Source organism: Pecten maximus, chromosome 13, assembly GCF_902652985.1.
Source record: "Pecten maximus chromosome 13, xPecMax1.1, whole genome shotgun sequence".
In the NCBI taxonomy this organism is placed as follows: domain Eukaryota; kingdom Metazoa; phylum Mollusca; class Bivalvia; order Pectinida; family Pectinidae; genus Pecten; species Pecten maximus.
The window spans coordinates 38,617,714-38,872,383 of NC_047027.1; the positions used below are offsets into that span (position 1 = coordinate 38,617,714).

Here is a 254,670-nt window from a genome sequence, read left to right on the forward strand (position 1 = left end):
CCCAGTACGGCTACTAATCCCTCGTAACGCCAGTACCTCTAATCACGTGACAATATTACTGTCGCTGGTCACTCCTACCGACCACAGGCGCTTGCATAGAAAATGTGATTTTCAAAACAATTTATTTGACAGTAGTATGTGTAATCTGTTAAGCTCTGTATTACACAGTACACATAGTCACTGCACTGATAACATTTTTTTTAATTATCATTTTCTATGCAAGCGCCTGTGCTACCGACCAGGTAAAAGGTGACGAGCTACCGTCAGCACCTGATGTAGTATTTAAAAGACATTTTTTATTCCATAATATGCATTACATAAAAATCACATACACAAATCACATACACAAGCATACACCAATTCTAATAGGTATGGTTTGAAATCATAATCATCATCATCACCATCATCATCATCATCATCCTATCCATGTAATTTCACTCATACCACATTACATTATACATATAAACTCACACCTTTGCACACAACCACACATACTCACACGCTTGTTGAAAGAAAAAGAGGAGATATCTATATGAGGGAAAGAAAAAAGAGGAAAAATACAGTATTTAGACATTTTTGAAATAGGAAATGGTATTTGATGACATCAACAAGAGTATCAAGATTCATTAAAACATCAGGTTATATAAATTATCTACTGGGCTGACCTGAGGTGATGCGGTACTAAATAGAAAGGATTCCTTATTGCATTTACCAAGATATCTAATAGGTTTTCAAATTTTTGTATTAGTCGTTGAATTCCATAGCAATGAATTGTTTCTGGTTCATACACTATACATAAACACTCGCACCTTACCAAGCACCTCGCTCATGCACAAAAGGACATATCGGACTCGAAGATTTATTAACTTTAAACAGAAAATTGTTTGTAACTAATACACGGTGTAATATTCTCATCTGAAACCATTGTAACTTTGAATTGTTTTTGACTGTCAAGGGAATTTTATAGATTTTCTTCTATTTATCTACATCAATAAGAAAAGTTTTCCCTGTTTATTAACTACAGTTCGTTTATTCAATGTAATATGTCAAACATATATCTTGACGGACCTGCGAATGTTAATACAGGCCATGAAAGTCTTTGTCAAAGTTCGTCTGAAAACAATATAAAATCACCAGGTCCGTGTATATTTCATAAATGAACAACCACGGTCCAACTGGCCGAACCGTTTGGACCACGAAAACGGACCCGATGTATCGCCCAGGTAAACGGGGACGAACTACCATCAGTACCCGATGTAGTGTTGATTATTCCTATTCTTTTCTACTTATTATTCCCTATTTCCTCCAAATAATGAAAAATTCATCAACAGTACAAACAATGTTCAGAGGAGGATCATATCAAAGAAATGTACATAGTTATTTTAAAGGTAAGAATGCATTGGATAATTATTGATAATTTTAAAAATCTTAAATTTGTGAGTCTGAAATATTCAATATCTTCATTTGACAATTCATAATTAAATGTACTTCCCAACAAAATATTAGTTAAACCAAGGCTGATGTATTCGATATATTCAAAAAATATACCCATATTTCTGATTTAATGGCACCACAATTCAATTGAACATTATAAGTCAAATACGGACCGAAACGGTTTGGGGCCGGGCGGAACATCTAAGTCCATATCTTACAGTATTTTCGATACCTTCTCTTAGTGAACTACGTTTATTTTGATATCCCTATCAACCGTGGATAGATTGAATCGGTTAAACTCGCTCCTTAAAATGTCTCGATTTACTCAGTGTTCGTTTTATTGGAAGCCAAATAAGAATAATACAAGCTCGTCTATTGAATTGACATTGGTATTAACTTTTCTCATAAATGTTACAGTTTATATGCACAAATAAGAGAAATAAAAAAACAAAACTAAAAAAGACTATACCGTACTTTCTTTATGCGTTTATTACGACATTCCGGAAAAGGTTACTGTTATATGGACCTTTTATTATAATGTGTTGGTATGCTCCCCAAAAATAAAAATCTATGCATTTATATAAATACATAAAATGAATAAATAAACAGAAATAAGCAATTAGATTTGTTTATTTTTTGTTTAATCTATAATTAGCAATTGTAAAAGGATTGCAATTGTTCAGACAATATATTTTGTACTTACCCGGATAATGGTTGATCCTGCCGACCTTGACCTTTCATTTGTTGATATGAGCTCCATGGCAAGGTTTCAGAAATGTAGTGAGCCAGGCTAAAGCGTGATATTCCAGGATCTTTGTGGTACGTGTTGATGCGATCTTATGTCTATGAAAGAGAATAAGTATCACTTCATTCAGCAATTAAGTTTTCAAAATGGATTATCGCAATATTTCATATTGCTGAACGATTTTATTCTTGGGATATGTCGCGCCCCGAAATGATTCACCGACTGAAGTTGATGGGAAACAGATGTGAACATTACGACAACGGTACTCTATTATCATAGTGTGTTTATATACAGAATATGTGGTTAGTGTGTGTAACTGGGCCACACTGGTATAATACACATACCAAAGGTATATGATAGCAAGTAATGGAAGTGGGATTGCACATTCCGACATTGTTCGTACAAAATGTTCGTAAATTGCCTTGATTAAACAGTTAAATGAATTAATATTCAATGATATTTACATGTAAGTGGAGGTATACATGTATTTCTTTTTGAGCAAGTGATCCGTATTTGTTCATATGGAATCTCTTAACCTGTATCAGATACTGAATCACCAGAAATCAGGCTGTGAATACTATGCATTGTACAAATGTACTGATTTCACTTCAACTGTTAAAATATTGTAATGATTTAATTCAATGACACAAACTGGGTCATATGAAAGTGTAGATTATTATTTGATTCAATTTATGAAACGGGAAACAAATACTATATTTGTTTGTATATTTGCATGTCCAATGTATAATACCAATATGCCTATTTACTGTAAATCTATACACAGATTTGTATACAAATTTTATTCTGACTGTAGGTTTCATAAAAAAAACATAAGCTGTCAGCTCAGTATATAAATAAAGATTAATAAATTGATAAATCATGGTGTTCGGGTACATGTTGCATGCTTTCATTTCCATGGTGTTACCATGGCCAGTTGTAGAAGAAAAAAAGATAAAAATACTGTATTGTTTATTAAATTTGTGAGGATTAAATTTCGCTATATATTCAAAAAATGAATACTGTACCCAGCAATATTTAAATGTACACATGTACTTTGTAGATTGTTTACAAATGGGTGTTGCATGAAATTGAATGTCTGTGAATAAGTTCGACTCATGATCAGACAGCCTTGAAATATTAGCCCTGCAAGATTGAAAAACTATACTGAGGCACAATAAAATCTGTTTGGCATTGTCACAATCTAGTACAATCACAGTGTGTCTAGCACTGTTGATCTTTCTAGCACCATCACAACTTGTCTGACACCATCGATCACAACCTTTCTGGCACCATCACAAACTTTCTAGCACCATCACAACCTTTCTAGCACCATCACAGCCTGTCTGGCACAATCACAACTTTCCTGGCACCATCACAACCGGTCTGGCACCATATCACAACCTGTCTAGCACCATCACAACCTTTCTGGCACCATCACAACCTTTCTAACACCATCACAACCTTTCTGGCACCATCACAACTTGTCTGACACCATCGATCACAACCTTTCTGGCACAATCACAACTTTCCTGGCACCATCACAACCTGTCTGGCACCATATCACAACCTGTCTGGCACCATCACAACCTGCCTGGCACCATCACAACCTGTCTGGCACCATCACAACCTTTCTAACACCATCACAACCTTTCTAACACCATCACAACCTGCCTGGCACCATCACAACCTGTCTGGCACCATCACAACCTTTCTAATTTTATAACACCATCACAACCTTTCTGGCACCATCACAACCTTTCTAACACCATCACAACCTTTCTAACACCATCACAACCTTTCTGGCACCACCACAACCTGTCTGGCACCATCACAACCTTTCTGGCACCATCACAACCTGTCTAGTACCTAGCATGTTCAACATGGTCCCAATCTAGCACCATCACCTTTTTTGTCTAGCACTATATATCTTGCTGCCAAATTCAATTATTTTGGTATTTACAAATGTAAGGTGTTCATATTTGCTTTAAATAAGAAATAAGGAAATTAGCAATTAACCTGCATATGAAGTCCACCATATATTACATATGTTTATTGTCGAAGGCCACGTTTGAGATTTGTCATTTCCCTTCGCAGAGGCAACTCTTGCTGAGCTCTGAATTAAGTAATACATTTTATAAGATTGTTGTATTTTTTCAGATCTCTGAGTCACAGCTGGGTCAGTCATCATGACTAAGAACTTGTTCAGTGTTCTTGGTTTGAAGCCAGGAGCAACGGAGGATGAGATCAAGAAATCCTACCGAAACCTGGCCCGGAAGTACCATCCTGACAAAAACAAGGAACCTGGTGCTGAAGAAAAATTCAAAGAAATCTCAGCAGCTTATGATCATCTAAAAAGTGCTGATCGACGGGAAATTCATGAAAGAGAGGTCAATAAACCAAAAGAAGAACCGAAAAAAACCAAAACTAAACCAGCTGGTACTTACAGTACAAGTTTTTCATCTTCGCATAGTGGTGGTTATGATGATGGTAAAGCTTACAGTGGTGCTTACTCCAAAACTCCGGGCAGTACCGGCCATGCATTTACCTCGCCTGATGAGGACTTCAATTTCACATTTTTCTCATCCAAGAAAGGGACAAGAAATTCAAACAGTAAAAGTAAGAAGAAAAAGACTAAAGGTAAAGCACCATGGAATCAGGATTGGAACATCCCGGACGATGCTTTTCCTGGAGATTTTCAGGCTAACATGCCTGGATTTGGTTCAAATTCTGAAACGTTTTCCTTCGCATTTAAGTCTTTTGTAGATGACCTAGACGCACATTTCTCAATGTTTTTCAATAACAGCCCATTCGAGTTTTCATCATTTCATGGTGGAATGGAGGAATTTGATGACTTTTTCACAGGTAGGTTGATTGTGTTTATGTATCGTGTTAAGTTAAAGGATAGGGAATTTTCAAGCATTGTGGTACTACACACCCTACAGCTTCTGTCCAAGAATAGGTTGGTGGTACAAGTTTGGGAAGGCAATTTGTTGTCCTTGCTAAGGTCCTTCATTGGGATATAGTTATAATTACTCTATAGCACTCATATCTGTCCATCTGTCCATCCACATTTTAATTACTATCACATTATTGATACTTTCCTAGGACCTATAGTTGCACAATATATTCTTTTTTGCATCTAACAGAAGTTTTCATTGCTACTGTTGTATATATGGTTCAGTATTGATAACAGCTATATGGTCATTTATGGTCTGTGGAAGAACATAACTTGTATCGATTTTACTTTTTTCTGAGCATGTGTATCAAAAACTGTTAGAAGTTTCACTTGATCAAACTTCATTTGAGCATCATTGTTCTGGTCTGGTAGTGCATTTTGTTGTGTTGTTTGTTTTTTGTTTATTTTTTGTTGTTGTCCTTACAACAGTAAACATATGCTCAGGGTATGGAGTCAGTCAAACGTTTCAATAATGAAGCATTTTGATGTTGTCTCATCTGTACCACTCCAGGTCAGTCATACAGGCCCTTTCTGACTCTTCAGTGTTTTAATGACTGTTGTATATATAGCATGAATGCTTCATAATGTTAGTTATAGGTAAGATGCATTGTTTTACAGTGGGTGTTTATGGATGCTATGACATGTTGTGTAGTTTTAGAAGAATATTTTCTTTATTAAATTTCATCAGTGCTGTTACTACATAGATTTACTACATCTCTGATTAGTCCCTGAGATGAGGGGGGCCCTTTAATCTGCATTATCCTATATATAGTTTATGGGAAATTGTTAAACATAAAATCTAATTTCACATAGGTCAGAGACATTAACATTGACTTGTGGTTGTCAACCTACTTTTATGATGACTTAAAGTTAACCAGGGGGCCGCGGTGGCCGAGTGGTTAACGTGTCCCGACACTTTATCACTAACCCTCCACCTCTGGGTTGCGAGTTCGAAACCTACGTGGGGCAGTTGCCAGGTACTGACCTTAGGTCGGTGGTTTTTCTCCGGGTACTCTGGCTTTCCTCCACCTCCAAAACCTGGCACGTCCTTAAATGACCCTGGCTGTTAATAGAACGTTAAACAAAAACAAACCAACAGAAGTTAGCCAAAAGACCTCTGGTTATGATATTTAATATGTGGCCATTCAGCCGCCACTGTCCAAATTATTGATAGAGCAGAGAATTAAATGTCCGGTGGTGATCATGGTTGTTGCATGTGAAATTTGTTATTTTTACCCAGGAACTATGTACTGTCCTAAAGGTATCTAGATTAGTTACTCGCATGGTGTCTATTAGTCCATATTTATACCTGCTCTAATTTCAGACGGGTCAGAAACACATTAAGCATTTGCATGTATTGTTACTAATATTTCTGATGAATCAGACATCCAGTCATGTGTGTCCCTGTAGTCAGTCTGGACATATCAGGATAATGATCTACCAGAGCTACTCCCCTTTGTTTCACTGTCAGCAATTTACATGAGGGGATGGGCTGAATCATTGTTTTCCTGAACAAATGCCATAGCAGCCATCTTGAAAAACACATTTGAAGCTTCTTCTCCAGTTCTACTGGTGCCATTGAGCTGGAAATTGGTGAGGATGTTAAGGAAGGAGAGCCTACAAAGTGTTGTAATTTTTCGGCCTCGTAAAAACTTTGACATGGCAGCCACGATGGCCATTTTGTAACATGATTGCGCAATCATGGTTTTCCTGAACAACACTTATTTCAAACTTCTTCTGAAATTCCACCGATGGGATTCAGCTCTAACTTACCAGAAATGATCCTGAGCTAGTCTTGGTCAAGTGTTGTTATTTTTTGAGTTGATCCAAATTCCAAGTTGGCCACTATGGCCAACAGTGCCACTATACTCGCTACAGAGAATGCATACTACAATTTAGTATAAGGGTGTTTAATTAAGAGTCAGATAACCGTTAAGGCCCTTGCATTGGGCCTCTTGTGATGAAACTTACTCTGAAGCATTATTGGGCTATGGAGTTATAATGTTGTATAAATGGAGGGTATGTGTCCCTTAAGGCTTGAGAGAGGGGGCCTTATCAGGGAAATGTTACAAAATAGAAATAAATAATAAACTTGTTTTAAAAAGGTAAAAAAATAATTGTAATGTAACTTAAAATATTTTGCCATGATTACTGAAATATCCAGGTGAGTGATGTAGGTCCTCTGGGTCTCTTGTAATATCATCTGCTATGCTAAAATGAATAGAGGCTACAAGCTTGGGTGTGGCCCGACATGTACACTGCTCACAGACCATGTATGTATACTATTAAAGGGTTTCCTATATTAACTCTGTAGGCAAGGCAAACAAACACCAAAAAAAATCACATGGCGTTAAGAAAGAGAAGAATGAGAAAAAAGAGAAGAGAAATACTGCGCCTGAGCACGGTTACGGTGGCGGGTTGGATAAGGAATATATGTTTTCCCCACGTCAGGGGCAAACACAGAACATGGAGCCTTCCTCTGATGAGGACGATGAGCCAGGATTTAGATTCAGCTCAGACTCTGAAGGTTGGTCTAGATCAGTATTCTGTATCAGATTTTTCCTGTTTCTAAATATGGGGGCAAAAAATTTGACTAATTACAAATTAGATTGATGTACCCAGATAAATAAACAGTTATATTATTAAAGATATTGTTTACAGCTGTATAAAACTTCATTTCATAATTTCAGATAAAACAGTCAAACATAGTTTAAATTACTTTATTCATTGAAGATAAACTGAAAAGGCAAGCATGAGGATTGTGAATGTATATACATGTATAATGGTTCTGTTGCATATATACATATTTGTACTTGCATTTTGATTTGATAATTTCTAAAATGTTCAAAATTCAAGTGTTTTGTACATGTATTCATTCAAACAACATCAACATTTGCAGGGATAAAGATTTTATCTTTACTGGTTGTGCATGTTTGCATGGTGCATCTTGAGATGTTAATGATTCAACATACATGTATATCAAATGTGTTTAAATCTACGTCTCCACAGAGGGACTAGGATAGTGATATTTGATCAGTAGGTGAGAAAGAGGACTACCAGATTTGGATGAAATTCACCTGCTCTTTGTATGATTTGATTTGGCGATTGATTTTAATATGATAGTTCACACCAGTGTACTGAGACCTTAAGTTTGAAGGATATTATATAAAGTAACTTACTTTGAAGAGACCTAACTTTATCATTGGGATTGTAGATGATGGGTATCCAGACCCCAGATTCAAGTGTTCATTTTGTGGGAAAAGGCTGACACTTGAGGCATTAGTAAGTACTTAGATTGTTAAGTTAATCTGTTGTTAATTACAGTACAGACCCCAGACTGTAGATACATTGATGGTAATCCTGTTGTTAATTACAATATAGACCCCAGACTGTAGATACATTGATGGTAATCCTGTTGTTAATTACAGTATAGACCCCAGACTGTAGATACATTGATGGTAATCCTGTTGTTAATTACAGTATAGACCCCAGACTGTAGATACATTGATGGTAATCCTGTTGTTAATTACAGTATAGACCCCAGACTGTAGATACATTGATGGTAATCCTGTTGTTAATTACAATACAGATTCCAGACTGTAGATACATTGATGGTAATCCTGTTGTTAATTACAGTACAGACCCCAGACTGTAGATACATTGATGGTAATCCTGTTGTTAATTACAGTACAGACCCCAGACTGTAGATACATTGATGGTAATCCTGTTGTTAATTACAGTACAGACCCCAGACTGTAGATACATTGATGGTAATCCTGTTGTTAATTACAGTATAGACCCCAGACTGTAGATACATTGATGGTAATCCTGTTGTTAATTACAGTATAGACCCCAGACTGTAGATACATTGATGGTAATCCTGTTGTTAATTACAGTACAGACCCCAAACTGTAGATACATTGATGGTAATCCTGTTGTTAATTACAGTACAGACCCCAGACTGTAGATACATTGATGGTAATCCTGTTGTTAATTACAGTACAGACCCCAAACTGTAGATACATTGATGGTAATCCTGTTGTTAATTACAGTATAGACCCCAGACTGTAGATACATTGATGGTAATCCTGTTTAATAGATGTTGATCATTTAACACAACCTTCCAGAAGTGAACTATTTACTTCTGTATAGTGTTGGGTAATCGACCGTTAATTACCGATCATCGACACATCACTACTTCTATATACATCTAATCTTTATGACTGTAACTGTTAGGATCAGAGATTGGTCAGAAGGGTCGACGTTGATAAAAAATAGGTTAGTTGTCTGAATCTCTGGCTGTTTGGTCCAATTAATACTATAAATACTGTATCTCTGAACTTTCTTTAACTTATTAGTAGTAACATACAGTATTTTTTCCACAGAATGCTCATGAACCAGCATGTGAGCGTCGACAAAGACACGCCCAGTTTGATGACAATGATCCATTTGGGGGCCATTATCCAAAACCTAAAGGAGACAACTGGCGTGACACACACGAAGATTTAGTGAAAAACATTCGCCGAGCCAGACGAGCTGCCAAGATGACAAGGGATGATAGTGATCTAGGTATATCATACAAACCTCAGGACTTTTCTCATTGGTTTGGGATGGGGCCTATTAGATAGGGCTTTCCTCATTGGTTTGGGATGGGGCCTATTAGATAGGGCTTTTCTCATTGGTTTGGGATGGGGCCTATTAGATAGGGTTTTCCTCATTGGTTTGGGATGGGGCCTATTAGATAGGGCTTTTCTCATTGGTTTGGGATGGGGCCTATTAGATAGGGCTTTCCTCATTGGTTTGGGATGGGGCCTATTAGATAGGGCTTTTCTCATTGGTTTGGGATGGGGCCTATTAGATAGGGCTTTCCTCATTGGTTTGGGATGGGGCCTATTAGATAGGGTTTTCCTCATTGGTTTGGGATGGGGCCTATTAGATAGGGTTTTCCTCATTGGTTTTGGTTGGGGCCTATTAGATAGGGTTTTCCTCATTGGTTTGGGATGGGGCCTATTAGATAGGGCTTTCCTCATTGGTTTGGGTTGGGGCCTATTAGATAGGGTTTTCCTCATTGGTTTGGGATGGGGCCTATTAGATAGGGCTTTCCTCATTGGTTTGGGATGGGGCCTATTAGATAGGGCTTTCCTCATTGGTTTGGGATGGGGCCTATTAGATAGAGCTTTCCTCATTGGTTTGGGATGGGGCCTATTAGATAGGGTTTTCCTCAGGGTTTTCCTCATTGGTTTGGGATGGGGCCTTTTAGATAGAGCTTTCCTCATTGGTTTGGGATGGGGCCTATTAGATAGGGTTTTCCTCATTGGTTTGGGATGGGGCCTATTAGATAGGGTTTTCCTCATTGGTTTTGGTTGGGGCCTATTAGATAGGGTTTTCCTCATTGGTTTGGGATGGGGCCTATTAGATAGGGCTTTCCTCATTGGTTTGGGTTGGGGCCTATTAGATAGGGTTTTCCTCATTGGTTTGGGATGGGGCCTATTAGATAGGGTTTTTCTCATTGGTTTGGGATGGGGCCTATTAGATAGGGCTTTCCTCATTGGTTTGGATTGGGGCCTATTAGATAGAGTTTTCCTCATTGGTTTGGGATGGGGCCTATTAGATAGGGCTTTCCTCATTGGTTTGGGATGGGGCCTATTAGATAGGGCTTTTCTCATTGGTTTGGGATGGGGCCTATTAGATAGGGCTTTTCTCATTGGTTTGGGATGGGGCCTATTAGATAGGGCTTTTCTCATTGGTTTGGGATGGGGCCTATTAGATAGGGTTTTCCTCATTGGTTTGGGATGGGGCCTATTAGATAGGGCTTTTCTCATTGGTTTGGGATGGGGCCTATAGATAGGGCTTTTCTCATTGGTTTGGGATGGGGCCTATTAGATAGGGCTTTCCTCATTGGTTTGGGATGGGGCCTATTAGATAGGGCTTTTCTCATTGGTTTGGGATGGGGCCTATTAGATAGGGCTTTTCTCATTGGTTTGGGATGGGGCCTATTAGATAGGGTTTTCCTCATTGGTTTGGGATGGGGCCTATTAGATAGGGCTTTTCTCATTGGTTTGGGATGGGGCCTATAGATAGGGCTTTTCTCATTGGTTTGGGATGGGGCCTATTAGATAGGGCTTTCCTCATTGGTTTGGGATGGGGCCTATTAGATATGGGTTTTCTCATTGGTTTGGGATGGGGCCAATTAGATAGGGCTTTCCTCATTGGTTTGGGATGGGGCCTATTAGATAGGGCTTTCCTCATTGGTTTGGGATGGGGCCTATTAGATAGGGCTGTCCTCATTGGTTTGGGTTGGGGCCTATTAGATAGGGCTTTCCTCATTGGTTTGGGATGGGGCCTTCTTGTCCCATTTGGGAAGAAAATTGGAGAATTTGGAAATATTTTTTTTCATGAGTTAACTGCTTAGTTTTTGGAATTTGGCTTCAGTATGAAATGATTCACATTAGGAATAGGGCCCTTTATATAACGGCCCAATAAAGCCCTCAGAAAAAGCCTTGTCATACATTATAAAAATACAGTGTGTTCATGTCAGTTCCTCCTCCTATGTGTCCATACATCCATCGATGAATTTGATGGGGTGGCTAGCTGATTGATAGCCAGTGAGAAGGTCCAGTAAGAGGAATACAGATAAAAAACATTCAAAAGACTTCTTCTGTATGGATCACAGGATATAAGCCAAAAATAGTCTAGGGCATTAATAGGTAGAGGGAACTCAGCTTTATATAAAAGGGAGTCCGGCCGACTTTTGGGGTCAGTGGTAAAGCCTTATTCATATGTTTCGAGGTAAATATGTATGTAATTGTTTTCGACAAAATGTTAGTTATATTTAGCGTTTCTATATGACTTTAATACCAAACCAGCAATGTTAGGTTCATGTAGGTAAACAGTGTTCATAAATAGTCTCGGTAGCCATCGCTGTATCAGTAAAAATATCAGTCGAAATCCCTATTGTCCTTATATTACAGTGTTCTATTGTCTGTATGTCCTCTATATTGGTGTACGCTGGGTCATGTCAACTATAAATAGTCTCATGCTACAGTAGATAGATACTGTTAATGTTTGTCTGTATAGGGCCGGTGGTATGTCGGTTCTGTAACCGTACCTTCAGTAAGTCAGCAGCCGACCATCATATACCGTTCTGTGAGAGGTGGACGAAGGAACATGGGAAACCCCTCAACCCCCAGAGTAAATCAGCTGGCTCCGGTACTGGCAGCAAATACGAACGAGCAAAAGAGGTGCGTAAACTAAAGGATATAAGGTATCCGGGGAAACTGACACGGTCAGGGAGGTGACCACATACAGGGTATCTAGGGAAACTGATACGGTCAGGGAGGTGACCACATACAGGGTATCTAGGGAAACTGACATGGTCAGGGAGGTGACCACATACAGGGTATCTAGGGAAACTGACATAGTCAGGGAAGTGACCTTATACAAAATATCAAATCCTAGTTAAATGGTGAATGGAGGAGATAAAGCTGAAAATGAAGTAATAGTTGTAATATAAGAATATTATCACATTATTTAATGGCCGAGTGATACAGATGGTTGATATTTGTAGTATTCAAGATCTGTTCCCAAACCAAAGTTTAGAAGTGATACACAACATCCATCTCCACGATCTGACTGGAGTAAGGCGAGTTTTCCTGATGTTAACGGAGGACAAAGGAGGGAAACTATGGGTAAGTAAATCTATATTAAAACGTGTAAATTACTGGTGTACATTATGTCCGCTGTCTGGCTGTGGTTAGTCATTGAATTTCAGTAGTGTTGCCTCGACAAAAGTTATATGATGAAGGAAGTTCAAGGCCATTGTAGATATAAATAAAAAAATTATTTATCTGATGAATTGTAATCAAGGAAATTTTTTTCAAGACAAGTGATAATAAATTCTTGCTAGTGAAGATACCTTAAACTTTCACTGATAAACACATGTCTTCAAGTTAAACTCAAAATGCAGTGATAATTTTCAGTGATCATTTTTTCTGTTTCGTAGACGAACCTTATGTCTTCAGTGGTGCAGGACTGACTTCGCCGCGTTCTACCAAACCACCTCCCCGAGCCAGGGCGAAAACTCCCAAATTTAATGTCACTCCTCAAAAGGAAGAGTAAGTATACAAAGCCTTAGAGATTATCTGTGTGACTCCATTAAATTAGAGATTATCTGTGTGACTCCATTAAATTAGAGATTATCTGTGTGACTCCATTAAATTAGAGATTATCTGTGTGACTCCATTAAATTAGAGATTATCTGTGTGACTCCATTAAATTAGAGATTATCCATGACTCCATTAAATTAGAGATTATCTGTGTGACTCCATTAAATTAGAGATTATCTGTGTGACTCCATTAAATTAGAGATTATCCATGACTCCATTAAATTAGAGATTATCTGTGTGACTCCATTAAATTAGAGATTATCTGTGTGACTCCATTAAATTAGAGATTATCCATGACTCCATTAAATTAGAGATTATCTGTGTGACTCCATTAAATTAGAGATTATCTGTGTGACTCCATTAAATTAGAGATTATCTGCGTGACTCCATTAAATTAGAGATTATCTGCGTGACTCCATTAAATTAGAGATTATCTGTGTGACTCCATTAAATTAGAGATTATCTGTGTGACTCCATTAAATTAGAGATTATCTGTGTGACTCCATTAAATTAGAGATTATCTGTGTGACTCCATTAAATTAGAGATTATCCACATAATCCATTAAAAGAGGGCTGTATGTATCCGACACCTTTTAATTGTGTTTCAGGAGTTAAGAACAATGTCACTGTTACTATTTATAGAAAACATTGTCAGATCTGTAGGCAGTTTTTTTGATGCATTTTAATAAAACTTCTTATATTGGTCAAATATGAGTTGGCCTTAGGACATATGGCAGGCTGTTTCAGCGTGTATTCTTGGAAGCCAAGGGTATTTGTATTGCTCGTGACGCCTTATTTTATGCTAACCTTCAGCACAGTTACATATATGTTCAGTTCACAGTCAAATGTTTTTTGTAAGTCAAGTTATTACTCTGTTGAGAATCAGATTGAAGGCGTGGTCTAAAGATATTAACACCTTTTAACATATGAACCAATTACAAAATGATGAATACTACATTTGTATTTGAATGGTCAATATTATTTGTGTCATTTTATGTCTTTTCAGGGTAAAATTCCCAGACCCAAAAGGACCTACAAGTTATACTCGAATACACATGGAACGCAAGCCCGCCGCAAATGTTAGATTTTCGACCTGATGTTTTTCAGCATAAACAATGAGAGATTGAAGTGGAAATGATGTTTTGGCCAGTTGTGTGAAAATTTATTTTGTTTTCTTTTGATATTTCTTTCGAATGATCTTGTGTACTTATACAGGAACTAAAAAGTGTATTGGTAACCTTTACAGAAACCATGGACAGAAAGATATCATCATTCAATACTTGTTTTTACAGCATGAAGAGCTAGATTTACTACCTGTATTACAACACTTCAAAACTCCCATTTCAAGAATACACATTTTCTTTGTGCTTGTTACTGTATATCCTTAATATGTACTTTCTGTTAAACTTTTATTTATTAATTATTGGAGGAGAAAAGTTTACAAGTGACATGAGACTTATTTCTTCATGGGAGTTTTCATACAATATAACAAATACAAATATCTTGAGAGGAAATTATTTTTGTGTGTTTTTCCTTCAGGTATGTTGTCATTATAATGGGGTTGTGATGAATAGATCATGGAGTATTGTAGTGGATGTTGGAGACTGTAAGTAAACATGGAGGTCCAATGATAACATGAAAAGAAGGAGAATAAACTGTAGAATTAAAAGAATTATTCATGAAGTTCCGAACATGTGAATAATTAAAAAAAAAAAAAAATTCACAAAGAATCATAGCATCACAGACAGATTGTACAATAACATTTACACAAGAAGTAAACGGTGTACATATCTCGTTTTGTCTTAACTGTAGGTCTTTAAAGAAACACACTCCGAATCTTTAAATCTTAAAAAATGTATACAAAGTCCTAAACATGTCATAATTTGTACATCTGGTTATGAGACCAAGATCAGGGCCCTAGCCCGAGGCCTGTATCCTGGTAGCATGATACAAGGAATGCTAGATCTGGTTATATCTGGTCATGACCAGGGCTGGAGCCCGAGGCCTGTATCCTGGTAGCATGATATAAGGAATGCTAGATCTGGTTATATCTGGTCATGACCAGGGCTGGAGCCTTGGGCCTGTATCCTGGTAGCATGATATAAGGAATGCTAGATCTGGTTATATCGGGTCATTGCCATGGCTGGAGCCCGAGGCCTGTATCCTGGTAGCATGATATAAGGAATGCTAGATCTGGTTATATCTGGTCATGACCAGGGCTGGAGCCCGAGGCCAATCCTGGTAGCATGATACAAGGAATGCTAGATCTGGTTATATCTGGTCATGCCCAGGGCTGGAGCCCAAGGCCAATCCTGGTAGCATGATACAGGGAATGCTAGATCTGGTTATATCTGGTCATGCCCAGGGCTGGAGCCCGAGGCCAATCCTGGTAGCATGATACAGGGAATGCTAGATCTGGTTATATCTGGTCATGACCAGGGCTGGAGCCCGAGGCCAATCCTGGTAGCATGATACAGGGAATGCTAGATCTGGTTATATCGGGTCATGACCAGGCTGGAGCCTGAGGCCAATCCTGGTAGTATGATACAAGGAATGCTAGATCTGGTTATATCGGGTCATTGCCATGGCTGGAGCCTTGGGCCTGTATCCTGGTAGCATGATATAAGGAATTCTAGATCTGGTTATATCTGGTCATGACCAGGGCTGGAGCCCAAGGCCAATCCTGGTAGTATGATACAAGGAATGCTAGATCTGGTTATATCGGGTCATTGCCATGGCTGGAGCCTTGGGCCTGTATCCTGGTAGCATGATATAAGGAATTCTAGATCTGGTTATATCGGGTCATGACCAGGCTGGAGCCTGAGGCCAATCCTGGTAGTATGATACAAGGAATGCTAGATCTGGTTATATCGGGTCATTGCCATGGCTGGAGCCTTGGGCCTGTATCCTGGTAGCATGATACAAGGAATGCTAGATCTGGTTATATCTGGTCATGACCAGGGCTGGAGCCCAAGGCCAATCCTGGTAGTATGATACAAGGAATGCTAGATCTGGTTATATCGGGTCATTGCCATGGCTGGAGCCTTGGGCCTGTATCCTGGTAGCATGATACAAGGAATGCTAGATCTGGTTATATCTGGTCATGACCAGGGCTGGAGCCTTGGGCCTGGTAAGTAGCTATAGATTTATGTATAGTACAGATGTAAATCATTCCCAAATTACACTCCAAGAATCTTGATTCCATCCCATGTACCCACTGGCTTTATATCATTACCATCAGTCAGATAATGGTTCCTCATACTATTCTATTAGTGTTTAATAAGATTCTGATTACAATTTACTTGTATTCCTCAACTAACCCTGACCAACTGTTTACTAATTCTGTCCTCTCCAATTGTTACAGCTATGGAATTATTCAAGATGATTTATTTTAGTCAAGCACAGGGTGAAATTTTCCTGTGAATAGTATTAGCCGACATCATGTATTTGAATGTGTTGGTTAAGTCACACAATATGCACGACTGCACGGGGGCTTCATAGCTAGTGTTTAATCCGTCCCATTGTTATCTGTGATATCAACATTTATGGACATGTATCCTTACTTTGTGCCATGAAAGTTTCAATATTTATCGTATATATCTAAATCAGCAAGCGTCACCATTAGAAATACTGTTATCAAGTATCATGGCGGAATGTCCAACAGCGAGATATCTGTGAGCTGTATTTTGTAAAACATTAAACTCTCTTGTTTGCTTTTTTATCTAAATAAACATTATTTTTTACTGAGCTGATGTTATGTTTTTAGTAGGTCGAGTGGTGATCTGGGGACGGATGGGTGGAAGGTCATGGGGATTGTTTTTAGTAAGTCGAGTGGTGATCTGGGGGACGGATGGGTGGAAGGTCATGGGGGTTGTTTTAGTATGTCGAGTGGTGATCTGGGGACGGATGGGTGGAAGGTCATGGGGGTTGTTTTTAGTAGGTCGAGTGGTTATCTGGGGATGGATGGGTGGAAGGTCATGGGGGTTGTTTTTAGTAGGTCGAGTGGTGATCTAGGGACGGATGGGTTTGAAGGTCATGGGGGTTGTTTTAGTAGGTCGAGTGGTGATCTGGGGATGGATGGGTGGAAGGTCATGGGGGTTGTTTTTAGTAGGTCGAGTGGTGATCTGGGGACGGATGGGTGGAAGGTCATGGGGGTTGTTTTTAGTAGGTCGAGTGGTGATCTAGGGACGGATGGGTTTGAAGTTTGACAGGTAAATGATGGGCACTATTTCATATCTATCTTAAAAAGGTTTTGCTTTATACCGAGTAGTATTACTTCTCTTTAATAAATGCTCTGATATCAGAAACTATCACATTAACTGCACGTCGCCTGGTAACATCATACCCTGTTGTGAACATTTTGCTGGAACTCTTTATATTTATGCTCCCTGAAACATTTCTAGGAACATATCATTATTGATTTTTCTTTCATAATTCATCAGTGATGATTGTCAGAGCCATGACCTGTACCTCCATAAGGAACAACTTTTAATGTTTCATAGATGTACGAAAAATCCAAGTCTCTTTTTGGTCCATAACTCCAATGTCTAGGTCACATTGAATTCAAAGGTCAAAGTTGACAATATTTTATGGATAAGTGAAGGATGATGTTGGTGTGTTTTGTGGCCCTGAAAAAGATGACATTATTTTTTAATTCAATAACATTTCCATGGGGTTGATTATGTTTTTTAATAGTTTTTTCCCCCATAAGAGACTGGTGTTTTAAACTTCTTTCTAATAAGAGTTATTGGACTTTCAAAATCTATCAAAAAGAAGACATTTAACCAGTAACATGTATTTATGTCCAAAATTGGGAGTTTCTAGTACAGTATGACAACTTTTTAGCTAGCTGCATCGAATTTAAGTACAGAAGTATGCATGAGTGATAGAAGTATGCATGAGTGATGACTACTGATTTAAAGGCTGCCTAGATCAATCATCTGATATGAACTCCAAAGTGATCTGACCAGAAAACTGCTTCTTCCTGTTTATCTTTATAATTCCAACATGTACCACAAGTCAAATAGTGATGACTTTCAGGACATGGGAAAGTACCACTTTGGGTGTACTTACAGTACGTAACAAAGGGTGCAATGGACCTGCATCACTCTTATGATCGAAGAGCCTTTCAAAATTGATATACAATGTACTTCAATGATGTAGATACTTCATCAACATTCCTACATTCTATTGTATTATTTACACATTGACTAACATCTGTTTGATCCTTGACCAGGTTAACTAAAATCTTAAACACAGCTATGATGTTGATCCTTGACCAGGTGACCTGAACGTACATCTTAAACAGCTGTGATGTCATCCATTGGTATTTGTGTACTATATCCAGGAGAAATTAACGGCATTACCTATATAGCCATTCAAGAGTTACAATACTGTAACAAGATATCAAATATCACAGTACGAGTTCATAGAAGATTTGTAATATTTACAAAAGTGATAGCCAGCCAATATTGGTTTAGTACTAGTGTATACTTACTAGTGTATACTATTGATGAACTATGATCATCAATATGATAAAACATTCTATACAAGTGTCACATATTAAAACACTTATCACTAATGTAATCATCAGTATCTTAACATTTAAAGACTGTCTTAGCAGATACATTTGTAATCCCAGAAATATCCCATAATCATGTTCCTCAAGAAAACAATCACAGTATTGGAATTTAATCTATTTCTATACTGAATGGTGGTGCCCAAAATTTACTGTACATGGACTGTGTTGGGAACCTTCACTATCAACATTATTTAAATGAGACCAAATTCTACATGGGAATATTTCACAGACCTGAAATATATGCTACTTGTTTAAAATAATACAAAGTATACTACAAGACACAACTGTCTATATATGTAATGTATATCAGCTGACACACCTGTAAGACTATCCAATATTTAACATACAATAAACAGTTGAGACTTATATCTTCCTTAAAAACACCTGTCTTCGTGACAATAATGGAGAGTTTCCATAACTGTTGAGTATGTACAAATCAGCCAGGAATTGAAGGCCAAGATACATTATAGGACAGTTGTTTCCTTTTATATACTTATATGCTTTTTTTTTTTACTTCAGGCACCCAAATATATACCTCTGAAATCGTCCAGTTAATGGCAATACCATAATTTTACCCATAATTCAACAGTGCTATAAAAAGAAATGAAATAATATAAACACAAAATCTATTTCATGAACAAGGTATTTAATTACATCTATATACAATTGTCCACCATTACAGTATACTATCCCCGGAATAAAATCTTAGTTTTTGAGATTCTGCAGTAGTTTGACTCTACCAGCCTCATAGTCATCCTCATCAACATTGACCAAGAGTTTTATAGCCTCATGTCCAACAGCCTGCTTGAGTGACTCTGTAACAAAGAAATTCAGAAAGGTCACAGAGGGTCAAACAGTATCACATTTACGGTATCTAGAGTTCTAACTGACTGATCACAGAGGGTCAAACAGTGTCACATTTACGGTATCTAGAGTTCTTACTGATTGATCACAGAGGATCAAACAGTATCACATTTACGGTATCTAGAGTTCTAACTGATTGATCACAGAGGATCAAACAGTGTCACATTTACGGTATCTAGAGTTCTAACTGATTGATCACAGAGGATCAAACAGTATCACATTTACGGTATCTAGAGTTCTAACTGATTGATCACAGAGGATCAAACAGTATCACATTTACGGTATCTAGAGTTCTAACTGACTGTATCATAATATCACAGAGGATCAAACAGTATCACATTTACAGTATCTAGTGTTCTAACTGGCTGTATCATAATATCACAGAGGATCAAACAGTATCACATTTACGGTATCTAGTGTTCTAACTGGCTGTATCATAATATCACAGAGGATCAAACAGTATCACATTTACGGTATCTAGAGTTCTAACTGATTGATCACAGAGGATCAAACAGTATCACATTTACGGTATCTAGAGTTCTAACTGACTGATCACAGAGGATCAAACAGTATCACATTTACGATATCTAGAGTTCTAACTGGCTGTATCATAATATCACAGAGGATCAAACAGTATCACATTTACGGTATCTAGAGTTCTAACTGACTGTATCATAATATCACAGAGGATCAAACAGTATCACATTTACGGTATCTAGAGTTCTAACTGACTGTATCATAATATCACAGAGGGTCAAACAGTATCACATTTACGGTATCTAGAGTTCTAACTGGCTGTATCATAATATCACAGAGGATCAAACAGTATCATATTTACGGTATCTAGAGTTCTAACTGGCTGTATCATAATATCACTGATGATCAAACAGTATCATATTTACGATATCTAGAGTTCCAACTGGCTGATCACAGAGGATCAAACAGTTTCACATTTACAGTATCTAGAGTTCTAACTGGCTGTATCATAATATCACATCAACCACTTGATAACGTGTGCCAGCACAAAAATTTCAACTGTCAAAACTCAAAATGGCTGCCTAATGGCCATTTTATTTTCTAATAAGTCTCAAAATCTAACATACACTATGGACCTATATATATATACACATGAAATTTGAGAAATATCCTTTCAGTCCTTTTCATCCATTCAGTGCTTTCAGAAATGGACAAATGGCGATTTCAACAGCCTACCAAAGAGTACTAGTGTTTACAAACAGATGATGGACGAAGGACATTTCAACAGCTCACATGCATTTTATGAACACGGCCTCCAGTAGCGATAAATCTATGAATAGTTACCTGTGAGAAAGACGCCCTTCAAGGCCTCCAGCAGGGATCCATTGATGTAGTCCCGCCAAAAAGCATCTAAATAGGTCAGATCCGAGAACTTGATGTCACACACAATAGAACCAAGGTCATGTGACTTGAGGACTGTGTTAGCTTGCATGAACTTCTCACACTGCCGTTCTACCACTGTCGGTTTGTTAGAAAATACATTTCCCTCCAAAGTGCTCTCCTGTAGAGCCACCTCTGCACGTACACGTAGTCGAATATCTAAAAATAGATACACATAAATGAATATCAATGTCAGCCATTTATAGATACAGATATGCTACCTCTAATCATAATGTGATCAGAAATTTACACATAACTATAAAAGGAGCTTTTCTGAATATTTTGCATTTTATGGGAAAAGTTGACAAGGGACAAATAAAAATGTACTGTGGTATAGTTGTCAGGATTCAAATAGAAAACAAAGATCTAACACATCACCAGAGGACAGTAACATCACTCCAACTACAATTTAACGGAATTCCACCATTTAATTACTCCATATCTCATATTGGCGTCAATACCAAATGAAAAGGAAAATCATAGTTTTGCTTCCAGTTCTTTATCAAGGCAAAATAACATGTACAGTGGACCCTCGATAATCCGAACACCTTCGTTCCCAGCCCAAACCGTCCGGATAACGAGTTTTCCGGACTACCGAATTTCGTCTACCAGGTCAAAAAAAATTGTTGTGTAAGAGTTATCTCCCTTGACTCTATACAATACGGGACGTTTTAATGACGTTTCATAAACACGTCTAATTGTCAGTCTTTTTAAAAAATAAATATACTTATGTTCTTGATATGATTCTTGTTTTCTTTTATTTTGTAGAAACTAAAAAATAAACAATGTTTTTAAAAGAACATGTGAAGTGAAAGTTGTTTTATTTATAGCGGACATATGTGACCTACAAACAACACACATGGGTTACGTCCCAGAGTTTCACAAACGAGTAGAAATTACATACGTTAAATACCTGAAATGAAAGACCCACTATGTACAATGTACGTTTTTTTACGTAAATTATGAACCTGAAATGAAAGACCCGGTAAATGTACCATGTGTGTAATTAATAACACACATCTTTCAATGAGTCGTCATTACACGTAACGGTGTTACAAGCCGATATCCTTGTTTACCCAATACAATTGTTAGTGATGTTAATTACCGATAATAAATTTATTACATGCATTTGTGATTGATTAAGTATCGTATCACATACTGTATGTTAGTGAATTAATTATTGCTAACTACGAAATAGCACTATGTAAAATAACTATAATAGATATTGTACGTCAAGTTGATAAAAGCAAGACCAGTCTACACTATAAAACCCTTTAATACTGAAGCATTTAGGTCGATCGTAAAGAAAAGCAATGTACCGTTATAAAAACAGAGCTACATTGTAACACAGGTAAACACCCGGGGCTATGACCTGGCAGCGGTCGCTATGACTACGCACAGTGTCAAGCGATAGTCTGTACAGCTGTCGACACGGGTGACTTGCCCGACATTTTTCTCTCCTCGTGGTGAAAAAATCGTCCGGATTATCGGGGGAAATTTACTAATGAAAAGTACTTTCCGTTCCCAAAATGGGCTTCCGGAATCGGAAACCGAATTTCCGGACTGGTGAGTACAAATAACGTTACGGAAATCCGTTCCCGTGCTATTCCGTCCGGACTGCGAGTTTTCCGGACTATCGGCGTCCGGATTATCGCGGGTCCACTGTACTCCATGGTATGAACCCAAAAGCCGGTAGAATGCACAGGACCAACCAAAAAGGGTAAGAAAAATGAACAGAAGACAAACAGATGATAACGTAAGTACAGCCGTACTTACCACAAACAGATGATAACGTGAGTACAGCCGTACTTACCACAAACAGATGATAACGTGAGTACAGCCGTACTTACCACAAACAGATGATAACGTGAGTACAGCCGTACTTACCACAAACAGATGATAACGTGAGTACAGCCGTACTTACCACAAACAGATGATAACGTGAGTACAGCCGTACTTACCACAAACAGATGATAACGTGAGTACAGCCATACTTACCACAAACAGATGATAACGTGAGTACAGCCGTACTTACCACAAACAGATGATAACGTGAATACAGCCGTACTTACCACAAACAGATGATAACGCGAGTACAGCCGTACTTACCACAAACAGATGATAACGCGAGTACAGCCGTACTTACCACAAACAGATGATAACGCGAGTACAGCCGTACTTACCACAAACATGATAACGCGAGTACAGCCGTACTTACCACAAACAGATGATAACGTGAATACAGCCGTACTTACCACAAACAGATGATAACGCGAGTACAGCCGTACTTACCACAAACAGATGATAACGCGAGTACAGCCGTACTTACCACAAACAGATGATAACGTGAGTACAGCCGTACTTACCACAAACAGATGATAACGTGAGTACAGCCGTACTTACCACAAACAGATGATAACGTGAATACAGCCGTACTTACCACAAACAGATGATAACCTAAGTACAGCCGTATTTACCACAAACAGATGATAACGTAAGTACAGCTGTACTTACCACAAACAGATGATAGCGTGAGTACAGCCGTACTTACCACAAACAGATGATAACATAAATACAGCTGTACTTACCACAAACAGATGATAACCTAAGTACAGACGTACTTACCACCAACAGATCTAGATGATAACGTAAGTACAGACGTACTTACCACAAACAGATGATAACGTAAGTACAGACGTACTTACCACAAACAGATGATAACGTAAGTACAGCTGTACTTACCACAAACAGATGATAACCTAAGTACAGACGTACTTACCACAAACAGATGATAACGTGAGTACAGCTGTACTTACCACAAACAGATGATAACCTAAGTACAGATGTACTTACCACAAACAGATGATAACGTGAGTACAGCTGTACTTACCACAAACAGATGATAACCTAAGTACAGCCGTACTTACCACAAACAGATGATAACGTGAGTACAGCTGTACTTACCACAAACAGATGATAACCTAAGTACAGATGTACTTACCACAAACAGATGATAACGTGAGTACAGCTGTACTTACCACAAACAGATGATAACCTAAGTACAGCCGTACTTACCACAAACAGATGATAACGTGAGTACAGCTGTACTTACCACAGGTTAGTTTCTCCTTCTTCCTCTCCGTATTGGCTCCTGAATCACCAGGCTGGGAGTTGGTGGTCTGGTCAGTCTGACCAGTCTGACCCTCGTCCAGAGCTTTCATACAGTCTGTGTCCCTTCTATCACAAGAGGACGCCCTAGTAGGTTGTAATGTTTCACTGGTACTTATATCACTCGGTGAAGCCATCATTTTTTCCTCTGATTTATTCAAATTCGTTCTACTGCTGTCGTCACTTGCCATTCTCTCCTGAACTGACGGACCAGCAGCCACAATGGCCGACTGTCTGTCCACCTGGATTACATCAGTAGAACTATGATCTTTCACCTCTGAAAAGACGCAAAATATTTATTTAAAAACATTACTGCTCCACAAAGAACCAATCAGCTGTAAACAGCATGGCTTACCCTTCACACCAATATAATGAAACTCACCTCATATGTACTGACACAATTTTGTTGCTTCAATCTTCAGCTATTCTGAGTAAACCAAAGACCGAAGAAATACAAGTACATTGTACTCTCTTCCTTATTTTAACATTTAGTGGCATTTACAATTTCATCTTACTGCACTTAAATGCCTGTATTTAAACTAAACCATCAAAATAAAATATTTTAGAAAAGAAATACTAAATCATTCCTTACATTAAATAACTTCATAGAATTTTCAACAGACAAATCTGCATTCGAAGCTCAATTGCATTCCAACCAGCTGTCAAAATCACATGCTGTCATGAATACATTTCTAAGGTTATAAACCAGTGTTTTCTTTCGTTGATACATTTCTAAGGTTACAAACCAGTGTTTTCTTTCCTTAATACATTTCTAAGGTTACAAACCAGTGTTTTCTTTCGTTTATACATTTTGTAAGGTTACAAACCAGTGTTTTCTTTTGTTTCCACATCCTTTCTTCTTCGTTTAATGGATGTAGAGGGGGAATCATCGCTCCCTCCAGTATTCTCAGGCAAGCTACCAGATCTTTGCCTCTTTGACCGAGTAGACATGGAAGGAACATCTGAGGACGAGCTCTTCTGTACACACCTTTCTCCAGGTAATAAAGACTTTGAGGAAGAACACACTGAGGTCAAAGTTGAAGAGGACGGTGAAGACGCTAACTGACAGGAAGATTGTGAGTCTGAAGTTTTAGTCCGAGATGACTTACAATGAACACTGCCAGCTGATATCTGGCAGGGCTCTGTAGTACTGTCACTTACTGCAGTCTTCACTGAGGATTTACCACCTTCTCTTCTAGTGGCTTCACACACCGACTTGTCACTTGCAACATTTTCCTGAACTAATGAACTTCCACCAGAAACCTTTGATTTGTCTGTTGTGCTTTGTGACTGGGTGAAGTTGGACTCCAGATATTCACAGATTGGATCCCGTCTCACTGAAGTAATATATTAAACCCAAATTAAGATATATATAACATTAGTGATTACAATTCATGGCAGTGTCTGTTTCTTTACTTCAGAGTTTCCCTAAAATATTTTCATTTTTTTTTTAATCTTAAATTTATGAAATTAAGAAAATGTTGCATAAAATTATCAAATAACAAGATCTCGAGTATCAGTGGAACTAATGAATCATTCCGGTCTGAATTTTTTATTTGATCATATTTTTATGTATTTGTGTCTGACACTGAGCTATTAAAGTAAGGGCTGCATCTGATACGAGTTTCATTGGCATCAATTCAAAGTGCATTTATACTACAAAATTTCATCAAAGGGCAATAACTCTGTAAATATGGTGTCGTGGGCATTGACTCTGTTTCACTGTGTACATCGCCTTATTTCGTTTAACTGACATTAAATCATGTTTCATGATTTGTGTTTGACTGTGTTATGCTACTGTTACGCTCTGGACACAAAATTTTAACAAAGGATAATAACTCTGTAAATAAGAGGTTGCAGACCCTGATTTTGTTTTAATGCAAATTGTCATAGCAAGAGACCAGTATACACCAAGTTTCATTAGCCAAGTTTAATGCAAGCAAAGTCATGCTCCAGACATGGAATTTCAAAAAAGGGCAGTAACACTGTAAAGTGGTTTTGGGTCCTGACTTTGATACACTGTCAAATAAAATGTCTTAGTATGACTGATTTATAATCCTAGATAAGATGTTTTGATGAACAGATGTTGTCACCAACATCTCTGCAACACTATTTTCATGGAGAAGTATGATCCAGCTAAACAAAAAAAAAAAAAAAAGTTTTCCTTTTTTTTAATCCAATTGAATCCTAAACACAGCTTTGTTTCCTCCAATATTCTGGAAATCATGTTTAATTAAATGTGATATGCCATTTAGCTGTTGTTCCTTAATTTTTACACTCATAAAATCAAATTAAAGATGAAAATGATTTAGAAAAACTGTTAAACATGATTTTAAAATAAAATTATTTGACAGCAAATTTGCATGCACTTATAGGTATTTTATTTTACCTAATTGTGAAGCTAAAGTAGCTATATAGGCCTGTATGCTATTTTCGGGATTTCATACTTTTGATTCTGCTCTATATATTATATAATTACACTTTGTCTTCTTTGATTGAAATCACCTTTTTACAATGGCCTACATTAAACATCAAAATTTCAAATTCGGATCCATGTATATTTCATTGATAACTATATACACTTCTTTTGCTTATATTATCATAAACAAATTTCTTTGAACAGTTTTTTTCATTTTTTTGCTGTTTTTCAAAGGTTCTGTTTTTCAAAGGTTACTACCTCAATAATATTTTTTGATCGTTTTTAAGCAGTTGAACTGATTCATATTCTCAATCACAATGTGATTTAAAAAAAAAACTCATCCTGGAAAAATTCATTAAAATATGAGAATTTATCAGTAGAAATATTCAGTAATAAAAAGGTTTATTACTATATACCTCCATTTGTTAGGACTTTTTCAAATGCTAAGAACGAAATATCCACAATTCAAAAAACATTGTCATTTAAAGTTAGCCCGTATTAACCCCCTGTGTCAAACCGAAACTTTCCAGGGCAGTTCATTATCATGATCACAACCCGATGAATATAATAGTGCGTCCTAGTTAGGTTCGGGGTTGAAGTACGCCCGATTATTTAATTCAACACACTAAACATCATTCGCACCTGTTTTCCTGCACCTGAGATGTACAAACTGAGACAGGTCGTGCCTGTTTATTATTCTCAACAGGTCCAGCACGTTCATGAAATTTGACTCTGATACCAGATTCATTTTCTCCATGCACAACAAAAAACTGAATCCATCGTGGACCTTGGACGTCATTTCCTCTGATATCAAACCCACACAGAAAAATTTCAGCAATTTTATGTCCCTCTCGGTCATTTGATCACCAACAATATGGAACATTTCATGCAGAGACATCGAAATATAATCCTCATCGACATCGTTTGATGGATTGTCAGAATTGGTCGCCATCTTTATCGGAAACTTCATCCCATTGCCCACACGCTTGATCCTGTAGTATTTTTTGGCATTAGTTTCAAACGTTTTATTTACGTGACATATAATACTATAAACAAACAACATAAGTTCCGGAAAGGAACATATAATTTAATTTATTTAATTATTGAATAATAATCTTATCAAATAATGTTAACAATAAATAAATCAATTATTGATTTTATTTATTAATATTACTATAATTTGAATAATAATACCTGATTATCGCCAATAATTTATTTCATATCATATTTAAAGAAAACAATGTACAAACATGTGTACATGTATTTTTATTTTTTTATTTTTATTTATTTGTACATTTATTTTTTATTTCAAGTTTTATAAATGATCATGTTGGATATATACCTACATGGGACATAGTTTTATTTCATACAAAATTAACATGAATGCTGCTTTTGTACTCGCATCTAAACAGAAACACTATATTTTTCCATTTCCATCTTTTCTGTTTGCTAGTGTCCCCCGTTTCTGCCGATTTCCGTATAATTTTATATATGCTCTGAAATCCTGGTTATAGATGGATGGTGGTGGCAGTTTGGGCGGGCCCATGTGTCTGAAATCCTGGTTATAGATGGATGGTGGTGGCAGTTTGGGCGGGCCCATGTGTCTGAAATCCTGGTTATAGATGGATGGTGGTGGCAGTTTGGGCGGGCCCATGTGTCTGAAATCCTGACAAGGCTTCATTGCTTATATACTCTCAGGATTTATATGATGACACATAATTAATAATTACTAGAACAGCCCCCTCCCTTGGATGTAGGTCGAAGGTCAAAATGTAGGTCAGTGACTAATTTTTGGTACCCGACACATGTACACCACCTCATCTAGATGAATATATACACGGCCCAAGTTCCCGTGATATGTTGTGTAGGAGGTAGTGCCCTGGAAAACTTTTTTCTTTGATGTAGGTCAAAGGTCAAAATGTAGGAAAGAGTAATCTATTGTTGGTAGGTACATGACATACTGCATTACCTAGGTTAACGGATGGCCTTGGTCTACGAGATAAGAGCCTGGCCAAGCTAAATTTGAAGTACTGACGGTCAGAGGGACACAATCTTGAGAATATTTTCACGACCCAAATGGATTAAAGTTACCCCAGTAACCCCCTATTCCAGATGTAAATAACAATATAGCCTATGACCTTGAAAGAAGGTCTAGGTCATGTAAATTTGAAAATGCTTAGCCTGCTAGACCAAATCACGACTCTGAACCTCTCAGAAGTTGTTGCAAAATTTTAACATAATTTACCCCTGTGACATTTAAATTGGGTTCAAGGTCATTCATTCCATCATGCTTCTTAACCTATAACGTTTGACTGTCAACAAGAACTTGATTAATGATTTTTCACCCTTGACCCATGTGACCTTGATAGTAAGTCAAGGATATTCATTTAAACAAACTCTGCAGTCCTTCATCCCAGCAAACAACAAGCCCAATATCATGACACTGGGTCTTATATACTTAATGAGAGGATGTTTAAAGACTTCAACACATTTGACCCTTGTGACATTGAAAGGTCAAGGTCATCCATTTAAACAAACAAGGAAAAGTTTCAACTGTCTAAATCAAAGACAGCCAGCTGTTTTTTTCTGTTTAAAAATTAGGCATGCCCATCAATAGGAATGGATCCAAATAGATTCTTGATCAGAATTGTTCAAGGATGGATTGACAAAGAGCAATCTGAACAGCCAACTGTCTGAAGATGGTGAGTTAAAAAAAAACAAATCACTGTGATATTTGATACATTGTAGTTTTATTTGTCCATACATACATAGCATTTATGAACATGTACAGTGTATGTTGCTCTATTGTAAAATGTAACAAATATTAACTCTGCTTGCTGGGTACAATTCATTTGTCCTTGCAGAGCAACAATTTCATGTTTTAAATTTTCAAACTTAACTAAATTCTGATTTTCACATGATCTTAAACATGAGTAAAATTTCTCTGTCTTCATCACACAGGGGTTATTCATTATTTTTCTCCTGCACTTTCCTAGCATTAGATTCTGCAAGTTGTAACAGTGAACCAAAAATAAAATATGTCCTTATTGATGGAGAATGGAGTAAGATATTACTCTACTGTGATAAGGTTGTGCTGTACAAAGTAATGATGTCGTCCATTTTCAGTGGTGACATTTTAAGACTAAAGGCACATGTTGGCTGCTTCTCCCTTGATAAAGAAGGACAAATTTATTTATCTAGCAGGTCTTAGTCCACTATTACAGACTTGTGGCCCTTCAGCTGACGAGAAGGACAGATCTTTCTCTGCCTAATAAAAATGAGGATAATCTTGTTAAGTGAAAAAGAGATTTTCTCTTTTGTAGTTATATCTTTAAATCCTAAAGCTTGAATACGAGAGAAGATCTAGTAGTGTTTGTTCCAAGTGGAATACCCAAACAAAAACAAACCTATATATAGTAACCACAGATAGTTATCGTGATATACGTTCTTCAGGTTCGTAAGTATAATTATATATTACTATATATAGTAACCACATATGATGAATTAGTTACACAAAACTGTGTTTACTTTACTGTTTAAAATAAATGAGTACATCTTGACACTATATATATATAATCATAGGTGTCAGAAACCTGTCTGTCAGAATGAGTCAGACACGCGTCTGTCAGATTGCATTGAGCCTGACGTCAGGGCTGGAGGAAAGGCTATTATAATCAAGTCCCTGGGTATTCACAAAAAGAGTCCCTGAACTCTTCATTTCTCACCTGAATGATATCATTGTATAAACCACAACTGTCACACGACTGACAACATTATCCTACTACAAAATAAGATTTACCTTACAAATGAAATGTCAAATTCATAAAAGTCACCATTGCAGGAACAGTACTGAGAAATTTAATTTGCTTTTTTTTTTAATTTTCGTTTATTTCCGGAGTACCATCATGGACAGCAATATGCATTTACTACCTTTACCACAAAACAGCATAATAGACAGTCTGTTGTTTCCTATTGAATTCAATTCTACAGTATCAAGTTGCTATGGCGATATAAAGAATCTCGGAGATCTATTTTTTTTATTTGTCAAAGCTGTTTTCATTGTACTTTTAATGGATGATTTCATTGGAATCAAAGTAAGGGATATCATATACTCACTAAATAACATGTTTTGTGAAAACCACAAAAAATACAAAAATATCTGATTTACAGGTAAAATAGGGCTGTCACATGTCTTAAAAAAATACATTCTAAGTAACATGATTGTGTATCTAATTAAAAGTACATTTCACAAGTTGTATTTGTCAACATCCTCAAAAGAAGTCTGTGGCCTTAGGGCGTTTGGAGGACTTTGGAGTGGCGCGTCTGGAGGAATTTGGAGTGGAGTTTTTCCTGATCTTTGACCTGGTAGAACTAGGTGTAGTTTTCAGGATACCCTGTTCGGGGGTCCTGCTGGGGATGAAGGCGTCCTCTTTACTTTCTATCAGTGTCTTTTTATGAAACTCTGTAAAGGAAAAAATACCTGTCAAATCCAGACTCATCTCTTTATACATCTGTCAAATATAGATTTATCTCTTTAAACACCTGTCAAATCCACTCGTCTCTTTAAACACCTGTTAAATCCTGACTCATCTCTTTATACACCTGTCAAATCCAGACTCATCTCTTTATACACCTGTCAAATCCAGACTCATCTATTTATACACCTGTCAAATCCTGACTCATCTATTTATACACCTGTCAAATCCTGACTCATCTCTTTATACACCTGTCAAATCCTGACTCATCTATTTATACACCTGTCAAATCCTGACTCATCTCTTTATACACCTGTCAAATCCTGACTCATCTATTTATACACCTGTATAATCCAGACTCATCTCTTTATACACCTGTTACCTCCTTGTTTTATTCTGACCAACTTAACTTGACACAAATTGGTGTATCTTAAATTTACATTTAACCTATTTTAACTCGACAGTTAACAAACCTATCTCAATTTGACATTTAACCTCCTATTTTAGCTCGACAGTTAATATCCTCAATTCAACACTCGATATTCGCCTATCTGACCTCGGCAGATAATCGCCTATCTCAATTCGACAGATAATCGCCTATCTCAATTCGACAGATAATGGCCTATCTCAATTCGACAGATAATGGCCTATCTCAATTCGACAGATAATCGCCTATTTCAATTCGACAGATAATCGCCTATTTCAATTCGACAGATAATCGCCTATCTCAATTCAACAGATAATCGCCTATCTCAATTCGACAGATAATTGCCTATTACAATTCAACAGATAATCGCCTATTTCAATTCGACAGATAATCGCCTATCTCAATTCGACAGATAATCGCCTATTTCAATTCGACAGATAATCGCCTATCTCAATTCAACAGATAATCGCCTATCTCAATTCAACAGATAATCACCTATCTCAATTCAACAGATAATCGCCTATCTCAATTCAACAGATAATCGCCTATCTCAATTCGACAGATAATCGCCTATCTCAATTCGACAGATAATCACCTATCTCAATTTGACAGGTAACCTTCTATCTCAACTCGACAGATAATCGCCTATTTCAATTCGACAGATAATCGCCTATCTGAACTCAATAGTTGATTTTTGACTGCTTTATTATAAGTTGACGTAGGATACTTGCCTTTTGCTTCGTTTTTGTTCATATTAAAACTGACACGCTTCCTGCCACCTGGAGTTGACAAGGCTTCTGACTCCATCACCTGATCCTAACAAAATAAAACATATAATAAAAACATGGGCTACATTTCTACCCAATCCACCTTATATTATAGGAATCTTGTGGAGTCTATGATTGAGCCAATTTTCATCAAAATGTCAATTTCAACAAGGGTACCAAAACAAAAGTCTTTCTAATGCCAAAGTGACATATAAAATCTTATTTCAAAATATTAATAATGAAATGTGACAAGCCACCTAGGAAACCAATGTGGTATTAATCAGTCTAAAATAGGCACCGTGGGGACTGCAACACATAAAGTATCATAAAAAGCCCTTGGCTCATGTACAAACAGAATTCTTCTGATTTTGGTCTAGACTACCATTCTTTCATGGTCTGATTTTGGTCTAGACTAATATATAAACGTACCGTTCTTTTACGGCCAGATTTTGGTGTAGACTTAGCCACAGCCTTCCTTAAGAATGCTGGTGGTGTCGTCAAGTTCACATCAAATTTGGCAAACTGGGCTCCGGGTGATTTTTTTTCTGACGTTTCCATGCTCGAATTTCTTTTTTTCATGTATTTCTTGTTTGGTATCCAGATTTCTACCTCGTCCTGTAAAACATCTTCACTTGTGTCACTTGTTTTCTTTGTTTTGGACTGCCCTTCAGACTCGACCCCCTTTTTCGACTTGCTGGTTTTTCGTTTTGGGAGAATCTGTGAGGAGACATCCATGTCTAGTCCTGGAGGTACATCAAATAAATTTGCTGATGGAGCTAAGGCTTCTGTCTCTCTACCACTGATTTTAGAACTCGGTACTTTCTTCTTCCTTTTTATCCTGGTGACATTAACACTACTGCTATCAAATTCTGTTTCATTTAAATCTCCCTCGTCACAATTGTCTGTCGATAATTTCTCGGAGGCATTCTCCCTGTTTTTCTTTTTCTTCTTATTTTTTTCACTTTTATTTGTCTTTGTCACATCAGCACTTTTTTTCTTGTCTTTTTTCACTTTCTTGCCTTCTGCGATCTCATCCTTATTGATGGTTCCTTCCTCAGTCTCCTCCTCAGATTTCAATTTCTTGTTTGGAGATATGTCCTCCTCGCTGTCATCGGATAAATCTGCAGGAGAGCTTCCTGTGAAAGAAGACAGGCTTTAATATCAATATATGCCCAGAATCCTTAATCCTCAAAAAATAAAGCCGCTAGAGAACTTTCTAAAAATAGTAACGGTGAATTGACCTTACCCTTCAACTCTGAAACTCAAACTTAGCCGAGATATTATAGTCCTTTGTACTTGTGTAAGGTTTAAACAATATCCCTCAATGAATGAAGCAGCCAGAGAACTGATAAGAATTTCCTTAAAAGACCATTGAATGGTTTTTATCAGCTCAATGAAAGAAAGATCTTTTCTTTACTTTACCACCTTCTTTCTCCTCTCAATCATTTGATAACACAGGGAACCTACATATGAAGTCTAAGAAAGAGAGCTTTCTGAAAATTTCAACTGTGAAAATCCAAGATGCTGACTGTTTGCTCACAATCCCTCAAGGAATGGAGCTGGTAGATCGCTTGGTGTTACGTACAAAAACAGAGAGAGAGGAAACCTTTTGTGTTGTTTGGTTCAATGACTTTGACCTGTAGCCAAATGACTTTATCAACTTTGTAGGATCATAACAAAATATTCCCCAGTTAGAAATTTGACCTTGACCTTTGATCTGACCAGCTCTGATTTTTTGCATCTCCTCATTTGATTCTGATCAAATTTGCTTCATAATGTTTGAATGAAATACTGACCATAACAAGTAACAAGTTTGACCTTTGACATTATAGCTTCAGGTCATGTGATTCCATGCAAGATTCTAATCAACTTAAATACAATATTTATCAGTTCAGAAATAAACATTTGAGCTTTGACCCTTAAATTTACTACAAACCTGAATCTTTTAAATGAATTAACCAAGAATTGATTTTCCCGATATGTTGCCCCACCTTTTCTTTTCTTAGTTTTTCTTTTTTTCTTCGTTTTCTTCAGCCTCTTACTGATGCCTGGAGCGATATCTTCCTCCCTGGTAATGGCTCCCTCATCAAGGTCTCGGAACCTGTACAACACAGGAGGGGGGACTATAGTAAATAGGAATATTTCATTATAAGTCACATGAATAATGAAATAGCCAACTGCAGTCTTTAGGTATGTACGAGTATCAGAGATGACCCGGAGAGACATACTATTCTATACTTACTTTTTCACCCATTCATAAATGATGGTCCGATTCTTGGTGCGACACGTTGTGTTACTGCCAAGTTGAAACAGCCGGTCAGCAATGGCGCTGAACTCGTACTGTAATCAAACACGTAATTATTGTTTAAGGTCTTCACCACTCAAATAATACAATATCTGAAATCTGTCTTTCAACATAATATCTGAAATCTGTCTTTCTCACATTCATAATTTATTGAACAGTCTAATGTCCAGTTTCATCAGGAAAATACAAGCCTAAAATAGCTTGATCTACAAGATTTATTTGGCAATGAGCGAAATATTGGAGTCTCATTTGAATGTTAAGGTGTCAGCCTGGTGAGATAAGATAAGGATCGCCATAAATATTTGTGTAATTAAATATATTTGTGAGCCCAGTATACGATGGAGAATCGATACGTTTTAGCCTTGTGGAGGATCATTATGCATGACTTTACAAAAGTGATTGACTATTCTGAAGTACCTGTAGTCTGATAGGCATGTCCAAATCCTCTGGGTCCACCTCACATCCCTCCTCTTCCTTCTACACAAGAAAAAAGGGCCACCAATATAAATAGATAAGTATGGATTTGACAGAGTAAGACGATGTCAGTGGATTTGACAGAGTAAGACGATGTCTAGTGGATTTGACAGAGTAAGACGATGTCAGTGGATTTGACAGAGTAAGACGATGTCAGTGGATTTGACAGAGTAAGACGATGTCAGTGGATTTGACAGAGTAAGACGATGTCATTGGATTTGACAGAGTAAGACGATGTCTAGTGGATTTGACAGAGTAAGACGATGTCAGTGGATTTGACAGAGTAAGACGATGTCAGTGGATTTGACAGAGTAAGACGATGTCAGTGGATTTGACAGAGTAAGACAATGTCAGTGGATTTGACAGAGTAAGACGATGTCAGTGGATTTGACAGAGTAAGACGATGTCAGTGGATTTGACAGAGTAAGACAATGTCAGTGGATTTGACAGTGTAAGACGATGTCAGCGGATTTGACAGAGTAAGACGATGTCTAGTGTTTTATAGTTTAAGTCATTGTCCTTTATTACCTGGATCAACACTTTAGCGGCCTCCATGGCATCGTCCAGAGTTTGCTTCAGGATGACTTCAAACACACTGGCAACCACTCTCTTCATCACATCAGTGCTAAAAAAACAGGACCACAAAAGTCACAGGCCTGAAATTATTACATCAGATCTCAATGGAAAAACAAGACAATTCAGTGAATTACATTCCCCCACAAGATGTGAAATTATATGCCAAGAATACAGATAATGAATATGTATCAGACCTAATTCTATACGCTGATTGTTTGATGGACCCCCCCACGGTTGGCGGTATTAATGAGAACATACAGATAATCCACACACAGAAAATATAGTAAAATGTCCACAATTAACATACTTCACAAGAAGATATATTTTGAAGTCAACTTACTTGACCGCACTGGAAACATACTGAAAGATCGGCTCTAGGAAAACCAGCACCAGCTCAGGGCTCAACTGGAACAAGAAATTATATCATTATTGGGAAAACGGTGCATTGTTACAATACCTTTTGTAAATCTCGAAAGATCAGAAAATATTACTTTATACATCTGTTTAACCTGTCATTTTATCATACAGGTAAATATCAATGACAGCTGATCTCTTGGAATATATACATGTTTTAACTTACATTTACCTGTACAGGTAAATATCGAAGACCCCTAATCATCTATTCAATTGAATGATTAATCTTAACTTACCTGTTCAGCTCCAACATTCTCTAGTTCTGCCAGGTAAACGTCAGCCAGGTGAATACGAAGGCCCTGGGGTATCTTTTCATTATCTGGACTCATCACATGGGAACTCAATATGCTGGTGAACTCAGTCAGAATATTCCGCCTCCATTTTTTATTTTTTAAGAACAGAAGTGTTTGATGTAACATTTTTCTGACCAACTGAAAATAAAAGATCCGAGCATTAAACATGCTGTTATTGTCAGAGTGTGACTGCTGTCAGAGTGTGACTGTTGTCAGTGTGACGGTTGTCAGAGTGTGACGGTTGTCAGAGTGTGACTGTTGTCTGAGTGTGACTGTTGTCAGAGTGACTGTTGTCAGAGTGTGACTGTTGTCAGAGTGACTGTTGTCAGTGTGACTGTTGTCAGAGTGTGACTGTTGTCAGAGTGACTGTTGTCAGTGTGACTGTTGTCAGAGTGTGACTGTTGTCAGTGTGACTGTTGTCAGTGTGACTGTTGTCAGAGTGTGACGGTTGTCAGAGTGTGACTGTTGTCAGAGTGTGACTGTTGTCAGAGTGTGACTGTTGTCAGAGTGTGACTGTTGTCAGAGTGTGACTGTTGTCAGTGTGACTGTTGTCAGAGTGTGACTGTTGTCAGAGTGTGACTGTTGTCAGAGTGTGACTGTTGTCAGCGTGTGACTGTTGTCAGTGTGACTGTTGTCAGTGTGACTGTTGTCAGAGTGTGACTGTTGTCAGAGTGTGACTGTTGTCAGTGTGTGACTGTTGTCTGAGTGTGACTGTTGTCAGAGTGTGACTGTTGTCAGTGTGACTATAGTCAGAGTGTGACTGTTGTCAGTGTGTGACTGTTGTCAGTGTGTGACTGTTGTCAGTGTGTGACTGTTGTCTGAGTGTGACTGTTGTCAGAGTGTGACTGTTGTCAGTGTGTGACTGTTGTCAGTGTGTGACTGTTGTCAGTGTGACTGTTGTCAGTGTGTGACTGTTGTCAGTGTGTGACTGTTGTCAGTGTGACTGTTGTCAGTGTGTGACTGTTGTCTGAGTGTGACTGTTGTCAGAGTGTGACTGTTGTCAGTGTGACTGTTGTCAGTGTGTGACTGTAGTCAGTGTGACTGTTGTCAGTGTGACTGTTGTCAGAGTGTGACTGTTGTCAGAGTGTGACTGTTGTCAGTGTGTGACTGTAGCCAGAGTGTGACTGTTGTCAGTGTGACTGTTGTCAGAGTGTGACTGTTGTCTGAGTGTGACAGAGTGTGACTGTTGTCAGTGTGTGACTGTAGTCAGAGTGTGACTGTTGTCAGTGTGACTGTTGTCAGAGTGTGACTGTTGTCTGAGTGTGACTGTTGTCAGAGTGTGACTGTTGTCAGAGTGTGACTGTTGTCAGCGTGTGACTGTTGTCAGTGTGTGACTGTTGTCAGTGTGACTGTTGTCAGTGTGACTGTTGTCAGAGTGTGACTGTTGTCAGTGTAACTGTTGTCAGAGTGTGACTGTTGTCAGAGTGTGATTGTTGTCAGTGTGACTGTTGTCAGAGTGTGACTTGTCTGAGTGTGACTGTTGTCAGTGTGTGACTGTTGTCAGAGTGTGACTGTTGTCAGAGTGTGACGGTAGTCAGAGTGTGACTGTTGTCAGTGTGTGACTGTTGTCAGAGTGTGACTGTTGTCAGAGTGTGACTGTTGTCAGTGTGTGACTGTTGTCAGTGTGACTGTTGTCAGTGTGACTGTTGTCAGTGTGTGACGGTAGTCAGTGTGTGACTGTTGTCAGAGTGTGACTGTTGTCAGAGTGTGACGGTAGTCAGTGTGACTGTTGTCAGCGTGTGACTGTTGTCTGTGTGACTGTTGTCAGAGTGTGACTGTTGTCAGTGTGACTGTTGTCAGTGTGACTGTTGTCAGAGTGTGACTGTTGTCAGAGTGTGACTGTTGTCTGTGTGACTGTTGTCAGTGTGACTGTTGTCAGTGTGACTGTTGTCAGAGTAACTGTTGTCAGAGTGTGACTGTTGTCCTGAGTGTGACTGTTGTCAGAGTGTGACTGTTGTCAGTGTGACTGTTGTCAGAGTGTGACTGTTGTCTGAGTGTGACTGTTGTCCTGAGTGTGACTGTTGTCAGTGTGACTGTTGTCAGAGTGTGACTGTTGTCAGAGTGTGACTGTTGTCAGAGTGTGACTGTTGTCAGTGTGACTGTTGTCCTGAGTGTGACTGTTGTCAGAGTGTGACGGTTGTCAGAGTGACTGTTGTCCTGAGTGTGACTGTTGTCAGAGTGTGACTGTTGTCAGAGTGTGACGGTTGTCAGAGTGTGACTGTAGTCAGAGTGTGACTGTTGTCAGTGTGACTGTTGTCAGTGTGACTGTTGTCAGAGTGTGACTGTTGTCAGAGTGTGACTGTTGTCAGAGTGTGACTTGTCAGAGTGTGACTGTTGTCAGAGTGTGACTGTTGTCAGAGTGTGACTGTAGTCAGAGTGTGACTGTTGTCAGAGTGTGACTGTTGTCAGTGTGACTGTTGTCAGAGTGTGACTGTTGTCAGTGTGACTGTTGTCAGAGTGTGACGGTAGTCAGAGTGACTGTTGTCAGTGTGACTGTTGTCAGAGTGTGACTGTTGTCAGAGTGTGACGGTAGTCAGAGTGTGACTGTTGTCAGTGTGACTGTTGTCAGAGTGTGACGGTAGTCAGAGTGTGACTGTTGTCAGTGTGACTGTTGTCAGAGTGTGACTGTTGTCAGAGTGTGACTGTTGTCAGTGTGACTGTTGTCAGTGTGACTGTTGTCAGAGTGTGACTTGTCAGAGTGTGACTGTTGTCAGAGTGTGACTGTTGTCAGTGTGACTGTTGTCAGAGTGTGACTGTAGTCAGAGTGTGACTGTTGTCAGAGTGTGACTGTTGTCAGAGTGTGACTGTTGTCAGAGTGTGACTGTTGTCAGTGTGACTGTTGTCAGAGTGTGACGGTAGTCAGAGTGTGACTGTTGTCAGTGTGACTGTTGTCAGAGTGTGACTTGTCAGAGTGTGACTGTTGTCAGTGTGACTGTTGTCAGAGTGTGACTGTTGTCAGAGTGTGACTGTTGTCAGTGTGACTGTTGTCAGTGTGTGACTGTTGTCTGAGTGTGACTGTTGTCAGTGTGACTGGTGTCTGAGTGTGACGGTTGTCAGTGTGACTGTTGTCAGAGTGTGACGGTTGTCAGAGTGTGACTGTTGTCAGAGTGTGACTGTTGTCAGTGTGACTGGTGTCTGAGTGTGACGGTTGTCAGAGTGTGACTGTTGTCAGAGTGTGACTGTTGTCAGAGTGTGACTGTTGTCAGTGTGACTGGTGTCTGAGTGTGACGGTTGTCAGAGTGTGACTGTTGTCAGAGTGTGACTGTTGTCAGAGTGTGACGGTTGTCAGAGTGTGACTGTTGTCAGAGTGTGACTGTTGTCTGAGTGTCATATGAGTGTGAGTTTCAGGACACAAGTGTTGTCATGAGAGGAAGATAGTCATCAGAGTGGGACCTTTAACATTTCTAAGGGAGGTCCTTGTGCTGTTCGCTTACCGTCATAAATTTGTCAACACGCCATTTATCCAAAACATCCCATTCCCTGGCCTCTGTCTGGAAGAAGACTTTTACAAAAAGTAGTGAACTCTCCGCTGTGCCAAACACATGTACCATCTGTGTGATGCGTTCAGTCAGCTCCTCCTGTACAAATAAAGTAATCAGGATGTAATATGTACACAGGTACAGTATAGGGTAGTCTTGCCTTATGTATCTCGGTCATGGGCTCAAACAACAAAATTCTACTTATAGATTTATAGAATTCTGTTATAACAAAATCTATTTGAGAGGTTTGCAAATGTTCCAGAATATGTCAGCCCAAGACCAATAAATATATATACATGTATATCAATATTTACACCTTATATAGATTCTTACTCTCATACATATCAATAATTATTTGATAAATTATACTTATTTTCATGTATTTTCAATTTGTTTGAATTACCTCCCTTGTGGGCTAGGTGTCAGAAAGACAATGGCTAAGATCCCATTTTAAAGCGACATCTGTCACACCCACAACCAAATCTTATGCTGAAGAGCCAGAGCCCAGATGTTCCAGTGTTTTCATTTAGAACCGGTCGCCGGCCAAATTGACCGGTTAGAATGGTGTTTTGGCCAGTTCAAATGACTTAATTCACTTTTTAAAAAATGTCTAAAAACATATTATCGTAATCCTCAGATACATGTATACCTGTTACTATTCATTTGTAGCGTTTTACAAATATTTTTATTGAAAATCCTGTGTTCAAAAGGTGATTAGCTTAATCACTTGATTAGCAAAAATTTGAGTTTTCATTTTTTGCAAAATCTGCGAGTATATCATCTTTAAATTATACCAGTTGGAAAAGAATTTAGAATTACAGAACTTCATAAAGTTTTGTCAAGATAGTTCTACCAGAAATTATTACATTTATCAGGATTTGAAAAAATGTTGTAATCAAAGTACTGGAAGTACTGTAAACGAACATTATTGTTTAATGCAAAATCAGTAATCTTCTTAGTTTTAAGTTGATAAATTTACTGATATCGGTTTAGGAATTAATTGCAAATAATTTTAAATGTTTTCATCTGTTCTGATTTGATTATACACATGCATGTTTCTGTAAGGTCCTAATTGAAATTGGAAGTTTGTTGATCTATCTTGGATCGATGAAAATAAAATATGTCTTCTTTCTTTCGGGAAGGCATCATCAGTTATAATACAGCCAGGACTCTGTGACCTTATTGATGCCAACTTCTAATATGCACTAAATTTAGGCTAGTTCCATCGTTAGTTTGGCATACATAGTTGTATTTCAACTAAATATGATGAAACACACATAAAGAATTACTGAAAACCAAAACCAGAGCTGCTAATCAAGGCCCGAATTAGGAATGTATCCTATTGAAACTGTACTCAAGCATTTATGGTACTTCAAAACAAAAAAACCTGACTCCTTTTGTTCAGGAATCATTTGATGTTAATAAATCTGTATATGAGAAGATAAACTTCTGTTATAATTACAGTATTGTAAACAATGTGATAAAGAATAACCACCAGATAAAGACTACTAAAGTATCTTCATGGAATAATTCAGCAAACAGGAAGAGAAAACTTCAAGATTCATTTTCAACTTCAAACCTGATCACAAAGATTACAGTCCATTCGATGGGACGACACATTCCCTATTTATTGTCCTTTTCCAATGTTGATCATCCAATCATACTGAACCACACAATTCAGCAATGTAATTGCACAAATCACAACTTTATGTGGTGAGAACATTTTTTGGGGGTGTTATAAGATTCCATAACTGTATGCAAATTGTGAAGCATTCCATATATATAACTATATATATATACACTACGTGTATATATTTACACATATCAAAATTGGAATGACACAGGAGATTTGCAAGTTTAAGTTCACCATCAGTCATGGGAGGTTTATGTAAAATGTTATATTTACCGGGTAATTAGTAATTTTGAGAATATATTTATGAAGCTCTATTCTGTACATTCTACCAGTGCTTACAGAATGGACACAATTTTATGTTCTCCAATGTCAAAATTAATCATATGTAAAATATTAGGGGTTTATTCGCCATTCTAGGCCTGATTGCCGTCATAGTAAAATTACCAAAATGGACTTGAAACTACACTCGCTTTGTGGATATTGACAGGATAACATATATTTACATACCAATTCAATTTTAGAGTTGTAACTGAAATCTTGTAACAGCATGGCACAAATAGTCATCTGAACATGTGTTGTATATTGAAATTTTTTTTAGGTAAATATTAACTCATTTGCTTGACTTCAATTTTCAATTCATCAATTCATTGATTACTGTGTAGCGAGAATTTCAAGTCTTGATCATGACTTGATGAACGTTCTAAATTAACAAATTATCAAAATGAATTTGTTTGAAAAATAACACAAGTTCCACAGCAATATTATATAGAGAATCGATCACACTATTTCAGAAGTTATAAAACTACAAATAACAATTAATGGCTGAATGTCAAATTACCGTAAATATTCGGGTATAGTGCGCACTCGCGTATAGTGCGCAGGTACGTTTTTGAGGTTCATTTTCAAAAAAAAAAAAAAAAAAAAATTTTTTTTCAATATTCAACTGAGCGGTAGAAATCTAGATGAATTCTAAAGCATAAGATGATAGGAATTTGTAAGTTATGAAAGCTTATTTACCACATTTAATTGGAATCACCGGTCAGATTTGACACATTGGATTGACAGGTTGTTTACATTATACCGCGACAGGCCTAGTCAGCTTGCAAATTGTAGCGGTCCCATCTACGCTGTTGTACAAACAAAATAATTAATCCTACCCTCAATTACCTTGTGATTTTCACGCAGGTATGATCTCTTGTGTTGTCTGTCCACGAACATACAAAGCTAATTAAGCTCAATTATAACAAGATTGACTAGATCTAGTAAGCTGACTGCTACGTAATGTAACACAGGCCGCCATTTTGTATACAGTACGGAAACAAGTCTGCTGTCGTCGTGCTGGTCACTACTTTTATGTCAATGAATTAACATGTGTAGTGGATAAATCTACAGTGCAGACAATAAATAAGAGTACCCCGGTAGTTTTCACAGTCCGATCGTATTTTATATGGCCAGTTGGTCAGTGACTGCCGCATGAGATCAAGGTATTAGTGTTACCCTTGCCTAATTGCGCATGCGTGCTGTTACAGCTTCCGTAAATAAACAAGTTGAACGTTATCAGTTTCTGGCGGCACTCTGGATTTATAAGATGATTAATTTAGAAGTATGAAATAACTAAGTACTGCTATATCATTTCAAGTTTTGTTTGATGTTAATTGAGATGTTATACATCGTTTTGGACCTGAATACGGTAGCATGCTCAAGTGAGATCGTATGTGTACGGAACGTGTGGCTCACGATCGACTTAGATAAATCCACGTAATTGCTGATAAATACACAATTTCAAGGAATTAAACATCAAAATAACTATTCATTTCTTTGATTATTTGTTAACTATTACTTTCTAAATGCTTTATATATGTAATATATATATATAAGTATTAAATCAATCCTGCTGTGAAAGGAAACGATCACAAATCTCAGTCAAATCACATTCATTCTGACTGGGAAAAGGCTTGTACTTGCGTATAGTGCGCAGTGGTCTTTTTCACTTGTCAATTTTGGAAAAAAAGTGCGCACTATACGCGAATATTTACGGTAAGTGAATACCACAAGTCTTTTTGCATTTGTTTTTAGATAATCCGGATTTCCGTTTTCCGTCTTTGAAAAAAAATTACGTAGGCGTATTGCATAGTAAACGTAGCCATGTGTACATGTACATATGTAACAGCTGATTTCAATCAGATTGACAGTAGTTCGTTACAATCGAAAATTTGATCGTGAATTCGGTATTTTGCAAATTCTTTCAAAATACTTCCAGGTAAAGGAAAACAATGCATATGGTCTCTATACACACACCAAAGATTTATAGATCCTATATTGGGTCCATTCTCTCGTAAAAATCCACTATCGGCCATTTCGGTAATTCAACTCTAACGACAATCGGGCCGCGATTCGCAAATGAAAAATTAATTTAAAATTCGTAAACCTCTAATATTTTACATATGATACAATTAGGCATTGAAAAACATATATGTGGGTCAATTCTCTGAAAATAATGCCAATTTATATTATAATTAGGCCTAAGCCCCATTTTTCTTCGTTTCGGTATTTCCAAGTCTGCTTCACCTGTGGTCCGTTTCAGTAAATATTCTCGACTTTGCCGAAATAAAAACAAGCTATATAATTGTTCATTTTAAACATGACAACTGCCAACCACACGTATCTAAAAGTGTTATTGTTGATATCATCTGAATATTGCCGTAGTTATCTGTCACTTCGATTGTAAACCCATTGCCAAAGTCATGGAAGAATCGACCAATCAAATTGGTTTAACGTTTGATTTCCGTAATCTTGCAGTTACCTCCCTTACAACAGTAAATACGTTCTAAGTATCGCCTACAACAACCAATCCCGTGCACATGGCAACAAGATATTTTCATTTGCATTTGATTTATTGGTCGTTTTCGTCAAAGGAAAATGGAATATGGAAATCGATGACAATGTTAACGCTATGACCAGTCAGCCTGACCACAAATGCCACCTAGTATCTACCTTTCTCGCAAACATGTACTGTACAGTAACCTAACAGTATGATACAATGTATCGTCTCGTATGCCGTTATTGATATATTTCTTTCTCTAAATTATAGAAATACTCATCTAGTTGATAATGATGTAACATTCTAGAATATATATAATACACATTTAAGTAAATCGACATATTTCCAGACTGATGCTATAATGTCAGCCGTTTTGGAGTGAACACGGAAGAGCAAAACTTTCTAAACATCCGGAGACGAATGCGCCTGCGCAATATTTGTTTACATAAATATATTGACCTGGAGTTATTCGCAAAGTTCAGGTTCATTTAGTCTTCGCATTTCGCTAGCGTTATGCATTTCTCAAATCGTATGCATCTTGAAAACATCTACTGAATACATTTCAACATTTTCGGTAAAACTACTACATAAAACGAAGATGTTTTTGCAAGTAAATTATTTGAAGCGTAAGGCCATGGGGGCAGCCATATTTCATTGAAACAGACAGTAGATGGCGTATTGGTGAATGTGGCTACCAAATATGGTCATATTTCTCAGTCCAGTTCTTGATGGCAATAACCGAACATTAATGTTCGTTTAAAAAAGTGATTAGCCTAATCACCTTTTGAACAATATGGCCCAGGTATTTAAATCATTACTGTCACTGTCATTTGTCTCCACCATTTTACGTGCATAGCCTCATTTTAAAATCTATTACGTGATGTTATCAGCTCTGAGAGAGGTTTCCCCATATTCAAAATCAAGTGGTCAAGAACTGGATTGTGAATATCAAGACCACATTAAAACATGATTGGAAGTATATAAAACATGTACACTTACCTGTAGTAATGGTTTATCCTGCATCCACAAACAATAGTGGAGACCCTTCCAAATCTTAACAAAATCAGATTCGCTGAAAGCATCTGAAACAGTAGGGTGAAAGAGCGTTATGTATGGCACTTTCAGACACACCGATGTGTACAGCAACAGGTTAGAGAATTTGATTACCTATAAGTATAAGGTGTATCATTATAGGACAACAAACACAGATTTTCTTTCTGTAATTAATTTTCTGATTCAATTAATGTATGACACAGATCTGTTGCATTATTGACGCTAATTTGTAAAACAATAATCACAAATCCTTCCACCATGAATCCACTAAGAGTGTCTGCCATTTTTTTTTTTATTAATTTTCTTTTCATTCCTTTTGTCATTAATACAATGTACAGGTAATAATACAACATCCACACATACCTACATACCTACATACATCATAGACTTATTATATATCTGTATTTATGTCCACATTTATAATTTTTCTCTGTGCACTGTGAAAATGTTCTTAGTTAAAATTCAGTCAACCGAGATCCCATTCGACGCTGCATGCTTTCAGCAGATTTTTCAAGAAAGCGTACATCCGGGGTACTCTTGTACCATAGGTGCTGGTAAATCATTACAAATCGAACATTGGAACAGTACTGATCAGTTACACAACATTTCTTTTCGAAGCAATTGCCACATTTGAGTAAAGTCGATAGGGGTAGGGCCATTGCTCCGATAATACAGGGGCATTCACAACATAATGTAGCCCAGCAATAAGCATGGTGTACATGAGACAACAGTATCCCGTTGAAGGAGATTGGGCGACTGTCCCAGGAGCATACCCCCATTATGCATTATGTTAAGTAGCCAAGATAAAGGCATATGTCTATCGCACTTCCGTAACCGATTTCAGACGGAGACGGAGATGGTATGTCAAGTTGTTGGCACTCATGGTCGGCCTGTGTGTCCAAGAACAGTTAGAAACCAGTTGAGTGAGTTTCATTTATTATCTTGGTCCGTCACTTACGCAGAGGTGACGGCAACGTCAAATGTAGTGGCCGCTTGCACATACACCTAATCGGTTTTGTTTGGCACATTGTAGACACATGATGTTCACTGTCAAGTCTCACTTTGCACTTCAACTGTCAGGCGGATGACAACATGTCTATCGACGTGGTGAGCGATATTCTGATGCTTGCGTAACTGAAAGCGACAGATTTGGGGGAGGGTTTGTTAAGGTATGGGCATGCAGGGATATTTCAAGGTGTGAAAACACCTCTCGTGGTTATCCATGGTAATATATATACCTTACAGCTGTACGATATTGGGATCAGGTCTTGAGAGCACACATTCTTCCTCTTATCCATCAACGTGACCTTACGTTGCAGCAGGACAACACGAGGCCCAACGTTGCTAGGGTTTGTCGTGACTTTCTGGCTCAAAACAACATTCCAGTTCTCAATTGGCCACTTATACCAGGGTTGCCAACCTGTAAGTAGCCCAATGTGGGAGATCTCCCACATTGGGCTCTTCCAATGTGTGAGACTTTTTGACGACGTCGCGGCATCATGGCGTTTTATTATTTGATTAAATGTTGTAGAAAAAATATCAGACATTAACAGATGTTTAAGCCATTTATTTAATATATCTTCTTGCTTTGAAATCTCCTCCTTTGGAGCAAGCTGATAGTCAATAATTTCCTCCTCAAGTGAATCCTTCTCCTCATCCTTGGTGACACTACATGTAATCTAGCTGCCAGTTGTAGAACTTAAAGAACTAAATAAGTTTCCAATAGTTTTTGTAAGTTTATTATTAAAAGTTTTATTCAATAGTTTAGGGTTAAGATTATAAAATGTTTTGAAGCAATGGATAACTGTTCTATTTATATCATGTAGGCGTTTGAGATTTTTGGATTTAATTTCTAGTAGATAAAGTATATAGCTCTATGGCTAGGTACCAAAAAATCCATGTGAAAAGGAGGATCATGCAGGGGGAACTTTGCAATCATTTTGTCCGTCACTGCCATATAGAATTTCCCGGTTGTCTTGCAAAAGTAAAAATAAAATGCGATTACTTATGAATTATCTGTCAAGAGTTTAATTTCAAGCTGTGGTAATTATATAAACTTTTACCTGAAAAACCAACTCAATGCCAACTGACAAAAAGTGGCGTTTTATATCACATTCTGTGCTTGATCTGATCGAAAAAAATTTAGCTTTAAACAACTTTTTTCCGAAAACACTTTTAGAAATCCAATTGTGATTCCCCCCCGGATGTGAAGCGCGACGCCTGGTGTAATCTTTACAAAAACTGTAAGAGTTATTCCCCTTTGAACAGTCCCAAGCTAAAATTGTTGATTTCATGGCTTCGCGTGAGGCGACTTGAGAAAACTTCATCGATGTGTGAGATTTGTACCTCACGTTAAGTGAGGATTGCTTCAATGTGAGAAGGGACATTTTAGGGACGTTTTTACGTGAGTTTTTTGTCTCACGTGAGTGAGTTGGCAACCCTGTTATACAGTCCAGATATGTCCCCAATCATACATTTTTGGAAGGAGCAGGACAGGAGAGTTAGGAAGGGCGTCAATGTCTCATATAACGTTGCTCAAGTCACACAGGCCCTTATTCAGGAGTGGAATGATATACCTCAAAGGGCAATAAACACCTTGATGGAGTCAATGCTAAGGAGAGTAAGAGCAGAGACTGATGCCAGGGGTGGACACACACACTACTGATTTGGATCGGGAGAAGGCATAGGGTACCCTTGTTTAACGGTATTCAATCAAACACCGTTTGTGATAAGGCAACAAAAATCATCAACATGTATTTAGTAAATCTAATGATGAAATAATCGATGAACACATATGATTGATCATCAAAGAATCATGTAAAATAATAATTATCGAAAATAAACTTCTTTTTTTTCCCGCAAGTATATATATGGCCATTGGGACATATGAATGGTATACAGTATATTATTCAAACAAGTTACCTTTCATACCCATATTAAAATACATCAGTTTCCACAGCAACTTGCTACTGTTTATATATGGCTAGCCTATTTAGTGGAATACCACTGTAATATTGAAATCAGGACTTCTGCGACCGGTCTGAAACCATAGGCATTTGCACATAAAATATTAATTTGAAAAAAGTTATACATGGCAGGGGTCTGATGGAGAAATTCTGCTGTGTTTTCACGGATCATTGTGTTCTGTGTGTAAACATTCCTAGTTAGCGACACGGTAGATGTTTTTTTTACAACTGTCGTATCTATTATGCATCTTGTCAATTTGAATAAATGTGTTGCAGTTGAATTAAATGATGCGAAGTGCCGTTTTACACGTGGCTGATTGCCAACCTTGTACTTTATACAGTACCCAGACCCCTGCCACATATAAAGAAAATAAAATTAACATTTCCTATGCAACAGCAAGTTTCTGTGTCTGGAACTTCATTCCTACTGGCTACTAACCGATACATATACCTTTATGTGTATTTGATTTAGCTTCCAGCCATTTCCGTAATTTCTTCAATGCTCTATCCCTGATTGGTTTGCGGTTTGATGCCAGTCGCTGAGCAAAATGAATCTCTGCTGAATCATTTATCTCCACGGTTGTGGCCATTTCACCCATCTCCAAACACGTGGATCAACCCGACAGTCTTCGTCAGTGGAACGCTTAACGAGGATGTTACTAAAACGCGGAAAGGAAAAGCGGAATGGAATCACATATAGGTCGAGATAATTCATGAGTATTATTTTCAAGTTATATTTTGATTCGGTTTGCAAATACATACCCATGATAATATTTAGCATGCTATAACATGCTTCACTAGTTCATTTTGTAGCACATCATTTACATGTCCTGTGTATTCATCTGTAAATACCATGCATATTAAACATTTCATACCTGCCATAATTCATATTAATTTCAACTGAGCTCATTGTAAAACATTGAAATATCCTCTATTAATATTTATGAGTAGTTTTATAAAAGAAAGACATATATACAGTATATAATTACTGGCAAATATCGATATAACAAAACCTACAACAGACGCAAAATAAGTTTTTTAATATAAGACGAGACAAGTCGCCATGATTCACGTATAATTTCGTAACCATTGAACACTCCGTGAATTACGAATTATAAGGTAACTATTTGGTATAGACGTATTTCTAAAGTTCTCCTTTTCTACGGTTACAAAGTTAAAACACATTTATGAATGACTGAAATCATGTGTACACATGAAAAGAAAAGAAAATGTTATCTCAATATTGCATACTTTGTTTCTAAAGCCGAGCTTCAAATATTTTATACTTACCGATTACGACTCTGATATCTAAGTTAGATGCTCTCTATTTTCCCACGGTTTGGAGAATAAGCACAAAGATGTTCATTTTGTTTCATGCTACCGCCATGTTTCACCAGAGTTCATTTACCTCAGGCGTAACATTGGGTAACTCAACTCAGGTGTAACATTGAGTAAATTAACTCAGGTGTAACATTGGGTAAATTAACTCAGGTGTAACATTGATTAAATTGACTCAGGTGTAACATTGAGTAAATTAACTCAGGTGTAACATTGAGTAAATTGACTCGGGTGTAACATTGAGTAAATTGAGTCACCCGTAACATTGAGTAAATTGACTCGGGTGTAACATTGAGTAAATTGAGTCACCCGTAACATTGGGTAAATTAACTCAGGTGTAACATTGGGTAAATTAACTCAGGCGTAACATTGGGTAAATTAACTCAGGTGTAACATTGATTAAATTGACTCAGGTGTAACATTGAGTAAATTAACTCAGGTGTAACATTGAGTAAATTGACTCGGGTGTAACATTGAGTAAATTGAGTCACCCGTAACATTGAGTAAATTGACTCGGGTGTAACATTGAGTAAATTGAGTCACCCGTAACATTGGGTAAATTAACTCAGGTGTAACATTGGGTAAATTAACTCAGGCGTAACATTGGGTAAATTAACTCAGGTGTAACATTGGGTAAATTAACTCAGGCGTAACATTGGGTAAATTAACTCGGGTGTAACATTGAGTAAATTGAGTCACCCGCAACATTGGGTATATCAACCCAGGTGTAACATTGGGTAAATTAACTCGGACGTAATATTGGGTAAAAAATAACTCAGGTGTAACATTGAGTAAATTGAGTCACTCGTAACATTGGGTATATCAACCCAGACGTAATATTGAGTAACTTAAATCAGGTGAAACATGGCGGCATATTAACACATGTGTAACATTGAACGACACAACAACATATCTTATATAAAAATAGTTTATTAACATATTACCAAAACATTACAAATGGTACAAAGTTTACAAAGGTATAGAGATTAAACAAGGTGTACAGTATCGGTAACATAAACGCCTATATCAAAATTAATGTTAAATATTACAAAAAATATTACCTAAAATACTTAGAACGTAGAAATCATGTTAAACATATATTCATGTAATATACTCAAATTTAGCGATTTATCAAAATCCCCTATAATTCACTGGGAAATGCATTAATTACAACAAGATTTTTGTCATAAAATAATTTTTGACGAACTTATAAACTGTTCTTATAAAATATCCCCTAAATGTTGGACGCTATGAGTAAAATTAGTGTTAAAAATTATGTAAAAAATACACGTTATGCCCCACATATTTTCTTATTAATCCTAGACTTTATTACCATTTAATTGTTATCGATGACGGCCCATTAGATATAACGTCCGCGGAAGTGAACTTTTTTCAGATCAAATGAGAAACAGCTATGTAACTCCGTGGCATTGCCGACATAAAATATCCAAGCGGACAGCATTCACTGGTCATTTGTGGACTGGATCGGAGCAGGATTAGACTTGCTGGATTTCCTTGTCACGTGACCTGTAGATACTGCAATTTCACGCTTCGGACAGTCCGATGGGGACGCGGAACAGTGTTCCGTGAGCCAGTGGTGTTGGAGCAGGCCATATATGTCCGGTCTATCATTGTAATCATACCGGAACATCCACAATATCAGTCCCTGACAGTCTTCCGACACAGGTTTCTTGAACTTTTGCCAAGGGAAGCTGAGGTTCTTTTGCTCCTCTAATACCCCTCTGTTTCCTTTACTCTCGTCAAATGGCATTTTGCCGGTGACAAGTATATAGAGGATGACACCAATTGCCCACATATCGGCCTTACGCGTATCATACGGCTGTCCTTTGAGGATTTCCGGGGCAGCGTACGACTTTGATCCACAATACGTCCGACTCAACTCTTCGGACGTCTCTTCTTTCACGAAACCAAAGTCACATATCTTAATATTATTGTCGGGGTCTAACAACAGATTTTCCAGTTTAAGGTCCCGATGGGTGATGTTCATTTCGTGGAGATACCGAACAGCATCCCCGATCTGACGTACCCAGTAACCAGCGCGATTTTCACTGACTGCGCCGTTTCTCTGTATAAATCTTAAAACGTCCCCGTTTTCAGCATATTCCAGAATCATGTACAGACGCCGGCTATCCTCAAATATTTCCAAGTTTTGTACGATATGAGGGTGCTTCAATCGTGGCCAAATCGCCACTTCACGAGGGAGAAACCTTTGTTGGAAGTCTTTTGGAGCTTTTCCTTTGTCGACAATTTTCACTGCGACTTTCTCCCGATCGTGGTCGAAACATCTTGCAAATTTAACTTTGGAATAACTGCCAGTTCCCAGAGTCTGTCGGACCAGATAGCCCTTCCTGGCAAGAACGGCGCGATAGGTGGGTCGATAGGAGATCGTCTCAATTTTAGAGGATGACGAAGACGAGCGGCGATGTTCTACCTGCTCCACCTCGCCCTTCATCAACTCCAATTCCGCCTGAAGACTTCTCTTTCGCGCCGGGATTGGATCATCAACGGGCATCTCCAGTTTCTGTCTCTTTATAGTTAGCATTCACGTTGGATATGGTGACAAAATGACATATAAAAGGATATTCCGTTATTCACATAGTCGAAGCCATCCGCCATTATTTTGGTAACGATGGTTGCATTGCCTATCCACAATATCAGAATGAGGCATAAAAGGGATCTGTTGATGACGTCACTGTAGTCATAACGTCACCGTACATTATTCGACGCGTTACAGGTAGACACCGTAGCTCGTTGGAATCGTGACTTTACAGAAATCTTAAATAGTTTGGACTTTTCCCCACCCAGTAATGGATAAGAGAAAAATGAGGATAGGCAGTAGAGTCCGCCTAATATTATTTTTCCGTATTTCACCCTTTTGGTAACAGAAATTAGAGTAGTGTGCCGGGGATCGAACCTGCGACCCTAAGCTTGCCAGTTCATAACTCTACCAATCGCGTTAACGGGAAATTCCGTCTCGCGCGAAGCTAGCAGATGGCCGTATCACTTTGACCAAGGTTCTAACTCAAACCAATTCCTATAGCATTGACTTCGAATAGTATAGTCAATGACAGAACTAATATGTAACAGGAAAGTGGGTAGTGTGCCTCTAAAGGGGATCTAACTCGCGACCCTCGGCTTGGAAAGTCAGTCGCTCCACTAATTGCATGAGGGCAACGCCCCTATCGTAAAGCTAAATGGAAGCTTTATCATTATGCACATTTAAAACATGTAACATTACTTCCTATTTATAAATTACCTGTCAAACAAAACCTGAAATAAGCACCGGTGTTCATTATGTAAGTATGACGACAGAAGTTTGATGAACACACCATTATGAATAAACTGGTCCCGTAATCCTTGTTTGACAACATTTTAATTTATCTTTACTTGTTAAAATCTGAAGAAAGTTCAATATATTCTAACTATCTGTTTAAGATATTGTTGGAAATATAACTTATTCCAAAACGTCGAAACACAACACGCTCTAATGTAAGATTTTGGAGTCATATGACCGATATTAACCTCGATATACCAGGCTTATACTACATAAACAATTTCAATCGCAAAATAGTACGTTACAGTTGTCATCCAACCTCGCACCCCAGGGGCAATTTCGTTATACATTATTGTAATAAGAAAATTTCGATATTAGACGTTGGTTGTGACGATTGGTGTCACCAGATGTGAGGACCACCTTTTGTCAGTTAAGAGTTGGGAAGTTTGTGCGAGTTGCGAAATTGGGAGTCCAATGTGAAATGTGAGTAGGAAAGTGATGGGTTTCGAAATCAAAAGAGTTGATATATTATGTGCATCGTGGTTGCGCGTGGCAGTAATAAATTCGTTTTTAAGTGAAGATAACGGTATTTCAATTACAACGAGTAAAACACGCGAAGAGGTGTTTATATAAACATAAATTGACATGTGAAACATGAGAAATATATGCACTAATGGATTACTTATTACAGGCAATCGCATGACAAAACTAAAACCATTCCCTGAAGACACGTGCACTGCGTTTTACGTATTTTGGCGGGAAAAAACATAATGTATGTTATAATGTAATTACGAGCACAGTTCCCCGAAATCGTATTGTCTTTTATGATGACGTATTAAATACACTGATACTATTTTATTAGATAATTCTATCTACGCCCTGGTGACCTGTCGATTGTACCATAATACGTATTCTTTGTATATGTTTGATATGAGACGAAAATCAGCTTGACAACACTCAAGACCGGTACACTCTCTCTTTTTCTGTTATTTCACGAGAAATGCATTCTATTTTAGTTTAAATTATATTTAACATTTTTCATTTCAAATAATGTCATATTAATTCACACTGATTCTAGAAAATGTAAGCTTATCTGAATTCGTCGTAATATGTTTTAGTTCATTCTGTGCATGTGAACTTACCACATTATTGATGTGAAGCTGTCCATTAACCTGTACATCTATATATATATATATATAGCTAGCCTTTGTATTCTTTACAGTGAGTGTCCCTCCGCGTAAACTTTGTTTGTTTATTTCTGGTACATTAACCTTTTTGGAGATCTACTGATGTCTTTGAAACTCCGGGGCCGCGGTGCCCGAGTGGTTAAGGTGTCCCGACACTTTAACGCTAGCCTTCCACCTCTGGGTTGCGAGTTCGAAACCTACGTGGGACAGTTGCCAGGTACTGACTGTAGGCCGATGGTTTTTCTCCGGGTACTCCGGCTTTCCTCCACCTCCAAACCTGGCACGTCCTTAAATGACCCTGGCTGTTAATAGGACGTTAAACAAACAAACCAAACTTAGTAGGCTTTATGGTCATATCAAGTTTGGTTTAATGAGTTGGAGACGTTTGATTACTTGTTTTCTTCAGACAGTTAAACTTGAACATTGAACATTGAACGGTGAGGATGTGTGGCAAGATAGCTAACCACACTTTAAAGGTGATTAAAGTTTAATCTTAATGAAAATTAGTATATATAACACAATGTGTACTGTTGTTTAACGTGGTACCCATAATACAGCCGAAAGATGCCGACATCCGGTTTTTTTTAAATTAGAATTGTAGCTATTTTTCCTGTGAAATCTTCGGACGACTATTATTTCTGTCTCCAAACATGATGTCCTTCTCTGCTAAATTGACGTTATGATAGGGTATCTATTTATAGATTGTATATTGATGACGAAACCAATGTAATCATGTATAGTTTACTCATTGGTCTGTTTTTAGGAAAATCTCACTCATAACATAGAGACCAAAGATTTGATAAAAAGTTTTTTTTCTAATAATCAATAAAGAAATACCACATACAATGTATTATATATATAGAAGAGAATGATTAATCATTGGTATAGAACACATCTCCTGACACCATATACAGATAAAATAGATTATGTAAAAATGGTTGATTCAACTCATTGTCACGAAGCTGATGTAAACCTTGTTTGTGAGAAATTGTTTTTTATGTTACGATATCGAGATAAATCCATCCATACTTGTTAACTTGCCGGAGTTTCCATTGAGGAGGGGCACTCCCGATCATGGATCCTAAATTTAGACGGGAACTAGAAGGAAATACAAGTGGGTCTATGAACTACCTACCCTCAGAGGCATGTAATTGAAGCATGTGCAGTCCCCAATTAAGGAGGGTTTGACAAGTATGTATATCTACATGTATCCAATGACGTACACTACTTTTACACTTCCATTGGCGATTTTTGTCAATGTTATTAAACGACATGGTAGTTTTTAATGTTACAATAATACAGACCGAGAAATGATAAACTAGTATTTTATGTATGAGTCGATGTACCCAAAACGCACGTGCACTTGGACGTTTTGGTAAAACGATGTCACACGTCCCAGTATAGTGATATCCACATTTTTATACCTTAAAGAGTATTCTCTATCTGATATTCATTTGATATTTATCCATGGAATTCTCATTAAGAAATAGCAACTGTCAGAATTAATGAGGACCACTGTCTTCTTCCTCGCTGCTGTTTTTTTACGGAAAAGCATTTGGCACTTTTGACAACAATTTCACACTGTTGTAATCACAGGCGTCTGCATCTAGTTAGTATTTACAAGGAAGAATATTAGCCCCTTCTAGTAGAGGATTCAGAAAGGGGCTAATATTTTTAATACTACCCAGATGCGCAGAGGCCTGTGGTTGTAATCTGAGAAATGAGGACAATTTTAAACAATTGTAATCTGAGAAACGGTCATTTATTGAAAATAAAACAATATGAATGAAGTTCCTTTAATGTAAGTTTTCATGATATAATTCAATCTACCTTGTGCTGCAATGTTCACTAAGTACTATCAGGTAAACCAAGAATAACATGATTTCAAAGGAATGCATAATATGTTTTGATGGTTAGAATTTCAATGGAAGAATGTCCTGTACCCGAGATACACATCACAACCGTACAGCAGGTCACGTGCACGTATCCATAGAAACAACACCCGAACTTGAAATGTTTAAAGAGGATTGGTCCATGTTGCTCATACTTGATGGAATAACCATTTGGTTGGAAGCATTTGCCTGTATTAACTTTGTCATGATGAGGTTTTGGTTACTGAGGGAAATGCTCACCGGAATGTTACCAGAAACGCTCCCTAACGACACCTGAGCATTATTTGAGGGAGTTACAGTGGAGGGTAGGGTTGGAGTGACGAGACTCGACACAGCTGTAGGGGACAGCCCCTTCACTAGCTGGACAGAGTTGGTCGATGATACGTAAGAGGACGGTGGGTTGATACGTTTCTCCTTTTGCCGTCGATTACAGAACCACACGCGTACAACCTCCTTTTCCATGTTGAGTCCATTAGCTAGCATGCTGATCTCTTCTGATGAAGGTTTTGGTGTGTTAAGAAAGCTCTTCTCTAGAGCAACACGAATTGTTGTTTCAATACTGGTACGTTTCTTGCGTCTGCGTGACACTGACTCTGGTGTGATGACACCGCCAGGGCTTCCAGGACATGGCGCTGCGTTGGCAGGACATTGAATCAGCATCCTTTAGCCAGGTCTGTAGAAGTGGCTTCAGTTTACACATGTTCTTAAAACTTAAGTTTAACGCCTCAAATCTGGAGATAGTGGTCTGGCTGAAGTCGTTACCATACAGCTTACCCATGGCCAGGCCAACATCACCCTGCGTGAATCCTACAAGTAGAAGGAAATTGGATTTATAGCAATTACTGGGTATCATTGTACTGAAATAAATTTACTGCCAAGGATATCTCAGTGCCCGACATTAACCTAGTCCCTAGTTTTTATGTTTTAGCAGGGAAACCTATAATAAAGAAACCTAGATATGGGTTAAGATCCATGCAGAACTTCCATGTTTTAGCACGGGAAACCTATAAATAAAGAAACCTAGATATGGGTAAAGATCCATGTAGAACTTCCCATGTTTTAGCACGGGAAAGCTATAAATAAAGAAACCTAGATATGGGTTAAGATCCATGCAGAACTTCCCATGTTTTAGCATGGGAAACCTATAAATAAAGAAACCTAAATATGGGTTAAGATGCATGTAGAACTTCCCATGTTTTAGCACGGGAAACCTATAAATAAAGAAACCTAGATATGGGTTAAGATCCATGTAGAACTTCCCATGTTTTAGCATGGGAAACCTATAAAATAAAGAAACCTAGATATGGGTTAAGATCCATGTAGAACTTCCCATGTTTTAGCATGGGAAACCTATAATAAAGAAACCTAGATATGGGTTAAGATCCATGTAGAACTTCCCATGTTTTAGCATGGGAAACCTATAAATAAAGAAACCTAGATATGGGTTAAGATCCATGTAGAACTTCCCATGTTTTAGCACGGGAAACCTATAAATAAAGAAACCTAGATATGGGTTAAGATCCATGTAGAACTTCCCATGTTTTAGCACGGGAAACCTATAAATAAAGAATCCTAGATATGGGTTAAGATCCATGTAGAACTTCTCATGTTTTAGCACGGGAAACCTATAAATAAAGAATCCTAGATATGGGTTAAGATCCATGTAGAACTTCTCATGTTTTAGCACGGGAAACCTATAAATAAAGAATCCTAGATATGGGTTAAGATCCATGCAGAACTTCTCATGTTTTAGCACGGGAAACCTATAAATAAAGAATCCTAGATATGGGTTAAGATCCATGTAGAACTTCTCATGTTTTAGCACGGGAAACCTATAAATAAAGAATCCTAGATATGGGTTAAGATCCATGTAGAACTTCTCATGTTTTAGCACGGGAAACCTATAAATAAAGAATCCTAGATATGGGTTAAGATCCATGTAGAACTTCCCATGTTTTAGCACGGGAAACCTATAAATAAAGAAACCTAGATATGGGTTAAGATCCATGCAGAACTTCCCATGTTTTAGCACGGGAAACCTATAAATAAAGAATCCTAGATATGGGTTAAGATCCATGCAGAACTTCCCATGTTTTAGCACGGGAAACCTATAAATAAAGAAACCTAGATATGGGTTAAGATCCATGTAGAACTTCCCATGTTTTAGCACGGGAAACCTATAAATAAAGAAACCTAGATATGGGTTAAGATCCATGTAGAACTTCCCCGTTGATAGAAATGGAGAGAGAAGGTTAGTGGGCATTAAGATATATAACATGGAGGGATATGATAGTGAAATACAATGTACCCTAGAAATAATTGGGATTTTAACTCTTACCAAGCTCAATCCGTCGCCTTTTAAAAGTTTTAGCAAACTGTTCTAATTCTTCCAGATCGATGTTTTCTTCCTACAAAAAAAGACAATACATACATGTAGTTACATTCCTAAATCACTTATAACAGTAAAACATAACAATGTTATATGGTATAACATATCAAATCTATTGTCTCTAGGGAAAACATAATGAAAATTAGCATTGTAACTGCTAGTAAATGTACCGCCTGCAGCCTGTACAGGACATTTATATAAGGATATAATAACAGACACAAGTCCTCAGAAAATTATCAAAATGAATCTGAAATCCCGATTACATAGCTACAACTTTAGTACTGATCCTCACACTTCAGCATTCAGTAGTGTATAAGAGTTGTATTTTAATTACACTGCTATTTTACTACAGGTGACCGAGGACATTCACCAGAAGTTCATTCTGCGGTGTGAGAAATTGACATTCACTGTAAGTTCATTCTGTGATGTGAGAAATTGACATGCACCGGAAGTTCATTCTGTGGTGTGAGAAATTGACATTCACAGGAAGTTTATTCTGTGATGGGAGAAATTGACATTTACCAGAAGTTCATTCTGGCAAATCTGCGGCGTGAGAAATTGACATTCACTGCAAGTTCATTCTGTGGTGTGAGAAATTGACATTCACAGGAAGTTCAATCTTCGGTGTGAGAAATTGACAGACTTACCGGCTGTAGTGTGAGGGATGTCGGACTGAGAGGTGGTGAGACTGTGGGGTCTGACTTTACGTTGACACTGAGACTGACAGCCGGACTGACATGGTTACCGAGCGCTGTGTTGGTAGTGTTATTGGGGAGTGTGTCCAGTTTCTTCATCGACTTCAGTGTTGTTGGAGATAAAAACTGGCCTTGTGAATTAATCTGCATGATAATAAGAAATAATTAATTTTCTCTCCTTAAGTTATCAGTTTTCATACTCGGATGATGGTAATGAGGAAAACATTAACAGGCCAATGTCTACCTAGCATGATGTCTACCTAGCATGATGTCTACCTAGCATGATGTCTACCTAGCATGATGTCTACCTAGCATGATGTCTACCTAGCATGATGTCTACCTAGCATGATGTCTACCTAGCATGATTGATTTGTTAGGTTTGTTATATCATAACCTGTCACAGATTTGTTATATCATAACCTGTCACAGATTTGTTATATCATAACCTGTCACAGATTTGTTATATCATAACCTGTCACAGATTTGTTATATCATAACCTGTCACAGATTTGTTATATCATAACCTGTCACAGATCTGTTATATCATAACCTGTCACAGATCTGTTACATCATAACCTGTCACAGATTTGTTACATCATAACCTGTCACAGATTTGTTATATCATAACCTGTCACAGATTTGTTATATCATAACCTGTCACAGATTTGTTATATCATAACCTGTCACAGATTTGTTACATCATAACCTGTCACAGATTTGTTATATCATAACCTGTCACAGATTTGGTTCAGTAGATAAAACAGTAACTTAAAACCTTCCTTTGGCGTGTGATTAACCTTTCAACCTTACAAAACTTTAGTGGACTCTGCCATTCATTCAAAATTTGAAGTCCAATATGGTAATAAGGGGTGAAGGGTTAAATTTCACAAGATCCCCAAAGTCAACCACTGTGAATTAAGACCGAGAAGCCGGCATCAGGTAAGGTATAAGCTCACAAACATTTTTCCTGTTATTATTTTTCTAATATCAAGTTGTTTAAGAAATAATTAACGATGATTCGTGTATTGTTGCAGGATATACAACGAGGACGAGGATATTTTGCAATTAATTAATAACGAAGGCCGCAGGCCTGAGTTATTAATTAAAATTGCAAAATATCCGAGTCCGAGTTGTATATCCTGCAACAATACACGAGTCAAAGTTGATTATTTCTATTCTACCATGTACTGTTTAGTTCTGAGATCGACCTCTTTCTAATAGAAAAACAGCAAGGAAACCCCGAGAAAACCTTGTAATTTATTTCTTGAGTATTGTATTATTTGTTGATGAAATATACAGGCAATACAGTACTACGATCAAGAGCATCTATCATATGGCATTGATTTTGAAAATTTAAAAAAAAAAAAAGGATAAAAAAAAGAAAAAGAAAAAGGAGGGGCCTCCGTAGTATTCGAACTCGCGTCGTGATAAAAAATTATTGAAAGACTAACCCATTAGCCCACTCGGCTATAGTAACCTTTTATAAAACGGGTGAATATTAGATATATAAAATTGTAACAGCCGTGACTCACTACCATGTATTATTGGCACGAGCGTGGGTTATTGGAAAATAATACATGGTTTTAAACCAATCAAAACTGGCGTTGCATAGCAAACATGGTAGAATATTGTGTAATACAAGTGTGGTGACTACACCATATACATCTGTAAACCTCAGATGATCGTGACCTGTTTGACAAGCTGTAGAGACTGGGCGACATCTGTAGTCTGGATAACTGGCTGTATTGCTGTGGGCATCTGTTGTTGGAGTGACGACTGTATCTGGCTGATTGCAGGCTGTTGTTGTGGTAGAGTCTGATGTTGTGGTGGTTGTTGCTGTGGCTGAGTCGGCTGTTGTTGTGTCGGCTGTTGTTGCTGTTGTTGAGAAAGCTGCTGTGTCTGTTGCTGGGGCTGTTGTTGTGGTGGCTGTGTTTGTTGTTGTTGTTGGGCAAGCGTTGCTAGGGTTGTTGCAGTCAGACCTGGCAGCAATGGAATACCCTGTCGGGGGAAAAAAAAAATTACTCGTTAACATCTTTAATTATAAATACATGTAAACATGTCTGACTATTTTTAATATTATAAACTAAATCTCTGAGGGAATAATAATATATATGGCTTGTTTGAAGGAAACAGATGGTTTATATTTATCAAGCAGAAACGAAATCTTGACAGATGAAATGGACATGGATGATTCTATAATAATTTATCACCTGGAGCAGTCAATGGGTACAGTTGTGGGATCGTACTCCAAGAACAATAACAACTCCCACACTGATAAAAAAAATCATATTTCTGTAGAAAACAATAGGTTCAGGACAGAAAGAAAGAAGAATGTCTTCATTGAGACCTTCCTCAACAAGCTCATTAACCAAATTGTATTTAGGATTACAAGTTTCCAGCAAATTTCTAGTCTCTTTGGTGGACTAATTAAGATATTACATAATCTACTTATAATGTTATAAATGTACTTTAAACTTCCATCATATTGATCATTACAAGATCACAGTTGTATAATTTATTTTTAGAAGTGTTGATGGACATAAGATGACATAAGAGACTACAGAATTAACATTATAAATGTACAGGTAGATCATGATCAGGGTCACATAATTTACTTTTAGAAGTGTCCATGTAAGTATGTAACTATGTTTTTTTTTATTATTATCACATTCAGCCCAACAATAAAAATTTCATTAGAGCCAACAAATGATGAGATTAGAGCCAACAAATGATGAGTACAAAATGGGTTTTATTAAACAAAACATCTTGTTCTGGATGGTCACATGACCTAACTCACCTGGTTCTGAATGATCACATGAACTAATTCATCTGATTTCTGAATGGTCACATGACCTATCTCACTTGGTTTTCAATTATTACACATGATCTATCTCACCTGGTTCTGAATGATCACATGACCTATCTCACCTGGTTCTGAATGATCACATGACCTAACTCACCTGGTTCTGAATGACCAATGGTTGCAGCCCTGCAGCTAAGTGAGCAGGATTAACAAAGACAATCTGCTGTGTGCCAGACAACCCCTGTAGTGCGCCCGCGACACTGGCAGTGAGCATCGGTGTGGCCTGTATCTGTGGGGTGGTGGCAATGGAGGTAGGCTGAGGCTGGGTGACAACAGCTGATGCCTGGCTCGTCTGGATCTGCTGTAACTGGAGCTGCTGCTGCTGAAGCTGTTGTTGAAGTTGTTGAAGTTGCTGTAAATCCTGTGTGCCAAACTGCAGTCCAGGGTGGAGTGATGCTGACACAGGGATCTGTGTATATAAATCAAATTATATTCTGGAGCTGATCAACTATTCAATGTGACACATTTTCATTGAAAAGCGTGCCTCGTTGCTTCAATCTCTTGATATAATTATTTAAACCACAAAAAGATTTTAACTTCACTATATTCCATTGTTACAATGCTACAATATGTATTATATTAGGGGATCATTGCCATTTAAATCTATTGAGATCAATGTGACTACAAGTAACACTAAGCTGTGAGCCTAGTTTGATAATGGACAGAGTGAACATCACTGAACTCTGACATGACAGGCTGTGTACATACCACGGCTGGCTGTCCGAACTGGTTCTGTATGAAGAAGCCCTGGGGCGTTGTGGCCAACTGAGGTGCTGCTGCTGCAGCAAACTGTGGCAGTTGTTGTAGTAACTGGAGTTGTTGGGCAATCGTAGTGGGAGCTGTTGTTGTCGCCTGAGAACACAGATTTAGAAACTGCCATCAGACCATGATAAACCCATAACATTATGAAATCTGAGATCTCTTAAAGTACTGCTATCAAACAAGGAACAGTACTGCTATCACTTAATACAACATACATACAACAAGGCCTTTAACGATCACCTAATAACATCTCTACACTTAAATATAATATACAAGGCCTATGATCAACCAATGACCTTTCTACACCAACAACATCAGACAAGGCCTTCCATGATAGCCCAATGACCTTTCTACACCAACAGCATACGACAAGGCCTTCCACGACAGCCCAATGACCTTTCTACACCAACAACATATGACAAGGCCTTCCACGATAGCCCAATGACCTTTCTACACCAACAAGGCCTTCCACGACAGCCCAATGACCTTTCTACACCAACAACATACAACAAGGCCTTCCACGACAGCCCAATGACCTTTCTACACCAACAACATATGACAAGGCCTTCCACGATAACCCAATGACCTTTCTACACCAACAAGACCTTCCACGACAGCCCAATGACCTTTCTACACCAACAACATACAACAAGGCCTTCCACGACAGCCCAATGACCTTTCTACACCAACAACATATGACAAGGCCTTCCACGATAGCCCAATGACCTTTCTACACCAACAACATACGACAAGGCCTTCCACGACAGCCCAATGACCTTTCTACACCAACAACATACAACAAGGCCTTCCACGACAGCCCAATGACCTTTCTACACCAACAACATACAACAAGGCCTTCCACGATAGCCCAATGACCTTTCTACACCAACAAGGCCTTCCACGATAACCCAATGACCTTTCTACACCAACAACATACAACAAGGCCTTCCACGATAGCCCAATGACCTTTCTACACCAACAAGGCCTTCCACGATAGCCCAATGACCTTTCTACACCAACAACATACAACAAGGCCTTCCATGATAGTCCAGCAACCTTTCTACACCAACAACATCAGACAAGGCCTTCCACGATAACCCAATGGTCTTTCTACACCAACATCAGACAAGGCTTTCCACGATAGCCCAATGACCTTTCTACACTAACAACATACAACAAGGCCTTCCATGATAGCCCAATGACCTTTCTACACCAACAACATACAACAAGGCCTTCCACGATAGCCCAATGACCTTTCTACACCAACAAGGCCTTCCACGATAGCCCAATGACCTTTCTACACCAACAACATACAACAAGGCCTTCCACGACAGCCCAATGACCTTTCTACACCAACAACATACAACAAGGCCTTCCATGATAGCCCAATGACCTTTCTACACCAACAACATATGAGAAGGCCTTCCACGATAGCCCAATGACCTTTCTACACCAACAACATATGACAAGGCCTTCCACGATAGCCCAATGACCTTTCTACACCAACAACATCAGACAAGGCCTTCCACGATAGCCCAATGACCTTTCTACACCAACAACATACGACAAGGCCTTCCATGATAGCCCAATGACCTTTCTACTCCAACAAGGCCTTCCACGATAGCCCAATGACCTTTCTACACCAACAAGGCCTTCCACGATAGCCCAATGACCTTTCTACACCAACAAGGCCTTCCATGATAGCCCAATGAGCTTTCTACACCAACACATACGACAAAGCCTTCCATGATAGCCCAATGACCTTTCTACACCAACAAGGCCTTCCATGATAGCCCAATGAACTTTCTACACCAACACATACGACAAGGCCTTCCATGATAGCCCAATGAACTTTCTACACCAACACATACGACAAAGCCTTCCATGATAGCCCAATGACCTTTCTACACCAACAACATACGACAAGGCCTTCCACGATAGCCCAATGACCTTTCTACACCAACAACATACGACAAGGCCTTCCACGATAGCCCAATGACCTTTCTACACCAACAACATACAACAAGGCCTTCCACGATAGCCCAATGACCTTTCTACACCAACAACATACGACAAGGCCTTCCACGATAGCCCAATGACCTTTCTACACCAACAACATCAGACAAGGCCTTCCACGATAGCCCAATGACCTTTCTACACCCACAAGGCCTTCCATGATAGCCCAATGACCTTTCTACACCAACAAGGCCTTCCATGACAGCCCAATGACCTTTCTACACCAATAACATACGACAAGGCCTTCCACGATAGCCCAATGACCTTTCTACACCAACACATACGACAAGGCCTTCTACGATAGCCCAATGACCTTTCTACACCAACAAGGCCTTCCATGATAGCCCAATGACCTTTCTACACCAACAACATACAACAAGGCCTTCCACGATAACCCAATGACCTTTCTACACCAACAAGGCCTTCCATGATAGCCCAATGACCTTTCACACCAATAACATATATAGTTAGCCAACAAAGGTCAGATTCAGTCCCCATCTGTGAGATACTGTCCAGGTACAGAAACCAGGGTGAAGCTACATCAGAGCCTAAGGTCACAAGTTCCTATAGTTTATGACACTTGTTGGATCATATGACCTAGATTAAAAGATTGAAAAATACCTTAAAGATTTATTTTAATTCTTTGAATATTGAAATTGATAATTGCAAATGAAAAAGAAATGAATAATTACAACATAATATTGAAATTGATTATTATCAAAAATATCCAAATGATGTCTTTTTCATCAGAAAAAAAATCAAATCAATCCAATCATGCTGAAGTGTGCTGATAGGCACCATTATACAAATGTACTATTTATGTTTTAAAACTGTAGTAAAGAATTAAATTATCACCAGCGGAATATTCTTGAATTTCAGTCTGAACTTTTAAATATGCCACAGAAAAATAAAAAATCTAAATATTCATATACTGATGAGATTACCAAAGGTGAAATGGTCTGAATACATTTACATAAAACCAACTGGATTAGCATTTAGATTAGACTAATATGTAAATTGTGATGATAAAACAGGACTGATTAGCATACAGCCAGTGGGATGTTATATCATGAATATTCATGACAGATCTGTTACAATATTCAGATTACATGTGGCTTCAGTGTGACAAATAAAAACCAGAGTACTGTGGATCAGAACAATATATGCCTGTCGAATGCCATACAGTGGTATATATATGTATCACCTGAAATATTACAAGTGTAGCTGGCATGATATACATCTCACCTTTCACTACAAAGTCAATTTCTAACAGTTAGAAAAAAAAACTTGATATCATAATTATAAAGCCTACCAAGTTTCAAATAAATCAATAGAAAGCTGTAGAAGGTGATCTCCGGACAAGATCCAAGTACCAGAAATGAACTTAGGGCAAAGAATTTTGGAATAATGATTGAATCAAAATTCTTTCCAGACAAACACAATTCAACATGTCATGATTATAAATCCTACACAAAGAAATCTGTTTAAAAATGTAGATCTCCAGACAAATATCAAATACTGAAATAAACAAAAGAATTCGAAGATACCCTGGTACTTAATTTTTGGCAAAAATATCTGAATCTTTTCAGGGAAACACAACTTCATATCATGATTATAACTTAACGTATACCAAGTTTCAAAGAGTCAGTCCAAAATGTAGGAGATGGAAACAAAAGATTCCACCAGATGGACAGACAATGCCATATAATATACACCCATCATATTTGACAGGCGGATAATTTTTTTTAGATTTCAAGGTGTTTGCTCTTCATACATTAGAGTAGACTACCCACAAGATTAAGGCCCAACACATTATATAAATTACAGATTTAACATGTAAACACAGGAGTGTCACTTCATGGAAATATTTACGGATCTTGTTATATAATTACAACTGTTGAAATAGGTTTATACTAAAGTACTGTATGATTATAATTTGGGGATGACCCAGATCTGGGAAATATACTTCTGGGACTGTTACAGATTTCGGGAATATACTCCTCTGAATTAGGAACAGATTTTGGGATTTTACTACGTTTCCGGACCATATTTGTTGGGTAGTTACAGATTTTGGGAACTTACCAGATTTAGGGGTTTGGGATCACTGTCTTCTCCGGATCCATTGGGTTGAGCACTGTTGACCACGGACAGCTCACCCGAGGTGGCCTCCCCATTCATCCTTACCCCTACAACAAAAATACTGCAAAATACAGTATTACAACATTTTTATTTGCATATAACTATTCCAAAAAGTTGTGGAGGGGATATAAGGAGAGGTAAAGTCTGAAGTTATAAGGATACAGAGAGGTAAAGTCTGCATGTGGTAAGGATACAGAGAGGTAAAGTCTGTGATACAGAGAGGTAAAGTCTGTGGTACAGAGAGGTAAAGTCTGTGGTACAGAGAGGTAAAGTCTGTGGTACAGAGAGGTAAAGTCTGTGGTACAGAGAGGTAAAGTCTGTGGTAAGGATACAGAGAGGTAAAGTCTGTGGTACAGAGAGGTAAAGTCTGTGGTACAGAGAGGTAAAGTCTGTGGTACAGAGAGGTAAAGTCTGTGGTACAGAGAGGTAAAGTCTGTGGTACAGAGAGGTAAAGTCTGAAGTTATAAGGATACAGAGATGTAAAGTCTGCATGTGGTAAGGATACAGAGAGGTAAAGTCTGTGATACAGAGAGGTAAAGTCTGTGGTACAGAGAGGTAAAGTCTGTGATACAGAGAGGTAAAGTCTGTGGTACAGAGAGGTAAAGTCTGTGGTAAGGATACAGAGAGGTAAAGTCTGTGGTACAGAGAGGTAAAGTCTGTGGTAAGGATACAGAGAGGTAAAGTCTGTGGTACAGAGAGGTAAAGTCTGTGATACAGAGAGGTAAAGTCTGTGGTACAGAGAGGTAAAGTCTGTGGTAAGGATACAGAGAGGTAAAGTCTGTGGTACAGAGAGGTAAAGTCTGTGGTACAGAGAGGTAAAGTCTGTGGTAAGGATACAGAGATGTAAAGTCTGTGGTAAGGATACAGAGAGGTAAAGTCTGTGGTAAGGATACAGAGAGGTAAAGTCTGTGGTACAGAGAGGTAAAGTCTGTGGTAAGGATACAGAGAGGTAAAGTCTGTGGTACAGAGAGGTAAAGTCTGTGGTACAGAGAGGTAAAGTCTGTGGTAAGGATACAGAGAGGTAAAGTCTGTGGTACAGGGAGGTAAAGTCTGTGGTAAGGATACAGAGAGGTAAAGTCTGTGGTACAGAGAGGTAAAGTCTGTGGTACAGAGAGGTAATTGTGGTAAGTCAGAGGTAAAGTTGACAGAGAGGTAAGTGTAAGTCTGTTGGTACAGAGAGGTAAAGTCTGTGGTAAGGATACAGAGAGGTAAAGTCTGTGATACAGAGAGGTAAAGTCTGTGGTAAGGATACAGAGAGGTAAAGTCTGTGGTACAGAGAGGTAAAGTCTGTGGTACAGAGAGGTAAAGTCTGTGGTAAGGATACAGAGAGGTAAAGTCTGTGGTACAGAGAGGTAAAGTCTGTGGTAAGGATACAGAGAGGTAAAGTCTGTGGTAAGGATACAGAGAGGTAAAGTCTGTGATACAGAGAGGTAAAGTCTGTGATACGAGGTATCAGAGAGGTAAAGTCTGTGGGATACAGAGAGGTAAAGTCTGTGTGTACAGAGAGGTAAAGTCTGTGATACAGAGAGGTAAAGTCTGTGGTACAGAGAGGTAAAGTCTGTGGTAAGGATACAGAGAGGTAAAGTCTGTGGTACAGAGAGGTAAAGTCTGTGGTACAGAGAGGTAAAGTCTGTGGTACAGAGAGGTAAAGTCTGTGGTACAGAGAGGTAAAGTCTGTGGTACAGAGAGGTAAAGTCTGTGGTAAGGATACAGAGATGTAAAGTCTGTGGTAAGGATACAGAGAGGTAAAGTCTGTGGTAAGGATACAGAGAGGTAAAGTCTGTGATACAGAGAGGTAAAGTCTGTGGTAAGGATACAGAGAGGTAAAGTCTGTGGTAAGGATACAGAGAGGTAAAGTCTGTAGTAAGGATACAGAGAGGTAAAGTCTGTGGTACAGAGAGGTAAAGTCTGTGGTACAGAGAGGTAAAGTCTGTAGTAAGGATACAGAGAGGTAAAGTCTGTGGTACAGAGAGGTAAAGTCTGTGGTACAGAGAGGTAAAGTCTGTGGTAAGGATACAGAGAGGTAAAGTCTGTGGTACAGAGAGGTAAAGTCTGTGGTACAGAGAGGTAAAGTCTGTGGTACAGAGAGGTAAAGTCTGTGGTACAGAGAGGTAAAGTCTGTGGTACAGAGAGGTTAAGTCTGTGGTAAGGATACAGAGAGGTAAAGTCTGTGGTACAGAGAGGTAAAGTCTGTGGTACAGGGAGGTAAAGTCTGTGGTACAGAGAGGTAAAGTCTGTGATACAGAGAGGTAAAGTCTGTGGTAAGGATACAGAGAGGTAAAGTCTGTGGTACAGAGAGGTAAAGTCTGTGGTACAGAGAGGTAAAGTCTGTGGTACAGAGAGGTAAAGTCTGTGGTAAGGATACAGAGAGGTAAAGTCTGTGGTACAGAGAGGTAAAGTCTGTGGTACAAAGAGGTAAGGTCTGTGGTACAGAGAGGTAAAGTCTGTGGTACAGAGAGGTAAAGTCTGTGGTACAGAGAGGTAAAGTCTGTGGTACAGAGAGGTAAAGTCTGTGGTACAGAGAGGTAAGGTCTGTGGTACAGAGAGGTAAAGTCTGTGGTACAGAGAGGTAAAGTCTGTGGTACAGAGATGTGTGGTTATCTAAGCCGTACAGGAGATAACGATGCCCTACAGTTACTGTGTAATTAGCAGTCTAGAGCCATGTGATATGGTCCTCATTTAATTTGTTAGCATGACAGGTGTAAAATTATATTAATTACATTGCATTGACACCACACTAGCAGTTCTTAATATTCATGAAGATATATATCTGGTTCAATGCATTTCAATTTGAAATTTACATTTATGGTAAAAAGTTAGAGAACCTTTGATTTAATCATCTAATAAATCACTGGTCGTTTTTGAATTTCTGATTTCAATTTCAAACACTCACTGTATATAACACAATTTTTGAAAGCATAAAGAAGTATAATTTATACAATATAAATGTATAAGTACAACTTCCCATGTACTGATAAAATTGTATCCATTATCAATGTTCATACTCTTCTGAAAAAAGATTTTTTAATTAAACCATTACATTATACACACTCATACAGTATATACCTTTAAAATGTAAAATTCATTTTAATTCCACAAAAAAAGTTTAATCAATCATTAGTGTCAAAGGTACTGAGGAATCACGGATGAAGAAAAATGAGAAATGTGAAAACAGTAAAAAAGATGGATAATGTTAATGTTCAATACATGTGTAATATGCAGGACGTCTTTGAAGTTGTAGGTTTATTAGTGGAAATTAAAGGTAAAACAAGAGGTCCCCAGTACGGACCTAAACAACCATCACCAGCAGACTACCATACAAAGACTTATAATATTCACGTCACTTTCAGTAAAATTCCACTAAGAATGTGTTTTCTATTATGGTAGTTTTGGTCAGCAGGGGAGTATATATTCATGATCAGAAAGTATCAATGTTAAGCAAAGTTTGAGCTAATTTCCCCTTTCGGGGAACCACCAGTACCCCCTCCTGTTCCTATATATATATATAGCTAGGGGTAAAACAAATCTTTTAAAGAAATGGTTGCCCCAACCCCAAATAATGTTTCAGACCAATTTGGCTGGAAGCCCACTCATCAGGCTTAGGAGAAGCAAAATTTTCCAAAAGTTCCCTTTTTGGGGCCTCGTCCCTTTGTCCCTAGGTGCTGAACCAACCTCATTTATTTAAGAATTGATTTTCCTCCCCAATGTTTCAGACCATATTTGGTTGAAATCTGCATTGGCATTCTGGAGGAGTAGCGTTTTGAAAAGAAAAGTTTAATATATGAACAGTGGCCATGGACCACAACAGATCTAGATATCCTGACCCTTCAGGTCAGATGACCTATAAATCAACATATTGATATGATACATTGATGACGTGATTGTGATTTAACTTTACTACATTTAACAAGATAACAAATCAAGGTCTTAATTATGCATTGAAGTGTATAATTTACATCTGATCAGGGCAGGAGTATAAATGACTTGAATGAAGACAAAAAGATGACACGAGGGTAAATGTAGTGGCCATTATCTACAATGGATGTCCTTTGATCATATAAACAATTAAATTTGTGACATCTTTCAAAAGATATGTTGAGAATAAACTTGTGCCACCATTATGTAAGTAAGGTGTCAAACTGTGACCGACTTTAGTACTGATAATACAGAGTTGTAACACTCCAAAATTTATATCATTTATCATATAGCACCTTATTCACCAGATGGTGTAGAAAAATGACAAATTAGGTTGTGATGAATTTCGTTATTCCTAAAAAAAACGTATTTGTTTTGTTTTTAGGGAATTAATGTACTGGCAACAGCCAGAGTCATATGAGAAAAAAAAATCCCTGATTCTTCAGGGGGTCAACTTTTAGTCGTCCTCCATGATCAACATATATACATTGTGGGATACAGCAGGCCTTATCATTGGCTTCTCATGCAAATATCCCCGAACATAAGACAAATGAGAGGGAGGGGGTCCTAAAAACCATGACAGGAAACAGATTTTGGGGTTCACATGGTATATTGTGCCATCTGGTTTGTAATTTAGTCTTATCCCGACAATATCTGAATATCTCCACACCACATATTGGAGATGATTACTAGTTACAATGACAGCCATTATTGATATAACCACAGTTCATGTAGACGACCATTAATATTACTTTATGTCCCCTTCAGACGGATTTTTGAAATCAGAAAAAAGTGGCAAACATCTAGCACCTGCATGCCCAGCCACAGTATCCAAATCTATTGCCTCTGTTTCTCTATCTAAAACAATTTGTGCTGAGTATACTTTATTGTTAAATCATCATTGTGAACTTGAGGATGTCTGGAAAAACACGAAAATATCATCATTGTGAACAATGTACACTGAACTGTTGCTTACACTGTACTGTACGTTCCTTTAATACATTGATCATGAGTCACTATCAATCAATTCTTGACCATTAAGTGGTGTGTATTGTCTCAAACTCAGGACATACCTTGTTCATTGATGTAGTCACTAACTACTACAAGAAGATCCCATGCCACCTCAAAATGACCCTGGGCGCCCCCCCCCCCCCCAAAAAAAAAAACCAAACAAATTATATATAGAAAAATACCAATGAAGAAATTTTTTGAGACAGAAAGGTCAGATGGTAATGAAATTGATAAAGTAGCTTGCTCATAGAGCCTTCCAGATATCATTTGGATCTGACCTATCCAGATCTGACCGGGGCCTCATTGAGGGATTGTTGCCAATTTGACCCCATTTGGCTCTGATCTGGACCATATACATGTATGTATCACAATTTGGCTGCGTCTTTGACAATGGAAGGTTCCTGCAAAATTGTATTAAATTGATTTGGTCAGAGAAACAATCATGCCAATACTCAATTGTGTATGACTCATGTGTACAGGATGGCTGATATAAGACTATGACTACTTGATCATGAGAGAAGCTGAATTGTTCAGAATCACAGGAAATCATATCGATAATCAAGTTACTACATACTTATACTGTCAATTATGTATATATATGTATACGTAATAGATTTTCATTTCAACAGTATGTATTTAAATTTGAGTTGTTTGAATTCATCATTGCCATTTACTGTAAATCACTTATATTTCGCGAGTACATAATTTCGCGAACTCACCTCATTCAACTTATTCGCGATTACATAATTTCGCGAATTCTGATCTCGAAATGACTCAAAATTCGCGAATGACGTCGGCGATATTTCAATGTGGAGAGTGAAGTGAGTTGTTTTCAATGTAAATAAAGCTTTCACGCCCGTTCATACAATCTGATATATAAGTATATATAATCTATCATTCTATAATTACTTTTACGGCGATGTCTGTTCACCAACTAAAGATAACGGTAGATTCAAAATGGACGCCACTTATTCTTGTCATTCTTATATAAATATTTGCGAGGGATTTGAATTCGCGTTTGACTCTCCTCGCGAATTAACGCGAAAATAAATCCCACGCGAAATATAAGTGATTTACAGTATATACGCTGTCATTTTTTTATCTTTTAATCTTTTAATTATCATATATTTATGTAAATAAGTGGTGCTTATTTTTAAGAATCTCAATTATCTTTTATTACACACACATGTGCACATAATTAATTCACAGCAATAGGTTATAGTATTTTAATGTGTTTGAATATCTACAAATAATCCCTAGTCCACAAACAAGTTCATGAATCCCATGTCCACAAATAATCTCTTGTCCATAATAGAACCCATGTCCACAAGCAAGCCAACAAACATGTCCCTTGTCCACAAATAAGCCCATGTCTACAAATAAGCCCTTTCGTCATTTTTGCAGAATTATCAATTTTAAAATAGTAAGATAAAAATGGCCAACGAGTTAGTCCTCATCAAACTTAAATACTAAACTTTACACTATATATTCAAATATATATAATAACATTAATTGTTAAATATGATCCCTACGGACAAAGTATTACATAAAGAAAATCTCAACAACTCATCTTTAGTGCTTTCGTCTCATCTCGACCTGAAGGATCGGCGAGATGCGATGAAAGCGCTAAAGATGATCTGTCGAGTTTTTCTTTATAAATATCTATATACATAAAGGGGAAAAAAAAGTTGACATCACATCTTTAGTACTTATATTGCATCTTTGTGATTCTTCAAAAAATCCTTTTTGATATTTAAACAAGTAAAACCCACAAACATGAATGTAAGTTAATTATATATTGGTGTACCCTATATTGTAAGGCCCATATATGAATCTCCATTTTAGATTATAACGCAGGCTGATGATCCAGACTACTATATATAATCCAGACGTACGGCTAATATATATATAATCACTCATTATAATTGGGAAGCCTGCTAAATAGCTATATACGTGAGAAATGATTCTGTTTTAATTTCAAATGAATTATATAAATTCTTAGAATACAGTTTAAGTAGAGAAAATATTTTATAGATTGTGGAATGCAGTATTTACTGGTGAAATGAGATAAATCTGTTCACATACAGGTAAGTACATATAAATGTATAGGTAATTAAATTATCTCTGTGTGTACATGTACATGTGATATCAGTGTAAGCTGGTAAATCAGGAGACAGGATTACAACTCTTATAAAATATATAACTCATAACAATATAGATATATATTTCCCATGAATATAATATACAACATATACTGTACCACTAAATTTCAGTAATATACATGTATGTATATCATTTAAATAATTACAGTAATCGTCCATTATAGCGTTCAGTATCGCTTCCAGACCAGTTGTTTCAGGTGACATTTTATAGGAAACTTGTATCTAGCAATTTATCACAAAATAAAACATTCACAAATAATTATAAGCAACTTGCAGTATTTTTTTTTTAATCTATAGAAACATAACATGTTTGTACTAACAGATAAAAGCTTGTATAAAATCAACGATTTAACTTCTCACTTAAAACCATTAACCCGTCCTAAAACTCTGAGTGGAAATTTATCAAACTTGATATCTAAGTTTGTAAAAACAAGTAAAACCAAGTAAACTATCAAGTCAATTCTTCACAAAAGTTATCATCGAGCCTAAAAATTAATAAAAAATATAATTACCGCAAAGTTTTCTTCTCATGTTGTTCCCCGGAATTAACTGATAAAAGTGAAAGCATATTTACAGCGTCTATATAAATATGTATGGATCAAAATATCCACTTTATGTAAATGAGGTGTGTTGTCAAAGAGTTCAGTTGTACTATTGTGTGGAGCTTGACCTCCTTTCTTAATATGCAAGTGTACTTTTAAGGAGGTAGAGTAAGTGTCACAGTCTCACGGTTGACTATACGCCACAATGACAAACCCACGGCATGCCAGGGGCTAATTTCGTATGCGCTTGGCAATAAATATTTAAATGAGGCCTTTTGTCAAGATGTAAGAAGTTATACAGTAAATGTTAAAACAGGCCTCAACTTCCTTCATTTGTATATACACAGGGCATCACCATGAATAATGACGTGAGAAGTCAGTGTACTTTTTAGGGATGTCCTCACAGATGTTACATGGAACAAAGTAATGTAACTTTTAACTCAACTACTTCTACCTGAGGAAAAATATCATCAGCATTGTAACAAAGTACATATTCAATAGTTATTACATTTTAGCTTGAAGTAATAATGAAATACAATTCTAAGACTTATGAATAGTAATATAAAAGGCAAATAAATTTGAAAAGATTTTTTTTCTTGTGATTATCTTTAAAATGATCACACAAACATGAAAACTGTTGAATATTTTTCCGTTAATTCATAGTGACAGATCTCCTGTGTGATAAAATTATTCCTCAGGCCTGAGGTACATACATAGTGGGGCTCATATGGGGGCTCAAGGATTTGACAACACTACCTATTACAGAAAAACACTTCTTTGTTAATAAAAATACCCACTTTATAAGAGGCATAATCTACAAATTACACTACTGATGTATCATCAACCAGCAACACTGGGCCGACCTCTACACAGAGATGAGAGGACAGAATTGTGCTCCTCAGTATTTAATATTCCCTTTGGACGCCACACTGCTTTTTATTTATGCAAATTGAATAAATCTGAATTTCGACAGCCATATATACGATTATTCAGGATTTGCGCTGGGATGAACCTACTTTGTACTTTTATAGAATACAACAGCTTTATAAATATTTATGAAGTCTGTGCCCAGGAATATATCAGGGGGAGTGGTGATTGTAATTGTCACATATATAATATTCAGCTTAAGTTGTCTAGGGAAGGAAGATGAAAAAGACAAGGAGGTGAGACAGAAGAAAAAGGTGACAGGGAGGAGAAGGTGACAGGGAGGGGAGGGAAGGGGGACAATGAGGGGAGGGGGACAGGGAGGGGAGGGTGACAGGGAGGGGAGGGGAGGGGACATTGAGGGGAGGGGAGGATAGGGGACAGGAGACAGGGAGAGAGGAGGGGACAGGAGGGGAGACAGGGGGGGGGGGGGGGGCAGGGAGAGGAGGGGAGGGGACAGGAGGGGAGGGGACAGTGAGAGAGGAGGGGACAGGGAGGGGAGACCGGGAAGGGACAGGGAGGGGACAGGAGGGGAGGGGACAGTGAGAGAGGAGGGGACAGGGAAGGGAGAGAGGAGGGGAAACAGGAGGGGAGGGGACAGGATAGGAAGATGACAGGGAGAGGGACATGGAGGGGGAGACAAGAGAAGTTGACAGGGAGGGGGAGGGGACAGGGCAGAAGGGAAGGGGGAGGAACAAGAAGGGCAGACAGGAAAAGAGAATTACAGAGGGGAGGGGACACAAAAGGGTGACAGAAGAGGACAGGGAATTGGAAGGGAAACAGGAGGGCGGGGCATGAGAAGGGGATAAGGTGGTCAGACAGGAAAGGAGGGAACAGCAGGGAGGACAGACAGGAGGGAGGCGAGTGGGAAAAGGATTGCTTACAGGTAAGGAAAGACAAAAGGAAAAGGGGACAGGAGATTGATAGGGAAGGGAGAAAGGAGGGGAGGGGGCATGAGAAGTGGCAAAGTTGGGATGGACACCAAAGGAGGGGACAGGAAGTGCAGACAGGAGAAGAGGGGAACAGTGATCATGAGGGCAGACGGGAGAGGAAGGGGACAGTGATCATGAGGGCAGACAGTGATCATGAGGCCAGACAGGACAGGAATGGGGCAGTGAGGGCAGACAGGAAAGGAGGGGGACAGTGAGGTCAGACAGGACAGGAAGGGGACAGTGACCACGAGGGCAGACAGGACAGGAAGGGGACAGTGAGGGCAGACAGGACAGGAAGGGGACAGTGAGGGCAGACAGGAAGGAAGGGGACAGTGAGGGCAGACAGGACAGGAAGGGGACAGTGATCATGAGGGCAGACAGGACAGGAAGGGGACAGTGATCATGAGGGCAGACAGGACACGAAGGGGACAGTGAGGGCAGACAGGACAGGAGGGGGACAGTGAGGGCAGACAGGAAAGGAGGGGACAGTGAGGGCAGACAGGACAGGAATGGGACAGTGAGGGCAGACAGGAGAGGAAGGGGACAGTGACCATGAGGCCAGACAAGAGAGGAAGGGGACAGTGACCATGAGGCCAGACAAGACAGGAATGGGGACAGTGAGGGCAGACAGGACAGGAAGGGGACAGTGAGGGCAGACAGGAAATGAGGGGGACAGTGAGGGCAGACAGGACAGGAAGGGGACAGTGAGGGCAGACAGGAAAGGAAGGGGACAGTGAGGGCAGACAGGACAGGAAGGGGACAGTGATCATGAGGGCAGACAGGAAATGAGGGGGACAGTGAGGGCAGACAGGACAGGAAGGGGACAGTGATCATGAGGGCAGACAGGAAATGAGGGGGACAGTGAGGGCAGACAGGACAGGAAGGGGACAGTGATCATGAGGGCAGACAGGACAGGAAGGGGACAGTGAGGGCAGACAGGACAGGAAGGGGACAGTGAGGGCAGACAGGACAGGAAGGGGACAGTGATCATGAGGGCAGACAGGACAGGAAGGGGACAGTGATCATGAGGGCAGACAGGACAGGAAGGGGACAGTGAGGGCAGACAGGACAGGAGGGGGACAGTGAGGGCAGACAGGACAGGAAAGGGACAGTGAGGGCAGACAGGAAAGGAGGGGGACAGTGAGGGCAGACAGGACAGGAATGGGACAGTGAGGGCAGACAGGAGAGGAAGGGGACAGTGACCATGAGGCCAGACAGGACAGGAAGGGGACAGTGACCATGAGGCCAGACAAGAGAGGAAGGGGACAGTGACCATGAGGCCAGACAAGACAGGAATGGGGCAGTGAGGGCAGACAGGACAGGAAGGGGACAGTGAGGGCAGACAGGACAGGAAGGGGACAGTGAGGGCAGACAGGACAGGAATGGGGCAGTGAGGGCAGACAGGACAGGAAGGGGACAGTGAGGGCAGACAGGACAGGAAGGGGACAGTGAGGGCAGACAGGACAGGAAGGGGACAGTGAGGGCAGACAGGGCAGGAAGGGGACAGTGATCATGAGGGCAGACAGGACAGGAAGGGGACAGTGACCATGAGGGCAGACAGGACAGGAAGGGGACAGTGATCATGAGGGCAGACAGGACACGAAGGGGACAGTGACCATGAGGGCAGACAGGACACGAAGGGGACAGTGAGGGCAGACAAGAGAGTAGGGGGACAGTGGGGACAAATAGGAGAGTAGGCCTAGAGGGCAGCAAGGGCAGACAGAAGAAGAGGGGAAAGCGAAGTAAGACAGGAGAGGACAGGGGCAGTGAGGGTAGACGGGAGAGGACAGGGGCAGTGAGGGTAGACGGGAGAGGACAGGGGCAGTGAGGGTAGACGGGAGAGGACAGGGGCAGTGAGGGTAGACAGGAGAGGACAGGGGCAGTGAGGGTAGACAGGAGAGGACAGGGGCAGTGAGGGTAGACAGGAGAGGACAGGGGCAGTGAGGGTAGACAGGAGAGGACAGGGGCAGTGAGGGTAGACAGGAGAGGACAAGAAATGGAATTAGAACAAATAATGCATCACTGCAGCCATTAAAACTGGCATTTAGCATTTACAAAATGTATTGTAACGCCTAAAAAAATACCCCTTATAGCCAAGCATTATTGATCCTTAATGTTTGAAATTACAAATAGTCCTGCTATAATTTTGTATCTGACTCCTAAGGTATTGATATATGGACCTTTTTTTTAATAAACTTTTAGGGTAATAGTGTACCAACTGACCAGATATAGACTGTCCAGACCTTGGTAACCATTTAACTATATATATACTGACAAATTCTGATGGGTCATCCTAGCCTGCCGACCCTCCTACGAGGTGACACGTAGGTCCGACTTCATTAATATTCATTCCACCAGGCTGTAACAGAGGAACCCCTCAAGCAGAAAGCATGGTGAATTGGATTTCTCCAGAATATTTGGAGGCAAATAACTTCATGAATATTTATGATGAATTTTCTCGTGAATTGTCATAGAATACAAATATCCAACTTAGGACTAAGGTCAGTGGCCATGGATGCCAAAAAAACTGATATATATAGCTAGACCTTAGAGATGGCTGAAATTCCCGCACAGCACTAGATGCACTTTCTTTATCTTACAAATTTTTAAAAAGGAATGACGTCGCTAGGTACGTAGCTAGCTATATAAAGTCCTACACACAAATGTGTCTTGTTAAGGCAGTTCTCTACAATGTGTCGAGAGCTCTCCTGGTAATTTTTAGTTCAATGATAATGAACACAATGCCTGCCTTCAACTCCCACATAGAAAAGTTTAATGTTGCATACTAGTGTTTCTATTTAATTGGTTCTGCAGATTTTGTTCATGAAGAATCAACAAATGTTGCAATTTATTTTATTTTTCCTAAGTAATTATAACATGCATTTGAATTCCATGTTGCTAAGCATGGTCTATATGTGTATGGTTTATCAAGAAGTTAATGAGGACAATTTACATAAGACCTTTTTAATTTCACAAAATTGAGTCTCTTCCATCAAAGAAAACGGAACAAAGGTCTCAATGGGCCTGTATTGCTCACCTGCTCTGTAGCTTCCTGTAATCCATGCTTAGAGATCATATCACTCACTGGTCCTGACAGTGCAAGTTCAAAAACTTTCATACAAGATTAATAAACAAGGGACCAAATGGGCCTGTATCACTCACCTTGCATTACATATGAACAGGAGGTTGAAGGTGAAATATCTCTGGACCTCTTGGTTAGTGAGAAAATGTTGTTCGAATACCTTGAAAGTTACTCAAGGTCTTTCATTTAAACAATTTGGTGGCATATCAACCCGGCATGCTACGTTTATACAGGCATTACATCAAGTCACTGGACATCTTGGTTATTGAGAAATTGTTTAAAGACTTTAGTCTATTTGACCTATGTGACCTTGAATAAAGGTCAAGGTCATTAAACAAACATGGTAGCCCTTCACCCAAGCATGCTACAGGCTAAATATCAAGTCTCTGGGCTTCTTGGTTCTTGATCAGTAGACGTTACTTGAATGAAAAGTTGACAGATGGAGGGTGTATTTTTCACTGCACATAAAATCTTTATTTCATTGAAAAAGTATTGTTATGGCATAAAATCTTTGTGTTCATTTATTGCTTTGCCACACATTGTTATTGGATATGTACACAGTTATGGTAGATGAACTTGAGTCGTTTATATGTCATTGACCATTTCCATACATAGAAACACATTTAAGTCGAACCACTGGATAAGTCGAATATTTACTTGGTTCCATCGACTTATCCATGTTTTTCTGTGGTATAATATACATGCAGTATATTTATAACAAATTTTTCTGTGGTATAATATACATGCAGTATATTTATAACTACATGTATTTCACACTATACATGTATCTCCAAAAGCCTTGTATTTCTTAGTCACTTCAAAGTGGACACATATACCACAATGCAATTTTACAATGATTGGAAATTAATTGCCATAAAAGATTCTAAATAATACATCAATATTTTCATTTCCGGTGTGTGTTCATTATATAACCTTACTAATGAAAACATCCTTTACAAGTTGAACTGCACACATGCACAATTAGTATGAAAAGTTTTGACTTTTTTTCCAATAAATATGAATGGAATATTGTAGAATTAACTAAAACATAATGATGAAAAAGTGTTTGAAACCATGTCACTGTGGGACTATTTGTCTATTCCTGTAGTTGCTTCGAATTCCGTCAAATTGGAATCAGCTATATATCTAGTGATTCCACTAATTGTCCAGCTGTTACGTCTACCAGGTATTCGTCTAATAAGAATGCCAATTCATAATGACTATAATGATGATGATGCATGATGATGATAATGATGCATGATGATGCATGATGATTGATGATATATGATGCATGGTGATGATGATATACGATGATAATGATGCGTGATGATGATATATGATGCATGGTGATGATATAAACTGATAATGATGATGTGTGATGATGATGATGATATATGATGATGTGTGATGATGATATATGCTGATAATGATGTGTGATGATGATGATATATGATGATGTGTGATGATGATATATGCTGATAATGATGCATGATGGTGATAATATATGATGATAATGCATGTTTACTTATATGATACATGATGATGATGATGCAAGATGATGATGATGATCATCATCATCATCATCACAGCATGTATGTGTAAGAGTGTGTGTATGTATGTTTTTTTTCTTTCTTTTTTATCTTTGTCATCCATGTCTATTGTTTTAATATGTAAAAATCTTCAAAAAATAAAAGAATTATAAAAAAAAGGATGCCAATTCAATTTTTCAATAACATTAAATAAAAACAAAGGTTAAAATATAAATGTAAGGAATAATGTTTGTTTTTTATCGTTAACTGGTGTGCTACAGTATATATGTAAGGAATAATGTTTGATTTTTATCGTTAACTGGTGTGTTACAGTGTATATGTAAGGAATAATGTTTGTTTTTTATCGTTAACTGGTGTGTTACAGTGTATATGTATATAAACTACATTTTCTTTACACAATGATGCACATTAAGTGCGTCATTATGAAATATCTGTCAAAAAAAAAAAACGATAAAAAAACAAGAATTATTCCTTAATGTTAATGTACTGCAGGGCACATATATATAATCTCTCTCTCTCTCTTTTTTAAATTTATACAAATCTCAACTGGAGCCTCTCAATATCAACACCGTCGGATTTTAGTTGGGCGCCAAATAGAATGTATGGGGGAAAACACATTTGAGCGCCAAATAGAATGTATGGGGGAAAACACATTCCTGCCCAATGGGAAGCATGAATATTTATCTGTCATACAGATCAGTGATATTGACAATTAATACAATCTAACAAGCATTTCAATGTCAATATGATCCTCATGAGCTTATGTTTTCCTGAAGCATGCATTTTTCACGTTTTGCCAAAATTAACAAACACATTAATTAAAGTTTTCAAATGTAGACGTCACACATTCCAAGTTTTCGTTTTTGTTATGGTACAGAAAAGGTGAGACAGTCAAATTACCAGGGAAATTAAACATTATTCAACATTGTTAATTTCAGATAAGAAAATATAATTCATTATCAATAGGCGATTAAGAGCTTTATATTTAAGCAACAAGAAGGAAAATGCAACGATCAGACTGGGACTTGAACTGGGACCTCCGAATTCTAGATTGACGCTCTAACCATTCATTTGAGCTACCTGGTCACAAGCTGCATTTTGCGCAGCCCAGTTTTGATACATTCCTCCGACGTCCTTCAACAAAGTCTTCGACGCTGAATACTCACACTTAGGCCCTATACCACTTTCCTAGGGTATTTAGCTGGGCGCCAAATGTAATAGGAAAGGAAAATGCAACAACCCGTCCAGGCCTCAAACACAGGACCTCCAAACTATTTGAGCTACATGGCCACCAGCACCCAGCCCAGTTCCATAACAATATGTGATGACAAATTACCTGTCATCATTAACTAGCCTCCTCTACTGGTATTTATTAAGCAGGGCGTGAAAAAACCCAGGTCCGATGGCCCGGGGCCAGTAGATTTGGTCTGTGGGGAAGTAAATATTGGTGACTAGTGACTACTTGCCCGATTGGCAAGTGCAAATTTCTCAAAAAATTTACCTTTCACTTAGAGTAATTGAAGACACTACTAATTCAGTTTAATTGGACCACTATGCTCGAAGGACCAGTGATGCTGAAAAATGTCTTCCTGCCCTGTTAAGACTGCCTTTTTTATTTCATTTCTTTAATTCATTGTCGTCAATGTTCTAAATTTGCATAATGCAAGTTAACGTGAACAATGTACGGCTATAGGCCTACTGTGTAATTATTAGATCTAGCCTATCATCTACTATCATAAACACCGGGTACTGCGCGTGGTAGGCCTAGTACCGGGTGTCAGTCGACGTTAGACCAATCTCCTTCCGTACGTAATGCATTGTCCACTGCAGGTGCTTTACACGTTCATAATGCCGATAATGCCGACGTCTCTTCTTCTGTCGACGATGCCTTACGAATTTTTTGGCATAATGGCTGTCGCCCGCCTCCAGAAAAAAAATCGGTCAATATCTAACACATAGACATCGTGCTAGACCTAATGTGTGTGACACATGACGTCGGAAGTTTCAGAAAACATGGTCATCGCTAGTTCCATCAGACAATTAATACCTGGGCAACTGTAAATATTGGACACGTGATGATATGCGAATACATAGGTAGGCCTACCTATAAAAACCGTGACCCTCATATTTGCATGAAGACTTAGCTTTCCAAAAAACAAGCCTTCCGTAATATCACTGGTGAATATAGTCTATATAATGCCATCGTTTAGCATACTATCTCTGTAATATCTATAATATTAAATCGTGCTATATCATCGTAGTGTCATGATGTAAGATTTATTACATATAAGACAGAATACATTATGCTAAAACTGGAATTATGAATATGTAAAAATGGTAATTATACACGCTCTTTCATTAGGAGAAATAGTCGCCGCCATTTTGAATAATAATATCTTGCGATTATTTTTCGTAAGGTCACGCGCTAGAAGTCTACAAGTGATATAACATAGGTTTTCAAACAATTTAACGATACTTACAGTTAGCTTGCTCGATAATCACGGACTAGGATAGGACAGGAATCACAGCAATACACTGGCGTTAACTGTAAGCGACTTGTCTCGCAATATACAACACAGTAAACAAACCAAATCTAGCACTTGCCGAACAATGCCGAAGTTTCTCCCTAGGTGTAGACTCTCGCGTTCTGATTGGTCCACTGATCTATCGGATATGCGTCGACACAGATTTCGTCAGTGGCAGTAATTTATATGCAAATAGATCTCCTGATGTTGATATTCAATTAAACAACAACAACATGCATGCAACTTTAACACTTTTAGAACTCCAATGGATTGTAGCAATCTGAATTTTAAATAGATTCATTCAAGATTAGTATTCATACACTTTTCAGTTCATTTATTTGCTTCACACGAAGTTCCAGCAAAATCTAGTGTTACTGTGCATGTCGGTAAGATTACGTCACATGAACCTGTACTTTATAATGAAATAAAACGTTCATTAAATCTACACACAGGGAATAAAAGATAGAATTTCTAGTGAATAAATTGCGTTGATCTAGTGATGAATATGTTGTGTACTAAATTGCGCTGGGTCAGAAAGGTAAACCGCGCGTGTCTAGGTTTAAGTAAAATTTACATATTCATACATATTTAATAGTAAGTGACATACAGAGTTGATCTATATGCATACAGAGATTCTATACATAGTGTTTTATGCATTAAATATTGGGATTGCTTATTAAAATTCAAACCTCTAAAACAGATTAATATTTTCGGAATTGCAAGCATGTACATGAGGGTTATATATATGCTGGAACATGATAAATCTATATACTTTTTAATTATTATATTATAGATACAATTTGAACTACAGATACGATTTTTATTTCGAGCCGTTAACAAATTTATCCCACAGTAGAGGTATTCTTACGACTTTATAGAAGAGAGCTAAAATTAGTAAAACAACAAAATATCACAAGGGAAGCATGTATTGCAGCAGGGACGTATAATATATATACGTCCCTGATTGCAGACAACTGAATTTATAAATAGTCAAATTGAATTTATAAATAGTCAAATTGAATTTGAATTTATAAATAGTCAAATTGAATTTATAAATAGTCAAATTGAATTTATAAATAGTCAAATTGAATTTATAAATTGAATTTATAAATAGTCAAATTGAATTTATAAATAGTCAAATTGAATTTATAAATAGTCAAATTGAATTTATAAATAGTCAAATTGCACGAATTAATTTAAGGTCATGCTCGTACAGCATCGTGAATCAAATATAGAGACGTTTTAGTCAAATGTACACAAGACAATCATGACGAGAGAGAGAGAGAGAGAGAGAGAGAGAGAGAGAGAGAGAGAGAGAGAGAGAGAGAGAGAGAGAGAGAGAGAGAGAGAGAGAGCTAATATCTTACTAAACACTAATAATAGGAATTTATGATTATAGCAAACAAGTTTAACCAAACTGCAGTAAGAACTATAGAACAGTACTAATTAGCTAACACTCTCGGAAAACAATACTAATTAGCTAACACTCTCGGAAAACAATACTATAATGATTAATTAACTAACTCATATGTTGCAGCTACACGAGCCGACCTAGGTGTGTAACAGTCTCCTACAGACAGGAGAGGATTCAGCATTTGTCGTCACTGTTTCACACCTGGACAGTCTCGAATCGAAATTATTTCTTGTCATACCTAGTTGACGTCACGTCCCTTTCCGAATCCACACCATTGTATCATGGCATTAAGTCAGTTCTACACCTAATAATATTTGGTCTTCGGTATTGACACCCCCCCCCCCATACCTGATATACAGTCACTAGGGCATTAGGCTGGTGTGAGGGCACTAGTCTGGTGTGAGGGCACTTGTCTGATATACAGGTCACTAGTCTGGTGTGAGGGCACTTGTCTGATATACGGTAACGAGGGCACTAGTCTGGTGTGAGGGCACTTGTCTGATATACGGTAACGAGGGCACTAGTCTGGTGTGAGGGTCCCAACCTGATATACAGTCACTAGGGCATTAGGCTGGTGTGAGGGCACTAGTCTGGTGTGAGGTCACTTGTCTGATATACGGTAACGAGGGCACTAGTCTGGTGTGAGGGCACTTGTCTGATATACAGTCACTAGGGCACTAGTCTGGTGTGAGGGCACTTGTCTGATATACAGTAACGAGGGCACTAGTCTGGTGTGAGGGTCCCAACCTGATATACAGTCACTAGGGCACTAGTCTGGTGTGAGGGCACTAGTCTCACTGAGTCTGGTGTGAGGGCACTAGTCTGACGTAACTAGGGCATTAGTCTGAAATTAAGGCCGAAATGTACAAGAAAAATGCGTATTGTAGACAAATACCGTATGTCTTTTCGGTAAATAGTGATACTTCGGGTCGAATTAAGAATTTTCAGGACTTGATACTCGAAGAACTTTGGTTTATTTTAAAGTAAAACTGCCGTATTAATGCAAGTGCTATAACTGTTTATACTTGGAAAAAATACATATTTTCCAGTAAGTTTAATTTTGACGACCTCAACTTTATTCAAACAAAGGAATGCCCCCTTAAAATATTTTTAACTGAATTTATTGATGTTTTGATAGCTACAAATGATAACAGCCCAAGAAATTATTGGAAGATTATGCAAATGTTAATAAAAGTTAAATACAGACATACCCCAATTATTTGATAATATATCCAATACAGTAGTATACGATTATTACTGTAAATGTGTAGTTTTGAACAGATATTTTGAGTTTGTTGCTGATCTTGATGACTCTAACTAATCCTTGCCTTATTTTAACATGCGAATACACTCTAGTACTGTGAGTAACATGTCACTCTCCAAATTGTAATAGACTTTAAAACTGAGATATATTTCAAATAGAAAGATACGGAGAAGCTATTTCTATGTATGTTTGGCCTCTTCTAGAACATGATTATGAGGTTTGGGATAATTGCAACGAAGGAGACACAGACTGTATTGAAAACGTACAGGTTTGCCCATTTTTACAAGTAGATTTCGACTCTATCAGGAATTATAAATTGGCAATTCTTAAAAGAACGTAGAAAAAATCAGAAAACTCAGTATCTTTTTATAGAATTCAATCGTGCGATTCACTAAACAATCGTGTGTCTCTTCTTCCCCCGAAAGTGTCTGATCTCTTTGTTTATAATCTCAGAAATAGAGACGAATATCAAATTCCTCATTATCGCCTTACTCTATCTAGATCGATAAAACCTTCTAATTTACCCTCATATGATAAAGTTTTAAATAGTACGGTAAAAGGAGAGTAAACATTTTACATTATCGTATTCGTAATAATGTTAGTAATCTTAATGATTTATTCCGTATCAACCTAATTAACAGTCCGTCCTGTCGATGTGGACATAGTATAGAGGACGGAAAACATTTTATATTTCATTGTCCATTATGCAATGTACAAAGAAATAAATAAAATACTAAGACATATATGATGGTATAGTAATATTACATACGAAAGCCTTATGTATGGTGATCATTCATTAGATATAAAATCAAACAAGGTTATTTGCAACATGTTCCAGACTTTATTGTTTGTAGCGAAATATTTATTTAGGTACATGTTTAATATTCATAGTGTCAACTGCCTGCCCGTTATCTTTTAAAATGTATTCTCAATCCACCTACAAGTTATATGTACATTGTATAATTGTATTACGGAGAGGACATTGATAAGTTATATATATAATTATATTACGGATAGGACATTGATAAGTTATATATATAATTGTATTACGGATAGGACATTGATAAGTTATATATATAATTGTATTACGGAGTGGACATTGATAAGTTATATATATAATTGTATTACGGATAGGACATTGATAAGTTATATGTATAATTGTATTACGGAGAGGACATTGATAAGTTATATGTATAATTGTATTACGGAGAGGACATTGATAAGTTATATGTATAATTGTATTACGGAGTGGACATTGATAAGTTATATATATAATTGTATTACGGAGAGGACATTGATAAGTTATATGTATAATTGTATTACGGAGAGGACATTGATAAGTTATATATATAATTGTATTACGGAGAGGACATTGATAATTTATATGTATAATTGTATTACGGAGAGGATATTGATAAGTTATATGTATAGTTGTATTACGGAGAGGACATTGATAAGTTATATGTATAATTGTATTACGGAGAGGACATTGATAATTTATATGTATAATTGTATTATAGAGAGGACATTGATAAGTTATATGTATTACGGAGAGGACATTGATAAGTTATATGTATAATTGTATTACGGAGAGGACATTGATAAGTTATATGTATACTTGTATTACGGAGAGGACATTGATAAGTTATATGTATAATTGTATTACGGAGAGGACATTGATAAGTTATATGTATAATTGTATTACGGAGAGGACATTGATAAGTTATATGTATAATTGTATTATAGAGAGGACATTGATAAGTTATATGTATAATTGTATTACGGGTAGGACATTGATAAGTTATATGTATAATTGTATTACGGACAGGACATTGATAAGTTGTGATAATTTGCGTCCAATCCTTTTGTGTATTGTTTATGCAATAAAACTGGTTAAAATGAAGAAAAAATCAAGACAGTCTACCGGTATTTATGTTCTCGGAGTCGATTTCCCATGCACTATAATTTGTTTCCTCTTGAACAGAAGAACGAAATTCTCTGATCACACGAGACATACATATGTAAACACCGAGAGACACATTTCCAGCATTAATTATATTTCCTCTGAATTTTCAATATTGGCAGTTACATTTGTAGTTGTAGTTGAAATCTGACGTTTCCCCCACATTTTATGTTCGCTTACCGTATCCACTGCGCGTTATACGCAGGTAGAAGCCTTTGCCGGTCAGATTGCATTGATGCCATGAATGTGATGCACGAGTGCGCACTATACGCGAATATTTACGGTAATGTCTTTCGTACCATATATCCCTGGAGAGATACATGTATAATCCCAGAAATAGAATCCTGATTTATCTTTGACGAAAACATCTTAGATGTGATGTTGAAATATAGCTTTCTCACAATTTGGATGATTTGATTCATTTCATTCTACCAAAGATACAACTGTAATAACTTTCTTCAATAAATCAATCACATTATTTGAATGTAATCCGTTTCAATACTGGACGTTGGTGCTCCAAATGTACTGTACACGGACTGTGTTAAACACACCTTCACTGTCGGAAGACATTATTAAAACGTATTCCACACACTTGTAATACAACAGTATGTTGGCAAGTAGTCTGAGAGTTTCCAACCAAATCCTGAGAGATTTCAGACATCCGCGTGTCATAAAGTACGTAAGATCGTCCGACATTAAGTTGTTCCAGAATGTCGTCTGTCTCGGGCGAACTTTAAACAGTGGTTCTGATATTCGGATACATGTCGCGAGCTATTCTGCTCCGAGGTGTTAGCCTCCACGTCGAGGTTTCTGTCCCAGGAGAAAGAAAACCTAAACCAACAGTATTCAGTTAACTGGTATTTAACTCTAAATTGATGATGGAGTTGTCAGTGTGACCTGGACTAAATGACCCATTGTCAGTGTGTGACCGGGACTAAGTGACCCGTTGTCAGGTGTGACCGGGACTAAATGACCCGTTGTCAGTGTGTGACCGGGACTAAGTGACTCGTGGTCAGTGTGTGACCGGGACTAAATGACCCGTGGCCAGTGTGTGACCGGGACTAAGTGACCCATGGCCAGTGTGTGACCGGGTCTAAGTGACCCGTGGCCAGTGTGTGACCGGGACTAAGTGACTCGTGGTCAGTGTGTAACGGGACTAAGTGACCCGTGGCCAGTGTGTGACCGGGTCTAAGTGACCCGTGGTCAGTGTGTGACCGGGACTAAGTGACCCGTGGTCAGTGTGTGACCGAGACTAAGTGTCCCATCGTCAGTGTGTGACCGTGACTAAGTGACCCGTGGTCAGTGTGTGACCGGGACTAAGTGACCCATGGCCAGTGTGTGACCGGGTCTAAGTGACCCGTGGCCAGTGTGTGACCGGGACTAAGTGACCCGTGGTCAGTGTGTGACCGGGACTAAGTGACTCGTGGTCAGTGTGTGACGGGACTAAGTGACCCGTGGCCAGTGTGTGACCGGGTCTAAGTGACCCGTGGTCAGTGTGTGACCGGGACTAAGTGACCCGTGGTCAGTGTGTGACCGAGACTAAGTGGCCCATTGTCAGTGTGTGACCGTGACTAAGTGACCCGTGGTCAGTGTGTGACCGGGACTAAGTGACCCATGGCCAGTGTGTGACCGGGTCTAAGTGACCCGTGGCCAGTGTGTGACCGGGTCTAAGTGACCCGTGGTCAGTGTGTGACCGGGACTAAGTGACCCGTGGTCAGTGTGTGACCGGGACTAAGTGACCCATGGCCAGTGTGTGACCGGGTCTAAGTGACCCGTGGCCAGTGTGTGACCGGGTCTAAGTGACCCGTGGTCAGTGTGTGACCGGGACTAAGTGACCCGTTGTCAGTGTGTGACGGGACTAAGTGACCCGTGGCCAGTGTGTGACCGGGTCTAAGTGACCCGTGGTCAGTGTGTGACCGGGACTAAGTGACCCATTGTCAGTGTGTGTCCGGGACTAAGTGACCCGTGGCCAGTGTGTGACCGGGACTAAGTGACCCGTGGCCAGTGTGTGACCGGGTCTAAGTGACCCGTTGTCAGTGTGTGACCGGGACTAAGTGACCCATTGTCAGTGTGTGACGGGACTAAGTAACCCGTGGTCAGTGTGTGACCGGAACTAAATGACCGGTGGTCAGTGTGTGACCGGGACTAAGTGACCCGTGGTCAGTGTGTGACCGGGACTAAGTGACCCATGGCCAGTGTGTGACCGGGTCTAAGTGACCCGTGGCCAGTGTGTGACCGGGTCTAAGTGACCCGTGGTCAGTGTGTGACCGGGACTAAGTGACCCGTTGTCAGTGCGTGACGGGACTAAGTGACCCGTGGCCAGTGTGTGACCGGGTCTAAGTGACCCGTGGTCAGTGTGTGACCGGGACTAAGTGACCCGTTGTCAGTGTGTGACCGGGACTAAGTGACCCATTGTCAGTGTGTGACCGGGACTAAGTGACCCGTGGCCAGTGTGTGACCGGGACTAAGTGACCCGTGGCCAGTGTGTGACCGGGTCTAAGTGACCCGTTGTCAGTGTGTGACCGGGACTAAGTGACCCATTGTCAGTGTGTGACCGGGACTAAATGACCCGTGGTCAGTGTGTGACCGAGACTAAGTGACCCATGGTCAGTATGTGACGGGACTAAGTGACCAGTGGTCAGTGTGTGACCGGGACTAAGTGACCCGTTGTCAGTGTATGACCGGGACTAAGTGACCGGTGGTCAGTGTGTGACCGGGACTAAATGACCCGTGGTCAGTGTGTGACCGAGACTAAGTGACCCATGGTCAGTATGTGACGGGACTAAGTGACCAGTGGTCAGTGTGTGACCGGGACTAAGTGACCCGAGGTCAGTGTGTGACCGGGACTAAATGACCCGTGGTCAGTGTGTGACGGGACTAAATGACCCGTGGTAAGTGTGTGGCCGGGACTAAGTGACCCGTTGTCAGGGTGTGACCGGGACTAATTGACCCGTGGTCAGTGTGTGACGGGACTAAATGACCCGTGGTCAGTGTGTCACCGGGACTAAATGACCCGTGCTCAGTGTGTGACCGGGACTAAGTGACCCATGGTCAGCGTCTGGCCGCGACTAAGTGACCCGTTGTCAGTGTGTGACCGGGACTAAATGACCCGTGGTCAGTGTGTGACCGGGACTAAATGACCCATGGTCAGTGTGTGACGGGACTAAGTGGCCCGTTGTCAGTGTGTGACCGGGACTAAGTGACCCGAGGTCAGTATGTGACGGGACTAAGTGACCCGAGGTCAGTGTGTGACCGGGACTAAATGACCCGTGGTCAGTGTGTGACGGGACTAAATGACCCGTGGTCAGTGTGTGACCGGGACTAATTGACCCGTTTTCAGTGTGTCACCGGGACTAAATGACCCGTGGTCAGTGTATGACCGGGACTAAGTGACCCGTGGTCAGTGTGTGACCGGAACTAAGTGACCGGTGGTCAGTGTGTGACCGGGACTAAGTGACCCGTGGCCAGTGTGTGACCGGGACTAAATGACCCGTGGCCAGTGTGTGACCGGGACTAAATGACCCATTGTCAGTGTGTGACCGGGACTAAGTGACCCGTGGTCAGTGTGTGACCGGGACTAAGTGACCCGTTGTCAGTGTGTGACCGGGACTAAATGACCCGTGGTCAGTGTGTGACCGGGACTAAGTGACCCATGGTCAGTGTGTGACCGGGACTAAGTGACCCGTTGTCAGTGTGTGACCGGGACTAAGTGACCCGTTGTCAGTGTGTGACCGGGACTAAATGACCCGTGGTCAGTGTGTGACCGGAACTAAGTGACCCATGGTCAGTGTGTGACGGGACTAAATGACCCGTGGTCAGTGTGTGACCGGGACTAAGTGACCCGTGGTCAGTGTGTGGCCGCGACTAAGTGACACGTGGCCAATGTGTTAACGGGACTAAATGACCCATTGTCAGTGTGTGACCGGGACTAAGTGACCCGTGGTCAGTATGTGACGGGACTAAGTGACCCGTGGTCAGTGTGTGACCGGGACTAAGTGACCCGTGGTCAGTGTGTGACCGGAACTAAGTGACCGCCGGTCAGTGTGTGACCGGGACTAAGTGACCCATTGTCAGTATGTGATCGAGACTAAGTGACCCGTTGTCAGTATGTGATCGAGACTAAGTGACCCGTGGTTAGTGTGTGGCCGCGACTAAGTGACCCGTTGTCAGTGTGTGACCGGGACTAAATGACCCGTGGTCAGTGTGTGACCGGGACTAATTGACCCGTGGTCAGTGTGTGACGGGACTAAATGACCCGTGGTCAGTGTGTCACCGGGACTAAATGACCCGTGCTCAGTGTGTGACCGGGACTAAGTGACCCATGGTCAGCGTCTGGCCGCGACTAAGTGACCCGTTGTCAGTGTGTGACCGGGACTAAATGACCCGTGGTCAGTGTGTGACCGGGACTAAATGACCCATGGTCAGTGTGTGACGGGACTAAGTGACCCGTTGTCAGTGTGTGACCGGGACTAAGTGACCCGAGGTCAGTATGTGACGGGACTAAGTGACCCGAGGTCAGTGTGTGACCGGGACTAAATGACCCGTGGTCAGTGTGTGACGGGACTAAATGACCCGTGGTCAGTGTGTGACCGGGACTAATTGACCCGTTTTCAGTGTGTCACCGGGACTAAATGACCCGTGGTCAGTGTATGACCGGGACTAAGTGACCCGTGGTCAGTGTGTGACCGGAACTAAGTGACCGGTGGTCAGTGTGTGACCGGGACTAAGTGACCCGTGGCCAGTGTGTGACCGGGACTAAATGACCCGTGGCCAGTGTGTGACCGGGACTAAATGACCCATTGTCAGTGTGTGACCGGGACTAAGTGACCCGTGGTCAGTGTGTGACCGGGACTAAGTGACCCGTAGTCAGTGTGTGACCGGGACTAAATGACCCGTGGTCAGTGTGTGACCGGGACTAAGTGACCCGTGGTCAGTGTGTGACCGGGACTAAGTGACCCGTTGTCAGTGTGTGACCGGGACTAAGTGACCCGTTGTCAGTGTGTGACCGGGTCTAAGTGACCCATGGTTAGTGTGTGATCGGGACTAAATGACCCGTGGTCAGTGTGTGACCGGAACTAAGTGACCCATGGTCAGTGTGTGACGGGACTAAGTGACCCGTTGTCAGTGTGTGACCGGGACTAAGTGACCCGTGGTCAGTGTGTGACCGGGACTAAGTGACCCGTGGTCAGTGTGTGACCGGGACTAAATGACCCTTGGTCAGTGTGTGACCGGGACTAAGTGACCCGTTGTCAGTGTGTGACCGGGACTAAGTGACCCGTTGTCAGTGTGTGACCGGGACTAAGTGACCCGTTGTCAGTGTGTGACCGGGTCTAAGTGACCCATGGTCAGTGTGTGATCGGGACTAAATGACCCGTGGTCAGTGTGTGACCGGAACTAAGTGACCCATGGTCAGTGTGTGACGGGACTAAATGACCCGTGGTCAGTGTGTGACCGGGACTAAGTGACCCGTGGTCAGTGTGTGGCCGCGACTAAGTGACACGTGGCCAATGTGTTAACGGGACTAAATGACCCATTGTCAGTGTGTGACCGGGACTAAGTGACCCGTGGTCAGTATGTGACGGGACTAAGTGACCCGTGGTCAGTGTGTGACCGGGACTAAGTGACCCGTGGTCAGTGTGTGACCGGAACTAAGTGACCGCCGGTCAGTGTGTGACCGGGACTAAGTGACCCATTGTCAGTATGTGATCGAGACTAAGTGACCCGTTGTCAGTATGTGATCGAGACTAAGTGACCCGTGGTTAGTGTGTGGCCGCGACTAAGTGACCCGTTGTCAGTGTGTGACCGGGACTAAATGACCCGTGGTCAGTGTGTGACCGGGACTAATTGACCCGTGGTCAGTGTGTGACGGGACTAAATGACCCGTGGTCAGTGTGTGACCGGGACTAAATGACCCGTGGTCAGTGTGTGACCGAGACTAAATGACCCGCGGTCAGTGTGTGACCGGGACTAAGTGACCCATGGTCAGTGTGTGATCGGGACTAGGTGACCCGTGGTCAGTGTGTGACCGGGACTAGGTGACCCGTGGTCAGTGTGTGACCGGGACTAAATGACCCGTGGTCAGTGTGTGACCGAGACTAAGTGACCCATTGTCAGTGTGTGACCGGGACTAAGTGACCCCCGGTCAGTGTGTGACCGGGACTAAGTGACCAGTTGTCAGTGTGTGACCGGGACTAAGTGACCCGTTGTCAGTGTGTGACCGGGACTAAGTGACCCGTGGTCAGTGTGTGACCGGAACTAAGTGACCCGTGGTTAGTGTGGGACCGAGACTAAGTGACCCATTGTCAGTGTGTGACCGGGACTAAGTGACCCATTGTCAGTATGTGACCGGAACTAAGTGACCGGTGGTCAGTGTGTGTCCGGGACTAAGTGACCCATTGTCAGTATGTGATCGAGACTGTGACCCATTGTCAGTATGTGACGGGACTAAGTGACCCGTGGTCAGTGTGTGACCGGAACTAAGTGACCCGTGGTCAGTGTGTGGCCGCGACTTAGTGACCCGTTGTCAGTGTGTGACCGGGACTAAATGACCCGTGGTCAGTGTGTGACCGGGACTAAATGACCCATGGTCAGTGTGTGACGGGACTAAATGACCTGTGGTCAGTGTGACCGGGACTAAAAGACCCGTTGTCAGTGTGTGGCCGGGACTAAGAGACCCGTGGCCAGTGTGTGACCGGAACTAAGTGACCCGTGGTCAGTGTGTGACCGGGACAAGGTGACTCGTGGTCAGTGTGTGACCGGAACTAAGTGACCCGTGGTCAGTGTGTGACCGGGACTAAGTGACCCATTGTCAGTGTGTGACCGGAACTAAGTGACCCGTGGTCAGTGTGTGACCGGAACTAAGTGACCCGTGGTCAGTGTGTGACCAGAACTAAGTGACCCGTGGTCAGTGTGGGACCGAGACTAAGTGACCCATTGTCAGTGTGTGACCGGGACTAAGTGACCCGTGGTCAGTGTGACAGAGACTAAGTCTACATTTCGGTACAGTGTTAATGATTCCATCTACATTTCTGTATAATGTAAATGATTCCGTCTACATTTCTGTATAATGTAAATGATTCCCTGTCTACATTTCTGTATAATGTAAATGATTCCGACTACATTTCTGTTCAGTGTTAATGATTCCGTCTACATTTCTGTATAATGTAAATGATTCCGTCTACATTTCTGTATAATGTAAATGATTCCCTGTCTACATTTCTGTATAATGTAAATGATTCCCTGTCTACATTTCTGTATAATGTAAATGATTCCGTCTACATTTCTGTAGTGTTAATAATTCCGTCTACATTTCTGTATAATGTAAATGATTCCGTCTACATTTCTGTATAATGTAAATGATTCCGTCTACATTTCTGTATAACGTAAATGATTCCATCTACATTTCTGTATAATGTAAATGATTCCGTCTACATTTCTGTATAATGTAAATGATTCCCTGTCTACATTTCTGTATAATGTAAATGATTCCGTCAACATTTCTGTATAACGTAAATGATTCCGTCTACATTTCTGTACAATGTAAATGATTCCGTCTACATTTCTGTACAGTGTTAATGATTCCCTGTCTACATTTCTGTATAATGTAAATGATTCCGTCTACATTTCTGTATAATGTAAATGATTCCCTGTCTACATTTCTGTATAATGTAAATGATTCCGTCTACATTTCTGTATAACGTAAATGATTCCGTCTACATTTCTGTATAATGTAAATGATTCCCTGTCTACATTTCTGTATAATGTTAATGATTCCGTCTACATTTCTGTATAATGTAAATGATTCCGTCTACATTTCTGTATAATGTAAATGATTCCCTGTCTACATTTCTGTATAATGTAAATGATTCCCTGTCTACATTTCTGTACAGTGTTAATGATTCCGTCTACATTTCTGTACAGTGTTAATGATTCCGTCTACATTTCTGTATAATGTAAATGATTCCGTCTACATTTCTGTATAATGTAAATGATTCCCTGTCTACATTTCTGTATAATGTAAATGATTCCATCTACATTTCTGTATAATGTAAATGATTCCGTCTACATTTCTGTATAATGTAAATGATTCCGTCTACATTTCTGTATAATGTAAATGATTCCGTCTACATTTCTGTATAATGTAAATGATTCCGTCTACATTTCTGTATAGTGTCTTAATTGCAGTAATTTAGCAGAATTAACAATAACAAATTTGTTTTAATCAGGTTTTCAATTTATTTTAAAATATGACGCTACTGCACATTTTAACAAATAATTTAACAAGAAATATTTTTAATTGATGACAATGATGTTTGTGGTTTCACAAACAAAATGACAGCTAACCTCATTAAATGTCTGATAAAGGCTAAATGATCCCAGCTTTATATACACTGTACATAGGAATCTATCATATATTAATAACAACATACAAAATTGTCCAATCAGATCAATTTTACAAATATAGAATGCCATTGATGTCTGTAATAATGCCGTACAATCTGATCAGCTAGAATAAAATGCCTCACAACAACTTTATCAAGTATCATTAAGACGTGTCTTCTGGTCCTTATTTCTCAATAAGAAATATCAACTGATAAATATAAAGAATTTTAACATGAATCTGTATTTTAATGTTTGTAGGAATTTCACATTCTGTAAAATATGAAACTATCTTTGTGTAGAAAGATGTTAATGTTATGTTAATTTGTGACCATCACAGAACCAAGAAAATATTACATCTGCTGTTTCTATAAATACACCTGACGTTTCTATAAATACACATGATGTTTCTATAAATACGCCTGACGTTTCTATAAATACACCTGACGTTTTTCTATAAATACACCTGACGTTTCTGTACCTTAAAATATGATAAAGACCAAAAAAAAATTCAATTTTTAATATAAAATGACATTAAATATCATGAATCTGGGAATGATGTCCAGTTGTACAATATAGGCAGGTTGGTTGGGAGGTACAGTATATAGATCATGGACCTTAACTTTGAGCAAGATGATCGCGGCTAACTCCCGCAGTAAACCCCCACGGTTAACTCCCTGGATGTTACGTACACAGATATGTTTAGATATCGTACCTGTCTGATGATCACGGTTAACTCCCGCAGTAAACCCCCACGGTTAACTCCCTGGATGTTACGTACACAGATATGTTTAGATATCGTACCTGTCTGATGATCAGGGTTAACTCCCGCAGTAAACCCCCACGGTTAACTCCCTGGATGTTATGTACACAGCTACATTTAGACATGGTACCTGTCTGATGATCACGGTTAACTCCCACGGTTAACCCCCACGGTTAACTCCCACGGTTAACCCCCACGGTTAACTCCCTGGATGTTACGTACACAGATATGTTTAGACATGGTACCTGTCTGATGATCACGGTTAACTCCCACAGTAAACCCCCACAGTAAACCCCCACGGTTAACTCCCACGGTTAACTCCCTGGATGTTACGTACACAGCTACATTTAGACATGGTACCTGTCTGATGATCACGGTTAACTCCCACAGTAAACCCCCACAGTAAACCCCCACGGTTAACTCCCACGGTTAACTCCCTGGATGTTACGTACACAGCTACATTTAGACATGGTACCTGTCTGATGATCACGGTTAACTCCCACGGTTAACCCCCACGGTTAACTCCCACGGTTAACCCCCACGGTTAACTCCCTGGATGTTACGTACACAGATATGTTTAGACATGGTACCTGTCTGATGATCACGGTTAACTCCCACGGTTAACTCCCACAGTTAACTCCCTGGATGTTACGTACACAGATATGTTTAGATATCGTACCTGTCTCATAATCAGTCTGGTTTGCTTTAGACACCTGCCATATTCAGCCTGAAGGATTTGGCCCCAAATTAAAAAGGTAATGTTTGAAATTCGAAATATTTTTGGGACACAAACAAAGTGTGGCAAAGGGACAGACAATGGTCCATCAATTCAACAATGGATGTTCTTCAGGTCCACGTTTTGTTAACATTCATTACTTAAGGAAAGTCCTGAACTTTAAATTTTCAAAAATAAAACATAACTGGATTTAAGTGTGTATCCAAGTTAAGGGTCTTCTATCAAATACTTTCCTTTGGAAAATCGTAAGGAAGTATTTGAGGACATGTCATTTGATAGAGAAGAAATAAGAAATATTGATATAATTAATATCTTGAGTTGGTTTAAAATGCATTTACATAGTGTCTGTAAAACTATGTGTGTGTTGACCCAATGTCAGATGTTAAACAACAACTTGGGATTCTGACTAGAGCAAGCTTCAACTGATAAGGCAGCTACATCACAATGGACCTATTGTAACACTTAAAAAGGCGACACCATACTCACACTAAATACATAATGATACAGAATCAAGAGACAGGATGATGACTTCATCCCATCAATGAAACTTCATCTTACACAAAGAAAGCGATGACTTCGTCCAATAAATGAAACTTCCTCTTACACAAAGAAAGTGATGACTTCGTCCAATAAATGAAACTTCATCTTACACAAAGAAAGTGATGACTTCGTCCAATCAATGAAACTTCATCTTACACTTGAAGTAAGGGATGACTTCATCCATTCAATGAAATTTCCTCTTACACTTGAAGTGAGGGATGACTTCATCCAATCAACGAAACTTCATGACTCTCAGGGTTGATCAAGACGTTACATCCTTAAGGGGGCAAATTAAACACGCCCTAGGGGTGACAGAGAAGTCACATCCTTATGGGGGCGAGAGAAATTAAATCACGTCCTAGGGGTGACAGAGAAGTCACATCCTTAAGGGGGCGAGAGAAATTAAATCACATCCTAGGGGTGACAGAGAAGTCACATCCTTAAGGGGGCGAGAGAAATTAAATCACATCCTAGGGGTGACAGAGAAGTCACATCCTTAAGGGGGCGAGAGAAATCACATCCTAGGGGTGACAGAGAAGTCACATCCTTAAGGGGGCGAGAGAAATTAAATCACGTCCTAGGGGGGCCCAGAGAATAATGAGGAATGAAAAATGCACCATCACAGATAAACAGTTTAAACTTCCTGGACCAAAACCAAAAATAACAAAAAAAAAAAAAAAATAAAAAGAAGAAATTATTGCAAAGAATATCTATAAACATTAATGTAACAAATAAAAACATCTTCAGGTTGAAATGAATATTTCAAAATAATTAAAAAAGAAAATACCAGATGACAATACACGTAGTTTGACAAAACCCCCCGGAGTGATCAACTTAATTGCATGGCTACATGTACACTTCCAAGTTATTAACTATTTTTTTTGATAACATGTACTGATTAATTTAAATTGTTAATGCATGTGATGTATTGTGTAGTTAAACCTAGAAAGCTTGGTCAGTGTGACAAAATAATTCCATCTCTCAGTATATGAAATATAATGGTTTTTTTTTTCTAAAAATGTTCACTAAAATATCTGATACAATGAATTACCAGTAACCCTGTGAAATTAGTAATGTACAAATAAATAAAGATCTCTAACTTTGGGATGTACTGTAATCCTGTAGTATACAATATAAACATTGGAACATCTGATAATCACCCTAAGAACAACGTTTATATGTACAAAATTGTACTTATATATTTCAGATACATAAAATGATACAAATCTGTCTGGAATAAGTAACTGACAATCTATATGGAATTCATCATACAATGTATTTTACAATGTGCTATATAATAATGATCCCGGAAACACTCCCAAACTTAAATAAATTGATGTAATTTGATCCAACATCACAACTTCTGTAAAAATAATTAGTAAAGATCATATTTGGCCAAATTTGAGCTAAATGCCACTGGAAGAACTTGAAAATTTTGAAATGTGAACAGAATGCAGACGGTAGGCGACGAAGGACTAAAGAGATAATTTTAAGGTAAAATTTCAGTGAGGTAGTATATAATATTCAGTCTTAGGGAGACAATTTTTATACACCTCACAAAAAAATGTACCAGGAAGCACAGAGCCTGAAGGGAGATAACTCTCGTTCACATCACAAGGTTAAATGTATCGGAAAGCATAGAGCTGTAAGGGAGATAATTCTCATACACATCACAAGAATGAGGTATCTGGCAGCTTTAAGGGAGACAACTCAAGGACAGATGTAATAATGGACAAACGGATGGACGAACAGATGGACAGACAGACAAAGCAGCAAAATATGCTTTCCCAAACATTTCAGAAAGCATAAAATCAGTAATAGGTTTCCTTTACAGTTCTGTTAAACTCAGTTTTAATGTACATTTGCTTTAAGGTTTTATGTGACCTTGCTTTGTCAGGAATCTGGTGCCCATGTGACCTGGTGTCCATGTGACCTGGTGCCCATGTGACCTGTAAGTCCATTAATAACGACATAATCAACAGATCTGTAAGGTAACACAGAAGTTTAGATCAACCATTTAACACTTATCACATATAATTACCAACTCAAACTAGGTGTAAAATGTTAAGTAACATATACCCTTAATAAACAAATTAAAACCATCATATTTGTTGTTAACTATTAAATAAATGCACTTTCACCAAACTCTTATGTAAGATGTAGAATGTCTGACCTTGACCTTACACTTGGTGACCCGTGTTTATTTTAACCCATCGACCTCGTACTGCTGCCACAAAACAATATAAATATACAAGATTTGACCTTAATTTCATTTGTCAACTAAATATGGTAAAAATATAACAAAAAAACAAAAAACAAAAATCCACACATTTAAAAAATTCCAATTATTTTTTTTACCACAATTCATAGTTGTTTTTTCTTTGTGACTTGGTGTAAAAGCTGTTGATGATACCAGTATGTATTTTATTTTTGTACAGTTAAGATAGAGGACTATAATCCCCAAAAAGTTTCCACACAGCTAGCGCTCCACTCTATGATATACATGTACATATGTAAATGATATACACGTAATATATTTAATTTTATTTGAGCCTTTTGCCAAGTTTAATAAAATAATTTCATCCGTGCAAGTATGCATAATCCTGGATATGTACACCGTCTAAATAAGAATCCTGTCACACACAGAAATGTACAGCTTACTATCAAAACAGAACAAGGACGCTAAAATAGCCTAAAAACTCATATCGGAGGTAACATAAATTCAGCAGCAGCTAATATCTATGACAAGAGATCCCAGAGGGATCTTGGCGCCCACCATTGAATGATCTTTATAGGTTCCATGTCAGATTGATCTTTTCTCTACTTTTCCCTTCCTCTAAGTCTTACTAATCTGTGTAAATTCAGAAACAGCCCTCTAGTACTTTTCAAACAAGGGGAACCTATATATAAAATTTAAGATTTAGCGATAATGGCTGTCTGTCGGCCATGTTGTTTTCGGATTGGTCCCAAAATGCAACACCAGGGACCAAGGGGAACCTAAATATGAAATTTGAGAAAGATCCCTTCAGTACCTTCTGTAAAATAGCGATAACAAACTTCAATTGTCAAAATACAAGATGGCTGCCTGTCGGCCAGGTTGTTTTCTGACTGGTCTCAAAATGCAATATGCATAACTAGGCACCGAGGGAAACCTACATATGAAGTTTGAGAAAGATCCCTTCATTACTTTCCGAGAAATAGCGATAACAAACTTCAATTGTCAAAATCCAAGATGGATGCCTGTCGGCCATGTTGTTTTCAAATAGGTCTCAAAATGCTTTATGCATAACTAGGCACCAAGGGAAACATACATATGAAATTTGAGAAAGATCTCTTCAGTACATTCTGAGAAATAGCGATAACAAACTTCAATTGTCAAAATCCAAGATGGCTGCCTGTCGGCCATGTTGTTTTCTGATTGGTCTCAAAATACAATATGCATAACTTGGTACCAAGGGGAACCTACATATGAAATTTGAGAAAGATCCCTTCAGTACTTTCTGAGAAATAGCAATAACAAACTTCAATTGTCAAAATCCAAGATGGCTGCCTGTCGGCCATGTTGTTTTGCGATTGGTCTCAAAATGCGATATGCATAACTAGGCACCAAGGGAAACCTACATATGAAATTTGAGAAAGATCCCTTCAGTACATTCTGAGAAATAGCGATAACAAACTTCAATTGTCAAAATCCAAGATGGCTGCCTGTCGGCCATGTTGTTTTCTGATTGGTCTCAAAATGCAATATGCATAACTTGGTACCAAGGGGAACCTACATATGAAATTTGAGAAAGATCCCTTCAGTACTTTCTGAGAAATAGCAATAACAAACTTCAATTGTCAAAATCCAAGATGGCTGCCTGTCGGCCATGTTGTTTTGCGATTGGTCTCAAAATGCGATATGCATAACTAGGCACCAAGGGAAACCTACATATGAAATTTGAGAAAGATCCCTTCAGTACATTCTGAGAAATAGCGATAACAAACTTCAATTGTCAAAATCCAAGATGGCTGCCTGTCGGCCATGTTGTTTTCTGATTGGTCCCAATATGCAATATGCATAACTAGGCACCAAGGGGAACCTACATATGAAATGTGAGAAAGATCTCTTCAGTACATTCTGAGAAATAGCGATAACAAACTTCAATTGTCAAAATCCAAGATGGCTGCCTGTCGGCCATGTTGTTTTCAAATAGGTCTCAAAATGCTTTATGCATAACTAGGCACCAAGGGAAACATACATATGAAATTTGAGAAAGATCTCTTTAGTACATTCTGAGAAATAGCGATAACAAACTTCAATTGTCAAAATCCAAGATGGCTGCCTGTCGGCCATGTTGTTTTCTGATTGGTCTCAAAATGCAATATGCATAACTTGGTACCAAGGGGAACCTACATATGAAATTTGAGAAAGATCCCTTCATTACTTTCTGAGAAATAGCAATAACAAACTTCAATTGTCAAAATCCAAGATGGCTGCCTGTCGGCCATGTTGTTTTGCGATTGGTCTCAAAATGCGATATGCATAACTAGGCACCAAGGGAAACCTACATATGAAATTTGAGAAAGATCCCTTCAGTACATTCTGAGAAATAGCGATAACAAACTTCAATTGTCAAAATCCAAGATGGCTGCCTGTTGGCCATGTTGTTTTCTGATTGGTCCCAATATGCAATATGCATAACTAAGCACCAAGGGGAACCTACATATGAAATGTGAGAAAGATCTCGTCAGTGCATTCTGAGAAATAGCAATAACAAACTTCAATTGTCAAAATCCAAGATGGCTGCCTGTCGGCCATGTTGTTTTTTTGATTGGTCTCAAAATGCAATATGCATAACTTGTTACCAAGGGGAACCTACATATGAAATTTGAGAAAGATCCCTTCAGTACTTTCTGAGAAATAGCAATAACAAACTTCAATTGTCAAAATCCAAGATGGCTGCCTGTCGGCCATGTTGTTTTGCGATTGGTCTCAAAATGCGATATGCATAACTAGGCACCAAGGGGAACCTACATATGAATTTTGAGAAAGATCCCTTCAGTACTTTCTGAGAAATAGCGATAACAAACTTCAATTGTCAAAATCCAAGATGGCTGCCTGTCGGCCATGTTGTTTTCAGATTGGTCTCAAAATGCAATATGCATAACTAGGCACCAAGGGGAACCTACATCTGAAATTTGAGAAAGATCTCTTCAGCAGTTTCTGAGAAATAGCGATAACAAACTTCAATTGTCAAAATCCAAGATGGCTGCCTGTCGGCCATGTTGTTTTCCGATAGGTCTCAAAATGCGATATGCATAACTAGGCACCAAGGGGAACCTACATATGAAATTTGAGAAAGATCCTTTCAGCACTTTCTGAGAAATAGCGATAACAAGAATTGTTTACGGACGGACGGACGGACGGACGGAGGGACGGACGGACGGAGGGACGGACGGACGGACGACGGACCACGGACGCAGGGCGATTTGAATAGCCCACCATCTGATGATGGTGGGCTAAAAATATATACTTTACTTTCTTTATGAAAAAAGGAATCCCTTTAAATATAAGTAATCACCAACAATGTAGATAATAGAATTAAGTCCATCTGAGGCCGAGATAAAACACATGTTACTATAGTAACAACCTAAAACATGGACCTACAGCTGTATACTATTGTCATGTATTTTTGTATTTTTTGGTCATCTATTAGAGCATTATATCATCACTATAAATTCAAAAGGACTTTCACAACATCCAATGAATTCATTTAGATTTCACTGAAAAATTCATGGATCACAAGAATGAAAGTTCACAAATTGATAAAGGGGTTTACATTAACTAAGGATCAGGTTTGTGTACCTTGTAATATAAAAGTTTTTGTGATGTTAACTTTGAAAAATTTTCATATCGGAAAAATAAGCTACAAATACTGCCTTATATAATTAAGTAGTGAAGATAACCAGCAATACCCTGGTCATTGGAGCTTTAAAATATTAAGTACACATCCCAAGTTGACCGAGCACTGATAGCAGGAGGTCTGAAGTAAATCTATGAGGAGGTCTAAAGTAAATCTATGAGGAGGTCTTAAGTAAGTCTATTGGGAGATCTTAAGTAAGTCTATGGGGAGGTCTTAAGTAAATCTATGAGGAGGTCTTAAGTAAGTCTATGGGGAGGTCTTAAGTAAGTCTATGGGGAGGTCTTAAGTAAGTCTATGAGGAGGTCTTAAGTAAGTCTATGGGGAGGTCTTAAGTAAGTCTATGGGGAGGTCTTACTTGTTTATGAAGAATTCCATTCAAATATTAAAAGATATGTTAGTTTGTCATGAATTAATCTAATGCAATATTTTCTCCATCACAATAACTTAAAAGCACATTGTAGTAAGTGCCATAATGAGGGTCAATATGACCTGTCGGCACCGGAATGATTACTACATAACAATCACTCATCATGGGTTTTATGACATCGCAACAAGTCTGTCATGATGTCACAACAAGTCTGTCATGACGTCACAACAAGTCTGTCATGATGTCACAAGTGTGTCATGACGTCACAACAAGTCTGTCATGACGTCACAACAAGTCTGTCATGATGTCACAAGTGTGTCATGACGTCACAAGTGTGTCATGATGTCACAACAAGTGTGTCATGACATCACAACAAGTGTGTCATGACGTCACAACAAGTCTGTCATGACGTCACAACAAGTCTGTCATGACATCACAACAAGTGTGTCATGATGTCACAAGTGTGTCATGACATCACAACAAGTGTGTCATGACGTCACAACAAGTGTGTCATGACATCACAACAAGTGTGTCATGACATCACAACAAGTCTGTCATGATGTCACAACAAGTGTGTCATGACATCACAACAAGTCTGTCATGATGTCACAACAAGTGTGTCATGACATCACAACAAGTGTGTCATGACATCACAACAAGTGTGTCATGATGTCACAACAAGTGTGTCATGACATCACAACAAGTGTGTCATGATGTCACAACAAGTGTGTCATGACATCACAACAAGTCTGTCATGATGTCACAACAAGTCTGTCATGTGATATATCATGACATCTGAATCATGTTGAGACTGTAGCTGATAATTCCTTTATGTTAAACACAATCAAATATCTGGAGATGAAAACAATGGTAACTTTGACGTTTCTGTCACTGATGATGGCACCATTTCCAATGGCAAGTTCATGCTATGTCAAAGATATCACATTTACCCATCATGGTAATCCTGTCTACCCTGACAATGGACTCAACTTCACTTTCAAGGCAACCAGGAACATGCCCAGATCAGATCAGTCCAGTAATATTGTAGGGGGTCAATCCACTAATCTCTCACTATTTCCTCATCAGGATCACATCCTTTAACATGCAGAATATTCCCTCTCTAGAACAGTCCATTTCTGTTTGCAGGGGTGAATGTTTATTGCACATTTCATGGTAATTAATCCTGCTCACCCCTTTGATAATAACATGAGATTTCTGATATCATTATGAGGGGTGACACCTTTTGTGACTATGGGGGTGAGAGAATGAGCTGCGATCATGCTTCATGCATCTGATATACATCCTTTGTAGATAGTCTGTTTTCTAAACTGTTCCTTAGTTCAACTAATGTCAACTTCATCTGAAAAAAAAAGAAGAAAATTTGAAGTGAACATATTCTTCTTTTGGAACTTAATGTTAAGTTTGAATATGTATCAAGTATCTATTAATAAAGAAAATCTTTTAGTTCCAAAGCTCATTATGTATGCTCAATTCATCTGGCAGCCTATTACAGGTGGTCAACTGGTAATGTATACCATATACACATGTATATACATTACAGTTTTATATTTATATTTCTCTTGATTCTTGAAAATGGCTTACACACCCAAATTTGTAAATGTGAATAAAGGTGTTACGCACACTGATACATTTAAAAAGAAACAAATTCAGATAACGACTTACAGCTAAAACTGAGAGAAACAGAATGTTTATTGTACCTGATCAATGAGAGTGATGGAAGAAGAGAGGATTTCTTTCCATTTGTCTATCTCTCGCTCATACAGGTACTGCTGCTGTTTGAGGACACTCGCCCACTCCTCTTGTGACTTTGGACTTCTGTAACACAAGGCTTCTTAAACTCAGATATGCAAAACATGTGAAATTTTGAAAAACAATTACAGAAAACAAAGTGAGCATGGGCTGATGTTGACCACTTAAAACACACAAACAAACGTAGAATGTGATGTCACCATACTACCGGGGTATGGCCACTGAAACACTGAAAACATGTATTTTGAAGGGTTCAGTCATAAACAAAATTGTCTAATTTTAAAACTATGAAAAAGTGTATAGTTTGACCAATGACCACAGGAATCTCCTCTGACCGCTCTATAGAGAGGACACACCAATTAGGATTACAGACACAGATATACACCTCTGACCTCTGACCTCTCTATGGTGGGGACATACCAATTAGGATTACAGACACAGATATACACCTCTGACCTCTGACCTCTCTATGGTGGGGACATACCAATTAGGATTACAGACACAGATATACACCTCTGACCTCTGACCTCTCTATGGCGGGGACACACCAATTAGGATTACAGACACAGATATACACCTCTGACCTCTGACCTCTCTATGGCGGGGACACACCAATTAGGATTACAGACACAGATATACACCTCTGACCTCTGACCTCTCTATGGCGGGGACACACCAATTAGGATTACAGACACAGATATACAACTCTGACCTCTGACCTCTCTATGGCGGGGACATACCAATTAGGATTACAGACACAGATATACACCTCTGACCTCTGACCTCTCTATGGTGGGGACATACCAATTAGGATTACAGACACAGATATACAACTCTGACCTCTGACCTCTCTATGGCGGGGACATACCAATTAGGATTACAGACACAGATATACACCTCTGACCTCTGACCTCTCTATGGCGGGGACATACAATCAGCACATTTACTGCTGATTCAAAGTATATTGTATAGTAATTGATAAAAGAGAGACAAAAATTTGATAAATTACTACATCCTAGAAGAAATATGCATTTGGATCATTTTTACAGAAGTAAAGTGGTGTATTTACTTTAATATGGACATTTAAAATATGTGACACTGCCTTAGTAAAGAGTATCATCAAGGTGTCCTGTCTGAAAATCTGATACTTATTCAGGCCAGGTAAAAAGAATAGAGAAGATGATCCCTAAACAATAGACTCATTAAAACATATCTACTATTCCCTCTGGTGACTGTGAAACAAGACTTGTATATGGATCCATGAGTCAGGTGACCATTCCAGCCTGGACTTTATGGGAAATGATTTAAAGACTTACGTGGCTTCATCGACGTGGGCCGGTGAGTGAGGCGAGTACAACATGGTAGCGAAGCCCTCCAGAGACCAGAGTTTGTAGAAAAGTATGGCGTTAAATATTACTAGTAAAACAAGTCTGAAAGGAGAGAAGACACCTGTTACAGTAAAACAAGTCTGAAAGGAGAGAAGACACATGTCACATAACCTACATATACAGTAAAACAAGTCTGAAAGTAGAGGAGACACATGTCACATAACCTACATATACAGTAAAACAAGTCTGAAAGTAGAGGAGACACGTGTCAAATCACATAAACAAGTCACGCTCTTGATTAGATTTAAATATTTTGAAAAAAATAACCTCAACAACATAACATTATTCAATTTTGATTCTTTAACTGTCATCCTGGGGTCACAAAGACATCCTGGGGTCACAAAGACATGTATTGTCCTCTGTGTCCAATACTTACACAACAAGGATTACTCTGACTAAGGTGTCTGCGTTTAATTTCGTCAATTTCTCTTCTTTGTGGGACAAAACTGCTGTAATATATTAACACATATTTGCGGTTAAAACAATATTTGAGTATCAATGAAAGAAATACTAATTGTTGGGACACTGTTATTAACTCTAGGAGATGTCAAAGTAACAAAACACAAAGGGAGATAACTCCAGCACATTCTGACAGAAAATTGTTCTTATAATTAATCAGAATTAAAGACCTCTTAGGGCCAAAATTAGGATCAGACAGACCTCTTGGGGCCAGAATTAGGATCAGACAGACCTCTTGGGGCCAGAATTAGGATCAGACAGGCCTCTTGGGGCCAGAATTAGGATCAGACAGGCCTCTTTGGGCCAGAATTAGGATCAGACAGGCCTCTTGGGGCCAGAATTAGGATCAGACAGGCCTCTTGGGGCCAGAATTAGGATCAGACAGGCCTCTTGGGGCCAGAATTAGATACAGACAGGCCTCTTGGGGCCAGAATTAGATACAGACAGGCCTCTTGGGGCCAGAATTAGGATCAGACAGGCCTCTTGGGGCCAGAATTAGGATCAGACAGGCCTCTTGGGGCCAGAATTAGGATCAGACAGGCCTCTTGGGGCCAGAATTAGATACAGACAGGCCTCTTGGGGCCAGAATTAGATACAGACAGGCCTCTTGAGGCCAGAATTAGGATCAGACAGACCTCTTGGGGCCAGAATTAGGATCAGACAGGCCTCTTGGGGCCAGAATTAGATACAGACAGGCCTCTTGAGGCCAGAATTAGATACAGACAGGCCTCTTGGGGCCAGAATTAGATACAGACAGGCCTCTTAGGGCCAGAATTAGGATCAGACAGGCCTCTTGGGGCCAGAATTAGATACAGACAGGCCTCTTGGGGCCAGAATTACATACAGACAGGCCTCTTGGGGCCAGAATTAGATACAGACAGGCCTCTTGGGGCCAGAATTAGATACAGACAGGCCTCTTGGGGCCAGAATTAGATACAGACAGGCCTCTTGGGGCCAGAATTAGATACAGACAGGCCTCTTGGGGCCAGAATTAGATACAGACAGGCCTCTTGGGGCCAGAATTAGATACAGACAGGCCTCTTGGGGCCAGAATTAGGATCAGACAGGCCTCTTTGGGCCAGAATTAGGATCAGACAGGCCTCTTGGGGCCAGAATTAGATACAGACAGGCCTCTTGGGGCCAGAATGAGATACAGACAGGCCTCTTGGGGCCAGAATTAGATACAGACAGGCCTCTTGGGGCCAGAATTAGATACAGACAGGCCTCTTGGGGCCAGAATTAGATACAGACAGGCCTCTTGGGGCCAGAATTAGATACAGACAGGCCTCTTTGGGGCCAGAATTAGATACAGACAGGCCTCTTGGGGCCAGAATTAGGATACAGACAGGCCTATCTTGGGGCCAGAATTAGATCAGACAGGCCTCTTGGGCCAGAATTGATACAGACAGGCCTCTTGGGGCCAGAATTAGATACAGACAGGCCTCTTGGGGCCAGAATTAGATACAGACAGGCCTCTTGGGGCCAGAATTAGATCAACAGGCCTCTTGGGGCCAGAATTAGATCAGACAGGCCTCTTGGGCCAGAATTAGATACAGACAGGCCTCTTGGGCCAGAATTAGATACAGACAGGCCTCTTGGGCCAGAATTAGATACAGACAAGGCCTCTTGGGGCCAGAATTAGGATCAGACAGGCCTCTTGGGCCAGAATTAATACAGACAGCCTCTTGAGGCCAGAATTAGATACAGACAGGCCTCTTGAGGCCAGAATTAGATACAGACAGGCCTCTTGGGGCCAGAATTAGATACAGACAGGCCTCTTGGGGCCAGAATTAGATACAGACAGGCCTCTTGGGGCCAGAATTAGATACAGACAGGCCTCTTGGGGCCAGAATGAGATACAGACAGGCCTCTTGGGGCCAGAATTAGATACAGACAGGCCTCTTGGGGCCAGAATTAGGATCAGACAGGCCTCTTGGGGCCAGAATTAGATACAGACAGGCCTCTTGGGGCCAGAATTAGATACAGACAGTTCATGATGAGAGAGGCATATAAAAGTTATTATCTTACTATAGTTAGAATAAATTATAGTGAACGGTAACCAAGGAAGAGGACATGTGGACAGCTTACATCGTATAGGAGATGGCGGAGCGGTCTGAGGTGTATGACGTGACTGTTTGTTTTCCATCAGAGATAGATGTCGAGACATGCCTGGTTTTGTCTGCTTTAGAGTTGTATTTTCGATATTTGTTTGGTTGGTACGTGTGCGTCGTTTGCGGAGTTTGCGTTTCAGTGACTGTGTCTGAGATCCCTTATTCGTCTCCTGTTGTAGATTCTCCACTTCTCGTTTCAGGTGAGCGTCCAGGGTTTTGAAGAAGTCTTCTGATCCCTGATAGCCGTTCTTTTCTATCATACCTGAAATAAACAGATTTTTTAGTGAAATACACAATAAAAGGATTGATATTTCACTGTTTTAACACTAAATGCTCTAATCCCATTGGTGAAATACACAATAAATGATTGATATTTCACTGTTTTAACACTAAATGCTCTAATCCCATTGGTGAAATACACAATAAATGATTGATATTTCACTGTTTTAACACTAAATGCTCTAATCCCATCGGTGAAATTCATTCCTCTATTAATAGGAGTATAAGTAACTTGGCACTACTTTTTGTCAGTATTTACTTTAACGAATATGAACCTAATTCGATACAGTGAGATTTCTGATTTTTCACGGTGCACACTCATTATAGACATCTTGTTTACAAAAGTACAATGATGATAATAGGGCGAGTCACTAAAAACATATAAAACTTGTGGTCAATGGAGGAAGATAAACAATCGAGTCTACTCACTTTTGGCGAGTCCCCATACTGATTTTTTGTACTGGATTTCTGTCGTGATGCGGAGACGAGATTTATGATGAGTGACCCGGGATATACAGAATCTGTTGACAACCTGAAAACAAAGGTTTTAGTATTGACAGTCTTTTAATGGTCTAGTATGTTAATCGTCTAATACCCCCTCTTCTGTTTTAATTATAAACCATTTCAGTAGCGTTTTAAAAGGAAAAGTTGAGCTAAGTGTCCATTTCTGGGCCCAGTATCTCTGTTCCAAGGCGTGGAACCAGCTTCATTTATTTAAGAACTTATTGCCCTCCCAATGATATTTCAGACATTCAATTGAAATCTGCATTGATGTTAAGGAGGAGTACCATTATGAAAGGAAAAGTTGACAGATGGTGTACGGCTGATGATGACAGATGAATTAATAAAGCACAATGGCAATAGGTTAATTATCCTGACCCTTCAGGGCAGATGACCTTAAAATTATAATTCACGTAACCTACAGGGAGTGTTGAGATGTCCATACTACAAAGCAACCACAGTGTATACTCCAGGATCAGGTTGGAATAAATAGAGGATATCTAACAGTGTCTTCAGTAATACCAAATATATTTCACGAGTGGGGCTAATATTTTGATATTTTTCACGAGTGCGCAGCACGAGTGAAAAATATCAAAATATTAGCCACACGAGTGAAATATATTTGGTTTTACTGAAGACACTGTTAGATATTCTGTTTATTACATTTTTTATCAACGAAAACCCTACCCCGTATGCTTACTAGGACTACAGCGATAATTTGTAAACAAATAAAGTAGTTTCCCCTGTCCAGGTGCTGACATATATGTCGGGCTTTCTGATTGGTCAATTATTTTTGTATTTTCTAATCATTAATTTGATTGGTCAAATCAGCAAAAGTGATATTTTTCACTAGTGAAAAATATGATATTCTTCACTAGTGAAAAATATCACTTTTATAGAATGAATAATTTTTGATATTTCACTGGTAAAAATGTAATAAAATTGACACTTTTTGAGAAACTGAGTGCAGAACACAAAATGTTTAGCAGATTCCCAGCATCTCTAATTTCCAGAGTCACTGGACCATGACTTCTGGGTGAAATTCTGTAAATGAAGCGTTTGTTGATATGTCAACTATGTGATCTAACTACATGTATATACAAAGTTTGGTCAAAGTTGGACACCACAGTCTGGATTTTGTGACCTTTCTTGGTAAGTGGGACAAAAATCAGCTTGTCAAGAGTAAGGGAATATTCATTTGTAAATTAAAATACAAGAACATCTCATTGATATGTCCATGAACGAAGGATAGAAAAAACAACATATATTTGAAAAAGAATTACGATTAATGGCATACAACTCAATTACTTACCACAAATGCATCAGCGTAGGGAATGCCGGCCATAGAGCACTCGGTGTCGACCACATACAGGGAGCCTGGCTTGGACAACTTGTACAACATCTGTTTCTCGAACGTATGTGATGACTTTGGTCCAATGGAATAATTAAGTGCAACAGTGTAACTGAGGGTGCGATGTCTATTTCCTGATCCATTTGTGTCGTCTTGCCAGGGAGATACAGCCAGGTCTGAAATAGACATTCTGTCTATATTTGTGGTCAGTAGATAAGTAATTCTATATTTGTGGTCAGTAGATAAGTAATTCTATATTTGTGGTCAGTAGATAAGTAATTCAAACAGTCTAAAACATGACTGTCCACTGACATTATCACAAAATGGTCTATCAGGAAATGATTTTACAGAAGGCAAATGGATGTGAATACTTCTCTTAGATGTAAATTTTACCTGGTTGTTGAACATTAAAACCAATGTTTTCATGTAATGCAATCCATTATTACAGTAATATAACATCAATGTCAGTCTGTCGGTATAAAGTGTTACAGTAATATAACATCAATGGGTCTACACTGTCAGTATAAAGTGTTATAACATCAATGGGTCTACACTGTCGGTATAAAGTGTTACAGTAATATAACATCAATGGGTCTAAACTGTCAGTATAAAGTGTTACAGTAATATAACATCAATGGGTCTACACTGTCAGTATAAAGTGTTACAGTAATATAACATCAATGGGTCTACACTGTCGGTATAAAGTGTTACAGTAATATAACATCAATGGTCTACACTGTCGGTATAAAGTGTTACAGTAATATAACATCAATGGGTCTAAACTGTCAGTATAAAGTGTTATAACATCAATGGTCTACACTGTCGGTATAAAGTGTTACAGTAATATAACATCAATGGTCTACACTGTCGGTATAAAGTGTTACAGTAATATAACATCAATGGGTCTAAACTGTCAGTATAAAGTGTTACAGTAATATAACATCAATGGGTCTACACTGTCGGTATAAAGTGTTATAACATCAATGGGTCTACACTGTCGGTATAAAGTGTTATAACATCAATGGGTCTACACTGTCGGTATAAAGTGTTACAGTAATATAACATCAATGGGTCTACACTGTCGGTATAAAGTGTTACAGTAATATAACATCAATGGTCTACACTGTCAGTATAAAGTGTTACAGTAATATAACATCAATGGTCTACACTGTCAGTATAAAGTGTTATAACATCAATGGTCTACACTGTCGGTATAAAGTGTTACAGTAATATAACATCAATGGGTCTACACTGTCGGTATCAAGTGTTACAGTAATATAACATCAATGGTCTACACTGTCAGTATAAAGTGTTACAGTTATATAACATCAATGGTCTACACTGTCGGTATAAAGTGTTATAACATCAATGGTCTACACTGTCGGTATAAAGTGTTACAGTAATATAACATCAATGGTCTACACTGTCGGTATAAAGTGTTACAGTAATATAACATCAATGGTCTACACTGTCGGTATAAAGTGTTACAGTAATATAACATCAATGGGTCTACACTGTCGGTATAAAGTGTTACAGTAATATAACATCAATGGGTCTACACTGTCGGTATAAAGTGTTACAGTTATATAACATCAATGGTCTTCACTGTCGGTATAAAGTGTTATAACATCAATGGTCTACACTGTCGGTATAAAGTGTTATAACATCAATGGGTCTACACTGTCGGTATAAAGTGTTACAGTAATATAACATCAATGGTCTACACTGTCCGTGTCGGTATAAAGTGAGTTTTTCTTACTTGTGTTTCGTTTAGATAGGTGAACACTTTGGATGAAGGCAGTGTCGGTATAAAGGAGATCGAACAACTTCTCCACAGGGATGTGGTACACGGTGAAGAGCATCTGTTTACAGAAGTGATTGTGGTCTGTCGTACACACCACCTCTCCTGTAAATAACAACAAGACAAACTTAAATACAGAAAATAAATAAACTGATATAACAATGTCTGCCCAATAAAGATGATCTATAGCTGATAGAGTGGAACCTCTATAAACTGAACATGCATGGGACATGGATATTTGTTTGGTGTACAGAGGGTTCTCTTTGGAGAAGTTGGTTGAAATAACAGGTCGAGTTTCGAATATAATTGGTCGGATGATGTTAGATTGTACCCGATTACAAACCGACAGGAGGCCTACTGTATGTACGTAGATAATTTGGTTTGTCTGAAGAATATGAATATCATGAAAGTAAAGCAATACTTATATTGCCGATTATATAAGAAATGAAAATGACTATAACTGTAGTTTTATATAGTTTTGTACATTTACTGCACTTCACGATCGACCTAAATTATGTTACATCCGACTGAAGCTTCGCCATGTGGTGGTGCTCAATACAGGATATTTAATTATTTTACAAAATACGGAAATCAAATGATATGAAAGTGTGTGAAGATGTGTTGTTTCAATATTAATTACAATTGATCAGTCGATACCAGTCGTATTACCGACATCGGTATAAACATCGGACACTGGCACGATTACAGTGTGTATGTCTATGACCCTGCAAGAACACACATCTTTGGGCCTCATTTAAATTAGAATGCAAAAAACTCGGGCTTCTAGCTCTACATGAGAAGATAAACATTGAATGGTTTTATAATTACCGTGTTGATTATACACTACAATCATAACGGCCCTCGGGTATTTATTAGAATCCTGTACAAATTGCCTACATGTACGTAGGTCCCGAGACATACATAATCGGGCTTCACACAATACAGGAACCGGACACAAAATCAGGCTGGTGTGTTCAGAATTCAGAAGGATCGGTATTTGGAAGTTTTTTAATACTATAATAAAGAAGGACCAATTCCATATAATGACATTGGGTATTCAGAGGTGTTCGTTTTATCTGGTTGTTTTAAGGTTCGGATCTCGGAAGTTGCACTGTATAACAATGTCTGCCCAATAAACATGATCTATAGCTGATATAACAATGCCAATTATATGCTTGGGATGTGAGACCCGAGAGATAAGACCTGGGGGAGGGGTGTGAGACATGAGAGATAAGACCTGGGGGAGGGGTGTGAGACCTGAGAGATAAGACCTGGGGGAGGGGATGTGAGACCCGAGAGATAAGACCTGGGGGAGGGGTTTGAGACCCGAGAGATAAGACCGGGGGGAGGGGATGCGAGACCCGAGAGATAAGACCGGGGGGAGGGGATGCGAGACCCGAGAGATAAGACCGAGGGGAGGGGATGTGAGACCCGAGAGATAAGACCGGGGAGGGGTGTGAGACCCGAGAGATAAGACCAGGGGGAGGGGATGTGAGACCCGAGAGATAAGACCGGGGAGGGATGTGAGACCCGAGAGATAAGACCTGGGGGAGGGGTGTGAGACCTGAGAGATAAGACCAGGGGGAGGGGATGTGAGACCTGAGAGATAAGACCTGGGGGAGGGGTGTGAGACCCGAGAGATAAGACCTGGGGGAGGGGTGTCAGACCTGAGAGATAAGACCTGGGGGAGGGGGTGTGAGACCTGATAGATAAGACCTGGGGGAGGGGTGTGAGACCCGAGAGATAAGACCTCGGGGGAGGGGTGTGAGACCTGAGAGATAAGACCTGGGGGAGGGGTGTCAGACCTGAGAGATAAGACCTGGGGGAGGGGTGTGAGACCCGAGAGATAAGACCTGGGGGAGGGGTGTGAGACCTGAGAGATAAGACCTGGGGGAGGGGTGTGAGACCCGAGAGATAAGACCTGGGGGAGGGGTGTCAGACCTGAGAGATAAGACCTGGGGGAGGGGGTGTGAGACCTGAGAGATAAGACCTGGGGGAGGGGTGTGAGACCTGAGATATAAGACCTGGGGGAGGGGTGTGAGACCTGAGATATAAGACCTGGGGGAGGGGTGTGAGACCCAAGAGATAAGACCTGGGGGAGGGGTGTGAGACCTGAGAGATAAGACCTGGGGGAGGGGTGTGAGACCTGATAGATAAGACCTCGGGGAGGGGTGTGAGACCTGAGATATAAGACCTGGGGGAGGGGTGTGAGACCTAAGAGATAAGACCTGGGGGAGGGGTGTGAGACCTGAGAGATAAGACCTGGGGGAGGGGTGTGAGACCTGATAGATAAGACCTCGGGGAGGGGTGTGAGACCTGAGATATAAGACCTGGGGGAGGGGTGTGAGACCTAAGAGATAAGACCTGGGGGAGGGGTGTGAGACCTGAGAGATAAGACCTGGGGGAGGGGTGTGAGACCTGATAGATTAGACCTGGGGGAGGGGTGTGAGACATGAGAGATAAGACCTGGGGGAGGGGTGTGAGACCTGAGAGATAAGACCTGGGGGAGGGGGGTGAGACCCGAGAGATAAAGACCGAGGGGAGGGGATGTGAGACCTGATAGATAAGACCTCGGGGAGGGGTGTGAGACCTGAGAGATAAGACCAGGGAGGGGTGTGAGACATGAGAGATAAGACCTCGGGGGAGGGGTGTGAGACCTGAGAGATAAGACCTGGGGGAGGGGTGTGAGACCTGAGAGATAAGACCAGGGAGGGTGCGAGACCTGAGAGATAAGACCAGGGAGGGGTGTGAGACCTGAGAGATAAGACCTGGGGGAGGGGTGTGAGACATAAGAGATAAGACCTGGGGGAGGGGTGTGAGACCTAAGAGATAAGACCAGGGAGGGTGCGAGACCTGAGAGATTAGACCTGGGGGAGGGGTGTCAGACCTGAGAGATAAGACCTGGGGGAGGGGGTGTGAGACCTGAGAGATAAGACCTGGGGGAGGGGTGTGAGACCTGAGATATAAGACCTGGGGGAGGGGTGTGAGACCTGAGATATAAGACCTGGGGGAGGGGTGTGAGACCCAAGAGATAAGACCTGGGGGAGGGGTGTGAGACCTGAGAGATAAGACCTCGGGGAGGGGTGTGAGACCTGAGATATAAGACCTTGGGGAGGGGTGTGAGACCTAAGAGATAAGACCTGGGGGAGGGTGTGAGACCTAAGAGATAAGACCTGGGGGAGGGTGTGAGACCTGAGAGATAAGACCTCGGGGGAGGGGTGTGAGACATGAGAGATAAGACCTCGGGGGAGGGGTGTGAGACCTGAGAGATAAGACCTGGGGGAGGGGTGTGAGACCTGAGAGATAAGACCAGGGAGGGTGCGAGACCTGAGAGATAAGACCAGGGAGGGGTGTGAGACCTGAGAGATAAGACCTGGGGGAGGGGTGTGAGACATAAGAGATAAGACCTGGGGGAGGGGTGTGAGACCTAAGAGATAAGACCAGGGAGGGTGCGAGACCTGAGAGATAAGACCAGGGAGGGTGCGAGACCTGAGAGATAAGACCTGGGGGAGGGGTGCGAGATCTAAGAGATAAGACCTGGGGAGGGGTGTGAGACCCGAGAGATAAGACCTGGGGGAGGGGTGCGAGATCTAAGAGATAAGACCTGGGGGAGGGGTGCGAGACCTAAGAGATAAGACCTTGGGGAGGGGTGCGAGACCTGAGAGATAAGACGTGGTGAGGAATATGAGACTTGAGACATTATATTCTACTAGAAGGTGAGATGCCTTGGGGAGGGGTTGAGACCTAGATGGTGAGACCTGGAGGACAGGGCAAGACCATGGATGTGACCAAAATCTGGGGAAAGTGAGACCTGATAGGTAAGATCTGGGAGGTGATACCTGGGTGTGTCAGACGTATGAGGTAAGAACTGGGTTAGGAAGGGGGTGACCCTGGGGTACTGTACCTACACTGTCTAGGAGGGGGTGACCCTGGGGTACTGTACCTACACTGTCTGGGAGGGGGTGACCCTAGGGTACTGTACCTAGACTGTCTAGGAGGGGTGACCCTAGGGTACTGTACCTACACTGTCTAGGAGGGGGTGACCCTGGGGTACTGTACCTACACTGTCTAGGAGGGGGTGACCCTGGGGTACTGTACCTACACTGTCTGGGAGGGGGTGACCCTAGGGTACTGTACCTACACTGTCTAGGAGGGGTGACCCTAGGGTACTGTACCTAGACTGTCTAGGAGGGGGTGACCCTGGGGTACTGTACCTACACTGTCTAGGAGGGGGTGACCCTGGGGTACTGTACCTACACTGTCTGGGAGGGAGTGACCCTGGGGGTACTGTACCTACACTGTCTGGGAGGGGGTGACCCTGGGGTACTGTACCTACACTGTCTGGGAGGGGGTGACCCTGGGGTACTGTACCTACACTGTCTAGGATGGGGTGACCCTGGGGTACTGTACCTACACTGTCTGGGAGGGGGTGACCCTAGGGTACTGTACCTACACCGTCTGGGAGGGGGTGACCATGGGGTACTGTACCTTCACTGTCTGGGAGGGGGTGACCCTAGGGTACTGTACCTACACCGTCTGGGAGGGGGTGACCATGGGGTACTGTACCTTCACTGTCTGGGAGGGGGTGACCCTGGGGGTACTGTACCTTCACTGTCATCCGTGGTGTCACTCTGATCAGTTGGTAGGTCTATTGAGGCCATCGTTGGAGTTTTGTCCATAGGTGTATAGTCTAGTACCTCAGACGGTTCTACCTCCTCAACATTGGCTATGTCACCAATAGGGACTGCTTCTGACGAGTCAGTGTTGTCACACTGTAATGAATGGATAAGTTATAAGTTGTTTAGCTTGTATAAATTAATTTTGTATGAAACACTTATTTTCATTGGCTGAAATAATTTTGTTATACCTCCATAACAAAATTTTTGACGTTGCGAAATGTAACGTCATTTTCGATTGGCTGATGACGTTGCGTAATAATTTATCACAGAAAAGAGTTCGCCAAACTCTCTTCATAAACCGCTTCGCGGTTTATTTAGAGTACACTCCAGTTTTTTCTGTTATGACTGTATAACAGAAAAAATAATTGATGTTAATCCTTAAATAATATAACATAGTACATTGACAGGTCATCAAGGGCCCGCCATATGGCTATATATCCTCAATAATCATCAAAGGGCCCGCCATATGGCTATATATCCTCAATAATCATCAAGGGCCCCGCCATATGGCTATATATCCTCAATAATCATCAAGGGCCCCGCCATATGGCTATATATCCTCAATAATCATCAAGGGCCCCGCCATATTGCTATATATCCTCAATAATCATCAAGGGCCCCGCCATATTGCTATATATCCTCCATAATCATCAAGGGCCCTGCCATATGGCTATATATCCTCAATAATCATCAAGGGCCCCGCCATATGGCTATATATCCTCAATAATCATCAAGGGCCCGCCATATGGCTATATATCCTCAATAATCATCAAGGGCCTCGCCATATGGCTATATATCCTCCATAATCATCAAGGGCCCCGCCATATGGCTATATATCCTCCATAATCATCAAGGGCCCCGCCATATGGCTATATATCATCCATAATCATCAAGGGCCCCGCCATATGGCTATATATCCTCAATTATCATCAAGGGCCTCGCCATATGGCTATATATCCTCAATAATCATCAAGGGCCCCGCCATATGGCTATATATCCTCCATAATCATCAAGGGCCCCGCCATATGGCTATATATCCTCCATAATCATCAAGGGCCCCGCCATATGGCTATATATCCTCAATAATCATCAAGGGCCCCGCCATATGGCTATATATCCTCCATAATCATCAAGAAGCCGAGGTTGACGTTTATCATAAACAAGCACTTTCAATATGAAAGTACTGTATGAAACTTTTAAGTTCAATTGGTTCAAAGGAATCTAATGTTATTGCAAGGAAACTGATTTTCTATTTATAGTAACAGTGACCTTGGCCTTTGACCCTTCAAACTGTAAATCAATTCTGAGCAAACACTTTAAGTCTGGAAGTTTGAGTTAAATTTTATGTTACCTTAAAAAAACAAAAGTGATAGAAAAAACTCTAATGACTAACTTTACTGTTGTCTTCCACTGCCTCTTCAACGCCTGACGGTGGAGCCACGTAGTCGTCATCACTGGACGTCAAACCAAGCTCTTCCCCATAGCTATAATGGACCCACTGCCACAGCTCCTTAGGGGACATAGGCTGGAACATATGGAACACATATTAGGTCATTACACACCACAATGTATATCACAATAAACCCCAACAAAAACAAACAGGTGTGTCCGTTACAGAATTTTGTCCACAATGAGAATACATGTAAAACATCTGTCATACAGACCAGTAAGGGACATTGGTGGGTTAGGTATCAAATAATGGAGGACTGAAGTGTCATTCACATTCTCACTTAACTTGGAGTGTTATAAAAAGATTATAAAAGACATTATTTGGGGACAATAATTGATTTTAACATTTCTCAGTGAAATGGAATGCGACATCCGAAAAATGTCTTTCTTTCAACATCAATTACATTAATATTACATTTTTACTTGATGCATTAACAAATTTTTACAACTAAAAACTTTCTGTGTTTGTGTAAGAACATTTAACCTTTACATGTGGGGAACCTTAATGTTACATTATTTATGATAAAGTAAAAATATAGATCTAACTAAAAAATTTACACTGCAAAAAAAAAAAAGGTTATTTAGGCTTTAAACAGAGAGTTATACAAGGAACCAATAAAATAACTGTTACGCTATGTTTAATCTCTTATAGCTAAAGTTAATATTTATACAGTAGAGTGTGACTGGCCAGTCAGGACATGTAAGTGGGTTTTCTAGTACACATATTAACCTGGGTCATTTAATGGGCCTCCAGATATAGATCAGGCTAACACAGGCTGAACCCTAACAACTCTATTTGATATTAAATGATGAGTTTTATAAACACTATTTTAAAACAAAGAATTGTGTATATAATATAAACACAGTTTCTATATATGAGATAACCTACAGTCCTGTAGATAATTAGTACTAATAATTCAGAAAGCCTACCTGTTGGAGAAACCTTGTACTGAGATACTTACCAGGTATACAGACAAAACCAGCCACAGTAACTAGTAGTAAAAGTAGCATTTTACAAACAATAAATAATAGAAATGTACTGTGGTAATGTGATTACCCTCATACTTACCTACTAACACCTCGCCAATGTTTTACCATACTACACAGAGCTACCTTTAAAGAACCCGGTGCCACCACCACCGTATTACAGCCTTCTACCAAGGTCAACAACTCGCAGACAATGGCCTGCCTAGAGTACAGAAAGCAATCAATTGCTCCACTCTATAGATTTTACATTAAATTTTGAAGAACTCTAGGTAAGTGTACAACTACATTGATATTAAAAGCATGATCAGCTTGACAAGCTAATTACACATTTTTTTAAAAACATCAGATGAATTGGAAATATTTAAGAAATTACACATTTGTATTTCTTTCTGTGGACAATTATTTTTGATCCTATTGTATGCAGATTTAATTCATATTGTATTCTAAATATCCCAGACAAAAGTTTTTACCTGGGTCATGAACCTGACTATGCTATGAACTACTACTGTACAGAGCTTGTTGATTGCCTATATATACGATTGAATAAGAGGAATCAACACTGTATATAATATATATATATATACACCTGTGTTCATTTCTGTCATGGTTTGTTAGCTTCCCGTAAAATTCCCTTTAAAGTGTTACTGAATACTCCGTGTAATAATTAAAAAGAATATTTTAAGTGAGTTTGTGTGATTATATTTACTACTAACTAAAGTAAAGATATAATATAGATTGGGATACACATCACTGAGGTCAGTATTTCATTAATACACACATGTATAATATGTCTCTCAATCTTCTACTCATTAACTATAGATTAATGTACACACAGGAGAAAACAATGTATATAACAGTTACAATACCTAACTTATATTGTATTATTTGTAAGTATACCTGTACAATATGGACACCTGTATAAACCTGACATTGTATATACCTGTACAATATGGACACCTGTATAAACCTGACATTGTATATACCTGTATAATATGGACACGTGTATAAACCTGACATTGTATATACCTGTACAATATGGACACCTGTATAAACCTGACATTGTATATACCTGTACAATATGGACACCTGTATAAACCTGACATTGTATATACCTGTACAATATGGACACGTGTATAAACCTGACATTGTATATACCTGTACAATATGGACACCTGTATAAATCTGACATTGTATATACCTGTATAATATGGACACCTGTATAAATCTGACCTTGTATATACCTCTATAAATAGGCATACATTTCCATATTTTCTGAAGGTGCGTTTACACTGGAAATCTAGTGTTAATGGAGCAAGAAATGATGTGAAGCAGACGAGGTAAGAATAGCAGACAATCGTAATGATAAACAGATATCAAAACAAGATTAATTCTGTCTTTTGGATAGAGATATTTAATTTCAAATAGGTTTCAGAAAAAGTAGGGAATTTTTTGGGTCAATTTTTGGGCAAAAATCATGATATTTGCAATTCTTAAGGTTATATGAAGTGGTAGCTATGATTTTCTGAAAACAGAGAAAAACAGTTTACTTATCCTTCACAGCTGTATTGAAATTGCAAATGTATGGATTACAAATATATACTTTTGTATAGGTAATATATAGGGTTAAAAAGTCAAACCTCGATGATTCAAACTTTGTTGATTCGAATTTCTCGCTGTATCAAACTTTTTGCTTGGTCCCGAATTTCCTCACTATATAACGCTACTAACGAAACTATGTATGACTTTTATAAATCAAAGTTTTTGATGTATCAAACTTTTTTCATGGCCCGTTAGCTATGATATTATAGATAATTGACATCTCATGACTCGAACAAAAAGTTTACCTGTACTGACCACTGGACAGGTGTTTGTCATGACCCCCGCGGCAAGAGTTCACACCCCTCCCCCAAATGCCCTGACCGACAATATGGATAACGATAGCGTGTGTTGCCACTCCCAATCATGGGGTTAATTAATACTCAGACCCAATTGATAGATAAAAGGTGTATTTAGAAGCCACAAAATAACATTTAATCACTCCGGTAAACCATACCGATAGTCGTCTTTGATGATCTTCGCCGCCATTGAAATCAGCGGTTGGTGAGTAAATTTTACAGAACAGTAAAACAAGCGGATCAATTTTAAAAACAAACAATTAGCGATGTCTTCACTCATATTCAAAGTGTCACGTTCCAAACTTATACATAAATATCCATGTAAATCGATTAATTGTCATTCAATCATGCATTCTCCAACTGAGCGGCATTCTGTATTTTATATGCACATAACGTAAACACATGTGCCTTTAGCAGAAAAACGTTAACGTAAGTGTGTATTGTACTTTTGTTATATCTATTAGACGGGATGTAAGTGTTTTGTAACAGATACATAGTTTGTTTGATTAAAAAATGCTTAGGTATAATTGATGAAAAGTATTTTTATGGGTTTGGGGTAAATTAACTAGGCGAGGATCAACACGAAGACACTGAGGACATGTAACGTTAACAGATATGGTACATTATCAAGAAAACATCGATCTATTGTCAACCATAAATAATTCAAAGTCCCGCTGTTTCGAAGTTTTTCTGTTAGTCCCTTGAACTTCGAAACATCGAAGTTTGACTGTATGTTTACACATTTAAAACATATGCCTTATTTTTCAGAATTAGGCACTTTTACTGTACAATGCTACCGACAGATCCTTATAATAGTATAGTGGTTCTGATGGCTATGGCAGCCATCTCGGATTTCTGATCAGCCCAAAAAATAGCAAAACTTGATCAGGACCATTTCAGGCAAGCATGAGCTGAATCCAGCTAGTGGAACTTGAGCTTAAAATGTGTGTTTTAAGATGGCAGCTGTTTTGAATTTCAGACTGACCCAAAAAGTAACAACACTTGGTCAGAACTATTTCAGGTTTGAGCTGAATTCCCTGGGAGAAGTTTATTTTTTTTTTAAAACAGGAGTTGTTCAGGAAAGCCATGATGGCACAATCAGTTACAAATGTCCTCTACCCACCTGGTGATACACATGTCCCCTACCCACCTGGTGATATACATGTCCCCTACCTACCTGGTGATATACATGTCCCCTACCCACCTGGTGATATACATGTCCCCTACCCTACCTGGTGATATACATGTCCCCTACCCACCTGGTGATACACATGTCCCCTACCCACCTGGTGATATACATGTCCCCTACCTACCTGGTGATATACATGTCCCCTACCCACCTGGTGATACACATGTCCTCTACACACCTGGTGATATACATGTCCCACCTGGTGATATACATGTCCCCTACCCACCTGGTGATATACATGTCCCCTACCCACCTGGTGATACACATGTCCTCTACCCACCTGGTGATACACATGTCCCCTACCCACCTGGTGATATACACGTCCCCTACCCACCTGGTGATATACATGTCCCCTACCCACCTGGTGATATACATGTCCCCTACCTACCTGGTGATATACATGTCCCACCTGGTGATATACATGTCCCCTACCCACCTGGTGATATACATGTCCCACCTGGTGATATACATGTCCCCTACCCACCTGGTGATATACATGTCCCCTACCCACCTGGTGATATACATGTCCCCTACCCACCTGGTGATATACATGTCCCACCTGGTGATACACATGTCCCCTACCCACCTGATGATATACATGTCCCCTACCCACCTGGTGATATACATGTCCCCTACCCACCTGGTGATATACATGTCCCCTACCCACCTGGTGATATACATGTCCCCTACCCACCTGGTGATATACATGTCCCCTACCCACCTGATGACATACATGTCCCCTACCCACCTGGTGATATACATGTCCCCTACCCACCTGGTGATATACATGTCCCCTACCCACCTGATGATATACATGTCCCCTACCCACCTGGTGATATACATGTCCCCTACCTACCTGGTGATATACATGTCCCACCTGGTGATATACATGTCCCCTACCCACCTGGTGATATACATGTCCCACCTGGTGATATACATGTCCCCTACCCACCTGGTGATATACATGTCCCCTACCCACCTGGTGATATACATGTCCCCTACCCACCTGATGATATACATGTCCCCTACCCACCTGGTGATATACATGTCCCACCTGGTGATATACATGTCCCCTACCCACCTGGTGATAGACATGTCCCCTACCCACCTGGTGATATACATGTCCCCTACCCACCTGGTGATATACATGTCCCCTACCCACCTGGTGATATACATGTCCCTTACCTACCTGTTGATATACATGTCCCACCTGGTGATATACATGTCCCCTACCCACCTGATGATATACATGTCCCCTACCCACCTGGTGATATACATGTCCCACCTGGTGATAGACATGTCCCCTACCCACCTGGTGATATACATGTCCCCTACCCACCTGGTGATATACATGTCCCCTACCTACCTGGTGATATACATGTCCCACCTGGTGATATACATGTCCCCTACCCACCTGATGATATACATGTCCCCTACCCACCTGGTGATATACATGTCCCCTACCCACCTGGTGATATACATGTCCCCTACCCACCTGGTGATATACATGTCCCACCTGGTGATATACATGTCCCCTACCCACCTGGTGATATACATGTCCCCTACCCACCTGGTGATATACATGTCCCCTACCCACCTGGTGATATACATGTCCCCTACCCACCTGGTGATATACATGTCCCCTACCCACCTGGTGATATACATGTCCCCTACCCACCTGGTGATATACATGTCCCCTACCCACCTGGTGATATACATGTCCCCTACCCACCTGGTGATATACACGTCCCCTACCCACCTGGTGATATACACGTCCCCTACCCACCTGGTGATATACATGTCCTCTACCCACCTGGTGATATACATGTCCCCTACCTACCTGGTGATATACATGTCCCCTACCCACCTGGTGATATACACGTCCCCTACCCACCTGGTGATATACACGTCCCCTACCCACCTGGTGATATACACGTCCCCTACCCACCTGGTGATATACATGTCCCCTACCCACCTGGTGATATACATGTCCCCTACCCACCTGGTGATATACATGTCCCCTACCCACCTGGTGATACACATGTCCCCTACCCACCTGGTGATATACACGTCCCCTACCCACCTGATGACATACATGTCCCCTACCCACCTGGTGATATACATGTCCCCTACCCACCTGATGACATACATGTCCCCTACCCACCTGGTGATATACACGTCCCCTACCCACCTGATGACATACATGTCCCCTACCCACCTGATGACATACATGTCCCCTACCCACCTGATGACATACATGTCCCCTACCCACCTGATGACATACATGTCCCCTACCCACCTGGTGATATACATGTCCCCTACCCACCTGGTGATATACATGTCCCCTACCCACCTGGTGATATACATGTCCCACCTGGTGATACACATGTCCCCTACCCACCTGATGATATACATGTCCCCTACCCACCTGGTGATATACATGTCCCCTACCCACCTGGTGATATACATGTCCCCTACCCACCTGGTGATATACATGTCCCCTACCCACCTGATGACATACATGTCCCCTACCCACCTGGTGATATACATGTCCCCTACCCACCTGGTGATATACATGTCCCCTACCCACCTGATGATATACATGTCCCCTACCCACCTGGTGATATACATGTCCCCTACCCACCTGATGATATACATGTCCCCTACCCACCTGGTGATATACATGTCCCCTACCCACCTGATGACATACATGTCCCCTACCCACCTGGTGATATACATGTCCCCTACCCACCTGGTGATATACATGTCCCCTACCCACCTGATGATATACATGTCCAACCTGATGACATACATGTCCCCTACCCACCTGATGACATACATGTCCCCTACCCACCTGGTGATATACATGTCCCCTACCCACCTGGTGATATACATGTCCCCCTACCCACCTGGTGATATACATGTCCCCTACCCACCTGATGACATACATGTCCCCTACCCACCTGGTGATACACATGTCCCCTACCCACCTGGTGATATACATGTCCCCTACCCACCTGATGACATACATGTCCCCTACCCACCTGATGACATACATGTCCCCTACCCACCTGATGACATACATGTCCCCTACCTACCTGATGACATACATGTCCCCTACCCACCTGGTGATATACATGTCCCCTACCCACCTGGTGATATACATGTCCCCTACCCACCTGGTGATATACATGTCCCCTACCCACCTGATGACATACATGTCCCCTACCCACCTGGTGATATACATGTCCCCTACCTACCTGGTGATGTACATGTCCCCTACCCACCTGATGACATACATGTCCCCTACCCACCTGATGACATACATGTCCCCTACCCACCTGGTGATATACATGTCCCCTACCCACCTGATGACATACATGTCCCCTACCTGGTGATATACATGTCCCCTACCCACCTGGTGATATACATGTCCCCTACCCACCTGATGACATACATGTCCCCTACCCACCTGATGACATACATGTCCCCTACCTGGTGATATACATGTCCCCTACCCACCTGGTGATATACATGTCCCCTACCCACCTGATGACATACATGTCCCCTACCCACCTGGTGATATACATGTCCCCTACCCACCTGGTGATACACATGTCCCCTACCCACCTGGTGATATACATGTCCTCTACCCACCTGGTGATACACATGTCCCCTACCCACCTGGTGATATACATGTCCCCTACCCACCTGATGACATACATGTCCCCTACCCACCTGATGACATACATGTCCCCTACCCACCTGGTGATATACATGTCCCCTACCCACCTGATGATATACATGTCCTCTACCCACCTGATGACATACATGTCCCCTACCCACCTGGTGATATACATGTCCTCTACCCACCTGATGACATACACTGCATGTCCTCTACTCACCTGCTCCAGAAGAGCATTCTGCCACACACGGAACAGCATCATGTAGGTTTTGTCTCGAGCACCAAATGAGGTGAAAAAGTGTTTCTCTTTATCCGTGGCTATCTGTATGGCGTTTGGGATAACTCGTGCTGTCTTCTCCTTCGTCACGGCAGTTATCTCTTTACACGGAACAGTCAGCTGTAACAGATAGGTCCAGTCCTTAGGTACGTGTCAGCGTATTCAAACCTGACTGAGTTTTACTACTGGGGTGTACAATTCTGAAAATTTTCCACAAGCCTATGGGCCTTTTCACTCGCCCTGATCATAGATCTACTAGCCCTGGCGCCTCTGAACTTTTGCAAGTTTTCAGTACATGTCATTCTAGTAAATATTATGTTTTCCAATAATTCACCTTTTTCTCAACCACCTGTGCTTGTAAATTTGTATTAGACCAGTTAACATTTCATCAGATAATAGAACTGTGTGTAGAAAGCTGAGATTGGCTTTTAATGCAGATTTATAACAGAACATTGTCTTCAGCCCATGGGCTAGTCAGTGTGACGAAGCAACTAGCCCTGACCTAAAGACCACAGTAACCCTGGGCGTCGGCTAGTGGAATTGTACACTCCTGTGTTAGACGGTTTCTTTCTTACCTCACCTACACACCCAAACTTAACCATGTTGATTTATATGAAGTACATAACAGAAACTGAGCCAAAGAATGACAAATGTAGACTTTCATGTTAGTTCAAATTTGAAACTTCATTTATATAATTCAAAACCAAACAATCTCTTTCACAAACTCTGGAGTGATTTCTTCCAGAAATATGTATTTCTAGAACATATAAAACTGATCTGACATAGACTTTGATATCCTGGGACTGCTATAACTCAATAAGAGATGAATTATCTATAGTTGTGGTATTTGACTGTGTAGTAATATATATGTATTACATTTTTTAAATGTGTTCAATATAATTATCTGTTGTAAATATACACATTCTCCACTGTACACCACGACCAAACTACTTCACTATAATGGTAACTGAATAGATTGAGAGTTATTTCCCCTGCCCCATATAGATAATGAATGAAGTCCGTTGTATTTGCCTTTTTTGGATGACATTAGTGTAGCTGGCAATCTAGCCAAAATTACATTAGAACCTGTTAACAGTCAACATGTTCAGCCACTTGGTGAGTTGGATACAAAGTCTGTTACAAGTTTTACAGGCAAGTTTGAGATAAAATTAAACTATTTGGTGAAATAGAAATGGTAAAATTTAGGTTCTGGGTATAGGGCAGACAATGACATTATACAGGACGAGGAAATATCCAGATCTGTCTGGAGTACATACCACTGTCTCCCAGCGGAATATGTTGGCATAGAAACAGACCCAGTTCTGTGTGAGAAACATTCGACCGTGGACCAGGATGTCTTTCTGAAGGGCGCAGGAATAGTCTGAAATGATAGATAATAGTGAATGGTGACAAGATTTCACGGCACAAATCTCAGAACTTATGAATTTTCATACACGCAAGCAAACTCAATATTTACAGACTGAAATGTTTTATAGCAAAATACAACAAAATATCAGTGTGTACTTTGTATGTATGACTATACTTTGTATGTATGACTATACATTGTATGTATGACTGTAAATTGTATGTATGGCTGTGTAAATTGTATGTATGGCTGTGTAAATTGTATGTATGACTATACATTGTATGTATGACTATACTTTGTATGTATGACAGTGTACATTGTATGTATAACTATGTATGTACCCATGAGTACATCGTATTTATATATTATTAGGAACATCGTATGCCTATGTTGAATGTACTGCTGTTGACATTTACCATGGATTAGTATATGTGGTTGGTATGTGTTAGTCGACCTGTCAGACATGTGGGTTACCGGAGACTATGTTTACACTCTGTGACATAGTTACATGTAATAGGAATTACACAAATGTACACCTACAACATGTTTCTCTAGCATGCCTCTCACACATCTGTCTTTCATTATTGTGTATGGTAAATATTACCTGGTCATGATGGCACAAAAAACAACTTAACTCTCATCAGTGGGTGATGTCCGTATTACAATAGGATTCACATTTATTACAATATGGTTCACATTTATTACAATATGATTCACATTTATTACAATATGGTTCACATTTATTACAATATGGTTCACATTTATTACAATATGGTTCACATTTATTACAATATGGTTCACATTTATTACAATATGGTTCACATTTATTACAATATGGTTCACATTTATTACAATATGATTCACATTTATTACAATATGGTTCACATTTATTACAATATGATTCACATTTATTACAATATGGTTCACATTTATTACAATATGATTCACATTTATTACAATATGGTTCACATTTATTACACTTCAATCTAACAGCTGGTTGTGATTTCGTGTCAGGAATTCTGTGAGATATGTCCATCATTATCGCCTGACAGCAACTTTAATAAGAACCAGCGATAGTCAAAGCGATCAAATTTTTTGTCAAATTAAAAAAGGTATATTTATTCCATTTTTTCAAATTGGAAGAAGAACAAGAGATCCCAGAGGGATCTTGGCGCCCACCATTGAATGTTCTTCATAGGTTCCATGTCAGATTGATCTTTTCTCTACTTTTCCCTTCCTCTAAGTCTTACTAATCTGTGTAAATCCGAAACAGCCCTCTATAGCTAGTACTTTTCAAACAATGGGTACCTATATATAAAATTTATGATTTAGCGATAATGGTTGTCTGTCGGCCATGTTGTTTTCCGATTGGTCTCAAAATGCAATATGCAAAACTAGGCACTAAGGGGAACCTACATATGAAATTTGGGAAAGATCCCTTCAGTCCTTTCTGAGAAATAGCGATAACAAACTTCAATTGTCAATATCCAAGATGGCTGCCTGTCGGCCATGTTGTTTTCCGATTGGTCTCAAAATGCAATATGCATAACTAGGCACCGAGGGGAACATATGCATGAAATTTGAGAAAGATCCCTTCATTACTTTCTGAGAAATACTGATAACAAACTTTAATTGTCAAAATCCAAGATGGCTGCCTGTCAGCCATGTTATTTTCAGATTGGTCTCAAAATGCAATATGCATAACTAGACACCAAGAGGAACCTACATATGAAATTTGAGAAAGATCCCTTCAGTACTTTCTCAGAAATAGCGATAACAAACTTCAATTGTCAAAACCAAGATGGCTGCCTGTCAGCCATGTTGTTTTCCGATTGGTCTCAGAATGCAATAGGCACAACTAGGCACCAAGGGGAACCTACATATGAAATTTGAGAAAGATCTCTGCAGTACTTTATCAGAAATAGTGATAACAAACTTCAATTGTCAAAATCCAAGATGGCTGCCTGTCGGCCATGTTGTTTTTCGATTGGTCTCAAAATGCAATATGCATAACTAGGCACCAAGGGGAACCTACATATGAAATTTGAGAAAGATCCATTCAGCACTTTCTCAGAAATAGTGATAACAAACTTCAATTGTCAAAATCCAAGATGGCTGCCTGTCGGCCATGTTGTTTTCCGATTGGTCTCAAAATGCAATATGCATAACTAGGCACCAAGGGGAACCTACATATGAAATTTGAGAAAGATCCCTTCAGTACTTTCTGAGAAATAGCGATAACAAACTTCAATTGTCAAAATCCAAGATGGCTGCCTGTCGGCCATGTTGTTTTCCGATTGGTCTCAAAATGCAATATGCATAACTAGGCACCAAGGGTAACCTACATATGAAATTTGAGAAAGATCCCTTCAGTACTTTCTGAGGATTAGCGATAACAAGAATTGTTTACGGACGGACGGACGGAGGGACGGACGGACGGACCACGGACCACGGACGCAGGGCGATTTGAATAGCCCACCATCTGATGGTGGTGGGCTAAAAACAGCATCTGAATACCATTAAACAAGCATGTATTGTAAGAATTACCCTACAACCCGGTCAATATAATTACCCTACAGCCCTGTCAATATAATTACCCTACAACTCTGTCAATATAATTACCCTACAGCCGTGTCAATATAATTACCCTACAGCCCTGTCAATATAATTACCCTACAGCCGTGTCAATATAATTACCCTACAACTCTGTCAATATAATTACCCTACAGCCCTGTCAATATAATTACCCTACAGCCCTGTCAATATAATTACCCTACAGCCCGGTCAATATAATTACCCTACAGCCCTGTCAATATAATTACCCTACAGCCCTGTCAATATAATTACCCTACAGCCCGGTCAATATAATTACCCTACAGCCCTGTCAATATAATTACCCTACAACTCTGTCAATATAATTACCCTACAGCCCGGTCAATATAATTACCCTACAACCCTGTCAATGTATGTACCCTACAGCCCTGTCAATATAATTACCCTACAGCCCTGTCAATGTATGTACCCTACAGCCCAGTCAATATAATTACCCTACAACTCTGTCAATATAATTACCCTACAGCCCTGTCAATATAATTACCCTACAGCCCGGTCAATATAATTACCCTTCAGCCCTGTCAATATAATTACCCTACAGCCCTGTCAATATAATTACCCTACAACCCTGTCAATATAATTACCATACAGCCCGGTCAATATAATTACCATACAGCCCTGTCAATATAATTACCCTACAACCCTGTCAATATAATTACCCTACAGCCCGGTCAATATAGTTTTTACTTAGTTAAGACAGTACAAGGAACATCTCTGAAGTAATAACCTGATTCTATCCTATAACAGTTCTGACCTTAGGCAGCCTAGAAATTCCCCCCCCCCCCCCCCCCCCTACTCCAGTCATTAGACTACAACACACACTAGTCAGATCTGATGGCCAAATTTCCTGTCAGTATACCATTTTAAGGAACTAAGGTCGCCACAGCAAATTGATTTGTCTGGAGTTTTTTTCAGCTGGAGATGTTGAAATAGACTCTTTACACAAAGACGTCATACAAATGGCTCTGGGTATTGTCAGACATTGGTATCGCACTGCTTTCCACAATTCCAGTATCTGTAAGATTTTCAGTATCTCAAAGATTAGAATGCCAATAGATATTTTGGTATCTAAGATTTGGATACTAACAGACATTTTGGTATCTGTAAGTTTTGGATTCTAACAGACATTTTGGTATCTAAGATTTGGATACTAACAGACATTTTGGTATCTGTAAGATTTGGATACTAACAGACATTTTGGTATCTGTAAGATTTGGATTCTAACAGACATTTTGGTATCTGTAAGATTTGGATACTAACAGACATTTTGGTATCTGTAAGATTTGGATTCTAACAGACATTTTGGTATCTGTAAGATTTGGATACTAACAGACATTTTGGTTTCTAAGATTTGGATACTAACAGACATTTTGGTATCTGTAAGATTTGGATACTAACAGACATTTTGGTTTCTAAGATTTGGATACTAACAGACATTTTGGTATCTGTAAGATTTGGATACTAACAGACATTTTGGTTTCTAAGATTTGGATTCTAACAGACATTTTGGTATCTGTAAGATTTGGATACTAACAGACATTTTGGTTTCTAAGATTTGGATACTAACAGACATTTTGGTATCTAAGATTTGGATACTAACAGACATTTTGGTATCTAAGATTTGGATTCTAACAGACATTTTGGTATCTAAGATTTGGATACTAACAGACATTTTGGTATCTGTAAGATTTGGATACTAACAGACATTTTGGTTTCTAAGATTTGGATACTAACAGACATTTTGGTATCTGTAAGATTTGGATACTAACAGACATTTTGGTTTCTAAGATTTGGATTCTAACAGACATTTTGGTATCTGTAAGATTTGGATACTAACAGACATTTTGGTTTCTAAGATTTGGATACTAACAGACATTTTGGTATCTAAGATTTGGATACTAACAGACATTTTGGTATCTAAGATTTGGATACTAACAGACATTTTGGTATCTGTAAGATTTGGATACTAACAGACATTTTGGTATCTGTAAGATTTGGATACTAACAGACATTTTGGTATCTAAGATTTGGATTCTAACAGACATTTTGGTATCTAAGATTTGGATACTAACAGACATTTTGGTATCTGTAAGATTTGGATACTAACAGACATTTTGGTATCTGTAAGATTTGGATACTAACAGACATTTTGGTATCTAAGATTTGGATTCTAACAGACATTTTGGTATCTAAGATTTGGATACTAACAGACATTTTGGTATCTGTAAGATTTGGATACTAACAGACATTTTGGTATCTGTAAGTTTTGGATTCTAACAGACATTTTGGTATCTGTAAGATTTGGATTCTAACAGACATTTTGGTTTCTAAGATTTGGATTCTAACAGACATTTTGGTATCTGTAAGATTTGGATACTAACAGACATTTTGGTATCTGTAAGTTCTGTGGATAATCTAATCCTAAACTGACTGCAATAAGGATATTGGCACACCTACATTATTTACTATCAAAGTATTTAGAAACTTTAAACATGCAATCATATTCTACTGCAATGTTTCCAGTGTGAAAATAAGATAACCACCAAAATATGTTTATAGAATATTGTACACCTGTGTCACTGATCGTACGATTACCACCAAAATATGTTTATAGAATATTGTACACTTGTGTCACTGATCATATGGGGCAGCGGTGGCCGAGTGGTTAAGGTGTCCCGACACTTTAACGCTAGCCCTCCACCTCTGGGTTGCGAGTTCGAAACATACGTGGGGCAGTTGCCAGGTACTGACTGTAGGCCGGTGGTTTTTCTCCGGGTAATCCGGCTTTCCTCCACCTCCAAACCTGGCACGTCCTTAAATGACCCTGGCTGTTAATAGGACGTTACGCAAAATAAACCAAACCAATTGTATAATTACCACCAAAATATGTTTATAGAATATTGAACACCTGTCACTGATCGTACGATTACCACCAAAATATCTATAGAATATTGAACACCTGTCACTGATCGTACGATTACCACCAAAATATCTATAGAATATTGAACACCTGTCACTGATCGTACGATTACCACCAAAATATCTATAGAATATTGAACACCTGTCACTGATCGTACGATTACCACCAAAATATCTATAGAACATTGAACACCTGTCACTGATCGTACGATTACCACCAAAATATCTATAGAACATTGAACACCTGTCACTGATCGTACGATTACCACCAAAATATCTATAGAACATTGAACACCTGTCACTGATCGTACGATTACCACCAAAATATCTATAGAACATTGAACACCTGTCACTGATCGTACCATTACCACCAAAATATCTATAGAACATTGAACACCTGTCACTGATCGTACGATTACCACCAAAATATCTATAGAATATTGAACACCTGTCACTGATCGTACGATTACCACCAAAATATCTATAGAATATTGAACACCTGTCACTGATCGTACGATTACCACCAAAATATCTATAGAATATTGAACACCTGTCACTGATCGTACGATTACCACCAAAATATCTATAGAATATTGAACACCTGTCACTGATCGTACGATTACCACCAAAATATCCAGACCTGCCAACCTTTCAAATTCAAAAATAGTAATTTGGCCCATTTTTGAGCAAAAAAAGAGTAATTCTTAACAATTCTTGCCAAATCTATTGCATCAAAAAGAGTAATTTGCTACTATTTCGAGAGAAAAAAGAGTAACGACCACCACAAAATAGTAAAGATTACTATAAAATAGTAGTAGTTGGCAGGTCTGAATATCTATAGAACATTGAACACCTGTCACTGATCGTACGATTACCACCAAAATATCTATAGAACATTGAACACCTGTCACTGATCGTACGATTACCACCAAAATATCTATAGAATATTGAACACCTGTCACTGATCGTACGATTACCACCAAAATATCTATAGAATATTGAACACCTGTCACTGATCGTACGATTACCACCAAAATATCTATAGAATATTGAACACCTGTCACTGATCGTACGATCTGTGTCAACGATTATAAGAATACCACTAAAACAAGTGATTATAGAATGTTGTACCCAGGTTGATAATCACCATTATCATAGGTGGTAAGTTTGAGGAAGTAAGAACTGATGAAACAGACATTCCTTATTACTGTTTATATTACTACAGTAAAACGTCAATGACCTCAACTGTTCATGCCACTTTACATTTGTAGGTTGATGAGAGATGTCAGAAGTGCTCTAACAATTTCATTGATATCAATTTTATTAATTTTCTTCCTTTAATTTCTTTACAACAATATACCACGGCACCAGACATGGTAAAAAAATCCCCCCCCCCCCTTAAAAATTTCACTAATATTAATTTTCTTGCTTTATTACTGTAAATGACCTTTTCTCAAAATGCATATTAATTTAAGCTATTTCAGGTCAAGTTCAAGTGAAAATTTCCGGGTCAAATTAGAAAATATGTATCAATTAAAGGGACATCACGGTAAACCAATTTTTATTTTGTATTTTTTCATATTATTGGGTATATCTTTAAAAAAAATATCCTTATGAACAATAACCATTCGAATTTGATGATATATGTATATAAAAAACATCAATTATTAATTATAAAAAGGTTATCACAATTCGTTGATCAATAGTCTGAATATGCAAATTTTGTGACATATACGATAACACGTATGCACACAACACACTAAAACACTTGAAAACAAAAATGGCTTCCAATGTGAATCGACTGCGGTTGAAAACGATAACAGCTTCCGCAATGAAGAGAATAATTGGAAAATGGGTCAAACACAATCGTAGAATTAAACTGGGGAAGCAGTACAATACAGTTCAAACATGAAAACAGCAGTAATACGGACGCTGCTCGTATTCTGCTTGATTGCTGGATAGTAGGTCATGACAATCTCGGTAATATTTATACAGTCTGTACCAGTACACCGCTACTGTCACTATACTATATGTACGGTGTTTACACTTATTTACACATAAATATATGTGCGGGAATATATACAGAACGTGTTATTTAAATTTAAACCACTGTATAATATCGTTGTCCAACTAATCCAATTCGCCTTGTAAACTATCGTGTGTTTGTGTTGCCTCGATTTCAAAACAGTTATGTGATGATTTAAAAATAATTTCCGCGCTAAATTTAGAGGGGGATTCCCAACTAAATCAAGTGGTCAAGCTGGACATGAGGATTGACTGTGAACATTGGGACAGCACAGAAACATAACTGGAAAGGAACAAAACACGTACATTCATTGAAAATAACAACGTTTTTACCGTGATGTCCCTTTAAGTGATGAAACACTCAACCTCGTAACTTTAAACTGATTTTTTTATTCTGAACTTCTTTTTTTTTTCTTTTATATCATATCAATATATCTAAATACAAAAACATTTCTGTTTCAATTTGGCCTGTTAGCATTTAATATAGACATGTCGTCCCAACAGTCTCAGAAGGAAGCGTTCAAATCTTGTCACAGTCAACCATAATCAATGTAGAGATAATTCTAACCTAACTACATACAGGAATGTTAATCCATTATAAGCTGACCGACTGTATGTAGGAGACAGCTGTTTAACTCTGATGTAATGTTCATAGACCTGCATGATTATAGAGCATGTCTTCAGCTACCACCCCCTCTACAACAGCTGTGTAATAGGCCGGTAACTAATACACACTGATTAAAACCTCATCACATCAACGCCCTGGAGTGTAACAACAGCAGTACCCAAACCTTGTCAAATATATACTGGAGGGAAGGGAGTACCCAAAACCTTGTCAAATATATACTAGAGGGAAGGGAGTACCCAAACCTTGTCAAATATATACTGGAGGGAAGGGAGTACCCAAACCTTGTCAAATATATACTGGAGGGAAGGGAGTACCCAAAACCTTGTCAAATATATACTACAGGGAAGGGAGTACCCCAAACCTTGTCAAATATATACTACAGGGAAGGGAGTACCCAAACCTTGTCAAATATATACTACAGGGAAGGGAGTACCCAAACCTTGTCAAATATATACTGGAGGGAAGGGAGTACCCAAACCTTGTCAAATATATACTGGAGGGAAGGGAGTACCCAAAACCTTGTCAAATATATACTACAGGGAAGGGAGTACCCAAACCTTGTCAAATATATACTACAGGGAAGGGAGTACCCGAACCTTGTCAAATATATACTAGAGGAAAGGGAGTACCCAAAACCTTGTCAAATATATACTGGAGGGAAGGGAGTACCCAAACCTTGTCAAATATATACTATAGGGAAGGGAGTACCCAAAACCTTGTCAAATATATACTGGAGGGAAGGGAGTACCCAAACCTTGTCAAATATATACTAGAGGGAAGGGAGTACCCAAACCCTTGTCAAATATATACTAGAGGGAAGGGAGTACCCAAAACCTTGTCAAATATATACTAGAGGGAAAGGAGTACCCAAACCTTGTAAAATATATACTAGAGGGAAGGGAGTACCCAAAACTTGTCAAATATATATATACTACAGGGAAGGGAGTACCCAAACCTTGTCAAATATATACTAGAGGGAAGGGAGTACCCAAAACTTTGTCAAATATATACTGGAGGGAAGGGAGTACCCAAAACCTTGTCAAATATATACTAGAGGGAAGGGAGTACCCAAAACCTTGTCAAATATATACTACAGGGAAGGGAGAACCCCAAACCTTGTCAAATATATACTGGAGGGAAGGGAGTACCCCAAACCTTGTCAAATATATACTGGAGGGAAGGGAGTACCCAAACCTTGTCAAATATATACTGGAGGGAAGGGAGTACCCAAAACCTTGTCAAATATATACTACAGGGAAGGGAGTACCCAAACCTTGTCAAATATATACTACAGGGAAGGGAGTACCCAAAACCTTGTCAAATATATACTGGAGGGAAGGGAGTACCCAAACCTTGTCAAATATATACTACAGGGAAGGGAGTACCCAAACCCTTGTCAAATATATACTAGAGGGAAGGGAGTACCCAAAACCTTGTCAAATATATACTGGAGGGAAAGGAGTACCCCAAACCTTGTAAAATATATACTAGAGGGAAGGGAGTACCCAAAACTTGTCAAATATATATATACTACAGGGAAGGGAGTACCCAAACCTTGTCAAATATATACTAGAGGGAAGGGAGTACCCAAAACTTTGTCAAATATATACTGGAGGGAAGGGAGTACCCAAAACCTTGTCAAATATATACTAGAGGGAAGGGAGTACCCAAAACCTTGTCAAATATATACTACAGGGAAGGGAGTACCCCAAACCTTGTCAAATATATACTGGAGGGAAGGGAGTACCCCAAACCTTGTCAAATATATACTGGAGGGAAGGGAGTACCCAAACCTTGTCAAATATATACTACAGGGAAGGGAGTACCCAAAACTTGTCAAATATATATATACTACAGGGAAGGGAGTACCCAAAACTTTGTCAAATATATACTACAGGGAAGGGAGTACCCAAAACTTTGTCAAATATATACTACAGGTAAGGGAGTACCCAAAACTTTGTCAAATATATACTACAGGGAAGGGAGTACCCAAACCTTGTCAAATATATACTACAGGGAAGGGAGTACCCAAACCTTGTCAAATATATACTACAGGGAAGGGAGTACCCAAACCTTGTCAAATATATACTGGAGGGAAGGGAGTACCCCAAACCTTGTCAAATATATACTAGAGGGAAGGGAGTACCCAAACCTTGTCAAATATATACTGGAGGGAAGGGAGTACCCAAACCTTGTCAAATATATACTACAGGGAAGGGAGTACCCAAACCTTGTCAAATATATACTGGAGGGAAGGGAGTACCCCAAACCTTGTAAAATATATACTACAGGGAAGGGACTACCTCAAACCTTGTCAAATATATACTGGAGGGAAGGGAGTACCCAAACCTTGTCAAATAGTCAAATATATACTAGAGGGAAGGGAGTACCCCAAACCTTGTCAAATATATACTACAGGGAAGGGAGTACCCAAACCTTGTCAAATATATACTACAGGGAAGGGAGTACCCAAACCTTGTCAAATATATACTGGAGGGAACCAAACCGTGTCAAATATATACTGGAGGGAAGGGAGTACCCCAAACCTTGTCAAATATATACTGGAGGGAAGGGAGTACCCAAACCTTGTCAAATATATACTGGAGGGAAGGGAGTACCCCAAACCTTGTCAAATATATACTGGAGGGAAGGGAGTACCCAAACCTTGTCAAATATATACTAGAGGGAAGGGAGTACCCCAAACCTTGTCAAATATATACTACAGGGAAGGGAGTACCCAAACCTTGTCAAATATATACTGGAGGGAAGGGAGTACCCAAACCTTGTCAAATATATACTGGAGGGAACCAAACCGTGTCAAATATATACTGGAGGGAAGGGAGTACCCCAAACCTTGTCAAATATATACTGGAGGGAAGGGAGTACCCAAACCTTGTCAAATATATACTAGAGGGAAGGGAGTACCCAAACCTTGTCAAATATATACTGGAGGGAAGGGAGTACCCCAAACCTTGTCAAATATATACTGGAGGGAAGGGAGTACCCAAACCTTGTCAAATATATACTGGAGGGAAGGGAGTACCCAAAACCTTGTCAAATATATACTACAGGGAAGGGAGTACCCAAACCTTGTCAAATATATACTAGAGGAAAGGGAGTACCCAAAACCTTGTCAAATATATACTGGAGGGAAGGGAGTACCCAAACCTTGTCAAATATATACTATAGGGAAGGGAGTACCCAAAACCTTGTCAAATATATACTGGAGGGAAGGGAGTACCCAAACCTTGTCAAATATATACTAGAGGGAAGGGAGTACCCCAAACCTTGTCAAATATATACTAGAGGAAAGGGAGTACCCAAAACCTTGTCAAATATATACTGGAGGGAAGGGAGTACCCCAAACCTTGTCAAATATATACTGGAGGGAAGGGAGTACCCAAACCTTGTCAAATATATACTACAGGGAAGGGAGTACCCCAAACCTTGTCAAATATATACTAGAGGGAAGGGAGTACCCAAACCTTGTCAAATATATACTACAGGGAAGGGAGTACCCAAAACCTTGTCAAATATATACTGGAGGGAAGGGAGTACCCCAAACCTTGTCAAATATATACTGGAGGGAAGGGAGTACCCAAACCTTGTCAAATATATACTAGAGGGAAGGGAGTACCCAAACCTTGTCAAATATATACTGGAGGGAAGGGAGTACCCCAAACCTTGTCAAATATATACTGGAGGGAAGGGAGTACCCAAACCTTGTCAAATATATACTGGAGGGAAGGGAGTACCCAAAACCTTGTCAAATATATACTACAGGGAAGGGAGTACCCAAACCTTGTCAAATATATACTAGAGGAAAGGGAGTACCCAAAACCTTGTCAAATATATACTGGAGGGAAGGGAGTACCCAAACCTTGTCAAATATATACTATAGGGAAGGGAGTACCCAAAACCTTGTCAAATATATACTGGAGGGAAGGGAGTACCCAAACCTTGTCAAATATATACTAGAGGGAAGGGAGTACCCCAAACCTTGTCAAATATATACTAGAGGAAAGGGAGTACCCAAAACCTTGTCAAATATATACTGGAGGGAAGGGAGTACCCCAAACCTTGTCAAATATATACTGGAGGGAAGGGAGTACCCCAAACCTTGTCAAATATATACTACAGGGAAGGGAGTACCCAAACCTTGTCAAATATATACTACAGGGAAGGGAGTACCCCAAACCTTGTCAAATATATACTAGAGGGAAGGGAGTACCCAAACCTTGTCAAATATATACTACAGGGAAGGGAGTACCCAAAACCTTGTCAAATATATACTGGAGGGAAGGGAGTACCCAAAACCTTGTCAAATATATACTAGAGGGAAGGGAGTACCCAAACCTTGTCAAATATATACTAGAGGGAAGGGAGTACCCCAAACCTTGTCAAATATATACTAGAGGGAAGGGAGTACCCAAACCTTGTCAAATATATACTAGAGGGAACGGAGTACCCAAACCTTGTCAAATATATACTGGAGGGAAGGGAGTACCCAAACCTTGTCAAATATATACTGGAGGGAAGGGAGTACCCCAAACCTTGTCAAATATATACTAGAGGGAACGGAGTACCCCAAACCTTGTCAAATATATACTAGAGGGAAGGGAGTACCCAAACCTTGTCAAATATATACTACAGGGAAGGGAGTACCCCAAACCTGGTCAAATATATACTGGAGGGAAGGGAGTACCCAAACCTTGTCAAATATATACTAGAGGGAAGGGAGTACCCCAAACCTTGTCAAATATATACTAGAGGAAAGGGAGTACCCAAACCTTGACAAATATATACTACAGGGAAGGGAGTACCCCAAACCTTGACAAATATATACTACAGGGAAGGGAGTGCCCAAACCTTGTCAAATATATACTGGAGGGAAGGGAGTATCCCAAACCTTGTCAAATATATACTGGAGGGAAGGGAGTACCCAAACCTTGTCAAATATATACTCGAGGGAAGGGAGTACCCAAACCTTGTCAAATATATACTAGAGGGAAGGGAGTACCCAAACCTTGTCAAATATATACTACAGGGAAGGGAGTACCCAAAACCTTGTCAAATATATACTACAGGGAAGGGAGTACCCAAACCTTGTCAAATATATACTAGAGGGAAGGGAGTACCCAAACCTTGTCAAATATATACTACAGGGAAGGGAGTACCCAAAACCTTGTCAAATATATACTACAGGGAAGGGAGTACCCAAACCTTGTCAAATATATACTAGAGGGAAGGGAGTACCCAAAACCTTTTCTGGCAAATAAGACTAAGTGATGAGCTAATAACTACTACAGTCCGGAGTGTTGTGAGGGAACATCGACTGGTTTTTGCTGTCTACATGTTATATTATTAAAGACACACCATGTAATACACTTAATGTAGGTAATTAGAGCAAACAAGTAAATGTCAAACCCTGAAGCCGCCTAGTCGTGTTTGAATTATAGGAGACACAAATCATCAATAAATATTTCATGCAGAAAAAATACAGTAATTGTGTGATAAGTGTTGTTTTCTCTCAATTCCTACTTCTGTACATATCTATTATGTACCAAACCCCGCAGACAGCCTGTCAAAGGTTACAGAGCCCTCCTCGTGAGCCCTCCTCGTGAGCCCTCCTCGGGTTGATTTCCAACTTAGTACTAGAAATATTTATGAACCTAAATAACATTTTAGGCATAAATTTAGTGTAAAACATTAAAACCTTAAAATGGAATACTTTTTCTCTAGTTTAAAATTTTTAGGAGATGAAAATAAAGAAAGTAGATCGATCATAGTATGAGTGTCGTGTCATCTCACTCGAAACTATTCAGGTAGAATCATCCTACTATTGAAATGATCACAATGCAATTAAGAATTTGACAAGTACATATGATACCATTAACAAGAGATCCCAGAGTGATCTTGGCGAACAATATTGACTGATTTTTTTCTCTTATTTTCTTTTCATTCCTCTTAAACTTTTGAAATAAGAAGAATCTACATTTGAGAATGATCCATTAAGAACTTTCTAAAAAATTTAACCATCAAAATTCAAAATGGACATTTTGTCCTTTGCTCAGTCTCAAAATTCATTATATGCACAAAAAAAAGAGACCAAGAGACAAAGAAAGATCCATGAAGAAATAGCAATGCATGTATTATAGTCTATACTTCAAAATGGCCACTAGCACAGGCCATAGTTTTTTGCTTTCTCAATATTGATCATGTACAACAGGGACCAAGGGAAGCCTATCTTTGAAATTTTCAGAAAGATCCCTAAAGGATTTTCAGAGAAATAGCAGTAACAAACATCAACATTCAAAATTCATTTCCTAATATATTTTGCTCAATTTTCATAACAATTTGTCCTCATTTTTCAAACAAGAGAAAGAATTTAAAACCAAAGCAAACATAATCCCAGGATTAAAATCCAATAATATATTTGATAATTCTTTTTTTCTGGCCTTATCCCAGCAAAACAAACTTTTGTCTTACCTCATCCCAGGGTTACAAACTTTGTCTGACCTCATCCCAGGATTACAAACTGTGTTAGGCCTCATCCCAGGATTACAAACTTTGTCTGTCTGGCCTCATCCCAGGATTACAAACTTTGTCTGACCTCATCCCAGGATTACAAACTTTGTCTGACCTCATCCCAGGATTACAAACTGTGTCTGACCTCATCCCAGGATTACAAACTTTGTCTGGCCTCATCCCAGGATTACAAACTTTGTCTGGCCTCATCCCAGGATTACAAACTTTGTCTGGCCTCATCCCAGGATTACAAACTTTGTCTGACCTCATCCCAGGATTACAAACTTTGTCTGACCTCATCCCAGAATTACAAACTTTGTCTGGCCTCATCCTAGGATTACAAACTGTGTCTGGCCTCATCCCAGGATTACAAACTGTGTCTGGCCTCATCCCAGAATTACAAACTGTGTCAGACCTCATCCCAGGGTTACAAACTTTGTCTGGCCTCATCCCAGAATTACAAACTTTGTCTGGCCTCATCCCAGAATTACAAACTGTGTCAGACCTCATCCCAGGGTTACAAACTTTGTCTGGCCTCATCCCAGAATTACAAACTTTGTCTGGCCTCATCCCAGGATTACAAACTTTGTCTGTCTGGCCTCATCCCAGGATTACAAACTTTGTCTGACCTCATCCCAGTATTACAACCTTTGTCTGACCTCATCCCAGGATAACAAACTTTGTCTAACCTCATCCCAGGATTACAAACTTTGTCTGGCCTCATCCCAGGATTACAAATTTCGTCTGACCTCATCCCAGGATTACAAATTTCGTCTGACCTCATCCCAGGATTACAAACTTTGTCTGACCTCATCCCAGGGTTACAAACTTTGTCTGACCTCATCCCAGGATTACAAATTTTGTCTGACCTCATCCCAGGATTACAAACTGTGTCTGTCTGGCCTCATCCCAGGATTACAAACTTTGTCTGGCCTCATCCCAGGATTACAAACTTTGTCCGACCTCATCCCAGGATTACAAACTTTGTCTGGCCTCATCCCAGGATTACAAACTTTGTCTGTCTGACCTCATCCCAGGGTTACAAACTGTGTCTGACCTCATCCCAGGATTAACTAACAGCGATTCTAGATCTTACAGTTAGTAATCATATATAAGTCATCTGAGTGTTTCATATTTGACCCCTGTGACCTGTGATAAGGTCTTTTTACAAAGTCTGTTGAGTGTCATATCCCAGGAAACTACCAATCAATGTATCTTGATTCTAGGGTTTTTAGTCAAATGGATGTAATTTTAACAAATTTGATCCCTGTAAACTTGATTCTAGTACAAGATTATTTCTTTATATAAATTGTGCCATGCTTCATCTGAGGAACTGACCACTCAAATATCTGGATTCTTATAAGCATTTTAGTCAAAAGAATACATTTGAGCTTTTTGATCAATTTGATCTCTGTCACCTATAATATGGGTCAAGGTAATTTTTTTTTTTTCCAAATTTTGTCAAGCTTCATCTGATAAGCCTTCAACTGAAAGTCTTTTAGCTTATAGAGAAGTTGTTTAAAGGAAAAAGTTGACAACAGAAACCAACTAATACTGTACTATACTTACTGGACAGGCACAAATAGCACAATGATCATAATCTTCTCATTGTTTTAAATAGCAAACTAAACGAACAAAAGAATATCAAAACTATAAATAACAAGACAAGACAAAAAATGCATCAATAATGACGGCAGATTTAATCCTGGAGCAGATCAGCTTCAGGCTTGACAGTGCTGGAACCAATTATGTTAGCATAAAGGAGAATTCTAATCAAATTATACCAGAAACATCTTAAATAAATGTTTGCAGCTTCAAGATGAAACACGTTAACAATCTAATGTATGTCAGGAATAGGTATCATTTCACCAAATATTATTGGAAATGTAATACGCTTTGAGCGAAATGTCAGCTAAACTAATCTAGCTGATCCTGAAATAGATGTACACATTCAATATCATGTTACTTAACTTCCTATCCCTGCAAACTTGTGGTATGGCTCACGATATTATGGTGCATAAACTCTGTTGTAAGGCATCACTTTCAAGTTTGCGGTGTTAAGATAACAATAAGATTGAAGCCCAATTGATTACAAAAGATTTCATTATCAGTAATGACAGTTGGGAAATTCAATTTCAACTTCACCATCAATATCATCAGAACCCATTAACCATATATAGATACACTGGTATACCGGTATAATATAAACCAACTTCACCATCAATATCATCAGAGCCCATTAACCATATATAGATACACTGGTATACCGGTATAATATAAACCAACTTCACCATCAATATCATCAGAACCCATTAACCATATATAGATACACTGGTATACCGGTATAATATAAACCATTAACCATATATAGATACACTGGTATACCGGTATAATATAAACCAACTTCACCATCAATATCATCAGAACCCATTAACCATACATAGATACACTGGTATACCGGTATAATATAAACCATTAACCATATATAGATACACTGGTATACCAGTATAATATAAACCATTAACCATATATAGATACACTGGTATATACCGGTATAATATAAACCATTAACCATATATAGATACACTTGTATACCGGTATAATATAAACCATTAACCATATATAGATACACTGGTATACCGGTATAATATAAACCATTAACCATATATAGATACACTTGTATATCGGTATAATATAAACCAACTTCACCATCAATATCATCAGAACCATTAACCATATATAGATACACTTGTATACCGGTATAATATAAACCAACTTCACCATCAATATCATCAGAGCTCATTAACCATATATAGATACACTGGTATATACCGGTATAATATAAACCATTAACCATATATAGATACACTGGTATATACCGGTATAATATAAACCATTAACCATATATAGATACACTGGTATATCGGTATAATATAAACCATTAACCATATATAGATACACTGGTATACCGGTATAATATAAACCATTAACCATATATAGATACACTGGTATACCGGTATAATATAAACCAACTTCACCATCAATATCATCAGAGCCCATTAACCATATATAGATACACTGGTATACCGGTATAATATAAACCATTAACCATATATAGATACACTGGTATACCGGTATAATATAAACCATTAACCATATATAGATACACTGGTATACCGGTATAATATAAACCATTAACCATATATAGATACACTGGTATATACCGGTATAATATAAACCATTAACCATATATAGATACACTGGTATACCGGTATAATATAAACCATTAACCATATATAGATACACTGGTATACCGGTATAATATAAACCATTAACCATATATAGATACACTGGTATACCGGTATAATATAAACCATTAACCATATAGATACACTGGTATATACCGGTATAATATAAACCATTAACCATATATAGATACACTGGTATACCGGTATAATATAAACCATTAACCATATATAGATACACTAGTATACCGGTATAATATAAACCAACTTCACCATCAATATCATCAGAGCCCATTAACCATATATAGATACACTGGTATACCAGTATAATATAAACCATTAACCATATATAGATACACTGGTATACCAGTATAATATAAACCAACTTCACCATCAATATCATCAGAACCATTAACCATATATAGATACACTGGTATATACCGGTATAATATAAACCATTAACCATATATAGATACACTGGTATACCGGTATAATATAAACCAACTTCACCATCAATATCATCAATACCCATTAACCATATATAGATACACTGGTATACCGGTATAATATAAACCATTAACCATATATAGATACACTGGTATACCGGTATAATATAAACCAACTTCACCATCAATATCCCATTAACCATATATAGATACACTGGTATACCGGTATAATATAAACCATTAACCATATATAGATACACTGGTATACCGGTATAATATAAACCAACTTCACCATCAATATCATCAGAGCCCATTAACCATATATAGATACACTGGTATATACCGGTATAATATAAACCATTAACCATATATAGATACACTGGTATATACCGGTATAATATAAACCATTAACCATATATAGATACACTGGTATATACCGGTATAATATAAACCATTAACCATATATAGATACACTGGTATATACCGGTATAATATAAACCATTAACCATATATAGATACACTGGTATACCGGTATAATATAAACCAACTTCACCATCAATATCATCAGAGCCCATTAACCATATATAGATACACTGGTATATACCGGTATAATATAAACCATTAACCATATATAGATACACTGGTATACCGGTATAATATAAACCATTAACCATATATAGATACACTGGTATACCGGTATAATATAAACCAACTTCACCATCAATATCATCAGAGCCCATTAACCATCAATAGATACACTGGTATACCAGTATAATATAAACCATTAACCATATATAGATACACTGGTATACCGGTATAATATAAACCATTAACCATATATAGATACACTGGTATACCGGTATAATATAAACCAACTTCACCATCAATATCATCAGAACCCATTAACCATATATAGATACACTGGTATACCAGTATAATATAAACCATTAACCATACATAGATACACTGGTATACCAGTATAATATAAACCATTAACCATATATAGATACACTGGTATACCAGTATAATATAAACCAACTTCACCATCAATATCATCAGAACCATTAACCATATATAGATACACTGGTATATACCGGTATAATATAAACCATTAACCATATATAGATACACTGGTATACCAGTATAATATAAACCAACTTCACCATCAATATCATCAATACCCATTAACCATATATAGATACACTGGTATATACCGGTATAATATAAACCATTAACCATATATAGATACACTGGTATACCAGTATAATATAAACCAACTTCACCATCAATATCATCAATACCCATTAACCATATATAGATACACTGGTATACCGGTATAATATAAACCAACTTCACCATCAATATCATCAATACCCATTAACCATATATAGATACACTGGTATACCGGTATAATATAAACCATTAACCATATATAGATACACTGGTATACCGGTATAATATAAACCAACTTCACCATCAATATCATCAATACCCATTAACCATATATAGATACACTGGTATACCGGTATAATATAAACCATTAACCATATATAGATACACTGGTATACCGGTATAATATAAACCAACTTCACCATCAATATCATCAGAGCCCATTAACCATATATAGATACACTGGTATATACCGGTATAATATAAACCATTAACCATATATAGATACACTGGTATATACCGGTATAATATAAACCATTAACCATATATAGATACACTGGTATATACCGGTATAATATAAACCATTAACCATATATAGATACACTGGTATATACCGGTATAATATAAACCATTAACCATATATAGATACACTGGTATACCGGTATAATATAAACCAACTTCACCATCAATATCATCAGAGCCCATTAACCATATATAGATACACTGGTATATACCGGTATAATATAAACCATTAACCATATATAGATACACTGGTATACCGGTATAATATAAACCATTAACCATATATAGATACACTGGTATACCGGTATAATATAAACCAACTTCACCATCAATATCATCAGAGCCCATTAACCATCAATAGATACACTGGTATACCAGTATAATATAAACCATTAACCATATATAGATACACTGGTATACCGGTATAATATAAACCAACTTCACCATCAATATCATCAGAGCCCATTAACCATATATAGATACACTGGTATACCGGTATAATATAAACCATTAACCATATATAGATACACTGGTATACCGGTATAATATAAACCATTAACCATATATAGATACACTGGTATACCGGTATAATATAAACCAACTTCACCATCAATATCATCAGAACCCATTAACCATATATAGATACACTGGTATACCAGTATAATATAAACCATTAACCATATATAGATACACTGGTATACCGGTATAATATAAACCATTAACCATATATAGATACACTGGTATATACCGGTATAATATAAACCAACTTCACCATCAATATCATCAGAGCCCATTAACCATATATAGATACACTGGTATACCGGTATAATATAAACCATTAACCATATATAGATACACTGGTATACCGGTATAATATAAACCATTAACCATATATAGATACACTGGTATACCGGTATAATATAAACCAACTTCACCATCAATATCATCAGAGCCCATTAACCATATATAGATACACTTGTATACCGGTATAATATAAACCAACTTCACCATCAATATCATCAGAGCCCATTAACCATATATAGATACACTGGTATATACCGGTATAATATAAACCATTAACCATATATAGATACACTGGTATACCGGTATAATATAAACCATTAACCATATATAGATACACTGGTATACCGGTATAATATAAACCAACTTCACCATCAATATCATCAGAGCCCATTAACCATATATAGATACACTGGTATATACCGGTATAATATAAACCATTAACCATATATAGATACACTGGTATATACCGGTATAATATAAACCATTAACCATATATAGATACACTTGTATACCGGTATAATATAAACCAACTTCACCATCAATATCATCAGAGCCCATTAACCATATATAGATACACTGGTATATACCGGTATAATATAAACCATTAACCATATATAGATACACTGGTATACCGGTATAATATAAACCATTAACCATATATAGATACACTGGTATACCGGTATAATATAAACCATTAACCATATATAGATACACTGGTATACCGGTATAATATAAACCATTAACCATATATAGATACACTGGTATACCGGTATAATATAAACCAACTTCACCATCAATATCATCAGAGCCCATTAACCATATATAGATACACTGGTATACCGGTATAATATAAACCATTAACCATATATAGATACACTGGTATACCGGTATAATATAAACCAACTTCACCATCAATATCATCAGAACCATTAACCATATAGATACACTGGTATACCGGTATAATATAAACCATTAACCATATATAGATACACTGGTATACCAGTATAATATAAACCATTAACCATATATAGATACACTGGTATACCAGTATAATATAAACCAACTTCCTTTGTATGTGATTGACCTTTTGTGAATTCATTTACTTCATTTCAAGTTTGAATGAATGGTCACTTGTATACAAAGCTATACTTAGTGTTTAATCTTGGCAGCTGATGATTTGGATCAGACAGAGATTTCCATCTATATAACACATTTTCCGTAACCTACTGTAACATAGAATTTAGTTAGGGATATAGACAATTGTTTTTGTACTTCAATTTCATCAGAAAATTGTCATTTACTTCATCAGTGACCGCCTTTATAACAGGACCACCAGAGATCCTATTGGTCAGAGTGGAAAGGTGATATGACCTTTATAACAGGACCACCAGACATCCTATTGGTCAGAGTGGAAAGGTGATATGACCTTTATAACAGGACCACCAGACATCCTATTGGTCAGACTGGAAAGGTGATATGACCTTTATAACAGGACCACCAGACATCCTATTGGTCAGAGTGGAAAGGTGATATGACCTTTATAACAGGACCACCAGACATCCTATTGGTCAGAGTGGAAAGGTGATATGACCTTTATAACAGGACCACCAGACATCCTATTGGTCAGACTGGAGAGGTGATATGACCTTTATAACAGGACCACCAGACATCCTATTGGTCAGAGTGGAAAGGTGATATGACCTTTATAACAGGACCACCAGACATCCTATTGGTCAGACTGGAGAGGTGATATGACCTTTATAACAGGACCACCAGACATCCTATTGGTCAGAGTGGAAAGGTGATATGACCTTTATAACAGGACCACCAGACATCCTATTGGTCAGAGTGGAAAGGTGATATGACCTTTATAACAGGACCACCAGACATCCTATTGGTCAGAGTGGAAAGGTGATATGACCTTTATAACAGGACCATTAGACATCCTATTGGTCAGAGTGGAAAGGTGATATGACCTTTATAATAGGACCACCAGACATCCTATTGGTCAGAGTGGAGAGGTAATATGACCTTTATAACAGGACCACCAGACATCCTATTGGTCAGAGTGGAAAGGTGATATGACCTTTATAATAGGACCACCAGAGATCCTATTGGTCAGAGTGGAAAGGTGATATGACCTTTATAACAGGACCATTAGACATCCTATTGGTCAGAGTGGAAAGGTGATATGACCTTTATAATAGGACCACCAGACATCCTATTGGTCAGAGTGGAGAGGTAATATGACCTTTATAACAGGACCACCAGACATCCTATTGGTCAGAGTGGAAAGGTGATATGACCTTTATAACAGGACCACCAGACATCCTATTGGTCAGAGTGGAAAGGTGATATGACCTTTATAATAGGACCACCAGACATCCTATTGGTCAGAGTGGAGAGGTGATATGACCTTTATAACAGGACCATTAGACATCCTATTGGTCAGAGTGGAAAGGTGATATGACCTTTATAACAGGACCACCAGAGATCCTATTGGTCAGAGTGGAAAGGTGATATGACCTTTATAACAGGACCACCAGACATCCTATTGGTCAGAGTGGAGAGGTGATATGACCTTTATAACAGGACCACCAGACATCCTATTGGTCAGAGTGGAAAGGTGATATGACCTTTATAATAGGACCACCAGACATCCTATTGGTCAGAGTGGAAAGGTGATATGACCTTTATAACAGGACCACCAGACATCCTATTGGTCAGAGTGGAAAGGTGATATGACCTTTATAACAGGACCACCAGACATCCTATTGGTCAGAGTGGAAAGGTGATATGACCTTTATAATAGGACCACCAGACATCCTATTGGTCAGAGTGGAAAGGTGATATGACTATGTACTATACTTATAAAAGTATCAAAAGATGTTCTAGAGCAGGTCATAAACTAGCCCATGTCCTTCACACTCACATAATCCTCACATGCCCTCATCGCTCACACTCCTTAATTACCCACCATCAGTCAGACACTGACACAGTATACTGAATATATAGAGAAACTTACCCACTATCAGTCAGACACTGACCCAGTATACTGAATATATAGAGAAACTTACCCACTATCAGTCACACTGACCAAGTATACTGAATATATAGAGAAACTTACCCACTATCAGTCAGACTGAATATATAGATAAACTTACCCACTATCAGTCGCTCATCACTTGGGACATCCTTGAAAAACTTCTTGAAATCATCTGTTCTTGATTTATAGGATGGACTCCACATCTACAAAGACACCAGAAATCTGTTATACATTACAAAACACAGTATCAATCTTAATCATGACCCATCAAATGGAAAACAAACCGGGAAATTCATGAGCTTTTTAAAAGAGATAGCTGATTTCCCAGTATATATATTCCTCGTCACTCATTCCTTACTGTGACACGGCTGAATCGTGTAATTCCAGTATATATTACTACCCCCTCATTATTTACTGTGACACGGCTGAATCGTGTAATTCCAGTATATATTACTCGTGCCGTTCATTACTTACCGTGTACCAAGGAGCAGTTTTCTTTTTCTTGTCACTCTTCTTACTGACGTTAGATTCATCCACTGACGTTTTGTCGCTGAGTGTTCCATTTTTACATTCCACACTCAGATTCAGATCCAAGGATTTTTCAGAACACTTATCCATTATATTATCCAATGACTTCTCAAACGACCTTTCGCGTGAGTGAGCCCGTGTAAATTCGGCACTGCTCCGACTACCCGAGTCCGAAGCTCTCTCTAGTCCTTTTAAAGATGATGACCTTTCAATGTCAGATTTTGCGACGGACAACTTATCATTACACATGTATGGTGAATTTGCTGATGAGACTGTGACCTTTGGAGTGACCTTGGAAATTGGTGATTTCTCACCATACAGAGATGTTTCTGTCTCAACCTGAGATTTCTTTGACTCCAAACTCTTGGAGGCAGAATTTGAATCTGATAGCACATTATAATCAACAGAATTAGATAATTTGTGGTCCGTTGTGAAGGTGTTGTCGAGGTGCATGTCTGATTGACAGGTGGGTGAGTATTCCACATCCTTGACTGGAGGAGACCCTCTATAAACCGGACTACAATTTCTCCTGAAAAATATTGTGGATATAAGAGATATAAAACAAGACTTAAACTTCTATAAAGTTGTATGTCAAACAAAACAAGGATATACAGCTACAAGAGATCACAGAGGGATGATGGCAACTACCATTGAAAGTTCTTTATTTGTAGTTTGTAAGAGTGATCTCTACTCATATTTACCTCCGAATATTGTATTGACAAAATATTACTGTACTATTCAGTCTCGATACTGAACATTACAACTAGCGATGAAGAAACCACCAATGACATTGGTAAATTTCTCAGAAATTACAAACTTCTGTCAAAACCAGAGATCACTGGCCCCTGTAAGCTATCTTTCTCAAACTTAACATGCACAAAAGGGACAGACGGAAACCTACAAATTAAATTTGAGATCCCTCAAGCTTTTTCTGAGGAATAGTGGGTAACAAACTTCAACTGTCAAAATTTGAAATGGCTACCTTTTGGCCATTTTGTTTTTGGGTCAGTCTCTAAATTTGCACAACTAGGGAACAATGGGAACTAACAGATGGATGGAACGACGGACCTCAGATGAAGGGCGATTTCAACAACCCCCCCATCTTATGATGGTGAGCTAAAGATCTGCTATGCTTTCACAATTTTTGGCTTAAAAATCAATATTCTCATATGACTTATTTTGCTGGGACAATGCACTTCATTTTTAGAGATATTTTTATTCTGGCAGTCTGGTATACATTGTGTACTTACCTGGGTAAATCACTCAATATACACTTACTCAGGTAAATCACTCAATATACACTTACCCAGGTAAACCATTTGATATACACTTACCCAGGTAAACCATTTAATATACACTTACCCAGGTAAACCATTTAATATACACTTACCCAGGTAAATCATTCAATACACACCAACCCAGGTAAATCATTCAATATACACTTACCCAAGTAAACCATTCAATACACACTTACCCAGGTAAACCATTTAATATACACTTACCCAGGTAAATCATTCAATACACACTAACCCAGGTAAATCACTCAATACACACTTACCCAGGTAAACCATTCAATACACACTAACCCAGGTAAATCACTCAATACACACTAACCCAGGTAAATCACTCAATATACACTTACCAAGGTAAACCATTCAATACACACTAACCCAGGTAAACCATTCAATATACACTTACCCAGGTAAATCATTCAATACACACTTACCCAGGTAAACCATTCAATACACACTTACCCTGGTAAATCACTCAATACACACTTACCCAGGTAAACCATTCAATACACACTAACCAAGGTAAATCATTCAATACACACTTACCCAGGTAAACCATTCAATACACACTAACCCAGGTAAATCATTCAATACACACTTACCCAGGTAAACCATTCAATACACACTTACCCTGGGTAAATCACTCAATACACACTAACCCAGGTAAACCATTCAATATACACTAACCAAGGTAAATCACTCAATACACACTAAACCAGGTAAACCATTCAATACACACTTACCCAGGTAAACCATTCAATACACACTAACCCAGGTAAACCATTCAATATACACTTACCCAGGTAAATCATTAAATATACACTTACCCAGGTAAATCATTAAATATACACTTACCCAGGTAAACCATTCAATATACACTTACCCAGGTAAATCAATCAATACACACTAACCCAGGTAAACCATTCAATACACACTAAACCAAGTAAACCATTTAATATACACTTACCCAGGTAAATCATTCCATATCAACATACCTAAGTAAATTACCATCAATATTCAGTTATTTAGGAGAGATCTCAGATGTTTATATCTGTACAGATTAATCACACACTTACCCAGGTAAATCATTCCACATACAGATATAAATCACACACTTACCCTGGTAATTCATTCCACATACATATATAAATCACACACTTACCCAGGTAAATCATTACACATACATATATAAATCACACACTTACCCAGGTAAATCATTCCACATACATATATAAATCACACACTTACCCAGGTAAATCATTCCACATACATATATAAATCACACACTTACCCAGGTAAATCATTCCACATACATATATAAATCACACACTTACCCAGGTAAATCATTCCACATACATATATAAATCACACACTTACCCAGGTAAATCATTCCACATACATATATAAATCACACACTTACCCAGGTAAATCATTCCACATACAGATATAAATCACACACTTACCCAGGTAAATCATTACACATACATATATAAATCACACACTTACCCAGGTAAATCATTACACATACATATATAAATCACACACTTACCCAGGTAAATCATTCCACATACATATATAAATCACACACTTACCCAGGTAAATCATTCCACATACATATATAAATCACACACTTACCCAGGTAAATCATTACACATACAGATATAAATCACACACTTACCCAGGTAAATCATTACACATACATATATAAATCACACACTTACCCAGGGGAATCATTCCACATACATATATAAATCACACACTTACCCAGGTAAATCATTACACATACATATATAAATCACACACTTACCCAGGTAAATCATTACACATACATATATAAATCACACACTTACCCAGGTAAATCATTACACATACATATATAAATCACACACTTACCCAGGTAAATCATTCCACATACATATATAAATCACACACTTACCCAGGTAAACCATTACACATACATATATAAATCACACATTTACCCAGGTAAATCATTCCACATACATATATAAATCACACACTTACCCAGGTAAATCATTACACATACATATATAAATCACACACTTACCCAGGTAAATCATTCCACATACATATATAAATCACACACTTACCCAGGTAAATCATTACACATACATATATAAATCACACACTTACCCTGGGGAATCATTCCACATACATATATAAATCACACACTTACCCAGGTAAATCATTCCACATACATATATAAATCACACACTTACCCACGTAAATCATTACACATACATATATAAATCACACACTTACCCAGGTAAATCATTCCACATACAGATATAAATCACACACTTACCCAGGGGAATCATTACACATACATATATAAATCACACACTTACCAAGGTAAATCATTACACATACAGATATAAATCACACACTTACCCAGGTAAACCATTACACATACAGATATAAATCACACACTTACCCAGGGGAATCATTACACATACATATATAAATCACACACTTACCAAGGTAAATCATTCCACATACATATATAAATCACACACTTACCCAGGTAAATCATTCCACGTACATACACACTTACCCACGTAAATCATTACACATACATATATAAATCACACACTTACCCTGGGGAATCATTCCACATACATATATAAATCACACACTTACCCAGGTAAATCATTCCACATACATATATAAATCACACACTTACCCAGGTAAATCATTCCACATACATATATAAATCACACACTTACACAGGTAAATCATTCCACGTACATACACACTTACCCACGTAAATCATTACACATACATATATAAATCACACACTTACCCTGGGGAATCATTCCACATACATATATAAATCACACACTTACCCAGGTAAATCATTCCACATACATATATAAATCACACACTTACCCAGGTAAACCATTACACATACATATATAAATCACACACTTACCCAGGTAAATCATTACACATACATATATAAATCACACACTTACCCAGGTAAATCATTCCACATACATATATAAATCACACACTTACCCAGGTAAATCATTACACATACATATATAAATCACACACTTACCCAGGTAAATCATTACACATACATATATAAATCACACACTTACCCTGGGGAATCATTCCACATACATATATAAATCACACACTTACCCAGGTAAATCATTCCACATACATATATAAATCACACACTTACCCAGGTAAATCATTACACATACATATATAAATCACACACTTACCCAGGTAAATCATTCCACATACATATATAAATCACACACTTACCCAGGTAAATCATTACATATACATATATAAATCACACACTTACCCAGGTAAATCATTACATATACATATATAAATCACACACTTACCCAGGTAAATCATTACATATACATATATAAATCACACACTTACCCAGGTAAATCATTCCACATACATATATAAATCACACACTTACCCAGGTAAATCATTACACATACATATATAAATCACACACTTACCCAGGTAAATCATTACACATACATATATAAATCACACACTTACCCAGGTAAATCATTACACATACATATATAAATCACACACTTACCCAGGTAAATCATTCCACATACATATATAAATCACACACTTACCCAGGTAAATCATTCCACGTACATACACACTTACCCACGTAAATCATTACACATACATATATAAATCACACACTTACCCAGGTAAATCATTCCACGTACATATATAAATTACACACTTACCCACGTAAATCATTACACATACATATATAAATCACACACTTACCCAGGTAAATCATTCCACATACAGATATAAATCACACACTTACCCAGGTAAATCATTACACATACATATATAAATCACACACTTACCCAGGTAAATCATTACACATACATATATAAATCACACACTTACCCAGGTAAATCATTCCACGTACATACACACTTACCCAGGTAAATCATTACACATACATATATAAATCACACACTTACCCTGGGGAATCATTCCACATACATATATAAATCACACACTTACCCAGGTAAATCATTCCACATACATATATAAATCACACACTTACCCAGGTAAATCATTACACATACATATATAAATCACACACTTACCCAGGTAAACCATTACACATACATATATAAATCACACACTTACCCAGGTAAATCATTACACATACATATATAAATCACACACTTACCCAGGTAAATCATTCCACATACATATATAAATCACACACTTACCCAGGTAAATCATTACACATACATATATAAATCACACACTTACCCAGGTAAATCATTACACATACATATATAAATCACACACTTACCCTGGGGAATCATTCCACATACATATATAAATCACACACTTACCCAGGTAAATCATTCCACATACATATATAAATCACACACTTACCCAGGTAAATCATTACACATACATATATAAATCACACACTTACCCAGGTAAATCATTCCACATACATATATAAATCACACACTTACCCTGGGGAATCATTCCACATACATATATAAATCACACACTTACCCAGGTAAATCATTCCACATACATATATAAATCACACACATACCCTGGGGAATCATTCCACATACATATATAAATCACACACTTACCCAGGTAAATCATTCCACATACATATATAAATCACACACTTACCCAGGTAAATCATTACACATACATATATAAATCACACACTTACCCAGGTAAATCATTCCACATACATATATAAATCACACACTTACCCTGGGGAATCATTCCACATACATATATAAATCACACACTTACCCAGGTAAATCATTACACATACATATATAAATCACACACTTACCCTGGGGAATCATTCCACATACATATATAAATCACACACTTACCCAGGTAAATCATTCCACATACATATATAAATCACACACTTACCCACGTAAATCATTCCACATACATATATAAATCACACACTTACCCAGGTAAATCATTCCACATACATATATAAATCACACACTTACCCAGGTAAATCATTCCACATACATATATAAACCACACACTTACCCAGGTAAATCATTCCACGTACATATATAAATCACACACTTACCCACGTAAATCATTCCACATACATATATAAATCACACACTTACCCAGGTAAATCATTCCACGTACATATATAAATCACACACTTACCCACGTAAATCATTCCACATACATATATAAATCACACACTTACCCTGGTAAATCATTCCACATACATATATAAATCACACACTTACCCACGTAAATCATTCCACATACATATATAAATCACACACTTACCCAGGTAAACCATTCCACATACAGATATAAATCACACACTTACCCAGGTAAATCATTCCACATACATATATAAATCACACACTTACCCAGGTAAACCATTCCACATACAGATATAAATCACACACTTACCCAGGTAAATCATTACACATACATATATAAATCACACACTTACCCTGGGGAATCATTCCACATACATATATAAATCACTCACTTACCCAGGTAAATCATTCCACGTACATATATAAATCACACACTTACCCAGGTAAATCATTCCACATACATATATAAATCACACACTTACCCAGGTAAATCATTACATATACATATATAAATCACACACTTACCCAGGTAAATCATTACATATACATATATAAATCACACACTTACCCAGGTAAATCATTACACATACATATATAAATCACACACTTACCCAGGTAAATCATTCCACGTACATACACACTTACCCACGTAAATCATTACACATACATATATAAATCACACACTTACCCTGGGGAATCATTACACATACATATATAAATCACACACTTACCCAGGTAAATCATTCCACATACATATATAAATCACACACTTACCCAGGTAAATCATTCCACGTACATATATAAATTACACACTTACCCAGGTAAATCATTACACATACATATATAAATCACACACTTACCCAGGTAAATCATTACACATACAGATATAAATCACACACTTACCCAGGTAAATCATTACACATACATATATAAATCACACACTTACCCAGGTAAATCATTACACATACATATATAAATCACACACTTACCCAGGTAAATCATTCCACGTACATATATAAATCACACACTTACCCAGGTAAATCATTACACATACATATATAAATCACACACTTACCCAGGTAAATCATTACATATACATATATAAATCACACACTTACCCAGGTAAATCATTACATATACATATATAAATCACACACTTACCCAGGTAAATCATTACACATACATATATAAATCACACACTTACCCAGGTAAATCATTCCACGTACATACACACTTACCCACGTAAATCATTACACATACATATATAAATCACACACTTACCCTGGGGAATCATTACACATACATATATAAATCACACACTTACCCAGGTAAATCATTCCACATACATATATAAATCACACACTTACCCAGGTAAATCATTCCACGTACATATATAAATTACACACTTACCCAGGTAAATCATTACACATACATATATAAATCACACACTTACCCAGGTAAATCATTACACATACAGATATAAATCACACACTTACCCAGGTAAATCATTACACATACATATATAAATCACACACTTACCCAGGTAAATCATTACACATACATATATAAATCACACACTTACCCAGGTAAATCATTCCACATACATATATAAATCACACACTTACCCAGGTAAATCATTCCACGTACATATATAAATCACACACTTACCCAGGTAAATCATTCCACGTACATATATAAATCACACACTTACCCAGGTAAATCATTCCACGTACATATATAAATCACACACTTACCAAGGTAAATCATTCCACATACAGATATAAATCACACACTTACCCAGGTAAATCATTACACATACATATATAAATCACACACTTACCCAGGTAAATCATTCCACATACATATATAAATCACACACTTACCCAGGTAAATCATTACACATACAGATATAAATCACACACTTACCCATGTAAATCATTACACATACATATACAAGAGATCCCAGAGGGATCTTGGCGCCCACCATTGAATGATCTTTATAGGTTCCATGTCAGATTGATCTTTTCTCTACTTTTCCCTTCGTCTAAGTCTTACTAATCTGTGTAAATTCAGAAACAGCCCTCTAGTACTTTTCAAACAAGGGGAACCTATATATAAAATTTAAGATTTAGCGATAATGGCTGTCTGTTGTTTTCGGATTGGTCCCAAAATGCAACACCAGGGACCAAGGGGAACCTACATATGAAATTTGAGAAAGATCCCTTCAGTACCTTCTGTAAAATAGCGATAACAAACTTCAATTGTCAAAATACAAGATGGCTGCCTGTCGGGCAGGTTGTTTTCTGACTGGTCTCAAAATCCAATATGCATAACTAGGCACAGAGGGCAACCTACAAATGAAATTTCACAAAGATCCCTTCAGCAATTTCTGATAAATAGCGATAACAAACTTCAATTGTCAAAATCAAAGATGCCTGCCTGTCGGCCATGTTGTTTTCCTATTGGTCCCAAGAATTAGATGCAATATGCAGAACTACAGACCAAGGAGAACTTGCAAAAATGTTTGAGAAAGATCCCTTCAGTACTTTCTCAGAAATAGCGATAACAAACTTCAATTGTCAAAATCCAAGATGGCTGCCTGTTGGCCATGTTGTTTTCCGATAGGTCTCAAAATGCAATATGCATAACTAGGCACAAAGGGGAACCTACATATGAAATTTGAGAAAGATCCCTTCAGTACCTTCTGTAAAATAGCGATAACAAACTTCAATTGTCAAAATACAAGATGGCTGCCTGTCGGGCAGGTTGTTTTCTGACTGGTCTCAAAATCCAATATGCATAACTAGGCACAGAGGGCAACCTACAAATGAAATTTCACAAAGATCCCTTCAGCAATTTCTGATAAATAGCGATAACAAACTTCAATTGTCAAAATCCAAGATGGCTGCCTGTTGGCCATGTTGTTTTCCGATAGGTCTCAAAATGCAATATGCATAACTAAGCACAAAGGGGAACCTACATATGAAATTTGAGAAAGATCCCTTCAGTACTTTCTCAGAAATAGCGATAACAAACTTCAATTGTCAAAATTCAAGATGGCTGCCTGTCAGCCATGTTATTTTCCGATTGGTCTCAAAATGCAATATGCATAACTAGGCACCAAGGGGAATCTACATATGAAATTTGAGAAAGATCCCTTCAGTACTTTCTCAGAAATAGCGATAACAAACTTCAATTGTCAAAATCCAAGATGGCTGCCTGTCGGCCATGTTGTTTTCCGATTGGTCTCAAAATGCAATATGCATAACTAGGCACCAAGGGAAACCTACATATGAAATTTGAGAAAGATCCCTTCAGTACTTTTTCAGAAATAGCGATAACAAACTTCAATTGTCAAAATCCAAGATGGCTGCCTGTCGGCTATGTTGTTTTCCGATTGGTCTCAAAATGCAATATGCATAACTAGGCACCAAGGGGAATCTACATATGAAATTTGAGAAAGATCCCTTCAGTACTTTCTCAGAAATAGCGATAACAAACTTCAATTGTCAAAATCCAAGATGGCTGCCTGTCGGCCATGTTGTTTTCCGATTGGTCTCAAAATGCAACATGCATAACTAGGCACCAAGGGAAACCTACATGTGAAATTTGAGAAAGATCCCTTCAGTACTTTCTCAGAAATAGCGATAACAAACTTCAATTGTCAAAATCCAAGATGGCTGCCTGTCGGCCATGTTGTTTTCCGATTGGTCTCAAAATGCAATATGCATAACTAAGCACCAAGGGGAGCTTACATATGAAATTTCAGAAATATACCTTCAGTACTTTCTCAGAAATAGCGATAACAAACTTCAATTGTCAAAATCCAAGATGGCTGCCTGTCGGCCATGTTGTTTTCCGATTGGTCTCAAAATGCAATATGCATAACTAGGCACCAAGGGAAACCCACATATGAAATTTGAGAAAGATCCCTTCAGTACTTTCTGAGGATTAGCGATAACAAGAATTGTTTACGGACGGACGGAGGGACGGACGGACGGACGGACGACGGACCACGGACGCAGGGCGATTTGAATAGCCCACCATCTGATGATGGTGGGCTAATAAATCACACACTTACCCAGGGGAATCACAGTTCATACTCTCTACATTTGTGAATGGCTCAGAACTTGTTGAGGACTCCTGGCTGGAGTTGACCGGGGAAATCTCTCCTGCCTTCCGTCTGTAACACACAGATGTTATATTGTTGTTTAATCATGGAGAGAATCCTTGGAAAATCAGGGTTTTACTTCATTGTATTGGACTCATATACTTCATGTACACGAAGAATCCATAGATTTCATCAGAGGTATTAATTTACTAGGAAAACTGTAAACTATTAACACCTTAATTAATGAATATTACAATGTTTTTATATCTTTATCAAGGATATCATTGTAATATACCTGGTAGAATACATTTTTGTTTTTGTAAAAGATTACAACAGAATATCAAAAATAAAGTTAACCAAGTTAGTTAAAACTTCAAGGATTATTATTGTAGATACTTATATCATAATTATTATTGTAGATACTTATATCATAATTATTATTGTAGATACTTATATCATAGTTATTATTGTAGATACTTATATCATAATTATTATTGTAGATACTTATATCATAATTATTATTGTAGATACTTATATCATAATTTTTATTGTAGATACTTATATCATAATTATTATTGTAGATACTTATATCATAATTATAATGAATTAGTTCTGATAAAATATCACAGAAACATTTGCCCACAAGTTTTCTTTACAAACAAAAACACAGCCATAATCTTATATTTACATTCCTAATGTGGTTTGCTGATATGAACATACCAAGTGAAAACAACAAACATATGACCATGAATACACTATGAAAACCGTATGAAAACATTGTCTCTTGTGCAAATCACCTGATTAATCGGGTCATACTAATACGCCATCGACAGTAAGACAGGAAGAGTAGCTTCCCTTGGATCGATAACGTTGGTACGAGATAAGTGTTAAAAATATTGAATGATTGTATTTAATATTATTTTTACTTTAATACTTCTTTCTTTTTATTTTATACAAAATTAAACAAAAAAGACCGGAAAATGCGGAACGACATTAAAACAATGACGTGGTGCATAGGCGGGATCTCCCGGCTGTTCTAATAATTTGGCGTTTCGTCGTTTACATGACAAATTTTTCTTTTTAATAAAATTTCTCATTTTCTCGATATAAATTTTTTAAATCAAGGTTATGTAAATATATGAATTGAATAGATTTTTTTAATTTTCATTGCGGCTATGAATACCAGTAGCTAGCTACATATCCTCCGAGGTGCCACAGGATATGTAGCTAGCTACTGGTATTCATAGCCGCAATGAAAATTAAAAAAATCTATTCAATCCATATATAATTAATTATCCATTCTTTGTATGCAGAATGCTGCTTTCTGATTAGTTAGGAATTTTATTCATACCTCTATGAAAAAAAAATATCTGAAAATGGCCTGAACAATGTGATATATCACAATACGGTTTGGTTTGTTTTTGTTTAACGTCCTATTAACAGTCAGGGTCATTTAAGGACGTGTCAGGTTTTGGAGGTGGAGGAAAGCCGGAGGACCCGGAGAAAAACCACCGGTCTATGGTCAGTACCTGGCAACTGCCCCACGTAGGTTTCGAACTCACAACTCAGTGGTGGAGGGCTAGTGATAAAGTGCCGGGACACCTTAACCACTCAGCCACCGCGCTCACAATACGGCCATTGATATGCGTATTGATTTGTGAAAAAGAATCCCTTATAAGATCAGTTAAGTTGTACATAAAACATGTTTTAATTTTAAAAATAAATTTAAAAAAAAATAATTATAAGCGTTGATGTCAATTATTTTTAGTTTCAAAGGGATTTGAAATTTTTTTTTGCAAACTTTTGTATGCAGTTTGCAAACAGATTTTTTTAATACCCCTATGAAACTGTAAAAAATAATTGACATCAATGTTTAAAAGTATAAAACTTTTAAAAGCAGAACTTGAGGGGCAAGACTAAAGCCAATATCTAACAAAATTAATGTAACATTTGTAACAAGAATTACACGTAATTGTGTTTCTCCACTTCTGTTCAGTCAACATGTGGTATTTATTACCTATTGTTGTAACTACCTAATAAAAATACAAAAGATTTTATAGTTACAATGTATTTCTCAAAAGACAAAAAGTTGTATGGTTCTTGTACAAAAATTTATAAAAATTGTTTGTAAAAATGACCAAAGTTTTGTCTAAAGGTCTGAAATTTAGTAGCAGTATACAGTAAATTCTAGATGAATTTCTGAATCTGAAATGTGCATTAGGATAGTTATATAGAGATACAAGTATATGTACTTAGAGAAAGAATTAGCTCAGTGTATACATACATGTGGAGCTAAATGGAAGTCTTTAACATGGCCCAATTAATTAACCAAGTCCAACAGTAAATTTTGGTTCAAATTCTGATCTGAAATATGTGTTGGGATGGTTATATATAAATACATATAGAAACTGGTATGTTCTAGCTGCCACTATATGATAGCTTATGTACTTCAAGAATTTAGAGTTTAACACAAATGATGCTGCCACTGTCGGAGGTAAAGTCATACACACCTATCTCACTTCACTTAACTCCTTCACACAAAAGACAAGAAAATCTACCTGTAGGTATCGCAAACAAACAATCTACCTGTAGGAATCGCAAACAAACAATCTATCTGTAGGTATCGCAAACAAACAATCTACCTGTAGGTATCGCAAACAAACAATCTACCTGTAGGAATCAAACAAACAATCTACCTGTAGGAATCGCAAACAATCTACCTGTAGGAATCACAAACAAACAATCTACCTGTAGGTATCGCAAACAAACAATCTACCTGTAGGAATCAAACAAACAATCTACCTGTAGGAATCACAAACAAACAATCTACCTGTAGGTATCGCAAACAAACAATCTACCTGTAGGAATCAAACAAACAATCTACCTGTAGGAATCAAACAAACAATCTACCTGTAGGAATCAAACAAACAATCTATCTGTAGGAATCAAACAAACAATCTACCTGTAGGTATCGCAAACAAACAATCTACCTGTAGGTATCAAACAAACGATCTACCTGTAGGAATCAAACAAACAATCTACCTGTAGGTATCGCAAACAAACAATCTACCTGTAGGAATCAAACAAACAATCTATCTGTAGGAATCAAACAAACAATCTACCTGTAGGTATCGCAAACAAACAATCTACCTGTAGGTATCAAACAAACGATCTACCTGTAGGAATCAAACAAACAATCTACCTGTAGGTATCGCAAACAAACAATCTACCTGTAGGAATCACAAACAAACAATCTACCTGTAGGAATCAAACATCAGACATATTGCCTTACCTTAGTGTTTTCCACGATATCATGGTGATTAATGATATATAAGTTTGTTTAACTGTTACACAGTTCAAGGATTATAGAAATCTGATATTTTTGTATTTTATCTTTATTATTTTCCGAGAGAAATCTAAGCCGGATCCTGCTCTAATTTTAAGTACATGTTAAATAAGGAAACTGAAACTAAGCCGTACATCAGTATCGTGTGATATCACACTAATTATATAAGTAGCTTAACTCCAAACTGTCATTTTATAACAAAGAATTCCTGGTATGAAAACGCAAGTTATTAGAATTGATATCAACAACATAAAACAAAATATATCAAAACAACTGTGTGCAAAATATTCTAACAGCCAATCTATACACGGTTGTGATGTCACTCCCTCCTGTTTTGGAGGTCGTCTTGGTTTTATCAATAACACAAACGCCTATAGATCACTGTAATGATGAGGAGTATATCATACATCATACAGTTGATGAGAAGTGTATCATACATCATACAGTTGATGAGAAGTGTATCATACATCATACAGTTGATGAGAAGTATATCATACATCATACAGTTGATGAGAAGTGTATCATACAGTTGATGAGAAGTGTATCATACATCATACAGTTGATGAGAAGTGTATCATACATCATACAGTTGATGAGAAGTGTATCATACATCATACAGTTGATGAGAAGTGTACATGTATCATACAGTTGATGAGAAGTGTATCATACAGTTGATGAGAAGTGTATCATTCAGTTGATGAGAAGTGTATCATACAGTTGATGAGAAGTGTATCATACAGTTGATGAGAAGTGTATCATACATCATACAGTTGATGAGAAGTGTATCATACAGTTGATGAGAAGTGTATCATACATCATTCAGTTGATGAGAAGTGTATCATACATCATACAGTTGATGAGAAGTGTATCATACATCATACAGTTGATGAGAAGTGTATCATACATCATACAGTTGATGAGAAGTGTATCATACATCATACAGTTGATGAAAAGTGTATCATACATCATACAGTTGATGAGAAGTGTATCATACAGTTGATGAGAAGTGTATCATACATCATACAGTTGATGAGAAGTGTATCATACATCATACAGTTGATGAGAAGTGTATCATACATCATACAGTTGATGAGAAGTGTATCATACATCATACAGTTGATGAGAAGTGTATCATACATCATACAGTTGATGAGAAGTGTATCATACATCAAACAGTTGATGAGAAGTGTATCATACAGTTGATGAGAAGTGTATCATACATCATACAGTTGATGAGAAGTGTATCATACATCATACAGTTGATGAGAAGTGTATCATACATCATACAGTTGATGAGAAGTGTATCATACATCATACAGTTGATGAGAAGTGTCTCATACATCATACAGTTGATGAGAAGTGTATCATACATCATACAGTTGATGAGAAGTGTATCATACATCATACAGTTGATGAGAAGTGTACCATACATCATACAGTTGATGAGAAGTATATCATACATCATACAGTTGATGAGAAGTGTATCATACATCATACAGTTGATGAGAAGTGTATCATACAGTTGATGAGAAGTGTACCATACATCATACAGTTGATGAGAAGTGTATCATACATCATACAGTTGATGAGAAGTGTATCATACATCATACAGTTGATGAGAAGTGTATCATACAGTTGATGAGAAATGTATCATTCAGTTGATGAGAGTGTATCATACAGTTGATGAGAAGTGTATCATACATCATACAGTTGATGAGAAATGTATCATTCAGTTGATGAGAAGTGTATCATACATCTTACAGTTGATGAGAAGTGTATCATACATCATACAGTTGATGAGAAGTGTATCATACATCATACAGTTGATGAGAAGTGTATCATACATCATACAGTTGATGAGAAGTGTCTCATACATCATACAGTTGATGAGAAGTGTATCATACATCATACAGTTGATGAGAAGTATATCATACATCATACAGTTGATGAGAAGTGTATCATACAGTTGATGAGAAGTGTATCATACAGTTGATGAGAAGTGTATCATACATCATACAGTTGATGAGAAGTGTATCATACAGTTGATGAGAAGTGTATCATACATCATACAGTTGATGAGAAGTGTACCATACATCAAACAGTTGATGAGAAGTGTATCATACATCATACAGTTGATGAGAAGTGTATCATACAGTTGATGAGAAGTGTATCATACATCATACAGTTGATGAGAAGTGTACCATACATCAAACAGTTGATGAGAAGTGTATCATACATCATACAGTTGATGAGAAGTGTATCATACAGTTGATGAGAAGTGTATCATACAGTTGATGAGAAGTGTATCATACAGTTGATGAGAAGTGTATCATACATCATACAGTTGATGAGAAGTATATCATACATCATTCAGTTGATGAGAAGTATATCATACAGTTGATGAGAAGTAGGAAACAGCAATGCTGTACCACGTGCACCTTTACGGTCGTGTAATTAAGTACCAAAAACAAAAATTTACATGTAAACTTTTTCTAGTTGTATTTTTCAAGTTCTGTAGTTATAAAAACATTGAGGCATGTGAAATATGTTATATGCCACTCGTAGCTTTCAAATAAAATTTGTTTATAGTTTACCTGAACTTCTTGAAGACTTTAGCTGATATAAGCAGCATGACGAGACCAAAGAATCTTTATAATAAATGACAAATATGGCATGGCTGTCCCACTATATGAAGAACGGGAAATGCTTCAATGAGTATTTTTCTATATCCTCAAACTTCACACATTGTCCGTAGCGATAACTGGATTATATATATACTGTCTTTTCCTTATCCATTACTGTATACACTGTTTCCTGTTAAACTCCATCAAGCTTAAGTCAAGATTTGATGGAATTTATAATATACACGTTGATTGTCTATAATAGTCAAGGCATCTGTCAAGTGTTCATATAGGACAGGTTTTCAAAAGTGTTCATATAGGACAGGTTTTCAAAAGTGTTCCTCAATCATTAAAACTATTACCAGTTTCATTTAGTGCTAATTAACACACCATGCCATATAGTACTGATCCTACAAACCTCTGTAACACTAATTTTCACTGTTTCACTGTTTCACGCCCGAGACTGTGATGTGATGACAAACCTGTGTAACACTAATTTTCACTGTTTCACGCCCGAGACTGCATTATGATGACCTCTGTTACACTAATTTTCACTGTTTCACTGTTTCATGCCAGAGACTGTGATGTGATGACAAACCTCTGGTTTGACAGTAACATAAAAACCTACAGTATATGCCATAAAGTGACTTAAATGTTGTGCACGATAAAGTTTTACATACTACATTTGACACATTTTCTAATCATGTTTCAGTAAATTGCTATGATACAATACTGATGTTAAAATTTGTACAGTTAAACCTTTTGGACATTTTAATTTGGCCCATGAAACTTGAATATATTTAACTGACTTGTCACCTTACACCACACATCCTCCTAGACAGGTATACATGTATACCTGTAGTTTTGAAAGTGACAGGTACCGAGTGCACCTGTAATTATCAGGTATATATATAGATATAGTTATGTAACTGGAGATGTAGTCTGACACCTTGTGAAAAGTTTCTACAGAAATAAACCTCTATGTATATCAGCTTTCAGGACGTATTACACAATCCGCGTTCAATGCGCGCCAGTAAAATTAATAAAAGTGATTTCCAACACTGCTTACTAGCCATAACCTGTCAGTACTCACCCAAGCCTGGAAATCAATGAACCTACTTCAGTAAACTTCATTCTCTACACAGATGTCCTGTATTCAAGCCACAATCTAAAGTAGATCGTTTTCCATTATATATACCCTGTATTTATATCATTAAGGTAAAAAAATGTTCATAATAACACAGGTACACAACCATGCTGTAAAGTCTGGGTGTAACAGATCCTAACTTCTAAATAGCTAGTCCACACGGAGAAGTTTTATAGATCAGGAATTTGAAATGTAAACAAAGATTGTGACGGATCGTACAACGTACAGTGGTGTGATAATATACACGGTTTCATTATCATGTGAATGGTTTTAATTCGCTGAATATCCACATCTCTTTCTGTGCATATTTATATATATTTAATGTGTTGATTTAATTTATTGTCAAAGCAAACCACAACAACAAAAGGTAAAAAAAAAATCACTGTGCATATTAAGAGGAGCCTAGCTAATGGAGGCTTACATATTTAGATTGGGAAAATTAAATATTAAGACCTGCATCTATAGCTCTCTGTCATGTTATATAACGTCATAATGCAAGATAGAATACATAATGTCACGATTTGGCGTAGATTTGTGAGCTGTTGACAGGGGACTGCAATGAATTCTGGGAGAGATTGAGCTGCCTCAGAATATTTTGCTATAAAATGTAATAAACAGAATATCTAACAGCATATTCAGTAATACCAAATATATTTCACTTGTGTGGCTTAATCTAATATTTTGATATTTTTCACTTGTCACTAGGTATAAACCTAAGGTTATTATATATATATAGCCCCTACCAGTGAAGGTGGAGGGGGGAGAGGGGTTGGTGACTATAAGTTTCCTCCCCATCCGTATGTGTGTCTGTCTGTGTTTCCATCTGTGTGTCTGTCTGTTTGTTCGTCTGTCAGTCTAGATCTGTCAACTCATTTTTCCGCACTTTTCTCAGCCATGCTTTAAGGTATGTTGGTAAAAGTTGGTATGAAACTTCAGCATGAGTAGCTACAGATCAAGTTTGAGTTTCATGGTTTTTGGGTGAAGGTGAAGGTCACTGTTACTATTTTTAGGGGGGGGGGGGGGGGGGGGGGGGGGGGGGGGGGAGGCTGTAGGGGACATGTAATTGCTTTAGCAATACTTATACCCATGGCCAGTATGCTTGTGCTATTAACACATATAAGGACATATATATATGATGATGTACATAAAATGGCGATAATGTACCTGGCCACCTCCAGCTGTGCTTGATCCCACCTGTTACAGTATCAATCCCCAACACATATCATGTACATGTGGTTGTTGGCCAGTTACAGCTCTCGATCTGAAATACAGGATTTACATAATCCCGTTCATCGGGTGACCCTCGGGTGTCACTCGTCGCCCTGGGGGTGGATGATGACTGTACACGTATTTGTACATGTTTGTGTCTCACACATGCTTGAGCTATGAAAGTATAAGGGCATATTTCATTTTCCAATACTTAATGTCAGCAATAAGTTTCACCATAGCATCAATTCAAAAATTTTAAATCAAATTGTATGCACCTTGAAAACATCTACTGAGTATGTTTCAACATTTTCGGTAAAACTACTAAATAAAACGAAGATGTTTTTACAAGTAAATAATTTGAAGCGTAAGGTCATGGCGGCAGCCATATTTCATTGAATTAGGAAGTAGGTGGCATTGTGGTGAATGTGGTTACCAAATATGGTTATATTTCTCAGTCTAGTTCTTGATTGCAATAACCGAACATTAATGTTCGTTTAAAAAGGGAAATAACTCTGTTTGATTTGGTTAAGTATTGTTCAACTTCCAATCAACTAAAGGCCAAAAGTGAGGCAGTGTCAAGGGAGACATATATGGAAGAAAGTTGCTTAGAAAGAAAAAATCCATATTTAGTCACTTTTTATGATCATATTTTTGGGGCAGCAGGTATACACAATTCTTACTGGGCAGTGATAACTCTGTAATTATATATACATGTATATATACATAGGGGTTGTGGAACCTGAGTTTAGTGCACGACTTTCATTATCCTAGTTAAAAAGTTTTATGCTCTAGAAAAATATTTGAACAAAAGGCAATAATTCTATAAAAAAGGGGATACCATCTAACACTGGGAAGTGAGGACATTTTAGTTTGTGTTCTTAACACATGCTTTAATTATAACGCACCTGTAATAAGTATTCTAAAACATGTGACCTGACCAGGAAAACTGACCCAATTACCCAAGGTTTCAATTGGGAACATTTTAACTTGCACTGTCGGCTTTAACTGTGGGCATAAAAATGCTCTGGACAAGAAATGTTCAGGAAACATATAAAACATCCTTTATGGATTAAGTGGAAAAATGCATTGCTACGTATACTATACCCAACTGAAACTCTTTGTCTTCCGATTATAATGTATGAGGACAATCCACGCTGCATAGTAAAGGATAAACAGCAAGGCAAGCCATTCCTGCCACAGGTTAATATAGAGGTGATACTGACCTTATCTGGGGGTCGTTACGATTGATCTATAGTCTACCTACTGAACCAAGCTGATAAACTGATAAGATAGGAACATATACATAATGTAAGTAATTCTACATAATTAAATCATCCCACAATTAAACAACTGATCAGATTTCTACTGGACAGGTATATATTCTACACTTAACTCTAGACAGTAGGTAATTATCACTTTTACTACTGATAATAGAATCTTTCACCACTTTGGGAGCGTTGAGCAGCTTATAAGAATCTAACCTTCAGAGTTGAAATCAACATATCCCCCATCTCACTACCATGAGAGTGAATGATTGTTTTTCTCTTACCCTGTTTACTCTCCTATGTATGTAATACTTACATTACATCAATGAAAGTTGACATGACACTGTCACTGTCAATGTGATGTCAGTGTATTGTTGCTGTAACATCACTGTATTGTTGCTGTGACATCACTGTATTGTTGCTGTGACATCACTGTATTGTTGCTGTGACATCACTGTATTGTTGCTGTAACATCACTGTATTGTTGCTGTGACATCACTGTATTGTTGCTGTGACGTCACTGTATTGTTGCTGTGACATCATTGTATTGTTGCTGTGACATCACTGTATTGTTGCTGTGACATCACTGTATTGTTGATGTGACATCACTGTATTGTTGCTGTGACATCACTGTATTGTTGCTGTGACGTCACTGTATTGTTGCTGTAACATCACTGTATTGTTGCTGTGACATCATTGTATTGTTGCTGTGACATCACTGTATTGTTGCTGTGACATCACTGTATTGTTGCTGTAACATCACTGTATTGTTGCTGTGACATCACTGTATTGTTGCTGTGACATCACTGTATTGTTGCTGTGACATCACTGTATTGTTGCTGTGACATCACTGTATTGTTGCTGTGACATCATTGTATTGTTGCTGTGACATCACTGTATTGTTGCTGTGACATCACTGTATTGTTGCTGTGACATCACTGTATTGTTGCTGTGACATCACTGTATTGTTGATGTGACATCACTGTATTGTTGCTGTGACATCACTGTATTGTTGCTGTGACGTCACTGTATTGTTGCTGTAACATCACTGTATTGTTGCTGTGACATCATTGTATTGTTGCTGTGACATCACTGTATTGTTGCTGTGACATCACTGTATTGTTGCTGTGACATCACTGTATTGTTGCTGTGACATCACTGTATTGTTGATGTGACATCACTGTATTGTTGCTGTGACATCATTGTATTGTTGCTGTGACGTCATTGTATTGTTGCTGTGACATCATTGTATTGTTGCTGTGACATCATTGTATTGTTGCTGTGACGTCACTGTATTGTTGCTGTGACATCATTGTATTGTTGCTGTGACATCACTGTATTGTTGCTGTAACATCACTGTATTGTTGCTGTGACGTCATTGTATTGTTGCTGTGACATCATTGTATTGTTGCTGTGACATCATTGTATTGTTGCTGTGACATCATTGTATTGTTGCTGTGACATCACTGTATTGTTGCTGTGACAGTATATTGTATTATTGCCCTAACATCATACAATTATTGATAATATACAAAGAGCATGTGTACAGCTTGTTTCAACCCTTATAGGGATAGGTATATTTAGGTGTATTACATAGGTGTATTACATAGGTATATTTAGGTGTATTACATAGGTATATTAAGGTAGATTACATAGGCATATTAAGGTAGATTACATAGGTACATTAAGGTGTATTACATAGGTGTATTACATAGGCATATTTAGGTATATTACATAGGCATATTTAGGTGTATTACATAGGTATATTTAGGTGTATTACATAGGTGTATTTAGGTGTATTACATAGGTATATTTAGGTGTATTACATAGGTGTATTACATAGGTATATTTAGGTGTATTACATAGGTATATTTAGGTGTATTACATAGGTGTATTTAGGTGTATTACATAGGTATATTTAGGTGTATTACATAGGTATATTTAGGTGTATTACATAGGTATATTTAGGTGTATTACATAGGTGTATTTAGGTGTGTTACATATGTATATTTATGGTGTATTACATAGGTGTATTACATAGGTATATTTATGGTGTATTACATAGGTGTATTACATAGGTATATTTAGGTGTATTACATAGGTGTATTTAGGTGTATTACATAGGTGTATTACATAGGTATATTTAGGTGTATTACATAGGTATATTACATAGGTATATTTAGGTGTATTACATAGGTATATTTAGGTGTATTACATAGGTATATTTAGGTGTATTACATAGGTGTATTATACAGGTATATTTAGGTGTATTACATAGGTGTATTATACAGGTATATTTAGGTGTATTACATAGGTGTATTTATGTGTATTACATAGGTATATTTAGGTGTATTACATAGGTATATTTAGGTGTATTACATAGGTATATTACATAGGTATATTTAGGTGTATTACATAGGTATATTTAGGTGTATTATACAGGTATATTTAGGTGTATTACATAGGTGTATTACATAGGTGTATTTAGGTGTATTACATAGGTGTATTTACACTTTTTTCTCTACCATTCATAGGCCTAGGAGTATCTACACTGCTACTGGTGAAATTTCTCATACCTTACAGGGTGGTCATGTGGCTGCTATGAAATAGATAACGCTATACTGGGTGGGGAAAGACAGCTGACATATATAACACTATGTGAATGGTTAATATCACATCATTGTATTATTTCTGTATGTATGTGTACAGATGTTGTGAATGGCAAATCACCCCTTCTCACTCTGACCCTGGACCTCTTGGTATATATTGAGAAGAACATTGGACTACTGTGATCCTAAATGTTCTGAAGTATACGAATATTAGACATTCATATCAATCCAAAAAAATCACCACAAAAATATCTAATATCTATATATATATATATGGGGCAAAGCAGTAATTCAAACAGTGTAAATAAGGTTTGTTAAATTTTCGAGGCAATCCGCCCTTTTATCAAAACACAGAAAATCACAAATACAATCACATAATATATATAAGAAGTACTGGAAATACAATAAAATACAATAAGAATAATGTTTTAGTAACTGGAGAAACCACAATGAACCCTTCGGCAAACGTGGGCCGAAGGCGGATACTAGCGTGACTGCATCATGTTCAATATATATATATATATATATATAATAATTATGCGTAGCTATTAAAGATCAACACAGTAAAAGTTGAGTATCGCTATCAAACTGTATACGCTATCTTCAGGCGATTACCTTCAATGATTTTAACATCACGACAACGTATTTTATAAGAAAAATTAAATTTATATATATATATACGACTATTTCCAGCAATACTGATATATAACTTTATATACTAGGGTGAAAGTTTTATATAAAAAAATCATTCTTCCTAATTCATCATTTTAAGTATTTATTCAGAGAAAATATCAGAGGTTATTACATGGTGAGTCATCTATATACAGGAATGTCTTGTCACAGTCAGAGTCTGCAGACCAATGTACTGAAATGTCCCAAAATACATACAGACTGTCATGACCAACTAAAGTCTTACTACGGACTAAAGTATCATATTCTGTTGTGAACGAATGCAGGGGTTGTTTCTGTTTTAATTAACACCGCGTACCAAGAGGAATTATTTTGGTAACCTTAAGCTTTCGGATCACAATCATGAATTACCAACCCAGTATTAAGTAAATGTGTTTAATGTATCTAATGTTAAGTAACGACTCCAAAAAACCAGAGACAATATAGGCATTACATTTCATGGGTTAATCAGAGAATCCAGTGTACATTATGATACATCAGATCAGCAAATATAGGTTGAAAGTTGTACAACCTAAACAAACAATCACGTGTCATCTTAACAACATGGCCCCATGCATATGTATGCGAATCAGTATTACACAATCAAAACAGCTGATCAGAACTGATGAGAAATATGAAAACAATACATGTCCTTACTTTAACGTTGGTTGTGGTGACCGACGAAGAATCGCATTTAGCGCACCGGTCACGGATAGCGTCGATGCTACATCCTCATCGTTGTTGTTGTTTGGTCCGTTAGTAAAATTGTGTTTGATCTCACGATTCACGTTACTGTCACCACTGGAAATATAGTTATGCTGATTATTTCCGCTTATAGATTCGCTGTTTCCGTCATGGTTATTCAATGAATCGTCTCTGCCGTCAATGTTTTCAAGTAGCCTGTGCATACTACCCGTAAATGTTTTGATTTCGATGACACCCACTAAAACAAAATGACTGCACACGACCGACACTTACTGATGGCGAGATCTTCATTGATTTACCATTCATCTTTCATTGTTGTCGCCGCTGTCGGCTATTTCTGGATGAGATTTAGTTTCGAAGATAATTAATAATAAATTAATTTTGTGTGTTATTTTCAGATGTTGTCAACTTTGTGAACCCTTTGAATAGAATAACTTGATATTAAAATTATTGTAAATAATATATATGTATAATTTATGTATGTTCGAAAATAGATCTTTGGCTTTGCTTTAAAATATGAGAGTGAAATATTGTACGTCATACACGGTTCCGGTCCGTTTTCCCGTCCATAACGCTATTGCGAAAAGGGATTCGGCTAGGCTAGGCGTATATTAGTCCTTTCATGTAGAATTCCGGATTTATATGATAATGATTAAGCAAAAGTTAATTACCAAGTATTGTGCATAATAAACAAAAACACATTCTCACAGTTCAGTCTCACTCATTTAAATTGACAAAACTTTCAAATAAATAAATAAATAAATGAATAAATAAATAAATTAATTAATTAAAAATACCAATTTGAAAGCGTTTACTTTTTTTAGATAAGAACTAGTGTTAACAAGAAATATCTTTGAAAAAGATAAACGGCATAGTTTTAATGGTGGTGGTTATAATGTAAAACTACTGGTGAAATAAGTTAACGAACTACATTGTAATTAATAAATGCGCAGTTTCAGCACGGATAACAAAATAAATTATATCAGTTTGAATCATTTTTGGTGATAATAAGACTGCAAATGTGTCATTTGAATAGATGCATCCACTTATTCAGCTTGCATTCAATTTAAAAGGGACATCACGGTAAAAACGTTGCAATTTTCACTGAATGTACGCGTTTTGTTCCTTTCCAGTTATGTTTCTGTGCTGTCCCAATGTTCACAGTCAATCCCTATGTCCAGCTTGACCACTCGATTTAGTTGGGAATCCCCCTCTAAATTTAGCGCGGAAATTATTTTTAAATCATTACGTGACTGTTTTGAAATCGTGGCAGCACAAACACACGATAGTTTACAAGGCGATATCTATATTCCATCTGGGTTAGTTGGATAACGATATTATACAGTGGTTTAAATGTTAAATAACACGTTCTGTATATATTACGGCACACATATTTATGTGTAAATAAGTGTAAACATTGTTCATATAGTATAGTGACAGTACATGTAGCGATGTACTGGTACAGACTGTATAAATATTACCGAGTTTGTGTTAATATTACCGAGTTTGTGTTAATATTACCGAGTTTGTGTAAATATTACCGAGATTGTGGAAATCTTACCGAGTTTGTGTAAGTATTACAGAGATTGTCATGACCTACTATCAAACAATCAAGCAGAATACGAGCGGCGTCCGTATTACTGCTGTTTTCATGTTTGAACTGTTACAGTCTATTGTACTGCTTCCCAAGTTTAATTCTAGGATTGTGTTTGACCCATTTTCCTATTATTCTCTTCATTGCGGAAGCTGTTATCGTTTTCAACCGCAGTCAGCCATTTTTGTTTCCATGTGTTTTAGTTTGTTGTGCGCATGCGTTTATCGTATATGTCATAAAATTTTTGCACATTCAGATTGTTGATCAGCGAATTGTGATAACCTTTTAATAATTGATAATTGATGTTTTTATGTACATACATCATCGAATTCGAATGGTTATTGTTCAGAAGGTTATTTTTTTTAAAGATATACCCAATAATATGATAAAAAATACAAAATAAATATTGGTTTACCGTGAGGTTCCTTTAACTTTGTTTCGTTTTTAACTGTATATCTGCATTTTGCATTGACCGCTACATTGACCAATCACATATTTCATCTTGACCAGTAACGCCACCTGTCGCGTTATATCCGGGGCCAAAACAAAATTAGACGGCTATGCCGAAAAGTATGATTCTATTTATATCAGTAGGCAAGTCAATGGCACCGTATAATAACACATTGTACTACTAGACCCACGGTTGACTGCAGTACGCTACGCTACACTGTGATAAGTGTAGCGTAGCGTAGTGCAATCAACCGTGAGTCGCTCACGACGTAAAATATGTAGAATAACAAATCCCAGAAGGTTGTAAACTAAAGAAATATGATGTCGAATATTCAAATAAAATGGACATTGAAGAAAAATGAATTGCATTTTCAACATTACCACCCCATGTACAGGAACCATCATTACCAAATGATCCATACATTTATCAAAATCTAACTCACTGGCTTCGTTTCGTAATTGACATCAAACAAAATTAAGACCACGAGGGCTACAGTTGATAAAAATATCAGAACTCAATCTGTTTTTAGTATAGATTTAATGCTAGAAATTAAAACAGAGTTTCTTACGAAGTCATCAAGAGAGTTCCAGTAATTCGTAGTAGAGAGGGAAACTGTTATTATAATCGTTAGTTCTAGTAGGAGTTATTTTGAAGATTCCTTCATTTCTAAAATTATAATTATCATTTGTATTTATCAATAGTTGGATGATATTATAGATATATTGACATTCTGCGTGTTGATAATTTTCTCCGATTCATATGAAGAACATCTGAGACGAATCAAAATGATTATCAAGTGTCTGAGGGAATGCGGCTCAAAGCTAAGCCCGAAATGTGCAAATTCTTTCAGCGCAAAGTGGTACAGTTGAGTGTTAGCTAACCCTTACAGCTAGTAGTGCACTACGGTGTCTTCCAGTCTAGCCAACATTTGAGATTTTAGGTGAGAAATGGGTAGAGAAAAATGTTGGCCAGAGTGGAATAGGTGTATTTTATTAAAACAACATAGGTGCTTACTATCAAAGCACCCTGCCGTGTAAAGTATATAACTGATAGAACAGTCCATGAATAGAATGTACCATCTTCGAAAATGATGGAGGATTCACTGATATGCTCTAAATTTGTATCTGTAGCAAAAATAAATAATCTTTGTCCATTGAACATTACCTGGTCGGTTAGGTTATAAGAAATCCAAACCCCCCCCCCCCCCCCCCCCCCCCCCCCATATGTTTCTTTCCATTCACTCTCGAAGGGCGATTTCCTGTTGCGAAGCTGGTAATTTTGGAATGGACTTTATCCTGTGATTATAAAGACCTGACTTAACATTTTCAAAAACAGGAATTTTCTCAATCAGAGTCTTGACATCTCCGTCAAACTCCCTATTCCTCAACATTCCAAGCTCCTCATCATACAGTGATGGTACTGGTGTAATTTCATCTTAACATCTTTTCTTAAGGTTTATCAAAAAAAGCATCAGCAGCATGACCAATAGTGTCGGGCTGATGGATATGATTCTGTCCATAATTCACAACTGGAATATTACAAACAGTTGTTAATGATGCAGTACAGTTAATATCTCTTCTCACACATCTCCAGTACACTCTATTGGTCCTTCTTGTCTTAATAGAATATTTGTAGCCAGCATTTAGGAGATAATGCTCCAGAAAATCCACCTGTATCTGTACATTGGCCATAGTAAAGTGTGAAGTGATAGATTTGAAATTTACCAAATACAGGTAAGTGACGACTTTTTACCTGGAACTCACCTGGTGGTCACTCAGGTATGACCAAGCCTGGCAAAGGTGTGAAAATAGAAATGTTGGCCAGAGTGGAATGGTGTTCAATCAGGTATGACCAAGCCTGGCAAAGGTGTGAAAATAGAAATGTTGGCCAGAGTGGAATGGTGTTCAATCAGAATGTTGTCTAGCCTGGAATGAACCTGCACTACACCCTAAGAGGTGATGAACGGCAAAACCCCCATACAGGTAATGGGCGCAGTACCCGAGGCTACATGTGATTTTTGCCTTTACTCTATATAAGGCTATCTAGCAGTTATATTCAAAAAGTTATTAAAAAGGTTTTGGAAGTTTAGTTTTATGTTACATTGCAACTTTTCTATTTTTGTTAATTATACACTGTAACTAAGTCAATAAGTCTCTGACTAAGTTTAATTGTTCAAGCCAAGTTTCATTTATCTTTTGCTATTTTATATTTTGTATTGATTGATCAGTTATATATTTCACATGTTTAATTCCAGTAATTTTGTTTTTATCACATGAAAGTATATAATAAAACATTTGAAAACAATTATCGTTACTTGAACATTTTCAATTTGATACATTTTATTTATATTGTAGTTTAATTTCAGATTTAATTAAGCAGCATATTCATGATTTCATTTTTGATGTGATATTATGCTTATTAAAACCTAATTCAGCCCATACTATATGTTGTACATTCTATGTGTATACATCCAATGCTTAAAGTCAGAAACCTGAACACATAAAGAAATCAATTAAACATTGATTTAACATGTAAAGAAAGAGATTATTTGAATGTACTGGTAGTTCAGTGATCATAACAGTTCTACATTTCAAAATTTTAAGTTTATAAAAGGTATATGTTACTTGTAATACCCCTTACATCTTCCTTTACTGAAATAGTTGAAATTTCTGTACATGTACCCGTGTGCAGGTATCTAATACTTTGAAGATTTGACATATTGGATCTGATTCCAGGTACATGTATCAGTTACAGGTAACACAGAATGAGATAATGGCCTGAGGGAACAATTAATGTCATTTTTGTTATGAAATACATATACTGGCAAACTTGGGGAGGGGGTGAGGGCAACAGTTTTAAGCTTATATAACACACATACATGTTCATGTATCTGAAGCTGTACTTGTCATACAACACTGGGTATTTGTAATTTCATAATTTTCTTCTATAAAGTTACCTGCTAACAAATATATTATATACACATGTGGATCATGTGGACCTTAGGCCAAAGGTTTTTTTTTACAGTTCAGGCTAACATGTTTTTTGCAATATTGTTTAAAAACAAAATTTTGGGATACATTTTGATCAGCATTTAAGTGTTTCCCTATTGCATTAAGAAAACGATTGATTATTCTTTACCTTAAAATGATGGGGATTTTACCTCTTTTTGTAATTAAAGAATATCAGCATATAAACTATATTTATTGAATATCTCTATTGTGAAGAAAAATGTATATCAAAAATAATTATTTTTTGTTGATTCGCAAAAAAAACCTACAAATTTGTGAAAAACATGCACAGGTAAATATTATATATGGGTAGTGTTAGATGCTAATTACAGGTAGGTAAGGCAGAGCCTGGCACAGCATGCTATAAATTGCTTAAATTGGCATAATTACGGAATCTTAAATTCATACTTTTTACTGTAAAGCAATATTAACCATAACTATTATATAACACAATATAGATCAGTTAGGCCTAAGTTGTATCTGTTCCAGGTTTGATCAGTACAAGTTTTCTTCAACTAGCTATATATACATATATTGCCTTTTTCCAGATTTGATAAGATTATCATATACATGAAATTACATTATAGATCAGCTCTTGTATAGCAATATTCATGTGTGTATCTGTTTCAGGTTTAGTTAGTAGAAATATTTTTTGTTCATCATACACAGAATAGCGAACGCACAAGCCAACGTTAATTTCATCATCAACAGATATTGTCATTATTAATAGTAGAATCTATAATTAGAGCTTTGAATTTAGAAAACAATTTTATTTATTTTCTATTTATATATCGTCATTCTCAATAGTTAAATATATAGTTAGGCATGGTGCTTTGATTTTTTTTTTTTTTATATTTTATATAGATTTATTGAGATCATATTGTCATTTCATTTTTACGAGTAAAATAATCCAGATGAGAGTGCTTTGAATTTAGACAGCTTTATCTGATTCATATACCTGAGCTGACCCTATTTTTTTTTTACCTGAGTTGGTATTTCATATTGAAACAGACTATGACTAAACTTCAAAGAACTTCCTACAATAACATCTTCCTTTGTCTTTACCAGAGTTGGTGTTCGGGGAATGAGCCACAAAATTATAGCCAGGTGTTAAAACAGGCACACCTAAAGCCCTGGGGCCCAGGTGGCCATGACAACAGGCATGTCCTGAGAGTACCAATTATGCATGTATACATGTCCTCTTGTGCAATATATCATATAAGAACCACAGCCAATTTTGTTTAGATAAAAGTTTATCAACATTTAAATATACCTGGTAAAGTCAGGATGACAGATATAAGGCAGTCAATTAAATACAGGTATCTGTTTGTTTGTTTGTTTATTCACTTTAAGCCTTGCCGCCCATCGGTATTACAGCAAAAACAGAATAATGTCATGTGCATGTACAATAAGGATATCAAAAACATATACAAAATGTTAAGTATTGTATGAAAAATAACTTACATTGTACAAGACAAGAATGAATTTGATAGAATGGCGGACAGCTGTGAAATATATATTTATAATTATCAAAAGTTGAAAAATTAAAAAATGACAATGTTCTTTTATGTTTTTTTTCTAATCATCCTCATGTATATATATGAATTGAATGGATTTTATTCATTTAATGACGACTATTCTTGAAAACATCTGATAAGAGTTTTGTAAAAATAAAAATCTGAAATTCTGATAATCGTAAAGCCATTGCTTTCTTTACATGGGACGAGTTAGGTGACGGCGTACAGTATTCCTTCCCACCGAATAAAACTACCCACAATACAGTTCGCACTAACAACATTCCAAGGCCCGATGGCGGACGATTCGGACGAGGAACGAGCAAACGTATACAAATTTTGATTTTATTTCTGTTGAAGTCGTCAGCCATGTACTGTTATGTATTTGTTATATAGTAAATTGTATACTTAATATATATTTAGTGCTCTTGGCCGACGATACCACAACTAATTCGTTCGTTACTAATGTCAACAAACTTATTTTGCACCGGTGACTGTGTTCGTTGATTCTTAATGACGACACGATATTTCAATCAAAAGATTTATGGAGTGTCTGTTCCTGTCTTAAATATGTATAAACAGCACCTATGCGTATGTGTGTTCCGTGCTCGAGTGCTCGAAAGTGCTCGCATCCTGCTGCGATGAAACTATTCGATAAAATGGGGGGGGGGGGGGGGGGGGGGGGGTGGTTGATGGTAAGCTGTTGTACGATACAAATGAAAAAGTTTGAAGGCGAATGTTGCATTTGGATAACCATTTGGTATTTGTTATAATTTGTCACAGGCCAGAGTAGTACAAAACCAACCTTACGACGAAGCCCTAGAAATCCCTGACGGCGAGGAAGTAGCAAGCACATATTCCCCTACACCCAGAGTGAACCCAGCAGGTATGAATAATTGATTTATACACAAATATTGAAATTGTTCTGTACAGGACATAATAGACTTTTTTTATCAACATTTATAGATGAAAGCGTCTTGTCACTGCAAGCATAATGTTTGCCACTTTCTGTCTATTTGTTCACAGTCCATAAAATATTTTGTGCCTCAAAAGTGTAAAATTGCGAAGGAAATGTGGAACATCGGTTGTTGTATTTCATGACGTCCTTGTGTAAAAATACTAGATTATTCTTTGGAGGAATTTTAAAGACTTTTAAATAAATAGATAAAAAAAACAAAATAACTAAAATTGGAAATGGGTAAGGGATGTCTGTTAATGACATAAGTCACATAACATGGGTCTTAAATCAGACCCAGATAATATGGGCAGAAAAACACTGGGTTACAGATCTGCTTCAAAAACCTCAAAAAGTATTGTGTGTACTTTGCTTTTATGTACATGTATATATAATGACAGATTGATGTATTAATTTTTGAAAATATTCCTAAAATTATTATACATATTTCCACTTTGATGGTTAGATAAAAAAAGATATCCATAATCAGTTAATATAGATTTTTTGGGGGATATTAATAATATATTCTATGATAAAGAAATATTAAAGTAAATTAGATAGGTGCTTGTAGAATGTACTTTTTATTTTGAATGTCAATTAAATGGCTTCATGCATGATTTGAAATATAATATTTCATCAGAAAATATATATTTTATCAGTTTTTTTAATACTGACATATATTTAAATCATCTTTGATACAGGTCTTATTTACTCAGATTTACTTGTGTGACTGTCATTTCAGACTTTTAAAAAATTATCATCAAGAAGCAAAATTTTGACTGATTAAATCATAGATGATATATTCAATATGATTAATTTCTTAATTTATTCATGTTAAAGTTTAAGGCCTGTTTGTTTATATATTTTACATGCTATCATCAATTGCTGTATGTTAAGAGAATGTTTAGAAAGTGATTATCGAAGTGCATGCATTTTTTTTATCTCTGTAGTAAGACTTAAGGTGGTTATTGAATTGAAATTGGTCTACAGATCAAAACCTGTAAAATAGAATACACGTAAATGAAAAATAATTCTGTGCTAGCTAACTCAAATTTCTCTTAATAGTGAATCATTTAAACAATGTATATCTTATAATGGCATAATAATATATTTTCAAATCCTGCAATTTATGATAGCGTAGGTTTTTCTTCATGTAACATTAAACTTTGAAGCGAGAAGTTATATGATATAATTTTGAAATATTTGTCTGTGTGTTTTATTGTTTATTGTCAATGTTTCCACACTGAAAGAGTAAGGTGATATCTATGAGAATTTACATCATGCATTTGTATTTTTATTTAATGCATGATCAGGAGTCGGCAAACTGGCACTAGCACGCCCTCGAGGACCAGGTAGGCAGGTTACACGCACATTTACCTCCCTTACTCAACCCTCCCAAGTGTGTTAGGACATGCTGGGTAAAGGGAGATAACTTCTATAGCCAGTAACAAAAACTATTACAGACAGGTTGCGTGTTATAAGATTTGTATTGTAAGGAGGAATACTCTGGGACATTGTGAACATACCTGATTCTGGTGTGCTGGCCTTTCTACTGACTTTTGTGTGTGGTATCGTTACGGAGCATGGCTAACCACAGTGTTTCTGTCAATATGACAGGTCAATTAAAAAGTGATTTTGATAATAAACTAAATTGATACCTTAATGGTCTTTGACCTTTAATGCATTGCCTTCTATTCCAACTTTGAATTAAGATGGAGAAAAAAAAAAATCCGATGTGAAGGATTCTGCTGGCCATGTTTCAGTATTGTTTGCTAGAATACAACATGCCACCAGCAGATCTGACATATGATAAAAACAATATACCAGAATCAAGTGTGTCATTATACTGAGTCCAAGGCTCAATCAGATCCCCCTTCTCTAATAGACAGTTCTCATTTTGAGGTAGGAGCTATTGTTACATAGATAAAAGCAGCTTACATGTATTAAGGTAGACAATGATGTTGTAAATTGTTCTGATTTTGTCACAGACCTACACTTATACATTCCCAATTTTTGATATAGTGCTAATACTGTACCTGTCATAATGTAGAGGGACAGTCATCCTGCATGATGTGTTATGTACTTACAGTAGTGTTAGATATGTACCAGTATGGTTATGTTACCCGGTATGTACTTTCTTTTGAGGTTTTACTTTTTATTGCAAAACTTATATATATATATAGATGTAGATAATTGTTTATTTCAGGTTTAACTCATGTCCTCTAGTCCTGTGATCATTACAAAATCTAACAGAATTTGTGTAGCCCTCACTCCTATACCAATCGTGGAATTTCCGTTGAATTTGTGTAGCCTTGTACCAACCCAGAAATTTCTACTGAATTATGTAATTCTGTACCAATCCAGAAATTTCCACTGAATTTATGTAACCCTCCATGTATACGTTACGTAACAATCCAGAATTTCCGTTGAATTTTTGTGTAGCCCTATACCAGTGTTTTGATATGAAAACTACAACCTGTCTGTATGTGATGTAATGCTTAACTGGTTAAAGGTTTCTTACATAACTCACCGTTTTATAAATGTAGAGCTTGGGATTTAATAAAACTTAGAAGTGATTATACCTACTTAAATGTAAGTAGAAAGGACTCAAAATTCTCAAAATTAAATATTTTGATGTTAATACCAGTAATAATCAAATGTATCACTGCTGACATAAGGAAGGGAATGCTTTCAAACACTATAACTGTAAGCTTTTCCCCTCAAACAAGGATCAAATTACAAGCACAAACTAATTTCCTTCATGTGAATATACATCTTGTATTTCATATAAGTGATACATTGCCTGGAAGAGTTTTGAGAATTTTGTTTTTCTTAAGAAATTGGAGCTTGTAGGCGTAATGGTTAGATATTCCAAGTAACAATGCTTTAGAAATTGTAAATGTTGGTAGATAACTAATCTGTTAAGTTGATTAATAGCAATATTGCATGGTGTTGAGCAGACATGATCCTGTGTAGTATAGACATTGATCATTGAGTTATATGTATTGGGTTCAAATGACGTAAAACCCAATTTTATTGTCACATTCAATTGTCTTTATGAATATGATTTAGTTGGAGCCTTACATATGGTTGTCTTACTTATAACCTGGTCTCTACTGAAGAACTCTGCCAGACTTCTAATAAAAATGTACTTTAAAATAACTTATTTTTACTGTCCTTATTGGTGAGTTATTGATGGTTACAGTTCACAGCTGAAAGAAACTCGAACCTAATTAATTATGCATCAGTCAATTGTATCTCAGAAGCCAAGGTGCTGACCTTACTTGTTAGCTATAGATATGCATGAATGTGCTTTATAAAAATATGATCTGCTTGTCACAATATAATGGATGAATATTTTCCCTTATTTTATGATCATTCAGAAATTATCTGCTAAAAATTCCAACTGGACAATGCTTAAATTGTGATCCTATATTCAGTTTTAGTGATATTCTTGGGAAAATCTAATATCTTTTGTTAGTATGTCTGCTGACAAGTGTTGTTTATATGATGAATTAATTATTCAGCGATTGTTTGAAAAAAAACCACTTGTATAGAGAAAAAAGTGGTAGTTAGATGTTTTCACTCGCTAGATATGTCACGCTTTGGTGGACACTGTTTTGAACATGTTTAATGTTTTCCCTGGTTTTCCTACCTTGCATGGACTGGAATGAACAAAGTACAACAAGTTAAAGGTAAACTCTACACAGTGACCACAACGTCCTGCATGCTTTATACATTTTTAGGACTTTGTAGTAATTGTATTGTGACACTGACTAGGTATCGGACACTTTATTGTTTTCTAGCAAAGAATAAATCGTGATGGAAAACCTGTTTATTAATTATCTTTTTGATATTGAATAGTTTATAAAAGTAAATAAGGATTCTGTTTACTTATGTGTAGGATTGTACTTCAGCCACAGGTCCTAGCCTCGTCTGTCAATACATCCAATATATAATCTGATTATATATTGGCCATGGATGTATTGACAGACGAGGCTAGGACCTGTGCTTCAGCCCAATTTATGAAATTTGATTAGCCAAGATCCATGTATATATTGAAGAATTCTGCAGTCAAAATATAAAAAGTATGTACATTATATCTGGTGTTTGTTTAATGTAGAAATAGATGATTGGCTGTATGGTGTTGAGGTCCAATCTTTCTTATGAAGAGCAGATTATAGTATGAAATCATCACTGAAATTATCAAGTCTAGAAAGAGTTAATTACTATCATTTGCTTTATCTATAGTTTAATCTTGTCGTTTCCACCTCAGTTTTTCTGTTTAACATATTGTAGACTTCATTATTATAGCATGTAGTTTCTAAGCACCATATTGGTTTATTTCTATTTTTTACTTGATTCTTGAGATCTCCATACAGATCCACAGATCTATTCGACTTGTCATTTTGACATAATTGCTCATTTCACACATTTTGATCTTAATTCTTCTGTATGAAACACTTCAATTATATTTATGATTTTAATACCAAAATGTACACTGTAAGGCAGAATTATTGGAGGGAAAACTTATATTGTTTTACCCTACTGTACACCAGTATTGGGGACCTGTATTGTTTTACTGTACACCAGTATTGGGGACCTGTATTGTTTTACTGTACACCAGTAGCTATAGGGGCCTGTATTGTTTTACTGTACACCAGTATTGGGGACCTGTATTGTTTTACTGTATACCAGTATAGGGGACCTGTATTGTTTTACTGTACACCAGTATTGGGGACCTGTATTGTTTTACTGTATACCAGTATAGGGGACCTGTATTGTTTTACTGTACACCAGTATTGGGGACCTGTATTGTTTTACTGTACACCAGTATTGGGGACCTGTATTGTTTTACTGTACACCAGTATTGGGGACCTGTATTGTTTTACTGTACACCAGTATTGGAGACCTGTATTGTTTTACTGTACACCAGTATTGGGGACCTGTATTGTTTTACCCTACTGTACACCAGTATTGGGGACCTGTATTGTTTTACCCTACTGTACACCAGTATTGGGGACCTGTATTGTTTTACTGTACACCAGTATTGGGGACCTGTATTGTTTTACTGTACACCAGTATTGGGGACCTGTATTGTTTTACTGTACACCAGTATTGGGGACCTGTATTGTTTTACCCTACTGTACACCAGTATTGGGGACCTGTATTGTTTTACTGTACACCAGTATTGGAGACCTGTATTGTTTTACTGTACACCAGTATTGGGGACCTGTATTGTTTTACTGTACACCAGTATTGGAGACCTGTATTGTTTTACTGTACACCAGTATTGGGGACCTGTATTGTTTTACTGTACACCAGTATTGGGGACCTGTATTGTTTTACTGTACACCAGTATTGGGGACCTGTATTGTTTTACTGTACACCAGTATTGGGGACCTGTATTGTTTAACCCTACTGTACACCAGTATTTGGGCCTATATTGTTTTACTGTACACCAGTATTGGGGACCTGTATTGCTTTACTGTACACCAGTATTGGGGACCTGTATTGTTTTACTGTACACCAGTATTGGGGACCTGTATTGTTTTACTGTACACCAGTATAGGGGACCTGTTTTGTTTTTATGTACACCAGTATTGGGGACCTGTATTGTTTTACTGTACACCAGTATTGGGGACCTGTATTGTTTTACTGTACACCAGTATTGGGGACCTGTATTGTTTTACTGTACACCAGTATTGGATACCTGTATTGTTTTACCCTACTGTACACCAGTATTGGGGACCTGTATTGTTTTACTGTACACCAGTATTGGGGACCTGTATTGTTTTACTGTACACCAGTATTGGGGACCTGTATTGTTTTACTGTACACCAGTATTGGAGACCTGTATTGTTTTACTGTACACCAGTGTTGGGGACCTGTATTGTTTTACCCTACTGTACACAGTATTGGGGACCTGTATTGTTTTACTGTACACCAGTATTAGGGACCTGTATTGTTTTACTGTACACCAGTGTTGGGGACCTGTATTGTTTTACCCTACTGTACACCAGTATTGGGGACCTGTATTGTTTTACTGTACACCAGTATTGGGGACCTGTATTGTTTTACTGTACACCAGTATTGGGGACCTGTATTGTTTTACTGTACACCAGTATTGGGGACCTGTATTGTTTTACCCTACTGTACACCAGTATTGGGGACCTGTATTGTTTTACTGTACACCAGTATTGGGGACCTGTATTGTTTTACTGTACACCAGTATTGGAGACCTGTATTGTTTTACTGTACACCAGTATTGGGGACCTGTATTGTTTTACTGTACACCAGTATTGGGGACCTGTATTGTTTTACTGTACACCAGTATTGGAGACCTGTATTGTTTTACTGTACACCAGTATTGGAGACCTGTATTGTTTTACTGTACACCAGTATTGGAGACCTGTATTGTTTTACTGTACACCAGTATAGGGGACCTGTATTGTTTTACTGTACACCAGTATTGGGGACCTGTATTGTTTTACTGTACACCAGTATTGGAGACCTGTATTGTTTTACTGTACACCAGTATTGGGGACCTGTATTGTTTTACTGTACACCAGTATTGGGGACCTGTATTGTTTTACTGTACACCAGTATTGGGGACCTGTATTGTTTTACTGTACACCAGTATTGGGGACCTGTATTGTTTTACTGTACACCAGTATTGGGGACCTGTATTGTTTTACTGTACACCAGTATTGGAGACCTGTATTGTTTTACTGTACACCAGTATTGGGGGCCTGTATTGTTTTACTGTACACCAGTAGCTATAGGGGCCTGTATTGTTTTACTGTACACAGTATTGGGGACCTGTATTGTTTTACTGTACACCAGTATTGGAGACCTGTATTGTTTTACTGTACACCAGTATTGGGGACCTGTATTGTTTTACTGTACACCAGTATTGGAGACCTGTATTATTTTACTGTACACCAGTATTGGGGACCTGTATTGTTTTACTGTACACCAGTATTGGGGGCCTGTATTGTTTTACCCTACTGTACACAGTATTGGGGACCTGTATTGTTTTACTGTACACCAGTAGCTATAGGGGCCTGTATTGTTTTACTGTACACCAGTATTGGGGACCTGTATTGTTTTACTGTACACCAGTATTGGAGACCTGTATTGTTTTACTGTACACCAGTATTGGGGGCCTGTATTGTTTTACCCTACTGTACACAGTATTGGGGACCTGTATTGTTTTACTGTACACCAGTATTGGGGACCTGTATTGCTTTACTGTACACCAGTATTGGGGACCTGTATTGTTTTACTGTACACCAGTGTTGGGGACCTGTATTGTTTTACTGTACACCAGTATTGGGGACCTGTATTGTTTTACTGTACACCAGTATTGGGGACCTGTATTGTTTTACTGTGCACCAGTATTGGGGACCTGTATTGTTTTACTGTACACCAGTATTGGGGACCTGTATTGTTTTACTGTACACCAGTATTGGGGACCTGTATTGTTTTACTGTACACCAGTATTGGGGACCTGTATTGTTTTACTGTACACCAGTATAGGGGACCTGTATTGTTTTACTGTACACCAGTATTGGGGACCTGTATTGTTTTACTGTACACCAGTATTGGGGACCTGTATTGTTTTACTGTACACCAGTATTGGGGACTTGTATTGTTTTACTGTACACCAGTATTGGGGACCTGTATTGTTTTACTGTACACCAGTATTGGGGACCTGTATTGTTTTACCCTACTGTACACCAGTATTTGGGCCTATATTGTTTTACTGTACACCAGTATTGGGGACCTGTATTGTTTTACTGTGCACCAGTATTGGGGACCTGTATTGTTTTACTGTACACCAGTATTGGGGACCTGTATTGTTTTACTGTACACCAGTATTGGGGACCTGTATTGTTTTACCCTACTGTACACCAGTATTTGGGCCTATATTGTTTTACTGTACACCAGTATTGGGGACCTGTATTGTTTTACTGTGCACCAGTATTGGGGACCTGTATTGTTTTACTGTACACCAGTATTGGGGACCTGTATTGCTTTACTGTACACCAGTATTGGGGACCTTTATTGTTTTACTGTACACCAGTATTGGGGACCTGTATTGTTTTACCCTACTGTACACCAGTATTGGGGACCTGTATTGTTTTACTGTACACCAGTATTGGGGACCTGTATTGTTTTACTGTTCACCAGTATTGGGGACCTGTATTGTTTTACTGTACACCAGTATTGGGGACCTGTATTGTTTTACTGTACACCAGTATTGGGGACCTGTATTGTTTTACCCTACTGTACACCAGTATTGGGGACCTGTATTGTTTTACTGTACACCAGTATTGGGGACCTGTATTGTTTTACCCTACTGTACACCAGTATTGGGGACCTGTATTGTTTTACCCTACTATACATGTTAAGATCACTCTTACCTACTATTTATGTTTATTATGAACAGAACGAGGAAAAAGTGTTGGATCTATGGAGTCTAATTTATCAGCAAACAACTCTGAGGAGGAAGAGGAGGAGGAAGAGGATGATGATGAATTTCCAGATGATATGGGACAGATGGGACAAATGGGACAAATGGACCAGATGGGACAAATGGATCAGATGGGACAAATGGATCAGATGGGACAAATGGATCAGATGGGACAATTAGGACAAAGGGTAATGAATAGTTACCTCCTTTTTTTGTCGCCTGCACAAAGCAGATGACATATAGGTATCAATATATTGTCAGTGGCGGACAATGTCACTGTTACTAAAAATAGAAAATTAGTTTCCTTGTAATTACTCCTGTAATCACGTTTCTGTGCAGGCCACACATCCACTTCCAGGAATTCTTGTTTCCAGTTTTATCCTTTATATCTGTGCATTCTAGGACACAATTTTCCACAATAAGATCTGTTTATTAGGACAATTTAATGAATCAAATTGAATGTGCTTAGTATTCCTGATTTGAGGGTAACATGTTAAGTATCCCTGATTTGAGAGTAACAATATTGTTAAGTGTTCCTGGTTTGAGGGTAACATGTTAAGTATTCCTGGTTTGAGGGTAACATGTTAAGTATTCCTGGTTTGAGGGTAACATGTTAAGTGTTCCTGATTTGAGGGTAACATGTTAAGTATTCCTGATTTGAGGGTAACATGTTAAGTATTCCTGGTTTGAGGGTAACATGTTAAGTATTCCTAGTTTGAGGGTAACATGTTAAGTGTTCCTGGTTTGAGGGTAACATGTTAAGTATTCCTGGTTTGAGGGTAACATGTTAAGTATTCCTAGTTTGAGGGTAACATGTTAAGTATTCCTGGTTTGAGGGTAACATGTTAAGTGTTCCTGGTTTGAGGGTAACATGTTAAATATTCCTGGTTTGAGGGTAACATGTTAAGTGTTCCTGGTTTGAGGGTAACATATTAAGTGTTCCTGGTTTGAGGGTAACATGTTAAGTATTCCTGGTTTGAGGGTATTATGTTTAGTATTCCTAGTTTGAGGGTAGCATGATAAATATTCCTAGTTTGAGGGTAACATGTTAAGTATTCCTGGTTTGAGGGTAACATGTTAAATATTCCTAGTTTGAGGGTAACATGTTAAGTATTCCTGGTTTGAGGGTAACATGTTAAGTATTCCTAGTTTGAGGGTAACATGTTAAGTGTTCCTAGTTAGAGGGTAATATGATATGTATTCCTGGTTTGAGGGTAACATGTTAAGTATTCCTAGTTTGAGGGTAACATGTTAAGTATCCCTGATTTGAGAGTAACAATATTGTTAAGTGTTCCTGGTTTGAGGGTAACATGTTAAGTATTCCTGGTTTGAGGGTAACATGTTAAGTATTCCTGGTTTGAGGGTAACATGTTAAGTATTCCTAGTTTGAGGGTAACATGTTAATTATTCCTAGTTTGAGGGTAACATGTTAAGTATTCCTAGTTTGAGGGTAATATGTTAATTATTCCTAGTTTGAGGGTAACATGTTAAGTGTTCCTGGTTTGAGGGTAACATGTTAAGTATTCCTGGTTTGAGGGTAACATGTTAAGTATTCCTAGTTTGAGGGTAACATGTTAATTATTCCTAGTTTGAGGGTAACATGTTAATTATTCCTAGTTTGAGGGTAACATGTTAAGTGTTCCTAGTTAGAGGGTAATATGATATGTATTCCTAGTTTGAGGGTAACATGTTAAGTATTCCTAGTTTGAGGGTAACATGTTAAGTGTTCCTGGTTTGAGGGTAACATGTTAAGTATTCCTAGTTTGAGGGTAACATGTTAAGTGTTCCTGGTTTGAGGGTAACATGTTAAGTATTCCTAGTTTGAGGGTAACATGTTAAGTGTTCCTAGTTAGAGGGTAATATGATATGTATTCCTAGTTTGAGGGTAACATGTTAAGTATTCCTAGTTTGAGGGTAACATGTTAAGTGTTCCTGGTTTGAGGGTAACATGTTAAGTATTCCTGATTTGAGGGTAACATGTTAAGTATTCCCGGTTTGAGGGTAACATGTTAAGTATTCCTAGTTTGAGGGTAACATGTTAAGTGTTCCTGATTTGAGGGTAACATGTTAAGTATTCCCGGTTTGAGGGTAACATGTTAAATATTCCTAGTTTGAGGGTAACATGTTTAGTATTCCTGGTTTGAGGGTATAACATGCTAAGTATTCCTAGTTAGATGGTAACAGTTCAAGTAATGTAAAGATGAGTTAATGGAGAGCTAAGTCAGAGAGAGATCGCAGACATCCCCTGTTGTTGCAAATAATTTTTTCGATGACCCCTGCAGAAAAGACCCACAGCACCATGTTATTTTCATTTGATATACATGTTCTAAGATTCAAACCTTCACAATTTACTAGTTTTAACATCAGAAACCATTTTTCTGATTTATGTTAAACTATGTTAACAGGGTCAACAGCAGCGCGCTCCACCTGGTGGACAGCAAGGAGGAGGAACCCAACAACAGCAGTTTAACTCTGAGGACGAGGAAACAGACTCTTCTGATGAAGATGATGATGACGATGATGACGATGACGACGATGATGATCATGCTCCTTTAGAAGGGTACATGGCTAATATTTACTTGAGAGGAGTTTGTGATTTGGTATAAGATGAGAGGAGGACAACATGTTCACTTAAACATTACGATATGGTATCAGGGCATCCAGTTGATTTAGAGGGTTGATGGGCAAGTCAGCTTATGTCATTGCATGCCGTCCGTCGTCCATCGGTTGTCTGGCTGTCTGGTAAACCAGCCGTTTGAACTGCATCAACTTTCCCTTTTAAACAACTTCTTAATAATCAAGAGGCCAAGAGACCTTATATTGAGTCTGTAGCATGCTGAGTTTAAGGGCTACGATTCCATATGTAGCTTTAGGTTTCCCCTGGTGCTAGTTGTGCATGTTTAATTTTGAGACCGAGTAGATATGGTTAGTAACCTTAACAAACAGACTTTCATTTTCGATCCGATTATCATTAAACTTCATAAACTTGTTGATGACCATCACCCAGCATAGAAATTCTCATAGTAACCACCTGGAGTTGAAAGTGAGGTCATTATAACTACAGTATAAATGTCCTCATCCTCACTCTACCAACTTCATCTGTCATCTGATTGACATTAAACTTCAAACACTTGGAGTCATCAAAAATTAAGTCACCATTAGTATAGATATACGGGAAAAGACGGATTATAAGTTTTATACTTGTGTCTAATCCCATTTGTGTTTTTAAAAACAAAATATGTTTAAATAAAAAAATAAAATAAAAAAATATAGATATACAAAACACCTTGATTTTGTATTTGATTCTGATGAGACCTGTCTGAGGCGAGATTAGGTATTGACTGTCTTGTTGTGGTATATAAGATCCACACAGTAACAGGGTTCATTCTCATTCACAGAGCTTACGATCCTGCCGACTACGAAAACCTGCCCGTCACACCTGAGATAAAGGAATTATTCCAGTATATTACAAGGTAAGTGTCATCATGACATAGGGATTATCAATCATCGTAGTGGGATGGTGTCTCGAGGAGTGTCACTTACTACCCTATTGTCGAGTGTTCACATCACCACACCAACTAGTGATAACCTCTCCATTGAAAAGACTGAAAAAATACTGTGTAACAGAACACTAACAAAAAACATCTGCCCTTCATTGGTAAATCCATCTTATTTTACACAATATTATCATGTCTTCCCAAGTTCATTGCCTATATATACCATATGGAGTAGTTTAACTTTTAAAATGTTGCGGATATTTTGATGAACTTTTATTCATGCATCACCAATATCAATTCATATGTGCTTAAATGTGGGTTGTGTATGAACTGTTCAGTATTAAATGTCGTTCTCATATCTAGATGGTCCTGAATCACGGCGGTATACAGAGCTAAACAGACATGTTATAATTATCTCATTATTAGCTCACCTGGTCCGAAGGACCAAGGTGAGCTTATGCCATACCATTGCGTCCGTCGTCCGTCGTCCGTCCGTCCGTCCGTCCGTCGTCTGTCGTCCGTCGTCCGTCGTCCGTCGTCCGTCCGTCCGTCAACAATTGACTTCTTCTTCATAACCACTGATCAGAATTTGACGAAATTTTGTCAGAAGCATCCCTATGGGGTATGGACTCAAAATTGTACAAATGGTGGGGCTGACCCCCCAGGGGTCTGAGGGGCGGGGCCAAAAGGGGTCAATTTGGCTATATTAATATAAACAACTTCTTCTCTGAAACCAAGCAAAGGATATCGCTCCTATTTGCCTGGTAGCATCACTATGGGGTGAGGATTCAAAATTGTACAAATGGTGGGGCTGACCCCCTGGGGGCCTGAGGGCGGGGCCAAAATGGGTCAATATACCTATATTTATATCAACGACTTCTTCTCTGAAACCAAGCAATGAATATTGCTCATATTTGCCTGGTAGCATCACTATGAGATGGGGATTCAAAATTGTACAAATGGTGAGGCTGACCCCACGGGGGCCTGAGGGGCGGGGCCAAATGTGGTCAATTGGGCTATATTGATATAAACGACTTCTCCTCTGAAACCGAGCAATGGATATTGCTCATATTTGCCTGGTAGCATCAGTATGGGGTGGGGATTCAAAATTGTACAAATGGTGGGGCCGACCTACCTGGGGCCTGAGGGGCGGGGCCAAAAGGGGTCAATTTGGCTAAATTGATATAAACAACTTCTTCTCTGAAACTAAGCTATGGATATCGCTCATATTTGCCTGCTTCAACCCCCGGGGTAGGGATTCAAAACTGTATAAATGACAGAGCTGACCCCCGGGGAGCTAAGAGGCGGGGCCAAAAGGGGTCATTTTGGCAGAATTGATATAAACAACTTCTTCTCTGAAACTAAGCAATGGATATCACTCACATTTGTATGGTAGCATGGTCATGGGGTGGGGGGGTTGTGGTAGCATCTGGGGTTGCGCCAAAAGTCAATTTCATTTCATGGATTAATGCATTTTTGGCATAAAAACCTCACGTACCCATATAAAATGCCTATGATATATTGAAATAGCAATACCAGTGACAATATACTTAATCATCATTCTTGTTTCATATCTCATGAAATCCAGGTGAGCGATACAGGCCCTCTGGGCCTCTTGTATATTTATGATTTGACAGTAAAATGTCGACAAAGATCAATCGGTATTGATCATCTACAGAGCTAGGTTTTAAGTTTCTGTTTATTTTGTAGGTATACCCCTCAGTCAATCGAACTGGAACATAAGCTGAAGCCGTTCATTCCTGACTTTATTCCAGCTGTCGGTGATATTGATGCCTTTATCAAGGTAAGACAACAGTTTATCAGCTATAGACCTAGATCTAGAGAGGACAGGGTTTACCCTGGACAGCTGTACCAACAGTTCAGGCCCAGTGGGGAGATTCCCTTCCAGGCCCAGTGGGGAGATTCCCTTCCAGGCCCAGTGGGGAGATTCCCTTCCTGGCCCAGTGGGGAGATTCCCTTCCTGGCCCAGTGGGGATATTCCCTTCCTGGCCCAGTGGGGAGATTCCCTTCCAGGCCCAGTGGGGGGATTCCCTTCCAGGCCCAGTGGGGAGATTCCCTTCCAGGCCCAGTGGGGAGATTCCCTTCCTGGCCCAGTGGGGAGATTCCCTTCCTGGCCCAGTGGGGAGATTCCCTTCCAAGCCCAGTGGGGAGATTCCCTTCCTGGCCCAGTGGGGAGATTCCCTTCCAGGCCCAGTGGGGAGATTCCCTTCCAGGCCCAGTGGGGAGATTCCCTTCCAGGCCCAGTGGGGAGATTTCCTTCCAGGCCCAGTGGGGAGATTCCCTTCCAGGCCCAGTGGGGAGATTCCCTTCCAGGCCCAGTGGGGAGATTCCCTTCCTGGCCCAGTGGGGAGATTCCCTTCCAGGCCCAGTGGGGAGATTCCCTTCCAGGCCCAGTGGGGAGATTCCCTTCCAGGCCCAGTGGGGAGATTCCCTTCCAGGCCCAGTGGGGAGATTTCCTTCCAGGCCCAGTGGGGAGATTCCCTTCCAGGCCCAGTGGGGAGATTCCCTTCCAGGCCCACTGGGAGATTCCCTTCCAGGCCCAGTGGGGAGATTCCCTTCCAGGCCCAGTGGGGAGATTCCCTTCCAGGCCCAGTGGGGAGATTCCCTTCCAGGCCCAGTGGGGAGATTCCCTTCCAGGCCCAGTGGGGAGATTCCCTTCCAGGCCCAGTGGGGAGATTCCCTTCCAGGCCCAGTGGGGAGATTCCCTTCCTGGCCCAGTGGGGAGATTCCCTTCCAGGCCCAGTGGGGAGATTCCCTTCCTGGCCCAGTGGGGAGATTCCCTTCCACAAACATTTGTATGATGTCACAACAACAATACAACCATATGATGTCGACAATTCAATGGCTCGTCAGCATTGTTTTACATTGATGTAACATCAAAATTAAATGTATACATTAGAAGGTCATATAAATAATGATGGGTAAAAAGGATTGAAATTAGACTTTTCATCCATTAAACAAAACTGTAAATATTATTGTAAAAGTAAACCTGATCTATAGAACATTTATTATTGTGCAAATGTTGGAGTTTATTGTGGTCTAACACAGTTATATATTGGAGGTTATGTTTTATAGATTATCCGCCCTGATAGCAAACCAGACACCCTCGGCCTGAATGTGCTGGACGAGCCATGTGCCAAACAGTCTGATCCCACTGTCCTTGATCTCCAACTCAGGGCCATCTCCAAACAAACTACCGACAAAAAAGTGGTACGTATACCGGACAAGGTTTATGGCTCGACCAAGATATGTACTTACTCAATCTTTAATCTACTTATGAAAAGTTTTTTTATTTCCTCTGAATTGTGTGATTTGACATTTTATGAATAGCTACACAATATTATCTTCAAGTTATTATACAGGGGCAGGTATTGTTATACATGGTAAATGATGAGTTGTCTCCCATTTCATACTGGATGTATCTATGTCACACTGATGTATATCTGACACACACTGATGTATCTAGTCACACTGATGTATCTAGTCACACTGATGTATCTAGTCACACTGATGTATATCTGACACACACTGATGTATATCTGACACACTGATGTATATCTGACACACTGATGTATATCTGACACACTGATGTATATCTGACACACACTGATGTATATCTGACACACACTGATGTATCTAGTCACACTGATGTATATCTGACACACACTGATGTATCTAGTCACACTGATGTATATCTGACACACACTGATGTATCTAGTCACACTGATGTATCTAGTCACACTGATGTATCTAGTCACACTGATGTATATCTGACACACACTGATGTATATCTGACACACACTGATGTATATCTGACACACACTGATGTTTCTAGTCACACTGATGTATATATGTCACACTGATGTGTCTATGTCACACTGATGTGTCTATGTCACACTGATGTGTCTATGTCACACTGATGTGTCAATGTCACACTGATGTGTCTATGTCACACTGATGTGTCTATGTCACACTGATGTGTCTATGTCACACTGATGTGTCTATGTCACACTGATGTGTCTATGTCACACTGATGTATATCTGACACACTGATGTGTCTATGTCACACTGATGTATCTATGTCACACTGATGTGTCTATGTCACACTGATGTATCTATGTCACACTGATGTATCTATGTCACACTGATGTGTCTATGTCACACTGATGTGTCTATGTCACACTGATGTGTCTATGTCACACTGATGTATATCTGACACACTGATGTATCTAGTCACACTGATGTATATCTGACACACACTGATGTATATCTGACACACACTGATGTATATCTGACACACACTGATGTATATCTGACACACTGATGTATCTAGTCACACTGATGTATATCTGACACACTGATGTATCTAGTCACACTGATGTATCTAGTCACACTGATGTATATCTGACACACACTGATGTATATCTGACACACACTGATGTATATCTGACACACACTGATGTATATCTGACACACACTGATGTATATCTGACACACACTGATGTATATTTGACACATTACGTATCTATGTCACAGGTCGTGAAGAGTTTGGAATCAGCAGAGAAGAATCCCAAACACATAGACAGTTGGATAGAGAGTATTCGTGAGCTGCGACGCATACAACCACCCCCCAATGTACATTACTCAAAGTAAGGATAGTTTTTGTATTGATGGATAGAAAGTGTTGTTTTTCTCTAAAAGTTTACCTGATGCATTCCGATTGTTCTGTAACGTCACAAAGTTAAAATGTCAATAACTTGAAAGTCAGACAGATAATATTTTGTTTTGACAATTGTATATGTAACAAGTTTGGTAGTTCTGTAATCAACAGTCATACTTTCACTTATATCTGATTTTCAATATGTGATGCCAGTTTTGCAAATATTAGTTTGCTAGAGACAAAAGTGAGAATCTTTTTGACTGATTTCAACTGAAAATTTAGTGTAGGATTATTAATACATACATTGATGAAGCACAAGGTTAAGTCCCACTTTTCCTTACAGAAATATGCCTGATATAGATACACTTATGCAGGAGTGGCCACCTGAATTTGAAGAATTACTTAAAGAGGTAAACTTTTTCCTGACATAATAAGCCCCCAAGTTAAGATGTTTTTACACAATCATCACTTGGTTGTCCGTCAGCACTTTGGTTTCTGGAGACTTTCTTGGAATCCAAATTTATTGATATTTTACACTGATTCATTGTGATATTTTTAAGATCAATCCAGCATTCATGTCATTAGGTCACAAGTCAAGAAACTTATTTTAACGCTGTGTTTAAATGCTTGACCTTGATCTTGATCTTTCCCTTATTAATTAATATGTCTTTAAGATTTTACTAAGATGTATATGAAGTCACACAAAAGGGATGATAGCTGTTTGTGACTAGTTGGGTTGATTTATACATGTACACATACGGTCAGTGATTGGAAATGTCGGCTAAATCTGATTTGTTCACTTCCTAGGTTGGACTACCCACGGCAGAGTTGGACTGTGATCTTGCAGAATATGTTGACTTAGTTTGTTGTGAGTATGAAATATCTCATTTATCATCTCAAAGATTTATGCTTCCTCCATCTCAGTTACAGTTCTTTGTCCCATTGTAAAAAACTGACAAGCAAAATATATCATGGGTCCCTCAAATGTCTCAATACATAATGGTTAAGTATCAAGCTCTGCTGTATAACCTTATTGGGTGTCAAATGTCACACTTGACCACTTTGGGATTGAATTAAAAACACAGTTATCAATGAAAAAAAGTTATATACATTGTAAATTATGTTGTAAAATTTATTTTGAGACTATTTGGACAAATATTTGATAAAAGCATTACTTACATTTACTTAGAATGTATCTAGGATCAATAAAACTGACATAAATGCCAAATATTTGCCTGAAATATATAAGTTCTGAAATGTTTGCGTTAATCGCATATTTATTGACTGACTGCAATATTCATTTTTTTTCTGCCAGAACTACAGAAATTTTGGATTAAATAAAAAAAATTGAGTTTTAATGCTGTGATTGTTTAAAATTGGCATTAACAATTAAATGTGAAATTCAAATATAGAAAATGGAATTTGATCAAAGATATTTTTAACTAAATTGATATAGGTAAAAACGAAACTTATACCGGAGATATTATTATTACCTATAACTGGTTGAAGTGACAGCATTGTTTTTATCAACAAGCTTCTATATGTATACTAGAATGATTTAGGTCCTAAGTAAGATATCCTGTCTATGTGACCAGCATTTCTGGGTTCTGATAAGTTATGTCTCTCTGTATTACAGCTATACGGGAATGATTTAGGTCCTAAGTAAGATATCTTGACTATGTGACCAGTATTTCTGGGTTCTGATAATCTCTCTCTGTATTACAGCTATACTAGAATGATTTAGGTCCTAAGTAAGATATTTTGTCTTTATGACCAGCATTTCTGGGTTCTAATAAGTAATCTGTCTCTGTATTATATTTACAGCTATACGGGAATGATTTAGGTCCTAAGTAAGATATCTTGTCTGTGTGACCAGCATTTCTGGGTTCTGATAAGTAATCTCTCTGTATTACAGCTATACGAGAATGATTTAGGTCCTAAGTAAGATATCTTGACTATGTGACCAGTATTTCTGGGTTCTGATAATCTCTCTCTGTATTACAGCTATACGAGAATGATTTAGGTTCTAAGTAAGATATTCTGTCTATGTGACCAGGATTTCTTGGTTCTGCTAAGTTATGTCTCTCTGTATTACAGCTATACGGGAATGATTTAGGTCCTAAGTAAGATATTTTGTCTGTGTGACCAGTATTTCTGGGTTCTGATAATCTCTCTCTGTATTACAGCTATACGGGAATGATTTAGGTCCTAAGTAAGATATTTTGTCTGTGTGACCAGTATTTCTGGGTTCTGACGAGTAATTATATAATCTGTCTCTGTATTACAGCTATACTGGATGTACCAATATATAAAGGATCTCCACACAGAAACGAGAGGGTGCTAGCACTTCATGTCATCTTTACACTGTTCTCGGAGTTTAAGAATTCACAGGTAAGGAAGAAAACCTGGCAATGTTAGGACTGTGTGGCAATGTTAGGACTGTGTGGCAATGTTAGGACTGTGGCATTAGAATTGATCACAGGTAAGGAAGAAAACCTGGCAATGTTAGGACTGTGTGGCAATGTTAGGACTGTGTGGCAATGTTAGGACTATGTGGCATTAGAATTGGTCACAGGTAAGAAAGAAACCCTGGATTAAAAGTAGATGAAGGAGCAAACCCACTTGATAAGGTGTAAAAATAACATTTTATAGTGTTGGAGAATTTTGATTGTTGAAGAAGCAGTACTTTTGGAGGCTATTTTCATCATAATGTGAAGTGTATTGGTAGTGACACATTGCTGGGTCATCTTTAATCTTGAATCTTTTCTTAGGAAATAACTCTTAAGAAATTTTACGATGTTCATTTTGTATTATTTTTTTGTTTGTTACACTAAGTACATGATATATGACAGTTGGGTGCTGTAGGTCGAATTTTGTCCACATTAAGGAATTCTTTATTGGGGATAGTCATTGCTGAGGATTCTTGTTGTAAAGTAGTTTGTTGTTATTTTTCAGCATTTCCGAACACTGGCAGAAGAAAACAAACTAGACAACAACTTAAAGGAATCTAATAGCTTTGGAGGTGGTGGTGGTGGTATGGATGACAACAGATTAACATTCTGATACGACTCATCATCATTACTGGACACACGGCATCCATTCAAATTGTGACATTTATTAAATAGCATTTCAACAAAATGTATGAAAAGATGTGAATTCCTAATATTGTTGTTAATGGACAATAAGATCTTCAGACATTTGGACAAGGTGACAGGCTTGTCAGTCATGAGAACAGACATTTGGACAAGGTGACAGGCTTGTCAGTCATGAGAACAGACATTTGGACAAGGAGACAGGCTTGTCAGTCATGAGAACAGACATTTGGACAAGGAGACAGGCTTGTCAGTCATGAGAACAGACATTTGGACAAGGCGACAGGCTTGTCAGTCATGAGAACAGACATTTGGACAAGGAGACAGGCTTGTCAGTCATGAGAACAGACATTTGGACAAGGAGACAGGCTTGTCAGTCATGAGAACAGACATTTGGACAAGGAGACAGGCTTGTCAGTCATGAGAACAGACATTTGGACAAGGTGACAGGCTTGTCAGTCATGAGAACAGACATTTGGACAAGGCGACAGGCTTGTCAGTCATGAGAACAGACATTTGGACAAGGCGACAGGCTTGTCAGTCATGAGAACAGACATTTGGACAAGGAGACAGGCTTGTCAGTCATGAGAACAGACATTTGGACAAGGAGACAGGCTTGTCAGTCATGAGAACAGACATTTGGACAAGGAGACAGGCTTGTCAGTCATGAGAACAGACATTTGGACAAGGTGACAGGCTTGTCAGTCATGAGAACAGACATTTGGACAAGGAGACAGGCTTGTCAGTCATGAGAACAGACATTTGGACAAGGAGACAGGCTTGTCAGTCATGAGAACAGACATTTGGACAAGGAGACAGGCTTGTCAGTCATGAGAACAGACATTTGGACAAGGTGACAGGCTTGTCAGTCATGAGAACAGACATTTGGACAAGGAGACAGGCTTGTCAGTCATGAGAACAGACATTTGGACAAGGTGACAGGCTTGTCAGTCATGAGAACAGACATTTGGACAAGGTGACAGGCTTGTCAGTCATGAGAACAGACATTTGGACAAGGTGACAGGCTTGTCAGTCATGAGAACAGACATTTGGACAAGGTGACAGGCTTGTCAGTCATGAGAACAGACATTTGGACAAGGAGACAGGCTTGTCAGTCATGAGAACAGACATTTGGACAAGGAGACAGGCTTGTCAGTCATGAGAACAGACATTTGGACAAGGAGACAGGCTTGTCAGTCATGAGAACAGACATAGCCTGGAACCAAATGTGTTCTCACCTACCAGCACTAGTTGTGTTACCTTTTATTTATAAACTGTTACAGATGTTTCTTTTGCTACTTAATAGTTCTTACTGTTCCAGTTTCAAATTTATTTATATAACATATCATTGAATATTACGATAACAAAATCCGTCCTCATGTTTATTGTGTTAAGTAAATATAGGTTCAAATCCTTTTCATAATGCTAAATTTCAATAGTATGAAAAAAAATGTAGATATCTTATGTCTCTAATAACACAACTGGTTGTCTCAGATTTGGCGAAGATTTTGAAAAGTATCTTGTGTGTGAGGTTTTGATTGACTTCATCAATTGATGGAAACAAAGAAATTTTCTATAAATCTGAAGACATTTCTGTTGATGTCGGAAAGAGACTTTTTTCTGAATGGAAGTCACAAAATGTAATTTATTGTACTTAGGTGAGGAATATAATATGTATATTTTGTATTGAAAATATCAAAAGATCTGAACTGTCATTTGATGAAATTGAAAAATAAAACTTGACGTAAAACAATATTGTATCTGTTGTTCTACAGTAATCAGATGGGCGTGGTTTTCATGTTCAATAGTACTCGGATAGGCGTGGAACAGGAAGACCACTTGTGTAGGGGACTGGACAGATAGCGTGGTTTTCCTGTTGTTCTATAGTACCCTGATGGGCGTGGTTTTCCCGTTGTTCTATAGTACCCAGATGGGCGTGGTTTTCCGGTTGTTCTATAGTACCCAGATGGGCTTGGTTTTCATTCTTTGATGGTCAGGAAAATCGTGCCATGGATCGGAGTGTAAATTGTATGAACAATCAGTCGATCCAGTCGATGATTGGCCCAGTCCAGTCCCGCTACACTTGTACTTGAAAAAATCTAAAACATTGTACTGTTATTTAATCAAGAAAGTTGGTGAAGGACTCCAGGGGGGAACAACTCGCACTGCACCGTGAGTACAGATGGCACACGAACAGACCTCAGTATCCCAGGTGCGGAGCAGCCTCCGAAAAGACTCGTAATTTTCAACTAATCTTAGCTGATTCGGCAAGCTGTTTCACACCTGGGAGGCCGTAAACCGAACAGATCTCACGATACTCCAAGGTGACGTTCATTGTCAATCTCTGTACCCCGCGACATGACAGTTTGACAATTTCACCTGCTTCCTTTGTTAATTCGGGGATTTCAAGCTGATTCATTACGTGTTAGAAATAATACTTCCCAGTATGTAGGCGACACATTAATGATGAAAGCAAAGATGCTTGAAAATATACCAATATACTGGATATACATATAACTGAAAATATCTCGCATGTAACTTTTTGTGCTGAAGTGATTCCCCCTGAATACATATCTGCGAAGACGAATCATGAAAATTTTCTTGTTGTTAAAAATATATGTTCAGGAATATGGAATTGTTTATTTAAATGACATCAAAAATATCAGGCCTTCCCGAACCCTTGGTCTTGTGTGTACCTTTCAGTGACAGTCATTTCCGCAGGCTTGCACTTGAATTTCCCCATAATTCGGCTCAATAATGAATTCGGGATGGACGTATGTATGATTCATTAAAAAGCTTGCAGCGGTTTTAACGATCGTGTCTCTTTGATTCACGTCAGTTTAATTTAATTCTGGTCCCTACGTATTATTTATTCCATACCGAATCGACTGATTGCTTATACCATTTACACTTCCATCCATGACACGATTATCCTGACTATCAAAGAATGATATATAAATTCTTGGCGGAGTTATCACACAATTTATGCTACAATTCGAACATTTATAGAAAATTGTGCGGAAAAAATGGCAGAGGAATCGAACTCCGATATTAGGTCACCGATCATTATCCAAAACATCATTACTTGGACTCAGAAAATCAACGAATAATGCTTTTGTTTGTACATTGAACTTGGAGGATTTTTACCTTGTATATATTAAGAAAAGTTACATTCTTAAAATATTAGTTGAACTGAAAAAGTTCAGATAATTGTGCACTCAAAGCATGTTATGATGACAGGTTGGAAAACAGAGACCCTTCCCAAGTTGGATTCTTAATTTAAAACGGTAGCTTTTAACTGTCGTTCCTGGGTATTAAAGAAACCAATGATTGTTCTGACCAGTTTATAGTAATGTATTTAAACAACGTCTTTTTGACACTTTCCAACAAGAATGTTTTATGAAGGTTGATTAAGTTTTATACCAGAATCTAGTTGAGAAAATTAAACTTCAGTCTTTTCTTTATAAACCGGTCAATTTTAATGATCAAAAACTTCTTTAAAAGATTCATGTATCTGCATATGATCTAGCTATTGAACATGGAAGATATAGAGATATTCAGAGGAAAGAAAGTGCATTTTATTTGATGAAAATGACATAGAACACGAATACCATTTTATCTTTAAATGTAAGTGTTACGTAGACATTCGTATTAATTTGAGTAAACCATATTATTTTTAAAATCCTCGTATGTGTAAACTTATTCAGTTACTCAAAGCAGGAAATATAAAAGAACTGAACAATTTAGGAAAATATAAAGCACTTGCAAATAAGCATAGGAAAGATTTGTTATCCGTTTTTAATTAGAATATGTTGATTTGCAGCTTATCAAATTAACGATTTATGAATTGTTATTGTTCTTTAAGACGGCAGCAAGAAATATTTTGAAGAATTAATTAAGATTGGCTGTTTTTGTCCTTTAATGTATTATATTCATGATCATTCTTTATTTCCTCCGGAAGGAGATGTTTGAAAAAGAAAGAAAGAAAGACAAGAAATAATGAACACATTAAGGTGCCTGTGCGGTAAGGAAAATTACAGGAATACATTCCTCCACCGTTTGAATCAGTCACAGTGATTGTCAGTCACTATCTTACACATAGCAATGCATAGCGCGTACAACAAATGGAGCGGACTTCATCAGGAATTGTCTTTGGACCGCGTCGTCTGTGAAGGGGATTCCTGGGGTCGCTCCTAAGAAGCCGAGAGTAAAGGAGATAGTACCCATGCTCTCAATTGACATAAGGACAGTGGTGCCAAATTCAGTCAGAATATCGTTCATAAAGTTTTGTCTGGGAATGGTTGTACACACGGAAAAGAGATGAACTGTAGCGATTTCGAAATTCTGTAAACAGTGTGGACACAGATTACCGACACACTCTGTTGGTAGTGCCAATAGGGAACACAGGGAGTAGACGGTTTGAATGTCTGATGGAGATTCCGTAGCGAGCCACATTATGTATGGGATATATGAGAAATGGATCTTTCCGAAAAATGGCAAGTCTTGATCATTTGCCATACGGAACGTAAAGCTTGAGGACGAAGCTTACTAAACCCTGACTTTGAATGAAATTTTAAATCGGTTGTACTCGACAATAGTGGACGCTGGTCAGCTGACATAACGGCGTGGTAAACCTGAATTTTCGTAGGACCTTATAATGGATTTCACTATACTTTTAAAACTGAAGCTGTGGTGGAAATGTATATGAGCGTAGATATGTCTCTTAGTAAGAAACAAGGTTCTATCTCCGGAACACGTTTACTACACAGGCAAAATGTTTTCATGTCAATTAAACTCAATTTCAGGTCAATTTCAGGTCAATATTTTTAGGTCAAATTGAGAAAAGAGCATTTCAAGAAATATACCTGATTTTGACCTGAAATTGACCTGAATTTTTCTACTTGTGAAATCGACATCAATTTCAGGTCAATGTTTTTTCATGTCAAATTAACCCAAGATATTTTGCCTGTGTATGTCTGGGAAATATCCTGTGGCATGATCAATTGTGGAATTTCTTGCTAGCACAGCAATTCACAAATACAAACGTATAGTAAAAATCTTCTTTAGCAAATAAGATTGTCCCATTGCAATCATTTTTTGAAAAAAAACCAATAGTTTTCTCTGTTGAGTCTGAAAAAGCCAAGCACTCGGCGATATCCGACCTTGTACGGCGTGGTAAACCAAGCATAAGTGTTGAAAAGTGCAATTTTGGAAATGTCATCAACAGTAAGATGAACCCAATGTTCGCATCCATAAAGAATAGACGGTAAGACCAATTCCATGTAAAGATTTGTTTTAACGATTGGGCTTATTGTAGATGAAGAAGGAACTATATCGACGATAGAATGTAAGGTTCTTCTACCTTTCACACATGCGTTCATGACGCGTTCGGTGTTGGTCAATTTGGACAAAATGAGTATACTCAGGTGGGTTTGGGAGTGGGAGCTCCCAAGGATATGTGGACCTAGAGTTCATGTTTAATTCGGATTCCTTGGAATATAGTTACCAATTACCAAATTTTTACACTTCGAATCATCAAACTCAAACTTCCACTTAACGCTGTATTCCTGGAAAATGTTCAACAGGTTTTGAAGCGAACGCGAAGAAGTGCTGACGAAGGTAACTTCATCTGCCATAGTGGATTCCCAGAGTTTACATTATATAGACACCATGTTTACTTTTTCCTAAGCAATCGAGTAGGTTGTCAATAAACGTTTGATAGAGAAAGGTAGATAAAACACCACTTTGCCTTACTCCGGAGTCGACAGGAACCATTGTGACGTCATACCATGCCACGTCACGGCGCTCGAAATATGTTGTACGAGTCGCGAATGGTGTTTAAAAGATGCATGGTTTGTACGTCCGTTTTTCTCCTCGTAAAGGTGTTCAATTGGTAATATTTTGTTGCTAAATCTGACATGACAGAGATTATTTTAAAATTGCAGCCATTGGATTAAACGTCTTGGCGATCTAATCTCGGAGTTCATGTGTGCATGATTACAAATAATGTGCTTCACTTCACATTCCTAACGGTTATAAACGCAAATGACACACAACACCTCAACGTTACTACACGAGGCACTTGCTTAATTCATACTAATTGATCAATTAGTTAAAATTATGTAGAATAATTAAAATACGAAATAACACACAATTCGAAAACCTTTACAGCATAACTATTGGAAGTGGTTTTAAATTATTTTATTCACAGATGAAATGACATTTGTTTTAACATTTTAAATACTATTTTCAAATATGTATTGTCACAAACAGATGTTTTAGTAAACGACAAACGGTGACCTGTCCTCCCCGGCGGTCAATGATGACGTCACATTATACAGCTGACGTATGTATAGTCACGTGCCAAAAGTATTCGGTCACGCAATATCTTGACTATATGTTTCATGTATTTTGACAAATAATTAATTTCTATCACTTCGTTTATCAACGGAATTTATTGAAATTTAACATACCTGTAAAGAATCATTTGCTCATTCCTCTGATAATATTTGCGTAAATTTCTGTAGCTGATTTCAAGAGATATTGCATGTTTAAGCTCTTAAAAATTAGCAATGAAATGATTAAGTAATAATAAAGAACAAAGTGACGTCACATTTCGGGCAATTACGTGCTTATATCTATCTATTTTAGGAAAAGTATGTAAAAACATCAGGTGAATGAGCTATTAATTGTCTACTAGTATATGGAATATCAAGAAAATACATTGAAAAACGAAGTCATAAAAATTTGTTGAAAATTTGTCAAAATGCATAAAATGCATAGTAAAAATATTACGTGACCGAATACTTTTGGCCCGTTAGTGTAACTGATGACGTCATAGTTTAGCGTCACTCGTACACTAGGGTTGGTTGTCCTCACACACAGCCTTGTAGTACATGCTGTCGGAGGCAGGTTTCCAGTGATCTGGGGGAGTATTATAGGCGTATGTCCCTCTGTCTGACCCCTCCCAGTGTGTCTCTGACGTCACGGGCGTATGGCGGGAACCGTCCACCCAAACCCACTGACCATTGATCTTCTCCAGACCAAGCCAGAACTGGTCAGCGTGTCCGGCGGCTGAAATATTGTCGGGGAAGTTTAAATACATATGTATTTATAGATTAACACTTACATTTCAAGGGATGTATCTATTCGTATTAAAAAGAGCTATGTAATCTTGGAAAGTATTTGCGATCAAGCTGCATGTTAATACGGCCGAGATTCCACCCTTTGATCAATATCATATTTGTATGTGTTTATCTTCAGTTATAACTGTTGTTTGGCCCGTCCCATAACTATTGTTACAAATTGTTTATCTGATGTTGAAAATAATGTTTCTATATAATTATCTCCAGTTATACCCACTGCTTGATCAATCCCCTGACTCCTTTTATAAATTGTATATATGCCGATAAAATGAATTTTGCTAAACATTTTCATCAGGCTGGAAGTATAGTTTATGTAAGGGTTTCATTGTTAAAATGATTGGTTGTATGTTCCTACCACCAGTTACGTCTATGGTTTTGTCCATGCCCTAACTTACATATTGTATATATGTTGATAAAACTTATGTTTCTATGTACATACTTATGAGTCGTAAGGCTTCATGTTGAATAAACTGAAACTGGCTTTCTCTATTATAGGTTGTAGTGTTTAACATTGTCAATGTTAGTGTATTCGGTAATAGTATATATTGTACACTGCAAACATTTTAGCGCAAAATCAAATCAAGACAGCTTAGCACCATGACAGATTAGCACTACCACACTGTATATCATATAAAACAATGTTCATCAACTACAATCAACGCAATCATAGTATAGCGGAATGCTTCCAGTATGAACATCGCTAATATAATACCACCGCTAAAATAATACGGCCGCTTAAATAATACCAACCCTAAAATAATACGGCCGCTTAAATAATACCACCGCTAAAGTAACGCCACCGCTAAAATAATACGACCGCTAAAACAATACCACCGCTAAAATAATACCAACGCTAAAGTAACACCACCGCTAAAATAATACCACCGCTAAAATAATACCAACGCTAAAGTAACGCCACCGCTAAAATAATACGACCGCTAAAACAATACGACCGCTAAAATAATACCACCGCTAAAATAATACCAACGCTAAAGTAACACCACCGCTAAAATATGTAGGTTTCGTACACTACTTCAGCAGCCAGAGAGTTACAATACTGTCGACTGTAAGCGGAGGGGAGTATATAGCTGAGGTATTTTTGTCCACAATTACACCAATGCTATTCCTTATCAGTAACATACGAGACGTTTTTTTATCCCCTTTCATTTGATTGACAATGGTTGGGAGTTATTACTTCTAGAATTGCTGTGTGACGTAATCAATATAAACTGTTTTCCCACTGTGTTCAGACTAGTGACGTTCTGTCATGGTAAACTGTACTATATGACGTGATATATCATAGACAAAATAATAAATCGTATTGTCCTGGGATTGTTCCAATGACTTGAGAGTTGTGAGCGATAAAAATATCCTTGGCGAAAAAAGCGTTATAGCACCTTGTAGCTTTCCGTTGAGGAAGAGTTCCTCCTCCTCTGTTTCCAGATGAACCAGATGAAGATTGGCCCTGCCACACCTGGCCTTGGCGTCCGTCACCTTCTCCCCCTGGGTAAAGTGATAGTAACACACTCTATGGATGGGGTCAGCGATTACAGTCTGGGCGTCCGCCATCTTGTTACAGGTCAGAGAAGCTTGAGAGGGAAATATATGTTACCATACCATCACATTGATGTATCAGCTGATATATACACGGTGACATTTAGAACATATGTATGATTAAATTGTAGAAACTGATCAATTACATACTGAATTTCTCCGAATGTAATCCCCCGTATACCTACACCCTGTCTCATATCTATCTCCGAATGTAACCCCCGTATACCTACACCCTGTCTCATATCTATCTCCGAATGTAACCCCCCGTATACCTACACCCTGTCTCATATCTATCTCCGAATGTACCCCCCCCCCCCCCCCCGTATACCTACACCCTGTCTCATATCTATCTCCGAATGTAACCCCCGTGTACCTACACCCTGTCTCATATCTATCTCCGAATGTAACCCCCCCCCCCGTATACCTACACCCTGTCTAATATCTGTCTCCGAATGTAACCCCCTGTATACCTACACCCTGTCTCATATCTATCTCCGAATGTAACCCCCCCCCCCCGTATACCTACACCCTGTCTAATATCTGTCTCCGAATGTAACCCCCCGTATACCTACACCCTGTCTCATATCTCTCTTCGAATGTAACCCCCGTGTACCTACACCCTGTCTCATATCTATCTCCGAATGTAACCCCCCGTATACCTACACCCTGTCTCATATCTATCTCCGAATGTAACCCCCCCCCCCCCCCCCCCCCCCCCCGTATACCTACACCCTGTCTCATATCTATCTCCGAATGTAACCCCCCGTATACCTACACCCTGTCTCATATCTATCTCCGAATGTAACCCCCCGTATACCTACACCCTGTCTCATATCTATCTCCGAATGTAACCCCCCGTATACCTACACCCTGTCTCATATCTATCTCCGAATGTAACCCCCCGTGTATCTACACCCTGTCTCATATCTATCTCCGAATGTAACCCCCGTATACCTACACCCTGTCTCATATCTATCTCCGAATGTAACCCCCCGTATACCTACACCCTGTCTCATATCTATCTCCGAATGTAACCCCCTGTATACCTACACCCTGTCTCATATCTATCTCCGAATGTAACCCCCCCCCCCCCCCCCGTATACCTACACCCTGTCTATAATCTGTCTCCGAATGTAACCCCCCGTGTATCTACACCCTGTCTCATATCTCTCTTCGAATGTAACCCCCGTGTACCTACACCCTGTCTCATATCTATCTCCGAATGTAACCCCCTGTATACCTACACCCTGTCTCATATCTATCTCCGAATGTAACCCCCGTATACCTACACCCTGTCTCATATATCTCTCCGAATGTAACCCCCCGTATACCTACACCCTGTCTCATATCTATCATCCGAATGTAAACCCCCCGTGTATCTACAAACCCTGTCTCATATCTAGCTCCAAATGTAACCACCCCCGTTATAACCTACAAAACCACTGGGGGGGGGGGGGGGGGGGGTGGTGGGGGGGTGGGGGCGTCTAATATCTGTCTCCGAATGTAACCCCCCGTGGATCTACACCCTGTCTCATATCTATCTCCGAATGTAACCCCCGTATACCTACACCTTGTCTCATATCTATCTCCGAATGTAACCCCCCGTATACCTACACCCTGTCTTATATCTATCTCCGAATGTAACCCCCCGTGTACCTACACCCTATCTCATATCTATCTCCGAATGTTACCCCCCCCCCCCCCCCCCGTGTACCTACACCCTGTCTCATATCTATCTCCGAATGTACCCTCCCCCCCCCCCCCGGGTACCTACACCCTGTCTCATATCTATCTCCGAATGTAACCCCTCGTTTGCCCTCTCTAGTAAGGGACATACTTCCACCACAAAAATATCTGGTAGTTGATCGATGTCATTTTCCATAAAGGTCTACTTTGTGTTTTTCATTGATGATCTTCCTTTTTACTGATAATTAAAAGATGATGAAAAATTGAATATAAAAAAACTAAATTATCTTACATGGAACTACGGTTGATGCACTGCTACTTCCGGTTGTAACACCACTTCCGGTTGTTACACCACCTCCGCCTGTGATACCACTTCCGGTTGTAGATGTCCGCGGTGTGTTTGTTACTGTACTGGGATTAGCGGATGGAGGCTGTAGATGACACGCGTTACAAGTCTGTCGACAGTTCACGGCAACAGCATTGGCATAACACTGACTTGTAACCAAGGCACAAAACTCTGCTGATATCGCATCTACACAAGGGATGACGGTTTGTTGTGCTGAGGTTGGGGTAGGGATAGTAGTTTTGGAAGGGAGAGTAGTGAGGGTTGGGAGAGTATCTTTGGTAGGGACATTAGGTTTGGTAGGGACATTAGTTTTGGTAGGGACATTAGTTTTGGTAGGGACATTAGTTTTGATAGGGACCGTACTTCTAGAATTTACAGGATTCACGCTGTGTGCGATAGTTGATGTCTTAACCGTTGCCAGATCGCACGCATTGCATGTGTTAAGACATTTCATTTTGACCGCGTACGATGAACACGACATGAACTGACAAAAGCTTGAATCGGCCGCATCACTACAAGATCCTTGTCCAGACTGCATCAAGAGTCTTTTGTCGATTCTCTCTATCCCATCACCGGATGTCACTGTTATCGCATCTATGGAGCAAATCATACATGTCTTTCGGCACCGTTGTGCAATACTTGGATCGTTACATTGTAGTAGTAAATTTATGCAACTGTCTTCGTCATCGTCTTGGCACACTTCTGACGTCATTTCTGATTGTAAGTAGGCTGTTACGGATGAAGGATGAAGTGATGACGTAGATGGAATATAAGTTGTTTCCGGATTCATTGACACAGACATGTTTTGTGTACTAGTTATCTGCCCTTGATCTGTGTCAGTGGTTACTTCCGGTTTAGTTGTTACAGCGCCGTCTGGTGTACAAAGTCCACACGTCAGTTTACACTTGAGGGCGACACTGTAGCTGTCACACTGATTGGCGAACACACAAAACTCGGCCGACATCTCGTCACAACATGTACCACTACAAGGGGCTATAGGAATAAGAATGGAATAAGAATCAACATTTTGTTGTTTAGAAAATTATTCCTTAATGTTTTTTTTTTTTTTTTTTTTTCAAAATTCATCTTTACAATTTGACAACATAAGAATTTTAACAGCTAATGATGAAAAACACATTTGCTGTCAATTTCTTTCATTAATCAAGAAAACGCGTAACCTTGTTATAAAACCAGAGTGTTACAGAATGTGCATAACATGAGGGTTTATGGAATGCACGACCTTGCGGTTATCAGAAATCCTGATTTACAAATGCCAATGTGCATAAAAAGCACAGAAATCTCTTCCTTCCTTGTAATAGAGTGCATTCATTTGTTAACAGCTATTATCTGAATGTAGTCTGAATATGTATGGTAATATTAAGTTATATAATAAACAATGGGCAAATTCAATCAAAAGGACATACCACTAGATGGCGCCAATGTCAATCCATTAGTTGTAGCAATGGTGCCCCCTGGTGTTACCGTGACATGTGGCACGGTGCCAGGACTGTATGTAAATGGTTTTTGCGTTGTAACTACGAACATAGAATGTATAGCACACTCAGACCTCTTAAGAATGCAAAGATTTAACGAACATTAAAGCAAATATATTACATACATGGCACAGGACATTCTTGGATTTGACCTAGATTTTTAGGACATTCTTGGAGTTGACCTAGATTTACAGGACATTCTTGGAGTTGACCTAGATTTACAGGACATTCTTGGAGTTGACCTAGATTTACAGGATATCCTTGGATTTGACCTAGATTGATAGGACATTCTTGGATTTGACCTAGATTGATAGGACATTCTTGGAGTTGACCTAGATTTACAGGATATTCTTGGATTTGACCTAGATTTACAGGATATTCTTGGATTTGACCTAGATTTACAGGACATTCTTGGATTTGACCTAGATTTACAGGACCTTCTTGGATTTGACCTAGATTTACATGACAAGACGCTTTCTCACCCGGAACACATAGTTTGAACGCATCCAGGGTCTACATGTAAACTGACATTTTGTCGATTAAATGCCCGTGTTTATCGATTTCCATGCTTCGGTTTTCTAACATACGGGTTTTTTTCTTGTTGTGTGAGCTAAGCATCCAAGATGATTGTGAGAAGGAAGAGGTCTTACCGACAGGAATGTCTTTGTCACAGTACCCACACCTCTTCCTACATTTCATGATGATATCAGGATTGTAGCATTGGGTTTGAAGATATTCACAGATCTCATCGTTAAATTCGTCAAAACAGTCTTGTGTCACCGGCGACGCTGTTGTGGATGCTTGTCGTTTTCTCATCATATTGGTGCTAGTTATCTGCCCTTGATCTGTGTCAGTGGTTACTTCCGGTTTATTTGTTACAGCGCCGTCTGGTGTACACAGTCCACACGTCAGTTTACACTTGAGGGCGACACTGTAGCTGTCACACTGATTGGCGAACATACAAAACTCGGCCGACATTTCGTCACAACACGTACCACTACAAGGGGCTAGGAACCACAAAAAAACAATTAAACATATTTTGTTTTAGAATTTGGTTTCAAACGTCGAAATAAATTTGGAACAAAAAAATAAGATGTATTGAAATTAAGAATATTCAGTCAAGATAAGTAATAAATAGTAAATATAAATGATTGATAGTTGTACAATTTCGAGTTAATAAATTGGTATATGGTATGATTCCCCTTAATACCACTAAAAATCTAGCATTGAGTGATGATACACAATTCCGGAACAACCTGGCGAGAAGATACCGTTTCCTTTCCCTATAATTAGTACGACAGTGAGTACTACACACACTTTACAGCCAAGTTATAGGAGAGATCGCACGGAAGGTTTCTAGTCTTAGGTAACATAATCTGAGTGCGGACAAACTTTTAATGAGCTTGGCCCAATATATCATTTGATTTAAACAAATACACCATTTAGTACTTAATTGCTATCTTTCTGAAACTAGTTCACATAGGCTGTTCAACGGAAGTCGTTCATTCAGTTTAGTCCACAATCTAGTCAACTTCAGTGGCATCCTCGGTACTCCAGGAATTACGCTCACTTTCACTTTCTCTACCTCAGAATATGTCGCGGCAAACTTGCAGTTTCACCACCCGTTTGTAGGTGAATGAAAATCACTTGTTTTATCATTTGATGTACACAGAACGAATCGTGAAGTCGCCGTATCCTAACATTTACACTGAACTTTATTGTTACTTCTCTGTAACCTTCATAAGAAATACATCGGCTAACGGGGTGAACGGCCATGTTTTCCGTCCAATCCAATAGCTACATTGGTGCCTTTGATTTTTCATGGGGTACACAGGCAATATTCCTTCACGTGAAATGAATTTCACGTGAAAAGGGCAAAAAAGTGAAATTCACGTGAAATTTTTCACGTGAAATTCACATGAAAAAATTCACGTGAAAAAAATATTCACGTGAATTGAAATTCACATGAAAAAAATCATGTGAAATTCACGTGAAATTCACGTGAAGAAATATTGCCTGTGTATTCCAGACGTCCAGAGAGTGGTACAGTAGCGAAAGCGAACGTAACCCCTGGAGTATCGAGTACATAGGGAAGAGTCCGTCCGTACCACTAGATGGAGCAAATGTTCGTCCGTTGGTTGGTACCACTGGTCCACTGGAAGCCGTTGACGATACACTGATGGCGTCACTGTGACATGCTGTACAGTTCCAGGATTGTATGTAAATGGTTGTGTTGTTGTTGCTGTAAAATAATAGAATAACTTATTCGAAATGAAAGTCACATATCGAAATGAGATATTAACAAATTTGTCAACACGAAGGTTTAATTTGGATGATTATAGAGAGCAATTGAAGAATGAAGAAAATGTGTCAAAATGAACCTATCGATTATTTGTCCTATTTTCTAGTTTTCAAGTTTTAATCTACAAGGAAAGTAGGACAAGGAACATCGTCAGCTTGGTCTCTATTGGAATGAGAGTCCGGATATATTCACGATGATACAAAATGTTCATGTCAATATTGATCAATCACATCTATCGAAACACTGTCAATGTGTTATAAGGTTTTATTAAAACTTTTTTAATTTGGATGACCTTCAAACAAGTCCTCCCTCAGCATTCTCCCGTTTTACTTCTCAGTACATCTACAGTCCAGTCGGACATTACTAGTGATCTTCTCACCATTCCAGACGATAAGCTACCGGAGCTTTTCTTGAAGGGTTCGAGTTATCGAGAGACTCCTTCGATTAAATGGAATATGAATTTCAAGATACGGAGATTGGGTAAAACGAGAAAATGCTCCATTATTTTCACTGTCAGAGTGGTTTAAAGTGTTGTGATCGGCTGTTATATTGTACACAGAAAGACTTATAACAACAGGTACTAGTAGTAAAAGTCAACAGGATGTGAAGAGAGCAACAAACTACTTTAGAATGACCCCTTTGTAGGATCATTGACCATAATGCTTAGATACCTTGATATCCAGACAATATCTCGGATACCTTGATATCCAGACAATATCTCGGATACCTTGATATCCAGACAATATCTCGGATACCTTGATATCCAGACGATATCTCGGATACCTTGATATCCAGACAATATCTCGGATACCTTGATATCCAGACAATATCTCGGATACCTTGATATCCAGACAATATCTCGGATACCTTGATATCAGACAATATCTCGGATACCTTGATATCCAGACAATATCTCGGATACCTTGATATCCAGACAATATCTCGGATACCTTGATATCCAGACAATATCTCGGATACCTTGATATCCTGACAATATCTCTAATACCTTGATATCCAGACAATATCTCGGATAACTTGATATCCAGACAATATCTCGGATACCTTGATATCCAGGACAATATCTCGGATACCTTGATATCCAGACAATATCTCGGATAACTTGATATCCAGACACTATCTCGGATACCTTGATATCCAGACAATATCTCGGATAACTTGATATCCAGACAATATCTCGGATACCTTGATATCCAGGACAATATCTCGGATAACTTGATATCCAGACACTATCTCGGATACCTTGATATCCAGACAATATCTCGGATACCTTGATATCCAGACAATATCTCGGATACCTTGATATCCAGACAATATCTCGGATAACTTGATATCCAGACAATATCTCGGATACCTTGATATCCAGACAATATCTCGGATAACTTGATATCCAGACAATATCTCGGATACCTTGATATCCAGACAATATCTCGGATACCTTGATATCCAGACAATATCTCGGATACCTTGATATCCAGACAATATCTCGGATAACTTGATATCCAGACAATATCTCGGATACCTTGATATCAGGACAATATCTCGGATACCTTGATATCCAGACAATATCTCGAATACCTTGATATCCAGACACTATCTCGGATACATTGATATCCAGACAATATCTCGGATACCTTGATATCCAGACAATATCTCGGATAACTTGATATCCAGACAATATCTCGGATACCTTGATATCCAGACAATATCTCGGATACCTTGATATCCAGACAATATCTCGGATACCTTGATATCCAGACAATATCTCGGATACCTTGATATCCAGACAATATCTCGGATACCTTGATATCCAGACAATATCTCGGATACCTTGATATCCAGACAATATCTCGGATAACTTGATATCCAGACAATATCTCGGATACCTTGATATCCAGACAATATCTCGGATACCTTGATATCCAGACAATATCTCGGATACCTTGATATCCAGACAATATCTCGGATAACTTGATATCCAGACAATATCTCGGATACCTTGATATCCAGACAATATCTCGGATACCTTGATATCCGACAATATCTCGGATAACTTGATATCCAGACAATATCTCGGATAACTTGATATCCAGACACTATCTCGGATAACTTGATATCCAGACAATATCTCGGATACCTTGATATCCAGACAATATCTCGGATAACTTGATATCCAGACAATATCTCGGATACCTTGATATCCAGACAATATCTCGGATACCTTGATATCCAGACAATATCTCGGATACCTTGATATCCAGACAATATCTCGGATAACTTGATATCCAGACAATATCTCGGATAACTTGATATCCAGACAATATCTCGGATACCTTGATATCCAGACAATATCTCGGATAACTTGATATCCAGACAATATCTCGGATACCTTGATATCCGGACAATATCTCTAATACCTTGATATCCAGACACTATCTCGGATACCTTGATATCCAGACAATATCTCGGATACCTTGATATCCAGACAATATCTCGGATAACTTGATATCCAGACAATATCTCGGATACCTTGATATCCAGACAATATATCGGATACCTTGATATCCAGACAATATCTCGGATAACTTGATATCCAGACAATATCTAGGATAACTTGATATCCAGACACTATCTCGGATACCTTGATATCCAGACAATATATCGGATACCTTGATATCCAGACAATATCTCGGATAACTTGATATCCAGACAATATCTAGGATAACTTGATATCCAGACACTAGCTCGGATACCTTGATATCCAGACAGTATCTCGGATACCTTGATATCCAGACAATATCTCGGATACCTTGATATCCAGACAATATCTCGGATACCTTGATATCCAGACACTAGCTCGGATAACTTGATATCCAGACACTATCTCGTGTAATGTTTTGTACAGTTTTGTGATATTTACCAACAGGAATGTCTCTGTCACAGTATCCACATGTCCGTCTACATTTGACGATGATATCGGGATTGTAGCATTGCGACTCGAGGTAGACACATATCTCATCATTAAAGTCGTCCTGGCAGTCAGCTGACATCGGCGTTGTTGCCTCCCTTCTACCATCAGATAATCGTCTGTTTAACTCGGAAACAATGGAGGCTGATCTTCTCCCTGAAATATAAATTAATCTCTACAACTGTGTATCAACTTGTTAATAGTGAGAAATCTAATTTATCATTTATAATAGGTTTTGACTAAGTGTATTATTGTGCTGATTGTCGGTTCAAATGGTACTACAATAAAATAAGGCTGGTAAATACATAAGATATTACCAGAAAACAGTAGAATTATCCGGAGTAACCCATAAAACTGAGTAACCCATAAAACTGTGTAACCCATAATACTGAGTAACCCATAAAACTGTGTAACCCATAAAACTGAGTAACCCATTAAAACTGAGTAACCCATAAAACTGAGTAATCCATAAAACTGAGTAACACATAAAACTGAGTAACCCATAAAACTGAGTAACACACAAAATTGAGTAACCCATTAAAACTGAGTAACCCATTAAAACTGAGTAGCCCATCAAACTGAGTAACCCATAAAACTGTGTAACCCATAAAAGAGAGTAACACATAAAACTGAGTAACACATAAAACTGAGTAACACATAAAACTAAGTAACTCATAAAACTGAGTAACCCATAAAACTGAGTAACCCATAATACTGAGTAACCCATAAAACTGAGTAACCCATTAAAACTGAGTAACCCATTAAAACTGAGTAACCCATAAAACTGAGTAACCCATCAAACTGTGTAACCAATAAAACAGAGTAACACATAAAACTGAGTAACCCATAAAACTGTGTAACCCATAAAACTGAGTAACACATGAAACTGAGTAACCCATAAAACAGAGTAACCCATAAAACTGAGTAATCCATAAAACTGAGTAACCCATTAAAACTGAGTAACCAATAAAACTGAGTAACCCATTAAAACTGAGTAACCAATTAAAACTGAGTAGCCCATAAAACTGAGTAACCCATAAAACTAAGTAACCCGTGAAACTGAGTAACACACAAACCTGAGTAACCCATAAAACTGAGTAATCCATAAAACTGAGTAACCCATAAAACTGTGTAACCCATAATACTGAGTAACCCATAAAACTGAGTAACCCATTAAAACTGAGTAATCCATAAAACAGAGTAACCCATCGACCTGAGTAACCCATAAAACTGAGTAATCCATAAAACAGTGTAACACATAAAACTGAGTAACACATGAAACTAAGTTACCCATAAAACTAAGTAACCCATAAAACTGAGTAACCCATTAAAACTGAGTAATCCATAAAACTGAGTAACACATAAAACTGAGTAACACATGAAACTGATTAACCCATGAAACTGAGTAACACATAAAACTGAGTAACACATGAAACTGATTAACCCATAAAACAGAGTAACAGATAAAACTGAGTAACACATAAAACTGAGTAACACATGAAACTGATTAACCCATAAAACAGAGTAACAGATAAAACTGAGTAACACATAAAACTGAGTAACCCATAAAACTGAGTAACCCATTAAAACTGAGTAACACATGAAACTGAGTAATCCATAAAACTGAGTAACACATGAAACTGATTAACCCATAAAACAGAGTAACAGATAAAACTGAGTAACACATAAAACTGAGTAACCCATAAAACTGAGTAACCCATTAAAACTGAGTAACACATGAAACTGAGTAATCCATAAAACTGAGTAACACATGAAACTGATTAACCCATAAAACAGAGTAACAGATAAAACTGAGTAACACATAAAACTGAGTAACCCATAAAACTGAGTAACCCATTAAAACTGAGTAACACATGAAACTGAGTAATCCATAAAACTGAGTAACACATGAAACTGAGTAGCCCATAAAACTGAGTAACCCATTAAAACTGAGTAACACATGAAACTGAGTAATCCATAAAACTGAGTAACACATGAAACTGAGTAGCCCATAAAACTGAGTAACACATGAAACTGAGTAACACATCAAACTGAGTAACCAATACAACTGAGTAGCCCATAAAACTGAGTAACACATAAAACTGTATAACCCATAAAACTGGGTAACACATGAAACTGAGTAACCCATTAAAACTGAGTAACACATAAAACTGAGTAACCCATTAAAACTGAGTAACACATAAAACTGTATAACCCATAAAACTGAGTAACCCATTAAAACTGAGTAACCCATTAAAATTGAGTAACCCATAAAACTGAGTAACCCATAAAACTGAGTAACCCATTAAAACTGAGTAACACATGAAACTAAGTAACCCATTAAAACTGAGTAACCCATTAAAACTGAGTTACTCATAAAACTGAGTAACCCATAAAACTGAGTAACCCATAAAACAGAGTAACACATGAAACTGAGTAACCCATAAAACTGAGTAACCCATTAAAGCTGAGTAACCCGATGTGAGCGACCCCTTTATATTGTTATACTAGAAAATCCTACACAGTTTAGGACGGGAGCCTTAATGACCTCTCTGTTTGTGATTCTGTATAGTTTTACTGTTCGACAGGTGAAGTCTACAGTACATCGACGTAGTTTTCACTAGTAGAGTAAAACATATCAGTTCATAATAATTAGATAATCGATATCCTTCAAATCAATTACGCCATCCATATGACAACAGATTAGAGATTTGTTTTGGTTTGATACACAGCGACAAGGGTTTACATCACCTCCTTGTGAACAGCCCTGTTCGTCCGAACCATCAGAACAGTCTTCAACCGCGTCACACCTCCAACTGGTGGGTAGACATGACCCGGACTGGCACTGGAACTCGCCCTCACTACATTTGTGACTTTCTGAGGATAAAGCTTCACTTATAATATATAGCACAGATACACTGATATGGTGTCTTATAATGAGTTTTCTCCGCAACATATATAGTTCTAAGGAAATCTAATATTAGAATCAAAGATCGGGAGTACGTCACCCTGATAAGGTATATACCCTTGGGGAGAATACCATTTCATTCATCAGTGACACAACTTAACAACTTAAATCCCTAAAGGTTCGTACATAGTTAACGTTGCAGTACGCTTTCCATTAAGGATTAAGACATTTTAATTTATCTTTCTTACATTTTGTTTTTACTTCACAAACCAAAAGTGTTCTATTTAGCTGTAATGGGAAAGCTCTGGCAATAACTCCACATACTGTTTTAATGGCAAACAATGCGATTACACGATTGTTGTTTGGATGAAAACACATTCCATTTACTTCATTATCTATTTATGTCTAGAAACTTATTTCTATACCAGGCAGTTTTAAGTAACTAGCAACACAAGACTACAGATTCTATAACAAGGGCTAACAAACAACTGAAACGCAAAATAGAAGGAAACAAAACATGGAGAATTCGATATCAATAAGGACAGTATCTCCTGTAGTTTTCTTCAAAATCATCTGAAAAAAATGAGTGGAGATTTTCCGGGCTGTTTGAGCAGTACATTGTCTTTATCATCAAGGGAGAAAAGCGTGTTGCTGCCGAGATATTCGGAACCACAAATCATTACGAGGCTGGAACTTTAGCTTGTGTGTCTAATATTCATTCTGGAATATTTACATTTCCATTGTGTGTTCTCTATATGAAGGTACTAACAAAATTAGCGTTCATTCCTAGGTGAACAATTAACCTGCCGCGTATGAATACATACAGTACATTGTTGACGGTGCCAACGTCAACATTGATAATCTACCTAAGTTTGATTACACCTGAAATAACGTTTTATCAACTTTAAAATTTTTTAATAATTGTAAAATTGAAGACAACATTTCAATATTTTTCTTTCATGATGATTAAAATAATGAATTTGTGTGGAACTATATTTTGTGTACTTGTGTACTTGATTACCTTTCCCGCCAAATTGGAACTATCTGTTACGTTGTTACATCGATCATTGAGCTGTTTCGTCACTACGTATAACGAACGTAGAATACTGTTTCTTATGATTTTTTTTCAAAGATTACGTTGAAAAATAGTTGTTATTTTTTGTTGTTCACTGGTGTATGAACGGCATTTTTTGACAGATATTTCAACATGACGGGCTGACGCGCGTCATTTAAAATATCTGTCAAAAATGCCGTTCATACACCAGTGAACAACAAAAAATAACAATTATTTCTTAATTGAAATATATGACGTCATACCGCATTGAGTTTCGTCACTTCCGTCAGAGCAATCTTTGTCGCCATCACAATGGAAAGTCTCCGGTAAACAGTGTCCATTGCCACACAAAAATCCTTGACACGTCACCGACTCTATAAGACAAAATGTAGAAGATTTTGTAGTTTTCTTGTAATGTTATCAATTCTAATGAGGTTGGTTTTGTACGTCAACAATAAAAAAGTACAACAAATAAACAACATTGACTTGATTACTAATAAATGAGAATACTATACCCGATAAGTGAGGCAACCAAACTTCGTCAACACCACCGACATGTTATAGGTTTACAGAGTTAACTGGTTTTGCTGTGATTGACTCAGTTAAGTTCCGTAAATACATTCACTTTATTTCTTTTTTGATTTTTGAGTATTGGGTTAGTTGTAATTTAGATACACTTTCTCTAAGAGAAACAGCTCTCGGTCGTGATTGCCGACAAAATTGGTGATAACAACACTTATTGGTCCTCAGAACTTCAGAACGTTTAGATAACATTACACATAGTGGAAGTTACGTATACTTTAATTGTTATTGAGTACTAGTCACAGTATCTCTGAAAAAAACAACTTGTTCTCCTGTTCTGGTCCACTAAAATGAACAATTAGCTCAGCTTGAAGTTCATGAATGTGCAAATCCAATAATGAAACAAGAAATGAAAAAATAGGTTGCTTTTTTCCGGAAAATACGTCAACGGTTCCGTCGCGAAATTTGCCGCACCACGAGAATCGCCGCCTTTGTTTACAAGTTAATCCAATCCGACAGTAACCTTTCACTCCGCTACAGATAAGACAGTATTATATACAGGTAAATACAATTCGGTGAAAACAGTTCACTCGTTGCCATTCTCGATTCAACATAGAACCTATATTAGAAGTTCGTTGTTTCATTTGAATAGCATATATCGGAACAACAGATTCGTTTCGACACATCAGGAATGTTAAAATGGCAAACACTAATTACATTGTAGTTGTAAACAAATAAAAAATGGCTCTGGACCTCTCTTTTTTCAATCGCAGTTGTTTGGGAGGTAAGTTGGTCTTAGACAACTTGAAATGATTCACAATTTAAGATCATCGGTGTAACAAAAACTGACACAGGGGTCAGGCCAACTGACACAGGGACCAAGATGATCACAGACAACTGAGAGAAAATACAAATATTGTTGTTGATAAAGTACAATTTTATTTAATTACAAATCATTCTAAAAACACAGAATTTCAAAATGAAAAGAAAAAAATTTTGTATAGTATTATAAGCAGTACTTTAGTCTTGTGTACTATGATACAGGGTTATTTACCTTTTGTACTATGATACAGGGTTATTTACCTTTTGTACTATGATACAGGGTTATTTACCTTTTGTACTATGATACAGGGTTATTTACCTTTTGTACTATGATACAGGGTTATTTACCTTTTGTACTATGATACAGGGTTATTTACCTTCTATGATACAGGGTTATTTACCTTTTGTACTATGATACAGGGTTATTTACCTTTTGTACTATGATACAGGGTTATTTACATTTTGTACTATGATACAGGGTTATTTACCTTTTGTACTATGATACAGGGTTATTTACCTTTTGTACTATGATACAGGGTTATTTACCTTTTGTACTATGATACAGGGTTATTTACCTTTTGTACTATGATACAGGGTTATTTACCTTTTGTACTATGATACAGGGTTATTTACCTTCTATGATACAGGGTTATTTACATTTTGTACTATGATACAGGGTTATTTACCTTCTATGATACAGGGTTATTGACCTTTTGTACTATGATACAGGGTTATTGACCTTTTGTACTATGATACAGGGTTATTGACCTTTTGTACTATGATACAGGGTTATTGACCTTTTGTACTATGATACAGGGTTATTGACCTTTTGTACTATGATACAGGGTTATTTACCTTTTGTACTATGATACAGGGTTATTTACCTTTTGTACTATGATACAGGGTTATTTACCTTTTGTACTATGATACAGGGTTATTTACCTTTTGTACTATGATACAGGGTTATTTACCTTTTGTACTATGAGGCAGGGACATATTTATATCTGTAGAAGTAACGCCACACAAGCCACAACTTTTTTGACACATTGTTAGAGCAGATTTGGTATCATTACAAATGTTTATGGATGACATCAGTGTATCACATGTGGAATTCAAATCAAGGCATCCACTCGGTGACGTCATTTCAACAGTAGATAATGACGTCATCACTGGTAATGGTGTCGTCGATATTGTAGAACTCGTTGTTGCTGTTTCTGTGGTTTTAACGTCAATCAAAGGTTGTATTGTTTTGATATTTGCTGTGAAATGGAATTGTAAAACATTAAAATTAAAATATCTTTTTATTTCTCTATTATCATACAGGACCATTTTTTAAGTTGGTTTTGAATTATCCCCAACTAACAACATTGTAGAAACATAAGTATTATATAACAAGACTCGGGAGGTTTGTGGATGACAACACATTGCATGATAAATAGATACAATAAACTGTTCCCCAAGTATACATACATATATATATACATTATACAATACTGAAAGGGTACGAATCTCAGACCTACCCACTCTAGTATACATACATATATATACATTATACAATACTGAAAGGGTACAAATCTCAGACCTACCCACTCTAGTATACATACATATATATACATTATACAATACTGAAAGGGTACGAATCTCAGACCTACCCACTCTAGTATACATACATATATATACATTATACAATACTGAAAGGGTACAAATCTCAGACCTACCCACTCTAGTATACATACATATATATACATTATACAATACTGAAAGGGTATGAATCTCAGACCTACCCACTCTAGTATACATACATATATATACATTATACAATACTGAAAGGGTACGAATCTCAGACCTACCCACTCTAGTATACATACATATATATACATTATACAATACTGAAAGGGTACGAATCTCAGACCTACCCACTCTAGTATACATACATATATATACATTATACAATACTGAAAGGGTACGAATCTCAGACCTACCCACTCTAGTATACATACATATATATACATTATACAATACTGAAAGGGTACGAATCTCAGACCTACCCACTCTAGTATACATACATATATATACATTATACAATACTGAAAGGGTACGAATCTCAGACCTACCCACTCTAGTATACATACATATATATACATTATACAATACTGAAAGGGTACGAATCTCAGACCTACCCACTCTAGTATACATACATATATATACATTATACAATACTGAAAGGGTACGAATCTCAGACCTACCCACTCTAGTATACATACGTCGCGAAATTTGCCGCACCACGAGAATCGCCGCCTTTGTTTACAAGTTAATCCAATCCGACAGTAACCTTTCACTCCGCTACAGATAAGACAGTATTATATACAGGTAAATACAATTCGGTGAAAACAGTTCACTCGTTGCCATTCTCGATTCAACATAGAACCTATATTAGAAGTTCGTTGTTTCATTTGAATAGCATATATCGGAACAACAGATTCGTTTCGACACATAAGGAATGTTAAAATGGCAAACACTAATTACATTGTAGTTGTAAACAAATAAAAAATGGATCTGGACCTCTCTTTTTTCAATCGCAGTTGTTTGGGAGGTAAGTTGGTCTTAGACAACTTGAAATGATTCACAATTTAAGATCATCGGTGTAATAAAACTGACACGGGGATCAGGACAACTGACACAGGGACCAAGATGATCACAGACAACTGAGAGAAAATACAAATATTGTTGTTGATAAAGTACAATTTTATTTAATTACAAATCATTCTAAAAACACAGAATTCCAAAATGAAAAGAAAAAAAATTGTATGAGTATTATAAGCAGTACTTTAGTCTTTTGTACTAGTATACAGGGTTATTGACCTTTTGTACTATGACACAGGGTTATTTACCTTTTGTACTATGATACTGGGTTATTGACCCTTTGTACTATGATACAGGGTTATTTACCTTTTGTACTATGATACAGGGTTATTTACCTTTTGTACTATGATACAGGGTTATTTACCTTCTATGATACAGGGTTATTTACCTTTTGTACTATGATACAGGGTTATTTACCTTCTATGATACAGGGTTATTTACCTTTTGTACTATGATACAGGGTTATTTACATTTTGTACTATGATACAGGGTTATTTACCTTTTGTACTATGATACAGGGTTATTTACCTTTTGTACTATGATACAGGGTTATTTACCTTTTGTACTATGATACAGGGTTATTTACCTTTTGTACTATGATACAGGGTTATTTACCTTCTATGATACAGGGTTATTTACCTTTTGTACTATGATACAGGGTTATTTACCTTCTATGATACAGGGTTATTGACCTTTTGTACTATGATACAGGGTTATTGACCTTTTGTACTATGATACAGGGTTATTGACCTTTTGTACTATGATACAGGGTTATTGACCTTTTGTACTATGATACAGGGTTATTGACCTTTTGTACTATGATACAGGGTTATTTACCTTTTGTACTATGATACAGGGTTATTTACCTTTTGTACTATGATACAGGGTTATTTACCTTTTGTACTATGATACAGGGTTATTTACATTTTGTACTATGATACAGGGTTATTTACCTTTTGTACTATGAGGCAGGGACATATTTATATCTGTAGAAGTAACGCCACACAAGCCACAACTTTTTTGACACATTGTTAGAGCAGATTCTGTATCATTACAAATGTCTATGGATGACATCAGTGTATCACATGTGGAATTCAAATCAAGGCATCCACTCGGTGACGTCATTTCAACAGTAGATAATGACGTCATCACTGGTAATGGTGTCGTCGATATTGTAGAACTCGTTGTTGTTGTTTCTGTGGTTTTAACGTCAATCAAAGGTTGTATTGTTTTGATATTTGCTGTGAAATGGAATTGTAAAACATTAAAATTAAAATATCTTTTTATTTCTCTATCATCATACAGGACCATTTTTTAAATTGGTTTTGAATTATCCCCAACTAACAACATTGTAGAAACATAAGTATTATATAACAAGACTCGGGAGGTTTGTGGATGACAACACATTGCATGATAAATAGATACAATAAACTGTTCCCTAAGTATACATACATATATATACATTATACAATACTGAAAGGGTACGAATCTCAGACCTACCCACTCTAGTATACATACATATATATACATTATACAATACTGAAAGGGTACAAATCTCAGACCTACCCACTCTAGTATACATACATATATATACATTATACAATACTGAAAGGGTACGAATCTCAGACCTACCCACTCTAGTATACATACATATATATACATTATACAATACTGAAAGGGTACAAATCTCAGACCTACCCACTCTAGTATACATACATATATATACATTATACAATACTGAAAGGGTATGAATCTCAGACCTACCCACTCTAGTATACATACATATATATACATTATACAATACTGAAAGGGTACGAATCTCAGACCTACCCACTCTAGTATACATACATATATATACATTATACAATACTGAAAGGGTACGAATCTCAGACCTACCCACTCTAGTATACATACATATATATACATTATACAATACTGAAAGGGTACGAATCTCAGACCTACCCACTCTAGTATACATACATATATATACATTATACAATACTGAAAGGGTACGAATCTCAGACCTACCCACTCTAGTATACATACATATATATACATTATACAATACTGAAAGGGTACGAATCTCAGACCTACCCACTCTAGTATACATACATATATATACATTATACAATACTGAAAGGGTACGAATCTCAGACCTACCCACTCTAGTATACATACATATATATACATTATACAATACTGAAAGGGTACGAATCTCAGACCTACCCACTCTAGTATACATACATATATATACATTATACAATACTGAAAGGGTACGAATCTCAGACCTACCCACTCTAGGATTTACATTTCAAAGAACGACAGTAAATGAAAAATAAAATAAAATAAAATATATATTCATTTATGTTTAAATTGGTTGTATTGATTAAAAACATCTACTCGTCGAATTTATCTGATCACTCAGAATAAAATAGGGATAAACCTGCATGTAGACCGAATAAACAAGATACACTGACTAACACATGTATATATTATGATACATAAGGTACTAATGCAATATTGTCATATAAAACCCTTTGACATACATGTGCATGCTTTTTCGTCACTTCCGTCGATACAGTCCTCAACCGAATCACACCGCCACTGCGTAGGAATACATGACCCTGTACCACATTGAAACTCATCCTGCTTACAGCCGTTGTGATCTGACAATGAAAAAGATGACAGTCGGATATTATACTTTGTATCGTACATCAATGTATTGAATATTGACATGGCCCTGATCCCCAACAAGTACAAAAAGATGGCTGCCGACTCCACAGGGCATACCTCGGCGTAAATATTATCAATCAAGAATATTTTCTTGGATTTTCATTGAATGGTTTTGTCTGTGTAAGGTTGTGACTATTTTTGTCTCCTGTTTATAATCTCTCGTGACGGCAGCCCCCGTTCCTGTCCACTTTTCTAGGATGTAGTCTTTAGACGGATTTGGCGCAAGTTTGGGTGGAAGCTTAGTACCTATGAGCTAACATTTACTAAAAGATATTCAAACAATTTTCCTGAGGTGCTCAGAACTGCTGTCGTATTTAACTTGTATGATAGACGCTGCTCGAATCGTTGGGAGCTGATAGAACTAGTCTTAAACTTCCTACTTCTTTCTCTCACCAACTTATTGCTTGTTAGGTCTTTTACTACCAACCACACGTGTCCTCGTCGCTGCCGTCCGAACAGTCCACTTGTCCGTCACAGTGGAATGTCAGCGGGAGACAATGGCCGGTACCGCACTGAAATCCTCTACAGGTATCTGTGTAAAAAAACAAAAAACCGGGTACTACCAGATATCCATCACAGGTAACTGTGTAAAACAGAAAGTGTATACGACCAGATATGTTGGAGTTACCAGGTCGTCACAAATTCTGGGTCATCCCTACATACCCCAGGTTATTGAAATAATATAATAGAAAGTTGTACAATATAAATTAGTCAATACTACCAGTAGACAAGTCTTCATTGTTAACACAGTAATATTTTGGGATGCAGGGTTTGGTGTTGTATTGTTTAACGTCCCATCAACATACCTTTGGTGATTTCAGGACGGCTTCCCCTGTTTGCGTGATGTATATGTTTGTAATATATATATGTGTGTTTGGGAGGCCGCAGTATATTCTTGTTTTTCTCGTTGTGATATTATGGTGATGTATATGTTTGTAATATATATATGTGTGTTTGGGAGGCCGCAGTATATTCTTGTTTTTCTCCTTGTGATATTATGGTGATGTATATGTTTGTAATATATATATGTGTGTTTGGGAGGCCGCAGTATATTCTTGTTTTTCTCCTTGTGATATTATGGTGATGTATATGTTTGTAATATATATATGTGTGTTTGGGAGGCCGCGGTATATTCTTGTTTTTCTCCTTGTGATATTATGGTGATGTATATGTTTGTAATATATATATGTGTGTTTGGGAGGCCGCGGTATATTCTTGTTTTTCTCCTTGTGATATTATGGTGATGTATATGTTTGTAATATATATATGTGTGTTTGGGAGGCCGCGGTATATTCTTGTTTTTCTCCTTGTGATATTATGGTGATGTATATGTTTGTAATATATATATGTGTGTTTGGGAGGCCGCGGTATATTCTTGTTTTTCTCCTTGTGATATTATGGTGATGTATATGTTTGTAATATATATATGTGTGTTTGGGAGGCCGCGGTATATTCTTGTTTTTCTCCTTGTGGTATTATGGTGATGTATATGTTTGTAATATATATATGTGTGTTTGGGAGGCCGCAGTATATTCTTGTTTTGTGATATTATGAAACTGATGTCGACTTTATAGTGGTGCTACTCCACTGAAGCATATTGCCGAATACATCAAGCAGGACACACCACTCGGTCACATTTTATTGACAACGAGTACACCAGTCGTCCTACTACCAAAGTGCTGAGCGCTTAGTAGGAGTAGTAACATTTTTAATAGACTCTGGTATGTCTCGGCCAGGGAACAGAACACAAAGCCTTCCTCACAGCGGCGAACGCTCAACTAAAGGCCAAAAGTGAAGCATTGTCAAGGGAGACGTTAGGAAGAAGAGAAAAGATAAGATCCCAAAGTTAGTCGCCTCTTACGATCATGCAATGGGGGCTGCAGTTACAATTATTACGCTCTACCGGTATGGCAGGGGATACAGGAATGTTGCTACCTAGAAATGTGAAGTTAAAATCAGCATGCTTATCATTGTCTGTTGGAAGATCTACTCACCAAATTGAACATCGACGTTGTCGATAAATTCAATCATACTCACATTTTCGTCTTTGATGTACTTTATATGAGTAGTATGTTTAACGAAATATACTGACGTACAGTTCACAACTATGTACGTATATCGCTATTCGCCTTTCTTAAATAAGAAATCTCTCGTTACAATAGATGAAAAGTTTGCCTTAAGTTTGGAAAAGGTAATGGTAGTGTAAAGAGTGAAATAAAGACAGTTTTGATGAAAGAAACCTTTCGGATGTTCAAGATACATTGCAAGATATTCAGGGGATTTCAAATTCCAAATTCCATTACAACTAAGTCCTTCCACTTCTGGAGTAAATAGTATCCCAAGAGAACTACCGCCTCGACTTCATTGCACTTAAAATGGCAAAAAGAAGATTAGATAAAGATTTAGCTGAACAACTACTCGAGCCAGCAACAAAGCGTTGATTATAACGATACTAATGAAATTTAGGAATCCAGTATTAAAGAGGGAGATCAACATCTTCCTCACTTTTGGGGAATAGGAAAGGTTTCAATATTGAGCAATGTTTTGGCATTCTTTCGTCTGTAGAAAAAAATCTGATAATGTGTGGGTAAGGTTTTCGTGATTGTCGAGAATTCTTTTTGTAAGCAGGAGATGTGATAGTGTCATGTGATAGTGTTAGTGTCATGTGATAGTGTCATGTGATAGTGTTAGTGTCATGTGATAGTGTCATGTGATAGTGTTATGTGATAGTGTCATGTAATAGTGTCATGTGACAGTGTCATGTGATAGTGTCATGTAATAGTGTCATGTGACAGTGTCATGTGATAGTGTCATTTAATAGTGTCATGTGATAGTGTGTTTACAAATGAGGATCAAATTAGATGCCTTATCGGCATGGACAACCGTAAATCTGTCATGTCAATCCTGGTGCAGACTTGTGTTTTGTTTTTGGATTTTAAGCTGCTTTTTATTATTGTTTTTTTTTTTTTTTTTAGAATTATGGAGCTAATGGATTCAATCTACTCTGACAGCAATTCTAATGCAGCATGTCCTCGTTTTCCCATTCTTCAAAGGAATCCATAAGTATTTTGAAATTCATATTTCATTTAATGGAAGGAGTCGCACGTTCATGGGTAAAACGATACTGTTCTCCATTATATATTGCAAAAGTTTGCTGAGACATTGAAGTGAAATGGTTGTAAACCATAACTTGAAAGCAAAACTATAAGTTACTTCATTCTGACTAAAGGTAATTATAATTCACAACAAAAATAACAATTATTGATTGATGACTAAGCGTCATTCTGTAATACTTACCTACCGGATTAAACGGATATGTCGATGACGTCATCGCTTCAGTGGATATTTCTCTGCACATTCCACATGTCTTCCGACAAAACTTGTACGCAGATTCTGTATCATTACAAATGTCTATGGAGGCCACAAGAGTGTCACATGTCGAGTTATAATCAATACAACCACGTGAGGATGACATGGCCCCATCAGTTGTTGACGTCATCGTTGACGTCACAGTTGACTGGTCTGACTTTGTTGGTGTAACGGTGGTTTGTTCCGGAGATGTTGACGTTAACGTCACAGTCGACTGGCCTGACTTCCCTATTGTAACAGTGGTAGGTTCCGGAGTTGTTGGTACTTTGATTAATGGTTGTATAGTTTTGGGGACATTATCTGTAGAAAACATGACGGATTGTTATTGAGGCTTAATAACAAACAGACCTTAAACAATTATAATGGCGATGGTTTCATATTTGTTTTATAGGTTTTGCCTTTCAGACAATTGATGATAGCGTCATAATTTATAAACAATGTGTAATACAATAGAATGTAAAAACTTCCGGTGATGCTTGGGAAAGTCCTAATTATTGTTTCAAAATGATTTGAGGAATGGCTATTGATTATTTCTTGACAGAAAATATTCATTTTAAGCTATGGAAGGAAATGTTATCTCCTATGACGATTTTCCTCAGATATGACTGATTATGTTTGCCATTTACCGTTACAGCCCCTCTCGTCCGAACCGTCCAGGCAATCCTCGACCGAATCACACCTCCACTGCGCAGTGATACAATAACCAGACGTGCACTGGAACTCATGTAACTGACATGCGCGGCTTCCTGATCAGTAAGATGATGGGTGACATGATTATATCTTATTAAAGTGTTCATGTATGGTCGGTAAGAATTGAATTCAGAATTTACAAAATCATATTAGGATATTTTTCCAGATTTATATAACACTGACATTCAAAGCTGTAATTTCCAGAGAAATAATCAGAAATTTGTAATAGTGGATATATATTGGGAATAAAGGATAAGGAGTGTTAGTATTGAATGTATTTTGCATGTGATTTTCGAGCCTTTGTAGGACAGATACATGGCAGAAACACGCGATGACAGAGGTGAAAAGTGACATCTGTCAAACAGTAATTAAGAGACCGCATGGTTCCTGTATATATCACATGTCATATTTACTTTTATAACACCTGTAATGATAAAAAAAACTTACCTGTTGGTGTCGTCACCATTGTTATTGACGGTGTAGACCCAGCTGTTGTCGTCATCGTCGTTGATGATCTAGACCCAGTTGTTGCGGTAGATACATCTCCACACAAACCACACGTTTTTCTACACAGTTTGAAGGCAGATTCAGTAGCTCTACAAATCTCTATGGTATACTTCAGAGTTTCACAGGTGGTATCGACATCTACGCAGGTGGTTGAAGACGTCATTATACCCTGTGATGACGTAATAAGAAAAGTTGGTTCTGGAAGTTGAATTGTTTCAGCACTGTCACCACAGCCACACGATCTCTGACAGTTCTTGCGCACTTCCGGTGATGAACACTTCTGAGTTCTAATGACGTATTTGCACGTGTCTCCTAAGGAATCTATACATGGTGTAGATGTTGTCGCCATCGATGTTGGTGTAACTGAACTTATTTGCCGTAAGGTGGATTGTGATGCTACTGAGGACGTTATCATTTCCGGTTTTGTAGATGTCACAGACATCATTGATGACGGGGACGTTATCATTTCCGGTTTTGTAGATGTCGTTCCGGCTACAGACGTCATTGATGACGGGAACGTTGATATCATCGGTGGCGTTGCAGTATCTGGCTCTGTAAATGACGATGCCGTTCCAAACGATTGATGACATTGATTGTGATGCCATTGATGACGTTACTATTTTTGTTGATATTGATGGTGCTGAGAATTTAGATGTCGCTACGGTAGATTTTGCATTCCCATTGGTTGTTATTATGGGATATGTATACACCAATAGCCAACATGTTTCGTTGGATCGGTTCTGTCACACCTTACTAAACGGTGTTAAGTTTTAGCAATAAGATAAAAACTAATAAACCCATTATGGATAACAATAAATACACGAAACTTCGAATTCTATTCTTAAATACATTATATCCTAGTGAAGAAAATGATGTATGTTTCATTTGTCCGGATTAGCATTACAACTCTTTACACCATCATCAAGTATTCTTTCTTTTGATTGAAATGATATTTTTTGTGGGAATTTAAATTTAAAAAGAAATTTAGTGGAATACGTTGAGGTCGATTTTCACTTAATTTAGATTGTACTCATAAAGCAATCTGACAGTCACTATAGATATGACGGGAATATGTTAATGCTATCTATTATAGTCTAAACATTAAAGTTGTGACGGGAATATGTTAATGCTATCTATTATAGTCTAAACATTAAAGTTGTGACGGGAATATGTTAATGCTATCTATTATAGTCTAAACATTAAAGTTGTGACGGGAATATGTTAATGCTATCTATTATAGTCTAAACATTAAAGTTGTGACGGGAATATGTTAATGCTACCTATTATAGTCTAAACATTAAAGTTGTGACGGGAATATGTTAATGCTACCTATTATAGTCTAAACATTAAAGTTGTGACGGGAAAATCAAATGTAATGTATTTGAGGCTATACATAAAAGTTATTTTAATTCATCATCACTGAAAGCTTGTAGTCCTATCTAATGTCGGTTTTATGTTTGTGTTTTGGAAAACTGCTGATAATGAAATGCTACATTTCAATAATATATGTCGTATTTACTATAATATACAACCAGCTGTACACGTACAATTTGATACATATACAGCATTATGGAATTACGTCAACACTGGTCAACACTGGTCAACACTGGTCAAATTTCACAAACTACATCAGTGTAAACTGATGGACATTACCCACCGTTACAGTTGAGCTCGTCCGTACCGTCCTCACAGTCTCTGTCGCCATCACACGCCCACCGACGGAGGACACACTTCCCGGAGTCTCTACAGACAATGGCGTCACCAGTACACGGAACCTCCGCTATAAAATAATAACAATCAGAACCTCAACGAACAAATCCACATAGATATTCTACTTTAATTACAATGTTTTGTGCTATCGTAACAAAACTTTGTTATCCTAACCGGATACAAAAATAAATCTATATCATTCTAACCAGATACCAAAAATAAAACAACATTATCCAAACGCATACAAAAAATAAAACAATATCATCCCAACCGGATACCAAAAATAAAACTAAATCATTCTAACTAGATACAAAAAATAAAACTATACATCCTTACCGGATATCAAAAATAGAACTAAATCGTCCTTATCGGATACCAAAAATAAAACTATATAACATTCTCATCGAATACCAAAAATAACACTAAATCATCCTCATCGGATATTAAAAATAAAACTACATCTTCCTAAACCGGATACTAAAAATAAAATAATTTCGTAGTTTTCGTTGTTCTGATTAAATGCGATACAACAATGTCCAAGAGCCAAATCAATTGTCCAGTGAAACCGACATTTCATATTAATAATGAATTAAACAGAGGATAGAATTGACTTTGAAATCTACACTAATGCTTTGAAATAGCGACCGTTTTGGTCACGGCGCCTGTGTCATGTTGTAAAATAGTAAATGACATGAAATTGATTAACTTCTCATACCGGCGATTACAGAAAAATGAGGCCTACCGATGTTGAAACACGAGAAATGAAACCCGGAAGTTTTAAACAACCTTGTAATGTGTACGCTGGGAAAAGTCACACATTACTCCTGCCTCAGTGTTGGTATAAACATGGCGGTCATTTGGGTCTCTCGATTTATATATAAAACAATGAAAACATTCATTAACAACAACAGGGTTATAACATTATATTAAGTTGAACAGCTCTATCGATCCCCTTCACCCTCACTGCAATCACCCACCCCATCCCACCCCATATTCTACGCTATGCGACATTTCATAAACTGTTTAGTCAAACCGAATAAAGAGATACAAATACGTTTGTTCTGAAATTGAAACTGGAGTTCATTCACCGCTTGGCAGCGAGTATACCAAATAGGGTAAGTGGCTATATCACAGTATTACAGCCCTGTCTAAATCAATTCTGTCCTGTATATGTCGTTATGTCTTGTTAGATAGTTTACTGGAGTTGATTTACCTCTCTCCTGTGTGCCTTTCCGTATGTAAATTTATTTATCTGCTGTCTAATTGGTGTCCAGGGAGAAACAACACTACCGATATCTCCAAGGGACTTTGGCCATAAGGATGCAGTCTTTAGACACGTGGACGCACTGTTCTTACTGATCCAGATCGATATGACCTTTGACCCATTACCAATGTCAAAGTATTGATTATCATTGCTAATGTTATGAAGATTTTACATGTCTCTGGCGCATAAAACAGACTTTGTAATATGTATAAACACTGATTCTAGTTTGACCTTGAGCAAATATGGCGGTTGTGAACAATATCACACAAATTTGGCATACAAGGAGGTATTTCAAACATAAAAAAATGTTCTTATTATACACAATCAATAACCCTAGATATGACAAGGAGGCTGTCGTAAGTAAAACGTCTTAAACATCTGAATTTGGGGTAAAAGATGCATATTTCTAAAAGGACCAAAAACATACTAGTTAAAAAATTTGTCTTAAAAACGCCCTTTCTTAGATGTCTTAAGAGTATGATATAGAAGCAGTTTTATTGATTGACATGTCTCCCTTTGTGCCATATTTGTGTAACATTATTCACAGCCGCCATTTGCATTTCAAGGTCAAAACAAAAGTAGTGTTTATACGTGCATAAAGTCGAATCTGGTCAAACAAATGCTCCTATCTTGTGCTGAAGACACTTTTGAGCATAACAGAATGGTTACTTTTCAGGGTTGGTTATTTTTGTGACTTGGAATCACTCCGTGCCACCTCTTACCACAGGGTAACTCTATAGAAGTAACTGTAGCAAAGTATTGGTAGTTTTAAGAAACTTCATGTCAAACATTTTGATATATTACCTAACTAGTTTTGAGCAAATGTGACGATCTATATTCGTGATTGAAATTTAACAGATTTGTAGATATTAATTCAACACTATTCTCCTCTACAGATGACCCTTAAATAACTGGCATTGACGTCGAGGTCCCAGACAGGCTGTAAGGGATAACCACAAGTAATGTTAGTGTGGTAAACTCGTTTATAACAACCGGGAACAGCTAACAAACATCGACAAATGATGTAACCATGGAGATATATATCAGTGATCAGTAGATATCTAAAATCCTTACTAACCATTAAAACATGTCACAGAAAAACTAGGGGTGACAGGTAGATACCTTAAATCGTTACTAACCATTTAAACAGAAAAAATAGTAGTGATCGGTAGATCCCTTTATCTTTACTTACCATGGAAACATGTCACAGAAAAACTAGTCTTTTTTACTTCCAAACCTGGCGCCTTTACCTCCCGTTATTAAACTGTTTATATCAACCCGTATTTTTACTTCTATGCACTGATTAAATATGTAACAATATCACGTTACTTTACTTACAGAATAAAGCATATGTAGGTTAATTAGTATGTGATATACATACACAAGCAAACAAAAGGCGACCTCCATTATAAGAATTACGATTCATCGTTTGAGTGACTAGAGATAACAAGACATCACCAAATGCCTTATAACATGTATTATGATTAATTTTCCAATAACATACGTATTGATGGTTAAGATAATGTATGAGAATGCAGATCAATTATTTGTTTAAATGAATTATTTTAAATGCTGTTGATCAGGAGACGAATTCAAAACATATGTGATCTAATAGAGTTCCCGGTCAACCATACTTTGGAAACAAGCATGTCTGAAAGACACCCTTCCACGGATGAAACACAAAAATATCATGTCTGAAAGACGCACTTTTACGGATGAAACACAAAAATATCATGTCTGAAAGACGCACTTTTACGGATGAAACACAAAAATATCATGTCTGAAAGACGCACTTTTACGGATGAAACACAAAAATATCATGTCTGAAAGACGCACTTTTACGGATGAAACACAAAGATATCTCAATCACAGTTTGGAAGCAAGCATGTCTGAAAGACGCTTTCAGGGTAATGAATTTAACGTAAAATCCCCAGAGGAATTTTGTATCGCTCTGAAACATTTGACATTTGGAGTAATCATGCATCTGAGAGCCAAATAGGAAAAATGTGACACATAATGCACTGTTATCTAGGATTTATTTTTGTAACAAAAAAAAAACAACAAAAAACAACAACAACAACAACAACAAAAAACAACATAATATATATTTTGTTAAACTTAACGAGGTCAAGTATAACACACGTAAATGAGTATTTCGGTAGAGCTGGACATCATTTTGGTAGCCTTATAAGTTATCGAAAACTATCCCAAAAATGTCAAAACTCGAAAGACAATGTTAATTTGTAAAGCAACTGGTCGGTTTTTAACTTTGTTGTGTGTTTATCAAGGGTATTCAATAAGACGTTCTCGTTCCCAATGTGCTAAATGTATATTCAATTTGTTAACTGTACGGAGATTAATTCAAATCCTACATGGTAAAATAAACGCATTTACAAAATATATATCATGTTAATTTGTAAACGGCGACTAATATAAAACGAAAAATTCGAACTTTATTTGTTTTACAACAATTGCGAAACTAGTTATATCAACTTATATTAATCACGTTTGTTGGCCCGGATGGAAGCGCGCGAGGGGTCTTACTGTTGGAGGAAACCGGAGTACCCGAGGAAAACCCGCGTGGTCGGGCAGGTGACCCATGCATTCTAATGTCGGATCGGGGAATCGAGCCCCGGTCACCTAGATGAAAGGCAAGTCTATTACCATTGGGCCTCCCGACCACCCAGGTCTAACAATGCAATGACCGTGTAAATATAGGTTCTACTAGGCATGTGCGTCGTTACGCCTTAGAACTAACCAGTTGTTGTTGTTGTTGACGACGATTGCAATGGTACCTGCACTCTAATCCATACTTTAACGCATTAACAACGTTTTAAGTCTTGTAATGAATCAGTCTCAATCTAGTAAACAAGGCCTCCATGTGAAATGAAGTCAATCCTAATTGTGTTGTAATATTTCATGTTGCGGGCACATCACCTCTGTGTAATGAAGACGGCTAAATCTCTACCAAACAGTTTTAGAGTAATTCCTTCCGAGATATCTCTATTCATTAAAGAGATATTTTAAATACACCAAATTCCTCGTGATTTCCCCACTACGAGGCCCCCAGGCCATGGATAGCCAGAAACTTGATCCAAATGTGGTATATTATTATCGTTGATAAAATATTGTGGGGATTTCTTTAAAATTGTAATTGACTTAGAAGATATGAAAACTGACCAGAATTAAAACCAGAAAATTAGGTCAATGTATATATTAAGAATCCGATACTTCTTTAAAGAGATTTATATTTTACTTCAATCTTGAAAATGGTTTTAGTTTAATAATGAAAAAAAAAAAAAAACAATTTCCGACCCAAATTTTGACATCCCCAAATGTTTAGCAAAACCATACACAACCATATGAGCTGAACTTAAATATCGTCCTGCTTTAATTGTGCTCATCATTTGAGTGACCGCAAAAACTGGCCCCCTTCCCCTGTCCTTTGTGAAGAATTCAATACACATGCATAATGTTTATAATGTAATTACTCGTACTGAGTTTACTAAGTATCGATGTAACAGTCAAAACCAACATTTCTATCATTAAGATAATCAGTATAACTGTTAATATCGACATCATAATAAAACATAACCGGTTCAGATAAAACACGTTTCCTTCTCTCAAAGAACGGTCGTATGCGATAACGGATGTCTTACCTGAATAACATTGATGTAATACAAATAGCAAGTTTAACAGAATTCCCAGGGATTTGATGGCCGACATGTTGATCCTTCCCATTGTCTTATCTTTTCAATCCCTTATCTAACGTAGGCATTACATAGCTTAGGTTGGTGTCACTACCGGACAACGAGAGAGCTGAAGTAGGTCAACCAAGGTTGGCACCGTCGCCTCTGGACGACTGTTTATGAAGCTCGTTGATGAGGTGATATAACATTTGGTGATGTCTCTAATGTCGAACAAAAACGAAAATTTGGAACGTTCCCGAAGTCTGGGCATTGATTAAGTCCAATTTAATCAGTGTGTTGATATTATTGTATCATTTTTCAAATTTAAATTGTAGTATCTGGAACAGATATTAAATGTCAATAACGTGCAATTAAGTTGATACGATGGGGTATATTAAAACATACCTATAACATTATTTGTATTTCAAAAAACGATACAAATTTATAACCCACGTGACACTTAAGTCACTACCATATAGAAATCGACATGTTTTTATCGGTAGTGCTGAATTATGATTTAAAATCTGGACCAAATTACTAAAATATATTACATGAACATCAAAATGACAGATTACATATAGAAGTGAGTATTGGTAATATCACTTAAACTAATGTCGCTTTTATCTACAGTTGGTTATTGGTTTTGTTGAGCAATGTCGATCATGGTAGCAGGGACGCTACAATCTGCTGTGAGGAAAGCTCAGAAAGCTCAGTATAAACAGGTTGACGAAAGCTCAGTATAAACAGGTTGACGAAAGCTCAGTATAAACAGGTTGACGAAAGCTCAGTATAAACAGGTTGACGAAAGCTTAGTATAAACAGGTTGACGAAAGCTCAGTATAAACAGGTTGACGAAAGCTCAGTATAAACAGGTTGACGAAAGCTTAGTATAAACAGGTTGACGAAAGCTCAGTATAAACAGGTTGACGAAAGCTCGGTATAAACAGGTTGACGAAAGCTTAGCATGAAAATATGATTCCAAAGAAAGGGTCTGGTGTCGACGACTGCTACGGTAAAGTCACTCCATGGGTTCCTTTACTGCTGGTAACCTACACTGTACAGGAAATGCCTCCCTTCAACACCAGAAACTCTTTATTGTACTTCCGGTTTTCTATGCTGCATGGTGGGTACATGTGTATCATATCCACGTTGGTATTTGTCCCCGGCCAATGTTGTTACTTTCTGGTTCAGTTTTTATTCTACTTATACTTTGTTTTATGTTTTACCATCTCTTGAATTGGAATGTTAATAAAATACAAAATTACTTTTTTTAAAACCTTTATTTTCACCGGGAGTCACAACATTTTGATAAAAAATTCAGTCGGATTGGACAGATTAGGACACACAACAAGATAAGTTATAGCTAAAATGTCCATCAAATTCCTTAAACCTGTAAACAACATCACATCACATACGTTATTTATCAGATATAAACAATACACACAGGTAGAGGACAGGTATGAACGAGTAAGGTTTTGGCATTTTAACAAGCATTTGACGATCTGAAATAAAATATTCGTGATAGTTGCAATGTACATATTTTTTTATGAATTATCAAAGAAAATAGGTTATATATTATGACTGTTATAATATACCGGGGAAAAAAATGTCTCCACTACACACAAGGAAGTTATACCAATCAAATAATGGAACATGCAGTCGGAAGTTATTACATAATTATAAAAAAATACATAATTAAATTATGAATTGGTTTGTGGGTGTAAAGACAAAAAAAAAAAAAAAAAATAGGAATGGAGTTCTTGATAAAACATGAAAACTATGACGTCACGTAATTTTCATTAATGACCGTTATCACATGTAACGCAAGTTATATCAAGTATATAACAACTGTGTGTATGGTACACGAGTTATATAAAGTATATAACAACTGTGTGTATGGTACACGAGTTATATAAAGTATATAACAACTGTGTGTATGGTACACGAGTTATATAAAGTATATAACAACTGTGTGTATGATACACGAGTTATATAAAGTATATAACAACTGTGTGTATGATACACGAGTTATATAAAGTATATAACAACTGTGTGTATGGTACACACGAGTTATATAAAGTATATAACAACTGTGTGTATGATACACGAGTTATATAAAGTATATAACAACTGTGTGTATGGTACACGAGTTATATAAAGTATATAACAACTGTGTGTATGGTACACGAGTTATATAAAGTATATAACAACTGTGTGTATGGTACACGAGTTATATAAAGTATATAACAACTGTGTGTATGATACACGAGTTATATAAAGTATATAACAACTGTGTGTATGATACACGAGTTATATAAAGTATATAACAACTGTGTGTATGGTACACACGAGTTATATAAAGTATATAACAACTGTGTGTATGATACACGAGTTATATAAAGTATATAACAACTGTGTGTATGGTACACACGAGTTATATAAAGTATATAACAACTGTGTGTATGGTACACGAGTTATATAAAGTATATAACAACTGTGTGTATGGTACACGAGTTATATAAAGTATATAACAACTGTGTGTATGATACACGAGTTATATAAAGTATATAACAACTGTGTGTATGATACACGAGTTATATAAAGTATATAACAACTGTGTGTATGATACACGAGTTATATAAAGTATATAACAACTGTGTGTATGGTACACACAAGTTATATAAAGTATATAACAACTGTGTGTATGATACACGAGTTATATAAAGTATATAACAACTGTGTGTATGATACACGAGTTATATAAAGTATATAACAACTGTGTGTATGGTACACGAGTTATATAAAGTATATAACAACTGTGTGTATGATACACGAGTTATATAAAGTATTTAACAACTGTGTGTATGATACACGAGTTATATAAAGTATATAACAACTGTGTGTATGATACACGAGTTATATAAAGTATATAACAACTGTGTGTATGGTACACGAGTTATATAAAGTATATAACAACTGTGTGTATGATACACGAGTTATATAAAGTATTTAACAACTGTGTGTATGATACACGAGTTATATAAAGTATATAACAACTGTGTGTATGGTACACGAGTTATATAAAGTATATAACAACTGTGTGTATGGTACACACGAGTTATATAAAGTATATAACAACTGTGTGTATGGTACACGAGTTATATAAAGTATATAACAACTGTGTGTATGATACACGAGTTATATAAAGTATATAACAACTGTGTGTATGATACACGAGTTATATAAAGTATATAACAACTGTGTGTATGATACACGAGTTATATAAAGTATATAACAACTGTGTGTATGATACACGAGTTATATAAAGTATATAACAACTGTGTGTATGATACACGAGTTATATAAAGTATATAACAACTGTGTGTATGATACACGAGTTATATAAAGTATATAACAACTGTGTGTATGATACACGAGTTATATAAAGTATATAACAACTGTGTGTATGATACACGAGTTATATAAAGTATATAACAACTGTGTGTATGATACACGAGTTATATAAAGTATATAACAACTGTGTGTATGATACACGAGTTATATAAAGTATATAACAACTGTGTGTATGATACACGAGTTATATAAAGTATATAACAACTGTGTGTATGATAACTAGTTATATAAAGTATATAACAACTGTGTGTATGTGATACACGAGTTATATAAAGTATATAACAACTGTGTGTATGGTACACGAGTTATATAAAGTATATAACAACTGTGTGTATGTGATACACGAGTTATATAAAGTATATAACAACTGTGTGTATGGTACACGAGTTATATAAAGTATATAACAACTGTGTGTATGATACACGAGTTATATAAAGTATATAACAACTGTGTGTATGATACACGAGTTATATAAAGTATATAACAACTGTGTGTATGATACACGAGTTATATAAAGTATATAACAACTGTGTGTATGATACACGAGTTATATAAAGTATATAACAACTGTGTGTATGGTACACACGAGTTATATAAAGTATATAACAACTGTGTGTATGATACACGAGTTATATAAAGTATATAACAACTGTGTGTATGGTACACGAGTTATATAAAGTATATAACAACTGTGTGTATGGTACACACGAGTTATATAAAGTATATAACAACTGTGTGTATGGTACACGAGTTATATAAAGTATATAACAACTGTGTGTATGATACACGAGTTATATAAAGTATATAACAACTGTGTGTATGATACACGAGTTATATAAAGTATATAACAACTGTGTGTATGATACACGAGTTATATAAAGTATATAACAACTGTGTGTATGGTACACGAGTTATATAAAGTATATAACAACTGTGTGTATGGTACACACGAGTTATATAAAGTATATAACAACTGTGTGTATGATACACGAGTTATATAAAGTATATAACAACTGTGTGTATGATACACGAGTTATATAAAGTATATAACAACTGTGTATGATACACGAGTTATATAAAGTATATAACAACTGTGTGTATGGTACACGAGTTACATAACGTATATAACAACTGTGTGTATGATACAGGAGTTATATAAAGTATATAACAACTGTGTGTATGATACACGAGTTATATAAAGTATATAACTGTGTGTATGGTACACACGAGTTATATAAAGTATATAACAACTGTGTGTATGATACACGAGTTATATAAAGTATATAACAACTGTGTGTATGATACACGAGTTATATCAAGTATATAACAACTGTGTGTATGATACACGAGTTATATAAAGTATATAACTGTGTGTATGATACACGAGTTATATAAAGTATATAACAACTGTGTATATGATACACATGAGTAATATAAAGTATATAACAACTGTGTGTATGTGATACACGAGTTATATAAAGTATATAACAACTGTGTGTATGATACACGAGTTATATAAAGTATATAACAACTGTGTGTATGCTATTGGACGTATTGAACACGAATTTCATTTGAAAATAACTTCAAAATAAATACTCTCGGCCATTATATTAAACAATTGTATATATATATTAAATTTCGATAAAGATAAACAATATGTTACAAAGTCGGGGCTTTGATCCATCAACGGTTCGAAAGTCATATATATAGACTGTATGTTAATCCGCTCAAATTGGAGAACATCACGAAAAGCAGGTTAAAACAAAGAAATACCGTTTTACAGAATCATCAATAACCCTTATCGTGGTATACAGCCTTGAACGTAGTAAGGACACGTGATAAACAACGGTTTTAAGCTGTTTTCCTTGTGGAGATTTCATTAGAAACAACATTTGATTCAAATCTATTACAGAAAGTTGGTTAACCATACATGTATAGATTCTTACAGTCTTATATCAAATATAATGGCAATAACGGATCGTCTTCGTGTTATGTAATGGCTGGCTCTCACAGAGATAGATATGTTAGGAATACTAATAACGCCTCGAGTAAACAAACAGGTCTTAACACAAACATCTAATTTTCAATATATCGCACTAATTTATCTTTATTTTATAATTGATTTATTTCCGGCTATTAACAAAAGAAACTTGATATCAGTGATAAAGCACACTGAAAATGACACGGAACCCGTTTAGAATATTCTCTATGGTCCTTATAACAATATTATATGGTTAGGGGACCTATCACTTTTAAAACATTTCTACAGATAAATAATCAGAAGAATCTGACACAAGCTCTCCAACTTACGCTTTCAAAAGTGATTATGATTGCAAAAAAAAAAAAAAAATATAATAAAAATAAAATACACAAATAGCACCTTGAATGGTATCTAGGCTCCAAATTGTTTCGAAATTATCAAATGTGTGGGGTTGCTGCTCCCCAACCATTGGGAACACGTTACGCTATGTTATATCCATACAGGTATAAGACTAACAGCTATACAATTGTCATTTTACTTACATTGACGTTCGTGTATACTTTCCAAACGGCATCACAACCTTTTCTAACATGTACCAATAACAAGCTGTTTTAAAATCGATACACATCACCCTTATTTTAACAAGATCTATTAAATTGATACACATTATCCTTATTTCAACAATAGGTATCAAAGTCATACACATTATCCTTATTTTAACATGATCTATTAAAATTATATACATCATCCTTACTTTAACAATATGTATTAAAATGATACACATCATTCTTATCTTAACAAAACAGGAACACACCTATTGTTTAATAGTCGACCAAGGAAGTTAATCGGATTAATGATCAGTATTAACATAAGGAAGTTAATCGGATTAATGATCAGTATTAACATAAGGAAGTTAATCGGATTAATGATCAGTATTAACATAAGGAAGTTAATCGGATTAATGATCAGTATTAACATAGGGAAGTTAATCGGATTAATGGTTAGTATCAACATCAGGAAGTTAATCGGATTAATAATCAGTATTAACATAAGGAAGTTAATCGGATTAATGATCAGTATTAACATCAGGAAGTTAATCGGATTAATGATCAGTATTAACATCAGGAAGTTAATCGGATTAATGATCAGTATTAACATGAGGAGGTTAATCGGATTAATGATTAGTATTAACATAAGGAAGTTAATCGGATTAATGATCAGTATTAACATGAGGAGGTTAATCGGATTAATGATTAGTATTAACATAAGGAAGTTAATCGGATTAATGATCAGTATTAACATGAGGAAGTTAATCGGATTAATTATTAGTATTAACATAAGGAAGTTAATCGGATTAATGATCAGTATTAACATCAGGAAGTTAATCGGATTAATGATCAGTATTAACATGAGGAAGTTAATCGGATTAATGATCAGTATTAACATCAGGAAGTTAATCGGATTAATGATCAGTATTAACATCAGGAAGTTAATCGGATTAATGATTAGTGTTAACATCAGGAAGTTAATCGGATTAATGGTTAGTATTAACATCAGGAAGTTAATCGGATTAATGATCAGTATTAACATCAGGAAGTTAATCGGATTAATGATCAGTATTAACATCAGGAAGTTAATCGGATTAATGATCAGTATTAACATCAGGAAGTTAATCGGATTAATGATCAGTATTAACATCAGGATTGTTCGTCTTTACACCAAAATCGAATGTCTGGTTATCAAGTGTCTAATGTATGGACATCAAATGTTGATTGTGTGGTCATCAAATGTCGAATAAATGTTCCGCAGACGTTAAATGCGTGATCTTCAAATGTATGCCTCAAATGTCGAATGTATGGTCATCAATTATCGAATGTATATTCATCAAATGTCGAATGTATATTCATCAAATGTCGATTGTATGGTCATCAAATGTCGAATGAATATTCATCAAATGTCAATTGTATATTCATCAAATGTCGATTGTATGGTCAACAAATGTCGAATGTATGGTCATCAAATGTCGATTGTATGGTCATCAAATGTCGAATGTATATTCATAAAATGTCGATTGTATGGTCATCAAATGTCGAATGTATGGTCATCAAATGTCGATTGTATATTCATAAAATGTCAATTGTATGGTCATAAAATGTCGAATGTATATTCATCAAATGTCAATTGTATATTCATCAAATGTCGATTGTATGGTCATCAAATGTCGAATGTATGGTCATCAAATGTCGAATGTATATTCATCAAATGTCGAATGTATGGTCATCAAATGTCGAATGTATATTCATCTAATGTCGATTGTATATTCATAAAATGTCGAATGTATATTCATAAAATGTCGAATGTATATTCATCAAATGTCGATTGTATGTTCATCAAATGTCGAATGTATGGTCATCAAATGTCGATTGTATGGTCATCAAATGTCGATTGTATGGTCATCAAATGTCGAATGTATATTCATCAAATGTCGATTGTATATTCATAAAATGTCGATTGTATGGTCATCAAATGTCGATTGTATGATCATCAAATGTCGATTGCCGAATGCATGGTCATCATATGTCGAATGTATGGTAATTAAACATCGATTGTATGGTCATAAAATGCCATAGGGCAGCAATTAGTTAAAATCTGTGATTACGTTCACCAGACTAAAATCTGTGTTTACGTTCACCAGACTAAAATCTGTGTTTACGTTCACCAGACTAAAATCTGTGTTTACGTTCACCAGACTAAAATCTGTGTTTACGTTCACCAGACTAAAATCTGTGTTTACGTTCACCAGACTAAAATCTGTGTTTACGTTCACCAGACTAAAATCTGTGTCCGCGTTCACCAGACTAAAATCTGTGTTTACGTTCACCAGACTAAAATCTGTGTTTACGTTCACCAGACTAAAATCTGTGTTTACGTTCACCAGACTAAAATCTGTGTTTACGTTCACCAGACTAAAATCTGTGTTTACGTTCACCAGACTAAAATCTGTGTCCGCGTTCACCAGACTAAAATCTGTGTTTACGTTCACCAGACTAAAATCTGTGTCCGCGTTCACCAGACTAAAATCTGTGTTTACGTTCACCAGACTAAAATCTGTGTCCGCGTTCACCAGACTAAAATCTGTGTTTACGTTCACCAGACTAAAATCTGTGTTTACGTTCACCAGAAAGCAGACGATGCATGGATATGTGACATTAGAATTGGCGCAGAAGGAGGTGTGGGCTACCTCACACAACAGTAAAAAACAACAAAATCAGTTTTGTCGCCGCATACAACATGACTTCCTGTTTACGTCCAAGTTGATAATGTATACATTTCTCTTATTGACTGATATAACTTCCTCATCCAAACAAATCTATTAATTCTGATTTAATTAAGCTTCTCACTGCGGCACGTCCATTTATCTATTACAATAATGTGTTTATTTACATATATAACGGATATGAACGACTGTAATGGGTTTATAATTTACTCAGTAAACTGTTTTTAAACAATAAACTGCTTATCAAGTAATTGGTTAGAACATGCGACATTAAAGCTCTCGCTTGCAGCTCCAGCCAATGGAATAAACTTTGTAACAATATGGCCCCCAGTCACGAGTGCTATACAATCTTCTGTAGTAACTTATGACCACTGCCTTCAGCTAGTATAGGAACAACTCCCCATTGTGTTGGCACTATTGTCGTAAACAACAAGCAATGGGGACTAGAGAATGGTGGCACGTATTCCAGAAATATACTGTGAAACGAGATATCTTATTGGGCTTTATTTCCGGTAAAGAAAACTGAAA

General features: G+C 37.9%; 9 protein-coding genes and 2 long non-coding RNA genes across 21 annotated transcripts; 3 read left to right on the forward strand and 8 right to left on the reverse strand.

The window, feature by feature from the left end:
* Positions 1-2,154: 2,154 nt before the first annotated feature.
* On the forward strand, positions 2,155-17,047 carry LOC117340229. 4 transcript variants are annotated; one of them, XM_033901981.1, is made up of 9 exons: positions 2,155-2,253; positions 4,337-5,041; positions 7,450-7,662; positions 8,350-8,417; positions 9,521-9,704; positions 12,213-12,376; positions 12,703-12,823; positions 13,138-13,249; positions 14,307-17,047. In XM_033901981.1, the coding sequence occupies exons 2-9, from the start codon at positions 4,366-4,368 to the stop codon at positions 14,395-14,397; spliced, it is 1,629 nt and encodes a 542-aa protein (XP_033757872.1). In that variant the 5' UTR covers positions 2,155-2,253; positions 4,337-4,365; the 3' UTR covers positions 14,398-17,047. The 4 variants fall into 4 exon arrangements, with proteins under 4 accessions (XP_033757872.1, XP_033757875.1, XP_033757873.1 ...); XM_033901982.1 differs by lacking the exon at positions 2,155-2,253 and adding an exon at positions 2,274-2,528; XM_033901983.1 differs by lacking the exon at positions 2,155-2,253 and adding an exon at positions 2,274-2,441.
* Positions 17,048-19,506: 2,459 nt separating this feature from the next.
* LOC117340231 (death effector domain-containing protein-like) lies at positions 19,507-27,724 on the reverse strand. The gene is made up of 5 exons (XM_033901985.1): positions 27,391-27,724; positions 25,157-25,666; positions 24,274-24,606; positions 21,066-21,320; positions 19,507-19,696 (listed from the first exon to the last, which is right to left on the reverse strand). Exons 1-5 carry the CDS (start codon positions 27,716-27,718, stop codon positions 19,587-19,589), a joined length of 1,536 nt encoding a protein of 511 aa, XP_033757876.1. The 5' UTR covers positions 27,719-27,724; the 3' UTR covers positions 19,507-19,586.
* A 1,755-nt stretch (positions 27,725-29,479) lies between these two features.
* Positions 29,480-49,108, reverse strand: LOC117340912 (ribosomal RNA processing protein 1 homolog A-like). 2 transcript variants are annotated; one of them, XM_033902695.1, is made up of 12 exons: positions 48,871-49,062; positions 45,412-45,494; positions 39,914-40,057; positions 36,423-36,617; positions 36,113-36,177; positions 35,725-35,821; positions 35,140-35,199; positions 34,660-34,757; positions 34,409-34,518; positions 32,847-33,553; positions 32,382-32,466; positions 29,480-31,210 (listed from the first exon to the last, which is right to left on the reverse strand). In XM_033902695.1, the coding sequence occupies exons 1-12, from the start codon at positions 49,028-49,030 to the stop codon at positions 31,020-31,022; spliced, it is 1,995 nt and encodes a 664-aa protein (XP_033758586.1). In that variant the 5' UTR covers positions 49,031-49,062; the 3' UTR covers positions 29,480-31,019. The 2 variants fall into 2 exon arrangements, with proteins under 2 accessions (XP_033758586.1, XP_033758587.1); XM_033902696.1 differs by having other exon boundaries at positions 30,761-31,210; positions 48,883-49,108.
* A 1,628-nt stretch (positions 49,109-50,736) lies between these two features.
* On the reverse strand, positions 50,737-52,452 carry LOC117341491 (testis-specific serine/threonine-protein kinase 3-like). Its single transcript, XM_033903366.1, has 2 exons — positions 51,109-52,452; positions 50,737-51,055 (listed from the first exon to the last, which is right to left on the reverse strand). The coding sequence occupies exon 1, from the start codon at positions 52,330-52,332 to the stop codon at positions 51,232-51,234; it is 1,101 nt and encodes a 366-aa protein (XP_033759257.1). The 5' UTR covers positions 52,333-52,452; the 3' UTR covers positions 50,737-51,055; positions 51,109-51,231.
* A 3,544-nt stretch (positions 52,453-55,996) lies between these two features.
* LOC117340983 (POU domain protein 2-like) lies at positions 55,997-74,733 on the reverse strand. Its single transcript, XM_033902776.1, is given in 9 exon segments — positions 55,997-56,785; positions 56,787-56,950; positions 58,482-58,551; positions 59,180-59,371; positions 60,917-61,225; positions 62,188-62,499; positions 62,799-62,942; positions 66,951-67,054; positions 74,608-74,733. Coding segments are annotated over 9 exon segments (1,875 nt in total). The 5' UTR covers positions 74,627-74,733; the 3' UTR covers positions 55,997-56,224.
* LOC117340984 lies at positions 67,129-67,573 on the forward strand. Of its 2 annotated transcripts, none has more exons than XR_004535528.1 (3): positions 67,129-67,207; positions 67,318-67,455; positions 67,541-67,573. It is a non-coding gene; the product is annotated as an uncharacterized LOC117340984 (long non-coding RNA). The 2 variants fall into 2 exon arrangements; XR_004535527.1 differs by having other exon boundaries at positions 67,188-67,207; positions 67,274-67,455.
* A 30,318-nt stretch (positions 74,734-105,051) lies between the features above and the next one.
* LOC117340300 (protein Aster-B-like) lies at positions 105,052-179,110 on the reverse strand. 2 transcript variants are annotated; one of them, XM_033902067.1, is made up of 16 exons: positions 178,729-179,110; positions 165,176-165,277; positions 154,590-155,172; positions 154,234-154,318; positions 130,081-130,184; positions 128,747-128,923; positions 120,715-120,846; positions 119,249-119,414; positions 114,601-114,747; positions 112,803-113,017; positions 111,419-111,521; positions 110,688-110,972; positions 108,517-108,586; positions 108,069-108,182; positions 106,701-106,818; positions 105,052-106,342 (listed from the first exon to the last, which is right to left on the reverse strand). In XM_033902067.1, exons 1-16 carry the CDS (start codon positions 178,977-178,979, stop codon positions 106,259-106,261), a joined length of 2,736 nt encoding a protein of 911 aa, XP_033757958.1. In that variant the 5' UTR covers positions 178,980-179,110; the 3' UTR covers positions 105,052-106,258. The 2 variants fall into 2 exon arrangements, with proteins under 2 accessions (XP_033757958.1, XP_033757957.1); XM_033902066.1 differs by having other exon boundaries at positions 108,517-108,589.
* A 6,435-nt stretch (positions 179,111-185,545) lies between these two features.
* Positions 185,546-207,800, forward strand: LOC117340821 (intraflagellar transport protein 46 homolog). Of its 5 annotated transcripts, none has more exons than XR_004535474.1 (15): positions 185,546-185,671; positions 186,127-186,229; positions 187,612-187,650; positions 189,979-189,993; positions 194,754-194,965; positions 197,183-197,337; positions 198,176-198,250; positions 199,985-200,078; positions 201,371-201,505; positions 202,832-202,944; positions 203,299-203,365; positions 203,763-203,823; positions 205,243-205,346; positions 205,911-206,162; positions 206,204-207,800. XR_004535474.1 is itself a non-coding variant. In XM_033902597.1 (14 exons), exons 1-14 carry the CDS (start codon positions 185,639-185,641, stop codon positions 206,016-206,018), a joined length of 1,314 nt encoding a protein of 437 aa, XP_033758488.1. In that variant the 5' UTR covers positions 185,546-185,638; the 3' UTR covers positions 206,019-207,800. The 5 variants fall into 5 exon arrangements, 3 of the variants coding, with proteins under 3 accessions (XP_033758488.1, XP_033758489.1, XP_033758490.1); XR_004535475.1 differs by having other exon boundaries at positions 207,229-207,800; XM_033902597.1 differs by having other exon boundaries at positions 205,911-207,800.
* On the reverse strand, positions 193,417-194,754 carry LOC117340822. Its single transcript, XR_004535476.1, has 2 exons — positions 194,646-194,754; positions 193,417-193,539 (listed from the first exon to the last, which is right to left on the reverse strand). It is a non-coding gene; the product is annotated as an uncharacterized LOC117340822 (long non-coding RNA).
* A 4,431-nt stretch (positions 207,801-212,231) lies between the features above and the next one.
* LOC117341202 lies at positions 212,232-226,454 on the reverse strand. Its single transcript, XM_033903064.1, has 8 exons — positions 226,311-226,454; positions 223,512-223,715; positions 220,380-220,513; positions 218,922-219,278; positions 218,203-218,313; positions 216,725-217,771; positions 214,590-214,781; positions 212,232-213,121 (listed from the first exon to the last, which is right to left on the reverse strand). The coding sequence occupies exons 4-8, from the start codon at positions 219,247-219,249 to the stop codon at positions 212,907-212,909; spliced, it is 1,893 nt and encodes a 630-aa protein (XP_033758955.1). The 5' UTR covers positions 219,250-219,278; positions 220,380-220,513; positions 223,512-223,715; positions 226,311-226,454; the 3' UTR covers positions 212,232-212,906.
* Positions 226,455-231,800: 5,346 nt separating this feature from the next.
* Positions 231,801-238,329, reverse strand: LOC117341203 (very low-density lipoprotein receptor-like). The gene is made up of 5 exons (XM_033903065.1): positions 238,237-238,329; positions 237,539-237,910; positions 234,669-234,773; positions 234,055-234,174; positions 231,801-232,749 (listed from the first exon to the last, which is right to left on the reverse strand). Exons 2-5 carry the CDS (start codon positions 237,738-237,740, stop codon positions 232,454-232,456), a joined length of 723 nt encoding a protein of 240 aa, XP_033758956.1. The 5' UTR covers positions 237,741-237,910; positions 238,237-238,329; the 3' UTR covers positions 231,801-232,453.
* Positions 238,330-254,670: the final 16,341 nt, after the last annotated feature.

What these genes read in the sequence shown, in the direction of transcription:
- LOC117341203 (XM_033903065.1), bottom strand. Translation starts at nt 237,740, where the DNA reads ATGACGTCAACAACTGATGGGGCCATGTCATCCTCACGTGGTTGTATT. An exon ending in ATATCCGTTTAATCCGGTAG is followed by an intron (nt 234,774 to 237,538) that starts GTAAGTATTACA and finishes TTTTTTACACAG; the next exon opens with ATACCTGTAGAGGATTTCAG. An exon ending in CAGCGACGAGGACACGTGTG is followed by an intron (nt 234,175 to 234,668) that starts GTTGGTAGTAAA and finishes TTTCATTGTCAG; the next exon opens with ATCACAACGGCTGTAAGCAG.
- LOC117340300 (XM_033902066.1), bottom strand. Translation starts at nt 178,979, where the DNA reads ATGCACAGGCTACTTGAAAACATTGACGGCAGAGACGATTCATTGAAT. An exon ending in AGTATGGGGACTCGCCAAAA is followed by an intron (nt 110,973 to 111,418) that starts GTGAGTAGACTC and finishes TGTTTATTTCAG; the next exon opens with GTATGATAGAAAAGAACGGC. An exon ending in TCCGCCATCTCCTATACGAT is followed by an intron (nt 108,590 to 110,687) that starts GTAAGCTGTCCA and finishes AATATATTACAG; the next exon opens with CAGTTTTGTCCCACAAAGAA.
- LOC117340821 (XM_033902597.1), top strand. Translation starts at nt 185,639, where the DNA reads ATGGCGGACGATTCGGACGAGGAACGAGCAAAC. An exon ending in GATCATGCTCCTTTAGAAGG is followed by an intron (nt 197,338 to 198,175) that starts GTACATGGCTAA and finishes TCTCATTCACAG; the next exon opens with AGCTTACGATCCTGCCGACT. An exon ending in ATATGTTGACTTAGTTTGTT is followed by an intron (nt 203,824 to 205,242) that starts GTGAGTATGAAA and finishes TCTGTATTACAG; the next exon opens with CTATACTGGATGTACCAATA.
- LOC117340231 (XM_033901985.1), bottom strand. Translation starts at nt 27,718, where the DNA reads ATGAAGTTTCCGATAAAGATGGCGACCAATTCTGACAATCCATCAAAC. An exon ending in GGAAACAAAAGAAAACACTG is followed by an intron (nt 24,607 to 25,156) that starts GTTTGTAACCTT and finishes GCGTCTTTTCAG; the next exon opens with AGGTGAAAGATCATAGTTCT. An exon ending in GAAGGAGAAACTAACCTGTG is followed by an intron (nt 21,321 to 24,273) that starts GTAAGTACAGCT and finishes ATCTATTTTTAG; the next exon opens with ATATTCGACTACGTGTACGT.
- LOC117340912 (XM_033902695.1), bottom strand. Translation starts at nt 49,030, where the DNA reads ATGGGTGAAATGGCCACAACCGTGGAGATAAATGATTCAGCAGAGATT. An exon ending in GTGTTGACAAATTTATGACG is followed by an intron (nt 36,618 to 39,913) that starts GTAAGCGAACAG and finishes TTTTATTTTCAG; the next exon opens with TTGGTCAGAAAAATGTTACA. An exon ending in AATCTGGCCGTAAAAGAACG is followed by an intron (nt 32,467 to 32,846) that starts GTACGTTTATAT and finishes TTATTTTGTTAG; the next exon opens with GATCAGGTGATGGAGTCAGA.
- LOC117340229 (XM_033901981.1), top strand. Translation starts at nt 4,366, where the DNA reads ATGACTAAGAACTTGTTCAGTGTTCTTGGTTTGAAGCCAGGAGCAACG. An exon ending in ATTTGATGACTTTTTCACAG is followed by an intron (nt 5,042 to 7,449) that starts GTAGGTTGATTG and finishes TTAACTCTGTAG; the next exon opens with GCAAGGCAAACAAACACCAA. An exon ending in GTCACTCCTCAAAAGGAAGA is followed by an intron (nt 13,250 to 14,306) that starts GTAAGTATACAA and finishes ATGTCTTTTCAG; the next exon opens with GGTAAAATTCCCAGACCCAA.
- LOC117341491 (XM_033903366.1), bottom strand. Translation starts at nt 52,332, where the DNA reads ATGCTAACTATAAAGAGACAGAAACTGGAGATGCCCGTTGATGATCCA.
- LOC117341202 (XM_033903064.1), bottom strand. Translation starts at nt 219,249, where the DNA reads ATGTCGGCCGAGTTTTGTATGTTCGCCAATCAGTGTGACAGCTACAGT. An exon ending in GACATTGGCGCCATCTAGTG is followed by an intron (nt 217,772 to 218,202) that starts GTATGTCCTTTT and finishes TTATTCCTATAG; the next exon opens with CCCCTTGTAGTGGTACATGT. An exon ending in TGCATCAACCGTAGTTCCAT is followed by an intron (nt 214,782 to 216,724) that starts GTAAGATAATTT and finishes TTCCCTCTCAAG; the next exon opens with CTTCTCTGACCTGTAACAAG.